At 46.7% G+C, this 288,358-nt stretch overlaps 1 protein-coding gene across 5 annotated transcripts; it reads right to left on the minus strand.

Annotated features, from left to right (window-relative positions):
• Nucleotides 1-287: 287 nt before the first annotated feature.
• SPATS2L (spermatogenesis associated serine rich 2 like) lies at nucleotides 288-226,089 on the minus strand. Of its 5 annotated transcripts, none has more exons than XM_069615793.1 (13): nucleotides 130,206-130,422; nucleotides 120,161-120,272; nucleotides 74,264-74,333; nucleotides 69,083-69,191; nucleotides 49,670-49,719; nucleotides 48,529-48,781; nucleotides 46,045-46,248; nucleotides 29,000-29,135; nucleotides 20,682-20,740; nucleotides 17,150-17,259; nucleotides 16,489-16,591; nucleotides 10,645-10,865; nucleotides 288-6,673 (listed from the first exon to the last, which is right to left on the minus strand). In XM_069615793.1, the coding sequence occupies exons 3-13, from the start codon at nucleotides 74,300-74,302 to the stop codon at nucleotides 6,293-6,295; spliced, it is 1,665 nt and encodes a 554-aa protein (XP_069471894.1). In that variant the 5' UTR covers nucleotides 74,303-74,333; nucleotides 120,161-120,272; nucleotides 130,206-130,422; the 3' UTR covers nucleotides 288-6,292. The 5 variants fall into 5 exon arrangements, with proteins under 5 accessions (XP_069471894.1, XP_069471896.1, XP_069471895.1 ...); XM_069615795.1 differs by lacking the exon at nucleotides 120,161-120,272 and adding an exon at nucleotides 126,351-126,417; XM_069615794.1 differs by lacking the exon at nucleotides 130,206-130,422 and adding an exon at nucleotides 120,397-120,474.
• Nucleotides 226,090-288,358: the final 62,269 nt, after the last annotated feature.

A 288,358-nucleotide genomic window follows, 5' to 3' on the forward strand; every position in this document is an offset into this window, starting at 1 on the left:
GGTGAACATGTCTCTGTGTCTCTGTGCATGGGAAGGTGGACGTTGCTGGCACCCACCAGAGTAGAGTTTGCCTGCTTCCTCCGCACTGTGGTGCAGTATGTTGCTGGTGCACTTCATAGAATGTGGACTGTGGTGTTTCTTTCTGAATGAATGCACCAAGGAGAAAATGATAGCAACATAGTGAATGTTTGTCAACCTCTGTAAGTCATTCTTGGTGTCCCGTTAAGGAAGCTCCGGTCCAGAGGGGATCAAACAATACCATACAAAAAGCATTATACCAAATCAACAAGATTTAAAAATGGGGATTTATTGGACACTTGCAGCCAGCCACTGCACAAGATCTATACAAGATAGTGGCAAATCTAAACAATTCAAATTGTAAAAGCGTACATTATAAAATGCGTTTATGGATAGACCAGAAGCCCGAGTAACAGCTAGAAAGAGAACATAAAGACTTGCATGTTCATTCACAATGTCCTCCCCATCATAGCGCCGTATAAGGGATATAAATCGAAGAAGCAGGTGTGTGTTCGTGGTGCCTCAACTCTAGGGATGTGATCTTAGATAATGATGCAAGAGACACTCTATAGCTGGCTGCACTCTATGGCTGCCTGCTCTCTACAGCGCCCTGCACTCTATGGTTGCCCGTTTCAGAGATTCATCATAGAGCCTTCACAAGTTGAGTGTAATGTTTCCTTTGTTTGCATTCATGTGGTTCTTGGTGACTTTGAAGAAGAAAGAGATTTGAGTGCAGTTTCAAAGGCCCATCTCTGTCGATTGCAGGCACTTAGCTTTCCGAAGCAAGCAATTCGTTCAGTTGCCTCTCACACGCACACTTCAAACCTGTAAGTGTCCCCTCGTTCGAATGTCCGCAAATACATTCTCCTAAACCACTTTCGGATTTGTGACCTCAGAGGTTGTGTGTTGAGAGTGGTGCTTGCCACACCTACCATAATTGTATTGCTGATTGTTCGGTGTGTACTACAATAAAGAGAACAGAGTGGCCCATTTAGTTTTCCTTATCAATTTTCTGGTATGTATCTCTTCCGCGTGACTTATTGTTCAGTTGAAAGGCATTGTGCTTAAATACAATGGGGTGTTGAAAAAATATGCAGACGCCAAGTATGCACTATGCATTGGCAGCACAGCAAACAGGTGGCACAACTTCAACCAAAGGTCAAGTATTCCGTTTCTTACTATTAAGGATGCATTAAACGGTTATGTGTGTGATGGTGACCAGGGATCTAGTGCCTGACTCACAAATATTGTCTCTGGAACGAATTAGGAGACGGGGGAGGAGTTCAGATCTGCTCCAGTCGTCTTATATTGTAACCAGGTAGCCAGGCAACTTCAAGATCCACTGGAAGCAAATTCATGTGAATCTTTGTGAGCACGAGTGTCTGTGAGTTGCTACGGGCATCTCCAAAGTTTTCCAAAGCAAACGTTTGTGAATGGGGTATAGAGTGGCAGATGCAAACCGCATCATCAGGCATCTCCTGATTTGCTAAAGAGCATATCACTATGAATCAAGCCAACGTGATCCATTGCCACCCGGTGAATGCCAAGCTCATCCAGTATGCTTATTTGCGGCTGGCAGGCGGTTCCATACGATTACTACCTTTTACATAAAAAAAGCAATATTCCCTATTGCTGCTCCATGTTTACCAGTCTCTGGAGCCCACTTCCTGTCTCAATCCGCACTTGCTAGTACAAAGGACGTCCTTCTGAAAAGTCTTTTTTGTATTGTATGTACTTTATATGTACCCATCATGTTGGTGTTTCTATAGCGTGTGCAATTTTGATTCTTCAGCTTTAGCTCACAGGCAGACCTGTTTCCTGGGGCGGGCGAAGCTGTCGACTACCCGGGGAGCACATGCCTGGGATGTTTAATGGCCACTTTCTTGCTTAAGTATTCTAGTGGCTGCTTTGGGACATGGACTAAATGCATATGCTCAGCATCAAAGCACTTTTCATTTTCTTAACAAAGCAACCTCTGCCTAGCGCACACCAGATGGCTCCTCAGTGTGACTTGGCGCCTTGATTAGGAAAGCAGGGTTCATTGTGTGTCACCATGCAGACAGTAATCCATAGCAAATCAATGCAGTGATGTGTGCAGTAATGGTTTGTGCGCTGCACACGTCACCACCATGTTGGCTAATGGTGTCTATGTGGTGCTTTTCTATGCATAAGCACATAGGCCTGTTTTTGTCTGATGTGTCCCATGGCGATACAATAGCACACTGGAAAGATTTGTGTATGTGACTCTGAAGAGTATGCCAAACTTTGCCGAAACTTAAACACATAAAGCAATCAAAAAAGTTGCCTCAAATTCTACATCCACTAGGCCGAACGCCCTTTCTACAATGTCCCACCATGATTTTCACTAGCAGCAGGCCAGCACTAATTAGAGATTCTAATGTCCGCTCTGTTAAAGTATGGGCCTGCTTTTTTTGCAGATATAACCCATGAGGCCTGCGTAATGGTGTGGAGGTAGTGACTGAGGAACTGTGTACTCTTTACGATATATTAGAAGCCGGTTTTGTTTGAAACGCTTCATCAGCTTATTTCTGGTCATGCTAATGTTTGTTTGAGGTACAATCCTTTCTGTTCATTGTTTATTGGGTGTCTCTTGTAAGTTGTCCTTTCCTGTCTATAGCTATAATTCCCTAAAGAAGTTTCTGTATTGTGGGCTGGGCATGCTCACACTGAGACCCAGCCCCTCCTCATCTAACATTCTCCAGAAACAAGAAGCAAAAGAGCCCTTGTACCCCATATGTGTGGCGGTCGTTGAACTCATTTTATGCTTTCATCCAAAAACCTAAGCTGACTGAATGAGTATGTATGGTTCATGGTTACATTCTAATGTCAGAGTGTGTGTTGTGAACAGTGATGTGAGCATCAAGACATGTGTCTGTTATGCATTTAGAGATTCGATTCACACATACAAGCCTTTTATCACAAACTTGTTCATGAAATATAGAAATCTCTGATCACTAATATATTCCTGAAATACTCAGTGATTTAATGCAAAGCAGACAGGAACCCTCATTGGTGCTATGTGTCCTCTTTCCCACTTTCATAGAGGTATTTTGAAAGAGCACAATAGGAGTGTACCAGACTGTCCATCTTGTAATGATAACCTTCTATCAGAAAATAATTCATATGGTTAGTCTAGTATTGCTCCTTGCGAAATGCAAGTGAGGTGGTACGGACAGAATGCCTGCAACACAGGGCCAGTGGGCCCTCCCTCAGACCCCTGCAGGCTGGTTACTCCGCAGTGTGCCAGTATGGACAGTTTGAAACTGGAGTTCAGCAAGGCCTTCCACAAGAGCAGGTGGCAAAAGAATAATTTACTTGGGCAGGTAACAGCTATGTTTTCACATTATATTTCTTCTGTAAAGTACTTGAATTACAATCTAATGAAAGCAGCTTAATTTGTAAAGCAATGATTTATTGATATTGGGGAGGGGTTTTGTCGCGCAACGCACAAGTGTAGTTTGGTAGTGACGTGTGCCAGTCGGGAGGGGGGTGGGATCGCAATCTAGTGTTTCGCCCTGGGCACCAAGTTGGCCAGAAACTGTCCTGTTATTTAGGCAATGTAGCATTTTGGTAGTTCATTCTCCTATCTGGACAGTCTCGCACCTGGCTGTATCACTCCAGAGATGTGGCCTATATAACTGGGCACAGTCCTCTACATTATGGCGACTACTGACATTTTCTGAACTCTAGTTATTTGTAAAGCTGTAACTGTACTTTTCCTTTGTTTCCTTTGGGCCTGTATTTGCCAAAACAGTGTCAATCTTTCCGCTTTTTTGCATTCAATGCATTTCCGCGTAGCCCAACATTCTACAGTTTTTACAAAAGTAAAATAGGTTGTTCCTAACTGTTAATGTTTTTTTTTTTATCCATTTAACACCAACAACTAAAGTTCCCACCTACCTTATTTTCTACATTTTCTAAGCATTTCTTTTGCAACCGTTGTCCTCCATTTTGTGAGCTGCTTTCAAGCTCTCGAGGAGGATGTGACAAATCGGAGGAGGACAGGAAGTGCAGTCTGTAGACCCATTGCAGCAGCAACGTTATTTATTTTATCTGTATTTTTGTCACTACTTTACATCAACAATTTTACTTCCCCACTAATCCTAACCTAACCCACCAATACCAGTAGTACCAGAGGTAGTAATAGTGCTACTACTGTAGTAGTAAAATGAGTACAAGAAACTGTAGTACCTTTACTACCAAGATAGGTGCACTTCTACCAATAGCAGTAATTAATAAATCCTACTACCAGTGGTAGAAGTAAAATTACTACTATTACTATTGTACTACTAAAAGTAGTACTGGTGGTATTATTATTAGTTAGTTGTATTGATAGTACTACCAATGGTGCAGCTGCTATTACTGGTGGTAGTAGAGCTACATCTGGTGCTGTTACTAGCACAAATAGTGACGCGGCTACTGCTGATGGTTGAAGTGGCAGTACTACTGTCAATAACGCTGATGCTAGTAGTACTAATAACAATAAAACTATGAGTGCTACTATATTTACTGGTGGTAGCAGCAGTGCTACCTCTACTAGTGATAACAGTACTGCTATTGCTGATAGGAGTAAGACTAATACTACCATTACTACAACTTATAGTGACTATAGTAGTAGTACCACTACTACACCTCCTCCTGCTGGTAGTAATACTAATGTGCCTAAAAGTAATACTACTGGTAATACAGGAGCACCATTACTGCTACTATCAGCAGTGCTACCACTGCTGGTAGCAGTGATATTTACAGTCTACTGTTGCCACTACTAATAATAGCAGTACTCTAAAGGTGCTAGTACGATTGGTTGGGCAGAATTAGTAGGTAAGCACAATTGTCGGTGTAAAGTAAAACAAATGCAGCCTTTAACTTTGTCCCTTTGCCATCGTAATGGATCTGCAGACATACACTTCCTCTTTAAGGGGGCGTGAAAGGAGCTCAACAAATGTAGGAAACCAGTAGCGTGAAAAAATGCTTGCAAACATGTTGAAAGTAAGATAGCTGTAAGCCTTTTTTTCCTTGGAAAATTGCCAGAGGGTAAATGATTCTAAGTTAGGATCAACGTCACTTATTTTGATAAAAACTGTATGTGCCTTTTAATGTTCATTTTAGTTCCACAACTAGCTGATTTGTACTTCTAAAGAATTACTGTACTGAGAAAAATGTATTCCTAAAACACCATTTAAAGTGTAACAAAAATGTCCCTAACATTTGGTGTTTGAAATGCATGTCTGTTCAAATCACACATGTGAGCAGTTTATTTAAAACATTGAATCTGTGCGTAGAACAGGGACTTTAATAGAGAGGTTCTCATTACTCAATGAATCCTAAGAAATGGTTTGAGTGAAACATGCTTCTTAATGTTAGTTACAATTTAAACTTGCAGCTAGCAATATCCTGTTGCTTCATTTAAGTTTGTGTAGTTTCCAGTCCTGCAAAGATCCGTAAAATCATATCACTACCAAAAATGTACAAAAACAATGCAGATACAGCAATGGTGTGTAACCAAGCCAAGTCTATCTTGACTCGGGCCTATGAAATGAACAGTTTGAAAATCCCATTGACTCCCGCTGTCGATAAGATCACTTCTGCTACTCATAAGTGGCTGACGCCATAGAGAATTGAAGAATATGGAACAGGAGAATGTTTAGTTTTGTTTTGGAAGCCGAGTAATCAACACATAGTGCAGGTATGTGGCATGGAGAGTTCTCTGGACCTTTCAATCCGTGGAGCCTGGCTGATATGTTTGGTTTTCTAGAGAGGTCTCAAAGATGTAATCATGCTTAAGGCACATCAATTCTATTTTATGTCTTGAAGGCATTTCGGAGGGGTCCTTCATTCATGGATGAGGCAGAAAGTCTTGAATCTACTGTAAACGGCGCGGTCGGGGCACTAATGGACCAAGACGTCGGACTCCCAGGCTTCATTTATTCATGATGAGGTGCAGAGCGGAATTCTACTCCCACTGGAGATGAGCAGCACCAGAATCCACTGAATCGCAGAAGAGATTTGGCAAATCGCAGTTTTCACCACGATGGCAGACAACACAAGATCAAGAGAGGAAACTTAAATTGCGATTTTGTCAACTTGAAAAATGTTACAGATGGAAATAAAAATAGAAGATTATTTTTTTATATATAAAAACCAATAACCACTTTTCATAAACGGTTTATCCTCTTCATCGTGGAAACCGCAAATCAAGAAAGAGGGGCTAATTGAGAGCAATAAAACTGCTCAAGGTGGCCTTTGGCTGTCATTATGCCACTAATGTAACGGTTCTTACCGAACGCCCAGTGGCGTCCGCCAAGATCTCCATGTTGCCAGGGTTCAAGTGACAGTGGGAAACACTGTTGATGTTCCCATGAATAAACCTCGGGTCCAATTCTGGATGCTTTCCTCGGGATGGCATAGGAGGTGGCTGGCTCTTGCCAGTTCCTTGCGCCGGGTGTGGATCCTCGGTTCTCGTGGTGCCTTTGCTTTTGTTCCGGACACCGTTGTATGGGGGCATCTGATCTTCTGGTCCGGAGCTGCTCTTTGCATTTACATTCATCTCGTAGTGTGGATGAGCTGCTGGGCCGTTGTTCCTTATACCTTGGGATCGTGGGTTATATCGTCGTTTCTGATTCGAAGGACCATTCTGGAAGACAGAAAAATCAAGTTGGAAGCATCAAGCATATTGAACATTCACAGTGTCCGCATTTTCCACATTACTGCTTTTTTGGCTAAATTCCTTCTGCATTTGGTCTGATTGTGACCCTACTTTTCTAATTTCGAATTCATATTTTATGCGCTTCACATTTGTTTGTGTATTCGGCTTGCTCTATGATATGATAGGTTATTTATAACGCTCTTAATACCCAGAGGTTTCTAAGCGCGGACCCGGGGATCATTTTGCCCGGTGTCGTTTTGCTTTCAAGGCAAGCAAGTTGCTGCTGAGCTATCCTCCCGAGTCTATAACGGTACGCGTTTGCAATGTTTATATTTTGGAATTGGCAATCAAACAAGAGAGTATGTCCCAACAGGAAGAGATGTGTGCTTTAACAGTGGAAACAGTCCCTTGGCAAAGGTGCATGTGGTTAACACTTAGTATGGTGATGGTGTCCTTGTGGTGGCTCTCTGCAAGACGGAGAGCCAGCACCCTGTGTTAATTAATAACACGGAACGGTATGTCCTCATATAAGCTCTTAGGCATAATGGAGCTAGAACACACTGTGCTGGATACTTAGCGTATGTATACATTTCACATATTTTATTCCCCGCGTTAATTAATAACACGGAACGGTATGTCCTCATATAAGCTCTCAGGCATAATGGAGCTAGAACACACTGTGCTGGACACTTAGCGTATGTATACATTTCACATATTTTATTTTTAATAACCAAATCAAAAAAGGTTTTTTTGGATAGCAATTTCTAAATACATACAATATATACAGGCAATAATGAATCAAGACCCCGAGTAGATCCAACAGACAATGAGTGCTACTTAACAGCAGCATTATAGAGAAAAAAATGTTCTCATTATAATTGTTCCCCTATTGGGGTTCACTTAGTTTAAACCAACAGGACCATTTCTCAACGTCATATGAATGATTGATACTGACGCAATGAGAGATTGACTGCCTGTAGATCAGATCCTGGTCGTATCGTACTGTATGATTAATGCAGTTTTTTTCGTAATTTGATTGTTGATTTTCCTAAAATAAGGTTTTGTTTTAAATATTAGCCGAATTTGCTTTGCCCTTTCTAATTTCCTTTTCGTCTGTCCTTTCCATTCTTGAATTTAGGCTTCTTTATTCATTATAGCCTATATATATTGTATGTATTTAGAAATTGCTATCCCAAAAAGCTTTTTTGATTTGTTTATTAAAAATAAAATATTTGAAATGTATACATAAGCTAAGTGTCCAGCACAGTGTGTTCTAGCTCCATTATGCCTGAGAGCTTATATGAGGACATACCGTTCCGTGTTATTAATTAACACAGGGTGCTGGGTCTCCGTCTTGCAGAGCGCCACCACAAGGACACCATGCTAGGTGTTAACTACATGCACCTTGCCAAGGGTGATCCTCTGTCAGCAGTCATGTAATGAGACAGTTTACAGTGACTGTTTCCACTGTTGAAGCACACAGCTCTTCCTGTTGGGACATACACTCTATTGTTTGATCGCCTGTCCTACATCCTAGTCCCAGACAGAGTAGGGAGTTACCCTCCAGTCTATAAATATATTTTGGAATTGCCATACAGGCTGAGTTCTTTATGTTTGCATCATGCGTTCCTAATTTTCTTATATTTGTCGCCTTTTTGTCCAAGTTGTTTCTCATGCACCTCTTTTTTTATTAACGTTTCTCCCTTCTGAAATGTTAGCGCGTGAGATCAGAGAGGAGGGAGATGGAAAATGAGCTGGGGTAAACAACCTTTAGATATTGTTTGCTTACCTACACACCCACGGCCATGCTAATTCCTATATCCATTCCCACCCCCTACCTGCCCCTCCATGCCCAAGAAACCCCCTCTGGGATCTTGTTGGGTTTGCTATATGCTGTGCAGGACCTGCTTAGCATTCTTATGAGGCGTAAGGACTTAAAGGCTCAATTGCTCCTGTAAAGGATCTCCAGGCGTAATTAAAATGACTTAACCACCTGCGTCTTCAGATTTATAAGCAATACATGTGTCCTTGTATCTGACGTCCAGTTAAAAACAGGCATTGGCAAAATCAACAGTTCTGGCTTTTGTACAGGTATTTGAAAGGCATTGATTGGGCACTGACATATTCACAGGTACTCACCCACCATTTTAAAGCTGCTGCCCTCTTATAGCCAGGTAGTACGATTACAGCAGTGCCTGGCAAAGGCCTATTCTAGGCCCACACAAAACCCAACACTTCTGCCTTTGCTAATGCTCATTTTGTGTTATATAGGCTTGCACTAGCAAACCAAAATTTTTTAGGGCGGGAAGCATTCAAAGCTGCAGTGCTTCGTGGACTGGCACTTCCCAACATTCCCCAGCACTCTAGGAGTGATCCGCAGTCTATCATGAAACCATTGAGTGCGTCTACGCCCAGATACCCAGACAGACGTTTCTCCCAAGTAAGTCCAAAAGATCACTAGGAAAGCGTCCATGTTCGTCCTGAATTCCCATACGGAATCATTGCAGGCTCTGCCCACTGCCACAGTTAACACGCAAGAATTTGAGTGACCCAAACTCCCAAGCGTTACCGAGAGGGAGCCCGGATTGAAAGACACTCTGGAAGAGAGGTGAGGCAGAAGGGGCAGAGAGAGGGTTTTAGGATTAAGAAATTATAGGTTATCTATAACCATGCGGGGGTGGGGGGGAAACATGCAGGGGGAAAACCCCCACCCATAAATATTCCAAGCATTGTCAGTGTGCATTCATCCCGCTTGGCTTAGTGGGCGTATATTTAGACCTCAATGCAACTATTTATGTTCAGGTATGTACCTATTCACCCATGCTGGTCTATGCAAGCTACTCGTTTGTCTTTGATGACTGAGAAAAACACTATGGATCCAACACAGGACTGCGTCCAGGGGAGTTGCTAGGTCTGGAAAACACCCGGGGCTACGCTGATGTCGAAACTGTTGGGACTGGGGGCTAGCTAGTCTTTTGGCTGTAGCTCCTGAGATTCTATCAGGGGCTACAACCAAAAGATCAGGGGCTTTAGCCCCCTTAGCCCCTCCCTAGCAACGCCCCTGACTGCGTCTCTGCTAGATTGGGAAACTCAAAGTCCACTGAAGTCGTGTATTCGGTGAGTTTCATGTGCTGCTATTGAATGCGTGCTGCGTATACTACTGCTGCGTATACTACTCAGATACTTCAGACGCGCCCAGAAGAATGTTAGCAGGTTCACCATGCGCTAAGTATGGGGCAGAGCATAAGCCTGCCTGTGTACCATCAAGCAGCACTAAATCCTAATTCATCATTTTTCATTGTAGACCATCATGTCTAGTACAGGCTTGTAATAGACCTAGTGGCATACCACTGCTCTGATGCAAGACATGTGCACTACTGTCGGTTCTGGACCATGCTTAGTGTGGGGCCCAGACAGACACACAATATCTGCAAGCTGTGCAGTCTCTACCACCAAGAGAAACAAAATGCAGACTGCCGCATTTAGATGCAGGCGCTGGGTGCTACGCATAGAAACCAACCCAAAGCCATGGGCTGTGCAGCCCACTCTCATTCGCCAAACATGTGTGAGTCTGGACCACAAAGGGCACAAGCGCAGGCTGTGCACTGTATGTCCATTGAGATGTACCAAGCATGGCCCCAGACTTTGGCTCTTGTGAAGTGAATCTGTACACCACTCGGATATCCACAACATTTGAATGCATATACACACAAAGCATCCCACCAGGCCAATGTATGCCTGTGATGTACATGTTAGTTTATATGGAATATATGTTAAGGCTTCCCATTGCTTGAAAATAAGTCCATACCCAGGAAAGCTGATCATAATACACGCATATGATGTGAATTCTGTGGATTTGGGTTTTTGAACCCACTTCTATTGGGGCACTAACATATAATACACATAGTTTGCAGACCCTTAGCACAGAATCCTGTACTTGCATGGTGGGCTTTCTTCACCTGCTTCATTGAGGACGAAGAAAAGGTGGAGTTTTCTGCAGGATCGCCCGGGGAAACCTTTGTGTAATTCATATTTATTTTCCTTTCTGGGACTCTGAGTGTGGCGGGGCCATTTTGTCTGCTCAGGATTCGATTCCCCACAAGTGCAGTGAGATCTTCCGGAGACGGCGGCGCTGAGCTGCCCACTTCCCTCAAAGAGTAGCTGTTCTTTGGGTGGGAAACTGAAAAAAAATCATTAATTGGATGCAATCATTTTAGTTTCATTAAAAAAACATTTGTTGAAATTCAGAAGTGTCAAACTCATGAAATTAGCGTATACTCAATGATAAACGATTCGTCAATGTACACCAGAGCTGTATTCTTTTTTAAACAACTGCATTTATAAGGTATCTTTTGTGAATGACCCCCACAGCAAATAGCACAACCCTCTGCACCTGAGACCCCATCTCTTCTAGTTCAGCAGTAGAAGCCAGTTTAGGAATTGCCCTTGCAACCTGATTGGCAAGTAGGATCACGTGTCCTGTTTGCACGAGTGACCACATTCTGCATCCCCTCTTCATCACGCTGTGGTCCTATGGACATCTTTACCCAAAGTAAAAGGGGGAAGAAGTCAAGGGACTCGACTGTGGTTACCCCTGACTGGACCTGGAAAGCCCAAAGGCCATGCACCCCATTCACCCAGAACATAGGCAAGTTAAGAAAATGTCACACCACAGAAACCGTATCCACACTCACTCATGCATGCAAACAACACATGTACCCAAGATACCCTTTCCTCGTGTCCAGCCACCCAATTACAACCTCACAGATCACCCCCTTCCATACATCTAGCTATTACAGCGTATGCTCATCACCTCTCACTTGGCTGTATGACACTGTCGCCGAAAGGGCCACCTCATCCTAAGTCTTCGACACTCTTACACTGCTGCTATAGTATACATTAATCACACTCCCAAAGCTGGCAGAAGTCTTGAAGTAATGTATACGTCTTCAATCACCTGCACAATACAGAAACCAAAATCACTTCAAGGAACGTCCACCTCACAGTCTGCCACGTCCACCTTACAGACTGCCACCTCCACCTCACAGTCTGCCACGTCCACCTCAGTCTGCCACGTCCAACCCACAGTCTGCCACGTCCAACCCACAGTCTGCCACTTCCACCTCACAGTCTGCCACGTCCACCTTACAGACTGCCACGTCCACCTCACAGACTGCCACGTCCACCTCACAGTCTGCCACATCCACCTCACAGTCTGCCACGTCCAACTCACAGACTGCCACGTCCACCTCACAGTCTGCCACGTCCACCTCACAGTCTGCCACTTCCACCTCACAGTCTGCCACGTCCAACCCACAGTCTGCCACTTCCACCTCACAGTCTGCCACGTCCACCTTACAGACTGCCACGTCCACCTCACAGACTGCCACGTCCACCTCACAGTCTGCCACGTCCACCTCACAGTCTGCCACGTCCACCTCACAGTCTGCCACGTCCACCCCACAGTCTGGCACTTCCACCACACAATCTCTGGGTCCGGGACACTCGCTTTCAGCTTGATCCAAGAATCTCCAGGAGCCAGTAAAGCATGTCCCATGATGTCAGCCACGATCACCCCTTCCAAAATCTCCTTCAGAGACCTAAACCTCTCTGGGGAACACGCCACCAAGAGGGTCAAAGACGGCCTATCGAGACAAGTTCTTTCTTCCCTGTGTTTGGGGGGGGCGGGCGGCTAACTCACAGCTAGGCAACAAGGTTTCCTGCAAGCTTTCCCTGTCTCGAAGAGGTAGACATGGATCAGCCGTCAAGGGAACTCTTTGGATGGGAATTCTGGGAAAGATAAGTGGTGGCTCTGCAGGTAGAAGCAATTCATTTTTAATGAGGAAAAATCCATGAGTATTCCAAGTTTATGACCCTGTCAGCCTCACCATGAATGAACAAAGTCCACTGAATATGGGAGGTTCCAAATGCAGTATCACAGAAATGAAGGGGAGAGACACAGCGATCCTCTGGGTGACTGAATGGATATGGATCTGATGCTGCAGCCCCAGTGTTAAACATAAGGTCAATGTTAGAAATGGGGCTCAATCCGGGACTCGCAACAGGCAAAAGTTGGTTCTAGCAATGGTTACCAGTGCTTTAGCAACGGCTACAGTGGAAACATTGAAGTGCTATAGGCAGGCAGGGTGACAGCAGGCCTACTGGGGAGGCGCTCAACCTGGTCATAGATGAACTGTTATAGATAGAGCACGGTGTGCTGATTGCAGGTGCAGTTATGTTCCCGGGGGTCAAAGTTCAGGTCAGAAATGGACCCCTCAGAGTCCCAGCATATAACTTGTAGTCCTCTTGGGGCACAGAGCCTTTCAGCCCAGCAGTGCTGTTCACTAGGCTTACGAAGGGGGTGCAGTTAGCAAAGACTTCCGCCTTGCAGCTTTCCCGTGAACTTCAACGGGACCCCAGCATATCTGATGACTTTTTTGAGACCCTTATCTGATTTATTTTGAGTGAAGTCCTTCTAAACCCCACTCCCTGGCTGCACTCACTTTGTTTTGGAGACACCTGTCGGCCTTTAAGGCTTCTAGCACAGGTGGACCCTGCCCCTAATTACGCCAATTGCAATACTACTATCTCCCTTGAAGAGAGGAGTGCAGGAAACCTTGTTTTTCCATTCTTTCTGGTTTATGGGTGTTTTGCCTAGTAAGTGAAGCCCAGACAAGGTGGTATTTTTGATTTGATTTTTTGAGGGCCCTTCTGTGCATCTTTTATTTTTTAACCACATGGTAGCCATGTATGCACTACAGTGATGAAAATGGCTGGCCACATTGTTTGCGTCCTGCCTTTGTGTGTCAGCGACTGTCCTTTTGGTCGACTTCCTCCCAGGCTGGGGTATGATGCGGCTATATATGGGCACCCTCTTTGCCGGCTCTAGTCAGGGCCAGGGAAGTATCGTTGTGTGTGAATGGAACGGGTTCACGCTAGGTATGTGGCTGCAGATCTAGTGTGAGGTCATAGCTGTCCCTGAGTTGGTTGCCCGTGCTAGGGTTTGAATGTTGCAGGTCTCCCGATATGATGGCACGGTACCCCGAGGCCAGGAATGTGTATTTTTGGAGAGAATCTGGAGCTGTTCTGCAGTCGACCACTGGAGCCACATAGCCAAAGCATGAGATGCTGGATGACGGGTGCTGGCACATCCATTGCATAAGTCATCTATTGCAAGACAAAGCTCTGCTCGTCTATCGATACGGGAGATCTTCCACTGTATCACCTTTCTTTGAACTTGTAGGTTTAACCAGTTCTGACTTCTCCATCTCTGAGGTCAACCATGGGATGTTGGTTCTGAGTTGCGAATGAGTTTTGAAGTCTTCCTAGACCCCTTTAATAAAAGTGGGTGTTTTGGCGGTCTTAGCAGCTACTCTTATCTTGCCTTTGGTAGTGAAAGCTAGCCATAGCAATACTGCTGTTATTGTAACTTCAAGTGTCATCAGAAGGTGATATTATTAGATTTCACCAATGTTTGCTTGACGTTGAAGCCTGGATGAAATTGGTAGCCTTGCGATTGAATCATTCTCAAACCAAATGCATATTGTTCGGCACAAAGACATTTGTGTTGGTTGCTTCTTCTTTTCAGCGCCTATTTCCAGGAAACTGTCAATTGGACTCAAGGTCAGCTGTGAAGTTTTTAGGTTTCCTTCTGGATCCTGAGCCTGCCTTAAAAACACATATAAACAAGAAAGCGAAAATAGCGAATTAACAATTATCTGTAATTTATAAAATCAGCCCTATTTACCATCGAGATGCTTCTGCCTTCTTGCTCAATCCCTAGTTCTTTCGCATGAGGATGGAGGAAATGAGCTACCCATGAGAGTCCTTGCAAGTACTCATGTTTCTGATTTAAAAGCCCTGAAAATAGTTCTCCGCAGCACAGCCATATTGATTTCGAGGAACCGGAATGTTTGATTCGGTCACACCAATTTTAGGGTCCACACATTGGCTTCCTTTATACGCTTGGATACTTTTTAAATGACGTTGCCTGACTTTTAAAGCTCTTCGGTGGGTTCACCCAACTTATCTTTCCAGAAAACTGTTTATTTCTGGCAAAAATGAGAACTTCCGAAACTAAGATAAGCTGATATTTTTTATTCCAAAGGCAAAAAAAGCTCAAGCAAAAAAATAGGCATTATTGATAGCCGCCCCAACATTTTGCAATTCTCTTCCAATACATTTCTGCAAAGCTGACTCTTTACTGCATTTTAGAGCATAATTGTTGAAACACTACCTCTTTTCTAGAAATTGAATTTATTTTTATGATCCGGTTTTATCTTTGTGTATTTGAATTCTTCTGGTATTTAATGTTTTTATTGGAATTGTTCTTATTTTTCCTATTTGAAATTAATTTTTTCATGCTTTTATTGGAACTGTACTCTCACTTTGAATCGTACATTGCTGTGTATACTATCTGTTGATACTTTCCTATTTCTTTTACTTGGATATTGTCACCGTCATTTCATAAATTGTATTTCTTTTAACTTTGTACTCAGTATATCGCTTATTGACAAGGTTTGTACTATATAAATGAAATCAATAAATGAAATACTGTTTGGGTTTCCACTGGGTTACTGGGATTGGTAGCAGCCCCCTTCCTTTGCAGGAAACCTACTTTTAAAATCGTATGATATGGGTCACTGATTTAAAAAAGTTATTCACAATTCTCCCAGGAATTAAATAGACTCTGTACCTTGTGGTAGTTGTTCCCCATAAAAGCCTATCTGGGCTACTTACCTTGAACATTGTGGAAAACCTGTCCTTAGCGTAGGGATTGGACTCATATTTAGCTATTGGGGCTTGTACTGGCGTATAAATGATAAGGCCGGTGATAATTTGTGTGACATTCTCCAGATCAGATGTGAAACTCCTACGGGATTCCTAACATTGGAGCACTACCCCCAGAGCCTCTGCAAGGGGATATCATCCACAAACATAAGTACACGCTAACTGTACAGGGGTACTTCTGCAGGTGCTGGGGCCTTGTGACACCCTAACTCTGAGAGACCAAGGATCCCTCTGGAGCACATCACAGGGTTTCAATCTGATGAGCACACAGATTCAGACTCATCTGGGGGGGTGGGGAAGGGTTAGTAAATCAGTAAGGAAACAGCAAGGGTAGGGCATCTTGTTAGAGGTACCACCTTGGACGTTCACCCTCATATAGTGTCCTAAATCTTCTACACACCCTCAACATCAAAGAACACATCTCATTTTCCACCTATCAGAAAGGGGACGCCTTGGATGTGATCTCTGAGACGCCCTCCCTAGAGTGCCTAGATCCAATCCCACTGGGCTGGACATACAATGTGGCCACTGCAATATGCATTCGTTATACACCACATAGCAGCCAGGCCTAGCCACCATGCAGAATCAGCCACCACGCAGAATCAGCCACCACGCAGAATCAGCCACCTTGATTCCTGAAATAGGCCTCCCTCTGACTACTTGCCATCACCCAGGAAGCGGATTACTACATGGCCTGGGATCAAGCCTCTGGAATGTATCTCCCCCTAAGACTCAAAAACAACTCCCAGAAATATCACGGTTGTCTGAGAGCACAGTTCTTTGGCACTGAATACAATGGGGATAAGCCTTAAAACTGAGGCTGCCTTGTTTCTTGCACACATCCTGCCTTTCATTCCACAACTCTGAATCATCCAATGAGAGGCATGAGCCAGGCATCAACAACACCCCTGGGGGCGAACTGACCTACTCTCCCTGAGACTGGCGCAGTGCCCATGCATGTTGCCCTTGTAAATACAATTTGGTGTGTGCTTGGAAAGAATAGCACTGCTCACTTTCGCCACAGTGTAGAATCTGAGACTTCAGATGGTCTATGTCGCAGGAGAAGCGTGCGGACCTTCCCAGCTCCTCGTCGTACTTGCGCTCACTGACAAAATGCTAGAAAAGGGGGTTGGATGGAGAAGAAAAACAATTAGAGTTTAGTCTCTACCATATCTGGAAAGAAGTAATACATTGCGCCTCATTACAAACGTGGCGGGTATGGGATGAACGGTGAACGTTCTTACCGGGCCGCCACAGTACGAGTCTGCCCGCGGGTGCCGCTCTAGACGCTTGGTCAGACCAATAGTTATTCCATGGAAGATTTCTAGATGGAGACTAAGGCCCGGCAATTGCTATAAAAGCCACCGGCACCCTTTGGACCACAGAGAGAACCTTGTTTTCAGAATGACAAAGGCATCGCCACTATAGTGCTATACCTGAAAAGTCCATGAAGCAGAGGCTGTGGTGTCCCTTTGCTCTTGAAATGCATTTCATTTAATTTAAACCAGAAATCAAAAATCCAGCCCCTACAACATTCCATGGTTTTAACTGTGTCTTAGAATATCATGTCAGTATGTTTCAAGTTATGATCAGACGAAAGCCCCTGCACAGAAACAAACATAAAGCAATGCAGATTAGCAAGTGACTGATTGGATAGCAGTCCCTCCAGCTGACCTTAATGTCTGCCCTCAGTTCTGATAGCTGGGCGTCGCTCATCTGACTTGCTAGGTCAGTCATTCGCTTCAGGCCTTCCGCTTTTTTCTGGCGAGCAGTCAGGATGTCCACTGGCAGGAACAGGAGGATAAACCATTAGCTAAACTATCTTGTCATTGTAATAAAATCTGTAATTATCAATAGCAAGTTGCGAATGCCTATGGTTTTTTGGCAGCCCTTTGAGATGCTTATATAGATTGCCGGCCCCTCACCCCCGAAGCGCTACCCCCTATTTACGCATGCTGTAAATTCCGCACTTTGAAATGCGCAGTACGCCGAAAAGCCTCACACCCAATGCCCCAAGGACTTGCCATTTGCTCCTTCAGCCCGAATCCTCCATTACAATGCAGTAGCTTGAAGGTATATTTCGGAGGGTCACACATGAAACATGGACAATGCAGAGGTCTGCAGTAGAGGAAGATTGCCTGGAAATGTTCACCGCGCTCATGTTCTGCGCATTGTGGCATTTGGAACCACTGAATGCATGTGCATGACCCACACGCCTTTGGCGATGCCGCGTGCAAGCGTGCACGTTGATTCGAATGCCTTCGGAATTGGTGGAGTTGAGCGGATCATACCAGGACTAGCGCCACCACCTCATACCAGGCACCATGCCACCATTAGCAAGAAGGGTTGAAAAGGTGCATGCTTTGTAAACTCACTGCCATGCTGATGCCAAGGGAATTGTTCAAACAGGAGATATTATGAGAAGTTACTCGGGAAGACAGGCTCAGGGGAGGATAGCTCAGGGGCAACGCGCTCGCCTTGGAAGTAAGATGACATGGAACAACACTGGTTTGATCCCCTGGTTCGCACTTAGAAACCTCTGGGTATTAAGCGTGTTATAAATAACCAATCATACCAGATGTGTATATGTGGTTACTACCATTCAGACAATGGAGAGTGTGTGGCATAACCCAGGTGTACTCCATCCACTAGACTATTTTTGAGGCCTGCGACTGGACATCAGTGTTTGTAATATTCAAATGTAGGAGGCTTAAATCGTTTACTTCTAAGGACCCGTTCCTGGATTCAGAAGGGACCATAGAGGTTGATGCGACAAACATCGCTTCAGGGCTAGTGCCCACTGACTAGAAAAAATCTGTCAACTTTTGTGCAGGGGTAGTCGCAAAAGAAGCTTTAACTGATTTTTTCCTTTTTATTTGTAAAACTCTTTTTATAGAGGGGCAAAGGCGGGGCGAGGAGGGGCAACGTATTCATTTTTCGAGGGATGCTATGGAGAGAGAGATGGGTAACGGCGGGCAATTGCCTTGTTTTAGTCCCCCAGCTAATCATACGCTCTAAATGTGCAATGTGGATTTTTAAATCTAATTATCAATTTGCTTGTGTGAAATAGTTTTTTAAAAGCCCAGCCAGGGTCTGCTTCATGAATGATTGACTTTTACATTGAAATATTTGTTGCTGAATTTTCTGACAGATTTGATCCAAGACATTTCTAAATCCGATTACTATAAATCAATCAAAACAATTATGTGTGCACATACATCGCTTGACAGTACAAAGGCTCTAAAGAAATAGGTTGCAGGGTTGGATTCTGACATAAATAGCATAGGGCCCAAACAAATTTGCCCACATTCACAATGTGCAATTAGTGACTTCTCCTGACGAATTGTGTGCGCAGTCGCTGGTGGAGCATTCTTTGGGAACATTAGTGGAAAATGGTGTCTTTTAAAGCACATAAGGCCAGTAACATTAGGTAAAACTACCATCAGCAATTTACTTTGATTTTTTTATAGAGCGCTTGATTACCGAGTGGTCTTTTCACACTGCAATCATCTAAGTGACCCATATTGGTCCAGCAGACTGGCCTCTACTGGTCTGCCAGACAGCCAGACTAGCCCTTCAGGCACTGCGCTTTTGGGCCAGTCCTAGCCTGTTTGCCATGCTCTACTCTTTGTCTCCATGAAACGAGAACATCGAAACGAGAACATCTTAGCTGAAAACAAAGACTGTTTTTTTTATAAAACATTTTATTGGTTTTAGGCATAGGTAAGGTGGTTACATATGAAACATTACACAGTAACCTAATAATTAAACCTAACAAATCCGATCTATCCGTTAATACAGTACAGTTGGACCACAGTTTATTCCGAATCATTGTCCCCCATGCTGCAACAAACGAATTCAGTGTGCATTTTCCCACTTTTGCCGTACCTTTTTTGCATCCTCTAAGCTGTATATATGCGTTGTTCCATCAACATGCAGACATTCACATCCGCTATCCATTGCGCAACCAGCTGGACAGTGTTAGAACCCCATAGTTTTGCTATATTGTGCTTAATCAGTCCCGTGGTCATGGAGAGAAATAGTTTTTCAAAGCGTGTTACTTCTCCCTCCTCCTCAATGCCCAGCAGCATCATTTCTGGATCTCTAAGGATGGTACGGGCCAAGACCACAGTTAGCTTATTACAGCATTGTTGCCAGGTAATCTCTGATCCGGGGGCAATCCCACAAGATATGGAGAAGGTGCCCTCTTCCTGCCGGCAACGCACGCAATTGGCGTCTATGGTGCGATTCAATCGATATAGTGCAACTCGTGGGTAATATACCCTATGTAAGATTTTTAGCTGTATTAGACGGAGTCTGGCAGTGATCTCGGTTTCTCGTGGGTACATTAAAGCTATCAACGATTCTTTGGGTTGTATAGCAAAGGAGGATATGACATTATACATGACAGAGGTGATTTTATTAGAAATGCGTTCTATTAATATGTTCCTTTCTATTCTATATTCCAGGTCTGGTATGCAGAGTGGAGCATTCTGCAGGATATATAGAAAGCGTGGTACGGCCAACATTTTGAAGAGTGCTGCCCTTCCCAGTAATGTCAACGGGAGCAGTGTCCGGTGTCGGACATCCACAATGAGTCTCTCTGTGATCGGGTGTAGGATGCTGGTATACATATTCCGAGAGGTCTGTTGTGACCTGAATACCCAGATATCGGAAGTGTGCTAATTCAGTTCGGTATGGGCAGTGTGGAGGGATTTCTTGCATTGCCCCGTTGACCGGGAAAAGAATAGATTTGTTACAGTTTGCTTTTAGTTCGCTAAAGGACCCGTATAGTTTTAGTATTTTCGCGACTTCCAGGCAAGACCAAACTGGGTCTCACAAGCAAATCAAAAGGTCATCTACATACAGGGAGACTTTATCTCCCACACCTCCAAGCCAGCAAAAGTCCTTCCACGTGGTGGTATGGCGTAACAGTATGGCTAGGGGTTCAATGATCAGTGCAAAGAGTAATGGGGACAGGGGACACCCCTGCCACGTCCCCTTTCCTAGTTGAAAGACTTGTGAACGCCACCCATTTTCTCTAACCTCTGCCATTGGAAATTCGTACAGGAGTCGGGCCCATCCCATAAAGAATCCCCAAATCCCATTTGCGACATGATTTCCCAAAGATACTCCCAGAAGACAGAGTCAAAACAAAGAATATTTATCATCCCACATTGGTTCAATCAGAGGCTACCGTACTTACTGGCTTCTTGTTTGACTTTGTCCACTTCTGTCATCAGAGCTACTTCTCGGTCTATGATGCTGAAAAGCAATAAACACAATCATGCGCAGTGGTGATATGCTGTATTACCAGGCCCCACGTGCATCAGACGCTTGCAAGGGGACCTTGCAATGCCATTGCAACGGAACCTCCACGCATTAAACATATATTTAAGGGCTGCAGACACACGTCTGTGCATCAAATACATACTTTGGAACTCCATCCTGACCTCCTTTCAGGAACTGTAGGCATAACTCCCTGCATAAAGTGCATATTTAGGAACTGCAGCCAGATCACCACACAAACATTGTATACATACAGAAAATGCGATTTGACCTCTGCTAACTCGATGTTTATGTTGCGAACTGCAGCTGGACATCCACCTTGGATGCAATGTGTGGGTTGCCATTGCCAAGGATAGCCGCTTCTACGTACTTCCCGGGAAATGTTACTCCCAGTTACAGAGGCAGCATTAGTGGGAGTGCTTCATTTGAGCTGATGAGTGACTTTGCCAAGGCTAGGCCTCTGGGACATATTTGTGGACTCTGATATGCAGTTCATTGGTTTGAGCTGTAGGCTTGTGGTGGACTGGCAGTAGGAGTGGAAATGCAGATTGTGCCTGCTTTGCAAGTGCCACCAAAGTGCCTACTCCCAGAACAAAGACGCAGCTGCACATGATTTTAGGGAACTGGTCAGGGTTTTGTGGTGGGGCTATCCTGATTAGGAGGTGCGTATGCTCAGCCTGCCTATATTTGTACCGCCACACGGGCAAGTAGAAATAGCGCCTTGATCAAGAATGAGCTCCAACAACAAGAGGACTGTGGTTAGTCCACCATCAACATTTTCAGCTCTAGCCAAGAAAAAGGTCCTCATTTGACTCCTCCCCCACCTGGCTGCTGTTTATCCTGACCCCGTAGCGGGCTGTAGGTGGCCTGCCACATCACCCATATGATCTCTGCTGTTCCTGTGTCTGTCCTTCATATCCCTCTCTGGTGCACACCTCGGTTCTCTGCTAACTGTGAGTGTACTCCAATTCCACCAATCCGCTGGCTGCAGTGTCTCCTTTGCTGATTGGTCTCCTGGCACAGAGTTAAGCGTGGTAAGTTCCACTATTTGCAGGAACCAGCAGGAGAAACATCAAAAAATTATAAATCGTACAAAACAATGCTATCAGAGCAGCCCTGAATATCCCCTTCAAAGATCACATCTCGAATACTAGGAGGAACATCCATTGGCTCCCTGTCGCACATATAATTAAATTTAAAATTCTCACGCTCACCCACAAATATATCGCCAGCAATGCACCTGCTTACCTTAATAACCTGATCTGCAAAAATCAATCTAACAGACCCACCCAGTCCTACACCAACCTGCTTGCTATGCCCAGATGCAGAAGGCAGAAAGCTGGAGGTCTAAGCTTTCCAGTGATTGCACCCAAAATGTGGAATGCACTTCCACGTAGCTTCGAAATGACACATCCTATTGGTCTTTCAGGAAAAACTTTACAACTTCACTATTTGGTCCAACCTCTTCGAGCACTCACCATGTCACACAGTTCTAGTGCCAAGACTGACGATTCCACTATGACTATGACAAACCCATAACGAACTGAACCAATGCAACTATAGCCACCTCCCGAATGTATGTGTTAATGCGCAACTGACCATATCACTACCATGCAATACATGATGCTATTATGTAACTGTTTGATCTCATGACTATGTAAATGCAACCTTCAAACTATTTTAACCAACTTCTTAAGTCACAGTGCCTAACTGCCTACTGGCTGTGTGAGCTCTACTAATGTACAAATAAATAAATAAGTAAATAAATAATAAGTGATTTTTTTGGTGTGCAGAATTACAACATTTCTCCCCGTGTGCTTCCATCATGTTTTGAAAAATCTGCAAGAGTTTGAGTTTAGCATCTCCTTGTTCCCTTCTCACTTCTACATCGGCCTGAATTGAAAACATCTTTTTTGTTCGGGACTGAAGATAACACATCGTGTTTGCGGGGCAATTGGCCACAAACCCTGGGGCCCTGGGCTACACTCCCCCGCCTCCCACACTACAAGTAATGCTAGGAAGAAGAGAGTGCAATTGTGCGCCAGAGAACAGATTTGGTTTAAACATCCAATGAGTACCATTTAACTCAGTATTTCCCCCCACCCGCAACAACCCAGTGTTTTTTTGGCACAAGCGTCGCCCGTCTTCCTAGTTTTAATGTTTGAAATGTTAGCACTGCCTGGTCCAGGGTAGCCAGGTTTGTGCTAGGCAGTCTATATGCCAGCGGATGCACCCGCCACTCACATAGACTGGAAAGTTCTCGCAAGCCTTGAGACAAAATGGCCCCATCTGAGGAGACTCTATCAAAGGTATCCAGAGAATTGTTCAGGTTACCCTGTTATGCCCCTGTTCGTCACGTGTGAGCATTATACTACACGTATGCTTCTCTGTATGCATTAGCCTAGCCACAGCTGCCGCCGGCCTTTCATCTCCTCTATACTTTCTAACCGTTACCGGTTTGGCAAAATATCGAATTTCCTGATCGGCTAACTCTCTGAATTGATATAAAGCACATTTAATTGGTCATGTGGTATTGGTCACCTGCTGTAGCGTAATCATTCGCAAGACTCTGAAGTGCGGCCTCGCAGCTGCATTCTAATTATTTTTAATAGACTATTTTCAGTGCTAAAACCTGTTCCCCTAAATAGGTTTTGAATGCACCCCACAATACCGAATGTAGACCACTGATCCTGATCAAATATAACCCTGTGCACGCTCCAATTTCACTTATAAACACACATCAAGCAGTGCATCAGGCTTAAACTTCCAGGGAGAGTAAATACTGCCGAAATATTCACATTCAAGGACTAATATAATGGCTCAATGACCTGAGAGGGTACGAGGGAGTATTCAGGAGTATTCAGGAGCTCTTCACTGCATGCATTAGAAACATGTCTATTCTTGAGTGCATGTCGTATGCAGAGGAATAGTAGGACAACTTCAGAGTATCGGGTTATAACCGACACCCTACATCAACAATTTCCACGTCACATAAAATGGAGTATTCGCAATACTGGTACAAGTGTTAAACTAGCGCCCACAGTAACTGTTAACTCTCAAGTATTTTGCTCCTGATGCACACAGCTCATATTTCAGACGCAATAAACCATCCAGAAAAAACAGAGCCTCTTCCAGAGTTTTGGAAAAAAAATTAGTTTTGTTGTTCTGAATGATTCCAGGTTTGCCAGGAAAAAGTCTAGCATATCGCAAATTGAGATCACACAGACGCTTCTTAACCACAGTGAAATCTAATGTATTGTTATTATTCTTAGGGTATTTATCGAGTGCGGACTTAGCCCCGGGATACAACTGAGTGCTTTACAATCATACGGGGAGGAACACAGCGAGGGAAGCAGAGAAAAAAGGAGCAGGGAGCTTACAGAGCCAGGGTGGGCAATTGGCAGCAAGGGATCTGAAAGCAACCAGGGGTACGGAGGGAGGCACTGGGGAGCACATCACCGAGTCTCAGGTAAGGTGCAGAGGGCAGGGTGCATGGACCCTGGTGTGAAGGAGCAGCCATTCCTTGAAGAGGAAGGTCTTCAGCACTTTCCTGAACTGTAGAAGTGATGCAGCAAGTTTGATGTTGATGGGGAGGAAGTACCAGAGTCTTGGAGCATAGACAGAGAAGGCCTGTCTTCTGGTTCTTTCCTTCCTGCACTGTCGTAATTCAAGTCTGCCAATTTTCTTACATCTGGTGGATCACAGACCTCCGGAGATGCTGAGTTTCTCAGTGAGTTAGCTTGGGGACTTCAGGGTGACAGACTTCTAGATGACGCAACAGGATTTAAAGATGACATGGGCTCGCATGTGGGAGCCAGTGCAGTTTGATGAGGGTCGGGGTGATGTGGTCGAATTTGCAGAGTCCTTTAATGAGTCTTGCTGCAGCATTCAGGACACATTTCAGGGGTGCCAGGGTAGTCGCTATAAGGTCTTCTAACAGGGCATTGTCACCATGCAGGTGGGAGAGGACCAAGGCTTGGACAGCGAATCTGAACTTGTTTTCTGAGATAAAAGGCTTCATTTGCAGCAGGAGAGAAAGTTGGCATCAGGATGTTTGTGTCTTCCTTGCTGTGTGCTGTTTGAAGGTGAGGTGTCTGTCGATGTTGAACCCAAGGAACTTGGCACAGGTGGCCAGCTGGTGTGTGAATCCCTCGAGGTTCAGAGCAGAGAGCCAGCTCTGGATGTCAGGGTGAATGGTGTTGTTGATCAGCAGTAGGAATTCCTTCTTGGAGAAGTTGAGCACTGGACACCCTGGACTAGATCAATGTGAGGCAGGCTGTGAGCATGTAGAGGTCTTTCATGGAGAGAATCTTGAGGAAGATTTGTGTGTCATCCGCATATTGGTGAATGTGGATGTTGTGTGGAGCGAGGAGGGTTCAGAGCGGTTCAATGTGAACATTGAAGATCACGGGGACAGAATGGATCCTTGTGGTACTCCACAGTTGATGGGTAGAATTGGTGATCTGGAAGAATCTATTTGTACGAACTGTCGGTGATTCGCAAGGAAGGATTTGAACCAGCTGAGGACAATCTCACTGATACCGATGCGGTGATGCAGATTGTAAGGGAGTGTCTGGTGGTCTACTGTGCCAAATGCTGCTGAGAGGTGAAGGAGAACTATGCGGCAAGGATGGGCATCATCAAGGATTTTAATGACATTGTCAATCACCTTGAGCCGTTTCTGTGCTGCATCTGGGTTTGAAGCCAGATTGGTAGGAATGAAGGAGGTTATTGGATTTAATGTGTTGGTACTGTTGCTTGGCTACTGCTTTCTCAAGGATCCTACCTAGGAAGGGAAGATGGGTGATCGGGGTGTAGTTGCTGAGATCGTCAGGGTCCAGTGTTGGTTTCTTAAGAAGCAGGAGGATTTGTCCAGTCTTGAGGGTTGAGTGGAAGGTGCCTTGAGTTAGGGAGCTCTTGATTGTCAGGTAAGGGAGGAGTGCTTCAATCGGAAGGGTCTTGAGTAAAGAGGCAGGGAGGATGTCATCCCATACGATGTGGCCTTGAGGGATGCCAATGCGGCAGTGAGGTCTTACATAGGGAGTGTCTTGAACGTTGTCCAGCTGGTTGTGGTTTTGCAAGATGGGATGTGTAGTTTGCTGTCAATTGTGGCGTTGGTGTCTATTCGTTGGCGGATCATGTTGATCTTGTTGATGAAGAAAGAGTTGATGGTAGTGGATTTTTTGATGGTGTGTACTGCGGGTTGGTCAGGCAAAGGCTTGATGCAGTACTGGATGCCTTTGAAGAGGGCTCTGCTTTCATTGTTGACCTTTGCTATGGTATCTTGGTAGTAGTTGGCCTTGGCAGTGTTGATCAATCACCTGCATGTAGCATGGAGCATGGAGTTCCTTGAGCAGGGTGAGGTCGGATGTGCTGCAGGATTTTCAACAATTCTTATCTTGTTTTAGGATGGTTTGTTTGTTGTGGTTGCGTTCTTGAGTGTACTAGGGTGCAGAAGGTTTAGGATTGAGGGTATGTGCTGTTTCACTGGGCATGGTGATTGATGTAGGTTTGTGAGGGTGGTGTTGAGTTATTGGAGAAGTGAGTTGCAGTCCTGGTTCGTCAGAGGTACATCAGCCCATGTGAGGTGGACTTTGGTGAGGTCTTCTACGAGAATGTCCAGCAGGAAGTTCTTGAAGGATCGGAAAGGTATGATTTTCAATGGGTTTTCTTGAGAGGTGATGTGTGGTGCGACTCATTTCAAAGGGGATTGCCAGATGGTCTGACGAGTCGAGCAGAGTACGAGAGCTGTGATGGAGGATGGACAGTGCAGTGATGAATAGGACAAGGATATTACTTTTCCTGGGAGTGAGTTATTTTGTGCGCAGTATGAGGTTCAGTGTGTTGAGTCGTCAGTAGAGAACTTCCTTCATTGACTTGGTTGCTGGGTTGCCAGGAATGTTGGAGTCGCAGAGGATGATGTTGACATGCATAAGAGACATGGTGGTGACCAAGTCTGTGAAGTCTTCGTTGAAGGAGGTTTTGGGCTTGGTTGGTCTGTAGATGAGATACAAGTGACTGTGTCCGATGGGGAGAGCGGGAAGTGGCAGGGCATGTTTTCAAAAGAGCCAATAGTGACAACTTCCAGTTGGGTGCATGGCCATGATACCTTGTGCATGATGGCCAGGCCTATGCCGATCATGTTTGGACTGTCTCAGTGTAGAATTCTGTAGCCGTTGGGGATGAGAACATTTAGGATGTGGGTGGAGGTGGATGTCATCCAGGTCCCAGTAATGAAGATGGCATCCAAGTCATGTGTGGTGATGAGGTCAACGATGTCAGATGCACCCTTAAAATCAGACTGAAAATACCAATTCGAAATTCCCAGGGTAAGAGGAAATTAGCAGCACCCTTCAAAGTTCCACAGGTTTATAAAATGTCACCTGCAGAAAATACAGCAAACCTGAGGGAGGTGGAGACATCTCTCTCATCAAACACACTTCCAGACTGCATGGCATGGATTCAAAATGTCCACCAGCCTTTTTAAAGCCCTCCCTCCTGAACTACAAAGTCTCACTCTTAATCAAATCACAGCAGGGAAACACCTACAGGCCCAAGCCATTCAGGGAGCAGGCAACTGGTCTCAACCGTATATAAGATTCTCTCTGGACTGGGTGAGGGGGAAGGTACAATGTTGCCTTACAGAGCTGTGCCAGAGTAAGATCAAGGACGAGGAGGAGGAAGGAAAGATTTCAAAGGAAGAGGATTGTGCTGAAGGAGGGAGAAAGGAATTCATTGGAGAGCACGACATTGGTGGAGTGTGAAAGAAGAGAGAAACAGGGGAAGGAGGAAAAGAGAAGCAGACTTTTGACAGGGACGTGAGCATTGGAGGAGAGACACAGGAGAAGAAAGGAGGTGAGTTGAGACGAGATGAGGGTGGATGATTCAAGTGGAGAGAGGAAGGTTAAGGACATTGGAGGTAGGCAGATGCTGGAGATGGAGGAAGGGCAGTGAGCAGTAAGATAAAGTGTACAGAATGGTCCAAATGCTGAAAAGAAATTCCAAGCCAAGAGGGCCAAAGGCTAAAGGAGGTGGTAAGAGGAAGTTACTCACACAAGTAGGGCCTGCGCTTGGGGGCAGTCAAGGTAAAACCGCCTGAGAAGTGGAGAACCTTATTGACCCTGGCCCATTGATTGGTAGTGACAAATCCTAACAACCCCAAGCGGAGTAAGTGAGGGAGGAAAAGATGGAGAGAGGGAGACAGGGAGACACAGAGAGTGGGAGAGGAGAGAAAGAGAGAGAAAAACAGAGAGAGAGTGAGAGAGAGAGAGAGAAAGAGAGAGACAGAGAGAGACAGAGACAGAAAGAGAGAGAGAGCGAGAGAGAGAGACCGACTGACCGACCGACCGACTCTGGTTGGTATAGGACGGTACAGCCAGTGCAGATTATTCTTGGGTTGAAAGGTGGAGGAGGTTATTTTGTGAGTTGGGGGGGGGGGGGTTTGGGGCGTGTGTTTCTGGGTGGTGTGTTTCTGTGTGTGTATGTATGCATTTGTTCATGTGAGGAAGGTATGCATTGTGCATATACACTTCCTGACTATATTGTTTGTGCTAACTGACATTTGAGAATATATTGTGTGCAAGTATTACGCTTATTCTGAACAAATTCTATGTGTGAACTGCAACCAGACCTTCACTAAACAAGACTGCAACCAGACCTTCACTAAACAGGGCTGCAACCAGACCTTCACTAAACAAGACTGCAACCAGACCTTCACTAAGCAAGTATATATTTAGACACTGCAATCTGTCCTTCACTTACCAAACACTTATTGGGGAATACAACTGGGCCCAACACACACCAAATATATTATTTGGAATGATTTATTTTGTACATGGAGATAGAGCAAAATACATTTAAAAACAACAACGGGTCCAGTACACACTAACTATCCAGTTCCGTATCTAATGCTTTGCGCTTTGTGCTTTGAACGCAGGTTCCCATTTTGCTGAGGATTCCCAATTTTGACATTGATGAGAATTGGGACAGTGGGAAATGTAGTGATCAGCATGCAATGAGACCGTTCAGACAAAAGGGAAATCTGGGCTCAGTGGTCCACAGCCAATGACTTAAAGAGTAAACAACATCTGTCTGGGATGGACATCTTGATGCAACGTGGTCATCTAACAAGGACTAGTCAAGGGGTTCCTCATGATGTCAACTTCAATTTATATAATTACCACTGTCTTACTGGTCTGTATGTTAGTTAAAAATCTTCATTGAAAAGGGACCTACCTGTTGAGCAATTCGGCAAAAGTAGCTTTGATCTTCTTCACAGAACCGTCCATTTCCTCTTTGATCATCAGGCGGTAACGGGCCAAGGAAACAGTGCAGCGCTGTAAGTCCTTCACTGACTTCTCCACGTTGGTGCCTAATTGGAAATAAAGTTATAGAAAATTACCTTTTCTTCACAGCTTGGGACAAGAAGCTTCTCTACAAAATATTAAATAGGGCAACTTACTCCCGGCCATGCATACCATCGCCATGCATATAGCACTAAGGGATTGCTTAATCTTAGAAAACTCCATGGAGCGTTATCCCTCTATGATATATTTACAACCTACGTGTGTGGGATGATATATTTTGTTGTACAAACTGAAACTCAATACATTTTTATTGAGGGATTTGTAAGGGAAATGACAACCCACACAATAGAAGAGCAATACAACATGACAAGAAAGTCAACTACACAAGGTTTGATAAATTCACAGGATTGAAACTTTGGTGGGTGGACTCAGGAACTCTACAAGTAAGAACTTTATGGAATAAACAAACCATTCTTGATACATGAAATGACTTGAATCTTTGGAGTGGTGCCCTGTGAAGATATTTTGAGCCAATAAACGGCTCACAGTTAAGCCAACTGAGTGGGCCTGTATTAATTGACTGATGATTATTGAGTAGCACAGACTGAAAAGTGCTGAGCGAGAGGATCTGGAGCCAGGAAACAGGCTAACTGTGAGGAACTGATTTTTTAGACTGATGATTAGGGAAGCAGCCCTGGGTTCATGAAGATCCCTTGGTGAGAGACGCTGGAGCAACACAGAGGGGCCCAAATGAAAGACCTTTAGCCGACGAAACAGTGATTTCAAGAAAAGCACCGGATGGATAGGTGTTAACCTTGAGTTGGCATTGGATGACAGCTCTGAAATCCTAGTGTAGTGCTAAGTGAAGTAACACCTGGAACCCTGCACCAGCAATGAAAACTGTAGGAAATGCTGTAGAACACCTGAGAGGCACTTAATTAAGTGGCCCGTTAGTGTGAGAGGAGAGTTGTGAAATCACGCAGTAATGCTAATCCTCGGACAACAGGTGTTGAGACCCATTAGCACTTCATGCTGAAAATAACACTGTTCCCCAGCCTCACCCCTTCACTCCAGAAAATGTCCTTAATGGAATCTGCGCCGGAGAGGTGAGGAAAGACACTGGTCTTGCAAAGAGCGCTGGATGAGGAGGCGGCAGCCTTGACTCAGCGTTGCAGGACAGTTGCTGAACCCTGAACTTGTTCTTGGTGAAGCACTAAGAGCCGTGCATTAACACTGGAACATGGAGCAAATGCTGTGAATACCAGTTTAATGACGATTCACAGAGGTGAAAAATGAAAGTTGGGAAGCCCTGCTCTAAGTAACCATGACAGAACCGGCACAGAGAACCCTGCATTAGCACTGGACTCTGAAGAATACTGGATTGCTTTGTTCCACTTTTCCCTTTTGTAAGAGTACTTATGGAAGAGTCACATGGGCCTCATCACGAGTTGGGCGGTATCCCAGCGGCAATTGCACTGGGATACCGCTCAACGCTATTAGCGTTACTGCAAATCAGTCTGGCGCAATCTGCGCCAGATCCCGAGTCGCGGTGGTGCTGTTAGTCCCCATTTATTATGAGTCCATACCATCTTTCCACCGAAACTCGGGAATGAGCATGAGCAGCAATGCAGTAGTAATAGCGTTACCACCACATTTTAACCACTCTCCCCAACCCGTGATGAGGCCTCCAGTCCCTTGAGTGATAACTAAACCCAACAAGAGTGCTTGAATCTAGTGTTATTAGACCCTGAGAAAGGATCCTATCACAAAGTAGAAAAGTATGGACGAATGACAAGGAAAACTGTTCTATTGGGAATTGTGAGATCCAGACACTGTAAGAGTGTAAGGCAACAAATTAACAAATTGGAGGTGAAGGGAGACTGGATCTCACTCACTGGCCTTGTGCCCAAAAGTCAGAGGATGCAGCACACGGTTTCTTCAGGGAAGGTTTCTCTACAGGGATGCAATGGACTTGTGGTGGTGGTTTACAACAGTTCAAAACTATTTCAAAGTTCAATAACAATTTGCCAGAAGACTAGAAAGTGCTTCTCTCTCTTCCAGACCCAAGGCTCACCAAGAGGCAGAATATTTGATCCAGGTTCGACAACCAAAAGGTAAGTAAGAGGGTGCTAGAAGACAAAGGGCTTTGCACTCAGTGTTATACTATGGAGGATGGGCTGGGTAGGCACAGGTATGCTTACTTACCTCCCCGGCTCTGATTGTCCCAAGGGGTCATGATGGATCGTCTGGGGGTAGCTGGGAGCGCGGCCTTCCATCTTTTGATAAGGTGAGAGGTGTGCAGGGGTTGGAGGTTTGAGGGATCTTTGGGTCAAGTGCAACTGCAAGATACAAGCCCAGTTGATGAAGAAATGCATACTTTAGTGATGCTGCCCTCTTCAGGACACTTCATGGGATGGAGGAGGGCAAGTTCCAGTGGCGATCACTGTTTGCAGGCAAGAACAGGCATCTTTCCAGTCGTTGTCAAAGAAAGAACTCCAGGCCAGGTTTCCTAAATGCTAGGAAGCTGACATTTTGGGGTAATGCTGCTTATGACACATGCTGGTGACTTCTGGTGGTTCTTGGGTCCTGGGGAATGCATCCTCGTGAAGGCATCAAGACTAGTTGGTCCCACTAGCCCAAGGGTCGATTCACTGAGGGGGTCCTGAGATCAGGCAGAGAAGCAGGGCTTCAATGGGCCAATCAATGGAAAGGATGCTGGTCCACTGTAGAAGCCCTCAGGTCGTCAACGGGCTGCTCTTCTTCAAAGGATTCTTGGCTCCAATGTAGATCTGAAGAATGGCAGCAGAGGTCCCCTTCTTATCCAAAGCTGAAGCTGCAAGCAAGTCCAAACCCATCAATGGAAAGAATCTGCACCATTCAAACTGCCAGTAGTTGTCCAATCCGGGACAACTATTGGTTTTACATCTCCCAAGCAGCAGACGTGCTGGCACCAAGGATGTGTTCTGGGACTAGACCGTCCCAGCCCCCTGCCTGTGTCACAAGCACAAAGACTCACTAGCGCACAAAAGCAGAAGCTTTCCTGAGCAAATGCATGACCTTATATGAGATTTCCTGACCTGAGAAGGCAGGAAGAAGGCCAAACTACAAAATGGCCAAAGAACAAGTGAAAATCTCATGGCCCGGCCATTTTAGGGCACTAGACACATTTATAAGTCATACACGGTAAACACGAATTTGCACATAAAACATAAAGCAAAAATTGTAAAAATGAAACTGCTGCCACCAACTTGTCTTTAGTCACCTATTTCTTAGGCAAGATTGTATGCTGTAACCCTGTGGGAGACTACACCAGCTGTGTCCTCTTGCCAATAGGTAACCCACCTATTGGTATGGGTCTGTACTACACAAGTTGGTAGAGTGACTGAGCAGCCAGGCTCATCTCAAGAGGGGTAAATGTGAGCTGTAGAGCTGTAGCATCGAAATCCACACATACAAGTATCCAATAACACTTAAACTCAAGGTTTTCTAGTACAATAATTATTTATTTATTTAACGGTCAGTTTTAAATAAGCATTCTTTAAAAAGGGCAATGAGCAACAATAAAAATACACTTTATACACGTTCTCAGAATCAAGATTGCAAGTAGATAGTGTTTAGAGATGCTTCATACACACGTCCTACATCCTGGGGTCACTTCAATCACTATGACAGTATAGGCATTTATATATCACGTTTTCCACTTGGTAAAATTCTGAGGTTGTGGAAAAGGAATTGGTTAGGGAAGGAAAAATGTTAACAGGTTCTCGGAGCATGTGAGCACTTTTCAATCTCCCAATAAAGTCTAGATAGAGTCTTTCCTGGCAATATTAGTTAAACCAATGCATCACCTATGAGGGACAGTTAGAATGAAAGTCAATGGCCTCATTACGAGTCCGACCGTAGCCGTGCCGGAAAAACTGGCAGGCTGCCGTCAGACCCAAAATACCATTCCGCCTCTGTGATTGCTGGAATCACTCAGGCATTACAACCCCGGTGACCCGGTAATCATGGAGGCGGAATTTCGTAAATCCCCATACCATTGGAGTCCAATAAGACTCCATGGGGATGGAGACAAGGGAAACACTGGTTCCGTCTATGACGGAGTCGGTGTTTCCATTTCCGCCTGCAGGCGGGTGGCTTTGACAACTCCCGCCTGCAGAACTTGGAATCAACCGGTACCAGAAACAACAGTGGCGGCAGATTTACTGCCACTGTTGTTTCCGGACTGGCAGGGTCATAATGAGGCCCAATGGGTCAGATGAGTCTGCAGGGAGCCAGGACAGCCAAAGTCAATTTGAACAGTGTCTATGGAGCGGAGGCACTTCTTAGATAGCACAAAAGTCTTGCACAAAGTTAGAGAGTTTGTAGAAAATCACTGTTGGGCCACAAGTTGTTAGGCTTGTGAAAGGTAGAACTGAGATCAACTCTGCATAAAGCAGCTACCGCAAGTCTCAAGAGAGATAATGCAAGCTACAGACAAATGAGGTAAGTACCCCTTAGCACAGTACCTTAGGTTAAAAAAAGAGGATCCAGCTGGCTTCTGTTCTGGTTGATGTGTTGCAGATCCTGGGTTCCTGGGCCTCAGTCGTGGGAACAAGAGGGAGGACGTCGGGAGGACTCCTGCACTGCAGTTCGAAGGTCGCCGGCGGCTACGGACTTTTTTCAGTTCAGCTGCACTTCGCAGTTTCAGCTACCGGCAAATAGCACCACAGCGGATATTGGACACATGATGGGCTTCCTTCACTCCTTGAGTCCAACACTCTGGTGAGGTGACTCGAGCTTCAGTCGCCCTGCTTCGGGAGGGTCTTCAGGATCTTCCTGGAGCTTTGGTCCAGCTTAAAGATGTTGTACTCGACTATGGATTTCTCAAACCCTGGCACTCGGTTCCAGTAGCAGAAAAGAAGTACAGCCAGTTGGGGAAGGTCTTCCAGCAAAGTTTGTCCTGGGGTGAGTTGGTCCCACCAACCCAAGGGAAGAAGCCGTCCTCTCTGGAGCTTCTCTAGTCGATTCAGAAAAGCAGTTTCAGCACATCAGCAGGGCTTCACCGGTCCAGGAGGACGCAGTAAGCTTCTCTTCATGATTCCTTCGTCGGATGTTTCGTCCAGTTTTTGACTCTGTCTTCAGTAAAAGAAGCCTCACCTTTTATGCAGGTTTCTCCCATCCATGTACAGCCTAGCTGTCACTCACACAGCAGGCTGGCTGTCCTTCAAGGACAGCCAGCCAGCCAGGCAATCAGCACTGGGTGCATTCAGGTAACCAAGGAGACTAAGGATAGGGAGTTTCGGGCACCTCTCTCGCTTCCTGCCCTGCCAGACACACTGGAGCCAGAGGCAGGTTTCAGTACGGAAGCCCGCCAAAGGCAAAATGAACAAAAGGGGTAAACCCTGGTTTGGCAGGTAGAGTAAAACCCAAGTAAGACCTCACAACCAAGAAATGGGGAAAAAAGAAGACCGGGGCCATTTTGACACAATGGTCACCCATAGGTGCTACACTGCAGCTGAGGATTCAGCCTGCGGTAGAAAAGCACAATGGTAGGAAAATTAAACCACTGCCACCAGCCATATAAAGTTATGAGAGTAACATAAACAATGTTACATGAGTAAGTAAGAAAATGGGTTACTATGTAACCCCCGAGCATTCCATCTAAAATGGGGTGTGCTGGGCCTACATAGGAAAAAGGTGAGTAAAGTCAATTTCACTTTATTACTCTTAGGAACAGTCGTTCACCCAAGAGAAGGTATTTAAACCTGAAGAGTAATCTAAAGGATTTCTCGGTGACACTGCACTGAAGGTGCTGTGTGTCACCATACAAAAAGTAGATGCCTATGGAGTTTGTCTGACTCCAAAAACAAAGGAAATACAGAATCCAAATCAGATCAAAGTACATGAGGGAGTGAGAAAAAGGTCTTACTCACTCCAGGATAGAAATGAAAAAGTCCTTAACTCCAGCAAAAGAGCTGGGGGTCTTCTTTAAGGTTGAAGGGAATTAGCACCAAAATGCGAATTCTCCCTAACACCTATACAAGCAACCACACATCTCAAATGTAAAATGTTAGGGGGTGCAAATGTATCCCCATTGCATTGCACTGTAAGCTACTGTGTGCAATATAAAAAATGAAAGAATTCAAAAGCGAAACATAGTCTCTCATTACTGACAGTCTGAAGGACTAGTCAGTTTCCCCATAACATGTGAGAAAAATGCAATAGATGTGAACCTAAAGGTTTTATTTGCTTTCAAAAAGTCAGAACAAGATCAAAAACTATGGAGGGAAAGTTGCAAAAAGAAAATCTTTCCTAATAGTTATAATGATAACATGCAACAACTGAAGTTGAAATTCACCTTGATTAGTGTGGGTACAATAGTAGTTAGAAGACAGGAGGGATTCAACGAAATGTCAAGCATATTTTAGGTCTGCTTATTTGCCCCAAATGTATGCATTTTCTAGAATTTCAATTGTTCTCCATAACAATCTGCCAGCCTGATAAGCAATGGATCTAAGCAGGTAACCTTAACACCCTATTGCTTTTATTGGATGCGTTTCATTCTTTCAAATACTGTAGTAAAACCCAGAATAAATGTTTAGGCTCCCAGCAATTAGGATTGCCATACTTGTAGACTTCTGTTTATAATGGAGAAAATAAAGTCACAATCATGCTCCTTTTCTATAATATATTTCTATAAACATTTCATTTTTTAAAAATATTGTCATATTGGCTTATCACATGATTTATTTATTTTGTATTTAAAACATTTATATAGTGTTCCCTTGCTCTAAGGTAGCAGGGCCCTGTACAGATAGCTAACAAAATAATGCTACACAAATAAAAAAATAAAATCAGATCGAAAGCTAGTCTTAGAACTAACAGAAAAAAAAGCAAGTGAAGAGGAAAAGAACGCAAGCTGAAATAAATGAGTTTTAAGTGCCTTTCTAAATTCCAAAAGAGATGCTAAAAGACGAATTGCAGAAGGGAGAGCATTCCAAATTTGAGGGGCAGCAGCCGAAAATGCTTGATTATGGAAGTAACAAATGTCTAAATAGCGGAATGTCAAGATGAAAAAGATTAGCGCTTCATGTTTATCTCCAGAACATCCAGAAAAGAACATGTATCTACTAAGGACCACTGCATTCTAGGTCATGTAGCAGATTTTAAATAAGGTACGAAAGTGAATGAGGAATTAATGAAGGGAAAGGAGTAATATATTCAAAACTTCCAACCAACAGAAATTCAAGTGAGCCGCCTTTGGAGGAGCCAAACAAAAGGTAAGAAACCATTTCGAATAGCCCAGGTGAGATCAAACCAGTCGCTTGGTGGCACTTTGGATGTGTGAGGTAGGAATAAATGGTTTGATCTTCAAAAGAAGAGATAGATGAGATTAACAATTCGATTTAAATTAAGTAGAAAACCAAGGACTTTAATGCAGGACATCAAAGAAGGAGTAAAACCATACGAGCACAATTGAGTGAACCACTCCTGAGGAAGTGCTGATGATTAGAAAGAGGGGATACCAAAGGAATCTCAGTTTTTATAGGTTTTAATTTGAGATACGGTCAAGGCGTCCAGTCCTCAATAGTACCAAGACACTCCCCCAGATGCAGAATGTCAGTTGGAGAAGACAATTTAAGAAAGAGTTGTCTGTCATCTGCGTAGTGATGGACTCCCAGACCCATCTCAGATACCAGCTCTCCCACAGGTTTCATGCAGATGTTGAAAAATATAGGTGAGTGTATCGAGCTCTGGGGAACAGCACAGCAGACAATTACAGGGTCTAACCCGCTGAGCTCACCGGAACATACTGTGTTTGATTGCAAAGATAAGAGGAGAACCAGGCCAGGATGGATTCATCCAAATCTATGCCCAGGGTTCAGGAGTTAATTTGTACCTCGTGGCTGACGTTGGCAAATGCTGACGAGAAATCAAGAAGAAACTAAGAGACAGAACCCTTAAGTACATCCATGATATCATCCAAACCCCAGAGAGTAGCTGACTTGGTGCTGTAACCAGGAGGAAAACTGATTGATAGTCATGAAAAAGATGGTGTTTAGATAAATACTGAGAAAGTTGAAACGCTGCACGTTTTTGAAGGAATGTAACCAAAAAAGGAAACAAGGTGATCAGACCATAGCGTGTTCAGAGGGGTCTTAATTGGGCCTTTTGGAAAGTGGGGGCATCTGTCCACTTTTGAGAGAAGAGGGAACATTCCTTTAGAAAAGGAAGCTTTCACAAGGGGGAGCCAAAAGGAATACATTGTCAAAGCAATAGATGTAACAAGATAAGCAGGCAAAAGATCATCAGAGTAAGGAGGAGCCTGCATTGAAGCAAAATGCTAAGGAAATCTGTTTTTAGAAGGTTGTAAAAATGCAAGGGAGAAAAGGAAGATAAGCAGATTTTGTAAGATTATAAGAAATGATTTTGGATGTAAACAATGTTTCCAACAAAATATGTATTGAAAGTATTGACTTGAAACAGAGAAAAGGAACAAGACTTATCAGGGAGGGGTCAACACAATGTTCAATTACTCTAAATAGTTCTAGTGGCTTACTTCCAGCTGTAGATATTTGGAGATGAGGCTACTTAGATTTGGCATCATGCAGCTGCAAGGGAGTAAGAGAAATGCAAGATGAAAGTCAGGAGATACAAGTTTATGCCATAGTTTTTCAGTACATCATTTGCATTTTTTTTTCAGATTTAAGGGAAGAGGTATACAATGGAGCAGAAGGGCGAGATTGAGTTTTCACAAACTGTAAAGGAGCAAGGGGAGTCAGCAGCTTCTGAAGACGCTGTATATTTAGGGCAGGGTGCAAACATTCAGGTTGCAAGCTATTAGCCAGCCATAAAAAGCGACTCGCCACCTCAGTTATACGCATGCAAACAGCACACCATTTCATACTCGCCAATAGTTAAATATCACTAGCCAATAGCTCCCTGAATTAGGGAATCAACATCATTAAAGGCAAATGAAGAAAACATACAAAAAGAGACTAAAGAATTAAAAACAGATTCAGAAGAAGCTTTCTTAAAAGAATGAACAAACAGATCAAAAGGCTGAAGTTTATATCTCCGGAGGGCTCCACTGATTATACTGACACTTACAGATATTTAGGTGTAGATATAGATCCTAAGCATACTTATTCTGACTGTTTGAGTACGAAGAAAAGAAATGCAACCCTAATTAATTCGTCTACATAATTTTGAAGAACACAACCTGGCTAGACATTTTAGAAGGTAAATTATGGAAAAATATTTTGGGTCTGCCAATATGTGTTCCTATGGTCATTCTTAGACTAGCGTTGGGACTTATATCACTGAAAAGCAATGTGTTGATAAAATAGGATAGCCTGTACATGAAATCCAGGATGAATACTAGCTGCAGTTTGTTGGCATTGTTAGGTAACATTTTAAGTTTAGGGCTAAATCTCCCTCACTTGTGAAACCCCAGAACATTTTGCTGGACTGGTGGATTATTTTTCCTATACCACAGTGAGTGGGAACCTTTTTCCACACTTAGATATAATTTTACTCTTTTTGTGGGTGTCATTTTTAAAACTCACCGTAGTGTCTTTTTGATTTTATCCTCTTTGACAAATGTTGGAATATATATATATATAGCCTATTGTTGCTGGGTTGCCCTTTGTAGCTCCCCTTTTACATTTTATCTGGCTAAACTTGTGAGAACTGCAGCTCCCAAGTAGTAAAGAGGGATTTTCATCCCCCTTTACATTTTATATTGTGAGCCAGCACACCCTGCTTTATCTGAAGTGCTGGGGGGATATAATGTATTCCCTTTCTTACTTACCTGTATCATTTTTGCTACAATTACAAGTTTGCTTGAATGGCTGGTGGCAGTGGTTTTACCTTTATGACATTTAGTAATTTCTATTTGCAGGCGGTTAATTCAGCCTTGGAAATGCACAGAAGGACTAACATTTTCCTAAAATGGCAGACTCCTTTTTTGTCATTTCCTGCTTGCTTGTAGTTTGTGAGGTCTTCCCCTGCAGCAGTAAAGTCAAAATGGTGCAGAATCCTTGAGAGGTTTGAATGTGGTGACAGCACTGATTGCAAGTGGAAATCTAGAATGGACTACCACCAGCTCAAAATGAGCCTTAGAAATTAGGAGCTTATGTTGAAATAAAAAATGTAGTGTTTAGCTACTGTTAAGATGGATTTCTAGAATCTGACCTGATGGAAAGATTTTAGGAGGCCGTCCCCTGAGAGGGTAGCTGAAACCCAAACAAGTTAACTGTGGAGAGTAGTCAAGGCTATTCTCAGGAGAGTGTGAGTTGGTTCAGGGGTCCACAACGAATCCAAACAGTGAAGCACACAATATTTCAATTTAGACAGGTGAGTACTATAATACTATATTTATTCTAGGCCCAAAACACACACACTAGGAAATGAAACAAGCAGGTGACAATATTACACAACACTCAATTATAAAACATACATACAGTCACCTTTAGTTTCTTAGGAATTAATTCAATAACCTATTCAACAAAATGAATGTAAGTATTGATGCAGTAGAATGGAACCAAATAACAAGACATATACCCTAACTTTAGAAATCCAATCCCTATGATGAGTGGGACCTTGTGCCTAAAAGTCGCAAAGTGTCTTCTTAGGATAAGGGACTGATGTAGGAAGAGTTCTTGTGTTGGTGAAATGTTCCAGAGAGATATTCAACAAAGTTATTGGTAAGTAAAATTATGTTCCCATCTTTCAGGTACAGCAGCTTTTAGACGCGACGATCAAAAAGCGATGGAAGGGAATAATCAAAGTTTATTATAAGGTTTATTCTATGGAGAAGAGGGGGAGACAAATGCATTGCAATTATTTATCCCCCTGACTCTGATTTTTCAGATGACTAGATGGGTCGACTGGGGGTCGTGGAGGTAGTTTTTCCCGCCATTGGGTCCAGCAAGAGGTGCCAGGAGCTGCGGGTGCAAGGATTCTCCCAGTCGGTTTCAGGAGCAGAGTGCAACCCTTTGCAAAGAAGAAATGCAGAAGGTACTGCAGCAGACCTCTTCAGGACACTTCACTAGATATGGGAAGGTGAGTTCCAGTGATAGCAGGTGTCCTTCCAGTTGCAGTTGAACAAGACCTTCCAGAGCAGGATCCCTTAAAGCTGGGAGGCTGAAATTTGGCAGGGAGGCGACTCGTACCACAAGCTAGCAGAAAACGTGGAACAGTGACAGTTCTAGCAAGCTAGCTAGATCTGAAGAGATCTGAAGAGAGTTTATCCGTCCACCTAGTGGTCCAGGGACACTTCTGAAGACTCAGGATGGCTGGATCCTCGAGAACGCTTCGAGACTGGTTGGCCCCACCACACCAGTCCAAGGGTTGAAGCACCGCTCATGGCCTTCGCAGATCAGGTAGTCCAGCAGGGCTTCACTGGGCCACAGACAAGAAGGGGATTGCTGGGCTTCTTCAGGAGTCGCCCATGGATCTTCAGTCAGCATCTATACAAAATAGTTGGCTAGACCGCTGATCTGAAGAAGTGGCTGCAGGAGTCCTCTTCTTATCCTCGTCTTATCCGAAATCCTGGCTGGAAGCAAGTTCAAGCCAACCAATGGTGAGGCTCAGCACCATTCAAACAGCCAGCAGTGGGCCAATCAGGGGCCAGTATGGGTTTCCCTCAAACCCCACCCACAGACTTTCAGGCACCACAGATGTGGAGCGAGACAAGACAGTCCCACCCCTTCCTGGGCCAAGCACACACAAAGGTATCACTAGCCTGCGAAAGCTCCTGGGAAACTGCATAACCTTATATGGGATTTCCTGACCCGAGAAAGCAGGAAGAAGGCCAAACAACAATATGGCCAAAGAACAAGAGAAAATCTTGTAGCCTAGCCATTTTAGGGCACAAGCCACGATTAGTAGCCATATGCGGTAAACACGAATGTCCACACTACAAATAACACAAACATGGTATAAATATGCCCGCTGACACCAGCTTGTCTTAAGGCACATATAAACTTAATCAAAAATCCCAAATGTAAAAGACTAGGGTGATACAGAAGTATCCCCTAGTGCACTGCATTGTAAAATGCCGTGGGCACTGTTAAAAATGTATCAAAAAGGTAAAAGGCAAAAAGACAAAAGGGAAACAGTTTCCCAGAACTGACAGTCTGAAGGACTGATCAGTTTCCCCATAACAAAATGAGCAAAAAGGCCAGGGGCGTGAAGGTGGAGGCTTAACTCCCTGTAAAACGTCAGGCAGGTTCAAAAGCAAAATCAAAAAGGTTGGGGGTCTATAAAACTATGGAGGGAACGTTGCTGAAAGAGACATCTTTCCTAACAGCTACCTGTAATCAGACGCTCACAGAGCTGTTCTTGCACATCAAGCCACAATACATTTTCTACTTACAAACAACTACTTTCAACTTGAGCAACATCTTTGTGGCCATTTAAACAGCTTAACATGTAAATACATTCATTTTGAAGCCTCACAGTTGTGCTTCTTTGCACAAGCAGTGGCATTCAAGGCATGATCGACAACCTGCAGAACAAGGCAAGAGGCCTGCGTTTCAATTTTTTCCGTTGTTTACAAATAGATAGTGAAAGGAAAAGGAGGGATTTCAGACTGTATTTAGGTGTCAAAATCGGAACACGGGGGTCTTCCCTATGAGCCATGGCACACGTGCCTTTAAAGCCCAGCACCTTTTAGCCTCTGCTTTCTAAACATGTTTGTGAGCCTCGAACCAGCACACAATGGGCCTGCGAAAGGTTATCTTACCTGTTGCTGTTTATTGTCAGAACATGTTTAGTTATATCTTTAATCAGTGGTGGAAATGGAAAAAAGTTGGTGGGGGAGCCCACAACGGCCGGGGTGGGGGTGGAGTTTGGGGTGGTGGGGGCGGTGTGCGAGGAGGCGGGGCTTTAAAGGAGGCAGTTGACCTCTGATCAAAGGAAATGTCTAAAATAATTGTTTAAAACAGCAATATCAAACATTCTGGCACAACAGGAATGAATGGCCTTGTGCACATGTGGGCCACTTTTGCATTGGAGCTGACAATTTTATGCACAGTCCAACCCTGGCAGCCAGTATGCAGACGCATAACATTTGCCCACAGCATCACTCACAAACACACTTTTACTCCGTGCACGAACCTAAACAAGACAAATTACACAGGGTCACCAGAGTCAGCACACATTAAAATCTGGCCTCTAATAAATGCAGCACATCACATAATATATAACGTATCTGATGCGCTACATTTTATAGAGGTCAGATTTAAATGTGTGCTGGCTCCGTATGTCTCTCTGGTGTTTGTTCTTAGTTGGCTATACAAATAAGTATAACCAACTAAGAATAAACACCAGAGAGACAAAGGAAATGAGTGCACAATGAAAATTAAAGTACCTGAGGGGAGAGTACAAAATAACAAAAATGCTCCGTGCAGTGCGCACGGTCTGCTTGCACCGTGGGGCAGATTAGACTCCGCGCCCACCAAGGTGTAGGCTCAGAGATCTAATCTGCCCTGTGCAAGCAGAGCACTGTGCACAAAGAGTACATGGCACATTAGATCGCGGGATCGGCAAGGAGCTGCTCCGCCCCCCTCTCCGTCGCGGGCGCTCTCTCTTTTTTTAAAGTTTTTTTTGTTTAAGTAACCCAGCCCAGAGCATGGGCTTGGGGGCTGACTCTGGCCGGATCCCAAAATCCGGCTACTCATATGGGGCCGGATCTCGGATCCGGCGAGAGCCGGCCCAATGACCGGCACTGTCTTTAATATGAACACAACTAAAACTTTCGACACTTAGGTACCAAGGATTTGCAAAAGGTTTAGTTCCCTCTACCTAGTCTCTCCTTCTGCTTTGCTCTGCATTTTCAGGTACCCATGGGCCTGTAACACAGCCCATGCCTGCCTTTTGACTTAATGCATGTCTATTCCCTGTCTTGTATTCTCTGTACTGTTTAACCAGGGGTCAAGTCCTAAAAATAAAAGTGGGGGGACTCAAACAAACACAATGGGATGTGACGTTGCCAGAAATTAGCGTATCAAGGTGAAATATGCACATTTCATTGAATTGGCTTTGCATAACCACCCAAATTGCACAGGATGAATGTCATTTGCCTTTCATAAAATCAACACACACACAAAAAACAAAGAGAGGATATTTTCTTCAAATAGTGTTTTTGAAAATTGTGAAAGATGTGCATGTTTTAAATTTCAAGAACCAATAGAAATGCTTTCTGTGGAAAATGCAGCCCCGAAATGGTACATTTCCCCTTTAGTCGTTTGTCTTTTTCCATCAGGTAATATAGTGCAGTGGTGAAGTGTCCAGCTGGCAAACCTGACGACTGCAGTTCGATCCCTGAGGTCGGCTTTAATTCTTAAATTCCAGGGGGAGTTCAATGTTTCCCATTTTAAGGGGGGGGGCTGAGTCCACGCTTTGAAAAAAAGTGGGGGAACTCCGTCCACCTGCTTGTACCCTCGACTTTAGCCCTGTGTTTAACATTCTAAGTACACTGCGCTTCAAAGCAGTACTGCTGTGAGTTTGTACATGGATAAAAGATGAAACCTGCCCACTTCACAGGAAGCTGTATTTCAATATTCTTAATGCTGCCCTCTCTTGCTGCTCAGTTGCCTCCCTACTGCACCGGGCTAATGAATCTGCCCTTGGGACTGCCCAGCCAGGCTTGGTAATGTACAGAACCTCACGCAAAGCTCTCCTTGCCATCCAAATAATAAATATGAAATACAAAGGTTCAGTACTGACGCTTACATGCATTACCATTGTACATTAGAGGCACAATCCTGTAAAATACCTACTCCATTCCCATCCTCTAAACAGGGATGGAAAGCGTTGTTTAAATAAATTACAAAAAGTCCACATTTTCCGAAATACCAAAGGGAGGGAGCATGTACAAATTCTGCATGTTTCCCCTGTGTTTACTGCCGTAGTGGCCTTTACCTCATAATTAGACGGGGGGGAGGGGTCCCTCAGGGTTCCGCATGCAGCATCAGCAGTTACCGCGCATACACATCTGGACAAGTTATAATGTGAGTCCATGTCTGGAATCGCATGAAAGATGGCCAAGCGGGTCCATCTGCTGAAGCCATAACTGGATGTCTATCTTGGCATCTAGGTGCAGGCTGACCATAGCATTGTAGAATAGACCCCGTATTCATGCCATTGCCAGGACATTGCTAAGAACCCTGAGTTGTGAAGGGGCTGGGAAAAGTGCCTGAATGGAATATGAGGTCAGTCTCATCGTCCTGGCCAACATTTAACAGGAAGGTTTAGCCAGGAGCCAACTCCCATTGCCTCTTGCTACGTCTCCCTTTTTCCAGGCATATCTCTGAACTACTTCCTGGGAAAAACTCAGATTCCAGAAACATCAAGGACGGAGTGGGATTCAGCAGGGTCTTTGCTTTAATCAATACACAACCTGAGCATTCTTGTATCACCATGGATCCAGCTTGGTTCGGCTTGTGACATGAACAGGGCGCTGTCCCTGCACACTCACACTGCACTTAGCAATCGCTAAGCCATTTCTATTTCTATAAGGATTGCTTGATATATCATGTGGCTCTGTCAAATGAATGATTTTGCACATGGCCAAATAATGTGTATGAAGGAGTGTGGCAACAGTGGTGCATCCGTGTACTGCACATGCATACACTATGGTTGCCCTGTTAGTTGCTTCAAATGTAGGTTTCATGTCAATCAACATGGTAATTCCCATGCTGATAGGTTTTGCAGCTGTGCGAATGTGTGCATGCGTGCGTGCATTTCTGTGTGTAATTTCACGAGGAATGGTCAAAGGGACCCAAGTCACAGGGAGGCTATCAACAATGCTGTTTTCAAATTAACTTGGAAGGGTGCATTTTGCATATAAAATAACTGAAAATGAATGCACCAATCAGTAGAAACATCCCGGGCACGTGTACACACTGTTAAAGTCATGTGCCTTTTGTTGGTCTGGTGTTCATTGGTTGCCTTCCTCAGAAATGCTGTTTTTACAAGTTTTCACAAATGCACAACAGATTATTCTAATACATGTAGTATGCTTGCTTCCTTTGGACATTAGAATACATTTGAAAATTACTTGTTGTAAAGATATCTTTGAAAATATAGCTATTTAACTAATGTAAGCACTTATTTAAAAAGAATATGGCCATTTTTAAAAATAAAGGGTGATTTTATTTCGCTGGGCCACTTGCAAAACCTGACTGCTTCCCTTTTTGCTCTTTAGGAATTGTATGTAAATATAATAATGAACAAGTAAGGGAAATATGAAATGCCTCTTTTAGGATCTTTGATATTTTTAGGAATAAAAAGTCTAAAATGATGGAGGCAAGGAAATGAAAGCATTGCGTAGAGCAAACAGAGTCTATACACTATCACTTTTGTTTGAGGGGCCTCACCTGTTTTTATCATCTGGTATAATGTTATGCTATGCTTTCCCATTCTAGCTAAGTCTATAATACCCTGTAGAACTTTGCGGAGGATAAGTTACTATGCCAGGCCTACACAGGCTATCAACATGCCAGGCACCCAGAGGCGTTGCTAGGGGTGGGGGTTAGGGGGCTATAGCCCCTGGTCTTTTGGTTGTAGCCCCGGATAGAATCTCAGGGGCTACAACCAAAAGGCTAGCTAGCCCAGAGTCTCGACACTCCCAACATTAGCATAGCCCTGGATCTTTTCCAGACCTAGCAACACCCCTACAGGCACCTCATCCAACTCTTTATTTTATAGGATGACATTTTAAGCTTGGACGTATTTAGACGTCAACGTAAATGCAAGAACATTCCCATGTTAGGAATTGAACTTTATAGCTTTCTCGCCCAAAAGGCAGATTGCCTGCCCCGCATTTTGACCGGGGTACAAATCTAGATACCGAAATGTTTTTTAGGGCTGATATTCCCCATTCGGGGCAGGAAATCACGCTTCTTGAGTGCCTACTGAAACTTTCACCCTACAGATTGTGGCGCCTGCTGCCCGTGTGCCGTATGCGGTAACTTGGCTTACCTCTTTTCTTGTTGGCTTCATCCATCACCAATTCTGGATCTTCTGGGCTCGGGTGCAACTTCATGACCGCCGCTGTTTTCTTGGTTCGGTTCCTGTTGCCCTTTTGTTGTGCAGAAGATGTGGGTTGTTCGGTTCTCTGTACTCCGTTTGTGGGGTGAGGGTATGAACCTTTTGGTAGCCCGTTGCATTCTGGGAGTGCCTCCTCTGGAACAAACATGGTCAAGCGTGAACACAGATAAGCAGTCACCCCTTTGTGTGTTGCAAGAGTAGCTCAGGTAATCGCGAGCCCTTTCCACCTTCTGTTTACATTCCTAGACTGTTGCAAAATATTAGGACATTATTATGCCCCTGCCTGTAAATAAGGCTATGCGCACATTATCACAGAGAGATGCAGAGACCCCGGCTCGAGGAGCGCTTTGCGATACAAAAGAAATCCCTGGATGTTTTTTAAAATCATATTGGAGATAATGGTCTCTGTCTGACACATGGAAAATAACTCTTACCATCACTTCTGTCTCACCGTACAACCGGCTGAATGTTTTAAACCCTCCCCTGCTTCTATCACTTTACTGCTCCTCCCCCACAGCGTAATGCATCTTACTATGGATTCGTGCTCAATTGGAAACCTTATTTTCGAAACAAAGCAAGCACATGGAACTCTTTAGAGGTGGACTTTAAACCATGCAATAATGCAATTATTGTCCATTTTCTTTAAATGTCTACTTCAAGTGGAGTATTTCAAGACAATCATAGCCACACAGTGTTTACTCCCATATTTGAGTAGCATTTTGAATCAACTTGAGTGTTCAGCCGAGGAATCTGAGCAGTTCTGTTGATTGAAAGATGCAGGACCCAGCGAAGCCAAAACAAAGTTGCCAATTTCCGGTCTAAAATGGTTTTCTTAAAAAGTAAAAGGAGCACCTAGATAGCCCGTCCCACCGTGGCGTGCTACTTCCTGCGAGTAACGGCTCAGGTGATGGGGAACATTTGCAGATCACACTTACTCCAATTTTTTTAATAGGAGCTCCAAGCTATTTGGTTTTACAAAGCGGGAAGCAAGAATCCCCCATAACAAGGAATGTGTGTCTGTGAAACCGAGAGAGGTGTTTCCTCAAATAGAAGGGGACATGCACCGTGGAAACGAGGGAACGTCAATTTCCTGACAGATGTTCCCATTATGCAATATGCACTGGGGCCAACGAAGATGCAAGTGGGGCACAGAATGTCTGCTACCCAGAACGGCTTAGTAAGTGGGCTAGAACGGTGGATGAGGTACTGAGGGAATCACACATGGGCAGTGTCTGGAGGGGGGTAGCAGGGTGCATTTTCAGCACCCAGCCCTCGAGGGGCACTGACCTGGCCCCTACAAAATTCAGTCAAAGGGAAAGGACTTACCTATGCTAAGACCCTTGGCCTGTAGGCAGATCTATGTACCCAGTATTGCACAGGGACAGACCGTCATTTAAGGGGTGCCTGACGGTCGCCATGGTGGGGCTAGTACGGCTCAACCTAACACAAACCCTCTGGCCCTTTCCAAAGACTGAAGTGTGCCCATGGGCAGATCCTTTGCGCCTGGTGACTTTTCCGCTCTGAGATATGTGCGCTTATGCCTGTGTGCTCAGGATGGCAATGATGCAGTGTGTGCCTGTGCACTTGATTGGATCACATTGTGTGTGCTTGCCCCCGCCATGCACACAAGTCTGCTGCTTAAACTCACCAACCCACTGCTTTGTGATTCAAAGGTTCTATTTGGCTTTTCTGGTGGGCCTGCCAGGTTACTGACTCCCCTAGTTGCGTGGACCTTTGAGCCTGTAAGGAAATGTTTCAATTTCCTGCAGATCAGCCTACCTCTATGGCTAGCAGCACAAGGAAGGAGCACAGACGTGAATTAAAGGCACGCTGTTGTCCCAGTACTTCACAGAAGTGAGATCTAATACTGAATTTCCACCCTGAACAAATGTTGCAATCCTGAGAAATGACAAGTTGGCTGGTGCAGTAACAGTGTGCAGTATTAACGTATAACGGCACATCACCGCACCGGCCAACTACGAGTTTGGAGGTCATTCCACCACCTTACCGGCAATAAATCACAATATTACAGGCGCCGGTAATACTGGCAAAATCCCCAATGGGACTCCATTAAATGGGGAGTTACACCGACTTCCGCCACTCTTAATCCGATGGCCATTCCACCAGACTGAGTGGCGGTATCAGTAAATCCGTTTGACGGTATTCTGGCAGATGTACCGCCAGAATACTGGCAACCTTTTAATGAGCCCCTTTACCTCCTTGTGTCTGCATTCCCTATGTGCAAAATATGGGTTGCCAAATCCAGTACTAAACTCTAAATAATGACAGAAATATAACATGTAACAACACATGGTTCTTCTTGTGCCTGAGGCCATTTTACGTTTGCATGCGCAGCTGAGTGGTAACTAACTTGCTTGCCATGCCAGCGCTGTTTTATAGAAAGCACAGACAGACCTGTGATTCCTGGATGTATTTGTAAAGACTCGTCCGCAGGTGCTTTCGAAGGATCGCTGTCTGGGGCTATGACATTGTCCTTCGGGAGCTTTGGGTCTGTTGACTCAGTGGCAGAGTCGCTGGACAAGTTGCCCTTATCCAAGCCGTTTAGGTGATTTCCACACACCCCCTGAGGTCCTTCTGTTGGCTCATTGTTGCCCTCTGCCTTGTCGCCGGCTTGTGCTTTACACTTGGTTCTTTTTCTTTTGTTGACCTGAAAAATATGGCCGCCAGCGCTGTAAAGTCACAAAATTCAGGAGGCAAATAATGGGCACTGTATATTAGGACCAAGCCCACACCAAAGCGCCGGATGCACTCAGAGCACTCAGTCAACCCCCCCTGCCAGATCACAAAACATCAAACCCATTAAAGATCCCCGATAAGAAATCACATGCCATAATTCACACTGCCGCCCTTGCCACTTCCAGAGGATGGAATAGACCCACCGCCTCTCTAGTGATAAGGCCAGCTGCCAAAGATTCTGAAAAGGCCTCCATTTTAGGGTCTCCCTGCGGCCACTTCTCGTGGTATGTCCATACATAAATTGTATTTTATATTTCTTTGGATCATCGGACTGAAGCATATTGCTATACACTAAAAAACGGCATCAATATTTAGCAGGAAAGAAGCATACAGGATGAAAAATGTAGTCATGCGTTTCTTTAAATCTGTCATAAAAAGACTAACTTTTATTCAATATCACCACATCAGTGTAGAGCAGTGCTTACATCCTGTCTCCCTGAAGATCCGAGTTAGAACTACTGAAATTAAAATAGTGCTGATCCAATGAATGTTATCTAGCAACTTGCTTTATAGAACTTGTGTTGTTCTTACAGCGTAAAACAATGTCAGAAATCATGCAAAAACAGTTATTTCAGCTTTGACCTTTAGGTACAATGTGATGAGAAAATGATAAATCCCTGACATACAGATAGGCCACGAAATGGCTGCCAGCCTGACATGAGATGACTCTGCTCTGTGGCTCTCAACCTTTAATAAATAGAGCAACATGACTCTGCACATCTCCTGCACGTATGGAACGGCATTCATTCATGAGATGATTCATTTGTAAAAAAAAAAGAAAATACTGCCCCTTCCTTACCTTCTTCTTTCCCGGCATATTCCATTCTCTGAGGACTTCAGCCGCACTCCCTAAGAAACAAGCGCAGGTGTGTGTGTATGACATTAAGAACGTCAGATATGAAACCATTTAAAATCACATGTCGTTGACCTTCTAGGCACCTAAGTAAATTGCTCTAGGATATAATTTCTCCCACTTAGTATCAGAATGAGCAAACCAAGGATATGATAGGTTATATATAACGCGCTTGATACCCAGAGGTTTCTAAGGCGAGCACGTTGCCCCTGAGCTATCCTCCCGAGACTACGTGTTGGTAGATTCAGCTAGTAAACAAGCAGCACTTTAAATGCAGAATACACTCAGATAGGGCGATGTAATTAACAAGTCTGCACTGTAATCAAATCCGCATACCAGCAACTCGTTTACTCTTAAACTTATCTATTGAAAGTTCCCTTAGCAAGAAATAAGGCCAGTTTGCAGGACTACAGGTTGAGTGGCTTGGGCATGGATGAAATATATCAGTGAAACCAGTCAACCATTATCATCAAGGCTCCAATACTTTTCATCACACACACAAATAATAAAGGGTTCCACAAATATACAGTTCTTAAAGGATTGGGGGGCGTAATGTGCAAATCACAAAAAGTATTAGGACTGCCTAAGTTATGTTTTGTGCCTAAAATCGAGGAAGAGTTGGTAATAAAAACGCAATTTTTCGTGATGTTATATGGCCCTCTTTCTACATGGAAAAAAACAACCACTTTATTCGACTTTAGACACACATGTACACAGGTTAACATACATCAAGAAATGTACATGACTTGACACATGGAGCACACACAACATTGAAGCACTATGGGGGTCATTACGACCTTGGAGGTAAACATGCCGCAATTTGCAGCATGGTTACCCACTTACCGGGTACCGGGTCCGGGTTCCCTGAATGGGGAAATACCGGGCCATTCCAACTTTGGAGGACCCGGTAATTCTCATTCAAGGAACCCAGACCAAGTACATCCCCATTCCCATTTGAGACCCCATAGGGCTCAATGGGAATGGGGAGGGAGCTAACAACGGGCCCGTTAATAACAGGCCCGTTGTTAGCACCTTGGTCTGCTAGCGGGACCCGCTAAGGGCACCTGGTTGTACCAGGTGCCCTTTGCGGGTCCCGCGAGCAGACTCGTAATGGGGCGGTAAGGGGTTGACGGCTCCGGCACCATTACGTGCGCCGTTAACCCCTTACCGCCAAGGTCGTAATGACCCCCTATGATATGATATGACATTTATAACGTGCCTATACACAAGTGTTTCAAGGCGCGACGAGGCAAGGGAGGGGGAACAGAGGGAAGACAGACAACGATCTTACTAGGCCAGGTGTCATTCAGATCGCGCAAGTGCAAGGGAAGGGGGAAAAGAAAAGTGCGGGGGCGGGGGGAGTGCAGTACATGGGATAATAAAATAATAATATAAAATAAATAAATAACGGCCAACTGGTGGCAAGTGCAGGGTGAGTGCAGACATAAGTGCTGGTTTGTGGACTGTAGGGATACAGAAAACAGTCCCCAGGTGCAAGAGTTGCCAGGAAGGCAGCACAAGTGTGCAACTGGCAGGGCTTGAGCCCAAGATCAGATGGGTGGCCAGGTAACCTGTGCAGTATCAGGGGAGAGGGGGCGAGAAAGCAGAAGCAAAGAGGAAGGTTTTTAGGTGCTTCCGGAACCGAAGATGGTTCTCAAGTTTCAGGGAGGCTGGGAGGCTGTTCCAGAGGGAGGCCCCAGCCGAAGAGAGAAATCTACAGTCAATTTGTTGCTTGGAGAAGCGACTGACCCTGAGGGAGTTGGAGGCGGATGAGCAAAGAGCTCGAGAGGGAAGATATTTAGGAAGATATAGTTGAAGGTATTGAGGACCCAGGCCCCAGAAGGCCTTGTGGATGATGTAGAGGGTTTTGAACGTAATCCTCACAGCCACTTGGAGCCAGTGCAGAGATTTCAGTCCTGGAGGGATACGATCCCTGGGCTTGAGGTCAAGGACAAGTCTCACAGTCCTGTTCTGGATGAGTTGCAGAGGGCGTAGAGTAGAAGCAGGCAGATTTAGAAAGAGGCTGTTGCAATAGTCCAGCCTGGAGAGAACCAGAGCTCTGGAGACAGTGAGCTTCTGGGGGAAGTAGAGGAAAGGAAGAATACCTCTGAGGAGGTGCAGGTGGAAGTGTGACTTCTTAGAGACGTTAGAGATGTGAGAAAGAGAGTGTGGAGTCGAAGATGAAACCCAGGTTCTTTGAGGTGGGAGCAGCCCTCTTCCTGCTCCCGCCTTGCAGGTGGGAGCAGGAGGAGGGCCAAGAGAGGCCAGCCAGAGAGCTAAAGGAAAGGAGGGAGTGGGTGTGCCGATGAGGAGAATCTCAGTCTTACTGGCATTAAGGCAGAGGTCATTGGCAGCACACCACTCCTGGATAGCAGATAGACAGTCAGAGATGAGGGACGGGAAAGAGGTGGCCGAAGGTAGCCTGAAAATGAGCTGAGTGTCTGCATAGCACTGAAAGTTGGGGCCGAGAGCAGCAATACGGTGGGCAAGGAGTGCCAGGTATTGGTTGAGCAGCCAGGGAGAGAGGTTAGACCCCTGGGGGACACCACAGGTAGAGAAAAAGATAGCAGATAGGAAGGACCCAAGTTGGACCTGGGAGGGTCGGTCCGAGAGGAAGGAAGTCAGCCACACCAGGGCCTGACCAGTGATACCTAGGTTATCACGGAGACACTTTAGCAGGATGGCATAGTTGACAGTGCCAAAGGCAGAAGATAGATCAAGCAAAATGAGGACACAGGGGGTGTTAGAATCAAGGTTTGAGAGCAGGTCTTCACGGATGTTCAGGAGAGCAGTTTCCGTGCTTCTGGCAGCTCTGAAGCCAGACTGATGGTCATGAAGACAACCAACAGATTCAGTGTGGAGATTAAGCTGGGAGATGGGCAGTTTCTCCAGGAGTTTGCCCAGGAAGGGAGTGATGGAGATTGGGCGATATTTGGCTGGGCAGGAGGGATTGGCAGACGGTTTCTTAAGAAGAGGGTTCACAAGAAGTGCTTCAGGGGGGATGGGAAGACTCAAGTGACAATGGGGTGGTTGCAGAAGTCAGCCAGGGCAGGAGCAAGAGTGTCAATGTGGTCTGTAATGGTTTTGGAGGAGCAGGGGTGAACCTGCTTTGACAAGACTTTCATAGATCGGATTTGTCTAGAAACCTCATCTATGGAGAACAGAGGAAAGGCAGAGAAGGCGGGAGGATGGGTGGCTGCAGAAGGACTAGAGGAAGAGCCGGGACTACAGGGATGGAGGGGAGAGGAGGAGAGTGAGAACAGGATGTCGTGCGTTCCAGAGATGAAGTGAGAAGCCAGTGCCGTGCAGAGGGCCTGGGAAGGGACAGGAGAGTTAGAGACTGTTGCAGGATTGGCCAGTTTCTTGCAGATTTTAAAGAGTTCAGCCGAGTTATTAGATACCGCCGAGACGCAGGCTTGGATATGAGCTCTCTTCTTGGTGAGGATGGAGAGCCAGTATTGCCTTTGGAGCAGGTGGCAGGCCAGTTTGTCAGAGGATGTACAAGAAGCACGCCATTTCCTCTCAGCCACCCTGCACTTGCATTTAAGGGTGACGAGGTCTGAGTCGTACCAGGAGTTGCACTTGGCTTTGGGCTTCCGGCGGATTCTCATGACAGGGGCCAGGATATCAAGAGTATCAAATATAGCAGAGTGGAGCATGGAGAGGGCAGTGTCAGGGTGCGAATCAGCCAAAGTGGGCGGGGGGTGAGAAAGTGGTGGCAAAAGCCTCAACTGATACACGCATCGTGGGTCGGATGACCGAGAAGGTGGGTGGCAGTGATGGAAGTGGCTTGGCCTGTGGGGTAGAGAGGGTGAGATGGGAGGAAAGGAGAAAGTGAATACTCCAGGAGAGAGGAGTGGTGAGAGGGACAGAAAGGGGAAGGTCTCAGGAGATCAGAACATACATAGTGCGCCCTTCAAAGTGAGTCGGGCCAGAGGGGAGAATAGTGAGTGAGAGAGAGTCGCAGAGCTTGCCAAAGAGTCCAGAGGGAGGACAGGAGGCATCCAGGTGGATGTTGAAGTATCCAAGAAGGAGGAGTTGAGTGGTTGAGGCCAGGAGTGAGGAAGAGAGGTCCGCCCACTCAGAGAGGAAGGAGGAAATCTGACCAGGTGGCTGATAGATAGTAGCCACAGTAAGGGAATGGCTAAGGGAGAGAGAGAGCCTGCAGACGAGGCATTCAAAAGAGGAGTAGGCATTCATAGGGATGACAGAGGTAGGAATCCACTCAGGGAAGATCAGGGCTACAACCCCTCTGGAGTGGTTGGACCTGGGCGCAGAGAGGATCTTGTAGCCGTCAGGGTGGAGCGCTTCAAAGCTTGTGACAGAGCTGGCCGTGAACCATGTCTCGATGAGACCGAGAACATAGAGGTCAAGTTCTTGCAGAAGGCGGCAGATGTCGGAGGAGTGTTTGACACTTTTTGTTTGAGCGAGAGTTAAGAGTGGCTATGTTGAGAAGGTTGCCATTCTTGAAGGACTTCCAGGGAGGGGTACAGATCAGAGGTACGCCCTGCGGAGGTGTGGAAGGAGCCCGAAGTGGGGCAGAGAGGGAATGAGAGGGCAAGGTAGCCGAGGAGGAGGCAGCGGGGGGAGGCGAGGAGACAGCGGGGGGAGGCGAGGAGGCTGTGGAGGGGGGAGAGGGGACAGCAGGAGAACAAAGGAAATTGATGAGGCGCGGGAAGCGTCTCTCAAAGAGGTGAAGCTTGGCCTGAGGGCCTTGGACCAGTACGGTCCCATTAGAATAAACATTAATGATGAGTTTAGAGCAATAGAAGGAGGCCAGGAGGGCATCCCACCGGGTGCCGCCATTAATGGGAGAAGAAGAGAAAAGAGAGTGCACAGAGACCATATGTTGGGTCCATTGGTCTGGCGAGGGAACGACAAAGAGGATGTCAGTGAGAGTTTCCTTGGAGGAGGCACTGGTATAGGTGTCAGCCATAGGGAGGCCTGGGATGGAGACTAGGATATCCTTTTTAAACTTCTTCCTACCAGATTTCGTGAGGACGGCCAGATAGTCAATAGAGAAGCAGTTAGAAAAGATAGGAGAGACAGAGAGGGTAGAAGGGAGATGGGAACACTAGGGAAGGACACCGGGCAGTTTGCAGGCAGACGAGACAGCGAGAGCCAAGAGGGTTGAGCAGTAGGACAAGACGACAACACTCAGGATTAAGGAACTATCCAAATGCATGTTTAAGACAGGGGGAAAAACAACCTAAGTTTGAGAATCCTGAATAGAGGGAGAAAGGCCTAGGTTTCACACGGCAAAGTTAAGTACTGATACAGTGCAAATTAAACAACAGGGGGAAATAAATCCCCTAAGTTTGAGAATCCTGAAGAGAAGGAGAAAGGCCTAGGTTTTACAATCCAATTTTAAGTACTGATACAGTGCAATTTAAACAACAGGGGAGGAAAACACCTGTAGGCAGAAGGAGGTAAAGCAGGGAAGTCTGAGGGATGGTGACTAGCAACTGGCATCCCCTGCTGACACCTGTAGACGAAGCCAGGAGCCGCCTCGATGGGAGCCGCCCTTACCCTAGGGGACCTTTCCCCGAGAGGCCTGCCAGGCAGGCGGCTGCCAGGGATGGTCAGTTAAGACTAGATGGGCAGCCAATCAGGGGGTAGGGGGTGGGCGTGCTGGGAGGCGGGAGAGAGTGGGACCAGGAAGTGGCTGCAGGGGGAGGGGGATGGAGAACAACACGCAGGATGCGCACAAGTATTAAGTGTACAGAGATTGGAAAACCCTGAAAATGCATACTCTTATACATGGTTGTAAATCTCATCCCTGTTGGGGAACATACTATGCCCCTCCTCCTGATGTGTACCAGTTGTTAAAATCCAACATAAAATACAGTAAGAGCATGTCAACACTGTGTTTCGCCCCCTTATACAGTACAGATATCGCTTTATTTTCATTGCCCATTACATACAGGGCCTTCATCAGGACACGAGAATAGATTTTTCAAGACCAATGCATAAAGGTTATTAATCTTGACTGTTTCTCTACTATGTCCCTGTCCTGGCAAGAATGACACAGTTATATATTCTATTGCCTTACATTTTCTGAATCACTAAAGACTCAAAAACTGTGAAGGAATACCTCACATTTGGAAATTCCCATGAATGCCATCTTTATTGAAGTCATTGCCTGTTATCATTCATTTCTCAGAATATTATATGGATGAAATACGTTCCTACACATTTCCAAAGGTTTCACGTGTACTTCGTCAAAAGTCACGCTTGAGCTCCAGATTTGCACTGAGTTATTTAATTCACTTAACATGGTGAAGGCACGCCAACTGATGGGTGATCACCACTGAACACTCCCCTTGGTTTCCAGGTATTAACCAATATTAGGGAATTTTGCAAAAGTCCACTGTAACCCCTAGAGCCCCCTGCCTCCTTGTACTTACCCAGAGGTTTGCTGCCCTGGCTGCACTTACTCAGAACTATGCTGCCCTGAACGCACTTCCCCTTACCTTTCCCCTGCACTTCCCTCTTTCCCTTCCCCCTGCACTTCTCGTTGTCGCACTTGCACGATCCCAATGTCACAAGGTCCAGTAGGATTGTTTATCTTGTCTGCCCCCTGTCTCCCCTGCCTTGTCTTGTGGCACCTAGAAACACTTGTGTAAAGGCACGTAAAGGACTGGGGGCAAAAAAAGGCCCTGGAAACAATTACTGGGGACCAAAAGAGGCCCTGGAAATAAACTTCAAAGTGGCCCCATATGACTCATTTTCAGCAAGCCCAATGCTTTTCCTATGAGAAAATTTGGAAGTACCACAGAAAAGAGGCCCAGAGTGCAGAGGCCCACCGGGAAATCTCCAGAGTTCCCTATAGGCCAGTCCACCCTTGGTAAAAAATACCATATCATATCATATAACCTTTTGTAGGACTTTAGACGACTCACACTTGGGACACATGGCTTCAACTCTTAGTATAGGCCTGAACCACACAAGTATGTTGGTAGCAAAAGGCTGAGCAGCCAGGCTTGTCTTAGGAGGGAGAAAGGGCTGTGGGTGGTACAAAGAACTTACAGTATACACATAGGTCCAAAGAAACACTGTCAATAACGTCTATGGTGCACTTTATATTATCTTGCGCCAGCCTCTCAAGAATGAACCCAGACTGGTCCCCATGAATTATCATCAACAAGATCTTTGCCAATCGTCTAGCCAACACCATAGCGTATAATTTGGCGTGATATAGGTCTATAGCTTGTGCAATCCGTCGGGTCTTTCCCTGGCTTTAGGATCAATGACGTAATGGATAAACCCATGTCTACAGTAATCACCCCAGTTTTTTTTATTCTGTTGAAAAGCCACGTTAACATTTGTATTAGCTGGGCGCTGAACATTTTATAATATCCGTTTCTGAAACCATCAGCACCTGGTGTTTTGTTGGTTGACAGCAAGCTTATTGCCTCACCAACCTCCTCCTCCGTAATGGGCCCCTCCAGTCTTGCGCTATCTTCATTAGAGATCTGTGGTAAATCTAGCCCCTCTATATATGCCCTTTGGAGGGCTGGATCTATGTCTTCCCCTTCCAACAATCCCTTAGGAAATATTTCCATTACTGCCAGTTTTTCTTCTTCAGCTCGGTACATCCCTCCAGCATCGTCCCTTAGCTGTGAAATATAATTACGAGTTCTCTGTTGCCGTAGTTTAGCCACTAGGAAGCGGTTGGCTTTGCCACCTTTAACATAATATTACTTTTTCATACGTAACAAGGTCTGGGCGGAACAATCTGCCACATGTGCCTCCAGCTGCGCTCTTATTTTTTGCAGGGCTTGCAATGTCTTGACTGATTGCCTAATCTTGTGTTGTGTTTTAGATTCCCTCACCTAATTTTCTAACTTTGCCCCGGCGAAGCTCCCTTTACCTATAATGGGCCGATATCTGGGATATAAATTCTCCCCATATACCGCCTTCCCTGAGTCTCATATTATTCGCCTGTCCACCTCTCCTGTATCATTTTCTTTAAATTAATCCATGATTACTTTCTCCATGTGACATCTTAAAGCCCCATCTCTAAGGACCAGCTTGTTCAGCCTCCCATTGCTACCATTGCTGCCTTGAGGTTTAGGGGGCAATATGAAGAAGCACAGGGGCATGATCCGAGAGATACTGTGTTCCAATCTCTATAGCCATAATCAGGGGAATTAGTGTGGCTGAAACCAAGAACTTATCAATTCTCGAGTAGCCCCTGTGCGCCACTGAATAATTTGTGTAGTCCCTTTCTGATTCATGAAAAAAACAACAGGCTTCTATTAAGTTTAGGTCCCTGAAGAATTTCCCCAAAGCCTGCCGGAACCTATTATCGTTATATGTGGGGGATAATGTTTTATCCAGTTTGGAGTCCATAACACAGTTGAAATCCTCACCCACCACCACTTGCCCTTCGTAAGAGCAACCTATTTTTTGGAGTAGCGTGGCTAAAAAATCGTCTTGTCTTTCGTTTGGGGCATAAAAGGATACCAATGTGAATACTTGATCCCCCCCAAGGTTCCCTTCAATACCAAAAATCTCCCATCTGGATTTTTGTACAGGAATTGTTTTCTGAACCCCACCAAACCACTCAGGAGTATCCCCACACCTTTCCTCTTCGATCCGCTAGATGCAAAATACTGCTTAGGAAAAGCCCTATGTCACATACGTTTTTCATCCCGAGGGAATAAGTGCATTTCTTGGAGGAAAACCACTGTGGCCTGAAGCTTCAACAAGCGACGTAATATTCAGCACTGTTTTACTGGCAAGTTCAAATCCTGAACAGGGGTCACCATATTCATGTCAGCCATTTCTAAAGGGCATCCACCCCATTCTTTGGTCCCTCTTCCCTCCAAATCTCCCAACTTGAAAAAGGATATGATATCATATGGCATTTATAACGTGCCTATGCACATCTGTGCCATACTCGTAGTCAAACCTAAACCTACCTTCAACCATCCCATCATGAACCACCCCCAACCCCCAACCCCCAACCCCATCCCTCAACCAAGAACAAAATGATAGAAACTGCGGACTGTATATTACCCTCATATACGTTACTACCGGGGCCAATTTTCCATTCCAAGTCACCCCCGTGCCCCAAACCCCTCAAGGTACATCATTACCCTACATTGGAAATCCCCCATAGCTAGCCCCAACCCATCTCCCATTACAACATAGTTCTAAATCAGGACCTTTCTGATTCCCCTGTTTATCACCTTCTTCAGGTGACCTCTGGTTCATGTGAGCCTTTACCTCTCCCTTTAGGATATGGCCGGACCTGCCTACAGCCATCTTTTCTGGCAGTGTGCTGCTGGCGTGTCCCTTCTTCCTTTTGGACCTCAGTCTGGTGCCGTTCCATAGAGCTGGGATCCCCCGGTTCCATCAAGTCTGACATCTCCTCCTCTTTAGTTACATGATGAGTCATGCCTTGATATTCAAATCTGAGACCACACGGAAAGGTCCACCTGTAGCGGATCTCCTTCTGTTGTAACCAGGTCATCACAATCTGCAGCCTCTTGTGTCGCAGCAATGTCACCGGGGCCACATCCTGGAATATTAGTATGTGGAGTCACGGAATTTGAGGGGTTCCTGCTTCCAAGCCTCCTTCATTATCTACTCTTTTAGTTTGAAAAATGTCACCCTCATGAGAATGTCAAGTAGCAATTTCTTCTTCAGTTGCTATGGCGTGTAGACCCTATGGGTCCTATCGAGAATGATATCCACTTCCTTCGGGTCATTCAGCAGATGACGGAATAGACCTTGAACATATCTCTTCAGTTCGCTATCCGGGACCGACCCCGGAATCCCCTGCAGCCTGATGTTGTTCCTTCTAGATCTATTTTCAGTTTCTTCTTTCATATGGACTACCCACTCCAGTTGCTGCTCCAAAGAGTCTATTGATTTTGCCAATTCCCCCTGCTCGTAGCTTTGTTCACAGAACATCATCTCGGCCTCTTCCACCCTTTTCTCCACAGCCAGTACCTGCTTATTCAAGTCCGTAATTGACTTGGTCAGGTTGAGGACAGTCTTTGAGCTCCTTCTTAATGTCTGCCAACATCTCCTGGAGGTCAGAGCGTCTTGTGGGAGGATCCTCCATGTCTAATTATACCGTGGTGATGTCCGTGGAATGGACTTGCGCCAAAGCTTGTTGTTGGCGCTTCGAGGATTCTTGCCCCTGCAGCAATGTTTTAATGTCCCGACAGTGTAAGCCTTCCTGCTTGCTTTGTTGCTTGGACATATTCCAACTCCCAACCCTTCTCAGGGTGGTCAGGGCCACAGTTGCAAACTCTAGTACCACTCGCTGTCTTCAAGTGGTTGGGTGTGAGGGGCAAACTACCCCTCCAAGGCACTGCTGCACCAAATCTATATAATGGGCCACCAATGGTAGGACAGGGTTCCAGAGTTCCAAAAAAGAACCTCTTCGGGGAACAGTACCCGTCCAAAGCTACTCCCTCGCCGCCTGGTACTTTAATTTGCCATGCAGTCCCTATCGAAGATCTTCAGCCTGCCGGTTTGGTCTGGGACTCCACATTCCGCTTCATGTGCCGGTGCTGCACCCCCCATGGGGATCCAAAGAGCGCCTCGGGTCGCCTCTCCCGGGGCTGTGTTGGCTGCCATGTTGGTTGCCATGTGCTGTCCCAATCCCAGCACTCGTAGCCAGGGCCCTTCTGGGGTTTCACAAAAAAGCAAGCAACCCCCCCTTTGCTCTCCCTTGCCGCCTTATCCCACCTCATAGACTGCAGCTGAGGGGGGGTCATCCAAGCCACAGGGTACCCCTCTCACACAGTCCCAGTTTAGCTGCGCACCTGACACCTCAAGGGCGGATTTGCAGCGGATTACGTATCCCGTTCCTTGAGACGCTACTTCTTCAGGAGCGGGGCACCTCTGTCGGCCGCCGCCAGAGCATTCCTGATAGTGCGGGCTCCCGCCAAGCTCCGCACCGCCTGGGCAGCAGCACTCGGTACTCACCTCTCAGTAGTTTGGGGGTTGGGTGCAGTCAGTCCCCGCCAAACTTCTGCTTCCTCCTCAGGGATCAGTAACCATCTTTGTGCCAAATCCCAACCTCCTTCGGGCTGCTGTTGCAATGGTTCTTCGGCGAGCCCTGGGTTTAGGCCCACACCAGGGGGTCCTAATGCCTTCTGCCAGGCATCACGCTGACATTCGGCATGATTATACAAAGCCTTGGGGGTAATTAGGACATTAAGGGCAGCCATGGGCACGGAGCTGACCGAGGCAACATGCGTCTCCATTCTCGGCTGGACACATCCCCCAAGTAGAAACAGTTTTAAGAAGAGTTCTCTAGTCAATAGAGATTCCTTCTTCGAAAAGAAAATACAGTATCAGGTATGTAAACACTTTTCTGTCTAGGCTGGCAAGTTCAAGCAGAGCCCAAGAAGGAGCAGTAGTGTGAATAGGAGCAGTCATTGGCAGGAAAGAGTTATCTTTGTGTGAAAGTGACCCAAGGAAGAGTTCCTGTAGGACTGAAAAAAGCAGAACGTTGGCAACCACCTTGGTTCCAGCGACAAGACTCTGGCACAGAGAGGACCCCAAGACTCTTGGAAAGGATGATTATTGAAGAGGTGGAGATTCTGTGAGAAACCTGAGGGTATCCTCACAGCTACTCCCCTTGGATCCTCTCCTCAGGTGGCCACAGAAAGGCCATTGCTCTTGGATCCTGACCCTGGGGGTGGAGATGTGATGGAGGATCACCTGGGTGGAGGGCCCTTGGGGATTGGGGAGAGGATATCATCAGGCAAGACATGGTATGCCACCCTTATCCTCCCCCTGCCTTTGTAGGCTGTTTAAACCATCTCCCCTAATTTTTCCTCATTTAAACCATTATAGTACTAGGACGAGGAAGAAGCGTCTAAGAGTAGTGAACACTAACGTGTCATTTGACCACTCTGACACTGAGACGAGGAAGAGGCCTGTGGAGTGTTGAAAGGGTCAGGCATGTCAAAGTAACTATGGTCAGGCAAGGGAAACTAAGTGTTCACACCTGCAACCTGTTAAAAGGTTGCAGATTTATAAAAAGAGTCAAAAGCAGCAGAGAACTGAACCAGTTGGGCCAGAGAGGGCAGCTATCTGAGGTCGAGCGAGCAGAGTACGGGCCGGTGAAAAGGACACTGACAGCAAAGGAGCCAGGAAGACACCAATGCCATTGCAGGCCAAGAGAAAGTCTGGAGCTGCGCAGAGTCTGTTGACTCGTGTTCCTCCTTGGGAGTGGGAAAAACCAAGACGCTGCTGACAGCTGCAGGAAGAACTGGAAAGAGCAAGCGCTGCTCGCCGAAGCTCCTTGGGAGTGAGAGAGGAGCGGGCAAGAACCCAGAAGGAAGACCAGAGCACCTGGAGGAGCGGCCGCGCACCAGTGAGTGACAGGGAAGGTTTACTCAGGTCGTGGTGCTCCAGGGGCGTGGTATGGGTTGCAGTGATAAATGGGTCTGGAGATGAAAAAGTGGACTATTGAAAACTGAACTAATTGCTAAGCAAGTAATGAGTTGTGAATGCTGATGAATGGGTCGGATGACCAAATACGAACTATTGAATACCGAACAAGTTGACAAGCACTGAATACATTTTGAATTTTGAGTTAAAGAAAAGGATATGAGAATATCACACAAATGAAATTGAAAGCAAGGTGCATTTTTGAAAGAGATGAATTTAAAGAAACAGCATTTGCAAACAAAGTGAAAAGAGAAGAAAGTAAAACACGATTGGATAGTGTGAAAGCAAATGGGTAACCAGTAGAAATACCATGAAGAAAGTGTATGAAAGTCACATGTTGATGAAGACAGGAAGCCAGTAAAGTGAACCAGAAGTATAAGTGGACTTATAACACAGAGGCAGAAAGGAAATGTGTGCTGTTGAGGAAGTCCTAAGAGAAGGAATTAACTGTTGTAAAGTGCCAAGGTTTATCGGTTGCATGACCTGTGATGGGTGGACCATGTGGTCTGACAACTGCGCCTAGACCGAGAAACCCTTCCTTGGAATAAATCAAGAAAAGTCTAGAGGCTGAGACTGATTGGCCTAACATTGTTCAAGGGCTGGAAAGAAAAGGCAAACTGAACAAGTTGATGAGACTGTGAATTTGAAGCCTAAGACCCTTTTGTTTGAACCCTGTTGAACTTGAGGAAGGGAACCCTGAGACCCTTTTGTTGGAATTGTCTTGAACTTGAAGGGAGGCAAGAGAAAACCTGGAGCCGGAAGAAGCTCAGACCTTTAGTTTGAACCAGTTATTTTGGTTGCTGACATCCCTAAACAATGTTTAGCTTTAGTTGTGAGGGCAAGTGTAGGTTTTGGACAAAGACAGACTTTTAAGTTGAATTTACTGACTCAGTGACTCAGACTATCCTTAGTTTATTTAGGTAGGGCAATCCCACCTTAGAATAGGGCAAGTTAAACCATCCTGACATTTAAGTTAATAAAGACCTTTTATTTGAACTTTGAATCTGTTCACTGTGTCTTGCTTCATGATGCCTTTACAATTCCCAGATTGAGGGTCAGAGCTACAGGAATGCAGAGGGCGTGTGACCGAGGTCGGTGGTAGTCATTCATGTAGGGTTCCCAGGCATAGGATTCAGCGTCTGAGGATAGGATCGGCTTGTAGAGATCCCAAAGAAGAATGAACATTGAAGAAAGGTTGAAATCGCAACAGAGAGTAGCCAGCCATGGAAGGGGGACAGGGATGCAAGTTTGGCAGTGTGGCTGCAGGAACAAAGGCATTCCAGGCCCCTTTCGTTTCCCATTCAGAGAGATGAAACAAGGGTGCTTGCCTGATGTCCAGGGATGAAGATTCTCTAGACGATTTGGCATGGAGAGTCTTCAGAGTCCTAGCAGTGAAGGGGCACCCGGTTCTGCATACAGCAATACAGGCATAGTCAGGAGATTCAGAGAGATGAGGCCTTTGAGCAGTAGCTGTGATCTAGTTGTCCCACCGGATCTCTGAAAAGCAGTGCTGCACTGGGCTCCTGTCGCCGTTTGTAGAGGTAAGGTTTTGCCATCTGATTCTTCTGCATCTCAAAAGATGCTGCTGTAGAGCTTTGTTTCTTCCTCGAGCAGCAGGCCTTTGTGGAATGCAAGTACACCGAGGGGATCTGCTTTTATCCCCTCGGGATGCAGGGAGTGAACACAGCACCACATCACAGACCAAGAATCATTCAAACGGTTGGGGGGGGAGGGTGTTGACCAATGGCAGACCATGCCTCCAAACCACCAATGCATTCTGAAAGGGGTTTTCACACAAAGGAATGCATTCATACTATTCCAGACAGGCATTTACATATGCCCGTTAGAACTGTTTTCAAGCTGATTACAGCTCCTTGTCCTGGGATACAAGCATCCAGTGGCCCAAGATGACCACTTTCTCTTACAAACACAAAGAGGGACAAGAGATTTTCATGTGACCCCTCAGGTCTTTGAGGCTAACAAAGACAACTTCCATTTTGGTGAATGGAGGAGGGGGTAAAAAAGGACCCAGCCTGTTAATATGATACCAACCAATGGAACCATATTATATGGGCAGAAATGTCACCACCGGCATGACACATAGAGAGAAGGTTCTCTCTTTGGAACACAGTGGGGTACCTTTGGTATAGAAACAGCACTACAATCTCAGACTATGTTTGGATTAAAGTCCGCTGAGAGATAAACAAAAGTCTTAAACCCAGAAACCCAGCACACGGTACAGGGGGCTACCACAAGTGGTAGAAAGTGGGCTGTCTGCTTACAAAGGGTTAAGCTCTCAAGTAAACATTCTGTTCTTGGGGTAAGAGGGGAAAATTGGCAATATGCCCCTCCATGTGGATGTGCTGTTCAGAAAGGATTGGGCAGAAATGGTAAAGAAACAATTTTATAACTAACGAGCACATGCAAAAAACAAAACAGGTGCATACACTCGATTATGCAGAGATGTGTCTCCTGAGGGGTACGAGTCATAGGCCAAGTGGGAAATATCGGACAACACTGGCAGGGTCTGGCATGGGGCAAGAACCCTACAACATGCTCTACATATAATGGCATGATACCAAGTGGTACAGAATACACTCAGGCCACTCTCCCAATTCCCTAACGACACGAGCACACTAGACAACACAAAGCACTAGAACTAGAGGCTACTGGGGAGCCTGCTATTGAAAAAGAGTTGGAGAAGCTTGGATTGAATTGACCCAATGTGCTTACATTAGTGTGCTGCGTCTTTAAAGTGACATGGACAATGCATTGGCAATGCATAGAGTGCGGAAGCTGCTTCTGTGCAAATAAATCAAATATTTGAACTTTACGCACCAGATCTCAAACATGGGGGATCAGGGTCAGCATGCAGTGTTTGCCCTATGCATCACTATGTCACCAAAACAAAATTCCCAGAACAAACTGAGACAAGAGGCTACATGTGGCCATCGAGAGACAATGAGAGAGTTTTTCGAAGATGGAGCGTGATCAGATAGGCCTACTCTATCCACAGACTTAAATGGAGGGTCATGTGACCTATTACCATGAGGGAAAGTTGTGTTCAAGGTCCCAGAGAAACTGACAACTGATTGTTACCAATTGCCTTAACTGAGGAGGAGATAGCCTTGGAAAGACTGTTAAAGACTACAAGAGCATAAAAATAAACCTGACATCATTTGAAAGTCGAGGTCGGGTTGAGACTTCGTAAAGCCCTGGGGAAAAGGGTATGCCCGGGAGGAAACTAGTTTCAAGGGCTCATTCATTTACTAGGTGATTTCACCCCTGGTAGGGGGACCATTTTAGTTATGCTGCCTCAATCCCAGATACTATCCTTAATATGCACTTGTTTTGGACTATGCTAGATCGTTGGGTGTCTTCTCAGTGTCTTTGTGACATATGGTTTCAGAAGTTGGATGAGAGACCCAGACCTAGACCTGGGGGTTGCCCTACATTGCCTCCACGATGGTCTACCCAGAACCAACAGACCATTCTATAGCCACTGCCACCGCCCTCCATAGCCATACTGACTTCTCTGCTTGCCCGGATGCAACACCAGTTTGTAGCCAGTCCAGGGAGACCACTGTTGATGAAGACATCTACGAAACAGACAAATCCCTTTTTGTAATAAACAACTAACAACATCAAAATCCCATATTATCCACCATTTCTAACCTGGCCCTGTTTACTGAGAGCTGAATCTTGCGGAGAGCAACCTTTGCATGGATCAAGTGGAGCCGACAGAACATTTTGATAAGTTACCTTAAGAAAAGAAAATGGAGCAGATGAGCCCCAGTGCTTTCAGTCACTCCAGTGGGACCGAGGAGCCGACAAACTTAGACATATCCTTAGTAAGCTGGTTACAGGATAGTCAGCTGTTTTGGAACAAATACAACACTCTCAACTTGTTTCCATGATGTCGCTGCCCCAGTGATTAGTCAGATGTAACAACCTAGCTGAGGCAACGCATTGGGAGTCCTGTTGACTTCAATGCACTGATTTCAACTTTGTATGTTAATAGGTTCCATCTATGCACAAATGATGTGATTTAATCATGATTTGGATGTAAATGCCTTGAGCCTATAGATCTCTTAAAATTAGTTATCTCCTTACGGAGACACCTTGTTATTATTGACTTCAATACACTGACCTTTTATTAACCGGGGAGCTGCAGACTTCATATCTGGTGTGAATGCGGAAGGACAAACAGATTATAACACATTAAGTGCTGCCAGTGTTACCTACGCAATCCATGCATCAGATGATGTACAGAATTAGAGACAACTTGGAGGGATGTTTGGGGAAGAAAACATGTGTGGAGGTAAAAGGACAATTGGTACTCGAGAAACTTCATAGCTCCATTTCTCCATATTTGCAGTTGTCCGTTTTGCGATTACATCAACTGAATGTGGAACAGGCAATCCAGATAGCCACCTTTTACCAGAGGGCACACCATTGAGACCCAAAACCCAAGTGGCTTCCCATTGGAAGCCATTTGTCAGGACTGCTCAATGAGAAAACAAACTGGTAGAAGAAGCTTTTAAAGTTATAGGAAGACATTGGTTGTTGCATGGCCACCCTTATTAGGGGTAATGCTAATGTTAAAGGATATTTGTACCGCACACTATCACCAGTGGAGTGCTCCCCTGGCGCTCTGGCGCCTCTGAAAAAAGGAGAATGTGGGGGGTTAGTAAATTGGAATAAGCTGGAAAAGTGCATGAGAGCATTGATGTGCTGTTGACAGCCCATACCCGGTGGGTCCGTCGGCTGAGCTTGGGGTGTTCTACGGTCGGTAGTCGTTGTGTGCTGTTGTGCAAGTCTATGTGTGGTTTGTTTTGTTGTTGCAATGTAGTGAAGTTTGTGCGGATTGCTGTATTTAGGCTTGTGGTTGTGTTTGTTAGAGTTTGAGAGGTGTATGCGGAGGACTGAAGTTGTTAGAGCATTATTTAGTTGGCATTGCTGTCCTTGTAATTGTGTCAAGGTATGGCAACAATGGAAACCAAGACGACCCCACCAGTCCCTGCAGTGTTGGTCCGAACACACTGTTTTTCTTGTGCAAACCTAGACATTTGGTCAGAAATGTAACTTCTGCTCGAGGTCCTCAGCCGGCTTGCACTAGTTATTGTGCCTCAGCTCAGGAAGAATAGGAATGGGACCAGAGCCAGGTCGAAGAAGAAAAGTAAACCCCAAGCTCTGGAAAATTCATGTTAGCTTACATCGAAGATTTTGAAAAGTAGAACCTTCTTGTAGATATCTATAGACAAGCTATTTGAGCCTTACTAGACTCGGGCAGGGAATAGACAACCAACAGTCTGAGCTGACCTATTTTATCCGGTTTTGTACGATCGCACCGAAAATAAATGTCCGACCGTACAAAACGACCGCAAAATGCTACCACCAAAGGTTCAAACACCAAAAGTTCGAACCTTTGGTGGTAGCATTGCAGGTAAGCAAAAAAAAAAAAAAAAAAGACTGCGGGGGTGTCCCCCGCAACACCCCGCTCACTATACTGTGTGTACTGTGTGGCATAGTGAGTAGGGTGTTGCGGAGGACACCCCCGCAGCACACCCGCAAAAAAATAAATAAATAAATCGGGGGCTACAGGGGTGTCCCCCACAACACTCCGCTCACTATACTTTACAGTCTCCCCTGTAGCCCCTGTAGTATGTAAGTGTGTTCGCATGAGAAAGGCACGAACTTTTGGTAGTTCGCACCTTTCTCATGCGAACATTCAGGCCACGGCAAAATCAGCCTCGGCCGGGTCACTTAGAATCTTTTATCCCGAACACATACTCCCCCAATAAACGAGTCCCAATCAACTGTGTCCATGGGTATAGGGAAGTATATCCCAAAGCTAGGATACAACTCCAGGTCTATTGACAAAACCATGCAAGCAGAAATGGCTGGCATGAAAGGCCTCCCATAACCTGTGCGCTCTGAGCAGATCTGATGGAATTTAAATGCTTGTTGTCTGAGAGAAGCAGCAGGAGGTACAAGCAAGTGGCAAAATGTTGAGCATGCTTGACAACAGCCAGAATGAGTGTGATACACTAAGAGTAGTGAGAGGCCGAAAGGTATGAGTGAGCGGCAAGTCGGTGAGCAGGGTAATAAAACGGGGTTGGCTGGTAGGTTCATTACTCCAAAGTAGGGATGTGAACCAATAGGCCACCAATTTCTTAGAAACCCGTCTGTCCTGCCACACATCTGGAAGACGCTGTGGAGTCTTCTCAGCCAAAATCGGATTCTTCAACAAGAGTATGTGGAAACACCTTGATGATGCTATCGAAAAAGTGGTCGTCTGTCAGAGCCATGCACTCACCAAAACATCATTCCCCAATCAAGCTGAGACAAGAGACCACGAGTGACGTCAAGAAGAGACCTGGAGAGACTTTTTGGGAGATACTTCTTGAATTAAAATGTCTTTCTTTTGCCATAGCCTTAAAAGCTGAGCCCTGGGACATTTTGCTACAAGGGAACTTTTTATTCAGGCCCCTGATAAACTTCCAAAAACGGATTGTGACCAATTGCCTTAACCAAAGAGAAGATAACCTGGGAAAGTCTGTTGAAGACTCCAATAGCCTAACAAGAAATCTGAGACTTTTTGAAATTTGAGCTTGGGAAGGGGCTTAGTAAAGCCTTCGGGGAAAAGGGTACCCACGAGAGAAACTACTTGCTAGATGTCTTTCCTTTGTCAGCAGAATTACCCCTTAATTGGAACCTCGTTAGTTATTCCGATCCCATCCCTTACAATCCTTAAGAAACCCGCGCTTTAAACTGTACTGTGGTGTCTTCATGAAAGGTGAATATTCTTTTTATTTCAATGATGTGACACTTCTTTCTCAATTGCCTTGCGTTAAAAAGATTTCTTTTGAACAGTATTTTATCAAACATTAGCTGGCACAACTTAGAACACAGGAATGCAAGAGGGCCTACCATCGACAAACGCTTGGATGGCCTTTTCCACATTGTTATCAAACTGCTGCAGCACCAGGACTATTTCGTTGTTGCTTTTGTTGTGGGCAATAGATCGAACAGCAGAGATCTAAGGAAAATAAGAGAAAAAAAAGAAACACAATGATACATCTCCTGCAACCCATCTTATGAAGGCCAGTTAAACGTGGGGGACTGGGGTGAACTAGCATCTTAGATGGTACATAGTACACTGGTACATAATATGCAGTAATAACAAAGGTGAGGCATAGGCGTCATCATCTTTCATCATCCAAACGCTTGGTTGCATAATCAACCACCATCTGACACTGCTAATGCAGCCAGACAGACATCATAGGCAAGTATTCCAAAGCTAGCATGAAGGATGGGTAATGGGATATATTAATCCTGTATCAAGTGCAGAGGTGTATCTAACATCTACAATGTGCCATCTCTTTGGATCTGAGTGAAGAACTCTGTCATAGGAGTTGTTTATTGAAGAAGGTATACCAAAAGAGAACAGTCTTAAAATATAAGTTGGACGTTTGGTTTGACCCAGTGGATATGTGTTATAGAGGAGTCCAGTGCAGGTAACACTGATACAATTTGAGAGGTTATAAATTGTGTTTATTGGGTACCTGGAGTTTCATATTGAAATTGTGTCATTATTTGTTGTGGGCTTTAATAGGGTTGCTATTGAATCCCCTGGCTCAGGAGTGCAACTACTCTGCAGGAAAGGTTTTAACATTGACACCTTGATGGCAATTCATAGATCCTGTATAACGGACATCGTGGGTGGTTTGGTATAACAAAGGCCTGCAGCCGAAGGCCTTCGTTTCAGGAACCAGGGCAGCTTGATAGAGGAGATACTGGCAAAAGAGCATATTTTGAGCATGTGCCTATGGCAGCTTGGTCCAGGGGATCCTTGCAGCAGCTATGCTTTGCAGCATGTGCCTTGGGACACTTGCTAGAAGACATGCCAGCAGCAATGCCTTATGGCAGACATTTTGGGCAGCTTGTTGGAGGCGAGGCCTGGAGCAGAGAAACTTTATCGCTAGAGTCTTAGGCTGCTTGTTTGAGGCGAGGCCTGAAGCAGAGACACTTTATCGCTAGAGTCTTAGGCTGCTTGTTGGAGGTGAGGCCTGGAGCAGAGAAACTTTATCGTTATAGTCTTAGACTACTTGTTGGAGGCAAGGCCTGGGGCAGAAACACTTTATCGCTAGAGTCTCAGGCAGGTTGTTGGAGTGAGGCCTGCAGCAGGGACACTTTACCGCTAGAGTCTTAGGCTGCTTGTTGGAGGCGAGCCCTGGAGCAGAAAAACTTTATCGCTAGAGTCTTAGGCAGTTTGTTGGAGGCGAGGCCTGGAGCAGAGAAACTTTATTGCTATAGTCTTAGGCTACTTGTTGGAGGCGAGGCCTGGAGCAGAGAAACTTTATCGCTAGAGTCTTAGGCAGCTTGTTGGAGGCGAGGCCTGGAGCAGAGAAACTTTATTGCTATAGTCTTAGGCTACTTGTTGGAGGCGAGGCCTGGGGCAGAGACACTTTATCGCTAGAGTCTTAGGCAGGTTGTTTTTGGAGTGAGGCCTGGAGCAGGGACACTTTATCGCTAGAGTCTTAGGCTGCTTGTTGGAGGCGAGGCCTGGAGCAGAGAGACTTTATCGCTAGAGTTTTACGCAGCTTTTTGGAGGCGAGGCCTGAAGCAGAGAAACTTTATCGCTAGAGTCTTAGGCTGCTTGTTGGCGGAGAGGCCCATGTGTGAGATCTTTATCAGGAAGCTTATGCAGCTCTGAGTGGGAATAGATGCATTAGAAACCTTGGGCATTTTCTCGGGGGAAAGCTTGGAATAAGGGGGGTAGGTAGCTTTACCACAGTCAACACTTTGTGGTATCAAGTGAGCCATGCTCCGGTGTCGCTGAAAAAAAAGAAAAATAACTGGGTGTTAGGGGGTGTTCCCAATGCTGTGGGGAGCCTGATTGGGATGTTCCCCATGTCCCCAAACATCCAAATGCAGGAGGGCCACTGCTGCTGATCTGAGGCAAGAGGAGGGTGATGGTGAACAGGTGGAGGCGGGGGTGGGGGCCAGGAGCGGTGGAGGAGCAGCCATGTTTGGTGATTGAGGGGCGCTGCTGTGCATCACTTTTTCAAGGTCAGTGTGACAAATAGAGGTTCTCTTTTGAATCTCTGCTGCCACCCCCCCCGCACTCCCTCACAAGGATCTGGCAGCAGCTGACCCAGGCTAGGGATGTCCTCTAGTGTTGATTGATGTCCCCACAGCCTGTAAAGCTGTAAACCACAGGACCTTGCTTCACTGCCTCTTTGAAGCTGCAGTTGTCACATATTCCAGAATTCACCTTCACATCCAACCATTCTAAGCCACAAAAGCCAGGAGACAGACACCTCATAATCTAGCATCAACTGGCACCCTTAGCTTTGCATTACCAATGCCAAAACAATGCTGGCAACATCAATCTATCTGTGAATAATCAGAAAGGAACATTATTGAAGACCTCGGAGTCGAGATCACTGATGAGCGCTGGGCCCGGATGTGTTCCCGTACCCAGGAGGTGTCTTACAACTCCAGGTTTAAATTAGTGCAGTTCAAGATACTGCACAGGTATCATCACACACCAGCTAGATTACACCGCATGTTCCAAGAATTTTCACCCCACTGCCCCAGATGTGGAAGCGACCAAGCTACTTATCTTCATATGATCTGGCACTGCTCACATCTTACACAATACTGGCAGGACATATGCTCTTCTATGTCAGACATATTAGACTGTACCATAGATCCCTCTCCTATGAGCTGCCTCTTTCATGAGCTACCCACTCTGAAGCGTGACGCCAGGAAATTGTCTGGACTCTGTATGTTGTTGGCAGTGCGCTGTATTCTGTTGTGCTGGCTTTGCCCCAACGCAGCCACGCACGCCCAGTGGCTCCGGGCAGTCACCTGGGCGCACGATGTGGAGGAGTCCTGGGGGGCTATGCAACACCCTCACTCCAGACCTAGAGATATCTGGCGACGATTTCGCGAATACATGTCCACCCTGTCCTCCAGCTCGGGCTCAGGAACCCCCTCCCCATCTCACTCTCCTCAGTAGCTTGCTGTGGAATTTTCCCCCCTCTCAAATCCTGGGCGTAACCCTCCCTTTAGTGCCTGCTCTGAAGGTTTCATGTAAAGATGTTGCTTTATATTATGGAATCTGCTTTGTATGATTTGCAGGCTGATGCTGTGATGTACCTTTTCTGACCAGTTCTGTGTCTTACCTTTGTTTTTTTCCTCAATGAGGTTGTCAAGTTGATTAAATAAAGTTTAAACAAAAAAAAAAGAAAGGAACATTATTGCTAGGGGTTAAAAACCCACCTGCCTGGCATAGATTTATGGTTCAACACAAGCTTCCTGAAACACTACCCTCCCGCAACAAAAGCACATCGTCAACTTGCACATCAGCCCTAGCTTAGTGAAGCTAAGTATTTTGTTCAAGGTCTACTGTCTGGTCCATAAGTGCCTTGCTTGTACTGCACCTTTGTACCTACAAGATCACATTAAAAGAATGACCCTTAGAAGAACCTTTCAGTCTAATGAAAAGGACCACTTGCAACAACCACGCACCAGACTAAAAACGTACGGGATCCTCAGCTTTAATGCGTGGGGTCCAAAGTATTGGAATGACCTTTTAGGCAGTTGCCGTCTTACGCCCAATTCAGAAAGTCCATTAAAACCAGCCTGTTTCACGAAAGAGGTGTTTAGTTCACCCGCCATTACCCGTCTGCCAGAACCAGGGATCTAACAGCATCTTGGTCCATCCTATTATTATATGCTTACTGTTTTATCTGTTCTGTACTGTCTGTTAGTGCTCTGAGGCTTGCGGGCGAGCCAGCACTCTATGAAAACTAAATAGAATAGAGTAGAAGCACCTCAGTACTGAGTCCACATGCCTAAATCCCACACTCTATCAGAAGGTATTACCCAAATTGACCAAGAAGTACAATTGACCGAATGACCTAATTGGTCGAATTGTAATGGTCCTAATTGACCTTTTGCACAATTGACCTTTTTATTATATATATATATATATATATATATATATATATATATATATATATATATATATATATATATATAAATATATATATATATTGGGTTGGTTTTGAATTATAAATAATATAGGGGGTTTAGGTGCAGGATTGCGGGGGGTTTTGGATTGCGTGGAGGGTTGCAGGGGTTTTCCCCCCGCATATATGTACTAATTGACCTTTAAAATTCCGTCAGTTGTGAAGGTCAATTGTCATTCGGTCAATTCGTATACAACCTATCAGAAATGTGTGCTTAATGCCTAATTGCACAACTTGTGTACCTTTATCCAAGTGGTCCCGATTACAGCACCAAGGGGGTCATTACGAGTTAGGGGATAACCATGTTGCTATTAGCGCATGGCTACCCCCTTACCAGGTACCAGGTCCGGGTTCCTTAAATGAGGAATTAACGGGCCATTCCACTTTGGAGGACCCAGTAATTCCTCATTTAAGGAACCCGGACCCAGTACCTCCCCATTCCCATTCGAGCCCCCACAGGGCACAATGGGAATGGGGAGGGTGCTAACAACGGGCCTGTTAATAACGGGCCCGTTGTTAGCACCCTGGTCTGCTCGCAGGACCCGCTAAGGGTGCCTGGTAAAACTAGTAAAACCCTTAGCGGGTTCCTGCGAGCAGATTCGTAATGAGGCGTTAAGGCGTTGACGGTGCCGCCACCTTTACCGGTGTCGTTAACCCCTTAACGCCTAACTCGTAATGACCCCCCAAGACTCTGAACCGGAAACAAGCCATACACCATGCCTCCCTGAAGATACTACACTGCTCCCCAGCAAGCCTTCTAGCCTTCAAAAAGATACACCTGAGCCACTAATGCACCCACAGCAAAGACTCCAAACATATTAAAACAGTCAGCCCATGAGTAATCCCTGAGCTCGGCAACCAGCGCCTAACCCAAGGCACCGGGACGGAAACACTGCCCAAGAAAGTGCAGTCCACGCAGTTTGGCTGCGGAAACACCACATTCAAGGCTAGCCACCAAATACCCCATGTCCGACCTCCCTGGGCTCGCTCTTTTTCAGCTAACAAATTCATTAAGGAGTTTTAGCACAGATCCCTGCATGCAATCATTCATTCGCCCACTTGCAATTACCTTTTCCTTCATATTGCCTTGATAATTGGTCTCAGCCATCTTTGTCTTTTGCCCGGGTGGAAACAGGAAGCTTCCAGGAATTAAAAAAAGAGAGGAAAAGAAATTAACATTCTCATGCAGCATTCCACTGACTGATATCTTTGGCGACTACTGCAAATGTCCTATGGCGTTCCCTAGATATGTACAGTTGCTCCTGCAATGTAACCGAAAGAGCACCCATGTTGCATCATAACTTTATGCATCGCTGAGTGGCCCTGGTGGGGCACACACTCTTGAAATTATGGACAGCATCAGCGCCATAGAATTAACATATGAAAAAGCATTGCTTTAACCGGGGTAGGTACTAAATTGGGAGATTAAGGCAATCCTGACATTTTGTGTGCTGAAGTTGTGAAACCGTGCAGCTCCCGTGCTTCATCCAGGAGCATTAGCAACTCACCAGTTCAACAAACCCAAAACTAGCTTTTCACTTGCTGCCAGACAAGTTTAATGCCCTGCGCCAAATAACACTAGCTGTCAGTGCGAGCCAGCGATGCAACACTATGGCCTAAGATCAGAGATGGGAAGGCCACTTCTTTTTCCTCGCCTACCTATATGCTTAACAGAGGGGATCTTGCCTACAGGTAAACCAAGAGATTTACTGACATGTATGGAGCGCCTGATAGGCTGGTTGGCCATAGAACCTAGCCTTGCTGGCATTTCACCAAACAGAACTATTTCCCTGTAGGCCAGTCAGACTCTACAAATGATGTTTTAAAAGGGGGCACCCTTGCTGATGGTTACATAGGGTGAGGAATTATACTGTGACAAGGTTGCCCTTGCCCCACAAAAGCAACAAATATCTGCCCTGCATTCTGCAGGCCAAACCTCCCTCATCGTATGTCCTTCTCTTCTATGTGTGAGGGAGGCATGGTATCGCAAGTAGACACTGACACAAGAGCTGCAAGTTTCAAAACCTTTGTTGATGGTTTAAAAGTGGTTGGAAAACTTACATCATGCCCTATAACTAAGATGGGAGCATTCTTGACAATCAGACCAAATAAAAATACAGTCCTAGTCAGTCCTTAGTCAAACTAAATGGCCTAATCTAATAAACCTAATGCCTGCCCACTTTCTAATACAATAAATGTGTAAAGTGAATGTGTAACGCAAAAGGGAAAATCAATGTTAAAAAAAATGTAAGTATGGCTGAGTAAACTCCCTTCCCCATGTTTTGTAGAACAGGGTAAGGTGGCACTCTTGGACCTTGCAACACACTCTGGCTTCGGACACACGGATGCACTTTGTTTCGTGGACTAGGCCAATTGGCCTTCCTCGAAAAAGTCACTAGTTTATCCGCTGGATCTCTCGGCTTTCTCTCACTCCAGCCCAGGTTACCTTTTAGCTTGTAATACAGTTCAACAAATGTTTTTTTCCTTCTGGTTACCAACTTCAGTACAGGCTTCCCTCCGTCGGGCTCAAACCTTTCTATCACAATTTGTGGGGGTTCCCTTCCCCAAGCTTCAATCACACCGTCATAGGATTTCCTTTCGCTGTCGAAGACTTTCGAAACTGCAAGGCTCTCGCTCTTGCCTCGGCATGATCACTTTGACCTTCTTTCTTCAAACATCACTTTTCCTCTCCTACACCAAGGCCTCTTGGTAAATGTAGTTTCGAGCACAGTACTTAGTTCAAATATATCTTTCACATCCAGGTTTCCCTCTGCTGGGATCAAACCTAACAGTTCAAAGACATCTCTCACAACATGGTTTCCCTCTGCTGGGATCAAACCTAACAACTGTTCAAATCTTGCATCTCCGTTTCTATCACTCCCCCCTGCATCTACGGCATCAGACATTTCACAGAGACTTTCGATTGGGCAATCTTCTTTCGCTGGACCACTCTGTTACTTTGTATCTTTAATTTACAGTTCTTTAAATGCTTTGCTTTCTCTTGCATCTTATCGGCAGAAGTACAACTTTAATTCGTTGATTACTGTTGCAGTCAAGTTTAATTTAACACAGACAGACTTTCATTGCTTTCATCAATTCACCGGCTGTGTTAATTCATTTTTCGTCTTTCGCGGCTTTGATCCTGAAGTCAAGGCTGATATCAAAACTGCTGCTGCACCTCCTCAACTCTGCCATTCACCTGGGAGGGTGGCTGGTATCCTTGAAACACAAAAGAGGTTTGTCTCTTCTCTATAGCTGGGCTTCCTTGCCCAACCTTCAAGGCCCTTCCGAGGTCATGATCTCTCGCCAGGCTGTCCAAGGTTTCTCCGGACCTCAGTTCCGTCCCTCGGCCTGTCGCTCTGCTCCGCCTGGTTCACCCTCACCCTGGAAGAACTGATCCTTCTCGTGCACCGCCTTGCTCAGAGTGTGTCTCAGCATTCCACCTTTTACCCATGTGGGGAGAGCTAATAGGTACCAGGTGTTTGCAATTAAGATCAATTGCCTGACCCTGCCTGATCTTATTAGTGGGACATGTCCAATGCATTGCATGGGTGGTACTCCTGTCAGCCTCAGACATCCTCTTACTCGGCTCATTGTTTGTGTAGGAAAGTGGGGGGGTGGGGGGTCTTGGAAGTTGTAACTTCCTATAAAATAGGATGGGACAGGGGTATTTTGTAAGGGGGGATACCATGTCTCGGCATCAGGCATTTGTCCCCCACTCCCCGAGGACCCCTCACTCATGTGATCCGCCCGCATTTGTCCACCCCCAGGTTCTGGATCCAAAGACGATGGCCATGCCCTGGCCATCTGAGTAAGGGATTCCCGGGGTCTAGGCAGTGAAACACCCTCAGGTTTTTCGCATATGGTATGTAAAGTAGGCATTGAACATCACGCTCAGTTCCATGACTGGCATTCTCTTATTTTTCGCAATGAAGGTTAATGACCCTATTTAAAACTGCAGATCTACTTTTAAATACATTTTACACCCACTTTCTATAGGAAAATACAACCGACTAACTTTGACAGTTCATTCCCACACTCAGGGATAGCAGATGGCTTCATGTCACAGGGGCAGCACTTTTTCAGTGCAGGTCTTCTCTTTTACAAATCCTTCTCATCAGGTGTGTCAGTCCAGATGTTTAAATTGCAGCAAACTGTCACCACATCCCCCCATTCTGCACTGGTTTGTTAAATGAAAGCCTGGGACTGTAGACATTGTGCCCTGGCGTCACATCCTCTGTACACAAATAGTAAGTAGACCTGGATAATGCAGACAGCTGATGCTTCTTAGCAAATTCAACTTTCAGAAGGTCGTGATTGCACAGATCTGTTGACATGACGGATGGTAGGATAGTGCAAAGTGGCAAATACCACAGCAGAAAAGAAAATGTGAAATATATAAGCCTCACTGTGATCTTATTTTATAGTATTTGAATTGATTTTATGGTGCTTCTTTCGCGATTTTCATCAAAGCGCTTTACAAAATTTAGCAAACTGTTACGAAGTAATGATATGATAACAGAGAATATACAAACAGAGCAGAACAGAAGAAAACAGTGAGAGAACATCATAACAGCAAGAAATGTATGTGATGGACAATAGCACAGTTCACAATGAAGATCAAACTATATTACGGACGTTTCAGGACAAAATCAAACCACCCCACCAGATAACATTTGATGACAAACACGTAGGAAGGAGGCAGAGCCTAAAACAAGTAAAATGCAAGTGCAGAAGTCAGTGCCTGATGCTGCAAAAAGTGATGATACCCAAATGAGTCTAAGATGAAGCAAGCTTTGGGAGTCCAAGATGGGTGCTCCCTGACCAGGCCTTCTGGTTCCCTCCTCCTCACAATCGATTCCAGCACAGTGGCATCCCCGACCTAGCAGCCAATCACAAGACAAAATCCCCAAAGCTACAGTCCCATCCAGCCCGGTCGGGTTACAGGCATCCCAAGAGTAGGAGGATAGGGAGAATACACCATGACGCCGGGTTACAGGCAGACACTCCCAAAAGCAGGAGGCTAGGGGGAATACACCATAACGCTGGGTTACAGGCAGACACTCCCAAGAGTAGGAGGCTAGGGGGAATACACCATAACGCCGGGTTACAGGGAGAGACTCCCAAGAGTAGGAGGATAGGGGGAATACACCATGACACCGGGTTACAGGCAGATGCTCCCAAGAGTAGGAGGATATGGTGAATACACCATGACGCCGGGTTACAGGCAGACACTCCCAAGAGTAGGAGGATAGGGTGAATACACCATGACGTGGGCCCCTCCTTTTGAACATCAAAGGCTCAACCTCACACAATCCTGTGGGCTGGGGTGGACCGCTAGGTAGGCCTCTGCACCCTGTGCCTCTTTTGTGTGGTATATCCAAATTGTGCCATAAGAAAAGGGTTGTACTTGCTGAAAATGTGTAATATGGGGCAACTTAGAACATTATTTCCAGGGCCTCTTTTGGCTTCCAGTCCACCCCTGCCTGAGGTTTTCGCCTTTGGCATACACCACCCACAACACCACTACCAGAAGGACACAACAGGGCTGGGCTCGAGCTCCACCAGGCTTCAGCTCTGCCATGCACGCCTGCATCCCTCTCCCTGGAGGAGCAGCTTACTCTGTGCCATAACAGCACCATGCGGAAATACATCGGGCCTCATTACGAAGTTGCCGGTCTGGTAACAACGGTACTGGTATGCTTGTCGGTACTGTTGTTACTGGACTGGCAAACTCCGAGTTGTGACGTGGGTGCCTTTCATTCTGCCAGGTCTGCCCTGGTGGAATGAAAGCCACCCGCGAGCACAGCATGCCTGTAGCACCGGCACTGTTATGAACGGTGCCAGTGCCACAGGCCTCCCCATTCCCATTGAGCCCTAAGGGCAATTACCGGGTCCGGCAGGGTCGGAATATCCCGGTTATTGCCCAGTCCCGGGTGTCGGACTTTCATGCCGCTGTGGAGGTAGCCTTGCCGCTCTTACCGGCAATGCTACCTCCAACCGTGTAATGAGGCCTCTCCTCCCGACGACCCGATACTACCGATAAAGGCTCGTCGGACAGCCACTGTTCTCCCTGCCAACTTCACCCCGTCCCTTCATCTTCTTAAGATGTAGAATCCTGTGGTAATGATGAGATGCGATCACCAGATACCATCACCAGCAATCCTTTGGCATCATCCCTTTTCTTAGCCAAATCTGTGGCACTGATGGTTTCACATTCTGAATCTATTTTCCGACAAACTAATACACTGTCCGAAAGTGGTTTGCAGTATTAGCAACTGATACAAGTTTCATGTATAAATGGAAAGCCACAGTGGAAGAGGAACTAATGAGGAGAGCCCGCTATTGGCAGTTTGGGATGGGGAGGAGAAAGTACATCCCAAAACCAACGTCTGGGACTTCTGTGACTTTCGCAAGTTTCGAAAGCATCACAAGTGAGACGCCCAGCAGCGCCGCACATATGTACTTAGACACAGCAGCTTCCAGAAGCTATAAGTTGAACTAGCGGGTACCTGCCACCTATCCATTTTTTAAACTGGCAAAAGAAGATGTTCAACCTACATGTAGCTCCTTGTCAGCCTTACGTTTGGACCTTGCTCGGAAGACATGTACCTTCAGATCTAATGTATATTGCAGGGATCTCCAACCTTTGGCTCTCCAGATGTTTTGGACTACAACTCCCAGTAGATCTACCACAATGGCCAATGGTGAGGGATCATGGGACTGGTAGTCCAAAACATCTGGAGATGCAAAGGTTGCAGACCCCTGGTCTATTGTGTAGTGCTGAGATACAATGTGGCCCTGTGTTTACATTCAGAAACAAAGTAGCCTTGGCTGAACAATGCCCGTTTTCCAGTCATCGATCTGCTTGTGTTACTTTGCACAGGTTGCTGCAGAGTGGTGAATGTTCATTCTAAAATGGCTTCCCACAGAATCAACTTTGAATGCTACGTTTGTGGTTAATTTACACATTTACATGTAGTCTAATAGGCTGACAAATCCTTCTCAATGAAGTGTTTCTAATGTATTAGAACAATACTCTAGTCCATCCTTATTTTTGCAAACCATTGTCACCTCTTCAATTTGTCAGCTGGGGGTAAAATATTGGAGAGGGTGGCTCACTCCCAGCTGTTTCGAAATGGCTACATTTTACGTCACACAATCTAGCTTTAGAGCTTGTGATGTGCAAAGCCTACTCTGGCCTCTGTCATGGATGATTTGCAGTTCAGAGTTGGAAGGGGCTTTATTTACACTCAGGTGATATCAGACATGTCACAATAATTGTAGTCTATATAATTGACACAGGGTACATACGTGGGCCGTTTAGTGCCTGAAATGTATTGGGGGAACACCTTTAAAAACCATTAACTTTATTATATTTGTATCGCACACCAGTATCCGGAGGCTTAAGGGCACCAAACATAACAAAACAGACAGAAAAAGAATGGACACAACTCCAAGTCCGGAGGTGATACAGATACTCTTGCAGTGGACTGGTTGGTCATGGGACAGTACAGTTGTCTTTAAATATCTAAACAGAAAAGTCTTTAGCCTTTTCCTAAACAGGGCAGTTGATCTTTCTTCCCTGATGTCTGGTGGAATAGCATTCCAAGCGATGAGGCCTGCTGCAAAGAACGCTCCTTTTTTTTTACCTGGGTCATCCTATGGGCTGGCACTCTGAGTTGATTGGTGTTATTGGATCTAAGATTATGCTTCCAGCACTTCATTCAAATATACTGGTGACAATCCTGTCAGGCACTTATGTGTTATTAGGAGAAGGCGAAAGTTAATTCTGGCTTCTATAGGGAGCCAGTGCAGGCTCCTTCTTGCCTCTGATACATGATCCCTTCTTTTGAGATCCATTAGATCTGACTGCATTATTCTGTATAACATGAAGCTCACCTATATCAGACTTTGATAGACCCGCAGGCAGACTGCGACAGTAATGAAGCCTGGCACCAATTATGGTCCTACCTAATATCTTGTGGTTTGCTCTTGAAATAAAAGGCGTAATTGTGTCAGCAGTTTGATATAATATGAAGCTGAGGACACCAAACTGCCGACCTGGGCCTTCAAGTTGAGATTACAATCAAAAAGGACCCCCCCAGAGTTTTCAGTTTATTTTTGATTTTTATGTCACATCCATCAATTTGAAACTGGGAGTACTCCGTTCCCATCTTTCGGATTTTTGCCTCCGTGCCCGCAACCATCAGTTCCGTTTTTCCAGTGTTCAGGGCTAGCCCATTGTTACTCATCCACCGTTGGAACAGTCCGTAGATTCGATTGATGATTTTCTTGTCCTCTACATAATTACCAGAAAGAGGAATAACACATTGTGTATCGTCGGGGAAATTATTCAAATCAATCTTATTTTCTTCTAGAAGGTTGGGGAATGGAACAATAAAGATGTTATAAAATGAAGGAGACAGACATGCCCCCTGGCGTACCCCATGTGTAAGCAGATGCACTGCTGAATCTGCACCATCAGTTACTGAGGAATGATTCAACCCTAACGGGCAGCTGATCCCGAAAACCCTGCCACTGTCATGACCCTTGCCCCTGGCCCTCACTGGCAAGTCAGTCTTCCAGTTAGGGCCAGGTCAAAGGCCTTAAAACCTCACCCAAGACTCTCTTGGAATCAGTCCTGGTGCCTTTGGCGCCAGGCTCATAACCATCATGAAGACCAACATTAGAATGGGACCATTTACTTGGGATTATTTAACTTGGGGGGGGGGGGGGTTCAGCCAACATGGAGGCACACACATAGCTCAGTTACAAGGAACTGACCTATGCGGTCTAGTCTTTTGGGTGTGGCAGGCCTGGGACTATTTTACCTGGACTACTTTACCTGAGACTATTTAAACCGCACCCAAACAGCAGAACATGCTTTGCGTTATTCTGCTGTGGGCAGCGTAATGCTCACCGTGTCCAGTTCTTTGATGCCAGCTTTTCTGAAACCAAGGATCTGCAGAGAGAGAAAGAACAATACACAACTTACCTGGAACAGTATCCTGTCTTCAATCCATCGCCGACTTCAGTTCCACTCACCTGAAGGTATGACCTCCATCATCTGGCACCGCATGCATCCTGGAATACCATAACCTGGAAAGAGGAGAAAGAAAGACAGCATTAGTAAGCGTTTACTCACGTTTCCTCCCGAAGGAAGAAAGCCACACAATTCTTACCTGGGTAGTCATTTCCTGGTCAGTATCATTGCTGGAACATTACGGCGCTCGGCGAGGAAAATCGCAACTTGCAAGGAGAGAAAAGACACAGGTTAGCAATATAAAAGGCGAAACAGCGCTGTGCATCGCGTATTACTCACCTGACAGTATCGTGCACACCACGCTTTCGCCTACCGGCCCATGCTCATCTTCAAACTGCATGACAACACCAAAATTCCTTTCCATACCTAAAAGGAAAGAAGCAAGACATTATTATTCGAACTAAGAGGAACATAAGAACTGCATATAAAGACTGTAAAGCAGCAAACCTACGGAGTCGCAGCAGGCCTGGATTCCCACAGGGGGGCTTGCACCAGTGAACTAACTTGGTCGCTGCTCGCCCCCCACATCTACGCACCCCTGCCATGAAGAGCAGGACGGAGAATCCACCTTTTACAATATTAAGGTGAGGAGATGGCCCAGGGGGGAGGAAGGAGTTGAGGCCAAGGGAGGTGGTAAAACATAAAGACAATCTGGTATTGAATCCAGCTCTCATATATTGCAGACCCATCTTTAACCAGAGGCCTTACCAAGGGACCGGGAGAGGGTTCGAGAGTGCAAATCATCCAATCAGGGCTGGGTGGCGTCCCCGTGGATACCAGGTAAGCATAACAGCCACCTCCCTCAATCTTGAGATCAACAATACGTGCTCTACCAGGTCGAAGGCGGTGGAGATGTCCAGCAACATCAGCAGGGCTGTCTGCCCATTGTCCATAATACGGAGAAGTCCGGACTTCATATCCAGAAGAGCAGTCTCCGTGCCATGGTTTTCCCTTAATCCTGATTGCCATTTGTTCAGAATTTTGTTGTTCTTGAGGTGCATCATAACTTGTGTACATGCTACATGATCAAGAATCTTCAGCAAGAAAGATGATTTAGAGATTGGCCTATAGTTCAGACGATTTAGAGGACATAATCCTGGCTTCGTGAGCAGGGGCGTAATCCATGTATTCTTAATGCCCACATGAACATGGCTTTCACTGAATGAAGCATTGACAAACTTACACAAGGTACTGATCAACATGGGGGGGCATGTTTTATAACCATAGCAGAGCACACATCCCCCCTTACAGGAAGTCGGCTTCACACACATTTTCTATTAATAATGCAAGTTCTAACTCTGACACTGGTTTAAAGTAAAACTGCTCATCTTGCCCCCACGCCTTTTGGGTGGTAGTGTCAGTTATCACAGCACTAGGCGCCATGGATTTTTTGGCAGATTTAATATTAAGTTTGATAGTATTCAGTTTGCCAAACACGGCTTCCTGGATGGAAGTGCACCATTCAGCATCCCTAGTAATAATCTCTGTTTTGCCGTCAACAGGGTGTTCTAATTCCTTAAGGATTTGAAACAGCTCCCTTGACTGTGATTGCGCTTTGTCAATTCTGTCGTCAAGAGAGGACTTTTTTGCTAGTATAACAGCGTCCTTAAATTGCTTGGCCGCACAACTATAACCCTCTTTGTCAGACTCATTCAAAGAGGCTTTCCATGTATAAAGACTTTTAATCTTGGCTTTTTTAAGGATTTGTATATCCGGAGAGAACCAGGTGTTAGCCTGCCTCTGGATGACCTTTTTTATTTGTAAAGGTGCTATGGTATTAGTTGCCTCTTGAAGGGTACTCTGATACTTATGAACAATGCCATCCACTGAGAATCCATCATTCACTTCATGGGCTAAAGGTAAAAGCCAAGGACGTAAGGCATTTGGTGTGAGATTCTTTAAGTTACTAGATGCCACAGTGGCTTTATGTACTTCCCCATGTGTGACCACCTTTTCACATGCAACTGTAAAATGTATAATAGAATGTTCTGACCCTGGGCAAGGGGAAATCTCTTGACTAGAACGGGTCATGAACCAGTAGGATGGCCATAGGATGCCATGTATCTGTCACCTGTGGGCTCAGGTGAGAAGCATTAGCCAGTGGCGGTCCATGTGTTACCTGTGCAATCATCCCTTTCATATGCATAGGTCAGACGATCAGAAGACTATCTGGGGATACACACTTACAATGCAGGTGGATTGGTTACAAGTGGAAATGAGGTACATATTCTAACACTGGCATATCCTTCACCCAGATAATAAAGAACTCATGACTTTGGGCCTCATTACACGGAATGCGGTAAGGGTTTACCGGTACCGGTAAGGGCACCGGTACCAGTAAACCCTTACCGCCTTACTACGAGGTCCCTTTGCCGGACCCAACCTCAATGGCTGGTTTTAGCAGCCGTTAAGGAACGGGCCCGCAAAGGGACCTTGGTGCTAATTACAGCACCGCAATTTGCGGTACCGTAATTAGCTCCTTCCCCATTCCCATTGAGCCCTATGGGGCAAAAATGGGAATGGGGAAGTGCCTTGGTGAAAGGGGAATTACCGCCCCCGCTCACCTTGGAGTAAGGCGGTAATTCCGCCATTCACCAAGGCGGACATGGTAAAATACCGGCGGCAACCATGGCGCTAATAGCATACCGTATAATGAGGCCCTTTGTGTCACAAGAGAGGATTGAGATTAGACCCTAGGTCCTAGCTAGTGAGAGCTGCTGCTTTTTAATGGTAGCCTTCCAGTGAGCCAGTCACGTAACCTTTGTGCCATTGTTTGCTGTAGCACGACTATGAATTTGCTGCTGGCCGCTACTTTATGGGCAATGTGTTTCAGGCTCAGGGAAATAAGGGGATTGCGCTCTCTCCTAAGCAGAAATATTACATAGAACCCAAACAATGTGGAGTGCATAAAATCCATTGCGTTAATGGAAATAAAAGAAAGACTGCTTGGAGACCGCTGCGAGCTGTCTTTTTAAATCGAACGATCACGCTCCTGCCACAAACAAGTGCGTGTAGGAGCTGACAGAGTGGCGGGTCCGGAAGACAAGTCGCAGGAGTCCCATTTGAGTCTTTTTTGTGTGTGTGTGTCAGTATGTCTGTGTGGGGGAAACGGGGAATGTTTGTGACAGAGGGAGAGGGCGAGGGAGCAGGTAACTGTAACTGCATGTGTATGTGTCTATGTGTATGTGGTGCAGGATTTAGAGGGAATGCTCAGGGGGAAGACGGTTGAGGAGGAAAGGGGGTTCAGTGGGTGAAACCCCTCAACTTCTAAGAAATCCTGCCAGCGCGGGTCGGGGTGGGGGCGAGCAGCGGAACGGCTTATCTGGGAGGTTGGGGGTTTAATCCCCCCAAGGAATGTGATTTTTCCACTTTTTGAAGGCTGCACCAAATTGACTGAAATAAATCCGTCTTTTTTGTGTCTGGCTGTCAAAAAGCAGAAATATCACACAGAACCCTCCTAACAGCTCCACATCTATAATCGTTAATCAATGTCTGTGTGCTTGCATTGCCAGAGTAAGGCAGTGCCTTGTATGTACATTTCCTTTGTGCAGGACCCGGTATCTGGTAAGGGGGTAGCCATGCCGCTAATAGCGGCATGGTTGCCTCCTAACTTGTATAAAAATGTGGTTACCATTATACAATGGCCCCAACATTGACTTTAAAAAGGCATAGGGAGAAGGGAAATGGCTATGGATATGAGTTTCAAATGAAAGAGGAAAGGAGGATGGTGGCACGTTTCGCTTGCAGACTTTACTGCAAGGTTGGTTTGAGATCCTAACAGTTGCTCTGCTCCATTTTTTCTCTGCTTTCTTTCTTCCTCTCCCCTGCTGATGCACCTGACTGCTCTGGGCACTGGTCACCTGGTCACCCTCTGGACCTGGGCTCAGGCTCCTGCATGTCCTGTTGCCCTCACACTGCCTCCAGGCTCCCCAGCGCTTAAAGGTCTTTATCTGCAACCCTACAGTCCCTTCTCTCTGTACTTATGAGCCACCCGCTGGCTGCACTTGTGAATTAACTGCACTTTCCCCTGCCCCCGGCACTTCTCCGCTTCCCTCTTCCCCGCACTTACTTGATCTGAATGACACAAGGCCTAGTAAAATCGTTATTTTGTCCTCCCTTGTTTCACCCGCCTTGTCTTTTCACGCCTACAAACACTTGTGTACAGGCGCGTTATAAAAGCCACATCATATCAATGCGCATGTTGGCAGCGGCCACCACCTCACACATCTTGGTCGTCTCCCATGTGCAGCAATGGCACGCTGTGTGGGGCAAGGGCTATTGATGGCACTTTCTGCAGCAGGAGACAAGTGCCACAGAGATGAAAGGTGCCTACCAAAGTAGCTCAGTAAGTAAACAGAAGAGATGACAGACCCTCTTAGTTAGGCTGCCACCTTTCGAGATCAACCTGAGCCATTTTGAAGTTGGTACTAGGCTTCCCTCCTTTGCGCTTGCCTTCTAACTGCCTACTATAGACAACTGGAAACAGCAGTTATTGCTGGTCCATCCAGCTTGAATTCACAATAGTGAGAAAACAATAGGGCAAGGGGACATATGTTTACACAAATCCGAAACCCAGCATTATTTGACCAAACCTCAGCCAAAACGAATAAATGGTGGTAGCACATAGTCAATGCCAAAGCTGAAATCTAAGATGACTGGCTAGGGCGGTTTTGAAGCACGTTCCTCAGATGTAGGGGAGATGAAACCCATCTACCAATTTTGGTAGGCATGACCAAAGAGGTGCAGGCATCCTCACAAGTCCTTCACAAAACGACACATAAGGTAGAGGCAGCAATTGCTCAGTTGGAGGGAGGGATGGATGGATGAGGTTACAACCAAAATGGTGTTGGCAGCAAGAACTCCAACTCTTTCCGGGGAACAAGACAAGCCAAGTGGAAATGATTCGATGCATTTCCTGCATTCGAACAGTGTTGCACTGTCGCCTGCCTGCAAATACGGTGTGGTCTAACGGTGTGCCTGAACTGTGCCTATTAGTGTGCGCTGATTTGCCAATAGTCTCTCCCCTTCTGTAAAGGCTTGGCGTGATGGAAAACAATGTGGAGGGTATGCCAATGTCTATGATTTATTGACATATTTCCACCCATCACCCTTTGGTTTTGCTAATGTCCTTTGACACTGCCTTGATCATTCTCATGCCAATGCCATACACAAAATCTACTTCTGTCAAATTACGTCACTCTCCCCATTTATCAACATGTCCTCTTAGATTACGATGCATTCCATACATCATGGGGCATATGGGTCTTCATCCTCTGGAACACAGACACAAGCAAGGACAGACCAAAAGACATTTTTGGGTAACTGTACACCCCAAATGGCAGAGCGAAAGCTGTGAAGGATGTCAAGCTTTCCTGCAGCTCTGTTGATGACAGGCATTACTCATGTCCGGCTTTATAAATGCACACGTATTGCCAGCATTGCCACAGATTATCGATTCCTTGGAATGGGCTAACTGTTGGTGATGCTCTCCAAGCTCCCGAGTTCTACACAGAACCACAGTTTCGTGAAGTCTGGCGTCTTGACTAGTTCCACCGGGAGCAACCATTTTGTGGTCTCCACTGGCTCAATCGCCCGTTCCTTTTTCAGTACACGCAGCAAGTCCTTAAGGCTTTGTCTGGCCTTGGCTGGAACTAGCCTCTCTTGCTGTTTCACCGATGCAGACCTTGGATGCAGATATATCTTGCAGGTGTGACACACCATGCACTCTTTCCTGGGATTGAACACTCAAATGTATTTATTAATAATTTCTTGCCAGGTGTCCGTTTCAGATCTCAATACTTATTTTAAGTTTTCTCTGTTCATGACAAACTACCATGTATGGGTCAGGTTCTGAAAAATGTACTTTGCCTAATGCACCAAGTCCTTTAAAATCAATGGTTTAAATTGCATACCCTAGTAAGTCTGCTTATGTACTTCCAAATACACCCTAGGTTGAAAACTCACTTTGTTTATGTATCATTTTTCTGACCTTTACAGTCAGGAATGGAAAATTCAAAGGGTGCATCGGGACACTGAGACATGGGAAGGGAGGGCCATTGTGGCTATTTGTGACCGGAGTCTGGGCTTTCTGGTTGAATGCTACATGAGTGTCAGCAAGCTGGGACATCTGGGCAGATGGTCCACCTGGCCGTCTGAGCGGCTGAACCAGATGTCCTGAGTCTCACCAGTACAGCTATCACCAGCATTTGTTTCTGACCAGGTTCCATAGCTGATGAAAAAAATAACGGAAGTGTAGAGAGTAAGTGTGGTTTGCTGAAGGACTGCTTTTCCTGTAAAACCTTCTGCTGGAAGCTGTTAGAATTTTAAAACAGGATCGCTGTGTGGAGTGTGGCACGGACGTGTAACCCTGCTGGAAGATGTTCACTGTGACAAATCCCAGGCTATCATTACTGCTTCCGTAGGGAGACCCCCTTCCAATGAGGCCAGGGAGGTGAGGCAGCTACCCAATAGTCCCTCGGTGGTACTCAGTGAGTGGATCTCATGGGAGGGGAAACCCCCTATAGGACCAGTGACAACCATATTGTAAGATTGGAGGAGTCAATAAATTTCACTTATATACTCATTTATGGACTGTTTGAGGATTTGATGGAAATTGCTTATCATGATTTAGTTTTGGGAGACAGCGCGACTTGCTAGTCAACATCTCTTCCAATGCATATTGGAAGAATGTGGTATCCCACTAACACCCCCACCTCTCCTTCAGCCCGTCCCTCTTTACCCCTATTCTCCTATCCCATATGTTTCTGTAGTAAGCCAGAAGTAGAATGTACTGAGACGAGAGAGAGCTTTAGTGAGTCGCAACATCATAACCCAATCAGTATTGTGACAAGGAGGAGGTGCAGAGCAGTACAGAGTACCTCCCAGAACCACTTTGCTCATTCTAGTGGTTCTCGACAACTGATTGGAAAGAACCAAGTTAAAAGCAAAGAAGGACTTGACAAAGTGTCAAGCCTGCCCTGGAGGAAGCATGAGAAGGAGTACATTCAGGGAAGGAGAGAGGCAGACTGTGGTGCCGAGAAAGAAAATAGTCACTGTCAAGCTGGTCCAATGTGCATAGACAGCACGGCGAGCAGCAAGGAAGACATTCGTGGCATTCCCAAAGGTTAGCAACGTGGAGGAACAATCCCACGCCGACAAGGAAGAAGCAGGCACGGTGGAGCTGCCGGTGCCCAGAAACGAAGGAAGAAAGCAGGGGAAGCCCCACCGCAGACATCAGGTGCACAGGACAACCCAAAACCATCATGGACCATGAAATAAGGGACACTGATGGACGGGGAGGTGCTAGGGCACCTGTAGAGTGGCAGAGACAACTTGAGGGGGCAAGTAAGCAAAAGAACCTACGTGATTGGGTCTAAAAGACATTTAGAAAACTAAAACGAGATAATAACACTTGGCAGTACAGTGAAACAAGTTTAGCAGGGTACTGGCAGAAAACTGTAGTGTGATTCTGGGCCCCCGCACCCAAATAAAACCAAGCCTATGTGTGAATTCAGGCAGAACAGTGAAACACATTTAGTGGGCTACTGGCAAAAATCCACAGTGCGAGTCTGGGATCTGAACTCATGTAAAATCAATCCTGTGTGTGAAATCAAGAAATCACAAAGAGAACTCTGAGAGTGATATACGTACAGCCAGTACTTGGCAGGGGAGTCAACCAAGTCTGCATGTGACTCCACAGCTTGGAAGTGCATCCAAGCTACTCTTTTTCTTCGCAGTACCTGGTAGGAGGAAACCAGGTCTGCCATCAAAGGTCAGAGACCCGCCACAGCTTGCAAGTAAATCCAGGCTACTCTTTTTCATCGCAGTACCTGGTAGGAGGAAACCAGGTCTGCCATCCAAGGTTATGGACCCACCACGGCTTGGAAGTGCATCCAGACTGCTCTTATTCATTGTAGTATCTCTAGGAGGAAACCAAATCTGCCAACCAGGGTCAGGGACCAACCACAGCTTGGAAATGCATCCAAGCTACTTTTCTTTGTTGCAGTGTCTGGTGCGAAGAAACCAGCTCTGCCAGCCAGGGTCAGGGACCCACCACAGTTTGGAGATGTATCCAAACTCCTCTTCTTTGAACCTGTGCCTGGTGAAAAGGAACCAGGTCTGCCAATCAGGGGTGGGGACCCAGCGACACAGAAGAAGTCTGAGAAGGGCCAACTAGGGAACAGAGATTTCGCCTGAGGAAGGCTGGGGTAGGGAGACATTCCCCCAACACTTGCGGAACTGTAGACTCCAGAACTGTCTTCTTGTGCAGAGGCAGGGAGTCACTCCCTTTGGACTAGAAATATCTTATTTTCATTTATTTTAAACTTAGAGTGTGAAGGAAAGAGTTAAGATTCTGACATTGGACTTTGGGACTTGTTGCTTTTGGACTTTCTGACAGTGACACTAGTTATTTTGGTTTGAGGCATGGAAACCCCTTTTACAGTTATGGCAAGATAGGGTTTTCTTTTCATTTTCTCACTTGAATGAAAGTTTTTGCTAATCACTATGACCCCTCTGTTTCAGAGTCTTACTTCTACACCCATACATCAGATTTTTAAACAGAATCGCTGCATGGAGTGCTGCACAGAAGCGTGGAGAGCAAGTGTGGTTTGCCGGAGGACTGCTTTTCCTGTAACCCTGCTGGGAGCTGTTTGCATTTTTAAACAGGATCTCCACGCAGAAGTGTGGAGAGCAAGTATGGTTTGCCATGGAAAACGGCGTGTCCAGCAACACAGCTGAGATTCTAATCCGCTACTGAGGTTTACGGCCAGCAGGGATTCAACACGGTAAGCCTACACTTCACACTTTTTATGCCTCACCACCACACTCTCCATTGCCCTCGGGTGAACAGTCGATTATGGCTTCGCCCTCTGCTTGAGGATCAACCCGAATAGCATTATAGATTCTCACTGTCAGTATTCTGCTACTTTGGGGGTGGACTCGTCTCTGACAAACCAGAAGAATAATGAGAATATCATTCAAGTTCCCGTTCCTCAGTCAGGTATGAAGTTGTGGATCACAGTATTTGCTACAAACTCGCCACTCTTGCTCATCCATGGGAACAAGCCTGTTGAACTCTTAAACCAATCCAGTCAGGTATATACTTCGAATACGAAGTATCCGCGCCTTGAAACACTTGTGTATAGCCACGTTACAAATGCCATATCATATCATATCATACAATTGACTCTTCTTCATGGAGCAGACATGCCTCAGTTGCTAATTCTGTTGAGCAAGCGTCACACTCTATTCGGTTGGATGAATCTTTTGTCAGGATATGTCAGGACCTAAGTAATGATGCTAACTTGACGAGTAAATTGGTTTCCTCTGTGCTGGTGGATACTTTACCTCAACTGCATGTGGCGTTCAAAACCGTTTAGGTCGGTTCGAACATGGGCAAGCCATTTACAACAGTGTATGAGGGAAATTAGGGTATGAACAACACAACTAATTCCCCCTGGACACATTGGCCCTTCATCCATTTATTTCTGCTTTGCACTTGGTTTTACAGTCAATTCTTAGGCTGTATGATAACATCATGAAATCTGTTAGCACAACTCCAAAATTGTAAATAAAGTGCTAATCATTATTCTTCATTGAACGCAAACCCCCAGGGGTCTTACCAATAAAAGATCTTGGCCCAATTAGCCACGTGGATAGTGGGGACTTTGGTCAGCTCCCTAGTTCTGCTAATGAACTTCAATCACCCCAGAGACCACAGGAGAGGAGGAAGACTTGAATGAATCAGTGCAGGATATACGTAGCACCTCTCTTTCCAGGCAAAATCACCCCCAAGGAAACATAAGTCGAAACAACAAGCAATTTAAAAAAAACAAAGGATTTATCTAAATCTAACATGAACAAAAACCGTTCCTCCAGGAAGTTTCTATGTGCTTTATTGATTACAGAGGATGTTATTGATTTAAACACTCAATTTCAATTGATACTCGTAACTTCACTTCCAGACCAAAATATGAAATCACTTAAAGTTACTGGCTTGATTGTCCTGTGTATTTTGAAGGATATCATCTGATCATCTGTATCACCTGTTGGCTAAGAAGGGTAAAAGAGGGAAACCTGCATGAGGATTGATTATAGGTGTCAGCCAGAGGCTGAGTTCACGTGAAGTATGGAGTACCAACAAGGTGGGGTCCGCCCTTGGGGTGGAAATAAGTGGTATTAATGGACATTTTAAAACAGTATTGTTGGCTATCAACGTGTACTTACCCATGAGTCTAAAGACCCTTACTGTTTTTGTGTGTAAACTAGAAGATTGTCTGGCTGAAAATCTTAAAGTTAATGGGGTAAATGGCTTAGTACTGCTGGGGGTGGGGGGGTCTTAATGCTTGCTGTATTGATACTTCTTTGGGCCTGCTATATACAAACATAGGGCCCAGAAGCAACATGCTTCAAGAAATAGATAATTGCAGAGGGAAGCATTTGGTCAGATTTCTCAAACAGTGGGACATTATTATGATGAATGGGCGTACTAAGGGTGATCTCCCTGGACAGTACACCTGGAGGGGAGGTACTACTTCTGGTACATTAGACTATTTATTTGGTAATAATGCATGTTGTATGGTAACCAAAAAAATGGAAGTGTATGACCCTGGCTTTAGTGATCACTATATACTTGAACTGTCTCTGGATATGATACGAGAAAAGATAGAATGATGGGATGGTTTGTGTGCTCTGGGGTACGGTCCAACCACTCAGATAACCTCATAAAATGGAATGAAAGAAATCTGGATAGGATTGGTAGGGAGGTGGATAGCCTCGATCCTAATTAGGTACAGGTTTTGGGATGTATGGGTGGAAACCTAATTGAAGATTGGATTAGGAGAATGACTATGCTAACTGGGAAGTGCCAATCAGGGCATTTTTTTCAGCATACTAAGCACAAGCATATTTTTTATCCTGTGGTGCGAGATGCTAAGCGCCATCTTCGTAAGGAAATAAAAAAATATTAGAGGTACTATCTTAACCCACAAAGAAAAAGATTTTGAAATATGTAGGGTTAAGAATGCCTATAGGGGATGGAGTAAAAGCTGGAAGCGCTCCCTCAGAACCAAGTGTTGGCAAGAAATGGTGGAGGTTCTTGGTAAGAGAAATGATAAGGATATTTGGCGGCAATCGAATACAGCTAAAATTGCTAATGAAACCAGGACCCTCAATCCAATACAGGAAACAGTGTGGGTTGATTACCTTAAGCAGGTTAATGGTAACGGGAATGCTATGTGCCATCCACATTTTTCTCTGCATGGGTGGCACCTGAATATAAATGAGAGGGCATTAGAAGACAAGATTTTGAGCCTAACTAATTCTAAGGCACCTGGGCCCAATGGGTGGCTAACATTGTGCTTCAGCTTAATCCGGGTTGTGGGAAAAAATTGTATACATACTTTATAATAGAGTATGTATTACACAATGCATCCCACAATCATGGAAGGAATCCATTTTAGTGCCTGTTTATAAGAAGGGTGAGCGAACAGCTCCCGAGAATTACAGGCTCTTATCCTTATTAGACTCTACAGGGAAATATTTGGGTCATTTGTATTAGCAGCCCTGCAAAAATGGGTGGATAACACTGGTATTTTAAATTTTACCCAAACGGGTTCCGACCTGGATGTAGTACATCCCATAATATTTTGGTAATGGATACTCTTTATAGAGATGCCACGAGTAAGGGTGGAAAGACCATATATTCCATATTTGTGGATTTCCGGGCTGCCTTTGATAGGGTAAATAGGCAAAACCTCTGGACAAAGATGGAAAGATTGGGCTGCCCTGGGTGGTTGTTAAATGTACCCAAGGGTCTGCACTATGATACAACGGTAAGGGTTCGTTTGGACGATAAGGTTGGTCTCTGAGCCCATCAATACTAGCGTGGAGGTTAAGCAAGGATGCACGTTGGCACCCCTGCTTTATTGTACATATACGGCTGACTTCCCTTTTATTTTCTCTCAAACTATGGGCTGTTGCCCTAAAGTTGGGGGACGATCCTTGCCATGTATGTTATATGCAGAGGACCTTGTTTTGTTTAATTTTACCTTTAGTGGGGTTAAGAGTATGTTTTAGAAATTAGTAGAATATACAATTAACAATGATTTACTTTTTAACCTAGATAAAACAAAGTTGATGGTAGTAGGAATTAAATCTACTAAATACCCCATCCTATCCACTAGCATAGGAATAATAGCGAAGGTTGATAAATACCCCTACTTGGGTCTTGATATGAGCTCGTCTAGAGCTCATAGCTATATTATAGAGGCCAAAAGACCCAAGGCGGTACAGTTGGCTAATCTAATTCGTAATTTGCAAATCAGACTGCAGGGTATTGACAGGAGGGGATTTTGATACTTTACAAGCAATGTTATGCTCCCCTGATACTTTACGGATCGGATGCATTGGCAATGCATAACATGCAGTGACTAGACAGAGTAGAGAGCTATTTCTGGAAAATTGTCCTTGGCCTTCCCCGATCGATGCCTATTGAATACATAAGACTGGAATGAATCTTGACATCGCTAAGGGGACAGGCAATAGCAAGGCAAGGGTCACTATATCTGAAAAAAAGTACTGTACCACATTGTAAACTGCTTTCTCTTTTGGGAAATTCCCAGGGTACTTTTTCTAAAGGTGTCTAGTAAGGATTTCGATAGCTGGGTTGGAAAATGTTTGGAAAGGATTGCCTGGACCCCAGACTTCTGCCGTGGAACTAGCTATGAAGTCCTAAAGTGGATATTTAAAAAGAAGTTGTTTCTTTGGGATTGGACTAATAATAGTGAACATTTATATAGTCTAATTTTTACCATCTTAAAAATGTCCATCTAATGCATGTTTTTGGGGGGTAAAGGGTTAATTTCTGTTCAGTTGCATTTTAAAGGGTAAAATACAATGGTTTGCCCCTTCCCCAAAAAATAAAATGCATTAGATGGACATTTTTTTGATGGAAATATTTCGATGGAATGGCATTAGATGCAATGGTTTTAGATGAAATGGCCATAAACCGCTGAAGTGGTGATAGTTACCCATACATATGTTAGGGCACACAAATACATTAACAGGGTAATTCATAGAATTTCGCAGAAAAGTGTCGCAAGCGGCTGGCGCAGAGTGTCCGCGTGCGATTGACTGCGCCAGGCACGTGCGCTAAAACCGATTTCCGCGCACAGCGTATTCATGGATTTCAGGCTCCCAAACCAGCCGTGGCGCAGAGTATCGCAGCGACCCAGCAGCAGCGCCAGTAACGCCCCCAAGAACGCCCTCGCGCAAGGAAAAGCCATCAAAATCGCAAAATCATCGCAAAGGGCTGCGCTAACCCTGGACCAGTTTACAGGGCTGCCAAACAAGGAACGCAAAGCGGGTAACGTGCATATCAGGGGTACGCGTGAAGTTATACACGCGATTAGCCAGGGTACGTGTATTACAGGGGTACGCGGGAAGTGTAACACGCGATTGGCCAGGGTACGTGTATTACAGGGTTAGGCGGGAAGTTATACACGCGATTAGCCAGGGTACGTGTATTACAGGGGTACGCGGGAAGTTTAACACGTGATTGGCCAGGGTACGTGTATTACAGGGGTATGCGGGAAGTTTTACATGCGATTAGCCAGGGTACGTGTATTACAGGGGTACGCGGGAAGTTTAACACGCGATTGGCCAGGGTATGTGTATTACAGGGGTAGGCGGGAAGTTTTACACGCGATTAGCCAGGGCACGTGTATCACAGGGGTACGCGGGAATTATCACATGCGATTTGGCTGTGTACGTGTATTACAGGGGTACACGGGAAGTTTTACACGCGATTCGGCTGGGTACGTGTATTACAGGGATGCGATTTGGCCAGGTACGTGTATTACAGGGGTGCACAGGAATTATCACACGCGATTTGGCTGGGTACGTGTATTACAGGGGTGCGTGGGAATCATCACACGCGATTTGGCTGGGTAAGTGTATTACAGGGGTGCGTGGGAAGTCACACGCGATTAGGCTGGGTAGGTCCTCACAGGTGTTCCCTGTACACCCTCCACGGCCCCTGCAGGCAGCCTACAAAACAGGGGACTACCCTGCACACCTGCTCATGTCCCCCTGCACCCCCACCCCCCAGCAGTGCAGGGGCAGCCTCCACCAGGCCCCCACCCATGTCTCCCACCACCCCCACCCCCCCGCCACCAGGGGCAGCCTCCACCAGGCCCCCACCCATGCCTCCCACCACCCCCAACCCCCAGCAGTGCAGGGGCAGCCTCCACCAGGCCCCCACCCATGCCTCCCACCACCCCCAACCCCCAGCAGTGCAGGGGCAGCCTCCACCAGGCCCCCACCCATGTCTCCCACCACCCCCACCCTCCCGCCACCAGGGGCAGCCTCCACCAGGCCCCCACCCATGTCTCCCACCACCCCCACCCCCCCGCCACCAGGGGCAGCCTCCACCAGGCCCCCACCCATGCCTCCCACCACCCCCAACCCCCAGCAGTGCAGGGGCAGCCTCCACCAGGCCCCCACCCATGCCTCCCACCACCCCCAACCCCCAGCAGTGCAGGGGCAGCCTCCACCAGGCCCCCACCCATGCCTCCCACCACCCCCAACCCCCAGCAGTGCAGGGGCAGCCTCCACCAGGCCCCCACCCATGTCTCCCACCACCCCCACCCTCCCGCCACCAGGGGCAGCCTCCACCAGGCCCCCACCCATGTCTCCCACCACCCCCACCCCCCCGCCACCAGGGGCAGCCTCCACCAGGCCCCCACCCATGCCTCCCACCACCCCCAACCCCCAGCAGTGCAGGGGCAGCCTCCACCAGGCCCCCACCCATGCCTCCCACCACCCCCAACCCCCAGCAGTGCAGGGGCAGCCTCCACCAGGCCCCCACCCATGCCTCCCACCACCCCCAACCCCCAGCAGTGCAGGGGCAGCCTCCACCAGGCCCCCACCCATGTCTCCCACCACCCCCACCCCCCCGCCACCAGGGGCAGCCTCCACCAGGCCCCCACCCATGCCTCCCACCACCCCCAACCCCCAGCAGTGCAGGGGCAGCCTCCACCAGGCCCCCACCCATGTCTCCCACCACCCCCACCCCCCCGCCACCAGGGGCACCCTCCACCAGGCCCCCACCCATGTCTCCCACCACCCCCACCCCCCCGCCACCAGGGGCAGCCTCCACCAGGCCCCCACCCATGCCCCCCACCACCCCCACCCCCCCGCCACCAGGGGCAGCCTCCACCAGGCCCCCACTCATGTCTCCCACCACCCCCACCCTCCCGCCACCAGGGGCAGCCTCCACCAGGCCCCCACCCATGCCTCCCACCACCCCCAACCCCCAGCAGTGCAGGGTCATCCTCCACCAGGCCCCCACCCATGCCCCCCACCACCCCCACCCCCCCGCCACCAGGGGCAGCCTCCACCAGGCCCCCACTCATGTCTCCCACCACCCCCACCCTCCCGCCATCAGGGGCAGCCTCCACCAGGCCCCCACCCATGCCTCCCACCACCCCCAACCCCCAGCAGTGCAGGGGCAGCCTCCACCAGGCCCCCACCCATGCCTCCCACCACCCCCAACCCCCAGCAGTGCAGGGGCAGCCTCCACCAGGCCCCCACCCATGCCTCCCACCACCCCCAACCCCCAGCACTGCAGGGGCAGCCTCCACCAGGCCCCCACCCATGTCTCCCACCACCCCCACCCCCCCGCCACCAGGGGCAGCCTCCACCAGGCCCCCACCCATGCCTCCCACCACCCCCAACCCCCAGCAGTGCAGGGGCAGCCTCCACCAGGCCCCCACCCATGTCTCCCACCACCCCCACCCCCCCGCCACCAGGGGCACCCTCCACCAGGCCCCCACCCATGTCTCCCACCACCCCCACCCCCCCCCCCCGCCACCAGGGGCAGCCTCCACCAGGCCCCCACCCATGCCCCCCACCACCCCCACCCCCCGCCACCAGGGGCAGCCTCCACCAGGCCCCCACTCATGTCTCCCACCACCCCCACCCTCCCGCCACCAGGGGCAGCCTCCACCAGGCCCCCACCCATGCCTCCCACCACCCCCACCCCCCCGCCACCAGGGGCAGCCTCCACCAGGCCCCCACCCATGCCTCCCACGACCCCCGCCCGCCCCGCCACCAGGGGCAGCCTCCACCAGGCCCCCACCCATGCCTCCAACCACCCCCACCCCCCCCGCCACCAGGGGCAGCCTCCACCAGGCCCCCACCCATGCCTCCCACCACCCCCACCCCCCCGCCACCAGGGGCACCCTCCACCAGGCCCCCACCCATGTCTCCCACCACCCCCACCCCCCCCGCCACCAGGGGCAGCCTCCACCAGGCCCCCACCCATGCCTCCCACCACCCCCACCCCCCCGCCACCAGGGGCACCCTCCACCAGGCCCCCACCCATGTCTCCCACCACCCCCACCCCCCCGCCACCAGGGGCAGCCTCCACCAGGCCCCCACCCATGCCTCCCACCACCCCCACCCCCCGCCACCAGGGGCACCCTCCACCAGGCCCCCACCCATGTCTCCCACCACCCCCACCCCCCCCGCCACCAGGGGCAGCCTCCACCAGGCCCCCACCCATGCCCCCCACCACCCCCACCCCCCCGCCACCAGGGGCAGCCTCCACCAGGCCCCCACCCATGTCTCCCAACACCCCCACCCACCAGCACTGTGGGGCACGTGGCCAGCAGGCAGTCAGGCAGCAGCAGATGGCAGGTGGGAGCGTGCTCAGGGCTCTGGGGGGCAGTAATTTGGCCTCCTGGCCAGGAGCGTGGTCTCTCGTGTTTGAACGCGTGGACAGCCTGATAGGGAGTGAAATCCCACACGTCAGCGTGTGAATCGAGGAAAGGCCCTTAGCGCGTAAACCCGTCAACAGCATATGCGCGCCTATAGTCACCTGCACGTGCAGGAAATTGTTGCGTGACACGTCCCAGTGTCAAAGCGTGTGATTGGTGAAAATGGATCTACACGCAGAAGTGACAAAGCGTGTGATTGGTGAAAATGGATCTACACGCAGGAGTGACAAAGCGTGTGATTGGTGAAAGTACACGCCGCGTAAGTGACGCTGTACGTGTGGGCCTGTATATAAGGTACATGTAGAACACCATTTCCTTGTACGTGCTTTTCGTGGAGAGCGAGATGGTGAATTCTGTACTTCTTGTCGTTTCATACGCGATTTACTTCACGGCGTTTCCAGTTCGTACTCCCTGTTACCTCTGACAGCTTTTTCTCTATTTTTCCTCTTGTACTGGTTTACCTGGGCCTGTTCCCTCAAATAGTGTCCCCTTCTACTGTTGTCCTGTCTTCTCAGACAGCGTACACATCTTCTTTTGGCGGGGGTTTAGCCAGCCAAACGCGCTCATTTTTCACGCTCTTTTACCTGGCAGACGGTGAGTCACGCACGTATCCAACTTCTGTGCTTGCCCTGTGTGTAGCCTACCCCTTCAGAGGTCATTCTAGGCTGCGTGTGACACGCATACGTTCATTCTTGTGTTACTGGGTGCCACAGCGTAGTGCAGGTTTTTCTTTCTGCACACGTGGTCTAGGAGGGGTTGCGTGCACGTCATCTCCCTTTTTTGGGCCTCCTGTGCGTTGCGTGACCCGTCATCTTTCCCCAGGGGTTACAATCAGCCGTGCTAGAGCACTAGGGTACAATTACCATCTGGTACCCAACCCCTTTGACCCCCAATTGCCCAGGACAATTTTCTACAGCCACTCCCATACGCACATTAATATCAGTGCCATGGCTGGGAGGCGAGGATTCCGTAAGGGTGGCAAAGGTGGAAGAGCCACAAGTGGTGGCCGTGGTGGATCCGGTAGGGGACGTGGTCGTAACTTGCAGGGTGAGCCTGTCCCCCCATGTGTGGAGGACCAGTCAAGGGCACCCATCACCCCCCCCCTCTCCCCCTCCCCCCCTCCCGTTGAGGCTGAAGTGGCTGACACCATCCATGCTCAGCCCTTGTTGGACCAGCCCATTGTGGCACCAGACCTGGCTGACTCCATGGCTGACTTCCAGGTCAGCAGGGCTACGACACGTGCGCTGGTGCACGTTGATGCTATCATGCCACGTGGATCTGGGGCAGCAAGGTCATCTGCTGCCCCAAGTAAGCAGGGCGGAGAGGCTGCAGGGGCAGCTGCAGCTCCATCCACCCCAGCTCTCACACACCCAGCCAGGACAGTGTCCGTCCTAGTCCATTCTGCTGACATTCCCCATGACACCATTACACTTGAGCCAATGCCTGCACCAACTCCCATGCTGAGTGTGCAATCCCACACACCTGATACAGAGCCCACCAGGGCTCCTGCCCCTAGTGTCCAGAGCGGCGCAGGACACTCAGGATCACCACCACCTTCCAAGCGGAAGAGGAAGAGTGCTCGTCCGGCACAGGCTGATGCCCCCGACACGGCTACACAGTCCGGTCCGTCGAGGAAGCCCAGCTTCACGGATGTGGAACTGAATGCACTTGTCGAGTATGTGTCCGGACATGATAACGAGATGGTCATTGTTGCAGGATCCAAGACCACACCTGCACAACGCCAGGCACACTGGCAGACCATTGCGGACATCGTAAGTGCCCTTGGAATCGTGAGGCGCACAGCCAATGATTGCTACAAGCGCTGGAATGACCTAAAGCACAGGGCAAAGAAGAAGCTGGCCTCAAGTCATGCCGCAACTCTAGTGACTGGAGGTGGGTCTCCAGTAGAAGACATGGAACTCACTCTACATGAGTCAGTCGCTGGGACCTACGTCACGGAGGAACAGATCCAAGGCGTGGGAGATCTGCCTGATTACGAGGCATTGTCCGGTGAGTGCACATGCATGTGTGTGTCATCCATGTGCATGGTGTGTGTGTGAGGGCATCTGTTTGTGTGCCAGGTGAGAGTGTGTGCGCCTGAGTCGAATGGGTCAGCCATGTGCTTCATGCAAGACATCCTGGGCAGCTGCATTTCGCCATTGCAGTATCCCTTCTGCCAACAGTAGACATCTAGCCCAACAGCACCCAAGTTGGCCTTGAAGTGTCACCTTGCCACTACATTGTTGATTATTTTCCTATGTTCAATCAGACAGATTGTATGCATTCCACCACTTATACTAGGCATTCCTCAGTCCTCTAGTCACATGTATGGCATGGCCATGGTAAAGTGGAGTTACTTTGTTACCTGGATATCATATGTTCACACATGTCCCTGTGCAATTGGACCATATTGGACTGGCAGCTCCAGGTGATAAAGCAGACCTGTCAGAATTAGAAAAGCTATTGCATGTGGGAACTGGACAGAATGAATAAGTGCTGCCCTCCTCTCCATCTACACTCAATAGCAATGGCACATGCCATCTGTGTGATGGCATGTGTGTGTCACCTGGCAATCACAGGGCAATGTGTGATGCCACTGCCAGGCAGCATGCATGAAATGTGTTCATCTTCCATCTTTGTGTAATGAGTGTGTGCCATTTGCCTGCCCTTCATACGCAGTGAGGGTGCATGCATGGGAGGGTCTTAGTCATGTGGGACATGTGTCAATCAAGTACTGGTTCTCTTGTTTCACAGCCCTCATTGTGTGCCATGGTGCTAATGCGGGTTTCCATTTCTTTGTCATTATGTCATTGCAGGGGAAGACGCACCTGATACTGCTGGGGTTGTGGAGATGGTGCAGAGCCAGGAGGGGTCCGAGGGCCGACCAACCACCAGTGAGGGACGTGGTGTGCTGGTGGGTGAAAACCCACAAGTGCTGCAGGTCGTGCTCTCAAGGGGTGTCTCTGGCTGCACCTCCCCCGAGCTGTACTCAGCTGTTGACTCGGATGATGAGACCTACGTGCCGTCGCAGGTGAGTGTTCCAGGGAGGGAATCTGTTCTGTCCCACCCACCTGCACCAGGGTCAGAACCCTCAATGGGGATGTCAGTGTTGGCAGCTAGGCCTTTGGTGGTTACGGATGCAGGGTCACACTCCGCGACATCTGATCCTGTTCCTGGGCCAGCAGATCAGAGGGGGAATGCAGTCCTGCAGCCTCAGGCAGTGCCGGCACAGCAAGGCGCAGTCCGCCTTGCCCCAGACAGGTGTGGTGCCCGCCGACGTGGTGGCCGTACGCCACCTGGCAATACCGTATGGGAGCAATCCATTTACGGTATGGCTACCCAACAGGCAGCATCATCCGAGATGATGGCTCAGGCCATGGATAGGGTGGCCACTTCCATTGTCCCCCCTGAAAGGCTGATGGAGCGACTAGAGCAGGCAACCGACTCCATCTGCCAGTCACACAGGGAGGACATGTTGGCGTCCAACAGGGACAGGCGGGCGGCACTGGCGACTCTGCAGGAGGCCATCTCCATAGAGTCCCAGGGCCACAGGGAAGCCCTGAGGCAGGAGCTACATCAACTCAGGACGACTCTTGTTGAGCTAGAGGCTTCAACACACCAAAGGACAGAACAGCAGCTGGAGCGTCTCACCCGTACGCTCTCAGCTGAGATGCAAGCAACGAGGGCGGAGGTCCGGGCATCCCGTGAGTTGTTGCATGGGGACCTCCGCACCCTCATCCTCCAGAACGAGACCTACCACACCCGCATGCCTGCAGCCATGGAGGAACAGAGTAGGGCCTTGCGTGGGCTGCCTCCCATAGTGCAACCACCTCCGGATGCAGCTGCACAGGGTGATAATAGCGACAGCAGTGATACTCCCACAATAGGGTAGCCGTGTGGGCCATGAGCCCATGGAGGTGTTTTTTTTTCCCAGGATCCACACAGGTGGTTTCTGGTGTGCACCCTGACCTCGGACCTCCTGGGTGGCCTCGCCAACCCCCCCGGGCCCTTTAATGGCCATTTTTGATTTTCTTTTTATTTTTATATTTTTTAAATTTTTATTTTTAATTTTATATTTTACCCAATTTTTTGGGGACACATTGTTGGCTTCCGTGGTTCCTGTGGGCATACGCTGCATTGTGGCTGGGCACATGCAGGCTTGTCATGTATTAGGTTCAGATGCCTGGGTTTGAGTCACACACACCCCTCCAGCTTCCCGTTTCCATGGGCTTGCAAAGGGTGTGCCCAAGTGACATTGAAGTACATGGTGACATTGGACTCCCACTACATGTGTGGGTAGTCTAGTCAATACTGTGTATACATTCCTAGTGCATATTGCTGTTGTGTTGTACACTGCATGTTGCATTGATGTGTAACTCATCATCTGTGTCTGCCTCCCAATTTGCAGGTCCCTTCCTCATGTCTACACAAGGCCCTCTAGTCTGGAGATGGGGTCCTTGTTGGCAGCAGTGCACCTACAACTCTACATGGCACCAACACTGTTCAGTTGGAAGTGGTGGGAGTGCAGGCATATCCAGGTGGTGAGACAACTGATTTATTACATTACTGAAGTCATGTTTATGGTAGTACGTGCTCAAGTATGTTGTTTGTCCTGCATTACAGTGAGCATTTCAGGTGTAGGAAGTTTCAATTGGGGACACTGTACATCGCAACACTTGTCACGTTGTGGGGATTACTTTGTTTACCTGCACATAGCATGACATGGCACGGTGTGTTGTGTGGCGGTGCTGGGGATGGGTTGGGTGACATGGCACTGTCCTCTTGTTGCATTTAGCAAGTGGGTATTAATTTTGGCTGCTTGAATGTGTTCCTTCACAAAACTGCATTGGTGTTGTGTGTGGGTAGGGATGCACACATTGTAACACTTCCAGGTGAACAATCTCAGGCTGATATGCTTTTCACGGTTGAATCTCCAGACATTCAGGATCAGTGTCAGGTTGAGTCATCATTGATTGTCAGATGGAATGTGCCAGGCCAGTGTGCACTCCACAGGGGAGTGAATACTATGTGAAGTAATTAGCCACTAGCTGTGTACGGGCTGCCTCCCCTCGTGCCCTTTCCCCTCCCATGCGCAGCGGCTGTGCATGTGGTTGGGGATGTGGGGCCACCACCATGTCCACGGGCAGGCCCCGGCGTGTTGCAACGTTGTGCAGGACACATGCTGCCACTATGATCCTGCACACTACTGGGGGAGCGTATAACAGCTGCCCGCCAGAACGGTCAAGGGAGCGAAAGCGTGACTTTAGCACTCCGAATGTGCGCTCCACTATGCCCCGGGTTGTAATGTGGGCTGTGTTATATCTTACCTCGGGTGGCGTGGTGGGGTTCCGAATTGGCGTCATCATGTGGGGGCTGAGAGGGTAGGCACTGTCCCCTGTGGAGGTGGTGATTGGTATCATTGGTGGGGTTGTGACCTTGCTCAGTATCCAACATGCATGCATGTGCAGTGGCATACATACTCACCGAGAAGCCATGTATCGCCATGCCGCCCAGCATCTATGTCCCGGCATAGGGTGGACATTCGGTAAATGAAGCTGTCGTGGGTGGACCCGGGATAGTTGGCATATACTGAGGTGATGATTCCCTTGGCATTACATACTACCTGCACGTTGATGGAATGCCAGTGCTTGCGGTTCCTATAGATGTGCTCTGATGCCCTGGGGGGACGTAGAGCCACATGGGTGCAGTCGATGGCACCTAGCACTTTGGGGAATCGTGCCACTCCGTAAAAATCCAGGGCGGCAGCATGCCTTTCAGCAGGTGTTCTGGGCAGGTATATGTGCCTGCGGACTGATGGGCGTGCAGTGATGATGTCCAAGACCTGGTGTAGGCAGCGTGACTGGGTGGCCTGTGACACCCCACCCACTATGGCACTTGTCCGCTGAAATGATCCAGTGGCTAAGAAGTGCAGTGCATTGAGGACCTTCTCCAGGGGGTGAGTGCTTGAGAGCACAGGGTGGGTGATGTGAGGTCATCCTCCCACTCACTCACCAGGTCCAGTATTATGTGTGGTGGAAACCTGTACCTTCCATACACCTGGTCATCAGGCATCCCGAAAAGGCTGGTTCTGGGTGTGAATATTCTGGCCCTGACTCTCCTCCCCCTCCTCCTTTGGTAGCCCACTGCCACTGCTGCTAGGAACGGTATGTTCATCCTGGCATCTGGCTTGTTATTTGAAAAGTGCGCAAATTAATGCTTTGCGCGTGTTCTAGGCGAGCGTGTGACCCGCGCACCCCTGGAATCTAGTTCCCACTCCAATAGCGTGTGGAAATTCCCACGCAGCAGCCATACAGGTGCGCTGACGTACTTGCGTGTGTAAGTGCCCGCGCACCCCTGAAATACACGTACATAGGCCAATCGCGTGTACGCGCACTTTTGTCCAATTACACGCAATGAAATACACGTACATAGGCCAATCACGCGATGACACTCTGACGTGCAGTATTTCCACGTGTGTTCCGTCATCACGTGCTGAGTGGGGAACGCCCGTGCGGGTCACGTCAGACGCGCTTACGCGCTGAGGGACTCTGGTCCAATAGAATCGCGTATGCGTGCTGACGCGCTTACGCGCTAAGGGCCTTTCCTCGGATTTCACGCTGACGTGCAGGATTTTCACGTGCCAAATCACTCCGTATCAAGCTGGCCACCCGAAAACACACGGAACACCACGCTCCTGCCCAGAAGGCCGAGTTACTGCCCCCCAGTGCCCCGAGCAGCCTCCCACGTGCTATCTGCTGCTGCCTGCCTGCCTGCCTGCCTGCTGCCACCGTGCCCTGCCATTTGGTGCCTGCACATCAGCCATCTGCAGGGGTCCAGTTGCTGTGTCCACCCCTGCTGGAACTGAAGACTCCCAACTGGGATTACATCGCTCCACAGCCCAGCCCCAGGACCCAGTTGCCCACCCACACCTGCCTCTGGGGTTGCCATGTCGGGCACTTCCACATCTGGCACCAGTGGCAACCCCAGGCCAGAGGGGCAGAGGGGCAGCAGCTTCACTGCCACCGAAGTTGGTGTCCTGGTGGAGCATGTCCTGGGGCAGTATGATGCCCTCTTTGGATCGTCCCGTGCCAGCAAGGAAGGACGGGAGAGGATCTGGGCCGACTGTGTGGTTGCCATCAACGCGGAGGGGGTGGCAACCCGCAACGTCCAGAAGATCAAGAAGCGCTGGGAGGACTTGAGGTCCAGGACCCTTGTGAAGGCCCGGCGCCTCGTGGAGGGGGGCCGGGGCCGCATGAGTTCCATCCAGAAGAGGGTCCTGGAACGCGTACGCCCAGCGCTCCACGCCCAGGTCCTTGAGAGGGAGGCCCGTCTGGAGTTGAGCGGTATGTGTCCAAGCATTACTGTGTGAGACAGGGCATGTTGCAGTGTGCTGGTTCTATGATACTTGCCTGTATGTGTGCCATGGGCCATGTATGCATGTATGTGTGCAGGGACATCATGGTAATGCATGTGCGACCAGTGATGTGTGACCCGCATGGTTGTTGCATGTGTTGAAATGCGGCATGGGGAGCCCTATGCAGATTTTGGACATGAGAGCATGCCAGTCTCTGTACCTGGACATGGATGGGGGTGAAGGATGGGTGCTGATGCCAGGTACATATATGGTAGCCATGTCTGTGTGCCTGACCTGCGTGTCTGTGACTTGTGCATGCTATGGATGCATGACACATGTGTGTGACAATGCACAGATTCAGTGACACACCCAATTTACCCTTGTTTCGCCTGTGTTCGGTGTGTTTGGGGCCAGATGGATGTGACTGAGGTGAAGTGTGTGCATGTGATATGCATGAGCCATGATGCATGTGAGTTACATATCATTGAATGTTTCTAGAGTCCATTGGACATGCATGGAAATGTCCATGGCATGCACCATGCCTGTTACTGTGTGTGTTTTGCCTGGACTGACCCATGTGTTGTGGAGGGACATGATGGAAGTGTACTTTGACAGTGGTGCTCATCTGCTATTGCTTCCTGTCTAGGGGACCATTGTACAGTAGCCTGATGCTTGTGTCCTTTGTCTCCCTCTACGCAGCGGCTAGTGAAGAAGAGGGCGGAGACGGCGCTGTGGAGCAAGGCGGCGGGGATGCCCCCACGGCTGCAGCGGAAGGGGTGGGTGAGCCCCCACAGGGGCCTGCTACGGCGGGAGACGGTGAGGAGCCATCCAGGTTGGTGGTTTGCACAGAGGAGGAGGAGGCCGACACTGGTGCACACATGGGGCCTGGTGGGAGCATCCCTGCTGGTGCAAGTGGTGCAGTCCAGGGCCAGGGGCAGGAGGCAGCACAGGTCACCGTGGAGGGGCCTGTGCATGTCACTGTCCCTGACCCTGTGAGTGCACCACCATGCACCAGCAGGGATGCCCCGTCCCAGGCCCGTCCGCAGGTAGAGGGGATGTCCATGTCACCTGACTCCCCTCCACCTGCGGACGTGGTAACCCCTGGCCGCGTGGAGAAGGTCCTGATTGGGGTCGCGATGCGCACGGCTGTGATTCGTGATGACGTGCGTGCTTCCCGGGAGGAGCACGCACGTCATCACGAAGTGCACCGTGCCGACGTGGCCCAATTGGGATCGGCCATGTTCGGGGGTTTCCTGCATGTGTTGGCCAATCTGACGGCCCTCTCCTCCTCTGTGCAGGCTATCCACCGGTCGTTCTCCTTGCCGTCTTCCGGCCCAGATGCCACCAGGGCCCCCTGTGGACCTGCCCCGACCAATGCAGCCAGCTCGGTGGGGATCCCATCCCTGCCACAGTTGGGAGTCGGAGGTCCAGCAGGGGTGGACAACACAGCAAGTGGACCCCAGCAGATGGAAGATGTGACGGCATCATCGGGCAGGGCACGTGCACGACGGCGTCGGTGGTTTCCATCAGCCTGGATGCCGTCGTGCTGGCAGAGGCAGTGGCGTCGGAGGCAGCAGCGGGCTCGACGTGGGAGGCATCATGGCTCGGGGCCATCAAGATCAGAGGGGCAGGCATCGGCCGGAGGGCAGGGCAACCCTGGGATGGTGGTGTGTTCCGTGTGGGAGGAGTTTGGCCAGCGGATAGGTGCGGAGCGGCAGCGGGCGGAAGAGGAGCGGCTCGCCATGGTCAGGGCGGAGTTCTCCATGCGTCGGGCATTGAGGCGGGCTGAGTGCCTCGAGGAAGCTCGCAGGGAGTTTGAGGTGGACATGGGGTTGTCCCTGCGAGACCTCGGGGCCAGGACAGAGTCCCGCCTCCAGGACATCGACATGGAGTTCGATGATGCCCTGGCCAGCAACATCACCAAGTGAGCCGCAGGACTTGCCCGCTGCCTTTGTATATAGTTATTTAGTTAGTTAGTGCTAGGTTTCCTTTATTTATTTTTATTATTTTGGACCGCTCGGACAATGGCCACTTTTTTGTACATATATTTTACATTAGTTAGTGGTAGGTTTCATTTTTGGTGTTGGGCTCATGGACCCTGGAACATTCCTGTATATAGTTTGTTTTTTTGGGAGATACATTTTTTTAATTTCTTATTGTTTTCACCATGACGTAATGGTTTTTCATTAATTTCCTATGACATGATATTGCTTTGGACAAATTCATTTTAATTTTTTATTCCTTTGTTTTTTTGTTTATCACTTTTGTTCTCGGACATGGACCATTTATTTACTTAGCCACATCGTTGTATGTTTGAAAAGTTCACTTATTTTTGGTATTTAATACATTTTTTATATTTTCTTACACTTGTGTTATTTTCTCATTGGTTTGTTACATGTCATGATATGGGTTTTGACATTCACTTGCACCCATTGTGTATGTGTGTGTGACAGACATGTGTTCTTTTGCATACTTGGCATTGGGGTTGTGTCATGTGATTGCATTCACTATGTGGGTGGATGCAATCCTTGCCTGGGTGTTTGTGCTGGGTATGCTGGCCATTACTGCCATGATTGTGTATCGTCAGGACCTGGGGCCAGGGGGACATGTGTGGGGGCCTGCTGGCAGGTTCCCCACAGTGCTGGAGGGTGGGGGTGGTGGGAGACATGAGTGGGGGCCTGGTGGAGGGTGCCCCTGGTGGCGGGGGGGTGGGGGTGGTGGGAGACATGAGTGGGGGCCTGGTGGAGGGTGCCCCTGGTGGCGGGGGGGTGGGGGTGGTGGGAGACATGAGTGGGGGCCTGGTGGAGGCTGCCCCTGCACTGCTGGGGGGTGGGGGTGGTGGGAGACATGGGTGGGGGCCTGGTGGAGGCTGCCCCTGCACTGCTGGGGGGTGGGGGTGGTGGGAGACATGAGTGGGGGCCTGGTGGAGGCTGCCCCTGGATGGTGGGGGCTGGGGGTGGTGGGAGACATGAGTGGGGGCCTGGTGGAGGCTGCCCCTGCACTGCTGGGGGGTGGGGGTGGTGGGAGACATGAGTGGGGGCCTGGTGGAGGCTGCCCCTGGATGGTGGGGGGTGGGGGTGGTGGGAGACATGAGTGGGGGCCTGGTGGAGGCTGCCCCTGCACTGCTGGGGGGTGGGGGTGGTGGGAGACATGAGTGGGGGCCTGGTGGAGGGTGCCCCTGGTGACTGGGGGGGTGGGGGTGGTGGGTGACATGAGTGGGGGCCTGGTGGAGGGTGCCCCTGGTGGCGGGGGTGTGGGGGTGATAGGGGACATGAGTGGGGGCCTGGTGGAGGCTGCCCCTGCACTGCTGGGGGGTGGGGTGGTGGGAGACATGGGTGGGGGCCTGGTGGAGGCTGCCCCTGGATGGTGGGGGGTGGGGGTGGTGGGAGACATGAGTGGGGGCCTGGTGGAGGGTGCCCCTGGATGGTGGGGGGTGGGGGTGGTGGGAGACATGGTTGGGGGCCTGGTGGAGGGTGCCCCTGGATGGTGGGGGGTGGGGGTGGTGGGAGACATGGTTGGGGGCCTGGTGGAGGGTGCCCCTGGTGACTGGGGGGGTGGGGGTGGTGGGAGACATGAGTGGGGGCCTGGTGGAGGGTACCCCTGGTGACTGGGGGGGTGGGGGTGGTGGGAGACATGAGCAGGTGTGCAGGGTAGTCCCCTGTTTTGTGGGCTGCCTGCAGGGGCCGTCCAGGGTGACAGGACCCACCCAGCCTAATCGCGTGTGTAACTTCGCACGCACCCCTGTAATACACGTACCAAGCCAAATCGCGTGTGGAAATTCCCGCGCACCCCTGAAATACACGTACCCTGCTGTAATCGCGTGTGGGACTTCCCGCGCACCCCTGTAATACACGCGCCCAGCCTATTCGCGTGTGGAAATTCCCGCGCACCCCTGAAATACACGCGCCCAGGCTATTCGCGTGTGGAACTTCCCGCGCACCCCTGAAATACACGCGGCCAGGCTATTCGCGTGTGGAACTTCCCGCGCACCCCTGAAATACACGTACCCTGCTGTAATCGCGTGTGGGACTTCCCGCGCACCCCTGAAATACACACGGCCAGGCTATTCGCGTGTGGAACTTCCCGCGCACCCCTGAAATACACGTACCCTGCTGTAATCGCGTGTGGGACTTCCCGCGCACCCCTGAAATACACGCGGCCAGGCTATTCGCGTGTGGAAATTCCCGCGCACCCCTGAAATACACGTACCCTGCTGTAATCGCGTGTGGAACTTCCCGCGCACCCCTGAAATACACGAGGCCAGGCTATTCGCGTGTGGAAATTCCCGCGCACCCCTGAAATGCACGTACCCTGCTGTAATCGCGTGTGGACCTTCCCGCGCACCCCTGAAATCCACGTACCCGGCCAAATCGCGTGTGAGACTTCCCGCGCACACGTATTTTTTGTCAGCGTGTCCGTGTTTGTGGGTACCCCTTTGCACCTCATTTGTCCTGGAGGGCCACAGTATAGGACATTCATCATGGCAGTATATGGGTGTTATTTGTTGGCGCACCTTTTGGCGCACATTTCTTACAGCCGCTGAGACGCTACCGCCTGCTTTCTTGTGGCGGTCGTGTTTGTGCCTGTGCGCTGGTTTGAGCGTGCGCTTTTTTGACCTATTCTATTCCATGAATACGTGTTGTAGGCGAGCGTGTGGGCGTTCTGCGCACTTTTACCCTGTGCTTCCCCCGTGACGCCCACATTTTGGCAAGTTGTTCCCCATTCCGAGTGTTACGCCCCGTGTTCCGCCTACTTTTGTTGCGTGCGCCGCGCTATGTGCGATTTTCGCTGTGGACTGTGCGATTTTCGCTGTGACCTGGCGCATGCCGTTAGATGGCCTGTGCGCCAACGTGCGCCGCGCACTTTTTTATCGCACGTCCGATGGTTTTCTCGCGCACGGCCTTCCATGAATCGATGTGCGCTGCTTTTCGTGCGATTTTCGCTATTCCACTGCGATTTTCGCTATTCCACTGCGAATCGCACGTTTTTGGCCACTTGCGCCGCGCTAATTATTCCATGAATCGGCCTGTAAGTGTTGCCCGAGTCTGGCCTTGAGGATGTTTCTGTTATGCTTATGAAGAACGTACATGCCGTATATGTAATAACAAAAATGTACTTGAATCAGTGAGCCATCTGTTTTTGGAGTGTCCTGGACTAGCATCGGCTATTATTGAGATCCTTGGAGCTTTTGTTGACAATCTTGAGTATATACAAACTGATCATTTTTGGTCATATTGTTTGAACTCGGAAAGTCAAAAGTTACATTTTGCGTTATACCGACTATGGAAACTAATAACGAGAAAATGGTTGAATGTATTGCCTTTGTGTAATTCAGAGAATATAGTACGTTGATGTATTTGTTTTAGTTTAATAGTTTTAGCTTTATGGTCCTATTTTTACTATTTATTATATTCATATTAGTTGAATTGCACAACTAAATTAACATATGAATTTTTGATGTGATGTCTATGATTTAATTTTAACAATGAAGTATTAATTTATCGGTTCGGGATAAATTAGGATAGTAATTGGTTATACTAAATGTATGATGTTATTAGATAATGTGATTTTAGTTGATCTTAGTAGATGTGTTATTTTTAATCTCTTGAAATTTAAAATATTTGTAAAAGTTTTAATACTGAATACAAATAAATAAATGAATTAAAGTTACATAGAAAGCCAAAAAAGGCAAAAAAGTCATTTTCAAAAGAAGACAACATTTCTTCTTCCGAATAATTCTATCAAAATCCTTGAAGATCTAACATCTGAAGTGCTGCTTCAATTCCTCTACATAATGAAATCGACCTTGTCCCCCTGCGTCCTGCTCTCTTTCAGACATTCTTTGAAAGCTGAGGTTGTTTCTCACTCTAAGCACACTTACAAGGATGATTCCCAGCCAACTTCACTAGGCAATCTAGAGAAATCATCAGGGAAGAATGATTCAATTATTCCAAAGATCTCCACTTGTTTGGGGATCGGTTTTGATAGTATAAAACAGGGTAACGACTGGATGTTTCTCAACAGGTCTAGAACTCGCCAAATGTTCTCTTTAATACCATCTGTGCGTCTGGTTCATACAGGAGACATTAACTGGGTAGATATACATGACGAGAGTTGTGAAAGACGAGTCATTCATTCCCTTTCCCCAATTGTGGTTGTGCTTGTTTGGATAATTTTAGATTGATGGGCTTAGATTTGCACAACCTCACTATTCTGCAGCATCTCCCAAATTCAATGCTCTTACTGCCAACAGCGAAAAGGACTTCAAAATATACTTTCTGTTCCTAACCATCAAACGGGACTTTAACGCCAACGGTTCAAGATTAGTTTTGTGTGCCCAGAAAGAGAATAAACAACAGGTAGGTAATGATGAAGATTGTACTTAGCCATCGTCAGCGCTATTCAGAGACAGTAGGAAATCTATAGCCACGCTTCATCTTTAGATGGGACCAATTAAAAGTGTTCTCTTGCAACAGTTGTGGTTTCAATAATATCGTTAACTTTGGGAACTCTTCCTCCTTTTCCGCTCTGGGGGACTTTGATTTGATTTTACTACAAGAAGTAGTGCTTTTAAATTCCTTGTTTATTGAAGGTTATAAAGGTTTCTAAACAAAAGACAGGAAAGGTCCTAGAGGGCGTCCTACCGGTGGCCTTCTAATTCCAATGAACCCTAAATTACTAACTCAATCATTGACACCCCCAATGACGACCTGCTTGTCATAAAAATGCAGACAGGCAATGCTGGAAGTATGAAGGAACTGCTAATTATCAATATTTATTGGAACCCAGCATGATCAGCCTTGAATTTATGATGAATGACTTATGTGTGATTTTAGAAGAAAGGTAAAGTAACGGCCATCAAGATAATATTGTTATAGCAGGGGATTTCAATTTGTCATGTGCTTTTGAGTATGCTTTGGATTAAGAGGCCACTGGTGTTCCCAAGGATAAATTCAGGGATTCCAACATAAGATGAGGGGAACAATGGGTTGACTTCATGGGGTTTGGAGCTCTGTAAAGGGCAAAATTATAAATTGGCAAAGAGGTAAACCCAGCTCTTGGATTGACCATGTATTTCTTTCTACAGCACTTTATAACATGTGCTCTCCAGCATGTATAAATTGTAATGAATTTAATGACCCCGCTGTTATCACTTTTTTAGTGGAATATAAACATCTGGGGCTCGCGAGGGAAACTTTTTTAGCAGCTATAGTTCCCTGTAGAGAGGGTTTTAGCGTACAATAGATTTTCTTTTGTTTTTAAAACAATCCACATCTTTGCTTGGGGATTTTATTGCATCATTCACTTTAGTTCCTAGCGCGACTATGTTTAATGTTGTAAATTTTAATATGTGTGTGTACTCTTGTCTTTTGTAATTTAGTGGTAAAGCAGCCTGCTCTGTTTCAAAACCAAGGATCCATGCTTATAATGCCGCGGTAGTTGAGGCTAAAAGGGAAAAAAGGGCGAAGATCAGAAGCCTCAAAAGGGAACCTATCATTGACAGAGAAGCATATAATATTGCTAAGAAAATAACATTTCAGTCCTTTAGAAACTGCTGAAAAGGGCTGATGTATTCACTCAACACCAAACCCAGCCAAAAGATCCTCTATTATATGCCATATAAATGCCATATCATATCATATCATTGTCTAAATGGGAAAAGAATCTCTTCATTTTGGGAGATTACGAATGGCATCCTAAACGTAAATGAAATGGTACAACACAATTCCATTGAGGAAACTGTGGTTCTATGTCATTTCATCGACACCCATTTTTACAACGGGTGTTTTTCTGCGAACATTTTGCTGAAAACACTTTTCGAAAAAACATTGACATTATTTTTTGGGGGGTTCCCCCTAAAATTCCCCGTCATTTACTGATTTTTTTAAAAATCCTGAATCCCGCCCCAAACCTTAATATGCCCTTTCCCACCCCCCAAAAAAAGTCAAAAAGTTTTTTTCAGCAAACATTTTGCGGAAAAGCACCAGTGATAAAAACGGGTGCCGATGAAAGGACGATGTAACGGAAATCTTATGGGTTGCCCACTCCAAGGGAAATTATGGCCCTTTCGTTAGTCAAAAGTCATTTGATTCTATCTCTAGACAAAAACTTAGAAAAGGTAAGGTGTCTGTGCTAAATAAGACATCATAACTGTAATCGCAAGAATGAAGGCTCCAAAAGCTCCAAGTCCTGATCACCTTGCAGTGATTACTATAAACTATATACCTGATTCTGGTCTAATCTGAATCTGGTCTACTATTCTGGGCAATTTATTTGAGGATGTCATTGGGAGAGACGTCACCCCTCGCATTTGGAATCTTTTGTCCATAATGCCCTTATACAAAGAAGGGGACAGGAGTAATCCGGCCAATTATCAGCCTATAACAATATTACACGCTTCAAGCTAGGTTTTTCCCACCCTTTTATTAAAAGCGCTTGACTTTTGGGCAAACGAATTGAGTCTCATCCCTCAGTTCCAAATAGGGATTCGTCTGAGACACAGTACCTCACTAAACAGATGTTTACTTATGCATTTACATGCATCGACTCAAGCTAAGGAAGCAAAATGTGTATGTATATAGCTAGCATGTCTATGTCGAATATATTTGGCAGAGTAAACAGGGAGATTCTTTGGCGGAAATTGAAAAATGGGGGGGATTCCAGAAGACCTTTTAAGGCTAGTTATGCTTCTATATGATAATACTTTGATACAGGTTAGATTACATAAAGAAGGGCCTCTGTAATAGCAACATATACTAGCCTATGGCAAGGTTGCATCCTTGCTCCTAAGCTTTTTAATTTATACAATTTAGACATAGACAAATGGTGGAGTGAGGTTAATTGTCTTCCAGCAAAACTAGAGTTGATAACCCTTTCACTGGCTAGCATTTGCCGACGAATTTTGTAAAATCTCCAATTGGATTATAAAGAATATGTAATGCATTTGCACTTTATGCAGAACACAACAATTTGCGGGTGAATGGAAATAAATCAAAGATTGTAATCTTCTATAAGAAGAAGGCTCCAAAAACTGTTTATTGGTCAGTTGGGACAACTAAATTGGACAGAGTTCATATACTGATATATTTAGGATTAAAGATTTCTAATAGCCAATCCTGCAAATTGATGATAGAAATTCTGCGATCCAAGATTAAACCTTTGCTGGTGCAATTTAAACACATTTTTGTGAGACTGTAACTATTCTTTACTTCCAACATTTTATTCCACAACATTTTTCCCAGTTTTAACCTATGGTCTCGATATTATTCTCTTTTCTCAAGAGCACAATTTAGAAGTATGTCTTGAGCCTTGCATCATCTATGCCGAACTGTGTCCTTAGACACGAATTAGGCCTGATTTCCTTACAAAAGTTGGTACAATGGAAAAGGTTGATGTTTTACTCAAAAATTCTCAGTCCCCCAGCAAATTCTCTATTTTGTGACCTCATCCAAGTACTTAATGATAAAATCGTCTGTCATTTCGAGTTACGCAATTGGGTCTGATGCCTGTGAACTAACCCAGCACAGACTAGCGAAAGCTGTATCAATTATACCAGAGGCTTTCTACAGAGCAATGACAATTGTACTCATTATATACAGAGTATGCTCTTTTTGTTAGAAATTGATTCCGAGATGCATAAAACGTTTTCTTTGTAAGCTAGCAGGAAGGTCTTATATGAGGTTTAAGTCAAATCAAGCCATAACCTTAGAATGTCTGGGCCCCAGAAAGGGAATAATAAAGGAAGATAGAATTTGCAGACTTTGTCAATAACTTTAGAAGCTGTAAACCTTGAAAGACCTTGTTATTTATTGTCGAAGCACTCTTAATCTTAGATTAATTTGTTTTAAATGGTTTTTAGATTCCACTTCTGTGCATGCTGGGGAACGTTTATGGTCAAGATTCATGGTGGATGAACATTTTTCATTGTTACTCGCATTAACTAGATTTTTAAAATTTGTATATGAAACACTTAAGTCCGGAAAGTATTAATAGAACTCAAGGTGATAATTGGTATTAATATTAATGGCCTTATGTTACTGATGAAATGTGCTTTAAGTCATTCGCTTTAATGCATATGTTCCAAACTATGCAATAAAGGATTTAATGAGACTAGGGTAATGTATTTTTAGGAATTCTAAAGGTGTATAATATACATCTCATATTGAGTTGGTTCTTGAATGTTTTTCGAATTAAATGTACTGTTGTATTATTTACATGTTTTGTGTAAGGTTTTAATGTAAAACCATATCACAATAAAAATAAAATAAAAAAAGAGCTTTCAGCGCTAGGGCTGGTTTGGGAAGGGGGATTAAGCATCTGCTGTGCTCCAGGAGTGTGCTCCAGGAGTGTGGCATGCACATTCTGAGGTTGCTGGGGGTACTGTGGTGAGTTTCAGGCTGAAACAGGTTTACACAATGTAGGCAGGGATCTCGGGCTTCGAACCCTCAGAGCAGGTGGCCATCGCTGGCCAGCCCAAATTGCCTACATATTGGGAAAGGCTCATCAAGTCCAGCAGCAGACCCAAGCATGCTTGGGGCAGGAGGGAAAGTCACAAGCAAAGCAGGACTCCATGGGGTAGGCAGAGCCACCAGACCAAGCTACCATGGAATGAATAGTATGGCCAGATGGCCACTTCAGCCAAGGCTCATTTAGAAATGTCTCCAGCAAGGTCAATATGGAAGTCATAAAAGATGTGTGAAATGCAAGCCAACAGCTGGCCCGGTGACTGCCACGGTCCGAGTTTGACTTCCAGGATGCCCACAAGCCACTTTCAGGTGAGGTTCTGGATTGGGGTGTTTTAATTAAGGCCTATCCTATCTGTTCGGAGGTTAAAGATCCAGTTCTGTTCTCTGCACAACAGCAAGGTATTGATATTCCCGCCCCTCCATGGTAGCTTTATCTGTTCTAAAATGGTCCTCTTGAAATCCTTTTCAGAGTGTTGTTGTTGTACAAAGTGTTCCACCTTGAGTGAGCACTTTGTACAACATAAGAAAAGATGAGTGCACACTCATCTTTTTTGGGAGGGTGCATGACCTGTGCTCAATATTCCTTTTGTATAGGTCTCTAAGTCATGCCCACATAATGCAATCAACATGTACACGTTATGAGGTATAACACATTTTGTGAATTGCTATAAGTGACATTTTTCTGGATCCACTGGCTGTTCCATCTTATGTCAATCGATTGACTCTGGGCAGTCTGGTCACACACAGGAGTCACAAGGGGCATGACCTATTGTGTGTGCTAGCAACCACAATGTAGGTTGATCGTAGTTTCCAACAGATTTCCCTTTGTAGAGGTGGACTAATAAGTCTCTAAGGTTGCGCCTCTTTTTGATTGCAAATCTTGGTGGATTAATGTTACTAGATACCACATTTAAAATCGGCCACAGCTTTTTCACTTCTTTCTTAATTTGATAGCATACAGATGAGTAACTCAAAACCATTGTGATTTGATAGTTTGCTTTTATTGGCCTGGGATGTTTTTGTAACCTGATGTCTCACAGAATATTCCTTGCTCTTTTGTATGCATTTTCAAAAATATTTTGGGGATATCCACGTGAGTGAAGCTTAGCTGTCAAAAAGTCAGCCTGCTTGTCATACTCTTCACAGGTCGAGCAGTTTCCGTGAAAGCGAAGCTATTGCCCAAACAGGGATTGTCCTGCAAATGTCTAGGATGGTAACTTCAGTATAGGTGCAATGAATTGCGATCCGTGCCTTTGTGATAGACTGAGTTGTGTAACACACCCTTTTCCCATTTAATCAGTAGATCCAAAAATTGGATAGCTTATTTGCTTACTTTTTTAGTGAATCTAAGATGCTGATTCAATGGTTCCATGTGTTAATATCCCCGCAAAAATATCGGCATACAAAAATATTGCCATATTTCTGCGCTGATATTAAGGCATGGAACTTGCAGGGGACAGCCCTGCAACCCCCGCATTATTTTTGAAGGCGTGGGGGGACACGCCCTCAACCTCCGTTCCCAAAAAGCCCAAAAATGATCCCCCACCAAAAATATCTCCTATGGCCGTTCCAGACAACCATATATACGGCAATATTTTTGGTGGGGATAATATGTAGTGATACCGAATCATATGGGCCTCATTACAAGTGTGGCGGTCTGGAAATAAGGGTGCCGGTAGCACCGTAGCGGCCCACGTTCCAGATCGCCACACTACAACTCTGCCTTCCTGGGCTGTTGCGCCCGGCCGGTCGGCGCAACTGCCCCAGTAGGCAGAGTTGTTACAGATGCACCGGCAGCAACTGTGCCTGTGCTTCCATGTCCCCATTCCCATCATGGGAATGGAGACTTACACTTTCTGCCGCCTGATATCCTGGGCCACTGGGACTTGTAATGTCCCTGTTGTGCCGGGATCTCCGGCGGTGGAAACGGTGTTGCGAGTCCGGTGGCAACCCGCCGGCATCGGCCTCATAATAAATGTATTTACCACGAGTGGAAATCGTTTACTGATGCTTCGCTCTCTTGGAAGATGACAAACATGTCATCAATGCATCTTGCCCACAACAAATCTGGTCTTTAAAAGGATTATTGGCATCTATTTGAATTTTCTCAAATTCGGCTACATACAAGTTAGCCAGGCTCAGGGCAAAGTAGCGCCCATCTCAGTGTCCAAGGTCTGTTTCTAGAACTTGTCCTCAAATATAAAATATTTTTTTGTTAGGGCTAATTCAGCTAGTTGGAGAATGAACTGATTCGGAATGACGAGGATAATAGGTCGCTCCTCCAGAATTTTCTGAATCACGTGTAGTGATTTCATCTGTGGCATTTTTCTGTAGAAGGACTCTATTATGAGTTACCCTGGGGCCGGAAACAATGGAAGAATAAATGCTGCTAATTCCGGCACTGGCATTTTTTCCATACCAGGGAAATACATGTTTGCCGGAAGAGGCAGTGATCTACCGGCAGGCCTGACCTGCCAGTATTTCAGGCCCCTACCGGCAAATAAATGCCAGAATAACTGACACTGGTACTACCAGTACAAAGAATGGAAGCACAGTATGCACACCAAGTTATAGCAAAGGTTTCTACAGTGTTAATAGATATTTAGTGAGGTGCAGAGGAGAAAAACACTGCCTTGACACTAGGCAATGGTACAAAAGAAAAAGAAAGTGTCCACGGGCTGTGGATCACTCGCGTCCCCTGCACATTCAAGTTATTGCCAGTGGCAATCAATTGTTCAAAATGTTTCTCTAATACTCTTGAAGATCTGTTTCAGTACTCCATTTCTAGTCTGAACTGCTTACAAAGCAAAGAGGAATAACTTAAAGTTGACTTAGAGTAACTGGCTAATTAGCCACCAACTGGGGTTATCTTAATCTGTACTTTGATAATAGTCATTTACACGCTTTCTTAATCTGTAGAGGTAATAATCATGCAGTCACTTGGTTATTGATTTCAGTAGAAAAATACAATTTATTAATGCATGCCAGTCTATATTCAGCAATATCACCAATTGTTGATCATCATATAGTGCCATGTCTTCAGTCACAAGATATATACATTTTAGGTACAGTAGAGGCCTAACTACTGTTCGAAATAGCTCAGCGCGTTTTGAGAAGTCATTTTCCCTTCTTCAGGAGCAAAATATTCTATGTTAATAACTTTCAAACTTCATGTTTTCATAATCTGGGTTCTTCCGGACAATCTGTTTCCCTCTAGTGAGAAAATCACACAGAATACTTTTAGTCTCCTGTACTCCAATTGCAATGTGCGTGAATATTTTGTCATTTTTACATTTTAACAACTCAAATGTGTCTCTACCTCTCATTGGTGCCCCTTCGGTGTGTCTCCGGCTGGAGTAGTCAGTAATCAGGGTGGGTGTCCCCTCTAGTATAGTGATTTGGTCCCAGGTAGAGGCTGGAGCTGAAGAGTTCTACAGGAAAGAATATGGGTCCATAATTCTGCTTGTTAAAGTTTTACAAAATGTCTTCAAGGCTAAGTAATTCTCAGTTATTACTATCAGAGTCTTGTATTGTAAAAAAAAGTGAGTCACTCACCCCTTCATGCGAGTGAGGTCAGGGTATGCAGTGGTCAGACCAGTACCCAAATAGTGGGGGGAGGTGAGCTTGTCAGAGCAGTCCTTACCTGTAGGTAAAAAGCGAAGTTGGGTCAACCCCAGTGGCAGTAATTCCAACAATCTCATCCATGGAGTCCTGCGGGACTTCATGGAATGGGACCTTACCGGCGTCTCTACTGCCCATAATATCCCAGTAATACTGGGATACTGGGCAGCAGAAATGGCAAGGCAGCTATGCCGGTATCCCGCCAGAATTACCGGCGGGATACCGGCAAAACTGTAATGAAGGTGTATGTCCAACATAAGCAGTAGTTATGTTGTGTTGTCAAATGGTCTATCTTTCAACAGATTAAGCCTCGATGTAGAATCTTTGACATGTGATTTTATTTTAGGCATCTCTTCAAAAAAAAGTCAACAAATTACGATAAAATGGAACCTATGCCTGACACAATAGGGTGACCTGATGGTGGATTGGTGTATTTTTGGGAGTACATAGAATGCCGGAATCCTGGGAAATTTTGGTAATAGGAATTCAGCTTCTTTGTTATTGATGTATCCTTCGGCTAGAGTTTCTTCAATTAGGGGACCACGCAGTGCTTGTGTGGGATCACGTGGCAAAGGATTGCACCTGGATCTGTCACTGAGTAGTTTTTTCCCCATCTCTTGATAATCACAGGTGTCCATTATCACAATTGGTATTGTAATTTACAGCGGTCCTGGTGTCCCGTATTGGCGGTTTCAAGAGAAAACAATAAAGCCCAGGATAAGAACCCAGATGAAATTCTATACCGGCATCAAGACAAGATGGCACACCAGGTCCCATAGTCACAGAAAGAAACTGCTACGAAGTGAATCCTTTCAGAAATTGACACAAGAAAATAACCGTCTGCAGAAGTTAGAAAATAGGCTGAAATGAGTCCCTGAAGATGGTGATTAGGACCGAAATGCGCTGGACACTCTAGGAAAAGCCTGTGTCTCTGGGAAATAAATACTTCTGTTTTTTATATGCATCCTTGCCTTTTGTAAAGGATTTATTATTGCAAACGAAAAGAAATGGAATGAATGAAATGCATATATGTAACCTTTAAGTGATACATTCACACAGGTTCTTCCAGACGTTTGGGTAACTCAACCCAGACACCATTTCTGGATATACATTACCACAATTGCCCACCTTTGTCTGCTGGTTTTATTGTAATGGCTGCATGAAATGACAAGCTGTTTATAGCATCTCAATGTTTATTCATGCAGTTATTGTAGGGAGCACATATGGTGGATTCTAACTTCTCTGGGCTTTTCATTGGTGCTTCCTCAAACGTGATTGATTCAGAAGAGATGCCAGTTGGAGGAGGATAAAAGATTGCAGTATTTCACAACTCTGTAGTGTCTGCAGCATAGTCATCATCGGCAGTGCTAAAGTATTGCTTTAGTCTGATTTTCCTAACCAACTGAGAAAGCCCAATTCTTGTTTGGAAAGGGTCGTGCATTGCATTTGGAACAAAGGATAATCCTTTTTGTAGGACTCTTAATTCTGTCATGCTAGTGAAGGCCTCCTAGAAGATGTCCATACTAGTCCATCCCAAGCGTGAAAAAGGTTCCAATCTAAAGAAGGGAACCGCAAGAAGTGCAAGCTGAGGTGCAGACTGAGTTGCTATTGGAATGATTGAACAGATGGCTGCACCATTCTTAAAGTTCAGATGAATTCCAATTTCAAATGTTTCTCCATGCAGGCTACAGAAAAGCCATGTCATCTTTCTCCAAATGAATTAGGAAGGAGTGAAATGCAACTCAACGACTGACCAGAACACTTCCAAGAGACCTTAGCTGTACCACACCGATGATGCCCAATGAGGCTTAAACATGGCTGGGGTTGCCTGTGTGAAGAGATGTGACCAAGCAATTAGGGCTAGTCTACCCCTTTTGTGGTGGGACTGAGCCAGATTTCATAATGTTCTTTTGCCTTCTGTAATGGGACAGCCGCCTGAAAAACAATGGTCTGGTGGGTTGCTCAGAGCAATGCAAAAGGTTATGATTAATTTGAAACCTTCCCGCTCCCATCCTTCAGTTTTGAAGCTGTCATCCATAGACGTGGACCCTAAGAAACATCTCTTTGACTTGACACCCTGGCAGGAATCCGAGCCTCCTCGGGGGCTGGGCTCCGACTTGCACAAGTTAGAGCCTAAGGAGGAGCGCAGGCCGCTGACCCACATCTGGGGGGCCCCAGCTACTGACCTAAAGTGGTTGTACCCAGGGAAGAGCTTTGCAAGCCCTGGGAGGATTCCCAGCCTCCACCAGGGTGCAAAGCTCTGACTTGTCCAAGTGAGAGCCCCATGGGGCAGGGTCGGACTGGGGCATAAGAGTAGCTCAGGCATCAATGAAAAAGTAGCCCATACTCACAAACGACAATGTGTTACTTTTGTGACAAAATGCTTGAGTAGTACCAAAGGGGGAGTTTTTTGGAAAATTTTTCGCAAATTGGGTTTTTGAAAAATATATATGCTCAGTAATACTGGTCCGAACTACTAGCTGCACAGTGAAGAAACTCATCAAACTGTCCCACTTGTGCCGAAAAACTGACCCAGCCTAGCATGTTGAGCCTGCACTTTGGGCCTTGCCCTATTGCCTTGCAGGCAAGTCCGAGCCTGCCAGGAGGAGCTGCAGGAATGCATGGGTCCCTGCCCCTGGTCTGGGGTGCCAGCCACCCACACCAAGTGGCTTCCCTGATCCGAACCAAACCTTGGCAGGAGTCCCAGCCTTCTCTAGCATTGGGTTAGAGGTCCAGAAGGCCCTACAGGCCCACATGGATCACCACCCTCTCTCCGGTCCTCCAGCCACTGATTGAAGATGGCTGTACCTACCCTGGGCAGTTCTGCAAACACCATTCAGGGGAGCCAATCCCTGACTCATCTTATCCAAGGCTCCTACGAAGACTCCATGTGCGTACACCATGGTGGCATCAAGCACAGGCCGACCCAAAGAGCCTATCACGAGATGGGGCATGCAAAGCTAAGACTCCAAAGGTATGCCCACATGCATCTCAAGGAAAGAGGGGCCTCCATTCTAAGGAAGGAAACAGCAAGAAGCAAGCGCATGCTGGGTCTATGGCTTGGAATGAGCGGTATAGCCATATTGCCACGACAATGAGGATCTTGTTGGCAACAGGCAGTAGTAGAATCCACCATGTCTTGAGCATCAGTACAACTTACTATGAAACATGATTAGGGGTTAGCCTTAGATCAAAACCATTGTGATATGAAAACTCGAACATGCATACATTTTGGTAGCCCTCCGTTATTGTTATTTATTTATTTTATTTGTAATGCGCTGGAACTACGCCCTTAGGCATGGAAGCGCAGGACTAGGCAGACACACAGTAAACAAAAAGTGTCCTAGCTGTCAAGGGAGAATAAACTGGGAAAGATTATCATTCAAACAAGAAGGTCTTGAGTCTACGTTTGAATGATACCAAGGAGGAGCAGGATCTCAGATCCGGCGGCAGTGCATTCCAAAGGCGAGAAGCTGTCATTGGGAAGCATCCATCTAATACCATAGTCAATTTACCCTTTGGGGTCAGAAGGAGGACCTTGAGGTGCATCTAGATAGGAGCCATCCAAGCAGAGATGAAAGGTAGATTGGACTCTTTCCAAAGAGGCAAGAGTGTGCAATACACAGAGTGCGAAACACAATGCGTTTCCTAGTGGGAAACCAATGCAAGGATTTTCTTGCCACAGATACATGGGGCCTCATTACGAGGAAGGAGGTAACCATGCCGTTTTTGCGGCATGGCTACCTCCATTCCGGGTACTGGATCCGGGCTCCCTGAATGGGGAAGTACCGGGCCATTCCAACCTTGGAGGGCCTGATATTTCCCCATTCAGGGAACCTGGACCCGGTACATTCCCATTCCCATTTAAGCCCCCATAGGGCTCAATGGGAATGGGGAGCATGCTAACAACGGGCCCTTTAATGACGGGCCCGTTGTTAGCATGCTGGGCTGCTCGCGGGACCCGCTAAGGACGCCTGGTAAAACCATTGCGGGTCCCGTGAGCAGACCTCGTAATAGGGCGGTAAGGGGTTAACGGCATCCGGCACCGTTACCGGCGCCGTTAACCCCTTACCGCCCTCCTCATAATGAGGCCCATGGTCTGATTTATGCAGACCGCAGACCACTCTTACCGCATTGTTTTGAACCACCTGGAGGTGATTAAGTTCCCCCTTTCCCATGCCCTATAATAGGCTTGAGAAATAATCTAAACGGGACCCAATAATGGCCCAAGCCAGGGTGGCAAAACAGCTTGGGTCAAGAAAGGGGCGAATTTGCGCCAGGAGCTTGAGATAGTAAGAGGAGCGAGGAGCAAGAAACAAGATGGCTAACATGAGCTTTCATGCTCAACTCTTGATCCAAAATAACTCCTAGAGTCTTGACAATTGGAAGTGTTTTAAGAGAGCATTCAATCACTTTGAATGTGTGAAATGCAGGGTACGTGTTACAGAGATTGTAAGAGGTGCCGACAATCATAATTTCAGTTTTTGAGTTGTTGAGTGTTAAGCCATTAAATAGCATTCACCTATGTATGACATTATAGGTGGTGTTGATTGTCAGGGAGTCATCTGCATAATTAGTTGTGAGGGGAATGAGACGCTGGGAGTCATCTGCATAGTTTGCATTAATTACACCCTTGGATTCCAACAATTTGAAGAGAGGCAAGGTGAAAATATTGAGGAGCGTAGGTGACATACATGAACCCTGTGGGACACCACAGGGAAGTGCAAAGCCCTCTGTAAAGGCATCCTCACAGTAGATTATTGCCGTTCGATCAGCCAAAGAACCCAACTAGATGCTTCAAAAGAAAAGGCGGAAGATTCCTGAAGCCTGGTAACTAGTGTGGCATGGTCCACAAGATCGAATGCCACAGTCAGGTCCAGAAGCATCAAAAGAGTTGTTTGTCCTTTATCAAGATGTTGCAAGATCCAACAAGGTGGATTCTGTACTATGATGACATATGAAACATGGCTGTTTTGGGCTTAGAATATTATGATGGCTAAGAAAATCTTGTTTGTTGGTGGGCGATCTTATCCAAATATTTTCAGGAGAAAATGTGTGTTGGTTATGGGGCGATAGTTGACTGCCAAAGATGGATCCAATAAAGGTTTTTATAGCAGGGGGTGTGATCCATGCTTATTTGATAGAAGTGGGAACAAAGTTTTCAGAGAAGGATAGATTAACAAATGTACTAATCAAAGGGATAAGAAAGTGGGCACAAGATTTTACAATAGCCACAGGGCAAATGTCACCCTTACAATTGGCCGGCTTCAATTTTTCCAGAATATCCAAGATATCCACATCAGGCACTTTAGTGAAGACAAAAAGGGGTATATTATCATCCGGTCTTTCTGTGCTTAATATAGGATTGCTGTTTGATAAAGCATTCATGCCGACCAGGATGTCACTTCTGATGGTCCCAGTTTTAAGTCACATGGAATTCTGGATGTCCAAACACCATTTTGCATCCTTTGTGACTGAAGAAGGAGGTGGGCGTGGGTCTTGTAGTTCTTTCAAGATATTATACAGTTCTCTTGAGTTTGAAGATGCCCCCTTAATTCTCGTCTCATAAAACAATTTCTTGGACTCACAGATGGCCTGTTTATGAGTTTTGGCTGCCGTGGTGTAACAGTCCTTCTTCTCAAGAGAGAGGGATTGCTGCCATCTTTCGAAAGCCTTGTCTTTCAAAGATTTGAATTTCTGGATGTCTGACGAATACCACCGTTTTGATGGTTGCATCTTTACCAATCTTTGTTTTAATGGTGCAAGATTGTTCACAGCCACGGGCATCATATCATGGGCTGAAGCAATTTTTGAAGCGTAGTCCAAACAAGCGAGATTCTCTATCACAGGGGCAAAGAATGGGTGCATGGGAGTGGGAGTCAATTTACCTTTATTACGACACTTAACCTTCACTGGAGAGTTCCTCTTTTTTTCAGGTGGCAGGCTCTTAGGCAGCTGGAAGGAGATAAAAAAGTGGTCAGAAGAACTGCAGGGATTTGCTTTAAAGTTATCTAACACTAACCCATGGGAGGTCCCCCAATCCAGAATCCTATTGTCACTATGGGATGGTTGTTTCATATGTTGAAAGAAGGTTAAGCTCTCTAACGTAGCCTCAGTACATTTCGCCATGGTGTCATCAGGGTCATTATAGCCCAGGTTCAGATCCCCAAGTACAAGCACCTTAGAATGAGGTTTCAGTGAAGATGAAATCCAATCACTGAATTGGATAAGAAAATCCAGCATACTATGGGGAGGGCGACATATATGGGTTTCAGCCACCTAGTTTTGCTTGAGGCCAGGCCCATTTGTTATCGTAGAAAGAGATAATGACCCCCTCAACTATGTGATCGGGAAACCTGCTTTGCTGTGGGACCCGGCTAAAAGTGCCTCCACAGGTATGCAGGGGAACTTTGCACCTCAGTGCGATGATTCTTTGAAACTCCCATTCATCCTCGAATCAGAAATTACAGCTGTAAAGTCTTGGTTGCCTTTACAAAGAAAACTCTCTATTACTTTTTTGCTAGAATGTGACTGTTCATTGAGATTCAAAGTGTCAGCCGGCAGCACCATTAAAGGTCCCTGATGTACATCCTGCAGTAAACGATGGATGAACACACAGGTTAGGGGCACTCACTGTTAGCCATTAAACCCTGCTTCAAGCTATGCCAATCACACAAATGAATTATCCTATGTTATGCCAAGGGGTGTTCCATCACTTTGAAAAACCTCTAAAGAACTCCCTTTCAAGACATCTTTGAGGCACCCTGCTTACTGCCAAGGTGAAGAATGTTGTATGTCCTTTCTGAAAAAGTCATCTTCCCGATAGTCCCCAAGATTAGTGGGACCTTCTGTCTTGCAGGAGGACATTCTGAGTATGCTTCTATGTTGTAAGCTCAAGTGACTAGGAAACTCTATGTGGCTCATGTTGGTTAAGTTTGTAATTTGACGGCGGGGAGCCGTTACTTTTGCACTACAACGTAAACCTCTCCCCACCACCACATTTCCGTCATTTGCACCACTCAAAAGTGCAGGGCAGATGACATGTAGGCCACCTTTTGAGCTGCATTTTTGCACTACAGCCATGCAAAGTGGATAAAGACTGCCTGGCATGCTCGAATGGTTAGCGGTGTTCACAATGAAAAATAAACGCTCTCCAACAGACAGCATTTACAATGGATTCCTATGGGATCCACCTGTTCTATGCTGCTGTATAAAGCTGGCAGGACCCCCATACGAATCTCCAGCATTTGCGCTGGCATGAAAATCCATGCCTGCGAAAATGCTGGAGCATTTGGATGGCAGAAAGGAAGGGACACGGCGGAATCACATGTTGAGTTCCGACCCTCCTCTGTGCCACACAAATGAATGAAAAATAGCTGTGCCATTAATGCAAGGCGTAAAAGTCTTACACCCCAAGGACTGCATCTCTCCTGTGCTAAAAACTCTCCACTGGCCCCCGGTTGCTGCACGGATTACATTCAAATCCCTCTGCATCATCCATGAGGCTGTCTGGGGCATGAGGCCATGCTATCTGCAACGTTCTCTTACTAAATACTCTCCTTCCAGACCTCTAAGGTGCTCTGGCACCAACTCTCTGTTTGTAAAGCGTTTGTTTTGTTAAACAGAGTGCCAGAGACCAATCACTTTCTTCAGCTGGCTCTCTCTTATGGAATAGCCTCCCCCTTCCTCTTCATCTTGAGCAGGACTTCCTCAAATTCTGGAAGCTCCTCAAGACTTTCCTTTTCACCTCCTCCTTCCCTTCTTCCCTCCTCTGCTAATCTCACAGTCACTGTGATTGGTGGCCAGAGCCTTTATATATCCTTCGGGGACCAGGTCTTCCATATCCAATTGCACCATCCTCTGCCTATCTCGCAGCACTTGCCTCGGCAACCACCGTCCTCAATCCCGGGAGGATAGCTCAGCAGCAACGTGCTCGCTTTGGAAACAAGACGATACGAAGCAACACAGGTTCGATTCCCCAGGTCCGCGCTTAGAAACCTCCAGGTATTAAGCGTGTTATAAATACACAACTAAGATATATTCCTGTAACAGTGCCTCAATGCCCCCGGGCTGTGTGAGTGCTTTAAAAATGCAAATAAATAAAATAAAAAAAATTTAAAAAATCAATCCTATACGCTTGCACTTTCTACCCAATGTGGCTTCAGGCCGCACAGCACTTACCATTCTATGCAATTCTCTGTTGCTCACCCATGAGCACGGACATTCCAAAACGTACCCCCACTTCCCCTCTTCTCGCTGCACTTGCACGTTCTGAACCCTCACAAGACATAGTAGGTTTGTCTTCATCTTTCATTGTATTCATTGTTTTCAATCCCACGTTCCCTCCCTGTTGCCTTGTGGTCGCTTTGAAACAGAATTGACCTACTGTATAAAACGAAGGCACAATAAATAAATAAATAAACATGCGGTACACATGGACACGTTTCAGTGTTGTCTTTTGGTGATCATACGGCCCCTCCCGCCTCCGAAATCCTCTTGACTCGGTTTAAATTAATATACAAAGCAAGTCCTATAAACTATAAATACGTATAGAGGACAGGAAAGCCCTCACAGATTCGTGCGGTCTCTGATGCTGTGGAGAGATGAGCTCTGGGAATCCTGCAGCCCCCGCGGGTCACCGACTTGAGGAATTCAAAGCATTCCTGAAAAGCGAGCACTGCTGCCCCAGAGCAGGCTGCGCAGCTGCACACTGTGCCTCAGCCCCCCACTGGTCCCCCCTCCCCCCCACACGTCTGCCAAAACTGGTAGCCCTTAGAAACCGGAGAAATACCAAAAACACACAGCCCTGGACACTGACATAATATGCCTGGGAGCCTTGCTCCTGGCAGCTGCTCGCTGCAGCGTGACGGAACGGCCCGGAAACCGGGGCCCTGGGATTTCCACCGCACGGGCTGATTGCAGCCAGATGTGCGAGCTCTGGCGAATCGGGAATCCCTGCCACTCGCCAGACGCGACCGCTCCGCGCCGCCGCAGAATACATGATGCACATATAAAAGGCTGCACCTAAACACAAAGTTCCGCCGTGTGAATGTTCTGGGGGGTTGTGGAGCGCTCGGTCGCCGTTCGCACACACTCTTGGCGCAGGAATGATCTATGTGACAAAGGGCGGGTACCACCAACCGGCTGCCAGAAATGGTTCGTGTGACGAGAAATGGCAACTTTTGGATTGTTTCGTGAATTCGACGGGACACCTGATGACGGGATTGTTGGGCGTTGTGTTTTTATACAAGATGTGGGGTATAAAGGGCAGCGTCTGTGGGACAGGGGAGCAGTGCCAGGTTCCCCCGCTGATCGCGCAGTGTGATCGTGAGCGAATCACTGTAGCTCGTTGCGAGTACAGGTCTGGGCGCAAGAAATAAAACGCAGTAGGTGTGAACATTTGTTAAAGCAGCAGCCGTGCCAATTACGATTGGAACTAAATAGTGAAAAAATACAGAGGATGGGCTAATTATTACTTGGCTAATAGTGATGGAATTATTTCCCAGAGAAAGGTAATTACGTTCCTTTTTTCATACTGCTACCTTAGGGCCACTGTGCACTCCTTTTTTTCCCAAACCACTTCAGTACCTCTTTCCTCCAGTCAATCATTCGCCGACCGGCCCTCGAGCTGGAGCATTTCGGAAATAAGCTCAATGCCCGACGCTGAAACGGATGAACTGCGCTGTCTGGTGACAGGCAGCGTCGCTCAGCTAGGCTTGACCCGAGACGCGCCGCGCACTCACCTTCTCCCGCACTGGCGACGCCGGCTCTGGGGTCTGGGCCTCGAGGAGTGCCCTGCTGCTCCGAGGGGTTCCAGGTGTGCCACGCTGGCCCCACGTCTCGAAGGGAGCCCGGCGCTGACTCAGCGTTCCCGCAGCTGGAGCCCGGCGCTTCTAGTCCAGCCCAAGTGGCAGCGGAGCAGCAGAGCTGACTGACGCGGCAGCCAGGGAAGAGCGGGCTCGCAATTAACCCCTTTGTCGCTGCGCATCTTCTCCCAGAGCACACGGAGCCCACCATCCCCCAGCCCCACCAACAGCCCCCACCGAAATTGGGTGAGGGGGGGGGGGGGGAAGAAATGGGAAGCAGTCGCCGTGGCGGTATACAATCTTATTACTGAGCCGTGCCACAAAATGTGCTATTAGTTGTATGAGAACACCGATAAATACGTCTATAAAAGTTCTGGTGTTGCGAGAACTGCAGATTTAATTGTCGATAATAAAAGTTTTGGTGTCCACGGAATTTGAAAATGTAGCAGAGCCACACTGAGAGCTGTTAATGGGCTCTTAGTAATGGCGTTACTCCCGAAGTGAGATTTATCTTAGCCTTTTTCAAAATAGTATACTTATTTGGGAGATGATTGAACTGCGGTCCTCGGAAAAAAAGAGATTTTGGACGAGGTAACAAGATTTGTTCAAGCGGGGATCCCGAAATATAATCCGACCTCGCTTGTATGAGGTGGGTCCCGAGTTCAATTCCCGGCCTCTCGATCAAAACATAAAAAAAAAAAAACAAACAAACAATAGAAATCCGACCCCAAATTTCTCACATAAGATCCATGACATTGGTGTGCGACCCACAAATGACCTCACGCCCAATGGAGTTGCCTAATCCGAGTAAAGAAATTAGCTAGCCCATAAGCAATAATAATATTTAGGTATGGGACATGACATTACTTGGGAGCCATGACATATCTGCACATGGAATTACACTATGAGTTACAGGTGTGCAACTAGGCAAACATTTCTGAGGAGGGAGGCTAATCATTTCAAATGTGAGAGGGACTAACTTTAGAGATTACGGGGAGGGGCAAACTTGTGTGGGTGCATCTAACTTCTTTACATATTCTAATGAGACTATTCCAGTGCAGCTTAAATGTTACAAGCTGTTAACTCGCTCTGTGACTGAAGATGAAGGCTGAAGATCGTCAGAGCTGGCAGCAACTCCATTTTATCAACATCCACCTGGATGCTTCCTGTCCGTCCGCCGGACTCTTTCGTGACCTTTGCGACTCTCTCGCACTCTCTATTCTCCCCTCTGGCCCGACTCACTCTGCAGGGCACACTCTGGATGTTCTGATCTCTTCAGACCTTCCCCTTTCATCCCCTCTGACCACTCCTCTCTCCTGGAGTGACCACCTTGTCCTTTCCTCCCAGCTCACCCTCTCTACCCCTCAGGCCAAGCCAACCTCAGCACTGGCACCTACCTTCTCGGTTATCCGACCCATGAAGTGCGTGTCAGTTGAGGCTTTCACCGCCCCTTTCTCCCCCTCCCTCCCCCTTTGGCTGACTCACACCCTGACGCAGCCCTTTCCATGCTCCACTCTGCTATCTCTGATACTCTTGATGTTCTTCTCCCTGTCATGAGGATCCGCTTGAAGCCAAAAGCCAAGTGCAACTCTTGGTACGATTCAGACCTTGTCACCCTTAAACACAAGTGTAGGGCGGCTGAGAGGAAATGGCGTGCCTCTGGTACATCCTCAGACAAACTGGCGTGCCGCCTGCTCCAAAGGCAATACCGGCTCTCTGTCCACACCAAGAAGAGAGCCCTCATCCAAGCCTGTGTCTCTGCGGCATCTAACAATTCGGCCAAACTCTTTAAAATCTGCAAGGAGCTGGTCAATCCTGCTGCAGTCTCTACCTCTCCTGTCCCCTCCCAGGCCCTTTGCATGGTTCTGGCTTCTCATTTCATCTCGAAAACTCAGGACATCCTGTCCTCTCTCTCTTCTTCTCCTCCTCCTCCTCCTCCTTCTACTGCCTGCTCCTCCTCTGGTCCTTCTTCAGCCACCTCTCCTCCCTGTTTCTCTGCCTTTCCCCTGTTCTCCTCAGACAAGGTTTCTAGACACGTCTGATCTATGAAAGTCTCGCCGAAATAGGTTCACCCCGTTCCTCCAAAACCATCAAGGACAACATTGACACCCTGGCTCCTGCTCTAGCTTATTTCTGCAACCACTCCCTCGCCACTGGAGTCTTCCCTTACCCCCTGAAGCACTCCCTTGTGCACCCACTTCTTAAGAAACCCTCTGCCGACCCTTCCTGCCCGGCAAACTATCGTCCTATCTCCATCACTCTTTTCCTGGGCAAACTCCTGGAAAAGCTGGCCATCTCTCAGGTTAATCTTCACTCTGAATCTGTTGGCTATCAAGTGGCACAGCTTTGACATCCTTGCAGATCTTGCTAACGCACAGATCTTGCTAACGCAGGTTCGAATCCCGGCAGGGCCAAACTCAGCCTTTCATCCTTCCGAGGTCGATAAATGTGCGCCTGAACATCTGTGAAGACCTGCTCTCCAACCTCGATTCCAGCACCCCCTGTATCCTCATCTTACTTGATCTCTCTTCTGCCTTTGACACAGTCAACCATGCCACCCAGCTCAACCGTCTCTGTGATAACCTAGGTATCATCGATTAGGCCCTGTCTTGGCTTATCTTCCTCTCCGATTGACCCTCCCAGGTCCAACTTGGGTCCTTCCTCTATCTCTATCGCTACCTGACCTGTGATGTTCCCAGGGGTCTAATCTCTGTCCCTGGCTGTTCAACCAATACCTGGCACTTCTTGCCCACCGCATTGCTGCTCTCTGCCCCAACTTTCAGTGCTTGAGACTCAGCTCATTTTCAGGCTCCCTTCAGCCACCTCTTCTCCTTCTCTCATCTTTGACTGTCTGTCCGCCAGTGCCGCCAATGATCTCTGTCTTAATGCCAATAAGACAGAGATTCTCCATATCGGCACACCTGCTCCCTCCTTTCCTGTCACTCTCTGGCCGGCCTCTCTTGGCCCTCTTCCTGCTCCCACCTGTGAGGCTAAAAACCTCAGGGTCATCTTTGACTCCACACTTTCCTTCTCTCCTCACATCTCTGACGTCTCTAAGAAGTCACACTACCAGCTGCACCTCCTCAGAAGTATTCCTCCTTTCCTCTCCTTCCCCCAGAAGCTCACTGTCACCAGAGATCTGGTTCTCTCTAGGCTGCACTACTGCAACAGCCTCTTTCTAAATCTGCCTGCCTTTACTCTCCGCCCTCTGCAACTCATCCAAAACAGGACTGCGAGACAATCGTATCTCTCCAGGACTGAAATATCTGCACTGGCTCCCAGTGGCGGCGAGGTTTAAGTTCAAACCCCTCTGCATTGTTCACAAGGCCTTCTGGTGCCTGGGACCTCAATATCTTCAACTCTCTCTTCCTAAATATCTTCCTTCTCGAGCTCTTCGTTCTTCGCTCATCCGCCTCCAACACCCTCAGGGTTAGTCGCTTCTCCAAGCAGCGAGTTGGTGGTAGATCTCTTTCTTCTGCTGGGTCCTCCCTCTGGAACAGCCTCCCTGCCTCTCTGAAACATTAGGAGAACCATCTGTGGTTCCGGAAGCACTCCAATACCTTCCTCTTTGCTTCTGCTTTCTCTCCTCCTCTCCCCTGCTGATATCCTGGCTGAATCTGATACTGCACTGGCTACCCTCTGATCTCGGGCCCAGGTCCCCCCGCCAGTTGCACACCTGCACTGCCCCCTGGCAATCCTTGCACTCAGGGACTGTTTCTGTATCCCTACAGCCCCTACTAGCACTTGACATCTGATGTCCGCACTTTTATTTATTGTCTTTATTTATTTTATTGTTATCCTATGCACTGCACTGCCCCCTCCCCTTTCCCCCTGCACTTTTCCCCTACCCCTCCCTTGCACTTGCGCGATCTCAATGTCACCTGGCCTATTATGATCGTTGTCTCTCTCTTCCCTCCTGTTAAATGCTGTTTTTTTACATGCGCTGGTCTTAATGTCCCTTGAACCTGCACTGTATTTGCTTGTACTACATTTTCGGGCTCTGCATTGAACCTCAAATCTAGGTGTGCCTTGGAACCTGCACTATATTTGCTTGTACTGCATTTTAGGGTTCTCCATTGAATCTCAAATCTCGGTGTGCCTTGGATCTTTCACTGTATTTGTTTGTACTGCATTTTAGGGCTCTGCATTGAATCTCAAATGTATGTGTGCGTGGGAACCTACACTGTATTTGCTTGTACTGTATTTTAGGGCTCTGCTTTACAAGTTGTTTAATAACCTCTACAACCTGAAATAGATGCCCTCTCTTGACTCTTGCTGGTTTACATTGCTGCTCTTCTCTGCTGCTGTTGGCTGCCAGGCCGGCTGGTTAGTTATGTCATGCACTGAAAAACTCTTCCCCTCTCCCTCGACTGTGGACCTCCGAGATCCCACCCAACCCCAACCCCCCATACTCCTCCTCGCCCCTATGGCACTCTCCATTTCTCCGATCTATTCTTAACTTCTTCGCCATCACCTATCCTCTCTCTATCATGAAGTCTAGCAGGAAGAAACTTAAGAAGGCTCTCCTGGTCTCCAACCTTGGCCTGCCCATTGCCGATACCTATGTCAATGCTTCCTCCAGACTCACTGTCACTGACATTCTCTTTGCCGTTCCTTCTCATAACCTATGGACTCCCCTTATCGTCTCCATCCTCTCTCCTTTCTCCAACTCACCCATTAATGGTGGGACCAGATGGGAAGTGCTCTTGGCACACTTCTCATCACCAGGTGCATCATCAATGTCTATCAAAATGTCACTATCATGGCACAGGGTTCTCGGCCCTACCTCCTCCTTCTTGACAGGTGGCTACCGTCTCTTATCAATGTCTCACTACCTCCTTACTGTCTTTCATTCCTCCTTCTCCCACCCCTTGTTGGTGGTACCCTGCCCCTGTACCCCCTTCAAAACACCTTTTAAAGGGGGCAAAAAGCTGCACTTAGCTACCCCCAATTCTCACTTCGCTTTCAAACACTCCTCTGAAATCTGTTTCCTCCTTGAAAACCTTGACCTCGACGTCCTGGTTCTCACTGAGCCGTGGTTCAAGGCCATCTCCGTCACTGCTTTCGACACTCTTCTCCCTGAAGGCTACAATATCCTATCCAATCCCAGAGCCACCCAGTCTGGGGGCGGAGTGGCCCTAATTTACCCTGAGTGGGTTCTGGCCACCATCATCCATCATTCCCACTGAATCCTACTCCTCTTTTGAATGCCTCATCTGTAGGCTATCATTTTCTCCTTCCCTCTCCCTCACTCTCGCCACTGTGTTTTCTGCCCTGGCTTATTCCTGTCTATCCTACCTTCCCATTCCCCTTGCCCTCTCCCTCTACCCCCCACATCAATCCACTGCAGGATTTGTCTTGATACACTATTGCTCTACCATCACCTGTTGTTGCAAATGCTTGATTTGGATTTATGGACTCATTTGACTCATGGTGCCTCTCCTGTCTCTAGCCTCATGCCGGACTCATGGTGATCCTGTATCATGATGTGCCCATCTTCCTCCTGAATCCTGTCTTGCATTTGCTGTTCCCTACCACACTTTGTGTTATTACCCACTTCTGCAACTGTATTGTCTCTCCTTTCTTGCTTCACCACTCCTTTTCATTGCTTACTCTTGTTCTCTCCTTTTCTCCCTTTCTTCCTTCTCCCTCTCTTTCTTCTCCCCCGTCCCTCTCTTACTCTATGCACTTGCTGTATCAGAACTGTCCTCGGCCATAGTATGATAGATACATTGTTTGTCTCCACCCCCCTACGTCTCATTTCTGTTCCTCCCCCTTCCTCTCAAGCACTATCTGAAATGTTGTCAGGCCTAGTACGTTAGTCGCCTGTCTGTTCCCATTCTCTTCCCGCTCACCTCCTCCCTTCCTTTCTGTGTCTTAGCTCTTGCACTATCTGACTTGTTGCCTGGCTGAGTACGATAGTTAATTTCACATTTTTATTGTTCAAGGCCTTGTCACAATGTTCACTGTTTGTATTTTTCCCTTTTTCCCTCCCTTGCCTTGAAGCGCTTTGAAACACATTGTGTATAGGCGCTAGTCATATAAACGATCATATCATATCACTATCTACAGGCCCCATGGACCTACCCCCCTCTTCCTCACAGAATGAGTGGACCTCTCTTCCTCTCTTCTGGCCTCCTCCCCCAAACTTCTCTTCCTTGGGGACTTCAACATCCACCTGGACTTCCCCTGAATTGGCCACTGTACTCTTTCGTGAATCTCTTTCCCTCAAAAATCTGCCCTGTGGCCCAAACGACTCTGCCGGCCACACCTTGGATGCCCTCCTCTCATCAGACACCCCTCTCTCCAACCCTCTAACTACTACTCTCTCCTAGTCTGCCCACTCTCTCCTCCCTGCCCACCTTGGTCTCCCTGGACCCCTGACAACGCCTTTGCCCGCACTGCCAGTCTCCTTCTCCGTCATTCGACCGATGAAGCATGTGTCAGTCGCCTCATTTGCCAGCACCTTCATCCCTCCACCTTCCGCTACGTCTGACTCTCCATCCGACTCTGCATTGGGTTTCCTCCATCTCTCCATCTCCAACACTCTGGACATCCTTGCCCCTGTCATGAGGATCCGCATGAAGCTGGGCTCCAAATGCAAGTCTTGGTATGACTTCGACTTGGCAGCTTTGAAATGCAAGTGCAAAGCTGCTGAGTGGAAGTGGCAGACATCAAGTTCATCCTCTGACAAACTGGCCTGCCTCCTGCTCTAAAGGTAATATCGTCTCGCCATCCTCTCCAAGAAGAGGGATCATGTCCAAGCCTGAATCACCGGGGCCACCAACAACACGACTGAACTTTTCAAAATCTGCAAAAAACTGGCCAATCCTACAGCAGTATCCTCCTCTTCTCTTCCCTCCCAGGCCCTCTGCACTGGCCACCCACTTTTCCACCAAAACTCAGGACATCTTGTCCTCACTGTCATTGTCTCCCCTCCCCCTCTTTCCTCCCTTGGCCTCCCCCTCTCCCCTCTTACTGTCCTCCTTCTCTCCCATTGCACCAAATGAAGTCTCTAGAGTAGATATTAAATACATCACAAACAGCAGATAAAATCAAAAATAAAATTGGGATAAAAAGAAACAGAATAATAACAAAACAAACATAAAATCTTTGGAAAGAACCAAATCCTTCTACAAAACTTGGCTAAATATAAAAGAAAAATTGTGACAATTTATGTGCCACATATTGAAGTAATTAATCATGGTCATGACTCATTATTTCCACTAAAAGTATAGTATCATAAAGTAAGTCTCTTCTTGATTGCTCAGTCAAAACAATATATCACACATTAATTCTGCACAACCTAAGCAAATTTTTAAAACACAAGACCCATCCCAAGTGAGGCGTTTCCTATGCATTCAGGTAAGACCACCGAACTTGAAAGCCCTTACAATTCTGGTCCAAGTGGAGACACAAAATTCGATTTCAATTTTATAGCCGCTAGAACATTATGGGTGGCAATACGGATACTTATTGAGTTAGTGGATAATATTACCGCCCACCGGGTGTCAGGAGGTATCGCACTAAAATAAGATATGTGTGATTCAAAATGTTTTCTTCGTAAATCATTTACAGCCGGGAATTCGGTTATAATATGTTTAAGGGTTTCTTTGACCGCCATATCCTGACAGAAGGCACAGTAGTTCTCCTTCCACAGCAACAACCTCCTTCTAACCAAAATGTCAGGAGTGGGGAAATAGGTTGAACCGCAGACGTAAGATAGTTGCTCTTACTTGTGGAGACAGAGATTGGTTTAGGTATGGAGCCAAAACTTTGAGTCTTTTATGTTCAAAGGCCAGTACTTGAAAATCTTTATACGATAGGCACTCTGTTCTCGTGTTAATCCAATCCGATCAGAAACATTTTTCTTTTGCTCGAGTTGGATTTACAATGAGGGCTTCCAAAGACAGATCGGCTCTAGCCAGGATATTATAAATATACGAGACCCAAGTTTTAACAAATGAATGTTCAGAGGTCAACATATAGATGGATAATGTGGCAAGTATGTTATCAGGTCTTACAAAAGTCAAACACTTGCGAAACAAGGCACAAAGCCTCCAATGATATTCCGCACTGAAGGATGTCAGACCCAGTTCATGTTTTAGCCAGGGACCAGGTACGCATTGAGGGAGTTGTAAAACACCTCTCCAATATTTCGCCTCTAACTTGTGCAGAATAATAGGAGATACAATGTTTTTGGTCTCAAGGCCATTAAATATAGTTGGCAGTACATTTTGTCTCCAGTAGGTAATTGCGGGCCTGATGGTAAATTTACCAAATTTGTACAGAATGATCTTTGTCTGGGAGATAGCGGACATGATCTTATGGTCTAAGGTCCTGGAGTGCGAGTCAATGGAGGTTGAACCATCAAATAGAATTCCTAGGTAAAGGTACGTTGGGACCACATTCCCTATCCTGTTGTTAATTTTCCACTCAAATTGTGTTCGTCTAGATGGCCTCGGAGCGTAAATGACAACTTGTGTTTTGTTTAAATTAATTATTAGCTCATGTGCGTCCAAATATGCATTTAGAGCAGATAGTCATTTCTGCAGGCCTATCAGCATTTTGGAGACCAACAGCAGGTCATCTGCGTACCAAAGGGCTTTAATGCTTATACCATTCATTTTTGGCGAGTCCGAAGCTACCTGAAGAAAGGTCTGACTCACATCATGGATGAAAAAATAAAAAATGGCTGAGGCCAGGACACAGCCCTGTTTCAAGCCCCTAAAAGTTGGTATCGCCGCTGATAGTAAGCCAAGTATAGATAACCGCACCATTATGGTTGTTGACGAATGTAGGGCATAAATAATATCGCACACTGTAGCTTTTCCATTAATTTAATTCTAGAGACTGAGTCAAAGGCTGTATGTAGATCAACATAAGCAAAGTATAACAGTTGTTTTGTTGATTGGGCCTGAGCTTTTAAGGCATTAAGAGTCAGCAGATTAATAGTCGTTCTTAAACCTGCCATGAACCCAGTCTGACAGGGATCCCGTCGCTTGCAGCTCTCAGTCCAAAGGGAGAAATTTCTCAATACTAGTCGAGCAAAGATCTTCCCTGGAGCGTCGAGCAATGCAATGGGGCGATAACTTGCAGGTGATTCCCTATCACCCTTCTTAAAAATTGGTACAAGTAGGGAGGACTGCCATGAAGTTGGAATTTTTTTGGAGAGAATAATTTGATGGAATATGTTGTTCAGTATCGCGGGAATTATTCTGCAGGGGAAACCCCACACTTTGGTGATATTCCCTCCTACTACATGAGGATATGAGATATATATTTCTACAAAAGGAAGGAACAGTCAACACATTCCCCTCCGATAGCAATTTCAAGACACAGCCCTTGAACAAATATAGGCTGCATTCTGTGTTTCAAATCATCATCAGAAAACATTTTCTTCACAAAATATCATTTTTAATATATTAATCTTTTGTTAAGCACAGGTAATACAAACATTATTAAAACACATATACACAACACATAGTCATATACAAAGTAAAAACACTACCACCTCACAGTATCGCAACTAGTATGCTGAAATATTCAACCAGCATACCACACTATTGGCAACTCAATAAATCTCATTTTCCATTGTGTGACAAAGCCCAACTTATATAAGTTTCAGTCCTCTGTGTTCGATGTAACCGGACATTCATCAGGGGCAGAAGTAGTCCTGTGCTTTAGGTAGAATCTTCCTATTCATACACCAATTGCTATCTCTCCCTCGGGCTATTCCAAGAGTCCTCCAATCTGCAGTCAATGTAGCGTCCTGAAGAAACTGGCCTCTTTCCTCTATCTGGCAGGGATCCCACTGGTTCTCCCTCGGGCTATTCCAAGAGTCCTCAACTCCGTTTTTGTCCGCTGGTTGCCGTATTTGGATTCTAGGTTTCTACATTTATTGCATGATGGGACAGGAAACTTTCCCGTAATAGAACTAGTGGGATCCCTGCCAGATAGAGGAAAGAGGCTGGTTTCTTCGGGACGCTACATTGACTGCAGTTGAGGACTCTTGGAATGCGATGTTCAGACAAGGAGGCTGAAATGAGTGTAGCAGAAGCTGTAAATGCTCGTGTTGGCATAGACTAACAAATTATGCCAAATGCATCGAAGTGGCCCATACTATCCTGCTGATAGAGAATAGCCTTTCTTGCTCTTCTCCAATTTCGGAACTGCCATTTAATTTTCCGACGACTACATTCTTGTACACTTGATGGAAGTATGAATGTAGCTCTTAATTCTTTCCCATAGGTGCATCTTACCTGTTGAAGAGTTTGATCGTTTTGGTGTTTATGTTTCAACACATGGGGGGATCTTCCACTGTATAAAGACCCAAAAGACCGAAGAATATCTGCATAGAAGTCAAGCTTCGAGAGATATAGTCCTTGAGTAGCAGAGTTGAGAGCATTTAACGAGGCATCTGACCACTTAAAGCGCGTTTTAGCAGTGTTCACGTTTAGGACCTGCTTCGAACAACGTTGTTTTAGCAAGGTATGATCACGTGTTCCCTGCCACACAAAGTTCAGCATATGATGATCACTGATCGATTGGAACAGGATTTCAAATTTGATGGCTCTGTGGAAGAGGCTATCCGAGACAAAGACATAGTCAATGATTGAGTTGGAAGAGCCTCTCTCCCACGTCGTTTTTGGGGGAATATCACCCACAATTGCACCATTGGCCATATGCAGGTTATGATCTCTAACAAAGTTAATCCATCTCATGCTCTCAAGCTTTTGACAATTTGTTTTTGGTCGTATGCAGTTAAGGTTTAAGTCCCCTACCATCATTGTGGCATCAATAGACTGGTCACAGGATATCAATTCCAATATCATAGATAGATCTTTGTAAAAAATGTCATCGGTCAGACCGAGAGGGTTCCGATACAAGTTAATTAGAGCTATTGCTTGAGTAGCACAAGTGGTTTTCACTAATTGTATGAAATTATAAGGCGATGCCCACTTAGTCATTTTCAGTCCTGGGTCTCCCTCTGGCCGCTGTTAAAACCGGTAGGAGAATGATATCATGGTCGTCCCATACAGGTGTCATGACAAGCCAAGTTTCCTGCAAGGCCACTATATCATAATTGTTGATATTAAGAGGCGAAGACCATTGGAGATGAGAGTGACTTCTAGTGTTCCAAGAAACTAGTGAGTAATTATCTTGAGGACACTCTTTTAAGAGTCTCCTCCAAACAGGTGCCCCCTGCTCTTCCAGAAATATTAACGACAACATCTCCAATATTGCCCCTGCCCTGGCAGATCTCTGTAACCACCCCTTCACCACTGGCTCTTTCCCTCAACCACTCAAGCATTCTCTTGTGCACCCTCTCCTTAAAAAGCCGTCTGCAGACCCTTCATTACCGGCCAACTATTGCCCTATCGCTATCAACTCTTTCATGGGCAAACTCACGGAGAAGCTGGTCATCCTCCAACTGACCCACCATACTGAATTGGCTGGCTGCCTGCCCGACCACCAGTCCGGCTTCAGAGCCTCTAGAGGCACGTAAAAACTGCTCTCCTGGACACCTGTGAAGACCTGCTCTCTAACCTGCACTCCAACTACCCCTCTGTTCTGATCCTCCTTGATCTTTCTTATGCCTTTGACACGGTCAACCACTACATCCTCATAAATCATCTCCATGATACACTAGGCATCATGGATCAGGCACTGGTGTGGCTGACCTCTTTCCTTTCAGACGTCCCTCCCAAGTGCAATTGGGCCCTTGCCTCTCATCCACCTCACTCTCTACCTGTGGCTTCCCCCAGAGCTCTATACTATCGCCGTGGCTCTTCACCATAAACCTAGCCCCTCTGGCCCACTTGATCTCCGCCTTCTCTCCTCACTTCCTGTGTTATGCTGCTGAAACACAACGTTCCTTTAAGCTTCCATCTGCTACCTCCTCTCTTTCATCTCTCATTCCTGAATGCCTGACTACTATCCAGGTGTGGTGCTTTGCCAATGATCTCTGCCTTAATGCCAGCAAGACAGAGATCCTTCTTATTGGGACGCCTGCTCCCTGTTCCCCACCCCCACACTCTGGCCACCCGCCTTGAGCCCCCTCCCGTCACCCTCCAGTGAGGCAAAAAACCTTGGGCTAATCTTTGATTCCTCTCTCTCTTTCTCTCCACACACCATGGACCTTGCCAAGAAGTCCAACTTTCAGCTTCACCTACTCAGAGGTAATCTCCCTTTCCTCATCTTCCCCCTCAAGCTCAACGTCTCCAGAGCTCTGGTTCTCTCTAGGCTGGACTACTGGAACAGCCTCTTCCTCAATCTGCCTCTTTCCTCCCTTCGCCCCTTCAACTAATCCAGAATAGGGCCGTAAGACTTATCCTTGGCCTCAAGCCCAGGGATTGCATCTCTCCAGCTCTAAAATCTCCCCACTGGCTCCCGGTGACTGCAAAGATCAAATTGAAGACCATTTGCATCATCCACAAGGCAGTCTGGGGCCTGGGGCCTCTCTACAACCAGCTTTCTCTCCCCAAATACCTCCCTGCTAGAGCTATTCGATTCACTAGCTCCAACTCTCTGCAGGTCAGATGTTTCTCCAAGCAGAGAGTGGGAGGTAGATCCCTTTCCTCTGCAGGCTACTCCCTCTGGAATGGCCTCACTGCCCTCCACAGACTTGAGCCAGATCTTCTTAAGTTCTGGAAACTGCTCAAGACCTTGTTTTTCTCCTCCTCCTTCCCCCTACCTTGCTAATTATCTATCTGCCACTGTGACTGGTGTTTGGTCCCTTCTGAGTCATACAGGGGCCAGACTTTCAGTGACCAGTCTCTCCCCAGCATCCCTTACCAGCACTTGCCCTCTGGCACCCTTCCCCGGACTAGCCTGAATCGGGTCCACCTTGTCCATTGCACTTGTTTTCCCTTCCTATACCCTTTCCCCCCTGGCACTTGCCCTCTTGGCCCCCTTAGCTCTTGCCCCTCCCCTTTGGGCTGCTGAATCTTGCACTTCTCCTCCTACTCCACCCCCCTGCACTTTTATCATCTTTGTTCTTTGCACTTGCACGGTAACCGTCATTGTTGTTATTGTTGTACTTTGTTACTATTGTTTCTTTTTCCTATTCCCCCCTCCCTCATTTTTGTCTTGTGGCACCTGGAAACACTTGTGTATAGGCGCCATACCCATGTCCAATAAATAAATAAAATAAGCTTAAGAACTGCTGTCAGAATGAGTAGTGGTGGGTGCTTATTTAGGGCGCTGGTGCACCGCACCTCCTCGGCCCCCAGGGAGTGCAGAGAAATAAGTGTTCACTTCTGTCTGTGTGCATCAATTCTGTTAAGCACAGCGAGTCAGCAAACGTTTGCTAATTAAATAATTTGCTCTCGTCGCATCATGGCTGGGCCTGATCACACAAAGAGGCGCGTCCCATTTCACTCAGTTTTCCTTGAGTATATACTGGATGGAGATCGTAGTCTGTTATGTAGGAGGCTGGCGGGATGCTACAGCTTTGGCCGGCCAGTCTTGATTTATGGACAAACAGTGCAGTGTCTGTAGGTTCTTCTGCATACAGCATAGTAACAGAATTTTCAATTTTTCATTGGCTGTTTGTCAGCTAATGAAAATTTGGGATTTGAGGGAACAAAGGTGATATGGCTGGGTATCCCAGTTATGAGGGGGCACTCCTTCTTACCCGCAATACATTGGCAGCTGCAGTGGAGGCCCGCACCTAGAATGATGGTGATCCACCTGGGCGGTAATGAGTCAGGGTTGCTTGCTGGCCAAGGTACAGGTGGCCCTGCACATAGCGGCTCAGCGCTACCTGGCACAGACATATGTTGGTCAGACATTGCCCCGAGGCAGCTCTGGTATGGCACCCTTTCCCAGGACGGGATGAAGAAATCTAGGAGGCGCCTGAATAGGAGTGTGAAAAAATGTGTGAAATATGAAGGTCTGGGCTTCATTGGACATCGCTGTTTGAATTCTCTCCCATCGCATTTTGTTGCAGACGGTGCACACCTGTCTGATAAGGGAACGGATGTCTTCCTCACAGCAATACAAGTGGCATTGAGAATGGCTGGCTGCAGATACAAGGTGTTGGTGAGTATGGCCTAGCTGTGTGCGGGCATAGGGGGTAGAGGGGAAGCCACCCCCAAAGTGTGGCAGAGTTTGGGGCGGTACTAGCCAGAGATGAGTTTTGATGCTGCAGCTTTGGCTTTGAGCTGTTCAGGAACGGCCGGGCTCGAGCCAAATCCAAGTGACGGCACTGACTCCCCTCCAGGGCAGTTTAGGCTACAGCATATGATGTCAGTGGTCCCGAGAAGTTTTACTGACTGGCAATCAGAACCAGAAGTGTATGTAAATGTATATTACTTTAGTATGTGGCTGGGACCATCCCATTTTATGTTGCTCCAATTAAAACTGTGACCTAGTGTTTCAAAATACTTTACAAAGGTGTCTGTGGTCATTATGTAAGGTAATTTATGACATGCTGTGTCCACAAGAGGAGGGGGCGTTCAATGGGGTATTGCCCCGCTATGTAGTACTAGGTGTGTGTAGAGAAGAGAACTATGTGTCCCCAGCCAAGCTTGTACTGCAGCTGGACTACTGGTCCACTCATGGACCACAGGACCAGCAGTAATCCCCAGCTGTACGGCTTCACTGCCTGGATGGTCCATGCCGTGGACCCAGTTTTAGACGCTCTCCGTCTTCCTCCTGTGACAACATGGTCATGGTTGGAGGGAGATGGAGAGCAGCGAACTGAAGTCTCTTGTGGCCTGGCTCGGCTGTGTGAGCATCGGAAGGGGTGCAGGCAGCTGAGCTTATACACTTACAAAATCCATATAGCTTCATTTTGTAAAGTGAGGGTTTGTAGGTGTATAGGGGAGATACCATCTGATAGGATGAGCTATTGGGTTCCGTGGTTATAAAGTTTGACTAGTTAAAAGAAGGTGCTTTGTTAACCAAGACGAACTTAAAATGGTTTATGTGCCAGAATGTATTTCCTCTTTTGTTGGTGCATGCAAGGAAGGCTTTTGAAATCTTTGTGGCAATTCACAGAGGACTGCATTTGTCTGAGGTCACCACTGGCAAACTGTGCGCGCATGGCGACCTATGAAGATGTGATGCCATTTCCGCCTAGCATACTTTTAAACCCAGATATGTAGTTGATTCTCACAAAGAAAGGGAATCGGGTGTGAGTCTGTGAAGTTGAACACTACATTAAAATAAATACTGTGACAATGGTATCAAACTGTGGGCACAGTGAACAACTTTCAGGGAAAATTTGACAAAAGTGAATTTTCTTATATGCTTGCTTCTGTAACAAATGTGGCTTAAACGAGGCTAGTGCATTATAGCCCAAGGGAGCCAGTTATGCCAGCCATTTAATAGCATGGAGACCATGTTAAAGGCTTGAGCAAAGTCATGTACATAGAGGTTTCAAGGCACATTGTTTACTTCAAAGGAAGTGTGCCTTTTGACTCCGCCCCCAGGTGACATCACAGAAGTGATGGTACACCACCTTTCACCCCTTGACAAAACAGGCCGTGGCATCACATAGCATTGTTCTTCAATACACTAAGAAAGATATGGTTACGATATCACTGTAATATGATATGCATTTCATACCAGAATGGATCACCATATGTAGCATTAATATTAGTGTTTATAGGGCCCACATTACCAAATTACTGTGAATTTAAGCAGACGTCCAATACAACAACCTGGACTATTCTACATCACTCGGGCTAAACTGTAAACAGACAGAGCATCCCAAAGAGGCCTAAACCCTAAAGTGCAGACATCCAGTGACTGCCAAGTGTCTGGCCATAGACTGGAAACAGCAACTAACCAACACAAGTCCAACCACAAAAACAATGGCCTGGAGGGTTGCCCAGAGCTGTGCCAGTGGTTATGAATGGTTTAAACCCTTCCAGCCATCACCTTTCTGTTTTGCTTATTTTGTTAAGTAACCCACAGTTATTTTTATTAGATGGGAGATAGAAGGAAAGGATGTGTTGCAGGTCACAGTAATTGCAGGTTTATTTATTTTAAAATGCAAGCAGCAGCAGCTCCACGACATCACCCCTGTAAAAGCCTGCCTGGCCTAAAGACCTAGGCTATTTCTCACTGATGACTCCCAATGAGGCTGAAACATGTCTGGGGATGCTCGTGGTCTCGTGCAGAAGGGATGTGGCCTAGCAGTTCAGGCTGGACTGCCAATTTTGAGGTGGCATCAAGCCTTATCTGCATATGGTCTATCCCCTCCTGTAGTGACTTGGCAGACTGAAAAACGATGGTCTGGAGGGTTGTCCAGAGTTGTGCCAGGGGTTATGAATGAGTCGAAACCAACCACCTCTTTCAGGTGCAACACAGATATCTGCTCTTGGCACTGTCTCTTTGTCCAGTGGCCCGGGGGTCGCAAGGACCGGTCTAGGGGTAGCAGAGGCAGAGCCAGGGGTAGCAGCTGCTATGCCTGGCAACCCCTAAATAACGTTCCTGAATGGACAAGATGGATGTAAAAAAAAAAAGAACAATTGTAATTATTATTTAAATTCCTTCCTGGAGTTCAGGAGTGATAGGTCAAATAAGGTGTGCGTTTGGATACTGTTACAGAGCCATGATCTTAGTAAATGTAGACTTTGGTTGTTTTCCATTTCTTGATTTTAAATCTGGCGATGAGCTTGAGGATTTGCTCCCAGTACTCGTCTCCACTCATGAAGTAAAAGCAATGCGCATATCCCGAGCCTGGCAGCGAAGTCTGGACGGGTTCTTCAGCTGCCAGAAAAGCAGTAGCTGCGTCAGAAAGACAGTCTTTAAAAAAAAAAACACATTTCATTATTTTGTAGTTGAAACAGAATACGAAACAAAGCAAGAAGGAACTTAACATGATTGGGTAAGGTTGCAGGGTGCAGAAAAAGACCAGGAGAATTCCAACCACCAAGGAAAAGGAAAAAAGTAAATAAAATCCAATCGGAAAAAGATCAGGCCCTTACCCCCCAGCCCACCTTCTCCCACTTCCTCAATATTGTCACCGATTTCTCCGGGCAGCCCTGTGCATCTGTGCATTGTACACTTTTTTCCAGGGCCATGCACCTCTCCATTTCAGCAATCCACCTAGTCAATCGAGGCCGCCCCCCACATTGATGCAATAGTTTGCTTCATCAGTTGGACAGCAGGGTTAGGACGAAATGTCAGAATTAAAATTACCGACCCCACCAAAAGACCTAAAACACACACCACGAAAAGTTCTAACTACCAAAAGTTGAAACTTTTCGTGGTATGTGTTTAGGTGTTCTGGTGGGGTTAGTATGAAAAGAAAATGAAAAAAAAGGCTGCAGGGGGTTTGGGGTTTGCCCCTGCAACACCCTGCTCACTACAGTGAGCGGAGGTTGTGGGGGATATCCTGCCATCCCCCCGCCAGAACAAAAAAAAACAAAATAAACGGGGGCTGCGGGGGTGTCCCCCTCAACATTCCGCTCACTATACTACACAGTATGTACGAGCATTTTGTATTTGTGCATTTCCCATGTAAACATTTCGGTGGCGGGAAAATCAGCCGCAGTAATTTCACGCAGATCCAGACAGCATTGCATGTGAACAGTTTCTCATATCTATTAAAAGCAGTTTCACCCCACACCCGATAAAGCAACAGCTGTGGTTCTTCCAGTATCACCAGTCCCAAAATAGTGGGTACCTTTTCAAGACATTTCTGCCAGAAGCAGCGAACTTGAAAGCACTCCCAAACAGAAAGGCAGTCTTGCCTTGTGCCTTGACTTGAGCCCTCCAGTTTGCCCCAGGCCCCGTGCCATACAAAGTATGACATGATGGAGGGCCTGGGGGGTTAGGCGCGGGGTGGGGGAGATGAACGGCGGGAAACAAAGTGGGAGGGGCAGCCAAAGCGGCGCCCCCACCCTCGGCGTTGCCAAGGGAACGCGTCAAACAGGTGCGAAAGAAAACAGCAGGGGGACAGGAGGAAGCCCGGCCCCCAGCAACACAACAAAGAGGGTAGGGTGTATAAGTACCTCAGAAAAATCCAAGTGAGGCAGGAAAAGGGGGATAAGGAAACGTTTGCCTCTGCGGGCTTACCGTTTCTTTTTTGTTCCCCTCCTGCAGGTGCGGTCGACCTCGTCGGGTTGCGCAGGGAGAAGAGTTGCCGAGGACACGCCCGGGAGTGCTGGTGAGGACGGTCAGGATCAGAGCGCTGCTGCGTGCGGACCGAGAGGAGTTGGCACGTCTGAGGCGTCAGTGGAGGCAGCCCGGCATCAAGGAGAAGGACGCCGTTACAGAAGGGGCGTGGCTATGGCTGCAGGGACATTTTAAAGCGGCAGCGAGGGATCAAAGACCGGCATCCGGAAACACGAGCCGGCAAGGGGCACAGAAAGAAGAGAGCGCACACTGACGCCACTGCAGAGGGGCGTGGCTACAGTTAAAGCTGTAGCTCGAGAGGCAAGAAAGGCACCCGGCAAACACAAACCGGCAAGTGGATGGAGAGCGAACGCTGAATCAGTGCGGAGCCTGCCGGGGCAGATTTAAACACAGCCACCAATGGCTCAACTGATAAGTGCTTGATCTTGGAATGCTAGGGGACCTGAGTTCTAATCCAATGTGCTGAAACTCCTGGGCATATTTTCACAATCAACAAATTTTTGCTCAGGGGCACCGCACAGCGCTCAGTTACCGGAGCGGGTAGCTCTTTTAAATTATTATCTTTCTGCTCGAGAGGATCTGGAGCTCTACTTACGAAAGTTGGAAGGTTAGAGCCTAAACGCCAACTGCACTGAAAAGAAAGCGCGGCTCAGTGGAGCAACAATTAGAGCTTAAGGCGGTGAAACGAAGGCAAAGGTCCTGGGTTCAATCCCACCAGAGACAACAGGTTGGAAGGAAAGGCAAAAAAGAGGCGAAAGGACGAAATGGCAGAGGAAAGAGCAAGAAGAGCACAGGAATTCAGCGCATGGGCCAAAAAGGCAGAGAAAGAATATGGGGCACAATGGGTGCTGGATGTGGTGCAGACGGAAGAAAGGGCTAGGGCAATGTCGCCTTTGCTGCAGGAGGATTCTGCGGGCAGCGACGAGGAAGCTGCAGTACCACAAGGTCAGAAGAGGTTAAGAGAGGTGGCAAGGGAGTCACAGGAGCCAGAGATGCCTAAGAAAAAACAGAGGAAAGGAACCAAGAAAGGTATCGTAAAATTGAATAACAATATTGACAAAATGGTAAAAGTGTTAAATGCATGCATCACGGCTCAGGGTAAGTCGCCCAGAGCCGGTAAAGGGAAGATGAGAGAGCGCAAAAGGGTAACATTTGATACAGAAACTAGTGAAGATGAAGAGAGGGACCACCTTCGGGCCTGGGTGAAAACGAAGGGGGTAATATGTAAGGAGAAACAGACAAAGGATAAGGCAGGCGAAGATCAGGGAGCAGGAGGGCAAGGACCAACAGACAGCGGGGTTCCCATCTCACAAACAGTGACACAGGGGCTTCCCCAAAATCCTGGACCCCAGGGGACGGCTACCAGCACACCGGTAGCTACGGCAGGGCCCGCCATGGTGAAAACGACAGAGCCAGCCACAGTTATGACAAAATATGGCAGGCCCAAAATAGGCAAGGATGCGCAAGGTCGTTCTTTGAAGGCACAAGCTTGGTACATTAGTGACAAGGTAAAGGAGAAGATATGGAGAAAAGAGTTAATAGATATCTTCTCTTTGCTAGATGTACAGAAAAGGGGCCATGATGTATCAAGGGAAGATATAAAAGAGGATGAGAAGGGCTTATTAAAAAGAACAGCAGTGTCAAGGAATTTTGACAATTGGACAGCAGCGTTCCAGATAATGTCCTCCATCATTTTGCAGAAATTTCCCGAGGACGGTCCATCACTAGTGACATACCAACAGAGAGTCTTGAAGGTGTACAAAGCATTTAGGGGTGATGCATGGAAAGAATACGACCATGAATTCAGGAAAGAGATGGATTGCTTTCCGGATATAGGGTGGGATGAAGAAAATTACAATCTATACATATTTAATGTATTGAAAGAGAAATAGGATACCAAAGAGCAGTATAATGCGGGTAGCTATTATAGGAAACAGTATGGCCAAAACGATTATAGAAGCGATTACAGATACAGCAACAGGAGATACGATAACAATTATGACAGAACAAGGGAGCAGAATTTTCGGAGCAGACAGTACGAGGCACAGAGAAGTTGGCAGAGCAACATACCACCGACAGCACAAGGGGGTGGTAAGGGGAGTAACGGGGCAGCAAGGTCAGAGCCAGCCCAATGCCGAAATTTCGAGAAGGGGATACCATGTAGCTGGGGGAAGAAATGCAAATTCAATCACAGATGCGAGAATTGTGGAGGAGAGCATATTACTGCCAAATGCACCAGAGCAGCATCCAGTAAGTACAGGGTACCAGAGAAGCGGAACTAGGAACAAAGGAGAGAGACGGGCCACACCGGTAAAAATCGAGAATATGGAAAAGTGGCTACGGGTGTTTCCAGACCCGGAAGGAGCGGAAACAATCAGGCGAGGTTTCTGAGAAGGTTTCAAGATACCCTTTAATGGACACGGTTCCCAGAACACCCCCAAAAACCTGAAATCCGCATTAGAAAATAAGGAGTTGGTGGGCAAGAAAATCAGAAAGGAAATGGAACTGGGGAGGATCGGAGGCCCTTATAGTTCCCCCCCATTTAGGGAATACATATGCTCACCATTGGGCTTAGTCCCAAAAAAGGAGGCAGGCGAAATTAGGCTGATTCACCACCTTTCATATCCACCAGGGGCCTCGGTAAACGACGGCATCGCACAAGAGGCAGTGTCGGTAAATTACTCGGATTTCCTGGAAGCAGTGCAGTTAGTAAGGAAGGCGGGGCAGGGAGCTTGGATGGCAAAAGCCGATATAAAGTCAGCTTTTCGCTTATTGCCAGTGAGGAGCGAATCACAGAGGTGGTTATGTATGCACTGGGAGGGCAAATATTTTGTAGACAAATGTCTCCCTATGGGCTGCGCCATCTCTTGTGCATATTTTGAGAAATTGAGCTCATTCTTACAATGGGCTCTTACAAAGGAAATGAAGGGGGCACAGGTAGTCCATTACCTGGACGATTTTCTATTTGTAGGACCACAGGGTTCCGAGCTGTGTAAAAATACTTTGAAGAAATTCCCGACATTAACAGAAGAGTGGGGTTTTCCGCTTGCAGAAGAAAAAACAATGGGGTCAACTCAAGTAATACAATTCTTAGGCATTGAAATTGTCTCACAGGTAGGGGTGTGCAGGATCCCGGAAGAGAAGGTGGCGGACCTGCTAGGTACAATCATGGACCTGAAAGGAAGAAACAAGGCCACAGTAAAAGAGTTGCAATCGCTAGCAGGAAAATTGAACTTTGCGGGGAGGGTCATACCGCAAGGCAGGATATTCCAGAGGTGGGTCGAACAAAGAACAAAGGGTGCTAAAGTGGGGCACCACAGGGTGCGAATCGGTGGAGCAATAAAGAAAGATTTGGAGGTATGGGCAGAATTTTTAAAGTCATTCAATGGTTCAGTGATCTGGCGCACACCGATAAACGAAGAAAATGAAAGGGTGTTGTTCACGAATGCAGCTGGGGGTTTTGGCTTTGGTGCAATATTGGGTACAGAATGGTGCGCAGAAAGATGGCCAGAGGCATGGCAAGAGGCAGCATGGACAAGTAATATTACACTATTATAGCTATTTCCGATCTGGGTAGCACTGTGCGCATGGGAAGCAGAGCTGAACAGCAAAGAGTTAAATGTGTGGTCAGATAACATGGCAGTAGTACATGTAATAAATAACTGAAGCGCATCATGCCCGCTGGTCTTGGAGTTAATGAGGGCAATAACACTGGCTTGTCTGAATAAAAATGTGAGCATAAAGGCGAGACATATCGCCGGAGAAGCAAAAGTGGTCGCTGACGCCTTGTCTCGTTTTCAGTGGAGCAGGTTCAGAGAACTGCGGCCGGATGCAAGAAGGATGAAAACGCCCACGCCAAAAAAGGCATGGGTACCGCTAGAAGCATCGGAGAAAGGTTGGTTAACCACAAGGTTGACTCAGAAGAGGAGGAAGACCCACGGGAACAAGTAATAGAAAGATTGGCCAGAAACGCCATAACATACAAGACTGGTGAGCAGTACAAAAAACATGTGAATAATGTGTTGAGAGAAACAGGAGTGAAAGATGAGGGGGATATTACAGTTTCCAAAATGTGTGACTTTTTGGGGAGTGCATTTACACAAGGAAAGAGGAAAAGCTGGGCGGCAGCACATTTGGCCGCAGTAGCATATACGGCTAAGGTGGCCGGGTTGGCAGACCCGACAACGAGCCCGCGGATAAAATACGAAATGAAGGGGTGGGCGAGGTTAGAAGATAGGAAACCAGACAGCAGTAGACCCTTGAATTTTTCGAAAGTAGTGAAATTGTTACAATTATTGCATAGCACATGTAGCGACAGTTATGAGAGTATGCTGTTCAGGACAGCATTTGCATTGGCATACTATGGGGCATCCAGGATCGGAGAGCTAGTAGCGCATAACACAATGGCAGGGGACGGGCTAGCAAAAAGCGACATCAGCATAGGGTCTAAGGGTATGTCCCTACTACTAAGGAGATCAAAAACGGACCAAAGAGGGAAGGGGCGAACAATTGAGCTAAATTGTATTAAGGAAAGAGAGCACTGCCCTAGGTGCATTACCAAACAATTTCTCAAGGTACGACCTGAAGTTGGGGGGCAGCTATTGATACATAGGGACGGCAGAGCCCTCAGCAGATACCAATTCCAAGCAGTGCGGAAGAAAACCATAGCGAAAGCGGGGTGGGATGCAGCTGAGTTTGGGACCCACTCTTTCAGGATAGGGGCAGCCACCTCTGCATGGGCAGGGGGTTTAGGAGCAAAAGGAGTAAAGAAAATTGGGGGGTGGAAATCACAATGTTTCAAAAGATATGTGCGAGAGTATTTGATATGATTCATCTCCCATCCACCCATGCAGATGAGACCCCCTACAAATCGGCATGGATAGTCGGCCATTCGTTTGTGACACGAGCAGGCAGGTGGATCGAGGAATTCAGAGAAGGATTGCATTTTAAACGGACAATAACATCCTGGTGGGGCCTCCCAGGAATGCATTGGGAGGACATCCACGATCGGCTATCGGATCTGATCGGGTTCAGGGATCCTCCTGAATATCTGGTCATCCACCTCGGGGGCAATGACTTGGTTAAAACAAATAGGGGCGAGCTGATGCGCAACATGTGCAAGTCCTTAAGGGCAATAGCACACTGCTGGTGGAAAACCGAAATTTTCATGTCTGAGATAATTACCCGCAGAATTTGGTACGGGGCACACAGGAGGCATGCTATTGAGACGGCACGGAAAAAACTAAACAAAGCTGTAGAAAAGTACTGTAGGAGCGCGGGTCTCCATTTTATAAGGCATGGGCTATCACAGAATGACCCAGATTGGTTTCACCAGGACGGGGTACACCTATCCAACAAAGGGATGGGCAGATTTACGGATAACATTTTTCAAGCATTAGCAGCACAGGGATGCAAATAGGGTCGCTGTTTGGGGGGACCTGAGCGGGTTAGGCAACACCCACTCAGGCGTGGCGGCATGTGTCCAGGAAGGGATGCCACTGGGTAACGAAAACTAGCCTAAGGGAAGGCTGGGCATACATAACCCCTGGACACGAGGTGCCCAAAAGCGATTGTTATTTTTTGGCTGTCATGATTATTGTGTGGCATTATTTTCTGTAGAAAATAAACAGGCCTACGGCCACAATTTTTTCCACGAAACAAAAATATGGTCTGTACTATCATTTCTTTATCCCAGGTAATAGGTTATCAGGTACAAGAGCAGGGGGGAGCCCACACTACTCAGCCTATGCCCCAGGCCCCGTGCCATACAAAGTATGACACGATGGAGGGCCTGGGGGGTTAGGCGCGGGGTGGGGGAGACGAACGGCGGGAAACAAAGAGGGAGGGGCAGCCAAAGCGGCGCCCCCACCCTCGGCGTTGCCAAGGGAACCCGCCAAACAGGTGCGAAAGAAAACAGCAGGGGGACAGGAGGAAGCCCGGCCCCCAGCAACACAACAAAGGGGGTAGGGTGTATAAGTACCCCAGAAAAATCCAAGTGAGGCACAAACAGGTCCGGAGCTCACCTCACTCGGGTAAGCTCCCTGGGCCTGGAAAAGGGGGATAAGGAAACGTTTTACCACCCAACCCACCCAGCAACAAGAAAAAGAAAGAACCAGGAACAGGAACGCCAAGTACTCTTCTTCGGTACATGGTAGAAGAAAAGTCGTAGGCAGTGGCACGTGTCCAGGAAGGGATGCCACAAGGTAACGAAAACTAGCCTAAGGGAAGGCTGGGTATCCATAACCCCTGGACATGAGGTGCCCAAAAGCGATTGTTATTTTTTGGCTGTCATGATTATTGTGTGGCATTATTTTCTGTAGAAAATAAACAGGCCTACGGCCACAATTTTTTCCACGAAACAAAAATATGGTCTGTACTATCATTTCTTTATCCCAGGTAATAGGTTATCAGGTACAAGAGCAGGGGGGAGCCCACACTACTCAGCTTATGGCGTCCGCCTACCCCACCCTGGCAGGGGTTGCTTTCTGCTGTTTCTTTGCCACTCTGAGAAACAGCTGAGCTCTCCTCTCCTCTCCCTGCCGCCCCAGACTTCCTGCAGGCGCTGGCAGACACACTCCTGTCCAGTCCTTGCTTCACACCATGGTAAGGGCTCTTCCTGCCTGATGGCACCAACCCTGTTACACCTCCTGCAGGGTTCCAAGATGCACTCCTGCCCTATACATCCGCCTCTGAAGGACTCACCTTTGCCCCCATATCACCCCTCAAAACTCAACACTTGTGCTGCCACATTCCCATACTGTAGATATAGAAAGCAAACACTTTTCTGCCGCCTTTGCGGAGGTCCTTGCTGACGCTTGGCCTGCCCCGTGAGTATCTGCACAGCACACGGGCCGTCTCTGCCTGGTTTCATTTCAAGCTTTTCATGATTTTTGGAAAAATGAGAGTGGCACCTTAAATCTTATATTTATTTATTTAGCATTTTTAAATACTCAAACAGCCCTCGGGCATCGAGGCACTGTTACAGGAATGTTTTTTCATTTTTTTTTTTTTTAGTTGCGCAATTGTTTATTTTTTTGTCTTAGTTTCGTATTTATAACGCGCTTAAACACCCAGAGGTTTCTAAGTGCAAACCTGTGTTGCTTCGTGTCGTCTTGCTTTCAAGGCGCGCACGTTGCCACTGAGCTATCCTCCCCGGCAATCACCCATTCAGCTAGCCTATGTAGCAGTGTGAAGTTGGGCAATGCTTTCACTGTGACTGTCCGTCAGCCGATTTGCTGTGCAGCTGAGGAAGGCTCATCTTAGACAAGCTTACAAAAATTATGCTGGGACAACTATTGCGATGTAGTTGAGCTTGCCACCTAAAATGTCACTTGGGCGGATGTCGCACCATTATGTCCAGTCTCAGTTTCCTCCTTGACTGTAAGTACCATCATTAGTACCCAAAACCTAATGCTTTAGCAGGGGTGTTGATAGGTCTGGCAAAGTTCTGGGGCTACACTAATGTCGGGATCGTTGGGACTCGGGGCTAGCTAGCCTTTTGGTTGTAGCCCCTGAGATTCTATCTGTGGCTACAGCCAAAAGACCAGGGGCTATAGCCCCCTGAGCGCACCCCACCCCACCTCCAGCAACACCTCTGCCTTTTAGATCATGTTTGTGTGGGTTTGGACAGTACATTGCACATTTTGGAAGCCATTTTCCCAAATGTTTGTGGGGAAATACCCCCCTGCACACTCTTTGAAGTGGGTTGGGCTTGCACGCTTCCATATTGGCCCTGCTAAATTTGCGCCCACCACTGTCACCAGCAGCCACTGAGAATGAGCTGTCTCCTGCCCCCCATGCCCTGCTTATCACTCCCCTGACATGAAAATATTAACACCCCATCACGATTTCAATTGCCTAAAAATGCATGCATATGAATGCAGGTGCTAACACTGAAACGCTTTACATTAGTAACTGCCGGGCCTTTATTAACAGTGCAGCCCCAGGCACTATTTATTGCCTGTGTCAGGTCCTGTCCTGCCACGACTCTGTAGTTCAGCCAGGTCAAGGTAACATAACCCAAAATGTCGGGGCTGGAGGGTGCGTGGGCTAAAGCACGGTCAGCTCAATGGCCGTTGTGCCACTGATGAGTTACGGCGCTGACCCATATGAGCCATACACTTGCTGTGCAGGGACCAAACAATTACCACACACTTGCTGTGAAGTTGCCCCATATAAGTAAATAGTCATGGCCTGTTTCTCCAAGAAGCCACCAGTATTCCCTCATGAGCCATAGTATTGGACATGACGATGAATGCACCTCTGCATGAGCTGTCACAATGTTCGGTGGTAAAAGCATGGATCGTAACACAGAGCTCAGAATATTTTGGTCCCCCAAATCTACTTTGGTCTAGAAGGGACACTGCAGTTTCAGGCTTAGGGCCTCATTAGGAGGCAGGCGGCCGGGACCGGCACCGTTCATTATGGGTGCCCTATTACGAGGACTGCTGCGGTCGGACCAGGTGTCCTTAGCGGATCCCGCTAGCAGTCCAGGATGCTAACAACGGGCCCGTCGTTAATGGGCCCGTTGTTAGCATCCTCCCCCCTGTGGGGGCTCAAATGGGAATGGGGATGTACCGGGTCTGGGTCCCTCCAAGGTCGGAATGGCCCGGTAAGTCCCCTTTTGCGGGACCTGGATCTGGGACCCGGTATGGAGGTAGTTACCTCCATACTTGTAATGAGGCCCTTAGTCTCCTTTGTAGGGCAACACACGATGTGTTAGACAGTGTCACCGGCAAAGTGATATGCATGGGCACTTGTGGTGTAGTCTGACCATCCATACCTGTGGGCTTTTGGGCATCATAGGATTAGCCACAGAGTATTTATTTATTTATTTTTTTTATTTTTATTGGGTTATGTTGCAACCCTTTAAAAAAGAACAATCACAATCCAAGCCTTAACATTCATCTCGGATCAGTTCCAACCCTCATCTCACCATCTATTTCCCATAACATGGGCTCGGGTATGGATCTCAGAGCGACCCAACGATCGAGTCCACCGAGACATCGTGTAGATGATCTTTTATAATACGAAGGAAAGAAACCAGTGCATATAGCATCGCTCTGTTTGATCCATCAAACAGGGCTCTCCACCAATCATCTCGGGTGAGGAACTGAAAGTTCATTGTTATTGGGCTAAACATGTTAACTCTTTTAGACTCAAACTCGGGGCACATTAGGATTAGATGTTTCAGAGTTTCTTTGGAGGTGGCGCAGAAACGACAAGTAAGGTCCAAGTCCGGGGATTGTGACCAGTAGCAGAGGCGTTCTTTAGTTGTCATAGCATTCAGTCTAAAGTGGAGATAAAAGGCCCGAGCCCACTGGTCCGGAAAATAAGCCAAATACAGAGGTACACATCCATATGCCCTTGCCTCGACCGGCGCTTCGAGCATGGACCTCGATTTGGCTCGTTTATCACAGGTCTGAATCCAGTCGTTTCTCCAGATCATTAGTTTTGCAGCATCTGGATTTTCGAGCAGCAGTTGCATCGTAGTATCGTACGTGTTAAGCACATCATGGCATAGCTTGTTCCATTGGAATGCAATTGTAGGGGCCTTGGCAGACTGTAAGTTGTGTAAAATATCCATCTGGGGCAATGTGCTCTTCATGTTTAATTTCCTGAAAACGCTTAGAAGGTTCCAAGCAACTTTCGCTTGCATAGATATGTATCCAAGTTCATATCTAATGCACACTGTGGCGGTGCCTTTGGGAAAATGGAGAACCCTAGACCAAAAGATGTTTTCTAAGGAATTCCACACTTCAGACCCACACCCAAAGGCGTTTTCGCCAGCGTATATCAGAGACGGTACCACCTTCTGCTGGAAGAAAGTTAGCGTTGGTTTTAAACTAAATTTTCCAAACTTTTTGTTGATTAAGACTGCTTGGCATGCCAATTGACGGCATTTTTTCTTGGCTGAATCAACCCAGGGTGCGTCATTTATGCTAGCACTTAGCTGCATGCCTAGGTATCTGGTGTTAAGCACACGCCCAATGGGTTCTTTGTTCACATACCATTTGAATTTCTGCCGAATCATATTAGATCCTTGGAGTCTTTCAAGGACCATAGCTTTGCATTTCCCTCTGTTGATAACCAGCCCGTTCTCTGTTAGATATTTTTCCACAGCATTCAGTTTCCGCTGTAGACCTATAGGAGTTGAGTCTATCAGAATGATGTCGTCTGCATAGACTAAATAATCCACATGGGAGCCATGGAGTTTTGGCGGGAAAGTGCGGAGACCACAGAATGTATTCTTGATATCGGATATGAATAAGTTAAATAGGATTGCCGCAAGCGGGCATCCTTGCTTGACACCTCGAAAGGTGTCAATTGGTGAAGAAAGGTTGCCTTTTTGATCTAGTCGAACTCTGATGGTCGTGTCCGTGTGGAGTTCATAAATGGCGGCTAACAGACTTGCAGGGCAGTTCCATTTGGTCAGTTTGGACCAGAGCAGTTCTCTATTAATGGTGTCGAATGCCTGGGACAAGTCCACGAAGGCGAGATAAATCTTGGAATTAGATCGTAAGGCTTCCATTTTCAATAGGTTTAGTATTAAGAGGTTAATACCGCAGCCCAAACCTTTGACGAAACCAGTTTGTCTAGGGTCCATCTGGTTGCAATTTGTTAACCATTCCGTCAGTTTTTGTTGAAGGAGAGTAGCATAGACCTTGCCCAATACGTCAAGTAGAGCAATTGGTCTATAATTCTTTGGATTGTGGCGGTCGCCTTTTTTGAAAATCGGTATAATCACTGCCGATTTCCAGGGCATGGGAGTCTTGCAGTTATTGACAATCCTTTTGAACAATAGCTCGCAGAAGGTGGTCCATATTTCAGGTTGGAGCTTGAGCGTAAAGTTCGTTAGGCCATCAGGACCAGGGGCTCTTGAGTTGTACAAGTTCTTAATGACTCTCAATATATCCTCATGGTCGAAGACCAAGTCCCAATGTGACAGTGCAGGAGGCCTCCAAGCAGCAACCTCATTGTTATTGCAGTAGAGGTTTGCATAGAAGGATACCCACTCGGCCTCAGAGACCAAGTTAGCCTGGAGAGCGTGTTGAGGAGCAAGATTGTCATTTATCAGTCTCCAGTATTCAGCGGCATTTGAGCTCTTCATTTTTGATAACATTAGCTCTGCATCATTCTGCAACATGATACCTTTGTGGGACTTAAGCCAGTTCTTATAGCGTTGTTTACATTTTTTGACAATTCCTTTGGCGACACTGGGTGTTTGTTTGCGGGCCAATCTTATCTGCCAGCGTAAGAGGCGTTTCCGTTTTTGCACCTCAAGATCAAATTTGTGCTTCGATGAGAACAGACTGTTACCCATGTGTGTCCTGTTTTCACGGTATTGGGCCTCATTACACGGAAGGCGGTAATCCAGGGTGCTATTAGCACCCTGGACCATGCCGGTAAATTACCGGCACCGCCTTGGCGGAAAGGGGATTTACCGCCCCATTCCAAGGTTGGAGTGGCGGTAAATCCCCTTTCCGCCATTGCCCTTCCCCATTCCCATTTCTGCCCCATAGGGCTCTATGGGAATGGGGAAGGCGCTAATTACGGCACCGCAATTTTGCGGTGCCGTAATTAGCTCCGAGGTCCCTTAGCGGGTTGGTACTTAACGCCTGCAAGAAGCAGGCGTTAATTCCTCCAACCCGCAAAGGGACCTCGTAGTACGGCGGTAAGGGTTAACGGTCACCGTTGCCATTAACGGTGACCGTTAACCCTTACCGCCGTCCGTGTAATGAGGCCCATTGAGTTAAAAGATAGTCATATTCCGTGAATTCAGAAGTCTGGAAACCCCTCAGGATGTTGCTTGTCTCAGTACAATCTAGATTTAAACGAATCCTACTAGTTCCTGTTCTGATAGGAAAGGCCCAAAGATCTCGAGGGTTTTCAACCGTTTCCATGAATGTCAAGACCACCATGTCATGGTCGCTGTGCTGCATTGTTTGGACAGACAGACTAGTCGTTCTCATATGGATCCTACTGGATACAAAAATGTAGTCCAAGGTTGAATTGAGATCGCCTCAACGCCAAGTAGGAGCAGCAGGAATATCGCCCAACGTTTGACCATTCAGCATCATCAGGTCACGTGTCTTCATTTCCAGACACCATTGGGTTACCGGAAGAAATTCTAGGTTATTTGCAGTCTTCTTGTAACCTGATTCATTCGAATGATCAAAGCAGTCAATATTAAGGTCTCCACAGACTATCAACTCATATGGGGGGCCAGCTTCCATATACTCGTCCAAGGACTTCGTGACTTCATCTATGAAGTTTATGGTTCCACTAACTGCATGGTTCCAATAAAGATTAAAAATACAGATGTTGTTTGTAGCTCCAGCGGGTGTACTTCCCACCCCGACCATAGTCACCTGTATATATGGAGAGATGTTAATTGAATTCAGAATCAGAAGACCTGATTTGATCCTGGCAGCTACAAGGAGACCTGCCATCGGTCTCCCCCTAGTCTGTTTGAGCGCCGGTGTATGGGCAATTTCAAATCCTTCCAAAATGGGTTTTTCACAGAGCCATGTCTCCTGTAGGCAGATAATATCCAAGTCATCTGCCCAGATGGTGTTGAACAGGTGACTGAAGCCTCTTGTGTTCCAGGAGCCCAAGGTGAGGGTTTTTTTGTTGTTATGGTGCTTGGGGGCCTGGCGTTAACAAGACATGGTATTGTTTAGGGTTTCAGCAACCCAAGCCCAGTCATTCCCTTGCGTCATAGATGATATGTCAGACGCTGGCCGGTCTTCAGTTCGGTGTGTTCGGCTGACTCCTTGGATTGTAATCTTGATGTTGTTTTGGCTAGGTAACTCATTCATAGGCTTCCAAGTCTTCTGTACCGGGGAGACGGGTCTTGAATGAAAAGCCGCAGTAACCGGCTCACTTGAGCACCTTGGAGGAATTTTGTCATCTCTACCGGCTTCCATCTGGTTCGCGGCTTCATTCAAGGACTCTGTTGAGGCCCTTGTTGAAACTAGTGAGATATCAAACCCTAGCGACATTAACACTGGTCCGGCTTGGAGCAAAGTGTCAGCTATGATTTTTGACTGAACATGTAAAATGACTGCATCATTTTTGGTTTCCTCGAGGAATTCTACAATTTTCAAGTCACCTGATTCAATTGCCCGAAGGCTTGGGACCAGGTGACATAGCCACAAAACATTGTGGCGATTCAGTATCAAATCATCATCCGAATCAATCCGTTCTAAGAGTACCTGATGGTAAGAAGACTCACTCTTCCAATGTTTGCTCTTAGGATGTTCATTTGTTATTTACTTTTTCAGTGTGGGATTTCCTTGCGGCACTCCCAAGGCCTTAGAATGCAATGGTTTAGTCTGGGTCAGGTCCTGTAATTTAGAACCTGAAGGATCTGTCTTAAAGGCTTTGGGTAGTTGCCGGTTAGTGCAGGGGGTTAAAGAAGCTTGAGTTCCTGGATCTTTCGTTTTAGAAAGGCCCTTATTAAACTGGCTGCAGACCTTACGGCGTTTCACCTCGAGCGTCATGAAGGATTTAGAGCAAATGTTCATATCATCTATGGAAGTGATGATTGGCCCAGTTACTTCACATATAGATATGATTCTAGATGTTTTCCGGGCCGGCACTTTTGACGGAGAAGAATTACTGTCAGAAAAATTCAATCCAGTGTCGGGCCGGTTAATTATTGGGGGACAGACTGCATTCGAGAGCACAGCGGTGTTATCACTCTGCCTGTATACATCAAGGGGGGTAACTGACAACAAATTGTGCTCCGCAGTCCCATCCACTATGTCGGCTACTTCGTCGTCATGTACCGACATGTTTAACAGCCCCTCCGGTATGCTACATAAATCAATTATAGGCTCAGTGGCCGGGTCTAGCTCACTGGCAATAGCATTTAGCTGAGGTGCACACACATCTTTTTTCTCTTTTGGAGTTGCTTTGTTGACAATTACATTCAGAGTTTTTAAATTACGCAAGAATTTCCTGGGATCATTACCTCGGTTCTTTTTTTTCATTGGCATGTTTTTTGATTTTTTGTATTCGTTGCCTCTGTGATTTCCGGTTTTCAGACCATTGATGGGCCCTCTTGTAGGGTGTTTAAATATGTCGAAGACTGGATCAGCAGCGTCATTTCCAGATTTTAGTGTATCGACCGGCACCTCTTTAGCAGGGACAGGACCAAGATTTAGGTTTGAAGAGGCAGCTACTTGAGTATCATGAAGAGCCAAACTCTCTGCAGCTTGAGTTTCCAGGCAGATAGCCTGAAAATTGGTCAACACAAGTGTAGTCAGATCAGTGGCGGCGGAGGCAAGCTCGACCGTTTGCGGGCCTGTAGCACATGGATCGAGTATCAACAAGGATTGTTCTTGACCATCTTCGGGTGTCGCCTTTTCAGTACAAGCTGCCTTGTCTGCACTTCTCTCGCACTCAAGAACAGTGGCTTCTGCAATCTGGGCGCACGTGGCTATTGGTATCCGAGGAGGTGAACATGCTACATGATTATTTGGAGTTCGAGAGGTCTGTGCATCTCTGTCTTCAGGAACCTCAATATAGCCCGGATTATCGGCTTTTTGTTGAAAGAGGTGTAAAGCCTGTTTAGCCACTTCAGCCAGTAATTTTCTGTCTAAGAGTGCATTTTTGTTGCTATCTATTCGAGCAACTAGTGCCAATTCCACCTGTTTGTTGGTATGTAAGGATGTATTCATTAGAGTCGTTTGAGAGTTCTCCAGTGTAGCAATCTTCGCATTTAAACCACTAATTGAAGCTGTTAGGTCTTTCATGGTGTCATTTATATGTTCATACATTTTTAAAAAAGGAGCCAAAGCAATTGTGGTTGATGACATAATGAGAGTTTGAAGCTCTTGCATACTTGATGTATGGCATGCATTGCCAATGCTGTCCATTGTATGGCCTTTAGATCGCCTTTTGCCCACTGGAAGGCGTCTAATTTTGGGAAAGGGGCGCTCCATTAGAGATGAGTCCGATGAAGATGAATCTGACTTGTCGTCAGATTGGGAACTCACGCTTGAGGGTCCATGCATACGTTGATGAAAGTTATACGATGCACCATTTTGCGATATAGTAGGGTCAGCCCTTTTTGCAAAAGCAGATTTCTTCTGTGAGCATAAAATGCTCAGTGAGAGACTCGAGCGTCCACTTCTACTTTCGTTCAGATTGGCTGTAGCAGATTTCTTCTGTGAGCATGAAATGCTAGGTGAAAGACTCGAGCGTCCGCTTCTACTTTCGATCAGGTTGGTCATAGGAAGGCTGAGCGGGGGGGCTTTTAGCCAGCGACGCCGATAGGGGCACACCAGCCACAGAGTTAGTGGGCGCTATCGTTGGGGCTGTATCTCCCGGCGTGAAGTTTTTTATGGCCGAGATATTTGATCTACTTTTATTCAAATGCTTAAGGTCCATCAAGAGCTTGTTAACAACTTCTAAGGAATTTCTGCGGTTAGTTGGATCTTTTTCTTGCAGAGTCGGCATCATCTCTCCCTCAGCATTTACAAGGGAATCACGGGGAAAGGATTGTAAAACCGGGTTTTGAACTGGTTTAATCACTTCATTAAATGTGAACGCTGTGTCAGGAGAACTACCTTCGTGCAGCGTATTTAGTGGCGACGCCGGCGAAGGTAGCAACTTCTCATGTGCACTGTAGAATCGTATGCGTGGAGAACCATTAGTTGATTCTTTTTGTGTTAAGACACCTACTGCATCACAATCGCCAGGGCTCATTTGGAGCACCTGGACACCGGACGTCACACTATTGAGTTGACAAAGAGGCGTTTGCATGACAGCGAGATCATTTCGCATTGGGTTACTGTCATATGATGAAGTACTAGCTGGGGATTCAGAAGGGCCATATGTTAGGGCCGAATTAGGCATGTCCATCGGAATAGTTTGTGTTTCATGAGAACTAGCACACTTATCAGGTGGCCCGTCACGTTTACTTGGACACGGGGAGCGGGATGAAAAAGAATGGGCGGGGACCATTTTAGATGGACTGGGCTGGGCAATAACGATGTCAATAGTAGACTGTAAAGCAGTTGCCTCAGCCACTCTCTCAGCCACCAGCCCCTCTGCCGCTCCTCCCATTAGCCGGAAATGAGAAGAAGAGTCTGGGTCCGCACGTGAAGTGGCAGCCACACAAACACTTACTGTTTCTCCATCGTTGTCGTTGTGTGTATGTGTCGATGTTAGCTGCATCAGACGCTCACCTTTGTTCTTAAATTGCACACCGTCGGGGTCAGCAGCGACAGCAAGGGTAGGTGTATGAAGTGCCACCGGAGACTCCGCCGAAATCCATGAGTGTTCGGAGTCAAGGCACGCTGGCTCACGCACACGCTTCCTTTGGGCTCGAGTCTTTATAGCATCACTCGCAGTCTTCCCTTTCACCAGAGCCATGTAAGCGTTGGTTCGCATTATAGCTGCGACTGAAGCGGAAGTGAATACAGTGTGCTGGGAGCCAGGGGAGTCCAGAGGAAAGTCCCGGTTTCCACGGACTTCCTCGGACTCCTCAGACTCTGCCAGACTCCGCGCCCGCTCCGCGGGGAGAGGCAGATTTTAAGCAAAAGTCACTCCCACAGCAATAGAAAGCAAAGAGTTACTGGTCACTCCTCAGACTCTGCCAGACTCGGTGCCCGCTCCGCGGGGAGAGGCAGATTTTAAGCAAAAGTCACTCCCACAGCAATAGAAAGCAAAGAGTTACTGGTCACTCCTCGGACTCTGCCAGACTCCGCGCCCGCTCCGCGGGGAGAGGCAGATTTTAAGCAAAAGTCACTCCCACAGCAATAGAAAGCAAAGAGTTACTGGTCAGTATTTATTCTGGCCCATTAAAAAGAAATATTGAACAAAGTCAACGGTTTTGGCTTCCGTGTAGGCATGGGATTGGCATTTGTCAGGCACTGCCACAACGGTACTACCTGGCCATAAGATGGGAATAGCTGGAAAATGTTGCGCGTACCTGGGAATATGATGTCAGTGCCTGACAAATAGCTATCTAATAACCATACACAAGCCAAAGGTGCATGTTTTGCTTATGCTAGTTGTTATCAGGTCTCTGTGCAAAGAACATATGCAAGGACACACATATTTCTTATAAATCAAGTGGCTGAAGACACACTTGGTTACAACATTTTTATTACTCGAGGAGCTCATTTACAGTGGCAATTGGGTCATTAACTCTCACAAGACTTCTTAGAAATATCATTGACAGGCCCTTTACAGTACAAGGTTTGATGTTACTATAGTATAGGGCTCGCTCAAAGAGATCCCAGGAGGGGGTCATTTGTGTGGGAAGGGGTCGATAGTGCATGTGAATGGCCATGGGCAGTCAATGGGTGGGTAAATACCAAACAACAGCCACAGGTTATGGTCTCTCCTTACGTGCTATCTCACTTCCGACTGTAAGTACAGGCAATAGTTTTATCTTATAGGTGGTGCTAAAATGCCACATAATAGCAAAAACAAAAAATTAGAAATTAGAACTTGCGCTTGATATGATATGATAGTTTATTTATATTGCGTACATACACAAGTGTTTCAGGGCGTGATGGGGCAAGGGAGAGGTACAAGGGAGGGTAAAAAACAATAAAAACAAAAACGATCTTACTAGGCCCAGTGACATTGAGAACGCGCAAGTGCAGGGGAGCGGGAGGGGGGAAGTGCAAGGGGAGTGGAGGAATGAAAAGTGCAGAATAAATAACAATAAAAAGTGCATTCGGCAAGTGCCAATATAAGCGCAGACATGAGTGTCAGATAAGTGCCAGTACAGGGACTGTAGGGTTGCAGATACAGACCCAGTGCAAAGGTTGCCAAGAAGCAGTGCAGGTAAGTAGATGGGTGGGCAGGGATCTGGGCATGGATACCGAGAGTAAACCAGGAGCCCAAGGGCAGAGAAGGAAAGATCAGCAGGGGTGGGGAAGAGAGAAGGCAGAAGCAAAGAGGAAGGTCTTGAGGTGCTTCTGGAATCGAAGGTGGTTCTCCTCGACTTTCAGAGAGGCAGGGAGGCTATTGCAGAGCGAGGCCCCAGCCAAAGAAAGAGACCTACCACCAACTTGTTTGGAGAAGCCACTGACACTGAGAGAGTTGGAGGTAGAGGAGCGATGGGCTCGAGTAGGAAGGTATTTCCGGAGGGACAGCTGAAGGTATTGCGAACCAAGGCCCCAGAAGTCTTTGTGGACAATGCAGAGGGTCATGGATGTAATCCTTGCAGCCACTGGGAGCCAATGGAGAGATTTCAGGGCAGGAGAGATACGATCCCTGGGCTTAAGGCCAAGGGCAAGTCTCACAGTCCTGTTTTGGATGAGTTGCAGAGGGCGGAGAGTGCAGGCAGCCATATTTAGAAACGGGCTGTTGCAATAGTCCAGTCTGGAGAGAACCAGTGCTCTAGAGACAGTGAGCTTCTGAGGGAAGGAGAGGAAAGGAAGAGTACCACTGAGGAGGTTCAGTTGGTAGTTTGATTTCTTAGAGATGTCAAAGATGTGTGGAGAGAAGGAGAGTGGAATCGAAGATGACCCCAAGGTTCTTAGCCTCACAAGTGGGAGCAGGAAGGGGGCCAAGGGAGGCCGGCCAGAGAGTGGTAGGAAAGGAAGGTGCAGGAGTGCCAATAAGAAGCATCTCTGTCTTACTGGCATTAAGGCAGAGGCCATTGGCGGCACACCACTCCTGGATTGCAGGCAGACAGTCTTAAGCAATAATCACTTGTTCTGTGGGCTGTACTGTGGGGAGGGGGTGCAACAGCCCACAGCTCAGGTTCAAAGGTCTATGCTTGGGCTTTATAGAGGGTCTGAGGTCAATACCATCCAGTATCTTGGGGCAAGATGTCAAAGGAAACCCTGGGCGAGGGATCGGCCAGCAGCTTCAAACAGATGGTTACATCTGTAAATAAAGCCTGCGTTCTTGAGAAGCTGATTTGCAAGGGTGTGCTCTTCCGGAGCTAATACAGAATTCACAACATATTGTATTGCAAGGGTACATTCAAAGATGTACGTATCATTAACCTTTCATCTCCTTCACAAAGGTCTTTACGGCGGAAGAGGCTGTTGCCTCCTGTGGCAGTGTTGCTTGATGTTCTTTCCTGCTCTCCCCACAGACCTTTGGGTCCCTTACTCTATCCTGGATGTGAGAGTGCGAGCTGAGGGTGAGCTTGCACCCTGCGGCTGGGCTACCCGCGTCATGCCTGCTGTGGCAGCGGAGCTGTTTTTTGGAACTTATCCCTTTATCAGGCACGTCCTGGGATAGTGATTCGATTTGAATGCCGGGGCGGTCCGATGTGGAGGGCTTGTCGTCTCAGAAAGTGGCTGGAAAGCAGCTGCCTGAAAATGGAAATGACTGCTCCCTGTGGACCCTGTAAGTACAAACACTGTAGGCTCCTGGCGAGTTTTTTTTAAAACAACATTATTGTGGAGTGGGTGTCCTTCTTCCCTTAAAATATCATGCCTGGGGGAAGAAAAAATGGAAAAAATGCAAAAATGTGTACACTGAAAAGCTTGCGGGTTGTCTGTAAAAAAAATAACGACATACTTCTGCCAGTTTTACCAATACAAGGCCGGGAAGCTATACCCCTAGCTAGCATTGTTACGGCCAGTTCCCATGTCCCTGAAGGGGCTCCATTTCGGGAATCTACACCTATCACTTCCATGATTATTCCTCTGACTCCCAAGGGGGACCGCCTATCTGACATGTTAGCGTTAAGTATTCACAGGAGGCAGAGGTTGAGCATGGTGAGGACTGACTTGTTCCCAGAAAATGATGAGAATATTGATCTGTATGGTGGAAGTGACACACAGCCCGAGAGCCTGATGGAGAATAACTGTGGCTGTTGCTAATTTTGATAACATCCAAACTCCTAAAAAGGATGGAATGGGGCTCTCCCCTGCTGCAACATCGGTTCTGGTTGCAAAGGAGAGTAAGACCAGTATGGCGATATAGCCTCCCCCTTTAGCTCGGTCTTCGTCTGATCCTGATGCCAGCCCACAGGCGCATATCACTCCTGACCAATGGTGGTTAATAAAGGCTAATATAAAGGCTAATAAAGGCTAATATAACTAAGGAATTGAACTTGTGCAATAGTTTTCCAGAATGTTGATAACTGTGTGGGGAATTATCACTTGATTAAGATGGAAAACTCCTTCCAAACGGATCCTTTGCTCCCCCATTGACACAACAGCGCCCAGTTTCAACAGATAGCTGTTGTCAAACTGATCATCAACCTGAGATTTTAGTGCAGCCCTTACAATGTGCATGGATACCGGGGGCCAGTCTGAGCTTTGATACCAGTCTTCAAACTAAGGTAATGCTTTCTGGTCCCTCGTCCATTGTAGTTGATCACATATCAGGACTTAATATTCTACTACTGAAGAAAATTAGGGAATTCTAAACAGAGGCAGGCGGGATTCTATAAATCTGTGAATGTTCGAATGTCTTTATCTATCTCTAGTAGTCTAAGGCTAAGGAAGTCATCCATGCCGGTGATTAGAGATGAGACCATAGGAGACTTTGCTGTGGACCACAGGAACTTTAGAAGCCATGTGGTAAAGAACCGAGAGCGGCTTTAAGGAATAAAGTTCTGGCCTGGCTCTGTCAAAGAAATGGCCCAGGCGTGGTTAGAACTTCAGATTTGAAGATCCTACGAAGGATTGAGATTGTCGATTGGTGTTCATCGTGAAGTCCGGACTGTGTTCTGGTGGTATGTGGTATGTGGGGACATTAACTTGCCCCTCTTTCTTAGTCGCTGCAATTACTTGCCCAAGGGCTCTTCGACTTAAACCGTATTGTGGACTATGTCCTTGATTTTAAACTTTTGCCTTGGGTTTTGACCATTATTAACTGCAACTGAACCATATTGCCCATTTGTTTTATGTTGGTTTCTGTTTCATGTTTTTTGATGTTTCAATGTATCATATATTGTTTTTTCTTTTTAGTCTTTTTGTCTTGTACGGCGCTCTGATGCCTGTGGGCTTTTATTGCTATTTTATTTTCAAATGTTATTATTGGCATTTAATAAAAGACAGTTGTGCATTGCAGTGTATCACATTCCATTTAGATTGTGTGTCTGTGCCAAGTTTTAACAATAACCTTCCAATAAACAGAAACAAACAAACGGTTTCCTACAAAAAGTCTTAGTGTGTTGCATTGTGAGCCTGGGTGAACATCCCGTCAGCCGGGGTACAGTTCTTGCCCCCTTTCACCTGGTGGCACCATCAGCTATTGTTCACTAGGCACAAGCAGATAGCCGCACAGGCATGTGAAGGTTTGTTTCGCGATATGTGGTTCATTCAGGGGCGTCTGTCATCGGACGGGTGAAACATGTCGCACACCATTGCTTTCCATGCAACCCATTTGTCGTTGCCATCCAGTTCTGATCTGCTGACCGCTTCCATCCACACCTTAGTTTCAGCCTCTGCCCACCTCTCAAATTCCCTGTACCAGGTTCGGTATTGTGGCCCCCCAACCCTCTTCCATGACATGGCGATGGTTCTTTTGGCCAAAATGCATGCAAGGTCCATAAATCGGAGCACATGCTTATATTTGCTGACCCTGGGGTAGGCTCCAAGCAGGCACTCCTTCGTTGACCATTCATACCTGATTACGCCTGCCGCTCTGCACGCTTGTTCTATCTGTGTCCAAAAACCCCTAACACGCCCACAGCCCCAGAACATGTGTATCATGTCAGCTCCCTCGTTCTCACACCATGGGCATCACGAGCTGGCACTCTTGTTGAAGGTGGCTATCCTGTGTGGTGTCATGTAGGTGCAGTACAACACATTCAGTTGTATCAGTTTGAAGCAGTGGTTCCGTGACACTGCTTTGGGGTAACACAATACCCTCTCCCATTCCTGTTCCGTTAATGTTGTGCCGAAGTCTTCCTCCCACTGTTCTTTTAGCACTCTGCTCTTGGGGTTGGGTGTGTCTATGAGCATGCTGTACAGTCTTGAGACTGGACGCCAGCCGTTGCTGAGGTTGTAAATCAGTGTGAGAATTGGTTCTGCCTGTGGTTCCTCCGGCCAGCCCACCCAGCTATGCTTGGCCACCTTTCAAACCCGTTGGCACCAGAGGAATTGTCCGCCCGGGACCCCTTCCCGTTCCTGTATGAGGCTGAACTCCCTGAATGCCCCCTCATTATACATGTCCCAATACATGTATATCCCGTTCCCCTCCCATCTTCTCAACACCGCCATGTCTGTGCTGTCTTGGCATGTGCCTGCCGCTATTTGTACTTCTGGGGAGTATGGGGAGTGCAAGTTTTAATAAAGCACATGTCCTCCTCCATATTTTCCTTCCTAGTGTTACCACCATTGAAGCGCAATCCACCGCCCCTATCGTTACCCAGAGTATTTCTTTCAGCGTGGTGGGTGCCACCAGTTGTTGTAGCAGGCCAGTTTCTGAGGTGGACTTGTCCACCAGCCACTTAACCACGTGACTGAGTTGGGCTGCTAGACAGTACTTTTCCAGATTTGGTAGTGTCTCACCCCCCCCCCCGGTCGTACGGTAAGTGTAATATTGTTAGTGAGAGTCTGTGGCGAGCAGTACCCCACAGAAACTCCCGAAAATGAAAAAAGGAGGCTTTAATGTAGTAGTGCACATTGCTAAAGAAATATAGAAATCTCGGCAGGATGATCATCTTGGTGATGGCCACCCTGCCCAGTAGAGAAAGCGGTAGCTTGGACCAAAACTTCATGGAATTCTTCATACCATGCAGCACTTTAGCCGTGTTATGTTCATGTATTTGTTCAGGCGTATGTTTGATGTTCACCCCCAGGTATTTAAACGGGTCCGTCTCCCATCTAAGTCCAACCACTGGTAATGTGCTCGGGTCCCTCCCTTTTAGTCCGGCTATAGGAAATATGCAGGATTTAGATCTGCTGAAGCTGATTCCGGATATCTTGGCATAGATGTCCAGTATGTCTAGGATAACTGGGACATTTAGATGTGGCTCCCTCACGTACAATAGCACATTGTCCACGTAGAGTGACAGTAGGTGCCCTGCTCCCGCGACCCAGATACCAGCGTCTAGGTACTGTTTCCTGAGGTATATCGCTATTGGCTCAAGGCTCAGGACGTACAGTATTGGGGATAGCGGGCAGCCCTGTCTGGTCCCCCTCTTTATATCCCAAATTGCAGACACCAACCTCCCGGTTTTTACCCTGGCCTTGGGATTAGTGTATAGGATCCGGACCCAGTGGATAAAGACCTCCCCGAATCCGAACTCCCTCAGCGCCGCTAGCAGCCACTCCCAGTAGATTGAGTCAAACGCTTTAATAGCGTCTAGGGAGAGTATAGCGTATTCCTTTTGGGATCCCTCAGTCTGTGCCAGAATATGTTGCAGTCTGCACAGATTTAATGTGGTACTACGCCCAGGTATGAAACCTGTCTTGCCGCTGTGTATTTGGCCCCCTATTATTCTATTTAGGCATTTAGCGATTATCGTGGCGAGGATTTTAACATCGTAGTTTAACATCGTCAGTGGGCGGTAGGAGTCGCAATTTTTGGTTGGTTTTCCAGGCTTCGGTATCGGGACGATTAATGTTTCCCTCATGGACCCCGGTAGCTCCCCATAGGTGAATGCTTCTCGGTAGACCTCAAGTAATACCGGTGTGATGACAGTCTCATACGTTTTATAGAACTCCGGGGGGAGTCCGTCATTACCAGGTGTTTTGCTAGAGGCGAGGGACCTTATTGCCTCGGCAATGTCTTCGCCCGTTATTTCAGCGTCTAGGGCCTTTCGGTGTGTCACCTCGATTTTGGGGAGGCCTATTTTTTCTAGTGTGTCCAAAATGTCTGATTGTGCCACTTGGTGGTTGTGGCTATATAGGCGGGAGTAGAAGTCCCGGAATGGGTTGTTTATTTCTTGTTGTGTTTTGTGTAGTGTGCCTGTTTCGTCTTTAATTTCCGTGACCTGATGTCGTGGGTGTTCCCTTCTGCATAACCATGATAGCAGTCTGCTTGGTCTATCTCCCTCAGCATGTGCTTTCGCAGTCTTTACTGTGTAATCAAATTTGGAGAGCCTGCCCCATGCCTCCTGGCAATTTCCTCGCATCAATGTCAGTTCTCCCTCCTCCTCCCGTGTCCCCTGTGGATTAGCTTCCTTATGCTTTATTTCTTCCTCCAGTTTTTCCAGCTCCACCCTTAATGTTTTCCTTATACCTCCCACTCCCGTGATGTGCTGCCCCCTCACCACTACCTTCATTGCTTCCCATACTGTGCCCCATCATTCAACGCTGCCCACATTCACCTCTATGTACTCCTCCAGTTTGTCCCGTAGCCCTTCTGCGAAGGCCTGGTCTGTCAGGGCGTCTGATGACATGCGCCATAGTGGTATGGGTGGCCTAGGGCCCCTTACTTTCCATGTTGCCAACAGCGGGGAGTGGTCCGAGATTGACCTGCCCAGATATTGTGCTGAGTCTATTTGTGGCTGTCAGTGTTTGGGTACAAATAGGTAGTCAATTCCGGTGTGCAGGGCGTGCCGCGCGGAGAAGTACGAATAGCCTCTGTCTGCTGGGTGGAGTTCCCGCCACACGTCGGTCAGGTCTGGGGCTTCTATCAGCGCGTTTAACACACCTGTCGCTGCATCGTTTCTGGTTGCTGACAATTTAGATCTGTCCAGCTCCCAGTCCCTGACACAGTTAAGGTCGCCCCCCCCAGATACAGACACTGTCTTGGTGGCGAGCTAGTCTGGCCCCCAGTGTGTCCAGGTGCTTCGGGATCCCGTAATTAGGGAAATACGAATTTATTATGCAAACTTCTACCTGCTCGATCCAACCCCTCACCACCAGATATCGGCCCTCTGGGTCTGCCTCCCAGCTCAGTACTTTGAATGGGACCGTTGGGCTGATCCAAATGAGTACATCCCGGGCATACTTGGAATAGGGAGCCCCGTAACACTGTCCGTCCCAGTGGTCTCTCACTACCCCCAGGGTTTGCTGCGTCAGGTGGGTCTCCTGGAGCAGTGCGATGGACACCCTTTTTCTGTTGAGGAAGGATTTAACTTTATTCCTGCGCCTTTAACTGCCTAGGCCCCGAACGTTCCATGTTAGGAATTTAAGGTCATTGGCCATTCCAGTGTGTGTGTCCCCACCCTCGGACTTCAGGGTCCTCTAAACACTGACCCTGACCCAACAGTCATACTAGTCCCCTGTTCCAGATAGCCCTCCCCTTCCAGTAGCATTCTTCAACACACCCGCACTTCACATTGCATGCCTTATGTTGTGTAGGAATCAGACCGTTTATGAATCCAAGACAAACCAGAACCAAACAAACTTTTAACCAAACCAGAATTAGCTAACCGCGCTCAGCAGCCACCTTTCGTCCATGGCGCTTGTGTGCCCTCGCAACTGCCAAGCCCTCCAGGGTCAAGGCGTGTGGGCTGTACTGTGTCAGCAACCTGCCGACACCGAACGGTTCGTAGGGTGTGTTCTTTCGCCCCGTCGGAGGCCCTCGCCTCGTTCCTGCCTTTTAACAAACTGAAGCGCTCTTCTTAGTTCCTTACTTGCCCACTTGGGGACTTTCGTAGCTGCATTCTGCCCCACCCTTCCCCCCACACCAGCCAGGACCGCCGCTCTTCATGTGACAGCCTCCTTACCATCGTCCAAGTTGTTGTGCTCCAGCCACATGTTGGCCGCAGCTGGCGTTTCTAGGAAAACAGCACTCCCTTTGTAGAGGACCTTGAGCTGGGACGGGGATATCAACATGTACTTGAGATTCAGTTTCCTGAGTTTCAGCTTAACCGGTACGAAAGAGTCCCGGGACCTCTACACTGCTGGGGTGTAGTCTAGGTATATGGCTATGTTGGAATTATCCCGGCGGATCACGCCTCCTTCTCTGGAGAATTCCACGATCGTTTCTCTGTCGAAAAAGTTCAATATTTTTGCTGTCATGGGGCGGGGATGTGAGCCCGGAGGCAGTCTTTTTTGCAAGGACCTATGGGCCCTTTCCACTGTGAACCCCTGTGTCAGAGCTCCAGCTCCGATCTCCTGCAGTATCATGTTCTCGACAAAGTCTGTTGGGTTGGACCCTTCCATCCCCTCTGGGACTCCTAGGAAGCATCTGTTGTTGCGCCGGGCGTGCCCTTCCGCATCCTCTGCCTGAGCTTGCAGCATCGCATTCTTCCTTTCTAGCTCCGTTAGCCGCCTCCCCAGATCACCAGTGGTTCCTACTGTTTCCTTTAGGGCTATTTCGGCCGTTGTGACACTCTACGTGAGGTTTCTCATGTCTTGTCTCATTAGTTGTACATCCAATTTGACCTCCTCGATCTTTGTGTCTATAAAAGTTTGTAGGGCTGCGATTGCTTCGAGCACTTGGTTTTCCTTGGTGGCAGTGTCCTCTGCAGGCTGCGCGGCCTGTGTGTCTGGGGCGGTTTGTGGTTGCCCCTTCTGTCTGGCGACGTTGAAGTAGTCCATGATTATTGGGTCCTTCTTGTGTTTTGTGGAGGGCATGTCCTCGGTGGTGGTTGGTTGTACGAGGAGTACCAGCTTTTCCTTCCAGGCACGCCTTGTTGCTTGTGTGCCATCGTATTACCCGTGAGGAGGACCTCGGATTAGTTCCATCAGGTAACTCTCCTTGTCCCAGTTTGTGTATTGAGTGTTACATTTCTTCAGGTCGCACACGGCCGGCGAGCGTGTGGCAATATCGTTTGGTGCCCCGGTGTTGTATTAGCGGCCCCCGGCCCCGGGTTCAAGCACTGCTGCGTTCTCCGCTGCACCGCAGGCCGCGGGTCCCTCAGTTTGACCAGTGCAACCTTTTGAGTCGGCCCAGCATGGTTTGTATAATGTTGTCACCCCCACGTGGGGCTCTGCAGATCGGCCCCAACGTGTGCCTCTCAGGGTCACAGTTCTAGCGCCTGGCTGATGTTTCCTTGTGCCAGGCGCAGCCTCGGGGGGTTTCGGGGCTGTCGTGTGGTGGCCCAGCACCCCGTTAGTGGTGTCTGGGTTGTGGTGTGCGCCCCAGAGCACGGCAGTTCATGTGCCTATTTCCGGGTGGTGATACAGGTTCGGAATGCTCCGCGCTGTTCGTGTGTCGTCGCCCCTCACGTGTGGGGGTCCCTCAGATTGACCTAGCTGAACACCACTCCTTGTTGTGATGTGCACGTCTACTGTTTGTGGCTCCCTCAGCCCCCCACGGCCTGTGGGAGACTGCCTTGTGGCTTATTGCCCCAGAGTCTTAGCATTGGTGCCCCTGGCCAGGCTTGAGGTGCGTAGCTCCTTGCGGAATGTGGTGGGCAGTGTTCTCTGCCACCTCAGCCCACGCCTTGCTCCCAGTCCGCTCAGCTCTTCCCCAACACGTGCAGGGACCGGGGGTGGTGACCCAGTCCTGGGTTGTTTACTCTTATGCGTTACTGCACGCGCTGTGGCTTAGTCCTGGGCCTCCTTCTGTGATCTGTGAGGGGCCCTGGGGGGGTGATTATGTCCGGGTTTTTCACGGTTCAGGTTCCTGCACTCAAGCTAGCCCGCTATGGGTTCATTAGGGTGGTCCCCCTGCAACCAGCGTATCCCAACGTACCTTCTCGCCACCCACGTGGTCTTCGCGGTGCTTCTCCTTCTCGCTTTCCAGGTGCAGGGGGTGCTCATGTTCTCTCAGTCTACGCCGGCCAGTCCTCCGCCAGGGCGAGGCACTTCCTGTTTGCCCGCTGCCGGTGGGGTCACGTTGTTGTGCCCTCTGGATGGTGGCCGTGTCCTGTCGACGGTCCAGGCCATCTGGGGCTGCTGGCAATCCGCCTCTTCTTGCGGGCCGTAGGCAGCCCGGTGCGTGTTTCTCAGGCAGTTACAGTGCTGCCTCTGCTACGTCACCCGGTGTTTTTCTAGGCTCCCTCCACCGGTTCTGCCCGCGATCCCACACCAGTGCGTGGGGGACTTCGGGGAGCCACAGCAGCAGGTCCCCGTGTCCCCTCGCGTTCTACCCAGTCACCGTCTTGGTGTGCCGGGGCATGCGGCGCAAGCCTGTGGTGCCTGTCTTCACATGTCTCGGCTGCTCCTCCTCCTCACCGCCGGGCCGGAGTTGCACCCGCCATCTTGGTTCCCGGAAGGACCCAGCTATACATACTGCTGTTTTCCTCCCCGTCCGCTCTCTGTTTTCTATCCGTGTGGTCCGGGGGTTGGGGAATCGCTTGTTGTGTCCACCGGTATGGGCAAAGTCATGCAGATTAGTCTTTTTTGTGGATCAGCACAGGATCTTTTCAGGATCTAGGCAGGAGCCGCGGGAAGATGCGACTTCACGCCATGAGTTTAGGCCACGCCCCCCTGGGCTTTCATTGCTATATAAGCAAATTTAAAAAATGTAAACATTTAAAAACATTTTTTTTTTTAAAAAAGAGAAGCATTGGCGAACCTGGCCGCGGTGAGGGAGCCTAGCAAGTAAGAGGTCAACTGTGGGAACAAGAGCCCTAAGTTTAATTCCGGTTTCTCCATTTGACCAAATGCTGTTATTCTGGCCAAATTTATAAATGCCACAGTGCCTCTGTTCCTTTGTCTGGAAAAAGTGGGAGCTCTTAGAAATGCATTAAGAACCAGTCTTAGGTGTAAGCCACAGTTCCAAAACACTAACAGAGCCAACTCAGCCAAGGTCAATAACATGAATACTATTGTACGCGGTAATAATAACACCAAACATTTTTAGTACTGAGAAATAATTCAATTTGTGGCATGGCTTTCTATATTACATAGCAGTTATTATTTGTGCAAGCCTACTATAACCTAAGACAATAATATTCGGATGGATTCAAGTCAACTCAAGTCAATTGACCCGGAACTAAATACCTTCTAGTTTCCCAGGCATCGTGAATGCTTTGGAGTGGCTATGGGTGCACAATGGAGTCGACCTAGCTTGAACTGAAGGGGCTGACTGCACACACAAGAAGGAGAGTGGGGGGAGGGGACCGCAGTATATCACCAGACAAAGTGCGCCTGAGGCAGCAGGTGAGCAAGTCTTTCCCACTTCACTGCCCAGCAAATAAAAAAAAAACAGACTGAAGGAACTGAAACCCACAAACACATCTCTGACATGTTCAGGCAATAGCCCAAAATGAGACATAGCCACACTGCCTTATCACATTCAGGAGTTATGGAAACAGTGGCGGTTGGTGACATTATCCAGTGGAGAGGCGTAAATATGTTCCCTGGATTTCCCAAAGCAAGGGGCCGGAATTACTTAGGGGGACTGGGGAGGATTCTGCCTTGGAGTATATGGATTGAAATGGGGCACTTACAGCACATGCTTCAGACACTTTGGCAAACAAGTTATACCATTTACAATTGGCTGGAGGAGAACACATCAAGAATTCCCATTGATGCCAGGTCACCAGCAGCACATAGGACAATTTTCCAGAACATGTTCATGCTGGCTTCGTCCAATTAAAAAAATTAGACCTGTCTCAACAATATATGCCAGCATTGCGCTGTAAAACACATGTCCCTGCTTCCAGTGCAGAACGTAAATTATGGTGTGTTCAGACTTTTTTTTTAATACTGCACCAGTCACCATATGTCTAGCAGAACCAATACTTGTACAAAGAGTGGTGCAGTGTGACCCCGCCAGGGGAAGGCAGACATTGTTCTGCAAGGGAATAGAAAAAGGCAGCAGAACAGGGGAAGCGTGAAGGGGGAGAAAGGTTAAACCCACAGGTAAGATTTGTACAGGTAAGAAAGGCAATACAATGGCACGGATGGAGTTTCGGAGAGTTTTCATGCCTACAGAGTCAGTGTAGAATTATCAAAGCATAATGCTTCTCTGAAAAGGGAAAATGCTTAATGCTTGTAGACAGTTTCCAGTACTTACAGGGAGTACTGATATTAGTCAGTGAGTTGTTCTGGGATAGGCTCAAGAATACCCTTGAAGAAGGCAAATCTGGGATTGGCCAGCCGACCGTCAGAAAAGGGACAACGCCCAGAGAACTCTTCATGTAAAGCAAATGAGGTGATACACAAGGGGAGGAAAGATGTGCAGGCTGTGCCTCATAGCACGATACCTGCTTGGCCACAGCATCTCGGACAGGTGCAGTGGGAGGGAATAGTGTAACATTCTGTGAAAATAACCTAGGCTGTAAACTATGTGGCACTATCCCTTAGTGTACCCCAAACCCCGGTAGAGTCTGCCAGAAGAGAGTCATAGAATGTCCTGTTTATTGAAGGATGGTTTCTATCAGAGATTGTTTACAGAGAAAGTTAAGTCTAAACACGAAGATAAAATGAAAAGTATAGGATTGGAAGTTATTACTGAGTTGACTAAGCTAACAATAAATACAATTCAGTCAAGGAGTTACACCCAAGCACCATATGCCAGTATTTCCACTCTAAAACATTAACATGCTGCATGTTATGTAACGGCAATAGATTGTTATACTACACCAGTCACGACTGTAGTGGCTACCAAGGCAGAGGCTTGTCTGGAAAGCAACACATTGTGCCTTTTCTGTGGTATCCAGACCATAGCCCTTGGGGTAATGGAAAAGGGCATCAAAGTAGAGGAAGCAAAAGGGGAGCAGAGGTACACAAACATGAAAGATTTCTACAGGGAAGAGGGGAGCTGGAGGGTAGGGATGGAGCCTCTGATAGTTTGCATGCCTGAATTGTCAGTGATGAACAATCAAAGTGTACCACTGCTCTTACGATACGTGTATCACCTACGAGGGCAATTGAGGGCAGTTTGTACTATACTAAACGAGTCATATCATTTATCATTGAGTGGAGAATGATGGGCTTGGGTTGTGCTTCAGCATACTCTTGGTGTGTGTAGTCTTATTTGTGTGTTAGTTGTTAGTGAAACCTGTCATATCCCCAGACAGAACATTCTGGGATTGTACAGCGGGGTGCCAGAATCGAAAGAGGCCAAAGTGGACTGTGCAGAAGGTTAATGCAGTGTTCACAAAGGGGGAAGAGTGTGGACAGTTCCTTAGAGGCCCACACCTGCAGTCCCATACCTACAGACTCATACCTGCATGGGCATGTGATATGGGGTCTGGGTGTGAATTGGATCAAATGATATTTACTGTGAGATAATGTTAGATCAAAGGGATAAAAAACACAAACATTGTGTTTTCACAGGTTTGAAGCTAGTTGCAAAAGCAATGAAATCACATATGTTTTGGCCATGTGGGCTCCCTTTGATTGGCCGGTCAGTTCCAAATAATGCAACAATAGCTGAAAATTGTGAATATTTCTAGGCAGATCTTATAACCTTGACACCAGTGCTTAATTTGTGGCGGTGTTGCCATGGCTGAGCTCCAAGACTTATTTCTGAGCACCAACACTGGTTGTCTCAGACTGACTCAGTCATTGTGATGTGGTGTTTTGGCAACTTTATTTGTTTAAATATCCTTCTGTCTGATGCCCACACCAAGCACACGCAGTGCGAGCCACGCCAGTGCTGCTGGGCTAGTTATCTGGTTGAATGAATGACAATGAGCCAAGAGATGACCACGAAAGTGGTGCAGCTCTGCTACTGTAATAACTGGCAGCCCTGCCGCGGCAGGGTCGGTGGCCCAGGTGTGTACTGGAAGGCGCCTGGGTCCCACGTGATGCCTATTCCGCAGGCAGGCAGTCAAATGCATGTACATGTGCCAGTGTCAGTGTGACGCTGGCTTTGCTATGGCTCTGCAAGCGAAGCCACTCAGCGGGCACTTTCCAGTTTTCTTCTTGTATGCACCAATACACAGGGGCCTGCCAGATCGCTAACTCACTGAATCTTAAACGCAGACTGGACCATGACTGCTATTGGTGCTGCACAGTCACCTGTGTCACTGTTGGTTCACTGAGACACCTGCCTCGCAGAGGACAAACGCAAGACAGCCACAAGCCAGCACCATCACCCGAAGAGTAAGGCTTGGAAAAAGGCCACTGTGAAAGTGGAGTGCCTCTGCTGAGTGCTGAACCACAGATCTTTCTGAGGCATTTGACAGGCAAGTTCATTAGTTTAGAAATGCCTTTGTCTGAATTTCTCTACCCCTTAAACGACAGGAAAGGGCAGAGATGGTACAATTATTCCACTTGCCACCTACATCATTAGAGGACATTATTAACGAGGATGATGTGTGAAATATTTAGGGTCTCATTTCAAGACACAACTACTATGTTATGATATTCTGATTGGTATTTGTAAATCACACATCTGCCATGGGGAGTGCACACATCACACCCAATGAGCCGATGAGACTTGCTGCAACCCCAGATATGTTGATGCTGTGGAGCAGCAGTGGCTGAGCAGTGGGCGAGGGCAACTGTGGCCCTTAGGCGAGCAGTGGGCGAGGGCAGCACTGGCAGCACTGGCAGCACTGGTAGCACTGGTACTTATTATTTTTTTTACAAATCAAGGAATCCTTGAAGCATGTCTCTTTGTGCTTGGCTTGATTTGGTCCATGTTAAAATGTGCCTCATACTGCAGTTTGGCCCTTCTGTTGGGATTTCAAACCATCACCCCACATGTCAGATGCACCTCAGTCAAATTTCCTATAAAAATATAGTATGACCTGTTTGGAGGAAGTACATTTTTTTTGTACAACTGCACTTCCTCATTAATGATGAGAATGCCTAGCTTCCACAAATCACACTTTAAAGGTATAATTCCTCATCAGGATACTTCTCTGATAGCGAGGGACTGCACTTGGACCCCTGCAATGTTCCACAAGGAGTTGTTCACTATTTATGTTAGGTTAGGTTATATTATGTGTATTACAGAAGTCCAAGGTGTCATTCCACATCATACTGCATGTGTCCAATGTATGCCAGCATGCCACTAAAAGAACCCATTTTCATGCTGACTGCCAAATATATGGCAGTGTTGCAACTGTAAACATTTTAATGTTGCCCGTGCCCAAGATATACAAGCATACTACTGTAGAAACACATTTTGTGTGGCATGTTCTCAACATATGGCAGTATTGCCACTGAAAAAAACATTTTCATGCTGCCTATGCCTAATATATGCCAGCGTGCCACTGTAAAATACAGTTCAATGTTGGCTGTGCCCAATATATTCTAGCATGCTACTGTAAGAAAACATTTTCATGCTGGCTGTGCACAACATAGGACAGTACTGCCACTGTAAGAATTGAAGTATGCAAAACGCAGCCTAACTAGGGGATTGTCTCATGACAACAAAGCACTCCCAAAAGTCATGCAATGTTGAAACACGTGATCGTATTAAGAGCGCAGGTCCAAATACAGAAGCTCAATCAATTCAATGACCTGAAAGACTACAAACACAAGTGTATGTATGTTGATATCCTCTGCAAACATTGATAGGGTTCTCTTCTAAAACACATAGACATTGTTACATTTGTCTTTATTACAAAAATAATTCGATTTCCAATGTTCGAATTTGTTGGGGACGGACCCCCAGGTATGCCAGAGGTACACTGGAAGTCTGCGGACTTGGAGGGCCCAACACCCTCCCCCAGGATACACGGAGGACTCAGTCAACGGCAAGTGCAAACTGCTGTTTATTACAGACAAACCAACAAGGATCAGCACAGGAACAGAAAATATTCATGCAACGCTCGCCCTTTCTCGGCTCGCAGGCTGGTTTTACTCCCAAATGACATCAGCACTTCGTCACAACCTGGGCCCCTCTCCAGAAAACCTATGTGGCCAAGTGATTGGGTATTGAGTATGTTATAACCTATACAGGACATTATAGATGTTATTCTACTGGCCCTTGCATGTCAGGTGACTGCCCTGTCCCACCCCCATGACGTTTTGCTTTTACATGGTTGCAGAGTAATGGTCTCATCATTGGCTCGTGTCCCCCTTGCATCCACTCCTGGATACTAAACTGTGGTTTGTCAGTGCTGTCACCCCCAGGTCTGGGACCTGAACTAGCTCACAGCACCCTGTGCGCCTCTTCAAGGTGATGGGAATGGCTATGTGTCTGCATTCTAACTTGTGCGTACCACCTTTCGCTCATGAGAATGTGCCTCAGACGTTGCGACAAATGTCACTGTGTGTGCTTGTTTTCAACTGGGAGCGGCTCTCTTTCCCAACGTCGATCGCTGTCCATTGTCTGCTTCGGCTGTGTCACATGTTCAGAGACCACAAATTTGAGCCTCGCAGCGCTGAATTGTAAGGATTATTTCATACATTCTGCAGCTGGTCCCTTTGTCGTCTGGGGATTGGAATGTCATCCGTATCTCTTGACCTTGGCTGCGGGTCCTCTCTCACACCTCTTGCTCTCTGTCCAGACTGAATCGGCAAAGCTCGTCTCTTGCTCAGAGACCTAAGGCCGGCTGTAATTTTCCTAAACCTTATAATGCGGTTTCTACAGTGTCCATGCTGTACTACATTTCCATAGTTTAGTCACACTTGCAGTTCCATAGTATTATTCGCATGTAAGCATCTGCAAACTCTGCTCAGGATCTCTTGCGCCTTGCAGTTTCTGCTTTGCCTCATTTAGCTAATGGCAAAATAATCAAAGCAATGACCGTATGTATCAGTCCTCTAACTATAGAACTGTACGCTCGTGTTATTCATGTATTCAAGTGCGTGTTTGTGTCCCGGAGTGCGAATGCACGTGTGCTTCATGTCTAATGCTGCTATGTCATGGTGTCTCTAACTACGTCAGCAACATGGCTTCTTGGTGTTGTAGTCCAAGCTGTCCATACAGGTGTCTTTAACCATGGCCGGCGGCTCTTCATTCACACATGGATAGATCAGTATGTCTCTGGGAAGGTATGGCTGGCTGAGGGGATACCTCTCAACGTAATTGTCAATCATGGGTCCATTAGGAATTCGTCCAAAAGAGAATGGGTGGATGCCGGCTTTTCTGCCCTTCTTCCTTGTCATGAATTTAGTGGTGGGGTGGGGGAGATTGGCAGGTTTCACCATCTCTCTTCAAATGTATTTCCAGATCGAAAATACAGTGTTGATAGGTGTGTGCAGCCTATATGATGTGACAAAATCACCATCATTTAAACATTATCTGCTTGATTCATGGAATTATTTGCATAAAAAACGCAGATTTGCACGCCTTTCTGCCCGAAAATCCCTGTTTGAAGTATGGGGATTTTTGGGCAGAAAGTCGCGCAAAATCTGCGTTTTTCACGCAAATAATTCCATGAATCAGGCAGTTTGTGTTTATGTATATATACATATTAAAACATTGGCATTAGTGAAAGCATTTAGAAAGCAATTCATGGGGATACTATTTTGATTGACTCCATGCTGCTGTTAAGTCGATGATATAATAGGAATTCCACATCATAAGTAATGCACCATTTGCCCTACGGTAACGCGTTTCTTAACACACTCTCAGTAGATGAAAAGCATCTCTGCATATGCTCTCTTACTCTGGAGCATTAAATCATTGTGCAAGTTACATTTCTTTCAAAGAACTATGTATGTCATGGTTATAAATATTTTCAAATATAAAATCACAGACCTGCTTCTAGATTAGTTAGTAGATAGATATGCCTCATCTTCTTGGGCTGCTTTTATGAAAAGACTTGAGTCCATCTGCCTTCAGTCCCAGGCTCTCAATCTACAGTAACAGATTGTAACTTCAAAACGGGTTAAAGTAATTTTAGTTTACTTAGGTTTTCGCTCATAGCTGTCAATCATTCTCTGAAAAGTTTGACGGTCCCTGGACTTTTGTATTATTTAAGCAATAGCACTTAGTTTGTCTCTACTGCCCTTCAAGAAACCGGTAGCTGTATGTAAACAAAAAGGATACAATATGATATGATCATTTATAATGCACCTCTACGCAAGTGTTTCTAGGCACGACAAGGCAAGGGAGGGAAGACAGAGCGAGGACAAGACAAACGATCTTACTAGGCCTTGTGTCATTCAGATCGTGCAAGTGTGACAACGCGGAAGAGAGTGAGAGAAGTGCAGAGAGAAGGGAAAGTGCAATCAGGGAAGTAGTGCTCTAAGTAAGTGCAGCCAGGGCAGGCGGCTGCACTTACTTAGAGCACTACTGCCCTGATTACAATGCGGATGAGCATGCTATTGTTATGTTACAATATTACAATGTTTTTTATAAACAAACCCTATGGTACAAGAGTGCCAGTGGATCAGAGCGAGACTTGTACAATTAACCATAATAAGAAAAATAGGATTGGACCCACAGGACAGGGAATAGCCTCTTAGTACATTTATTTTTTCATAAATAACAATAAATGTTCAATTGTCAATTTCTAAAAACTTTTATTTGCATAATCAATTCATATACAGTACTAAAACATTTAATTAAACAGTTGGTTGCAAATTTCACTCATACCGATTCACTCCTACCATTCATACCACTTTTTACTTTTTGTAACAAACTAGTAACATGTGTATATTTTTGGCCTCATATATAGACGGCCTCTAGCTCTATTTAGACAATTCCACAAAAATCCTCCATCTACTGTTCTGATGGTTCCGTCTGTGTGTGTACATCACACCGACATTAGTCTACACGTGTTTCAGTTGTCTATTTTCGGGACGTCAATATTCATCGACCCTTCGTTCATGCAACCTTCTTCAGGACAAGACATAGTGGGAATATCTTTATTCCCCAAGCATTGAGTAGGGTGAGTATTACCACCTAAAATACAATGTAAAATATCAGAACACACTAAAAACTTTTTTATAAAAAACACAAACAAATATCATACAAATTCATTTCCTATTGGATATTCCCTCTTGTTTTTAACACGATTAATGTGAGGACATGATTCTGAAAAGTAATCATTGATACAATATAACTGGGTGTTGAGTTTATACACCCACCTATATTGCAACCTGGATAAATCCTGTTTACATTTCAAATTAGTGGCCACCTTCATCTACCCACCAACCTTGATGCAAACAAACCTGTTCCATTATATTTTTAGAACATGGTACTTACTTCAAATAGAATCCAATTGATTCTCTCAAAATGTACGATTATTTAGCCCTTTCTCTTCAAGAGGGGTTCTTTGCACCTCAAACCATTCATTAAATCCTAGAAATGGGACAGTATTGTAAAAGAAGTAAAAGCTAAAAAAAATCTCTTTGTGGACTAATTGTTTTAGACTTACAAATAGCTACAGTCCAATGCTGAGTCCGAGAGTTTCCTTATTCACACAAATGCCGCGATCGATAGCGACCCAGATGTAACTACTCCGGAGTGTTCTGTAAGTCAACAAAGATGCAGAACAGAAATGATCCTCTCGGTTCACATCATTGGGCATCACACTCAAAAAATATAAATTTAATCACTGTGACACTCATAAGGCCACCAGTACATATTACTAGTATAATCCCAGCCCTTAGACCTGTGAGAATTGTGCTCCATGAGCCCCATTTCTAGTCTGCGCCCTTTCAAATGTCCGTATTGTCTACATAACACACTATGTAGAAGTAACATCTGGGCCGCTATCGATCGCGGCATTTGTGTGAATAAGGAAACTCTCGGACTCAGCATTGGACTGTAGCTATTTGTAAGTCTAAAACAATTAGGCCACAAAGAGATTTTTTGTAGCTTTTACTTCTTTTACAATACTGTCCCATTTCCATCTAGGATTTAATGAATGGTTTGAGGTGCGAAGAACCCCTCTTGAAGAGAAAGGGCTAAATAATCGTACATATTGAGAGAATCAATTGGATTCTATTTGAAGTAAGTACCATGTTCTAAAATTATAATGGAGCAGGTTTGTTTGCATCGAGGTTGGTGGGTAGATGATGGTGGCCACTAATTTGAAATGTAAACAGGATTTATCCAGGTTGCAATATAGGTGGGTGTATAAACTCATCACCCAGTGATATTGTATCAATGATTACTTTTCAGAATAATGTCCTCACATTAATCGTGTTAAAAACAAGAGGGAATAGCCAATAGGAAATGAAATTGTATGATATTTATTTGTGTTTTTTATAAAAAAGATTTTAGTGTGTTCTGATATTTTACATTGTATTTTAGGTGGTAATACTCACCCTACTCAATGCTTGGGGAATAAAGATATTCACACTATATCTTGTCCTGAAGAAGGTTGTATGAACGAAGGATCAATGAATATTGACATCCCGAAAATAGACAACTGAAACACGTGTAGACTAATGTCGGTGTGATGTGCACACACAGACGGAACCATCAGAACAGTAGATGGAGGATTTTTGTGGAATTGTCTAAATAGAGCTAGAGGCCGTCTATATATGAGGCCAAAAATATACACATGTTACTAGTTTGTTACAAAAAGTAAAAAGTGGTATGAATGGTAGGAGTGAATCGGTATGTGTGAAATTTACAACTAACTGTTTAATGAAATGTTTTACTACTGTATATGAATTGATTATGCAAATAAAAGTTTTTAGAAATTGACAATTGAACATGTATTGTTATTTATGAAAAAATAAATGTACTAAGAGGCTATTCCCTGTCCTGTGGGTCCAATCCTATTTTTCTTAGTATATGACGCCTGAAGGACATGGGACTATAATCAGGCACCCCTTTGTTGTATAATAAAACAGTTAACCATAATGACAGTTCCCAAATAGCAGGGTCTCTCACTTTGTAGTAAAAGCTGGCATGTGCATAATTGTTTCCAAAGCCGGGCATCCTACTCTGCCAGGGTCTTGACACCAACACATCGTAGTGGGATTTGTTTTTTTAATCTTACATTTCTGATTGTGACATGATGAGTAAGTCTGATGAGGCGCAGCTGTTTTATAGGGGCATTAACGCATTAGGATAGTAACTCTGAAGTTAGGTCTGGGAGATACAGGCAGCCAGTGCAATTGCTTGAGAACAGGAGTCAGGTGATCAGAGAAGGAGGTTTTGGCGACAATGCGTGCAACAATGTTCCATCAGGTCTGAAATCTAGATTCCGGCTTCCTATTCATACCTAAGTAGATGGCTTTGCAGTAATCCAGGTTGGCCAAATAAGAGCTTAATCAATATTTCTTTAAAGAAACCCTTGGAGATCCGTTTAGATATGTTGAAACAGTCGCAAGAAGAAACTAGTTTTTACTAACTATTGAATTGAAAGGTGGTTTAAGAGAAAGTTGGGGATTAAAGATTATGCCCAGAGTTGTAACTTTCGGAAGCACTGGAAAAGCGATAGAATTGATCACCAAGAAGGATGGCTTAGTCAGAGGATGAGTTCTGTTTTTATTAAAATTCAGGCTAATCCAGTTTCAGTACATCCAAGATTTGATCAAAGAAAAGATAGTTTGCAGGGTAATGTAACATACACAAACAGAACAGATGGCAGCATGTACGCAAACACATAGAACAACAGCAACAATGATGGCAGTGCCCACAACATTGGATGACAGTAAACACACACACACACACACAAACACACACCAACAATGGATGGTGGCAGCACACACACACACAAACACACACACACACATGCCAACAATGTACAGATGGCAGCACACACAGTGAGGGATGACAGCACGCACACTCAACAGCAATGGATGATAGCGGCAACACACATGCCAACAGCAGCTTTCAGCATGCACACAACAATACATGTACACACACAAACACCCTAATGACATCAACAGATGACAGCACACATGCACACCACCAACACCAGATGGCAGTACACACACACACAGCCCAATGTATGATGGTACACACACACAACTGCATATGGCATAGAAACACAGCAGATAGCAGTACATATACATAAAACAGCAAGTGGCAGCACACAAAATAACAATGGATGACAACACACAATAACAAAAACTGATGGAAACACACACACACACACAAAGCATCATGCACACAAACACACACAACAAGAGCAACAATGTGCTGCAATGGACACAATAAAGGATGGCAGCACACAAACGCGCATGCGCACACACTCACGCACATACACACACATCAACACTAACGGATGGTAGTACACACATTCAACAGCAATGGATGACAGCATGAACACACGTGCCAACAGCAGCTGTCAGCACACATACAGCAACAGATGACAGGACACATGCACATAACGGATCACAGCACACTGACCTCATGTGTAAGGTCCTAAGGTGCCACGAGACCATTAAAATGACAGCAGTGATATATACAAATGCAAAACCTAATATAACATGTTGAGTTCTCACCGTATTACAAAACCTGTCTTCACGAACCGGTGGCTATGTTATCATATGTTACCCGATGGCCTAATTTAGCCCAACAATATGAGACTGTGTTCTGAATGTATGTTGTTCAGTATGGTCCAGTATTTGATCCATTATATGTTCTTTCCAGTATACCTTGCTTTTTGATAATGATTAGCCATAGGGGCTGTAGTAATGTTACTTCTTATGAAGCTACTATTTCTTATGATACATGTTCTTACCCTTCGCTAACCTTTAACTTTCAGGGAAACCTACTGCATAAATATCTTTTTCTGTATTGCACTTGATTCATGTGTGGCTTTGCCATTTGTTGGGCAATCCGATATCCAGGCCTGTTGTTTTACGGGTGAAGGGACACGCCACACAGTCCCCTGGTGCATTGTATCAAATGAAGTCCCCAAGACCCCACATCCTAGAAGATGATCTTTGCTACATGTCATTTATTAGCTTATTCCAGACAAATCCCATTCGAGTTTCCCATAGAGTTGTCGTATCTGCCCACTCTAAAGGAATTGACCCACAATAAAAAAACACCCTCAGGTGTTGTGCCAGGTTGCAAAACAGAACCAATCTGTAGGAACAAGCTGAATTGGCAGAAGGGCACTTAGTTGATGGGAAATGTGAAGGGATGCCATCTGTCAGGGCAGGGTAGCCTGAGATGTTTTGATTTTTAATATAAAGGATGCGGGTAGATTTAGCAGTGCCCCCAGCCCCCGTCCCTTTCATAATGCTCCATTCCGAAACGCACAGTGCAGACATGTAACTCTGCTGAGCATGTCTATTGACACCTCTAAGTAGCGTCATTGTAGCTTGACAACATGGCAGTCACAAAGTGACTTGTGCATTCCTGCCAGCAGCTGATGGAACCAAAAGTCCAGCAGTCAGGATCTGCCTTTAACTGTGGGCAACCTGATCCTAAATTAAATTATATAGCTGGTTGCTTTCATAACCTGGTGCAGATGGCACTCTGAACAAAATCCATGTCTGTTTTTGACATGGTGATCTCTGGGAATCACATCTGGCTGAAACGTATTTGGGCCATATACTGTCACTTTGGTTGTTAGTGACTCATTGCCAGGGCCATATGTGTAACAGTATCTGGGGACTGACTTTCACCTAAAACAGCCTTTTTGGCTGCCCAGCCATAAGACATAACGTATCCCTGGGGGACGGGGGAGGGGCTAGCGGGGAATCACTAATTTAAAAACAAGCCGTGTCGATGGGGGCGCTGTTGCGCACGGACGGAAATGGCAGCCTCCTTGTGAACTCCGGCAGTGTCCGGGGCCGAAAAGCCTAAAAAAGCTGTTTATTCGCCTCAGTTTGGTGCGATTTTTACACAGAACGTGTAACTATACCTCTGGACAGCCCACGTTAAACCCAGACCCGAACGGTGAAGAGAGAGCCGAGTTGTGGACCCAGGAATAGCCCGAGGCAGCGAGGGACGCGCCTGCCGCGGATGGGGAGGAGGAGCCCGACGCCGGAACAACTCGAGCGGCGGCAGTAACGGTCGGGGCTGCCCGCCCAGGAAAGGGAGATTTGCGGGAGCCCCGATCCTCGCTGAGCGCCTGCGGACCCCATTCACCAACACCACAGCAGCGACACATGTGAAGAGAGGAATCACCCTCCCCCCCTGGCCCATCAGCCCACGGCACAAGGGTAAGCCGGGCCCGGGCCTAGGCCGGAACCTGTGGTGGGACGTTGCACCCTCCGCTTGGCTTTCGAGCGGCTCTGCAGCTGCAGGGGACAGCGAGGTGGGCGGGCGACCACCCCCCCCAACGAACATTTTCCGCTCCACCATATACAACAGAAAGTTGGAACACGCAAAAGGGGGCTGACAAGAGCCGAGCGGACCCCCCCTGCCCCGCTTAATCCACCATTGATTGGAGGGAATACTGGAAGACCGGGTCCTGGCCTCAGAAATATAGTGCAAATAACGATGCCCAAAAACTTTGGCCATAAAAGGAGCAGAGGAACTATCGATAAGTTTACGACCACAATGCAGAAAGATACCGAGCCTGAAAGGGAGGGAGAAACGCCAGCACAGGCGGAAAAGTTTCCCTCTGCCCCCATGATGGATCCTCAGGCTGTTTTCCAAGCTATGCAGCAAGGTTTCGCAACGTTGACAGACAAGCTGGATGGTATCACGGCTAGTGTTGCGAGTATAAAACCGCAACTCGACAAAATAACAGCTTGCATGACAGAGGCCGAAACAAGAATATCAGACACAGAGGACGCTTTGGAGACCTTGAAGACAACAGTGTCAACGATGGCCATCGAGCTAGGGACAGTGAAATCCAAGTGTGATCCCGAAGAAATAATGTCTGTATTACTGGTGTTCCGCAGGGGGCTATTAAAGGATCAATGGAAAAAGCGGTGGAAGACCTGCTGCGCACACTAATGGGGGAGCTGGGATGGTCGCCTGTGTTTATGGTGGAAAGAGCACACAGGTCCCTGGCTCCGAAGCCGAAACCCGGGGCATACCCCAGACCCATTATAGCGTGCATACTAAACTACAGAGACAGAGACCTGATCCTAAAAACAGCTAGGGAGAAACAAGGACTGAAATGGGAAGCCAACACTATACGCATCTTTCCGGACTTCACCTTGGCGGTTCAACAGGAAAGGAAACTATTCTCAGGAATCAAGAAAATGCTATGCGAGCGACAAGTACAATATGCAATGCTCTACCCCGCAAGGCTCAAAATTCAACATCAAAATAAATCATACATCTTCACATTCCCTGAAGAGGCCGCAAGCTTCATAGAGACACATATCCCCCCAAATAACGGACAAACCCGAAAGAAGAGCTATCAAAACGTCCATATGGCAAGACAGCCACCGCGGCATACAAGAAGTCGGAAGGAAAGGCAAAGACATAGGCTTCCTAGGGAGCCCCACATTGCAGAGGATGTAACCCAGGGCTCAAAACACATGGAAAACGTTCATCCAAAGACATTAGAATAAATGAGAGTAACAAGCCTGAACTGGAGGTAACGCCCGTACACGATAATGGCTTGGGCACTGGAGACGCCGCAGCCCCCCCCTGTAGCAGGTGCTCATGCTGTTGTTGGGAGGGGAAGGGGGGAAACTCAAAGGCACAGTTGAAGTTTGGGGGACTGTGAGGGTGGAGGGTGGGACCGATACAGGGAAGTTGGGTTTTTGTTATGGGAAGAAGGTTGGTAACACAAAAAGCACACAGGTTCTAGGCACAGAAAAACTTAAGCATAATGCAGAGCTACATTGGTGTAAAGACACATACAAACTCCCCATAGATAATGGCTAAACCGGACAAAGATGGTATTAATGTGCTGAGCTGGAATGTGAGGGGGCTAGACTCCAAGATCCAGAAAAGGAAGATCATGGCCTACCTTAATAGACAGGCCGCTAAGATAATCTTCCTCCAGGAGACTCACACAGGACCCAGACAGGGCTAACAGCTGATACCAAATTGGGGGACTCATCAATATTTCACAACTTACTCTAGCAGAGCGAGAGGGGCTGCAATATTAATACATAAAGCGCTGCCATTCTGCATCAAAGCTGAATGTGACCCAGATGGGAGGTTCGTTTTGCTGCCTGGTAAGCTCTATGAGAGGGAAATAGTGTTCCTCGATATCTATGGGCGAGATACCCTACGGCACGAGTGCTTTGCGGGGGAGACATCAATACAATTCTGGATGTTCAATTAGATCGCTCATCAACACAAAATAGAACACTAACCAAGGCAGCACAGACAATACTTACACAAATGGCAGATCTACAGTTAAAGGACGTCTGGAGAACACTAAACCCCGGCAGGAAAGAGTACACGTACTACTCCACCGTCCACGACACACACTCCAGAATTGACCTATGGCTGATGGACACAGACAGCATGGCATGGGTTACAGATACACACATTCATCCTAGGACCTACTGAGATCATTCTCCGATACAATTGACATTGCACATCCTGGACAAGATCAGGGAGCGACCACCTTGGAGATTCAAACCGGCGGCCTTAAGGGATGTAGTATATAAAGACTCTATGGTGCAATACATACAGGAATATTTCGAGATCAATGAACACTCGGTATCAAGTCAGGCTACACTATGGCAGGCATTTAAAGTATGCTTAAGAGGTCAGTCGATATCTATAGAGGGGGAATTCTCAAAGACATTCGGGCTAGACTGGCTACGTTGGAAGCACAACTAACATCACTGCAGACCCACCATGCTGTGTCCTCCTCCACTCATCTAGGTACAGAAATAAAGACTAAGCTAGATGAGTTTTGGGAAGCAGCAGACCAAGAGATCAGATACTTTGACAGACCCACGGCGGCGCGTAGATATGGAGAAGGGGAACGCCCAGGGAAACTATTAGCCAGAATGGTGCGCGGAGAGAGAGGCCCCACAAACATACCTTGAATTCAATTAACAGATGGCACGATGTCCACAGATCAGGAGAAACTGAAAGAAACATTCTACACGTTCTATAAAGAATTATATTCCCACCAGTGCTCTGTCACAGAGGCTGAGATAGAACAATACCTCTCTCAGAAACCGACAAAGCTTATAGCAGATGCGACTAGGGAAGCGCTAGAGGAACCCATAACAGTGGCAGAAATAGGTGCAGCAATAAAAGATCTCCCCAGCGGGAAAGCCCCGGGCTCCGATGGGCTGGGAGCTGAGTACTACAAAGAATTCAGTCAGCTTATAGCTCCCAGGCTGCATGCTGTATGGACGGAAGCACTAGATAAAGGTGAACTCCCAGAATCTACTAGAGAAGCAATAATCACACTTTTACTTAAACCGGGGAAACCTCTTGGAGAATGTGGATCATACTGCCCACTGTCCTTAATAAACACTGACGCCAAAATCCTAGCAAAAATACCAGCAACCAGACTCACACCATTGATGCCAAACATGGTTCATGAGGACCAGGACGGTTTTATACTGGGTAGATCCACAGCAACAAATATAAGAAGATGTCACCAAATAATAGCCACAATACCCCCTACCACTCAGGGAATAGCCGTCTCACTTGACATGAGGAAGGCCTTTGACACAGTCTCCTGGCCCTTTCTCTTTGGAGTGCTACGGAACTATGGGTTCGGTCCAAAATTCATAAAATGGATCCGGATACTATACACAAGACCCTACGCTAGGATTAGAATCAATGGATCCCTCACAGACATACTGGAACTGTTGGGTGGCACCAGACAGGGTTGCCCACTCTCCCCATTACTCTTCGCACTGTGATAGAACCTCTAGCGGACATACTTAGGTCACGTTACAGTACGTTTGGGCTAATGCTGGAGGGCAAGCTCCATATTATAATGCTATATGCAGACGACATTTTACTATATCTCAAGAACCCGGATCGCACACTTGGCAGGGTGCTGGCAGAGGGGGGAAGGTTCGGTGAATACTCAGGGCTGCGCCTGAACCCCAATAAATCAGAGATATTCCCGCTCACAGACAACACCACACAACCCCAAAACCTATATGGGCTTTTATAGAACCTGGTACATATTGTTTATTTAGGAGCTCATATAGCCAGAACTCCCCAACTGTCTCGTGCTCTGAACTACACGACACTCGCTGATGCACTGTGTGCCAAGATGAACAATACCTCTCTCAGATACCAAGATGCACTGTGTGCCAAGATGAAATGTTGGAGCGTGTTACCCATATCACTGGCCGGGAGGATAGCCTTGATAAAAATGGTAATATTGCCGAGGCTCTTCTACCTTTTTAGCATAGTGCTGGTGTGGCCAGGCCGCGCCCTGTTCTCTAGAATTAATAGCGCCTGCACAACATTTGTATGGGGAGGGCATCCCAGACTGAGTTGGAGGGTACTAACAGACACACACTCCAGAGGCGGGCTGATGGCACCAGATATGGAACTATACTACCTAGCAGCGCAGGGGCACCATGCAGCTGGGTGGGCCACACCCTTTCTCAACCCTGCCCCCCGATACCCCACACTGAGGGAGCGCAAGGCGATACTGGCTCTGCATGGGATAACAAAGCCCACCCCTAAACAGTACAACATGACAAACCCATCCAGGGTCACTATCACGGCATGGTCCACGATTGTTGACATATACGGAGCCAATAAGCTATACCACCCATGTATGCCTATATGGGGGGGACCCACACACACCCTTCGCTATCGAGAGTGAAATGGTAATGGACTGGAGTGCTAGAGGTGTCACCCAGTGGGGACGGTTGTTCCCAGATCATAGCTTTCTCCAATGGGAGGACATAAAAGATGTAGTAGGAAACACAAATACACGTAAGCAACAATATCAAAGGGTGGCAGCCTTCGCACAACATATGTACCCAACATTCCCGCAGGAACCTGAGATAAATATCGCACTAGGTTATATATTCACGGGAGGGACCCAGAAAATAACTGCATCCACTCTATATAAAACCATACTGCAAACATGCCCAGCGGCGAATCACACAGCTAAGGGCAAGTGGGAACAAGACCTGGGGCAGTCGATAGAAGACCAGGAATGGTCCCGGATCTGCACGATGACCAAATGGATATCTTGTAATTCACGATTCAAACTGATTCATTATAAAATAGTCCACAGGACACATTACACACCGTCCAAACTTAAGCAAATATACCCCACCTCGGCTGGTACCTGTCCGAGATGTAACTCTGAGAATGCGAACATATGTCATATGCTATGGGACTGTGCTAAGTTGAGACAATACTGGGCAGAGGTTTGTGGAGCACTGGATAAGATGGCAGACCAACCGGTGAAATGGACACCACGGGGGCAGAAGTGAAAATGAACCTGACGTGGCGGAAACTATTGAATCTAAGCCTTCTAATAGCGAAAAGGGTCATTTTAATGAGATGGAAGAATGCGCAATCACCCACACTAGAAGACTGGAATAGAGATATGGTGTGGGTCAACGATACTGAAGAACTTTACATAGACTCAGTTATGGCCCCCTGTAGACCCAGAAACATATGGTCCCGATATAAACAATATCTGGCGGAACTGGCATGACACTCGCTACAGCACAGCGGACGTGCGCTCCTCGAACACACTCATCCGCTCTGGCAGCACCACGCAGACAGTGCCTCTCTAAATAGATCCCAGGATGAACGGGATTCGTTCGCACAGCTGCTAGAGCCATGCTCCGGCCATCCTCACTGCTAGGCTCCAGTCCGGCGCACCCCACGACCGGCATCCGTTACCCAGGAGCCATCCACCTTTTAGCCCAGAGCAAGCCGCCCATCTGGTTACTCAAGTTCAGAGACTGGCTCCAGCCCTTTCACATTTAGTGACACAGCAGTGCTGATTAACCGGTTCGACCTGTCCTGGGAGCCTGCCCCACAAGCAAGATTCATGACAAGGCTCCAGGGGGGCCTCCTATTTGCCCTGATGAAGGCGGTTCATATAGAGTAATACTGATCCGGCTGATGTAGTTGGAGTTGGATACTTCCTCCGCCGAAACGTGCACCATACGCAAGGGGGTCATTTGCATCAATAAGGATGTTTTGGGGCCTATGGACTACTTATTGCCAGGCCTACATTCAATACCAAGAAATTTGACTACGGTCCCCCTGTCACGTTGGCACCTGTAATATCATCTGAAAGATGAGATGCTTTATTGAATACGGTGCACGGGTAGTACCCTACACCCACCCTTGCACTGAAGCATAGCCTTTATGATTTCACCAGTGATTTATGCCATGTTACATGATCAAGGACTTTGAACAGATTCATGTACTGAAGCAAAACTGTGATTTTTTTTATTCCTTTATGTTCAGATTATTTGAGTTTTTCACACACAAATTATTTTTAAATGTCTCCATGTTCATGTTTGAATGTTTCTTATTCTAATACAAACCACGTTTATTCACCATCATGGTTGTATGTGATTTTCCTTGTTTAACACTTATCTTCTTTCTGGACATTTTCATGGAGTAGAAACTTAGAGGTTTTTTTCCATTAGTAGCACAAATACCAGGATTCCCATCACTAGGATATAATTGTTTCATTTATTGATAACATATGGGGACACACCTGGTCAGTAGCAGTACTAACTCTTCTTGGTTCCCAGACCTCGATACCCTGAACACTGAAGATAATTGATCTGTATATGTATTTATGCTTGATTAATCGAATGGTATAATTGTAAGTGTATAACCTGCGTGCAAATGTAAAGTTGTTAAAAACAAGCTGTGTCAGGAACATAGAGAGCTCACACCAGTGTAGCAATTAAGACACTCTTTGATGTAGGCAGGCAGGAGACGGGCAGAGTAGAGTAGCCTGGGAGAGGATTTTCCAGCAAGAGAGTGGTTCCACCATCTTGGGATTTTCTATGTCTCCCAATCATCCTGTCCCCAATCTCCATGTCCTGCAGACAAAGCACTGTGGGTATGACATCACCAGACAGAAGACTTTGAAACAGCAGCCAGGATCGGACACCTTAGCAAAGGCTAGAAGGGAGCCAATCCACTGTAGAAGACTGCCGATTTAGGGTGGTGAGAATACCCCACCTGTTGAATCGCCTTTGGTCTGCTAAAGAAGAAGGATTACACGTGGACATCTGTTGGGGGTACAGTCTAATCCAAAGTCCACTTCTATAGAGATGAAGACAAAGGGGAAGATTCTTTAAAACGTAGAACAAAAGAAAAGAGTGCAGCAAATCCACTCGTTTCATTTGCACTACTTTTAGAAATGAGCAGGACACCTTATTCTCAGAGGTGACCAGCGCATGTCGGGGGGGGGGCTTGACAGCGGATATTTGCCCTACTGTCCAGCCCCTCCTGACATGCGCTGGTCACCCAGGAATACATTCCCGACACTAACTTTGACTGCTTCCCAGCAAGCAGATTTCACAGGCAGAATTTATCATGATTTGCGCCTCCCCCTGCGCCTGATCCCAACAGGCACAGGGGAATGACCCTCACTTCTGCGCATTTAAAATCGCATCCCATTTGTGAATTCAGCATGTGCTTCTAAATGTACAGAAATGCTCCCTGATTTGTGCAAATGCACAAAGGGGTGAAAAGGGGCATCCGAATGAGCGCAACAATTAATGATCCAAGGCCACAAGATGTGTTCACTCAGCTCTCCTTTGGGAATTGGGCTGGTAATGCATCTCATCACTTGCACAAAAAATGTTGTGAGAAAAATGTCCCCAAATACTTTCAAGGATTTTTCCCTCAACCATTTTAGAGGAACATTTGGGGTGGTCTCCTGACTGGACAAGGTCTACTGCAAGCCGAGACCACCCCATTGCTGGACCGTCTCAAGCCGGCTCAACTGTCTTGACAACCGTGCTACATTTGAAACAAATTACTTGAAATGTATCAACGCCGACTTGACCCATTTAAATTGCCTAGAGGCTGCTATATTGCTATCAAGCCCCGAGAGCTAGCACTAAAGGTATTAGAAGGGGTTCTTTATTTATTTGCATTTTTAAAGTGCTCACACAGCCCGCAGGCATCGTTCCGTTCCCCCGGCCAGCCTTAAAGGGACCTAGTGACTAGTAATACTCCACTCTCTACTTTTTAAAAGACATTTTCAGTAAACTTGAAAATGCTGTTGAAATGATTGCCTGTGAGCCACTGTCTTCAGACCCAGAGTGCAGTGGTGTAGCACAAAATTTGGGGGCTCCCCTGCGAGCCCTGCTGAGAGCCTCCCCCCCAGCTTTGCAACCAATGGCGGGTTGCGCCACACTCTGGGCCGGCCTAGATTACCACACTTGCGCAATACGCACAAACATGCTGCTGAAAGGGTACGCCACAAACTTCACTAGGAGAAAGATATAAATATGTTTTTTAATGCATTATACAGCACACTTTCTGAGATAAATTGGCTAAAAAGCCAGAGCGTTTGCAATTGTTTTGTAGGGTAACGGCAATCCAATAATCCAATACATGCATTCACCAACTGTGCAAAGGAAAATTAATGCGTTAATAATTTGTATGCATTGCCATTAAAAATGCCATGCCACAATGAAAACATGTCCAACTGGCTGCACAATGTAGACCAGTCAAGACACATATTACAGTAAAACATGCCAGGCCACATTTAAACATGCCTCAACTGGTTGCACCAAAATGCCAGTCACAGCCAGTCACAGCAATAATATTTATCATGGTTATGCCAGAAAAATATACAATGGCACATTAAGAAATTGCTGGACTGGCAGCACCCAAATGCCAGTCTAGCCAGGTAATAACACTTAGCAGGACTGCTTAGCCTCGACATGGAAGACCATTATGATTTATTGCACAATCCCCCGCCCCACCTTACCCCATACATCCCCTCTCCTTCCCATCCACTGCTTAACCCCCAAATTCAGCTCTGTGGCCCAGAATTACCCCTGTGTCCCTCTTCCTTGTCCCAGTGCTTACGTATGCTGCACCTTGCCGCATATGTAAGTACTGGGACGAGGAAGAGCGTGGCTATGAGTAATGAAGATACAGGCCGCTTGGGCTGGGAAAGAGCCAGTCACGGGCCAGGTCCATAACCTACTCTGTGTGTGTCTGCGTTAGCCCCACACGAACTTCCGCGTTCCTCACCTGCCACACAATGTCCCGATTACCCTGTATGTAGGGCTGCACGCCTCTCCTGGGACACCCAGACAATGCTTCAAGTACACAATATCACAGAAGCACCAGGCATATATACTGAATTCAGAGAGGAATTCCTTGAAGCGTCGGCAGTGAAAGGCGCACCCCGGCCAAAGCAACAACAACAGGACTGTCCCAATAACACTTATCTACAAGATCTACCGGAGAGGAACATTTGGTGAAAAAGGCCCTAGGCAGCAGAATTCTACATCAATGAACAGGTCAGGCCGCCCTGCCATTGGAACTCTGAGTGTGTTACTCCAGTGAGCGATCGCTCAAAAGACCAAGGTGACCTTTGGCAGAAAAAAGCCACAGCACCCGAACAAGAGTACAGAGAAAAGGCTAAAAACTCGTGTCCTTCAACTGTACTTGCACCGCCCTGTACAGTCTGTCATCACGGTGTACACATTTCGTGCACTATGAGCTGGATCGACTCTAGGAGCTTGGGCGTTAGAGTTTGTGAATAGGTGACTAATTGGCTATGCTAGAAGCTGAAGTCCTCCCTGGCAATGCAGCTCCACGCACTGTCCATTTTTTGTATTAATGCTTTTATTGATCTACATTAACCAATATAAAGCTGCAGAAGCGATTTAATACTCGAAATGTCAAAGTTGTCAGCGAGTGGCATACACCTAATTTGAACAAATCAAAACGTGGCCAATAAAATAAGCAAAAATCAAAAAATGTCAATGCGCGTTTTCCAAAGGCTCATGGAGGGTGGGGGGGGGGGTCCAGGGATGGGGTGTATTGAGAGCGGGTGGGGGAGAGCCAGGGGGGACGAGTCAGAGGAGTGGATGGGGTGTATTGGAAGGGGGTGGGGGAGAACCAGGGGGAGACGAGTCAGAGGAGGGGATGGGGGTAGTGTGAGGGGGTGGGGGAGAGCCAGGGGGGACGAGTCAGAGGTGGGGATGGGGGTATTGTGAGGGGGTGGGGGAGAGCCAGGGGGGACGAGTCAGAGGATGGGGATGGGGGTAGTGTGAGGGGGTGGGGGAGAGCCAGGGGGGACGAGTCAGAGGAGGGGATGGGGGGTATTGTGAGGGGTGGGGGAGAGCCAGGGGGGACGAGTCAGAGGATGGGATGGGGTGTACTGGGAGGGGGCCGTGGTGAGCCAGGGGGGACGTGTAAGAGGAGGGGATGGGTGTATTGGGAGGGGGTGGGAAGAGCCAGGGGGGGACGAGTCAGAGGAGGGGATGGGGTGTATTGGGAGGGGGTGGGAGGAGAGCCAGGGGGGGACGAGTAAGAGGAGGGGATGAGGTGTATTGGGAGGGGGTCGGGGGAGAGCCGGGGGGGACGAGTCAGAGGAGGAGATGTGGTGTATTGCGAGGGGTGAGGGGAGGGTGAGGGGAGAGCCAGGGGGGACGAGTCAGAGGAGTGGATGGGGTGTATTGGGAGGGGGTGGGGGAAAGCCAGGGGGGGACGAGTCAGAGGAGGGGATGGGGGTAGTGTGAGGGGGTGGGGGAGAGCCAGGGGGGACGAGTCAGAGGAGGGGATGGGGGTATTGTGAGGGGTGGGGGAGAGCCAGGGGGGACGAGTCAGAGGATGGGATGGGGTGTACTGGGAGGGGGCCGGGGGTGAGCCAGGGGGGACGTGTAAGAGGAGGGGATGGGTGTATTGGGAGGGGGTGGGAAGAGCCAGGGGGGACGAGTCAGAGGAGGGGATGGGGTGTATTGGGAGGGGGTGGGACGAGTCAGAGGAAGTGATGGGGTGTATTGGGAGGGGTGAGGGGAGAGCCAGGGGGGACGAGTCAGAGGAAGTGATGGGGTGTATTGGGAGGGGGTGGGGGAGAGCAAGTGTGTGTACCCAGGAAGACTTGTAGTACTTTGGTGACTGTTGAGCTATAGCCCCAGGTTGTCCAGTTTATTGGCTAGTTCAGAAATGAAGGCTGCACGCTTTCAAAGGCCCCACGCCATCCTTCGGCTTGCATATTGCTTTCCTTCTCAATGCTAGATAGGCCTGGAGGGTAACTCACCCAACCTTCCCCACTAAGGGGAGTGCGGCTACTCCCAAACTCTTGGCGCACTCTTTTTGACTTTGACACCGTTCTTCCCAAAAAGCGGACCTTTTGTTGTTCAGACGGGGATTCGTGGTTTTGGTTATTGCAAACGTTGAATATGCAACTCTTTCAAGGCTTGCCTGTCCACGTGACTTGGGCTTCAATCTATGCCTGTTCCAGTATGCCAAGCTCCAAAAACTGTCAGTTTATGTGCCCCAAACTCTGGTGCAAACTATGCCTGCACAAGTACCCCACGCCCCTCACTGGCTACCCATGTCCCCCAAACTCCAGACAAAACAATGCCTACTCCAGTACCCATACGCCCCTCACTGGCTGCCCATGTGCCCCAAACTCTGGTGCAAACTATGCCTGCTCCAATACCCATATGCCCCTCACTGGCTGCCCATGTGCCGCAAGCTCTGTCCAAACGATGCCTGCTCCATGTTAGGGAAGATTGTATGCAGTACCCTTAGGGTACACTACAACAACCCTGACCTCCTGGCAATAGGAACCCAACCTTTGGTATAAGCGTGTACTACACAGGTTGGTAAAGTGTTGAGCAGCCAGGCTTATCTCAAGAGAGGTCAGTGTAAGCTGTAGGGGAGTTACACAGAGATTCACAGTGACAAGTATTCAAATAAACACTTACACAAAAGGTTCCTTGAATAAACAATTATGAATGTATTTATCAGTTAGAGTAAGCCTTCTTCAGAAGGGAGCAATATAACAGTAACACTCAAATATACATCACAAAATACACACTCTTAATATCTCTAAAGCAGTGAGTACCCTTTTGGGATGGCTCACAGACACAACCTACACCTTCAGGTGACTTCAGTAGCTAGGGTGCTGGGACATTAATATATCACTGTTGCATTTAGAATCATTTAGGAGTAAGTCAAAGGAAAAGGTTATTCGAACATACAAGAGACCACAAATATTCTTAAGCAGGCAAATACTTTCAGATCCCCCATTAAGAGTCATTCAATAGAACAGGCTAAGCCAAAGTCAATGGGCAAAATTCTATCAGATCTGAAGTACTTCTTTGTAGGTAAGAAAAGTCTTTGCACAATGTTTTAGAAGTCTTTAAAGAAAAAGAAGAATCAATGTAGGGCCACAAGCCGTTAGACTTGTGAGTAGTAGAAGATGCAAGAAACTCTACAGCAAGAGGTAAGTTCTCTCAGACTTTTAAAGTACCTTTGTATTGAAGAAAAAGTGCAGCAGATGACTTCTGTTCCTGTGCAGCTCTGCAGGTCTCACTGTTGCTGGGCCTCAGTCATGGGCACCAGAGAGAGGACTTCTGGGGACTCCTGCACTGCAATGGGACGGTCACCGCTCGCAACCATCAATCTTCAAACAAGTGGCTGTTCGGTGTTTCTGCTCCTCGCGTCTACCACAAATAGCAACACCACGGTTCCTGGCTGTCGAGATGGGCTTTCCTTGCTTCTGGGGTCCCGCACTCTGTTGAGGAGGCTCAGGCTCGGTCAGTCGTGCTTCCTGGGAGTCCACAGGATCTTCCTGGAGCTCTTGGCCAGCTTAAAAGCAACGCACACAATCTTGTCTTCCTCTCCCTAGTATTTCGGTTTCCAGCAGCAACTCTGTGGAAAGTCAACCAGCTCAGAGAGAATGTCCAGGTGGCTTACTTTGGAGTTGATTGGTCCCACCAACTCAAGGGGAGAAGTCGTCCATAGAGGGGCTTCTTTGTCGATACAAATTTGGAGTTTCAGCACAGCAGCAGGGCTTCACCTGGCAAACCAACAGCCCAGGAGTTGCAGCAGGCATCCTCTTCAAGTTCTTCTTCGGTTCCTTCGTCCAGTGGTCGACTCTGCCTTCCAATCCAAAAGCCTTACCTTTTATTCAGTTCTCTCCCATTCATTCCAGCCTAGCTGTCAGTCACCCAGCAGGGCGGCTCTCCTTGCCGGACAGTCAGCCGGCCAATCACTACAGAGTGTATTTGGGTCTTCTAGTAGACTAAGCACGGGGAGTTTCGGGTACCTCTCTCACTTCCTGCCCACCCCAGACACCCTGGAGCCTGAGGCAAAGCGAACAAAGGGACCAAACCGGGTTTGGCGCGCAAAGTAAATCTCAAGAAGGACCTTTCCACAAAGAAATGGCGAAAAAAGAAGACTGGGCCATTTTGACAAAAATGGCACCCTTGGGTGCTTTACTGCAGCTGCGAACGCAGCCCGCGGTAAATGCACACGATGGTAGTTAAAAGTAAACCCTGCCACCAGCCATTCAGCGAGGAAAGGGTAACATTTAAAATGCTACATGAGTATCTAGACAAAGGGGATACTAGGTAACCCCTCCAGCACCCTATTGTAATATAGTGTGTGCTGGGTCTAGAAAGTTAAAAATATAAGTAACGTCAATTTCACTTTACTGCTCTAGGAAACAGTACTTTATCCCGGAGAAGGTATTTAAACCTTTGGGAAATCTGAAAGACTTCCCTGTGCCACTGCACTGAAGGTGCTGTGTGACACAATGTAAAAGATGATGTCTATGGAGTTTGTCAGGCTCCACAACCAAAAGAAAAACAAAGTTCGGAAATGACATTAAAATACATGAGAGAGTGGGAAAAAAGGGTCTCACTGTCTCCAGGTAAAAATAAAATCAAGTCCTCGAAATCCAGCAAAATTGCAGGGGGTCTCTAAAGTGGAGGGAATTATCACATTTCTGAGAATTCTCCCTAACACTCCAGTACCCAAGTGCCCCTCACTGGCTGCCCATGTGCCCCAAACTCCAGTCCAAACTATGCCAAGCTCCAAAAACTGTCCGTTTATGTGTCCCATGATCCACTCTCTGGCTATGGATGTGCCCTATGCTCATATATGCCAAGCTCCAAAAACGGTCCATTTATGTGCCAGACTCTTGTCCATGTGCCCTAAATTCCAAACTATGTTTACTCATATATGTCAAGCTCCCAACAACTGTCAGTGCATGTGCTGTACCCTCTGCTCATTGGCTGTACGTGTGCTGTAAGCTGCATCTATTCGCAAGTGCCAAGCACCAGAAACTGGCAATTATTGTGGCACAGACGTTTCTCTCTTGCCGCCCCTACACCCTTAGCTTCAAACTATGTCTGCTCAGGTATGTCACATTCCCAAAAAAGGTCATGTATGTGGCCCATCCTTCAGGTCTGTTCACCTGCCCCAGTGACCCAAACTCCCATCATTGTTTGTTTGTGTGCCCCAGCCTCCCAGCACCATCGGTTCATGTACACCGATCCCTCCACTCCACCTGTCTACACGTCTCAAGTGCCTCATTGTTTGTGTTCCTCAGTGCCCCCCTACTGCCTTTCAGTATCCTCAGTGCCTTCCACCTGCACGCACTCTCTCCGTGCCCCAAGCTCATTGCACGCTCTCTCCAGGCTCTTCATGCTGTCTCTCCATGTGCCCCAAACCCTGAAAGTAGAATAATCTTCCCCAATCTAATTATAATGGCTGCGTTCCCCGAGCTCCAAGCGCATCGCGTCTCGGCCCATGTGCCCTGAGATTCCATTGGTTTCTTTCATGTGCCTGAGTCACCAACACTGTGTCCACGTGACCCAAGCCCTGAACGACACCAGTCCACGTGTGCCAAATTCCTCGTCATTTAATTTACTCCAATCTCATTATAGTCTCTGTGTTCTCCGATTGGTCAAGCGACCTTTGCTCACGCGCCCCGAGATCCGATCATTGCTTCTCTATGTGCCCCGATGTTCCAAACACCGTCTGTCCACATGTCCTGTACTCCGCATGGCCATAACCACTAAGTCCTGTACACTATCTGGCCACATGCTCCAAGATCCTCACTATCTGTCCACGTTCTCCAATCTTCTCATGCAAGCTTTCAATGTGCCCCGAGATCCCAACACACCCACTCCGAGGGTGCCCCTACTTGCTCACGCTGTCTGTCCTTGTGCATAAATCGAAACCTAGCCTGGCCAGTGGAAATGAGGCTATGGGACCATGAGGAATCGTGTCACCATGGTGGGGAAAGCCAGATCTTAAGGGTCCAGGGAAAGGCTGGATCTTTTTCGTTGCCAAGAGAATGAGGGGGGTTGCCATGTAAAGGCTTTTTGCAGCCACACAGACAGCCTTTACATATGTGGGACACTTTTTCAGAACGAGGGACAAACAAGAGTTTCTCTGTGGGCCATAGGGCAGTGGCTATTTTTGTCATTAAGAACCACTCTTGTCTGCTGGCTGTTTTGTTGATTGGAAGGTAGGCATATTACAGACGCCATTTTCCTCACTGTTGATGTGCCAGCATCCCACCAATATACATAAAGAAATAACCATCCGTGGTCCTTCAAGTGCAGCACCAGACTAAAATCACACATAAAATCTCAATGCTTATGACAAGTCTCAAGAGGGGCCTCCCTTCCCATTGAAGCCAACTCCAAGATGCTGCATGGCCAACACACCTGCCACGTGACCACAACACGTGTGCAAAAAGGTAGAGTGGGTTAATATTCAGACATATTCATGTTTGTAGCTACCTTGAAACACTACCTTGAAGGTTTTTCATGGATAAACATAGGCTACCTTACCTCAGCCCTACTCCTTGCATGGGCCTGTCTGGACAATGTTGTGTCCTTGTATTTGGGGAGGAAATATCCACAGATTAGCCTTGATAAAGACCTTGAGAGGCCGAAACACTTGTCTGCAGACCACCAAAACCACGCACATAAAATGCATGCAGACCACTGCAAACAAGGAGGTAAAGTAATGTTTTCAAGCGCAAGGTATTCTGGGACAAACACGTTCAAGTCCTAACATGAGGTGTGGGCAACACCTCCCCTACCCGTGACCTGTCCCTGCAGCCAACTAGCCCAATCACACCAGAAACCCTCAAGTGCCCAAACGTCTCTAATAGGTTAGTATTCACACATATTCATGTTTGTGGCTACCTTGAAACACTCCCTTGAAGGTTTTTCATGGATAACATAGGCTACCTTACCTCAGCCCTGCTCCTTGCATGGGCCTTTCTGGACAATGTTGTGTCCTTGTACTTGGGGAGGGCATGCATGCGCTGCAGCCACGTTGTTCTTTGTTAAGATGCAGCACGCACATGTAGCTGTTCCTACATTGGGCACTGCACCGCCTCCCTTCAATAACTCCATAGCGAGTCTCATTTTAAGGATTCCACCAGCATTTCAGTTGTCATCCTGGACACCGAGAGGAGCAGACCGGGCCAACTGGCCAGACAATTGCCCAGCTGGGTGATACCTACGGGAACAAACAGTGAAAACTGATGTCCAACACAGAACCGCCAGCTGGCAGCAAATATCCACAGCTTAGCCTTGATAAAGACCCTGAGAGGTCGAAACACATGTCTGCAGACCACCAAAATCACTCACATAAAATCACGTAGAACATTGCAAACAAGGATGTGAAGAGTAATTTTTTCAAGCGCAAGGTATTCGGGGACATACATGTTCAAGTCCTAACACGAGGTGTGCGCAACGCCTCCCCTACCCGTGACCCTGCAGCCAACTAGCCCAATCTTGCTGCACCCCTGCTCCTTGCATGAGCCTGTCTGGACAATGTTGAGTCCTTGTATTTGGGGAGGGCATGCATGCACTGCTGCCACATTGTTCTTTGTTTAGATGCAGCACGCACACGTGGCTGTTCATACATTGGACACTGCACCACTTCCCTTCAATAGCGAGTCTCATTTTATGGCTTCCACCAGCATTTCAGTTGGCGCTGCAGCACACTTCCAAATGTACCTTTTCTGTTGTGTCAACTTTAGATCTGTTTGATTTTGATTTTTTGCATTTATAGCGTGCACCAAACGAAATGAACCGTATATTGGCGCAGATGACACAACTGAAGGTAGACGAGAGAAATCGAGAAGGATCCCAGATAACATGGGTCCATCTACCTAAAAAGGAAGGTCTTCAGGGCCTGGCGAAATTGAAGAAGTGAGCTCTTAGTTCTTAAAGGTAGCGGCAAAGAATTCCACAACCTGGGACCAAAAACTGAGAATCTTCTGTCACCTCTAGTTATAAAAACCGAGTGAGGGATAGTCAGGAGATGTCTGTCGCATGATTGCAGTTGTCTCATGGGATGATATGGCTGTATTAGCTCTTGTAGATATAGGGGTGCAATGCTGTTGATGCATTTATAGACAATACAAGCTGTCTTAAATTTGATGCGATCATCGACTGATAGCCAGTGCAACTTCTGGCGGAAAGGCGATACATGGTCAGTTTTCCTCAGCCTAAATATTAGTCTGACAGCTGCATTTTGTGCCGTCTGAAGCCGCTGAAGCTGTTTGGCAGGAATACCCAGCAGTTGACTATTGCAATAGTCTAAGTGGGCACTGGTTAGTGCTCCATCCACAGATGCATGATCTTTGGTTGTTATATAGGGGAGTGCTTGACGTAGCATTTGGAGGACAACATGTACTGCTTTAGTCTTGGCTCCCACCTGGGCTTCACAGCCCAGGTCTTCTTGCCATATACAACCCAGATTTCTAACTTTGGAAACAAATGTGAGACTCTTGCCCAAAAGTGATGGAATAGGCAGCTTCTTGGCTGCTAACAGCAGATTTTTAGGTCTGAATAGAATTAATTCAGTTTTAGCAGCGTTGAGTTTCAAATAATTCTTAGACATCCAGTTGCCTATTTCTTCCAGGCAAAGCCCCAATTTGCTAAAAGCTTCCTGGAAATTGACAATTCGTATGAAAATCTGGGTGTCATCAGCATATGAGTGGAAATTCAACCCATAGCGTCTCAGGATTTCAAGTAGTGGGCGAATATACAAATTGAACAGCAGTGGGTACAGGGAGGATCCCTGCAGACCCCCACAGTTCAAGCAAATGAGGTCCGACAGGAACTCCCCCATGCTCACCCCCTGTTGACGGTTGGTCAAAAAAGACATAAAGCAATTCAATGCTCAGTCAGATACTCTTACAACCTCCTGTAGTCTTTCCAAGAGAATTTGATGATTTACTGTGTCAAAGGCTGCGGACAAGTCTAACATGACCAGGAGGGTAAGCTTACCTTGGTCCGCAGCCTTTAACTATTCATCTTGTACTACTAGCAGGGCAGTCTCAGTTCCATATTTTGGACGGAAACCAGACTAAAATTTATCCAACAATAGTTCATGTTCGACAAAGTCCTGGAGCTGGTTGGTTACAACCTTTTTGAGGACCTTCGCTGGCCATGGCAATCCTGCAATAGGATGGTAGTTTTGTAATACCTCAACATCGAATGAAGGCTTTTTCAGTAAAGGTGAGACAATTGAAAGTTTCAAACTCTCTGGAACAATCCCTTCCCGTAGTGACTTATTAACAAAGGTGGTAATAAATGGGGTTGAGATCATGTGACAGTTTATTTGCTGCATAAGATGGCAAGGGAGAGAGAGAATCAAGTGTGGGTTTAAGGGCACTGATAAGTGTGAAAATGTATTCTTCAGTGACTGGGTGAAAATGAAAAACATATGGTAAGATCTAATTTGACGAGATGTTTACTTCAGTCACTTGTGGTCTGACATGTGTCGATGGATTTGCAGAGGCTCTTTGTTCAATTTCTACCCTTATTCGTTCAATCTTATCTATGAAGAAAGATCTGTTGCATTCTAATGCAAAGGCCAAGCTCCCCAATCGTTTTTGTGTCAGAGCGCCCCCTGTCTGCTTCGTCTATGAGATTTGTATGCAGGTTCACATTCTTCCTCCCCAACCTGCAACAAAATGTCCAAGTGGATTCGCCCTGATTCCCACCTCAGCAGAGGAAGGGCTGCATTCCTGAAGGCTTGACTACAGGACGGTAGATAAGTGCCAATGGTGGCTCCTCCTTCTGCCCCTTCTAAGGGACTGAGTGATTTTCATGAGTCAGTGGCAGGGGGCTATGCGCTGGTGAGCTGCAAGTCCTGGCTGGCAACAGAGAAGCACCATCCTTGGAGAGGGAGTAGCCAAGGGTAAGGGGTATGGCCAGTTATACTGTATGTTTAGTGAGTGTCCGGAAGAAAGTGAATTGATTCCGAAAGAAGAGCAGTGCTTTAAGAGTATGTGCTGGAGCTCTGCTCATGATCCCTCAGTTTCACTGAGGCCTGGTCTTTTACAAATAAAGGTATGGGGACCCCTCTACCGAGAATGAACATGGCGGCCAAATTACCTGTCCTCTGGCAAGGTGCCCACTCGGGAAGGTCTACACCAAGGTTGTCCAACATACGGCCCGCGGGCCACAATGCGGCCCTCCAAGCCATTTCATGTGGCCCGCAAGGCTGTACAGACAACATTGAACAAATAAAGAAATACACCGGGCGTGGTGGAGGACTGTTACTGCCTCTGGTGCCCCCTAAAAGGGGGGGGGGCACCAAAGGCAGTAACAGGCCACGGCCCGGTTTATTTATTTATTTGTTCAATGTTTGTCGGGTCCGTGGACCCGATTAATTTATTTATTTCTGCAATGTACATTGCAGAAATAAATAAATTAATCGGGTCCACGGACCCGGCAAACATTGAACAAATAAATAAATAAACCAGGCCGTGGCGGAGGACTGTTACTGCCTCTGCCACGGCCCGGTTTATTTATTTATTTGTTTGTTCAATGTTTGTCGGGTCCGCCGTGGCGGAGGACTGTTACTGCCTCTGCCACGGCCCGGTTTATTTATTTATTTGTTCAATGTTTGTCGGGTCCGTGGACCCGATTAATTTATTTATTTCTGCAATGCAGAAATAAATTAATTAATCGGGGCCACGGACTCGGCAAACATTGAACAAATATATAAATAAACCCGGCCGTGGAGGAGGACTGTTACTGCCTCTGCCACGGCCCGGTTTATTTATTTATTTGTTCAATGTTTGTCGGGTCCGTGGATCCGATTAATTTATTTATTTCTGCATAAATAAATTAATCGGGTCCACGGACCCGACAAACATTGAACAAATAAATAAATAAACCGGGCCGTGGTCTGTAACTGCCTCTGGTGCCCCCAGCACCAGAGGCAGTTACAGGCCACGGCCCAGTTTCAGGGGCGCAGAGTATGCGGGTGCTCCGGCCCCCCAGGCCAGAGAGAAGAGACGCAGTATGGATGGTCCTTTGTTCCATCCATACTGTGTCTCTCTCTGGCGGCCCGGGTAAAAGCCGGGTAAAAAACAATGTTTAAAATTTTTGGGACGGATGCAAAGCAAGATGCTCTTGTTTTGCATCTGTCCCTCAATTTCTAAAAATCGTTTTGATTCGGGTATACTTCTACATCTGTGTGCACGGATGTAGAGGTACACCCAACCCAAAACGATTTTTAGAAATGGAGTCACAGATGCAAAGCAAGTCTGTCCCTCAATTTCTAAAAATCGTTTTGGGTTGGATGTATTTGTACATCTGTGCACCCCGCATTGCAAGAGGGGTGCACAGATGTACAAGTACACTCAACCCAAAACGATTTTTAGAAATGGAGGCACAGAAGCAAAGCAAGTCTGTCCCCCAATTTCTAAAAAATTGTTTTGGGTTGGGTGTATTTGTACATCTGTGCACCCCTCTTGGCAAGAGGGGTGCACGGAAGTAGAGGTACACCCAACCCAAAACGATTTTTAGAAATGGAGTCACAGATGCAAAGCAAGTCTGTCCCCCAATTTCTAAAAATTTGTTTTGGGTTGGGTGTATTTGTACATCTGTGCAACCCGCTTGGCAAGAGGGGTGCACAGATGTAGAGGTACACCCAACCCAAAACGATTTTTAGAAATGGAGTCACAGATGCAAAGCAAGTCTGTCCCCCAATTTCTAAAAATTTGTTTTGGGTTGGGTGTATTTGTACATCTGTGCACCGGGTTGGATGTATTTGTACATCTGTGCAACCCGCTTGGCAAGAGGGGTGCACAGATGTAGAGGTACACCCAACCCAAAACTATTTTTAGAAATGGAGGCACAGATGCAAAGCAAGTCTGTCCCTCAATTTCTAAAAATCGTTTTGGGTTGGGTGTATTTGTACATCTGTGCACCCCTCTGTGCACCCCTCTTGGTAAGAGGGGTGCACAGATGTAGAGGTATAATGTACCCAGCGGGATCGAACCTGTGTTGCTCCTGAGCTATCCTTGCGAGACTCCGAAGATCTGAAGTACATTTAATGATACAGAACCAGAACTATTGAGCAAGTCTAACATCATCTTCATCATCATCAGAATAAATCAACACTGTTGTGGTTATACAAGAGCTAATATATTTAAAGGGATGGAATTACTCAGAATGTAGCAGCACTATTCAATAACCCAAAGTGCTTAAGCATAGTTAATGTGAAAATACGACACTTCTCACCATTGGGACAGTACTGCCTTGGCCAGAGTTTCACACTGAAGAAGTGAGCAAGTGATCCGGGATATGCAGTCCACACACATGCATGGGATTCCCATGCACCCACTTGCGAGATTTACACCAAATTAGTGAGATTGTGCTCCAAGGTAGGAGACACATGCACAGTCTTTGCTCTGAGGTTTGACACACTCACAGGATGGGCTGGCATTTCGTTCTCCCATCCTAGTTGTGTTGCTCTGCCTTTTGAGGGCTACTACAACCTGGATGATTATAGAGGGGTGGAGTAGGGGCAGTATTGGCCTACTGGGATGCAACTGGAAGGCTTAAACCTCCTTCTTACTTGCCTTTAGTACATGCAATACATGCTAGCCAATGTTTCCACTGTTCTGCACCCCCCCGGCCCTCTCGCACCAAGTTGCCGACTACGTGAAAATGCGGTCATATAAGTGCTGGTTATGTCACTTCCTATATTTGGGCACCCCCTGGGAAATTCATAAGTCAACTCCCCTGCCCGATTTATTTATTTGTTCAATGTTTGTCGGGTCCGTGGACAGGATTAATTAATATATTTCTGCAATGTTGGGTCTGACCAATAAACCGGGCCGTGGCGGAGGACTTTTACTGCCTCAGGTGCCCCTGGAATGGGATTATGCTTCTTTCATTAACACAGAAGTAATGAATGTGTATTACAGAGATACATAGGCATATGTACTAGGCACACTGCACATGCTCAGGCAGCATCAATCATGATTTGTAGAGGACAATGTTGGCCTAAATTGGTAACAGCCAGCATAGACATGTTGCTACAGAGGCATATTTTGGGCACAACCAGCATGTCAATGTGTTACATCAGTGACAGTGCTGTCTTACACTGTGGACACATTGATCATTAAAATGTGTTGTGTTCTACAATGTTCTTGTCTGCTCTTAGTGACATGGAATGTACATGTTCCCCTTTAGAACTGATTGTAAACGTATGGCTTTTTGTTCACTTTTCCTGCTGTAAAATGCACAATTTCAGCCCCATATTTGGAAAAAAATCTTGGAGGGGAGACCCCCCCAAACCCTCCCTATATTGTTATAGCTCCCTAATTACGCGCGGTCGCCCCCACTATTTCCGCGAAATATCAACACATACACACTGGAAGAAATCACAAGAAACTAACCTTTCATCACTGCCCCCGACACCAAAAGCTATCTTTGGGACTGCATGGCTATGCCTTTGATGCTATTGTGTGAAAGGTCACACACCATCGCTTTTGAATATACTGCTTTGGGTCAGGATGTTCACTTTTGGCTCGCCGGCCCTCCGGGTGACAAAAAGTGAATGCTTCGGCCCCACATTCAAAAAGGTTGGACAAGCCTGGTCTACACGTTTTAGCTCACTGTACCTTTCACATAGGAGAAATATCTATTTCCATATCAGTCTGGTCCACTCACTTGGCCAGCCCAGCCCTGAAATACCAGGCAATTCTCTTCTGAACAAGAGTAGCAACAGCAACCCCAGACACATGTGTCAGCCTAGCCAGGCCTCACCAGTGAGGAGAAGCTGTGCCTCGCAAAGCACAGTGAGCAGGGGTCCAGATCTGGATTTCCCTGGGTAACTTAGGGTGAAACGTCAAGTTCCTGAAAATTAAAAAAAAAGGTCTGGGAGCCCCTCTACCAAGAACGTGCACAGCCAAATAACATGTTCTCTGGAAAGGTGCCCACTCGGAAGGGTCTTTCACAAACCCGGTGTGGGTGCCTCTAGGCAGGCCTGGTGGAGCGGTCGGGGGCCCATTGCAGAGGGGCTAGGCTTCCGGAAAGTTTGGCTCGCTCAGGTAGGTCTACTGGAAGAGCAGGGTTTTCAAATATTTTCAGAAACGTAGAGTGTGAGGTTCAGAAGAAGTTTATTCATGAATTTTGATGGGCCACACCAAACCTGATGCCTTCTCTGTGTTTCCGCTTGTAGCCGGGAATGCAGAGGAGACCAGCATTACCTGACCTCAGGTTTCTTAATGATGAGCATCACCTTCATTCTTCTGTTGGGTGGTGGAGCCCAATGCACTGGACCACTCAGTGGACTGTACCCAGGATTGCAAACTAGGCAAAGGCTCCTGTCATTAGAATAATGAGGGATGTTTTGCTTGCACTGTCAAACTGACAGGTGAACGGTGTAAAGGTTGATTGTTATTGGGGACAGGGTGGAATATCGGGGTATTCCACAATGTGCCCACCAATATAAGGAAGAGCCCATTTGGACTGCACCAACTCTGTTGCAGGAGCTTAGCTAAATTTTCTAAGCATGGTAAATCTTGCATTTCTGTTGTTGCTCGGTTTGGATTGTCTACATTTGTGATTTAAGTGCCATCATATAACTAATCCTGCAGTATGGACCTAAATCTATTGCCATTGTCTGTGCAGAACAAACGAGATTGCAGGTGCAGGTACCTGAATTTGCAAGCAACCTTTGCAGCGTCTCTGTTTCAGATGCACGTAACTCTTCCTTCTGGCCCGCAACCTCTAAGATCTCAGCTGGTCCGTGTTCTTCCTCCTCCCCATCTCTCTTCTGTTCTCAGTATTCTGCTGTCCAGCTCTTCTCTGTACTTCTCCATGCATCTTGCTGGGTGAGGCATCTGTCTCTTGAGAGCTTTCCCTTGCTTTCTTCTTATAATTCCTGCATGTCTCCCTCTTTATGAATGTCTATAACTCCCTTGAGACTTCTGCTCTGTGTTTCCTCTTCTACCATTGTCATACCTGCACTGGTTTGAATAAGCATGCGTATGTTCATTAGGAGCTCTGCTTCTACGAGTTCTTTTTTTCTGACCTTGTCAAGAGGGGACGGGAACGCCACTCAGCCGGTGGTAGGAGGCATAGCAGGGAGAAATCTAGAGCCAGTCCTACCTCTGTGGTTGACGGTGGCAGCAGACAGGGACCTCATTTCTGCCCACCCTTGTGCCAGCATATATATCTTTTCAGACCATTATTATTTCCAGCCTTACCTCTGTTATAAGATACTTGCTAGTATCTTTCTATTTTCAGAGCTCACCCGGCAACCCAGACGAATATTGCGTGACTGCTGCAGAGAGGCCGGCATCGAGAACCAAAGAGAGAGAGAGAGAGAGGCCGCTACAGTACGTGGCCTCAGCGCAGACCCCACAGAGCTGCCAGAACAGGCAGGTAGGATCATGCCAGGAACCCGTAGGCCACCAGGGTCCAAACAGAGGAACAAACTCACCCTCCCCTGAATTATTTCCAGGGAGACCCTGAGGAAGTGGGTGACGAAACATAGATATGAGCGTTGGCCTTCTCTGGCCAGCAGCTTCAGTATGCAGCAATGCCACAGATCTGCCGAGCAGGGGAAAGGAGCTTGCGCAACCTGCTGCAGGATGCCTAGACAAAGGGGGACGAAACAGGGAGAATCATCCTACCCAACAGACTTAGCGGGAGGCCCAACAGGAACAGGTCCTGGAACACCAACTCGAACATTGAACTCTTTAGGCCACCATCTTTGGTACGCTGCAAGCCGGTGCAGAGAAGTTAGATAGCACTAACTGGGGGTTATGGATGCCTGGGTTAGGGAGGAGGGTCATAACAAGATGAAGGGGAGAGGAACAGCACTAGGGCCCACAAGTGTGTCAATTAAAACCACTGAACTGTGTAACAAAGGCATGGTATCAAACAGTGAAGACAGACACAAGTGATCACAGTTCAAGGGTGCTTATTGAACTTCAATGGATTGATTAAACCTAAATCTAAGGATGGGAGCAAGCTACGGCCATCAAATAATAATAACACAGTTCTAGTGGAGTCTTTGTCAAAATAAAAGGGCCTATACTAATAAACCTACTGTCAATCCTTAATTCTAAATACAAATGATGTGGAACAACAATGCATGCAAAAAGAAAAGTGTTCAAGAAACAATATGTCAGCATAGTTGAGCAGTTGGCTTCCCTTCCCCACGTTTTCAGCACGGGACAAAGGCGACACGCTCGAGCTTCGCACACACTCTGGCTTCTCTGACACAATGATATAGTGCAAAGCATAGGTATCAGGGCCTTCTTTGCCAAAGTCTCTTTCCAAATGAAAGGTCTCTCAGTGTAGGGGCCTGATGTAACAAAAGAATCACCAAAGTTCCTTTCTTGTCAGGATTTTCACATTCCCAATTGGTCTGCCTCGTCTCGGACCCCTTAAACACAATGTTCCCAATTGATCTCCCTCGTTTGGGCTCGGTCCTCTTATTTCAAGAATCAAAGACTTTCGATTGTGCTGCAAAGGGTCTTGCTTAAACCGTTGCAGGACCACTTCGATTCACTTCATTCCTCATTCTCATTCTTTTACTTTCTTTTTTGCCACTTCTTGGCTGGATACCTCACAGAGAGCTTTGATTGAGCACACTCGCAGTGCCAGACCACTCTGTTACTGCTATTGTATCTTTCTTCCTCCATGTTCAAACATCCATCAACAATTAAGCTTTCCTTGCGTCTTTCATCACACGCATTACCAATCTTCGTACTTACGCTCTTTATACAATGTTTCCGCTTGCAACCTTGACTTCAACACAAACAGGTCTTGCATTGGTCTCTCCAACTCACCGGCTGTGTTGGTCTCTTTGGCGCTAATTTGGACTTGAAGCCAAGGACGGTACCACAGTGGCTGCTGCTCCTCCCGGACTCGATCAGCTTTGTAGGAGAGCCCCGCGTATCTCTGATACACAATGCAGGATTCTTCAGTCTGGTTTCCTGGCCTTACGCTCTTTAATCTGAAGGGCTTAGAAAAATAATGGTTTCTTGTCAGAAAGGTCAAGGGTATCTCCCTCCTTGTGCACCCTTCTAAGTTTGCCGTATTTCTCCCCTTGCTCAGCTTCCATCCGGAAAAAACGCTATTCCTTTGTGTGCTTTGCCTCGCTCAGCCTGTGCATTACCTTTTATCCATGTGGGGAAGTTTAATGGAAATCAGGTGTGAGTGATTACCAGTAACTGCCTGGCCTTTCCTGACCATAGTAGTGAGACATGTCAGGTACAATGCTCAGGTGTGAATCAGTTTTCTCCCAGAGTGGGCTGTCTGTGTGAAAGTGTCCTGTGAAGGGAAAGGGGTTGGGTAAAGATCCCACGTGCCCTCCTGGGTAGGATGGGGTAAAGGTGTTACAGGGAAGGGGATACGGCATCTCACCATCAGGTGTCCCACTCCCCGAACACCCCTCAACTAGGTGATCCTCCCATACTGGTCCACTCCCAGGGTCTGGATCCAAAGGTGATGGCCATGTCCTGGCCACCTGAGAGAGAGACCCCCAGGGACTAGCGGGTGAGACACCTTCTGGTTTCTCACAACTGTCTCTGCGACTCAGAATGATTCTTGCTCCATCTGTGACAACGCCTAATGTGAGTGACACTCCCCAAGCCATAATAGGCTTTCAGGAAATAAATTGCCTGTTTGGAGGAAGCATGGGCAACCTTGGTGCAAGTAGCTGTACATCCTCATAGCTCTCACATGCAGCCAAAATAACCAATGTCTTTACGAGAGCAACGTATCATCAAATGTGAAACATAACATTCAACTGAGCTATATGTTGTGCATAAGGGACCAACCCTTTAAATCTCATACACTCTTGTGATAAATCTACATATGCCTAACAGAAAGAGAAAGGGTGGGGGGACACTTCTAATGAGCTCTTTGTTTAGGAAAGTACTATTACCATTAAGATCTGTTACCTTGCATTACCAATACGGTAAAGGGACCTGCAGACAAAGTCCTAAATGTCATATGTGCTTGACACTCACAGTGGAACTCAAAGGAATTGTAACTTTAACCATATGTTCTGACATCCATAGGAAATAGGGTTGTGACAAAAGAGGTTTACTGAGCGAGACATTGCTTTTCCACCATGAGAGACATTTGTCATTAGCCCAACATTGAGCCATGTTAAAAATGGCAAAGCACTCCAGAGTATTTACAAGGGATACAATAAGCAGTGTCATGTAGCAATTTGCTATGCATTTTTGTAGGTTTGCTAATTAGATTGGCACTTGTCTAGCAAAGCTGGCTATTTAGGTCACTCTGTTAAATGAAAGCACATCTCTCCCTGCATTCCCCTCTTGCATTCAGGACTCTCTTCACCATCTTTTCTCTTTTCACTGGAAAGTTCAAAGGGGGCAATGGAGAGAGAGTGCAGAAGTAATCCTCTTTTCCGCTGTTAAGTGCCAAAGGCCTGTTTTGGAGTGTTAGGCAAAACTTTATTTTTTCTTTTTCAAATAATTGCAAACCAGAAGTAATTGAGAATTATATTATATTAAGCTTACTATATCCTGACTGGCAAAGACCAGTATGTGTTACCTTTTTTTTTATTTATAAGACATTCATGCAATTCCATTCCTAAAAATATAACCTGTTAATTAATGCATAATTACAGTATTGCTACTGTAAAACTCTGCATTATCTCATTTGTTTTCAGTCAAGTTTAGGTCATTGTATCTAAATCTCATAGTGTCAACTATATTTCATTTTGTTGGGGAAGACGCATCATATTGACCAGTGAACACTTTTGAAAATGTGCATGATTCCACTGCCAAACGCATTTGATGGCAATCCTAGTTCTGTAACGTGCTGTTTGCATGCATCCGTGCAACTGGTGTTCTACCTGATCTCATTCTCCTTGACATTCTATCTTATCACCTTGCTGCTTCATACCAGCTACACCGAAAGTGAGATGGCTGCAAACTACAATATGCCACCTAGTTTGCCCAATTTTCTGCCTGATACGCCATCTACTTTGCTTAGTCTCGTACTTTCTTTAGTCTTACATAATGAATACACAATGCTTCTGGTGATGGTAAAAATATTAGTATAACATTGCTAATCAAATGGGATTGTTTACTAATAAAAAATGTTATTTGCAAACTCTGCTAACCATTTTTGAAAACTAATTTATCCCTTTATTTATTTATTTATTTATTTATACAGGGGGGAGCAATGCTCTTTTGATCACAAAAAAACATAAAATAGCTAATAAATTAGATTTAACGGGAAACAGTGAGCTTCTTACAATGCAGTGAGTTCGAGTGACATTCTGACCAGGTTGTGGGGACCGGGACAATAGATGGGGGGACATACACAGATTAAGGACAACCAACATTAGACATTTTTAAGTGCAAGTAGGCGGTACAAAAAGCTGTGTTAGGGATGTGACCATGATGGATGAAGTGCTAGAGGGAAGGCAGCAGAAAGTGAGAGACAGAGGCAGAATAGAGGCGAGGGAATTTTTTTAGCTAGAAGGGAGATGAGAGTTATGTTAAGAGGGTAACTCGGAGAAGAGGTAAGCACTTAATTTGATTTTGAACACATCGGTGTGGACTGTTTCTTGGATGTCCGGGGGAAGAGAATTCCATGCAAGTTATGGATTTATAGGTGAGAAGTAGTTGACGGTCGTGCGGCTGGCACACATATAGCTAGCCGGCATGAAGGTGGTGGAAGAGGTGCAGGAAGAGCAAGGGAGTTTGTACAAGGTGGGCGTGGCAAAGTTGAGACTTTGTCAAGGGGAACAAAAGGGTAGCATGGGGGTTCTAGGTGTGGGGTGTTATCTAATTTTCTTGAGCAATTAGCAATTTCATGCCACAGACCCTCAAGAGTATTCAACTGTGATCACGGTACTTATGGTGCAAACAGTGCTTAATAATGAGTGAGAGGCCTGTCAGGTGCTCAGCCCTGGAACTTATTTTCAATGCAGGGGCTGAACACTGGCCCTTCCGTCAGTGTTCGTCGCCGTGCTTCTCCGCTGCTCACAGCTATGGCCCTGTCTCCCTGCTCACCACATCCACGCAAAGCAGCTTCTTCCAATGCATCGCGGAATGCTTTTGAGGTGCATATCAATAACACGTTTCTCGCACTGGAATAATACGTTGTGTGGTTACTGTGACGCATTTTAGAGTATTGGATTGTAGCATGAGCTTTCTTTCATGAGTATCTCAATTCTATTACTGCTTATCTAATATGGTTGGAAATAATTATTTTCAAATGCAGCATTGGGGCTTGTGATCAGTTACCATTCGAAAGGATGCCCAAACATGTAGAGGTAAAAATGGCATATGCCACACAGCACTGCAATTGCTTCTTGTTACATTTGCCGCTGCCTTCGATCTGTTGGAGTCAGGGATTTTCATTGCATTAGCAATGGTCCACGGTTTCTCTTGATTTCCAAGCATTGCTCATATTCTGTTGGACCTGCATCTGCCACACTCTGTGTCCCTTTTGGTGTGGAAATATGACACAGTGGCTTCCACAGGTAAACTTTTGCTAATGGATAGACTTGCTCGTTGATGCCTCACATTCCCGCCTCAGGATGTCCAGCTCTTTGTGAGTTCATTAAGTGATTCTGTGGGAGTCGCCACTTGGGGGAATGACTCTCCACAGTAAACTGCCATCCCCATAAAATGTTGCACTTCTGAGACCGTTTGCAGGGCGGTTCAGGATCAGCCATGTTGATTGCTGGGTTGAACACATAGCCAAAGAATTCTAGCTTTTCCTTCAGAAATGTGTACCGATCTCTGTGTAGGGTATGCTGCCAGTCCTCAAATCTAGGAGAAGAGCACAATGACTACCTCTTTGAAAGAATTCATCTGTTTTGCATTGCTCTTGTGCCCAGCTTGCAATCCAAGCAGGATACTCCACATTGTGTCCTGGAACACTTCCGCAGTGGGGAAGACACTGAAACTCAACCTCTTGTACCTTCTACGGTCAACACGCATGGAGAAGGTCATAATAGCTTGGGATTCGTTGCTGAATTTCAGCTGGTGACATTCAGCATATAGATTGATCTTTCAGAAAAATATGGCTCGATAAGATGATTGTCGACTGTTGGCTGGCCTTGTTTGTGAGGCATGCGTCCGAAGGCGTAGCCAGGATTGTCTAACAAGTGAGGCCTGAAGCTAATGTACATGGGCCCACCGCAGTGACATTGATATGATATGATATTTTATTTGTATCGCGCTCGTACACAAGTGTTTCAGAGCGCGACAAGGCAAGGGAGGGGAACATGGGGGAACAAAACAATGATCTTACTAGGCCCAGTGACATTGAGACATTAACATATTTAAATGCCCTCACAGAGCTGCCGAGTGTGCATTTACAGATTTTGGGTGGGCCTTGCCCACTCAGGCCCTACCCTGTCTACGCCTCTGCAGGTGTCCACGCATATGCTGACTTTGACAAGTTGACTGGCCTTCTTTGCGGTAGCTAGCAGGAAACCCCAATGACCTTTTCTTGCCTTCTCAGGGTCAGCCAGTTCTTTTCTCACATTCTTGTGCATTTGGAATGGCAGTCACCTGTGTCAGATTGGCCACTGGTTTCATAGTTTTGTCTAACATGAAGTCAGATGGTTTATCCTTTTATACAGCCTATTCCTTGGAAACTTCAGTAAGGCCATAGAGTAGACATAGACATTGGGCCTCATTACGATTGTGGCGGTAAGGCAACAATGGCGCTGGTAGGGCTATCTGCGCCGTTGTTACCATGCCGCCACATTATGAGTTCTGCTTGCGGGTGCCGCTCTGCACTCCTGGCCAGACCAGGAGTGCAGAGCGGCATCCACAAACAGAACTGGATGGTAGCAACGGTACCGTTATGAATAGTACCACTGCTACCATCCTCCCCATTCCCATTGAGCTCTATGGGGGCTCAAATAGGAATGGGGAACGTACCAGCTCTGGGTCCTGCACAAGGGGAATTACTGGGCCCGCCGAGGTCAGAATGGCCCGGTAATTCCCCTTTCGCAGGACCCGGAGCCGGACCCGAGTTTGGGGGTAGCCATGCGGGTTTAAACGGCATGGCTACCTCCAACCTTGTAATGAGGCCCATTGACTGGAAATCAGATCATGTCCACACTTTCAGTCATTTGGCAGCATTTAATTTCCAGACAGCGCTACACACAGTCAGGTACAATCTGGCAAACCCTGAAGCACATGGATTGGCTTTCAGGTTGCAGGATCAGCATGACAATGCCTATAATATAAAAGGGATAGGCATGCAACTGCCAAAAGCAACCATTTTGTCTTTGGTGGTTGACAGGTTAATTGGTGATCTGGTGTCAATGACTGCTGATACCCTCACATGATGTGACACATGGGAGCGGTGCACCTGCCTTTGGGCGATGGATCTTCAAGGGCATGGACGTGAAAGATGGACCTTGTAACCGATGAGTCGATTGACCCAAGGGAGCAGTGCAAGGTTGTTTTGCTGTTGTGTTCATCATGAAGATGTGTGCTCAGGATTCTTGGTGTTTTGAGTATACTGTCTCTTTAGACATAGGCTTGTGTGTCTCCTGAGTTAGATACATATGTTATGTCTGATTGAAGTGTTCTGTAGTCTTTTGTATTTTGTGGTTGTGTTACCAGTTTAAAGGCTAGTGTCTTTGCTCCAAGCTCTTTAAGGTGTAATGATCTATATCAGTGCAGTTATGCTCGGTGTGAGCTTTGTGGTGGTTCTGGTCCTTGTATTTATTGTGGGGTGTTAATTGGTGTGAAATGTGACATAAGAGACACGAGAGAGAGAGCAAGGATATTAGGGAGTATACTTTCAAACAAATAACATTAGCTTAATAGCATCAGGTATAGCGAAAGCAGGTATTCACGAGTAGTGCAGTGATCCAGGCTGCAGAAATGGAGCAGTATCTCAATCAGGGGTCAAATATCGGACAGAAAACACAAACACAATGGGCACTGGTGTCTGCAGAGACAAGAATGGATTTGCCCACTTTCTGCAAGCTATATTTCCCATCAGGCTCCCTTTCCCAAAGTCAGCGGCAATACGTGACAGTGGCTGGAGATAAGAGGTAAGGAGAGGTATGGGCAGTGCTTCATTTGTGGGGGTGTTTGCCAGGGCTCAGCCCTGGCACTTATTTCTGAGCCCAGGCACTTATTGGCTCAGACTCAGTTTGATTATGATGTGGTGTTTAGACAATTGTATTATTGTAACTGCCAGTTACATTATAAACACCTATAGAATCAGAGCAAAATGTAAATGATGATTGTGTTTAAAGACAAACTTAAACATTTGTCTCATGTCAAGAGACGACAAGTATGTTATTTTATGTGTATGTTGATTGGTATTTGTAAATCACACATCTGCATTAGAGACTAAGTACATCCGTAACCACAGTAAGCCAGTGGGAGTTTCAGCTACAACCCCATATAACCCCATTATTTATTTATTTGTTTATTCATTTGTAAAGCGTGCAAAGCCCAGGGGCAGCTAGGCGCTGTGAAATACTTAAGGATATGGTTACAGTTTTACAGAACTTAGAAGACGGTCATTTCGTTGCATATTACACCTTAACAATATATTTACATCAGTTTCAATATAAGATTCACACAGTTTTACAGATTATTTACATGTTGTTGCAAATCCTCAATCTGTCGTACACTAGACTAGGGGCTAGGTGGCTATTGCAGGAGGTCGCATCTGAAGAGTAGAGTTTTTAGATTTTTTCTGAATGCCCTGAAGGAGGTGTCATTTCTCAGTTGATGAGGGAGGGCATTCCACAATTTAGGGGATAATGCTGGGAAGCTAGCGCCTCCGGCTTTTTGCCTTCTAAACCTAGGGGTGAGGAGCAGGTTAGTGTAGGCTGAATGGGTTGGTCTATTGGACTTGACTTTGAAGATGAGGTCACTAAGGTATTTAGGTGCCTTGTTCGCAATGCATTTGTGCGTGATCGTCAGGATTTTGAATTTGATCCTGTCATGGACAGGGAGCCAGTGGATGTTTCTTCTGAAGGTAGAAATATGGTTGTGTCTTGGGATGTTTAGTGCCGCTCTTATAGCATTGTTTTGTACTGTTAACAATTTTTGGATGTTTCTAGTACTGGTTCCGGCGTAGAGAGAATTACAGTAGTCAATCCTAGACAGTATCAATGCCCTGGTCAGGGTTTTTATTTTGTTGGCCACCGGTATGGCATTGCCATCGATGATGAAAGATTTGTAAAGCTGGGGGAGATTGCTAAATTTCTTTTTGTTTCCAATGATGATAAGCTTGGTTTTATCATCATTGAGGCACAATTCGTTGATGGCCATCCAGGCTTGGATTGCAAGGTATATTTTGTTTAGATTATTGGAGTCTGTAACATAACAAACAATGATAGGTATAAATATTTGAGTATCATCCGCATAATTTGTATACAGTAATTAATGAGGACTGCTTTATTCACGGGGCATTATCTCAGTTGTGGCAAACGTCACTGGCAGCCACCTATCGAGTCAGGCACCAGTGTTTTTGAAAGTCCGAATGGCACGGCCCAGTTGCAGTTCAACTTTGCCTGGCCTACGCTGACAAAATGACACAGCTTGCCATAGCCCTTGCACGTTTAGCCTCTTGCTGAGCACTCATTGCCCAGCTCCGGGCTGTTCCCACAATAGCCACAGGGTTGCAAGTTGTGTGCAGATGACAGTGTTAGGGCCTAACATAAGGCAGACACTGTAAATCTCAAGATCTTCTTTTCGGTATGTCATGGGCTTTCTTTCTGGGTTTCGATCATGTTGCATGGCAAACCACTACAGCAATTGATCCCGTGAGTTCTTGATTCATGGCCAGTTCTAGAATGTTCTTCTAATTCTACATTTCGTTATCGTTGTAAGTGTCTGTGTAGGCTGATGGAATTCCAGCCACGTAGGATCTGGGCGCTTCGCTCATCTTCCGCAATTGGCATTTCACATGACCTCACCATGTGCCACACACGTGCATGAACATGGACTATGGGCTCACCAGTCTCTTGAGTAGAGTCATTCATGGTATAGGTTGACCTCTAGGTACTATCAGCGCATTGGTACCAGTACCAGTTCAATTCAGTTTATTGTATATCACATATAGCTGTCACAATATACACAAACTACACATAATATCTCACACAAGTACATAGCCATCAAAATATACAGGTGTACAACAACTAAAATGTAGATGATATCATGGTTAATATTAATTCCAGATGCCCAGAATTTCTGGATTACATCTTGAGTTTCTCTCTAATCCGCCATACTTTCCAGGTGATACAATGAATGACAATGGAAGTTATGGTCAGTGTGGTGACGTGACCGTTCAACACGAGGGGAGCGGGCAACGTCACCATCTTGATAAATAAAGAACGGCAATGCGTGGCCCTGGTACCAGACTAGACTACAACACGAGGGTTGTGTAGTCATTTGCACATCACTGCGACCTACAGGGCCTCGGGTGCTACGCAATGATTAGCGATGAGGGGGAGGAGGATGCGCCCACGAGCTTCGACTGCCTTCCCGTCGTGCCAACGCACGCCAAGTCCCCAAACCTGTTTTCTTGATGGAAACTATTGCAGAGACATCATTTAGGGGTTGCCAGGGGTCGCAACTGTGACCCCTGGGGTCTCCCTTGCTACCCCTAGAAAAAGAAAAAAGAAGAATATAATGTTTTATTTTTTATATTTTTTAAATGGAAGCTCCTGGGCTGGAGCCAGAACCATGTGGCTCTTTGTTTCTGGAGTGGCAGGCTTTCTTGTTCAGGCCTCTTAAAAAAAACAAGAGGTTCCACAAGTGTACCACTTTCAGCCGTGACCCTAAATAAGAAAGAATAGGAATAACAAATCATTTATTTCTAGAATTCTGGGCAATAATTGCTAGACTCATTAAAGGTTTATTTCAGGCACACTTCAGGGGGTGAGTCACTGATTTAGTCTGTTCTTAAACACCTCAAATTTACAATTGTAGTCAAAAACGTCCAAAAAGCATTTAGAGTAGAATAAGCATCCATTTCGGACTATGGGCCTCATTACAACCATTTTTCCGGCGCCCGCGAATGGGCAATTACCGGGACATGCCGACCTTGGCGGAACCGGTAATTGCCCGTTTGCGGGCTCCGGTGCCTGTCAGTCCCCATTCCCATTTGTGCCCCTTAGGGCTCTATGGGAATGGGGACGTCGGATGCACCAGCACCATTTATAACGGTGCATCTGACGAGTTATGCTCCCGGGTGCGGCACAGCCCGCCAGGTCAGACCTGGCGGGCTGTCAGGCACCCGCGAGCATAACTCGTACTATGGCGGTACGGTAGCAACAGTGCCGGTAGCTTACCGGCACCATTGTTACCGTACCGCCATAGTTATAATGAGGCCCTATGTATTTTGCTTTTTGCAAGTTGCAGTTATAGCATGTTTTTTCTGCCGTTGTCTCTGTTATGATCATACTCTTTAGGGTGTTACATTGGCTTATTCTCAAGCGCCCACAAATAACTGAAAAGGATGACAAATGACTCCCTTTACAGTGTTCAGAAACTCCACATCTTGTGGTTTATTATAAGATATTCTGGTGCCCTTTGTGATTACATGTATGTCAATGACTAAATCATCTTTTTCAAATCAGGGCTATTAGTATTACATAAAAATGTATAATTTGATAATTTACACATGTTAAGCACATACCATGAAATTCCCATATTAACAACAAATGAGAGTCATTGATTTATCAAGTTAGAACATTCAAGTCAACGAATTTTTGAAATCAAAAATACACAAATTAAGTAAGATAAAATAAAATTAAAGAATGGGCATTTTAGGGAGGGGTGAAGGGTAGGAGTGTTAAGGATTGAAAAAAACTATTAGATGAGAAAAAAGAGAAAATAGTAAGTTAAACCACAAAATAACATAAGGTTAAATTTCACTAATACTTTTCAATGGTGAATGAACAGGTATTCATGTAATGGTCCATGCATCTTGGTTTATATATATTTTATTTTTTATTATTTATTTTTTCGTTATTATTCTTGATTTACTTTTAATTATTATGGTATCAGGTACTACGCACACAGCCTTACCTAGTTGCACTGTTTCCCACTAGTATTCTTAATGTCTTGTGAATAATTTCATGGGTTGAATCCCAGATCCATCTACAAAAAACAAAAGGAATTTTTGTTGGGAAGAATGTTCGTCCTGTTAACTGCCTCCTTTTTATGAATAATGTGTGTGTTTACGCACTGAGAAGAGCATTCACTCAAAATGTATTTGTTGAACTTGCGGATTGAGAACAAGCATGTTTTAATAATTAGAAAATGTGCAAATGTACAAATTGCTTTGTGTTAAGCATGAATACAGACTTGGAGAATATATCAATCCATTTGTATTAAATAATAAAGAACTACCTTCAACTGGAACTGATAAAGTAAGGGATATATGATATCAGGGAAGCCATACGTGCTATCAGACAGGTTTTCACACATTGACAAAAAAGCGTTGACATAAAATCCATTCATAACATATCGCAGGGACTAGAACTGAAATACTGTATTAAACAAGACCGTAATTTTGAGCAGCCCAGGAACATGGCCGCGGTACCAGTAATTGAGAAGGGACAATAGATCATGCCGTATTAACTAGCATTAGTAACCTATTAAAATAAAAAAGAAAAGTAACAGGCAACTATTGGCTAATATGTTCAACAAATGCCAAATTAGTAACTGTACATTGTACATCGGATCACTCTTTGCGTGTAAGCGCCATATAATAATATATATAATAACGTATCTTTATCATTTGGCTTTGGGCGTCTGCTTGCATTCACAGTAATTTGGTAATATTGGCCTATACACATTGATATTAATGATACATATGATGATCAATTCTTGTATGAAATGTATATCTCATTACAGTGATATCGTAACCATATTTTTCATAGTGTACTTAGGAACAATGCTATGTGATGCCACTTCCTTTTTTGTCAAGGGGTGAAGGGTTGTGTTCCATCGCTTCCTGTGATGTCACTTGGTGTGGGGTCAAATGACATCACTTCCTGTGATGCCATCAGAGGTCAAGGGTCCTGTGGTGTCACTTCCGCTACCCCTGGCAGCTCAGTGCAATGACGGCCCTGAACTATAGTCGGGTTGCGGCAGACTACTGTGAAACGCCCACTGAGGCACCACAGCATGCTGGGACACAGAGAACACGTCCCGCACAGCGATTCACTCCTCATCCTGCCACTGCTGACTTCAGGTGAGGCTCCCGGCTACAGTTCCCCATCAGGAGAGTGTTTTTGTGACCGGACCATAGATAATCAAACAGGCAAGAAATTCCTGCTCCCAGAGGTGTTGAGGAGTGCAACACCACCATTGCTCCCTGCCACGCTACAGGCCCACAAGGACACACAGCCTTTTCACTTATCGTGGCCATTTCCTGGGTCGACCAGAAAGGTACTGAAAGGATATTTTGTGCACTACAAGGGACACCAGAGCATATCCTTCACCCCACGCCAGCACACCCAAGAGGCTTGCAGTCATGTACAGGGACAGGAGATTTGACGTTAAAGGGATGGTCTAGTAAAAATTTGTATTTAAAAAATAAATAGGAAACATAAAAAAAATTACTAGCATTCTCTGTTTTAAAACTTCCTATGTAAAATTTTGAGCTTTTCAAGCTCAAAATTCGCAAAAGCAAGCACATGGGCACATCCATTTTGTGAAGCGACCGCAAACATAAATACAACGTTATTGTGTTGGAAAACGCTGCGGTTTTTCTTTCCAAGTTTCTCAGGCTCCTCCGGCCCAGGGGAGCACCGGAGACCCAAAGTGAAAGCCACAGCAGGCAGAAACACAACGCGGTTATGTTTACATGCCGCGTAGTGTTTCTACCTACAGCTGATTTCCCCGTGGGGAGCCCGAGAGACCCAAATGGGAAATGCTAAATGCTGCGTTGTGTCTGCCTAAATCTGCTTTCCCATTTGGGGCTCTCAGGCTCCCCGTGGGGAGCCCGAGAGCCCCAAATGGGAAAGCAGATTCAGGCAGAAACAACGCGGTTGTTTTCCGCAATGCCGCGTTGTTTCTGCCTGAATCTGCTTTCCCATTTGGGGCTCTCGGGCTCCCCGTGATAATCAAACAGGCAAGAAATTCCTGCTCCCAGAGGTGTTGAGGAGTGCAACACCACCATTGCTCCCTGCCACGCTACAGGCCCACAAGGACACACAGCCTTTTCACTTATCGTGGCCATTTCCTGGGTCGACCAGAAAGGTACTGAAAGGATATTTTGTGCACTACAAGGGACACCAGAGCATATCCTTCACCCCACGCCAGCACACCCAAGAGGCTTGCAGTCATGTACAGGGACAGGAGATTTGACGTTAAAGGGATGGTCTAGTAAAAATTTGTATTTAAAAAATAAATAGCCCGAGAACCCCAAATGGGAAAGCAGATTCAGGCAGAAACAACGCGGTTGTGTTGAAAAACGCTGCGGTTTTTCTTTCCGAGTTTCTCAGGCTCCTCCGAGCCGGAGGAGCCTGAGAAACTTGGAAAGAAAAACCACAGCGTTTTCCAACACAATAACGTTGTATTTATGTTAGCTGTCGCTTCAAAAGCGACCGCAAACATAAATACAACGTTTTTAAAGCTGCAGTTTTATTTCTAAGTTTTCCAGGCCCTGCCAGCCCGGAAAACTTAGAAAAAAAAACGCAGCTAGTGCTTATTTAAAAAATTCAGATGCAGCTTTCCTGCTCTGGTCTCCGGTCCCCGTCCTCCGCCTACAGCACTAATGAAGGGAAAGCCACCCAGCGGCAGCTTTTGTTTACTACAGCTGGCTGGCTTTTCCTTCATTAGTGCCGCAAAAGCAAAAGCCAGCACAGGAGGGCCTCCATTTCACAAAATGGATGCGCCCATGTGCTTGCTTTTGCGAATTTTACATAGGAAGTTTTAAAACAGAGAATGCTAGTATTTTTTTTTTAGGTTGCCTATCTATTTTTTAAATAAAACATTTTACTAGACCATCCCTTTAATGACGGGGGTGAAGAAGACATCATGTCCTCATCCACCACTCCTGAGAAAAGTGCCATGCAACCAAGAGCTGGCCCACAAGTTCAGAAGTACCGCACAGTGGCCCACAGTTCCATAGCAGCACAGTGCCTGAGTTCAACATGCATGGACCCCCGGCCACACTGGGACACAAATGGACACGGGTAGGTTGTCTTGAGATGTACTTTGTCACACAGACATGAAAGTGGACGCACGGAAGACGTTGATGGTCCTAGTCAATGCGGTAGTGAGGTGCACAAGCTTTCCAAAACACTTCCATGAGGGGATGGTTCGTATCAACAGAATTGACGGTACAGACTTTGCATGTGGTGGCACATCATTTGTTCCACTCTGGAGACCGCCAATGGATTTCCCAATAGGATGGTGACAAAGTCAGACACATATCAAGCTTCTGAAGAGATGTTCGGCCTGGGGCCTGGCACGGACTGACCAGTCGGCAATAGAGCAACGGCTGAACCAACATGCCAGTTTTGGCCATTTTTTTGTGAGTCAATGTTGCCCAGATTGATGACGTTTTGTACTATGAAGTTAGTAGTTGTGTCTAATGTGCTTTAAAATTCACAATTGCCCTTGAAACAGACAGTGGCCCAGTCACCATCTTATGTGTCTGCAATTAAAATGTGTTCTTTTGAACAAATCAATACTTAACGTAATGATGTATATTTATAATATTGATTTATTGAAGATGTTCTACAAGGATTCAAACCAGTTTCCTCACAAGGGACTTGCCTGTGTACTTTTCGGTCGCAATGGGGGCAATTAAGGGGCCAGAAGACAATGTGGCAGAGGAGTAGGTGACCGAGAGTACAAAGGCAAGACTGACTGTCAACTGTGTCAACAGAGCATTATAATGGCAGCCATTACGCCAGAGGTCTTCAAACTGTGAGGCACGCTCACCATTGGGGTGCGGCCGCATTCCAGAGGGTGATTGGAGGTAATGGGCAGGGGCGGCTCACATGATCGGACTGGACCATAAAACTGTCTCAGACACCAATGAAAAAGTGGCCTGCAGTTGCAAATGGATATTCATTACTTTAGACACAGACTGTTTGAATAGTACCCCAAGGGGGTGTTTTTTGTTAAAGTGTAAGCAAATGGTGATATTTAAAGAATATTTATTCAGCAACAATGGTCAAAACTACTAGCTGCATAGTGAAGTACCTCCTCAAACTGGCCCACATTGGCCAAAAAAGTGGCCCGTTTTGACTGGCCTACACTAGCATTTTGCATTTTTGGTATGGGCATTGCCCTATTGCCCCATAGGCCAGTCCGAGCTTGGCGGCTCATTCATAATGGGCGAGGGGGCATCCACCCATTGGCCCCCTCACACATTATGGAGGAACCGAGGAGCCAGCCCAGTGAAACACTGAGCACTCCCTCAGCTGCTTTTTCCAGCTGAGGGAGTGCTGATGGGCTGGCTGAACTGTCAAAGGAAAACACTGTTTGCCTTTGACAGTTTTGATCCCCAGCCCCACATGCTCACTGAGCCATGCAAGGCTGGGGACATTTTGCTTCGCAAGCCTTGCATAGCTTATTGGAAATGCTGGCTGGAGCACTGCATGTCGGTATGTCTGGGGGGGAGCTCCTGCGCCTCCTCGCACATACAGACAGAGCATCCTGGAGCGGGGCATTTCAGCACCCACGCACAGAACCCTGCAGAAGGTACATTTATGTTCATTTATTTTTTGTTTAAATCTGTGTATGGATGTGTGTATGTTTGTGTTATGAGTGAGTGTATGGTGATGGGCGCTTGAATGAATGATAGAGTGATTAGTGTATGTGTGTGTGTGTGTGTGTGTGTGTGTGTGTGTTTGTTTTGGTCATTGAGCTGATTTTGGCGAGTGGGGGGTAGGGTGGAAGGAGGGTTGTACAACAAATACATTTTAAAAATGCCTTTGTTGCACAATCCCCCTACCCACCTGCCAAAATCAGCTCTCCTTCTGAGGTGCTGTGGAGCCCAGGGGACAGGGATGGTATTATTTACTGGATATCTATCATAGATGCCCAGTCAAAAATACCATGCTTTCCCCCTTGCCCCCCCCCCCCGACCCTCAGTGCCAATTGCAAACTGTTTGGCTTTTTACCAATTTTTTTTAAAGTATGCTCTAAAATGCAACATTTTAACCCATTATTTAAAAAAATGAATGGGGAACTCCCCCCCCCTTGATTAGTTCGGGCTCCCTCACTGCGCTCGGTCGCTATGGCATTTTTGGGGGAAATATTGATGCCCGTCCACTTAAAAAATTCACCAGCTCCCACTGGCCCTCGGACTGTGTTGGGAATGGGATGGGCGGAGCCCAGGGAATGTGGTGGGAGCATGATGGGCGGGAGCACTGTGATAGTGGTGGCAGCAGGGTGGGATGAGCCCAGGGTCTGTGATAGGGTGGGATGAGCCCAGGGTCTGTGATAGGGTGGGGAGAGCCCGGCGACTGGGTGGGAGTGGGATGAGGGAGCCCAGTGACCATGATGGGAGCAGGTGGGGGAGCCCAGGGACTCTACTGGTAGTAGGGTGCGGTGACGGCACGCAATCGATCATAGCCATTTGTACATACTGGCCATTTGGCATTTTTGGGGTGGCACAGCCTGCCCAAATTTTGCTCAAGGGGGGGGGGCAGGCCAAAAAAGTTTGAAGACCGCTGTATTAGGCACTGATGAGAGTGAGGGGGCGCTATGAGCAGGGACTTTTGTCCCTCAAGAAAAGTGAGTGGGGGTGATCAAATGTGAGAAGGGTGCATAATGCTGTGTGCTTTAGGAAATAATGGCTATGGCTTAACAACCCAAGGGGGATTTGTTAGGCTCACAATAATCCGCATGATGCTATTGTGACTTTACATGCAGGATGGGCAGAACACAACTAAAGCCATACTCTGACTGCTCAACATATTTCTATGGCGATGCATGCAGTGTAAAGCATATGCAAATGAGGAGGTTCACATGTATTTTGCCCCACAGACCCTGGATGGAGCTGTAATAGATGGTTTGTCTGCATTTGTAATGGTGCTTTTTTCTGGTGTGCTATATGTATGTGTTGAAATGCCATGTGCCAATCATGTTACAAAAAAGGTTCATTGGAGTGGAGGAGGAGGTGCGGCGGGGGTGGGGTGGTGGGGGTGGAGAGCGGATTGGGGCGTGATCCCCCCCCCCCTCTTGCAATGCATGATACTCCACTGCCAAGGTCGTAGCCCCACAGCTAGCAATCATTATAATATATAAGTATGCAACACGCCTTACAGCGGGCACCTGGGCAACTCCTTGGGATCACAGAGCCTGCCAGGTGAGGTTGGGGAGTGGTCCCATGTTATGACCGCCAAGTGCCACTCAGTCACGAATCGCGGCTGTGTGGGGTGCGATCAGCCAGGCACCACGCGTCATGCTACACTGTGGGTTCTGGCCCAGCCCTACCCACCTTTCAGAGGCCCCCTCCTGCACGGAAATCTCGCCTTCTGCTTCTGCACCGCCACCAGCTAGGACGAGTGCCAGGCAGGACCCCTTCATTTGACATTCAGATGTCTCTAGAAAATATGTGTTATTAGCTAACGTGAGCTGGCATCAGGAGTGTAGACTTCTCTCAGCCCCCCTGCAATCTGCATAACTGACGTGGGGATCGAATGTGTGGAGTGGCTCACACCTACGTGCAATCCGGTGTGCTCTGGTGTACACGTGTCAGCTCGGTGCAAAACGCTTCACACAGATCCTTTTCAGATCCCATGTACAGGAAACAGACCCTCCTTTGATAGTCCTCCCGGAGCGAGTTAGTTTCTCCCAGCAGCCCCCGCGGCAGCAGTGCACACACTGCAAGCGAATATGCTGCAGGAAACGTGCGCAGGGCCTCGATACAAGAAACAGCCACTCTCCAAAACGCCGGGCAAATACATGAGGGGGCTAGGAGGGGACATAGGTGTCAAGTGGCATCATCACCATGAATGATTCCCATCTTCCCAGACCCAGAAAGAAAACCGGATATGATAAACATCCTATTTGCAGTGTAAAGACAGATCTCAGCAGCAAGTACCTAACATAGTGAGCTATCTGTCCGCCAAGTGAAATGAGCTGTGTAGATGCAGATGACTAGTGTTTACGCTTATGCCAATGCCTGACCTGTTTAATGGCCAGCTCTAGTTAAAGCCAATAGCGGCTTGCATTCTGGGACTGTCATTTCTTCATCCCCTATATGATTTATGTAGGGGCCTGTGAGCTCCAGCATGCAAATCGCTCTGGTATATAAAGCTAGGACTATGTGAAGGTGCCCCCTATGACGTAATAAAGCTTGGCAGCCACGAGGCTGGGCAATAGAGAGGGTGTGAAAGGAACACTTTTCTTAGGAGTGGGAGGAGGATATTTCTGGCACATCTGCAAAATTATGTGTTTATGCGCAAAATGATTTTAAAAAAATACGTGTATATCAATATATATGATGTGTCGGAGGATATGTGGGTACGCTATTATTCTGACTTATTCGCTATCCCTCGAGCACATCCTGCTGCTCCTGTTTCGAAATCTGAGCTACCGTTCCATCTATGCTTTGAGAAAGAAGACATTTTATATTTCATCAATCAAGCTAGCAACTCTACGGCACCTGGCCCTGATGGCCTCTCGAATGTGCATTTGAAGCAATTCCCGGATATCTGGGCTGACATTTTACATCTTATGTTTGAATCGATTAATACCTCGCAAAAAATCCCGATATCATGGAAGCAGTCAATTGTCATTCCGATTTATAAGAAGGGTGACCGTGCCGACCCGGCCAGCTATAGACCCATTTCATTACTGGATGTCTCGGGAAAGATTTTTTGTCGTCTCATCTTAAGATCACTGAACAATTGGACAAAGAATCATTTCAAACGAGACCCTCTTCAATCTGGGTTTGTTAGTGGTCTGGGCACGATCCCCAACATAATTACCATCAACATGCTCACGTCTCAATATGCCTCAAGGAAGCAAACTCTATACTTTGCGTTAATTGATTTCCGGTCAGCTTTCGACTCCATAAATCGCGATCTTCTTTTCTCTAAGTTAAAAACACTTGGTTGTCCATCCTCACTCTTGGCCTTAATCATTCAGTTACACACGGACACCACAATGAGAGTCAGGCTTACATTCGAAGGCCTTTTGTCTGCCTCTTTTCCGACATTTGTGGGACTTAAGCAGGGTTGTATACTGGCTTCCTGTCATGATCTCTGCTTCCAAAAGATCAGGACTTGCCCGACTCCCGTGGAAGCAGACCCGTAACCCCGGTTCCGAGTGCCAGCCAGTCCCAATTGGGACCTTTTGGACCCTGTCCTGGCGCCAGTGGCACCAGGCTCATAAAGATGCCCAGTCCCAGCGCTGGAAGCGCCGGGCTCATAATGCTTGGGTGGACTTACCTGTAGCAGACCATGCTGCTTACTTACCTGCCAGTTGAACCCCTGATCCTCTTCTGTTTGGGACTACTATTCCTGTTGGGTGGGGCAGGAGCCACTCCCTAGGTTCAGAACACTGGAACTCTTCTGGAAAGCAGGAACTCTTTTCTTACCTAGGCGTGGCTGTGGAAGGAGACACCTAAGCACTACAGGAGGCTATTTAAACCACACCCGATGGATGAATCTTGCTTTGCGTTATTCTGCATTCTCTGCAGCAGAACGCTCATCGTGTCTTCTGCTTCTGATCCTGGGCCTAAGGGAACAAAGGCTTACCATCCTGGAATCCAGTCTTCAGCAGCACCTGTAAAGACAGTCTTCAGCAGCACCTGTAAAGAGAAAGAAAGAACAGGTTAGCACTACGGTCTTCAGTGGCAGCGCATCTCTTACCTGGTCCATCGGCTGTCACCAACGCCTCGCGCTGCATTCCGGCATCTGAAAGACAAAGGCTTACCTACTCTTCGCATGCTCCGGAGGTCTTCGCACTGCATTCCGGCATCTGAAAGACAAAAGCTTACCAGCTCTTCGCATGCTCCGGAGGCCTTCGGCGCTGCATCCCGCATCTGAAAGACAAAAGAAGGTGCGTTTAAAGACATTGGGCAAATTTATTACTCACGTGCCATTACTCCTTCCCACGCCGAATCCAGTGGGTATTCCAGCACCCTTCAGCTTCTCTAAAGCTCCGAACTTGTACCTGCAAGATAAAAGGGACAGTTAGTGTGCATCGTGAAGCAGGCTACAAGCGCTTACTTACGTGCTTCCAGGCGCTTCTATTCCTCACGCGGGTTCGATCCTCAACTCTCATCAGCCCGCCATCCGCCATCGCCGGAACCCTGCAAAACAAGAGATATCATTACAAAAGACTTTTAAGACATTTGAAGTGCCCAGAACTTACCGTTCGTGCAGTTAACGACGGACAGCAGTCCTCTGAGGTCAAGAGGCCTGCACCCTTATCCAGTGAAGAAACTGGTTACGGCACCCTGCCCCGAGGCAGATGGAGAGCTCGGCGTTCACTTACCTAAGGTGAGGGTGTTAACCTTTGGGGTTCTACAGGAGAAGAGAAAGGGAAGAGGAGAGAGGCACCCAATAACCCCAGTTCATTAATCCCATATTTTCTATCTGCAGACATCTTACTCTTCGAGTCAGACATACAGTGCACAGAGGTCCAGCCCAAAGAGCCAACCGTGTGTTACACATCACCTTTGAAGATACGGCATTCACCCAGTCAAGACCGGCGCCTCTGCGGGAATCAGGTGAGCGTTACACTTCCATACTGTTCAACCTGTTCATTCTTGATATGGGTCTATCATTCTTGGGAATCACAGCTGACGCTCCAGAGCTGGGTGGCCAGCGCATCCCGTGGATGCTTTATGCCGATGACCTGGTTTTGGCTTCTCAGACTCCTAGAGGCTTACAGAATTTGTTAATTGCCTTATCAGATTATGCTGAGACAAATCATCTAACAGTAAATTTGTCCAAATCCCAGATCCTGGTCTGCAGGCTACTTGGTACTTGCAAAACTTACAAAGGGTTATGGTCTCTGCACAAGAAACTATGGAAATTGTCTCGGAATATAAATACTTGGGCATTTTTATTCAGAACACAGTTTGTGATGGCAAGTCTCTGCAGATGTTATATTCAAAATTACTGAGTCTGATATCCCAAGCCAAAATTCTTATGCATAAGTATGGGAAATTCATGCTAAAACATATTCTGATGTTTTATGAGCAGAAGGTTGTTCCCATTCTACTCTATGGTGCTGAAGCCAAGTAATACTCGAATGACAGCACATGGAATAGATTGGCGGCTACTTTTTGGAAAAGGGTTCTGCGTCTTCCGAATTTTTCGCCCCTGCCCATATTACGGTTCGAGCTGGGTTTGAACTCTCTGCATAGCAGACTCAAATGGAGAATGTGCTCCTTTTTTCGTAAAAGCCTCCTTGGACTGGCCAACAATAACATTCTGAGCAGGGTAGCTCGCCATCTGTCTGCTTCCCCTGCTGCGTTTCCTTCAAAATGGCGAAATTTTGTTTTGAACACCCTAGTTGAAGCCAACATCTCTTTCCAGTTCCTCATTGAAAATCCGGTTCGTGCAAAAAAAAAGTTTTATTACTGGGATTGGATCACAAACTATGATCGGTGTATGACATACAGAGATTTTGATGCCAACCTTTTTGGCTGACTATCTCTTGCAATGTCCATCTGCAAACATTCGTAACAAACTGTTGCGGATGAGGCTAAGCTTATGGTTGACGAGAGAAGTGCTGGTCAGGCGTAAAATTATTGGTGCTGACTTTAACTTCTGTCGCTTCTGTGAGAATCAAACTGTAAAGGAAACTTTGCAACACATAATTGTGTCATGCCCCAATCTAAAGGCTATTCGAGAGAAATTTTGTAACAATTTGTTGAGTTTGTATATGGAAAAGGATGACAATGAAATATGGAGCATTTTATTCAAGAGTGTCAGATTCTCAGTTATAAAGGCCTTGGTACATTTTCTAGAAGCTGTTTTGCCTGAAGGGATACATACCAAATTCTGCCATATTGCTAGTATAGCATAGAGTGGTTGTTAAATCCAGAACTAATTATCAATACCTTGGCCTTGTTTTGTTTTGTTTTGTTTTGTTTCGTTTCTGTTAGCCATGTTAGCTATAAATTAATTGCTCCTTTTTATCTTTTTTATCTCATTTTATGTGTCCTATTTTTGTAAACTTTCTCCTTGTGTACCATGGTTGATTTTATTGTGTTAAATGAAATTGTTATATTATTTTGTCAGTGATTTTGAAAAGTTGAATTTTTCAGCTATATCAAAATAAAAAATAAATAAAAAAAATACTCAACCATGCGTGATGCACAAAGCTTCTGAAGCAAAATGCTTGGTTGCTTAATGAAATGATCCTTCCTGCTTGATCGATTTAAAGAAAAAAAAAACAACGTGCGAATGTATTATAGTCCAGTGGTCGTTGCACTATAGTTAAGTTGAGTATCAAGTTCCATAGGAAACCTGAAAATTGATTTGCTAATACCTTTTGACTTGGTGTGGGGCACAAAATAGCCAATTATGGAACCATGCGTTTGCTGAGAAATAATTGTAGGGAGGCAGCAGGCAACCGGAGGATGTGAGTGCCTTGCCGAGGCACTACACAGTGAAACACAACTATAGTGGGTTTTCCAGTCTCACTGCGCCAACACAATAATCAATCCAATACTGCTTAAGTTGCAGATTTATTGCAAAGTATAATGGAACAGCCTGACACCTGTTTTGAGCAGTCCTTGCTCTTCCTCTGAGGCTGATACAAAACATTTAAATTAAATTCAAAGTAATATTTAGTTGCAATCCATAAATAAGCACAAAAGTAAACACACACAAAGAAATAAAGATATAAAAAATAAAAAGAAGGAAGTGATATGGTGTAACACACGCATTCCATGTTTACAGTATCACATTAAACGTAATTATAGAATTATCCAAGTATAAGGGGCAATCAGCGCGGTATTGCAACCCGAAGTTAGAAGGAATGATTTCCAGTATAAATTGAACCAAAACAATTATAAGTTATCAAATGTCCATTTAGCAGTTAAGCAGACATCAAAACAGAAACATTGTTCATAAGGGTACAATTAGGCATGAATAAACAGTAGGTCGTTCATTGTGTGAAAAAAAGGATTTTGATACAAGTACTGTGATTTAGATGTATTGACGGATGCGAAGCAATCGGAGCAGAGTTTGTGTTGTCCCAATTTGGTGAGACGAAAGAGAGAAAAACACATAGCAGAGAGAGGGAGGGAAGAAACAAAACAGAGATGCTATGATTAGTCCTCTATTACAAGTTTGTTTAGAGGCAAAGATGAGGTGCATACATTAAGAGCTTTATAAAGAGCGATGAGGTACCTTATAATTGGTAGCTTGTTGCCGTGTTCATATCGGATAAGCATGGGATTTACTAGAAGAGAACATGAAGAAATTGATGTGTTACCATGTACGGTACATCATTAAAATGACTTGTGTCCATAATGCATGTCGTGTCTTCACTATTGGTGGTTTGATAAGGAATGAAATAATTAATAACCTGAATTCTATTTCATCGCAGATGTGGCAGTTGCTAATAAGACTCTCCGTGCTGCGCTTGTCAATATTGATGCTGCATGATTACAACCAGATGGTTTCAAAAGTAACTGGGACCAGGTGTAGCGCAGAGATAAGAAAAAAGAAAATCAAAATCACAAACTTTGAGTGCGTCTAAACATTTAACGTGACTGTTGTCACTGAGAATACTTAGAGAGCGTTCCCCTGTCCGAGTGCGGTGGTCTGAGGGACTAGGTTAAAAGTCCTAACCTCAGGGGTCTTTCGAATGGCGTAGTTTGGCTGCTTCCTACGCGACCAGCACTTTCACTATAGTTAAATACAGTCACGTGTGCTCGGATTCGAAGCGGCAGTCTGCAAAGTTAAGTTTGCACGGCGGCCATCTTAAAAAGGGTTCCGGACCATGTATTGGCATTTAGCTTTGAATAAACCTGCATGTGAACCTAGGGTGTACATGTTATGATGATTTGGGTCAACTATTTCTAATTAAACGAATATATCAAGGGATATTAATCCTGTATTTGGATATTATAAATGAATAATAAATTAGTTGGTGGGTCTAATGAGCGCGTCTGATTATGTCACGCATTATTAATGGAGGAATACAGTGGGTTAGAGAAGGTTGCGGTTTAGTATATAATTGTAGCAGAATAATGCACATAAAGAAGGCAGGGGGTTATCCTGCTGCCCGTGTGATTTCTAAAAACTTCCCTCTCACTGTGTACCCAATTGTAACTAAATATGGCGATTACAGGGGGAAAATCCCTATATGAAAAAATAAATATATTGTGGGGCACACATTGTCACAGTGGTGTGGACAAAAACATATATTTGTGAAGACCTAAATTAATGAAAAAAGGAAGTGTGTTACACTATTGTGATTCATGACTTTAAAGGAAAACTCCAAGTTCATGGTCTGTGTTGAGGCCACAGTACACAGTCCTGTATTGACAGATGAGTCTTGCTTCAAGTCTCTGTAACATTAATGTACGGTTACCCCCCCTTACAACGGGAAACAAGTTGGAGATACCATCACACAGGTCAGCGATACAAGAGAGATGTATTACTTCAACCCAGAACTGGCATGAGCAAAGAAGGACCCAACAAGATTCGACCAATCACCATATGTTTTTGTCCACACCACTGTGACAATGTGTGACAATAACAGCAGGAATGCGCGACTACGGTCTCGCACCCAGCCCACCAACCCCTTCAGCCTCACCCCCACCTTGGAGTACCGAAATGCTAGGCTGGGCACAAGAAGACAGCCGCCAGCACATATGTACGCTGCCAGCAGATGCGCCTTGAGTCCAATGGCTGCCTCGCACTCCCATGCCACGACACGACAGGCCCTCAATAGTCATACCAACAAATACTACCTCATGATCGATCAACAACCCCACCAATAACATTAACTCTGCTCCTCAATTCTCGCTCCCACTGTCCCACTGCACCCATACACGGAGCGCACACCTCTGGCGCCCCCTCTGCCACACCTGGTATTGTACAGATCACTAATGGTTCTATGCCTATTGACTGCATTGACTCTATTGCTGGTGCCCCCATTGATTGTGTGCAGCCCACTGATGTTTCTATACCTATTGATTCTACTGCTGGTGCCCCCATTGATTGTGTGCAGCCCACCGATGTTTCTATACCTATTGATTCTACTGCTGGTGCCCCCATTGATTGTGTGCAGCCCGCCGATGTTTCTATACCTATTGATTCTACTGCTGGTGCCCCCATTGATTGTGTGCAGCCCACCGATGTTTCTATACCTATTGATTCTACTGCTGGTGCCCCCATTGATTGGGTGCAGCCCACCAATGTTTCTATGCCTTTTTATCCTATTGTTGCCGCACCTTTGAACACACCACCCAGTACTTCTGACCCTCCATCACCCACTAGCCCCCCGATGCCTCTTTCCACCTACACGCTTAGCTGCGCCCTGCTCAATGCCCACTCTGTACCAGCTCACGCCTTCGACATCAACGACTTGCTCATCAACGACAAACTCGACCTCCTCATCCTCACTGAAACCTGGCTTAATGAAAGCTCAGGCCCAGCCATATCTCTGGCCATCCCACCTGGATATTCCATCTTTAGGAAAGACCGCACCTCTCAGAGAGGTGAAGGCGTTGCTCTCATCGCCAGAGACACCGTTAACATCAGAGAAGTTGAAGGTATCCTTGACAGCAACAGCGACTACCTCCCTCTAAAAATCACAGTCTCACCCAACTGCACCATATCCATGCACATTGTCTACAGACCACCAGGCCTGTGCACTGACTTCCATGACACCCTTATCCCAGCACTGTCTTACAACATCAAAAAGACTTCACAGGTCTTACTCCTCGGTGACCTCAACCTAGGGCTTAACGACCCCAAAGACTCCCACGCAAAACACCTCAAGTAGGCACTCTCCAACCTCGGCTTTGCGCACTCCATCTCCCACCCCACCCACATCAAAGGACGCACCCTTGACTGGATCAGCCATCAAAACTGCTCCCTTTTCTTCACGGCCAACACCCCTATCCCCTGGTCCAACCATCCCTACATCCAATTCAACCTCGGAACCAAAAACGTTGCTCTCTCTCCGCCATCACCGTGCCTCTCTACCTACGCCAGAAGCTCACGCCTTCTCACAGTCGAGAACCTAGCACCTTACCTCCTTAACCCAGCCATTCAGGCCCCCTCATCGAATAACCCTGACACCTTAGCTGACACCTTCAAGGATGTCATCACGTCAGCCGTGGATGCCATTGCTCCCCTGACTCTCAAAAAAGCTAAGAAAGCCAAACATGCCAATTCATGGTTCTCCAAAGAACTCCCTGAACAACGTGCGCAAAAGAGGACTGCACTATCCACCTCGCAAGCAAACCCCTCCGAAGCCACTAAACAGAAGTTCAAAGCCATCTCCAAATCATACAAGACCAACATCACCCTGGCAAAGGCTGCTTCCTTTAACGCCAGGATCGCTGACGCCAAGTCAGGATCTAAGGAACTATTCACGATCTTTAGGGAACTCGAAAAACCTTCTGCCCCCCTCTCCTCAGTCATCAAACATGACAAGTGGTGTAACAGAATTCAATCTGCCATGCTAGAGAAGCTCAACACCCTCCAAACAAAAATTCATGGCCACCAAATAGCCCTCTCCCACATTATAGCTAACATGCACGTTAAGCCACCCACCAAGACCACGCCATCCCCGCAGTTCGAATTCAAAGTCATCACTGAACTAGAGGTCATCACCCTGCTCAACTCTATTAAACCTTCCAACTGCAAAGGGGATGCCTGCTCAGCCAGCCTCATCAAAGACTCCGTACCTACCCTAGCCCCCTTCCTCACAGCCTTTATCAACACCTCCTTCCAATCAGGCCATCTGCCTTCAGGAATTAAGGAAGCATGGGTACGCCCACTCCTCAAGAAACCTTCACTTGACCCAACTGTTCCGGGAAATTACAGGCCCATCACGACTGTATCATTCCTGCTCAAAATTCCGCCCCCGACATGGCACTGAAACGGCCCTCCTAGACCTGAAGAACTAAATGGACGATCTCAGAGATGCAGGCAAACCGTCCCTCCTACTACTCCTTGGCCTCTCTGCAGCGTTCAACTTGGTTGACCACAAGACCCTGTGCCACCACTTAGCCACCCAAGCCAACTTCTCCCTTAAAGCCTGCCAGTGGATCACCTGCTTTCTCCAAGAAAGGGCCATGAAAGTCTTTTCTGAAGTTGCCGCTGCCACCCCTAGCCTCCTCACCTGCGGTGTCCCTCAGGGATCCTGCATCGCACCCACACTCTACAACCTCTTTAATAGGCCCCTGTTTAGCATCCTGGACTCCCTTGGTATCTCATATACCAACTATGCGGATGATACGCAGGTACTCCCACTCACGGGCGACTACCTAGCAGACACCAACACCCTCACCTCTATCTACTCTACCATCCAATCCTGGATGGCAGAGAATTGGCTTTGCCTCAATAGCGAAAAGACCAAACTCCTCCTCTTTGGGTCACCCTCCACTCTCAGTAACCTCAGGGAGCAGTACGCCTCCTTCACTATTGATAACATTCCAATCAAGGTCTCGAACCATGTTAAGACACTCGGAGTCTACCTTGACTCCGACCTGATGGATAGACAGGTCAATGCTATTGCTGCATCCTCAGCCTACTATTCCAAAGTCATCAAGGCAGCCAGGCCCTTCTTGGACCCCCAAAGCTGCCCCATGATTGCCAGGGTAATCATCGGGTCAAGACTAGACTATTGTAATGCCCTTCTTGTGGGGACATCTAACAAAAACCTGGCCAAACTCCAGCTAGCCCAAAACAATGCACTTAGGGCAGCCACCGGCACCGCAAGAAGAAACCACATCACTGAAATCAGAAGGCAAGCACACTGGCTCCCTGTCAAAGAGAGAATTGTCTTTAAAACTCTGGCTCTCACCCACAAATGCCTTCACAAACTTGCCCCCTCCTACCTGACTAACAGAATCACCAGGCACACCGCCACAAGACCTCTCAGATCCCTCTACGTCAACTTAATTGTTACGCCTACCACACGCAAAGTGCGCGCTGTGGGCTCCAGCTTCCCCACCCAAGCAGCCACGCATTGGAATGCCCTGCCACCTAACATAAGACTCATTGAGACCCACTTAGCCTTTCGTAAAGCTATAAAAACCAGACTCTTTGTCTAAACCTGATTCTGCATCATCCATCGTATATATGCCTGACAATCTGTAACTAAGAGCCCTCCTGGCACATGTCTGTAATCTTAAGCCTACGTATTCTCTGTAACAGCGCCTCAATGCCTTATGGGCTGCAAGTGCGCTTAACAAATGCAAATAAATAAATAAATAAATAAATTCTGCTACAATTATGTACTAAACCGCAACCTTCTCTAACCCACAGTATTCCCCCATTAATAATGCGTGACCTAACCAGACACGCTCATTAGACCCACCAACTAATTTATTATTCATTTATAATATCCAAATACAGGATGAATATCCCTTGATATATTCATTTAATTAGAAATAGTTCACCCAAATCATAATAACATGTACACCCTAGGTTCACATGCAGGTTTATTCGAAGCTAAATGCCAATACATGGTCCGGAACCCTTTTTAAGATGGCCGCCGTGCAAACTTAACTTTGCAGACTGCCGCTTCGAATCCAAGCACACGTGACTGTATTTAACTATAGTGAAAGTGCTGGTCACGTAGGAACCAGCCAAGCTACGCCGTTCGAAAGACCACAGAGGTTAGGACTTTTAACCTAGTCCCTCAGACCACCGCGCTCGGACAGGGGAGCGCTCTCTAAGTATTCTCAGTGACAACAGTCACGTTAAATGTTTAGATGCGCTCACAGTTAGTGATTTTGATTTTCTTTTTTCTTTTCTCAGTACTACACCTGGTCCCAGTTACTTTTGAAACCATCTGGTTGTAATCATGCAACATCAATATTGACACACGCAGCACGGAGAGTCTTATTAGCAACTGCCACATCTGCGATGAAATAGAATTCAGGTCATTAATTATTTCATTCCTTATCAAACCACCAATCGTGAAGACACGACATGTATTATGGACACAAGTAATTTTAATGACATACCGTACATGGTAACACATCAATTTCATCATGTTCTCTTCTAGTAAATCCCATACTTATCCGATATGAACACGGCAACAAGCTCCCAATTATAAGGTACCTCATCACTCTTTATAAACCTCTTAATGTATGCACCTCATCTTTGCCTCTAAACAAACTTCTAATAGAGGACTAATCATAGGGTCTCCATTTTCTTTCTTCCCTCCCTCTCTCTGCTATGTGTTTTTCTCTCTTTCGTCTCACCAAATTGGGACAACACAAACTCTGCTCCGATTGCTTCGCATCCGTCAATACATCTAAATCACAGTACTTGTATCAAAATCCTTTTTTTCACACAATGAACGACCTACTGTTTATTCATGCCTAATTGTACCCTTATGAACAATGTTTCTGTTTTGATGTCTGCTTAACTGCTAAATGGACATTTGATAACTTATAATTGTTTTGGTTCAATTTATACTGGAAATCATTCCTTCTAACTTCGGGTTGCAATACCGCGCCCCTTATACTTGGATAATTCTGTAATTACGTTTAATGTGATACTGTACACATGGAATGCGTGTGTTACACCATATCACTTCCTTCTTTTTATATCTTTATTTCTTTGTGTGTGTTTACTTTTGTGCTTATTTATGGATTGCAACTAAATATTACTTTGAATTTAATTTAAATGTTTTGTATCAGCCTCAGAGGAAGAGCAAGGACTGCTCGAAACACGTGTCAGGCTGTTCCATTATACTTTGCAATACATCTACAATTTAAGCAGCATTGGATTGATTATTGTGTTGGCGCAGTGAGACTGGAAAACCCACTAATCTTTTGACTTGCACAACGGATTTGGCTGATATCCCTGAGACTGGATATTTTGGGAAAGATTCGTGAAAAAATGAAAAAGCTATTAAGGAAGCACAAAAACGCTATGTTCGGCCTACTCCCATTAATTTCCCCATAGAGAAAAAGTCCACATTTCTGTGCAGCGCACAGTAAAAACTGCTGGACGGTTTTGGTCCAGGTATGAAACAACTTGGGCACAAAGCGTTAACTCGATTTCAAAGAGGGGTCTGGGGTTATTCCATCCAGTAGTTGTTCAAATATTTGACGGAGAAGGGGATGCCCCCTTCTCTCAAAATTATAGCTATTCGTGTGTCCCACAATGCATTAGCAAGGATTTTCAGAAAGGAAAAAAACACCAGTTTTGTTTTGTTCTATGCAAGGGATAACCAGAGTTATCACGGGTATAACTGGCGATAGCCCAAAATGAAAGAAAGTGGAAAAAATTCCATTTTGAGGAGGAAAAGGGATGACATGGCACCAGGCTAGAGGTGGGGAGGGGGAAGAGGACACCATGAGAAATTGGGGAGTTGGGGGTGGCCTGGGACCAAGTTCAGAGCTCGAACCTTTTCGCATAAACAGGGTTATAATGGAGTCATCCAGGGCTATTGTAGAAAATGGAGTCGCAAATTAAAGTGTGTCACATGAAAATAACCAGGGTTATTTGAGGGCATTTACAGATAACCAGGTTTTTTTGTAGTACATTGCAAATATAACCACGGCTATGGGAAAACATTTTCTTTTTTTAAAAGAGAGTCCAGCTACCATGAAGTGGTGGTAATGGCTGTGGCCGAAAGATAGGGGTACTGGGTTTATTTAAGGAACTCAATGGTGCAATATAGAAAGTGGACACGGCCGAAGTGGCCAGGGCCAAAGGTCATGGCTAGTGTGCCCAAACAAAACCTATTGGGGAAACATGTTGAGGGGTGCAATATGGAAAGTGGACACTGAAGACCGTGGCACGGGCCATGGCCAGAGACCATGGCCAGTGGGACCAGCAGAAAGCTATTGGGGTAACATGTAACATGCAAAGGGGTCACAGCTGAAGCCTGAGGCCAATGGTCACAGGTGAAGGCCATGGCTAGTGAGTAAGAAAGAAAGGTAGTGTTTTTCGGCCGTGACCACTGGCCAGGGTCAAAGACACTGTCTAGTGTGCCTGAAAGACATGTATAATGGCCACGGTCAAAGGCCAAAGGCTGTGGCCAACTAGCAGGTCCAAAAGAAACATATTGGGGGAACGTGTACAGTGGACATGGCCGTGGCCCAGAAGTGTTTTAAAATAAACAGTGGGCGTGGCTGAAGGGCATGCTCACTGACCAAGACTGCAGGCCCTGCCGTGGCCACCTGGTGGGTCCAAAAGAAACATATTGGGGGAACATGTACAGTGGACATGGCCGAAAAGTCATGGCTAGTGACTTGATGGTGTTTAAAAATAAACAGTGGGCACTGCCAAAGGCCATGCTCACTGGCCAGGAATGAAGGCCCTGCTCAGTGGGCCCGAAAGACATGCATCAGCCGTGGCCACCTAGGGGATCCAAAATAAACCTATCGGGGGAACAACGGTCATGATGCCTACTCCCGGGCATCCGGATCAAGCCCATCAGCCCCGGGAGCAGGCATCCAGATATTTAATAAAACCCCAGCAGCCCCAGCTGGGGGCTGTCTGGGTTCAGTCCTGGCGCCTTAAGTGCCAGGCTCATAATAGAAATCCGTCCTGGCGCCAGGATCATAGACTTTACTTACCTCATGCAGACCATGCTGCAAATGAATCCAAGCCAACGTGAGGCCTGGATGGAACTATTTTACTACAGGGACTATTTTTTACTCGGGTGTGGTTCTAGGGACTTCTTACCTGGAACTATTTTGGAGGCTATTTAAACCACGCCCGAACAGCAGAACATGCTTCGCATTATTCTGCATCCAGCAGCGTAACACTCACCGTGCCTGCAGTCATCATCCAGTCTTCAGCCACGCCCGTCTCGAATCCAGAGCTCCTAGCAATAGAGGAAAGAAGAAGGAAAGGTTAGAAAACAGATATTATTTCAATCCTTACCTGAATTCCGGATCCAGCACGTCTTCGAACTTGAAAAGGACATTATTCTACACGCGCTGCATTGCCAGCTGCAGCGCCGCGCCATACTCACCAGTCCTCACAGCATTTTTCGATCTGGCGCAGCCTCCATCATTTCTCCGCCGAATTCCACCATCTAGGGGACAATAGAAACATAAGGTGAGCCGAGAGAGCCAACAAATACAACCTCTCCACCATAGACTTACCTGATTAACAACTGGAGGCATTATTCTGTAACAAACCGCAACTTCTTACGCCGCACCTGTAAGGAGAGATAAACCAGAAATTTAAACACATGCATCTTTTGCCGGACAGTGTTGGGTAAATTAGACTCTTACCTGAACACCATCAGTTGCCACAAGACAATCTTCCCTTGCACCCAGCCGCAACACAAGAAAGGAATGTACAAGAGTGAACATTGGACATATTGAACTCTTTTGAACTTTATACTCCCGCCTGGAACCTCGGAGTCAATATTCATCCGGAACTCTTCCAACGCCTTCAAACGAGTGAAGTAACTGGTATCTACGCGCCCCTGCATTTCACGCAGGATGGAGAGCTCATCATTTACAAACATAAGGTGAGCTTACTGAAAGTGAATATCCGTGGTGATTAGTGGGGAGAACAGTGGGGTGCCATTAATAAAATCCACAGGTGACTAAATCCCTTTCTCCACTTGCAGGAGAATACTTCTACGGGTCAAGCAGACGAGATTAGGCGGTCCAGTCCAGTCTGTCATCTCTGCACTACGCTTCACGTTGGAGGAGGTCGCAGCTGTCCGGGTCAGATTGATGCCCCTGTGGGAGCCAGGTGAGTTAACAACAATACAGTGGACATGGCCACAGGCCATGGTCACTGGCGTGGCCTGGTAGTGTTTCAAAATATGCAGTGGGCATGGCATGGCTAGTGGGCCGTAAAAAAATGATATTATGACAAAACTCTTGAAATTCACTAAATAAACCTAAGTTAAGATGCAGTTAAGTTGCACAGATTTAACGCAACAAAACCCTTGAGATTCAGAGGATGTGGGAAGTCATGACCAGCTTAACTCGGCGCATTCCCATTGCAAAGCACATGAGCAAATACATATTATAAGAGAACTGATTCACAATGACATACAAAATGGCAAATATGGGGATATCAACAGGAGCGTGCAGCGTTAACCTGGTCATGACATCCCACATCTGCTGAATTTCAATGGTTTTGTTGTGTTAAATCTGTGCAATTTAACTGCGTTGGGGAAGACGCCTCCCTCTTGGGTACTCAGCGGACAGGCAGGCAGCGTCCCATGCCAAAAAGCAGAAGAGTCCAATAATGTGGCAAAGATACTGTTTTATTAATAATACCCAAATAAAACAGGGATGGTCATTGACATTGGGTAATCTCCAGTTCCTTCTCGTCCAGACACAGGCTTGCCACAGAGTTTTACCTGTATATGACATCACCAACAAATGATACATTGATCAAACCTAGCGGGGATATGATTGGGTGAGTAGTATGGTAGCATATTTTTGCTATGTGCGATTAGTCTTCTAATTGATCCGGCGATACTGAGTGACTCTACCCAGGACCACTTACAAAAAGGATACATGGGGAACACATGTCATCAGGGCAAATTTTGAGTGGCTGCTGAAACACTGTTAAGGTGAATGTGAAAGGTGGACAGGGATTGGTCAGGGGGTGGCTTCTCAGCCATGGCAGGATGGACGGTTACCAGCTCATCAGCAACAATTGAAGGTGATGAGAATGGTCCCAAGGTGCTGCGTTTCCCACCAAAGTTACTGTTCCCTGATTCACTAGGCCTCGAGCCAGGACATTTTTCTTTCAACTCAGTACTATATTGTATCTTTCATCCAAAGAAATGGATGGCAACGAAGGTCTCTGTCTGCTCCTGTCTGGCTCTAATGAAGAAGTCTTCTCTGCCAGCTCCAAGTCATGTGTGTGGAGACCGTATTTCTAATGATCCTGTTCAGTAATTTATACACATTTTTGCTGGTTCGACTATGGGTGTTATTACTTTCCTGCTTCAGGAGACTTGTTCGAGCTACCGTCTCCTCAGTGTCAGGTGTGGGCTGATGTAAACCTGACCTTCGTACACCATTTGTTTCCTTCTTGATCTAGATAAAGTTATGTCTGCCGTCTGGGATCTGTCTTGTGTCTGTATTTTTCCAACGCTGGCTCGAACCTGTCCTTCTCCACTAACCTTGGCAATCTTATGCTCTTGCTAGCTGCGCTGTTCAGGCTTGGTCCTTCTGCCGACTCACCAAACAAAATCTCTGCTTGGCTATGTTGTCACAATAGTTCTCATTCATCTAACGTGACTGCGTTCTCCATCTTGGTTTACATGACCACCCATTTCAGTTGCGTTCAGTGCTAAGCAAGCATTTATATCTATTTGTGTGTGACTTGCGTTTCAGGATAGGAGGAAGAGTATATGTTTTCTACCCTAGTGATTGTAAGCATGTTCTTCATTTCTAAGTGCAGTTTGACCTAGTGTTTGTGTATCTTCATGCTTGGATGCATGTGTTTCATGTCTAATGCACCTACGTGTGTTGGCATTCGCTGTGACGTAATTTGTCTCTTTCATAATTACTGCTCACCCAGGGGTTCCATCTCCTGCAAGGCTATTGCTTCGGTGACGTCATCTTGGTGGGGTCTGTATGGTTGTCTCAACGAATAGTGCCTCTCGCATCAGTGGTATAATGGTGATGAGGGGGCAGATGTTATGAGAGATGTGCACCATTCTTGTCTATACCGTCGAGACAGGGGAGGGCCCAAGTGATGATGGACACGTTCATTTGCCGCTCTTTATGCGCCTTAACTAAGGTTTTTTTCAGTGAATATATATATATATATATATATATATATATATATATATATATATATATATATATATATATATATATATATAGGAAAGTCCATTTGAGCTAAGTTACACATTCGACAACGCCACCTAGTAGCCATCGGTGGAAGTTCACCTCCAGTTCTGAGTCACAACAGCAAGGCATTGTGGGTATGCAAATTAGCTCAAATACAAACCTTTTTCTCCAGGAAATTGTCTTTGTCTAAGAGGGCAGTGCTACGTTATGCCTAGCTTAATAATATAATATACGAAGGACACAAATGTGCTTGTATGGGGGACCTTATGGTAATACAAAGAAAATGTTATAAGGAGAGCATATGGCCTATTAAAAATAAACATATTGGGGCAGAGTCTCAAAAACTAACACACATGAGAAAAGCAGCAAGGATGCAGTATTTTCATTTCAGAAATGCGCAGCCCGCCCTATTCTCAAGGGTGACCTGGACATTTGTTGGGGGCTGTGCGACAGCGGAAAAGATGGACTAGCCAGCCCCACTGCATACATTCTGACACTATGTATGGCACAGCTCCACCTCACTGATGAGGCCCAACAAGACTGAAACACGTGTCTGGGGTTGATGTTGGTACTCTTGTTCAAGGGAGGTTTGCCTTGCATTTCGGTGCTGGACTGCCCTTGTGGGCGGGACAAAAACTGCAATGCAAATGGGTATTCCTCCTTTGTGAAAAGTACAGTGAGCTAAAAGCGATGGCTGCGGACTCTCACAGTGGGTAAAAACCACAGAACAGGTTATCATGCCATGTTCTTTCGAGAGAGGGGCACCTGCTACCTTTTTTGTTTATTTAAGGGGCCAGCGCTGCAGAGCTGAAGTGCTAAAAGTCTAAATTATTACCAGAGCACTGCTTTCCGGTCTTGGTTTTCATTTGACAAATGACACCATTTTAAATGATGTAGTCTTGGTTTCCTTCATCTGCGCGGGATGTTAGCCCTCAAGCTGTAAGTGCTTTTCTATATTAATGGTAGTATGTGAGACCACTGCAACACTCTAAATCAGTCATAGTTTTCATTGCACACGCCTTGGAGATGTAGTTTTGGTTTGCTTCAGTTGATGATACAATTTGAGGACATGGAGTCTATAGTTGCACAATCAGGGTGGGATTATGCCATCCTAACTCCCTTGCAGGGCACGGAACCGTACACACAGGCTGCAGGGATGTGCATGCTGATCAACAGCTTTCTGTAAGGAGTGCACATGGGCTCACAGACCAGAGGAACGGTAAGTGTGAACTCTCCTTTTTCGGGTCTCCTGGTTGATGTGATGTTAGGAAGACTCCCCATGTAAACTCATTTGCCATCTTCACTCTTCTTTGCCTTTCTTAAAAGATTACTGGAAATAATGTATGCAGATATTGTTCTGGGGTGTGACACCAAATTGTAAGTCTTTGGGCTTCATTCCAACCCTGGCGGTACGGGTTTAACGGCGCCGTAAAAGGTGTCGGTGCTGTTAAACCCTTAACGCCTGATTACGAGGTCCCTTTGCGGGACCCGACCTTAACGGCTGGTTTTTCCAGCCGTTAAAGTAGGGACCCGCAAAGGGACTTTGGTGCTAATAACGGTACCGCAATTTGCGGTACCGTTATTAGCGCCTTCCCCATTCCCATTGAGCCCTATGGGGCAAAAATGGGAATGGGGAAGGGCCATGGGGAATTACCGCTCCACCAACCTCGGAGTGGGGTGGTAATTCCCCATTCCGCCATGGCAGACACCGGCATGGACCATGGTGCTAACAGCACCATGGTCCTCCGCCTGGGTCGTAATGAGGCCCTTTGTCTTTGAGCTACTTCAAGTCCAATAATTTTGCTGAGGGATCTGTGCTGCAGGTTGTGGTTGTGATGGATATCCCTGATGTAGAGAGATAAGGCATTATCTAACTACTAGCAGTTTGGGCTGGTCTGCCCCTTTTGGGGTGAGACCAAGCCTGATTTGCATATGATCTTTCCCCTTCTGTAATGGCTTGGCAGGCTGAAAAGCGATGGTCTGGAGGGTTGCCCATAGCTGCGCCAGTGATTATGATAGATTCAAAAGCTTCCAGCCATCACCTTTTGCTTTTGCTAAAGTCACCCTGAGTGGGACGGGTATGCCCAGACGTGGGTCCCGAGCATACTGGGCCTAGAGACCCAAGTTACTCCTGACTGATGATGCCCAATGAGGCCGAAGTATGTCTGGGGTTGCTTGTGGTCTCGTGAAGAAGGGATGTGACCTAGCAGTGTGGGCTGGACTGCCCCTTTTGAGGTAGGACCAAGCCTGATTTGCATATGGTCTTTCCCCTTCTCTAATGGCTTGGCAGGGTGAAAAACAATGGTCTGGAGGGTTTCCCAGAGGTTATGATTGACTCAAATCCTTCCCACCATTGCCTTTTGATTTTGGATTATCCAACTACAGAGCCAACATTTATATGAAGACAGCCCAGGCACAAGCATATGGGCCAACTGAAGGAGGTTCTTCTGAATTAATGAATGAAGATGTTTGCAAAGCTCACTATACTCCTGGAGTCTCTAGGCAGAGACTATCCTCCAGTTCTCTTGCCTGAAAGATAAGGGGAAGCATGGGAGAGGCTTTAGCCAAAATTACCAAATATAAAATACTGAATACGTGTTTTGCCCGAATTCCAGCCGTTTGAAAAATCTGACGGCCGAAAAGTTTGACCAAATCACGCATTTGGTGCTGGGGGCTGCGGGGGTGTCCCCCGTGACCCTTGCTCACTATACTGTGAGCTGGGGGTGCAGGGGAGTCCCCCGCAGCTGTCCCACAGTCCCCCAAAATAAAAGAGGCTGCACAGGTTCCAGGGGACACCTCTGCAGCTGACCCAAAAAATAAATAAAAGGAAAGGACCCGGTGGCGCTGGTTCCTGATCACAGAAGTGAAAGGGAACAGGCGTTGCAGGTACACAGCGAGACGGAATGCAAGGTAAGTTGGGGTCGGGGGGTGGCAGGGTGGCAGGGGTGTATTAGGGATGTAGGTAGGGGTGTGGGTAGGGGTTTGGGTAACTCAGTAATGTTCAGGGGAGAAAAGACCGAAGATTATTTTGAAAAAATGATCTTAGATCTTTTCTCCCTCGAACATTTACACGTCGGCAAATCAACCCCAAATCATGTGAGAGAGTACAGCAAGCATGATGAGAATGCTCCCCTGTCGGCACATGGTGTCCGTAAAAAACTTTCAACGAACAAACAAACAACTTGCTTTATTAGGTTTCATGTGAAAAGCTCACTGCCAAAAAGGCTGTTTTCACAAAGAATCGTGGCAAAAGGGCTGTGGTGTGGCCTCCGCAATCCATGTAATCCATGCGGGGGACACCCCTGGATCATCCCGCACTGATTATACCATTCAAGGTAAGCAGGGGACACCCCTGCAACCGCTGCTCCCCTTATCCAGTATAATGGAGACACTTTTACCGGGTCACACCACAGCCTTTCAGCTGCAATCTTTTCTGAATACGACCTTTTCGGCGGCAACCTTTTCACCGGACACCTTTTATTCAGAAGCCATACATGGAGATTAGACAAGGGGGGAAATGCAGATAAGAAGTGAACAGTGCTGGCAGTCCCATCTTCTTTTCTCAAATGTTTCCTCAGACTGGTGCTTTTTCAGGAGATGGTGACCCCCAAATAAATAATTTATTGGGGAGTTTGGGTTGAGTGACAGGCCTCACATGAGAAGTTCTCTCGATTTCCACTGCCTCACATGGTCCAGGCACATCAAAACATCAGAGAATCAAATACGAGCATAAGGCAGTCAAGACCGGCTGGCCATTGTCCAAGACATTATACATTTATTTTTCTCAATATTTGCATCATGACATGTTTTATCATTCCTGTTTGTATTGACACCCTGATCAATTCCACAGACATTGATGCTTCATTTTCTGGAAAAAGAGAGACTACCATTTTCCTGACAGGTCTGCTGGAGCTCTCCTCCCTTTAGGTTTCCACCGCTTCAACGTTCACGTCATCAGCATTTATTGCCATCACTGGGGCAAATCAGGTCTAGATTTAGATTGGCTTATGCTCTTAATTATCGTCAAGTGTGTGGCCATCATTGTGGTCCTAATGAGACTCCTGGGTATGCCATGAGTGCCCCAATGTGTCATGCCTGAGGTCAGCTCTAGTTGTATCCATATGGATTGACTTACACTTTATTTCAGTTCTCGGGTGAATGATTGCCTTCCTACAACGTCATTCAGTTGAGTTTTTTTGGTCCTTCGTTTGACTCTGGCACTCCGTTTGCTCCTTGGCCCCAGTCCCAGTGGGTGGGAAGTTGTCTGTCGGATACATTATTTGTAATTGGGGTTTTATAAAGCATGAACCCAGCAGAGAAACACCAGAATGATGTACCTGTCGTTAAGGATAACATATGAGGTAAGGAGTGCTAGTTACAATATGTGGCAAAGGATGTTCCAGCCATGGGAGTTTCATGTGATGTGGGAATACATGGAACCTAGGCGGCACCTTGATTTATTGACTGAAGAATAAGGTCTTGAGTTCCTGCCTTAATTGCCAGAGCATTGGCACAGTCAGGATTGCCAACGGAACGGATACACACCTCTTGGTGACCATTGGATTGAGCCCTAAGAGGATATCTCAGAGCCACTTTGCAAGGCCAGCCTCCATTCTCTGGGCTCCCATTTCTATACATTGTCCAGCTCACATGCTTGGAGTAATGTTATGGCCCTGTAAGGGGTCTGGTGTACTTCTGACTAGGGATTTGCTGTGTACCACTACCTGGACAGCTGGCTGCTTAATGCATTATTTCAAGTGACGAGTACAGCATGATATGGTCACTGACTACAGGCTTATCAAGAGATGCTGCTTCCTTGAGAAGTCTCACTAGTCGCTGTGGCTCCTTCCCAGACCTGGGTGCCCACTCAGACCCAGCTGTGTTGGCCAAACGCTTTGCTTTCTGTAGTAAGCATTCAGGCTAAAGGCTCTGCTGGAATCTCTACCTCAGGATTGGGTGTCTCCAGCTTGACAATGGCTGCATGCTTATGATGACTGGGTCTTCTTGGCCAGGTTACACCGTTTCTTTCATTTGAAGTCCTTGGACCTGAATGGTATGTGCAAGAGTTTGTTGGCATGCACCAATTGTACAGTTGTTTTTATTCATAGTAGATGTTTTGCCTTTTTTGGAGATGTTCAACGTTTGCTGTCAGGGGTCTAGTCGACACTGGTTAGAGATGATTGTCTTCGTAGCAAGTGCTTTCTCTTCATAAATGTTGACCATGACCACATTACACCCCTTCGCAACAGATGACAGTAGTTCTGAAGTGAGTTCTGCCATTGCATCTTCCCTTATCCTTCTATCCTCTTTTGGCATCCATGCTCCATTAAGATAGGTGTAGCAGTTCTGCAATCTGCTCCTTATCCCTGTGCGAACATTGGGATGCGTCTTACTCTTGGTGTATATTCTGAGGGATGCCTTGTTGTTCGATTTTAGACCTGCAGTCTCCATCCCCCATCTACAAAGGTCTTCAAGTGAGTCAATGAAAAGCCCCAGGGTTGGTTTGGCAGCTGAGGAGTCTTAAGCATCAAGGTGCCCTTTGTGTTTTCTATGTACCATTTTTCTTCTTGTGTCTTATTCATCTAAGACTTGTCTTTAACATTCTGTTCCTCACAGTAACCTCCTCTGACGTTTTGGAAGTACTCTGTTTTAAAATGGCATTGTAACAGACACCTTCTATGCAGGCTTCAGAAGAAAAGAAATAGAGTCAAAGGCTACCTCTCCCTAATAGCGCATAGAGCGGTTGAAGACAAGAAACCTAAGCCTAGTGTAACATAATTAGATTACACCAGTAGTGCACACATGAAGAAAGTAAAGTACTTTTATTCATAAAAATATACATAGACGGGCTTGGCGGCCATGCAGTAGGAGGCACGAATGAGAAGCTCCTTCGAGATCCTGAAGAAGATCCGATCAAACTGGTACCAAAACGTTGGTGATTTATCTGAAAGTGAGAGAATAGACATCGGAATATCTGCAGAACATTCGCTGAGTCTCCCGAAGGAAATCGGAGGTCGGATCGCAGAGAAAAGGCAAAAGAAGAAGCTGCCCACGTGAAACAAAATGGCGGGCGCGAGTAGCTGAACAGCCGGGGAGAACGCCAGAGCCTTGTGAGCGAGGAAACCACAGGCACGAAGCTGCGGACCTAAGATAAACAACATCCAGCTTGATCAGGGGTCTGCCAGAGTGGGGATCGACGATCGGCACAGGTGACCTAGCAACGAGCCTGGCCGCTCATAAAGACACTGCAGCGGTGAGAGCGGAGAGAGCACGCCGGGGGCCCCAACCCTAACACAGCGTGGCGGCGCACGGACCGTATCGCACTCCCGCAAGCATCACAGCCGCAAGGCAGGAAGAGGCTGCAGTAGGAAGGGGACCCGCATAGACCAGTAATCTGCGGCAGACAGCAGGCGCACACATGGCCGGGAGAGTGGACCCTAACTCGGCAGACAAGACGCCGGAACATCCGCCCAACAAGTGAGGAGTTCCCCGGAACAAATCGGCGCTCGGAGCCCGGGAAGGAGGGGGAGCGGCCGGCCCGAAAACAGGCAACACCCGGAGGAGCGGAGGACCAGCCGGAGAAGCTGCTGGAGACCCAGGAAGGGAAACCGTGCGCACAGATAGGGACACTCACCGATAGTGGGGGCACACGACTACCCACAGCCTGGGGACTAGACCCGGGGCATCCAGGAATCAACGGCCCGGGCACTGTCGGATCCGGACCAACTGAAGGCCGGAATGCACCAAAGTGAGCCCCGACGATATAATGCCAAGTCGAAAGACGGAGGGGAAGGCAAAGCAAACCAGCATAGAAACGTTCACAACACCACCAAATAAACAACCTGCCCAGCCTACTACGGCAATGGCCTCCTCAGCTACTGGACAACAAGCAGGAAACACTACGGAAGGACCGATCCTGGAAGCTATAGCAGCTCTGCAAACATCCCTTGAAGCCAAAATGGACGCGGCAATAGGGGCCCTCAAGGCATCCTTAGAGAACAAACTGGACACTGTCATGGTAGACGTGGGCCTTCTTCGGCAGGACGCCAGAAACTTGACAGAAAGAGTGACAATAACAGAACAGCAAGTGCAGCAAAACACCACGGATGTTGCAGCCACACAAACACAAATGTTGGAGGCAGTACGGAAGATCAAGATCCTGGAACAGAGGGCCGAGGACGTGAAAGGAAGGGCACGAAGGAATAATATTCGCATAATCGGGTTTACGGAGGGCGAAGAAGGCAGATATCCCACAGAATATGTTGAAACTATGCTGCTCCAAGAGATCGGTGCCGGATCATTGTCCCAGGGCTTTGTGGTTGAGAGGGCACACAGGGCATTGACCAAAAGACCATGGCCAGGTGCCCCCCCTAAGAGCGATGATCGCCAACATCATGAACTTTAGGGATAGGGAGAAGATACTAACATTCTCAAGAGAAGGGGGAGAGATTATAAGGAACTCTTCGAAGATCACTATCTACCCTGACTATACGGTCATGGTCCAGAAACAAAGAGCGAGATTTGGTCCAACCGAAGAACGTCTCAGGACGGCAGGAGTACGATACATGCTCTTATATCCTGCCAAACTTAAGGTACTACACCAAGGGAAATCATGGTTCCTCGACTCAACGGAAGAAGCCCACATATGGATGGGCCAGCAGGGCCTCCCCCAGCAGGGACGGAGAAACTTGAACAATAATGAGAATCAGCCCCGGTGAAAAGGAGTACCGACCCCCAGGAATAAGACGTCAAGGTGATTTGACCAGGCCAGATGTATAGCATGAAGGATCGACTTGCTCTAACCCAGCTGGGATGGCACAGGAAAACCACCCCACAATAAAGAAAGTTCTACAAGTTTGGATGCCAGTTTGGAGGCATCACGCTGCAGCGAGTCAGTTCCTCTTCCGGGACAGAGCAAGAGAAGCGGCGAGGCCCGAGCAGGGGGAGGGTGGCTGGGCGTTAGTTTGAAAGTTATGGTTTATGTGTTGGTTGGCTGTAGGCAGGGCCAGCTGACCCATGGCATCAAAGGCGGAAGGAACAATGTATATATACATGGAACAGCTCGAGTGAGTGGGTATCGGGTCAACAGGCCACAACGTAACAAAGGAAATCACCACAAGCGCAGAGGCAAAAAGGATACGGGGGACAGAGGCACGCCCCGAGGACCGGACGGAAAGAGAAGAAACAGGGAAAGACACGAATGGAAGGCTATGGGACAACGGAGCCAGAGCAAACAATACAAATATGGGCCCTGACGAGATAACTATAGCAACCTGGAATGTGCAAAGCCTCAATGCTTATGTCAAAAGACTCAGGGTGTACGCCTGGCTGAAAAGAATGAAAGTCAAGATAGCAATGCTACAAGAGACCCATCTGACAGCAGATAAACAGGCCAGGGTGAACAAGAAATGGCGAGGACAAGAATACAGCACAACATACTCGAACTATGCAAGGGGAGCATTAATATGGATTGCACCGGGAATACCGTTCCAGTTAATAAAGCAGGAAAGTGACCAGGAGGGGAGAATGGTGCTGTGCACGTGATGCTTAAAAGCAGGGAAATATGTTTAATCAACACCTATGCCCCAAACCACAACGCCACTGTTTTCTTCAGGAATCTAGCGCCCAAACTGGCTCAGTACAGGGGAGCCACGTTCATCTGGGCCAGAGAGTTTAACTGCACCTTGAACCCACTTCTCGACAGGTCGGATGACAAGCACAGGAAGCAAGTACCACTGCCAGGGAGCTCCAGAAGACCCTCACACGACTGCAGTTGGTGGACATCTGGAGGCAAGTACATGGAGACGGGAGAGGGTACACACATTATAGCGCACCCCACGGGGTATTTACACAAATAGATTACCTATTCACGGGCACTGACTCTCTGATAGAATTCACGGGAATCGACATTAAAGCACGTACACTTTCAGATCACGCCCCGATACTAGCAACATGGGCACACACCTACACGAAAACCCCAATACCAACATGGCGCCTCCGAGCAGAAGCACTAGGGGAGGGCGAATATGAGGCATATCTGCAGGAGGTGATAGAAGACTATTTTGAACAAAATGAGGGGAGTGGAGAGTAATGCCACGCTCTGGGACGCTATCAAACTAGTGATAAGAGGGGCGGCAATTGGGAAAACAGCAGGGTTGAAGGGTGCAATCATGGCTGAACTGGACGAAATAGAAAGGGAGGTTAAAACAGAGGAACGAAGGGCGGAAAGGGCAGGCCGGGTGTTGTGTTGCGGGCCGGCGCATGCGCGCTAGTTAATAAAGGCGGTGCCCGGGCAGTTCGCGCCGGAGCACCGGAACGAGCAGACGTCTCTGGTGTGTGTTCTTGCGCGCCGCCTACGCGCGCTGGTGTCCCGACCCTGGGAGGCCCGCGCACCACCACAGGGCTTCCCCAGGGCACAACACTGGCAACACTGGCGACGAGGAGGTACGGACTGCTTCCGTGCTCCGACAGCCTCAGAGAGACGGAAAGTCTTCCGTATTACGGACCCGCGGAGCGCCGGTGGCCATTTTGATTTCCCTCGCTCCCCTCTTCACACGTGGCGGCAGTGGTTGCGGCCCGAAAGGGTGCTCGTGCGCCACCCACCACCTGTGTTTGAAGGATACAGATAATGTTTGGAAAGCCCACAGTCCTGCAGGCGCAGGGCTGTGGCATTTAAGAAGAAAGAAGTGGGTTTCTACACCCCAATACTACCACGAGACCAGGACAGGCCGCCCTTCTCTCAAGAAAGACAACTGTGAGTACGTGACGCAGAAATGGGTGAAGAGACTGACGATGAGGGTGCCGCTGCCCCAATCCCCCGCAGATCTCGCAGCTCCCTAGCCCCCATGCCTGAATTCGATACTACTGGCCCCCCTTCCAAGCTGGGCCCAAAGTGGCTATTGTGGGTCAAGAGGCTAGATATGTTCTTCAGGGCATCTGGGGTGAACGATGATGACACCAAAATTGCGACTATGATCTACTCGGCAGGCGCAGAAGTCCACAAGATCTACGACTCCCTCGTCATCCCCGTGGTCACATATGACACAGTCAAGCAGGCACTCAAAGACCATTTTCTCCCCATGGCTAACGTGGATTTTGATAGATTTGTCATGGGTGCTGAAAGACAACTGGACGACGAGCCCCTAGACAAATTTTGTGCCCGTCTGAGATACCTGGCGACCTCCTGCAGATGGGTCGATGAGGAAGAAATGGTCCGCAACCAACTACTGCAGGGGTGCAGCTCCGGCAAACTTCGAAGGCAGGTACTGAGAGAACCTGGCCTGACCCTCCAGCAAATTTTGGACCTGGGAAGAGCACATGAGCTGGCGGAAGCCAGGGGTGCGAAAATGGACGCTGCCACACGACCGAAGATTGACGAGGAGGCATTTGCTGTGGGACGGTCAGCAGCGGGTAGGTCAAGGTGGGCGTCGAGAAGGCCTGATACCCCGCCCACACCAGGCAACGCCTCATCGTGCTCCTACTGTGGGTATGACATCCCCCACAGCGGTGATTGCCCGGCAAAGTCGAGAACATGCGGCCGGTGTGGCTCACCGGGGCACTATGCCAGGATGTGCCGGGCTGCCTCCCCTGTTGCGGCAGGAAGAGGACCGGAGAGAGTTGGACGAGGAGGCGCTCGCAGAGTGAGAGGCATCTCTTCGATCGATCAGGGCCTGCAGGTCCTGGACATCGCGGAAGAAGAAGAGGAGGAGGAAGAGGTTTTCTTCATCTCCAGCATCGTAAAAGGTCCTGGCACGAGGCGCCAACCCACATGCACTGTCAACATCGATGACGTCCCCACCCCCATTCTCATTGACACTGGGGCTTCGGTCTGCGTGCTAGCCACCAAACATTATGAGGCCCTGCCAGGCCCACCAGAGCTGTCAGCGTCCATGGCGAGAATATATGCATTCGGTGGGGAAACACCCCTACCCATCCAAGGTGTGTTTGTTGCCCCGGTTTCTCATGGACAAAACACTGTCAAAGCAAGGTTCTTCGTCACCAGCGTCAGCCCACATTCCCTGCTGAGCTGTACGGCGTCAGAAGCACTCGACATTGTCCACTTCACGTTTGGGGTATACCACGCCGATCTGAAAAGCATGCTACACAGGTTTGAAACTCTCTTCAAGGGCATTGGTAAATTGAACGCAGAGCCCATTCGCCTACACATCGACAAGTCCATTAGGCCGACAGCCCTCAAACATCGCCGGATTCCTTTTCACTTAAGAGCCCAAGTGGAGGAGGAGTTGCAACAGCTGGTCGACCGGGACATCATTGAAAGAGTGGAAGGCCCCACCCCTTGGGTTTCGCCCATCGTAGTAGCCCCAAAGCCGAAACAGCCGGGGGCAGTACGCATCTGTGTGGACATGAGGCTCCCAAACGCCGCCATCAAAAGGGAGCGTCACCTCACACCCACTCTAGACGACATCGTCGGAGAACTCCAAGGTGCCAAAGTCTTCTCCAAACTGGACCTCAGGTCTGGGTACCACCAGTTAGAGCTACACCCCGAGTCGAGGTACATTACGACATTCACTACTCACGAGGGGTTGTACCAGTACAAGAGACTAAACTTTGGAATCTCGTCCGCGGCAGAGGTCTTCCAGAATGCCATCAGAGGAGCCCTGTCCGGACTGAAAGGTGTCATTAACATGTCCGACGACATCTTAGTCTTCGCCAGGTCGGAAATTGAACACCTTAAACGGCTAGAGAACACTTTTGAGAGACTACAGGCGGTGGGCCTGACCCTGCACCAAGAAAAGTGCGAATTCCTCAAAGACCGACTGGAATTCTTTGGGTTCACCTTCCATGGGGGGGGCATATCCCCGGACCCTGGAAAAGTGAAAGACATAAGGGATGCGCCTCCACCCACATCACCGGCGGAGGTTCGGAGCTTCTTGGGGATGGTCAACTACTGCGGCCGTTTCATCAAAGACCTAGCCTCTCTGTCGGAACCACTGAGGGCACTTACGAGGAATGACGTGGCTTGGCAGTGGACTGAGATTGAACAACGATCCTTCAAAGCCATCAAAGAAGCCCTGTAAGAGCAGGAGACAATGGCCTATTTCAACCCCAGCCGGGAATCGGAGATTGTGGTTGATGCCAGCCCGGTGGGACTGGGGGCAGTCCTCATGCAGGCAGACAAACTAGGGGTCATGAGGCCCATAGCATATGCCAGCAAAGCCCTCACCGACACGGAAAGGCGGTACTCCCAGATAGAAAGGGAAGCCCTCGCCATCCTGTGGGGGTGCAAACACTTTAGAATTTACATCCTCGGCAAACCCGTCGTCGTGATCACGGACCATAAACCCCTGATTCCTATCCTGTCAGGAACGTCATCCAAGCCACCTCCCCGCATCGAAAGATGGATGCTATCCCTCATTGAATACGGCGTCAAGCTAGTATACCGCCCAGGAACCCATAACCCAGCCGACTACCTTTCTCGTCACCCAGGCACGAGGGACACCCAGAGTCCCGTGGAGATAACAGACGCTGGGGACGCCGTGCATCTCGTCATTGAATTAGCCCTGCCAGTAGCCTTGTCGAGAGAGGACATTGCGGACGACTCGAACTCCGACGAGGCGTTCCTAAGAGTGAAAAGGGCGGTGGCCACAGGAGAGTGGCGGGACATCCTTCTAAACAATGCCAGGAGGAACCCAGAGGTACAAAGGGACCTACAACTGCTGTGGAAAGTTCGACACAAGCTCTCGGTGTCCACGGACGGCCTGTTGCTGCGAGGGAACCAGATTGTGATCCCCAGGTCGTTGGTCATGAGAGTCCTCCAGTTGGCCCACACAGGGCACGAAGGCATGGCCAAGATGAAGGCACGCCTCAGGCTGAAGGTCTGGTTCCCCGATCTGGAGCACAGAGTAGCCGAGTTTGTGAGGACCTGCATTCCCTGCCAGGCCACGAGTCCTGTGGACAGGGGCCCACCCATTCAGGCCATGGAACGGAGCGACTTGCCATGGGGAACGGTGCACGCAGATTTCGGCTCGACCAGAAGAGGCCTACATTTCCTGGTGGTCACAGACCAGTGGTCGAGGTATCCGGAAGTGGAACTCGTGGAATCCACCGCCAGCGATCACACCATCCTGGCGATGGACAAAATCTTCGCCACCCATGGGTTCCCATTTGAGATCTGCTCAGATAATGGAGCGCCGTTCCAAGGACAGCGGTTTGCCAGATACTGCGCGGAACGAGGCATCAAGCACCGGAAGGTGACCCCGCTATGGCCAAGGGCCAATGGAGAGGTTGAGCGCTTCATGCGGACACTAAACAAAATTTTTCATATTTCTGTCAATGGAGGGGAGGACCTGCGACACAACCTAATCGACTTTCTCCGTGAGTACCGGTCCACCCCACATCGATCCACCGGAATCGCACCCGCCGAGGGGCTGTTCAGGCGAATACCCAGAGGGCTGATACCCGAAGCGGGAGACCGACGCCCAGGAGTGATCGATAGCGCACAGGTGACAGCAGACAGAGCAGCGAGAAACGAGAGCGAAACAACAAGGCGGAGGCTGCCGGGAAAAGAGATAGCAGTCGGAGACACCGTCCTAGTCCGGAACAGGAAACCGGAAGGAAAACTGTCGATGACTTACGAAACCCAAGCAATGGGAGTAACTCATGTCAAAGGTTCAATGTTCACAGCTGCGAATGCGCGAGGAACGGTAACCAGAAACGTGTCCTTCTTCAAGTGCATAGGACCCGTGGCAGCGGAGGACGAAACCAATCCTGCCCAAGGACAAGCAGCAGAGGCGCCGCAGGGAGGCGGTGAACCGCCCGAGGACCCTGGGGGACCAGAGAACCTCGAGAGAGGCTCGCCCAAGTATCCGCGCAGGGAAGGACGCCGTCCGCCGCAAAGGTTCCAAGATTTCATCATGGACTCGGCAGCCTGAGTAACGAAGTCTGTTAAGTACAGTTTGATTTGAGCCACGTTGGCTCCCCTGTTTAATGTGTTTGTTGTTTGGGGGGAAAAGGAGGGATGTTGTGTATGTGGTACACGAAGCGCGCATGCGCGGCCCAGCGGGCCGGCGCATGCGCGCTAGTTAATAAAGGCGGTGCCCGGGCAGTTTGCGCCGGAGCACCGGAACGAGCAGACGTCTCCGGCGTGTGTTCTTGCGCGCCGCCTACGCGCGCTGGTGTCCCGACCCTCGGAGGCCCGCGCACCACCACAGGGCTTCCCCAGGGCACAACACCGGGAACCCAGGGAACTACTGGAGCTAAGAACGAGATGCATAGTACTCTGGGAGAAACTGGGAAAGCTGAATTATGGGAAATACTTACAGAGATTGCACGCAGAAGGGGATAAACCCAGTAGACAACTAGCGTGGCTTACTAAACAGGAAAACAAGAGGGACCCCATAGCAGTATTAAATGATGATACAGGAACAGAGGTTAGGAATCAGGAAGATATAAATAACCTATTTGCCGGCTTCTATGAGCGGCTTTATGCCCCTAACCCAGAAGTGGAGCCCGAAGACATCCCAGACGCCCTAGCAGAGATAAGGTTACCGAAGCTAACAGCAGACCAGGCCCAACAAATGGACGCCCCAATTACCGTAGAGGAAATTGAAATGGTGATCTCTGAGCTCCCCTCAGGTAAAACCCCGGGCCTGGAGGGGGTCCCAGGGGAGTTCTATAAGACATATAAAAGTACCATTGCCCCAAAACTGCTAGAAACATATCAGGAGGCATACGAGGAAGCACAATTGCCAAATAGCATGTCGGAAACGATAATAGTCCCCATCCTTAAGCCAGGGAAATCCCCAGTAGAATGCACATCATATAGGCCGATCTCCCTCATCAATCAGGACACCAAAATACTTACACGGTTCTAGCGAACCGCCTGAAATCGGTTATATCCACGTTGATCCACTCAAACCAAACGGGCTACGTCCCAGGGCGAAACACGTCATTGAACTTCCGCAGATTACACTGCATTATAGAGCAGACGAATCAGAGACAAGGGGAATGCACAGTAGTGTCATTAGATGCCATTAAGGCCTTTGATTCTGTGAGCTGGAAGTGGTTGCTGAGCGTCCTCGTCCACTTTGGTTTGGGGAAGGTTTTTCCAAGATGGATTAGACTGCTGTACAGGGACCCTAGAGCGAGAGTAAAAATGGGAAGGCATATTTCAAAAGCTTGGAGGATATACAGAGGAACCAAACAAGGCTGCCCACTGTCACCGATGTTGTATATACTGGCTTTGGAGCCGTGGGCGGTCTTCCTCCAGGCAGAGTATGGGGACACAGGGATAGACATAGACGGGGTAGTCCATCAGATCTCGCTGTACGCGGATGACATCCTTCTTTTTGTCGAAAATCCGCGCGCCAACCTAGCCTGCCTTCTTGAGGCAGCAGACGCATACGCCAGACTCTCAGGGATAGCCATCAATAGAGAGAAATCGGTCTTATTCCCCTTGGCTGACTTAAAACAGGTCCCCTGAGACAGACTCCCATTTATGGGGCTAGCATGGGCTCAGGGCTCCTTCCGATATCTGGGAATAGAGATACACCACAACAGAGTCACACGTATATAACACACAGGCAGCCCTATATAGAATACAAAAGGCCGTGGGTTTCTGGGAGACACTCCCATTGGGGTTGATAGGGAGAGCCACCATATCTCTTACAGCTCATCACTTAATACTATAACAGCTTGATGTTTTTAGCATTGTAAAATATATGATAACATTCAATCTCATGTTATGCTTTCAACTCAGTGTTCTCAGATCTTTGTTAATCTGTCAGTGTGGTCGAACAAAACATTTTTTTTAAGACAATTATAATTGTTTCTAATGTCCTTTAATTCGTCTTTGTATATTTTTATGAATAAAAGTACTTTACCTTCTTCATGTGTGCACTACTAGTGTAATCTAATTATGTTACACTAGGCTTAAGTTTCTTGTCTTCAACCGCTCTATGCGCTATTAGGGAGAGGTAGCCTTTGACTCTAATTCTGTTCTTCTGATATTGTTTCAGGCCCCCCGTTACCAAAAAAGAGAGTATCATAGCCTGTTTTTTTGTCTTCTCAAGAATGGCTTGCCAGCCTTTAGGTTCTCTCCATCTTCTGGTAGGGAGAGCTGCTATGTGCTGGAGGCCCGGAGATCTGCTTGGGTGTAGCTGAAATGATTTCCTAGGGATTCAGAACGTTGTTGGTTACATTTGGTTGATCAAAGTCATTGACCTTTGGCTGCTGATTGTTAAGAGAGAATCAGTTGTCACCTCATGCATTTTCTTGAGCACAGATCTTCTTTCTCGTGGATGATCTAGAGCACAGGATCTTCTTTCTCATGCATGATCTAGAGCACAGGATTTTCTTTCACGTGCATGATATTGAGCACAGGCTTTTCTTTCTCATGCATGTCCTTGAGCATGGGATCTTCTTTCTCATGCATGCTCTTGAGCACCGGATCTTCTTTCTCACGCATGTTCTTGAGCATGGGCTTTTCTTTCTCACGCATGTTCTTGAGCACAGTTCTTCTTTCTCATGCATGATCTAGAGCACAGGATTTTCTTTCTCATGCATGATCTTGAGCACAGGATCTTCTTTCTCACGCATGCTCTTGAGCACCGGATCTTCTTTCTCACGCATGTTCTTGAGCACAGGATCTTCTTTCTCATGCATGCTCTTGAGCATGGGATCTTCTTTCTCATGCATGTTCTTGAGCACAGATCTTCTTTCACGTGCATGATCTTGAGCACAGGCTTTTCTTTCTCATGCATGTCCTTGAGCATGGGATCTTCTTTCTCATGCATGCTCTTGAGCACCGGATCTTCTTTCTCACGCATGTTCTTGAGCACAGGATCTTCTTTCTCATGCATGCTCTTGAGCATGGGATCTTCTTTCTCATTCATGTTCTTGAGCACAGGATCTTCTTTTTCTGCAGCGGGCAGATCAGTTTGAGGAAGGTCAGCCGTTTGGGCTGCAGCTCTATTTGTTCCACTTGTTAACACTTGCTGAGCAGAAGATACCTGTACTCTCTGTGTTATTTCATATTCTATGGGCACCCGCAGATTGGGGTTTCTGGGACTGCAGTGTTTGAGACAAAGGGTGTCCGGCTGCACTCAGGGTTCAATCCTCCCAGCCTAGTGAAAGATGAGTAACAATGATGGCATCACGTTTACACATAGTTACACATAGTTACGCATAGCCATGCTCATCTTTCACTGGTCCAGAGCACAGTTTAAGTTTCTGATAGGCAGATCAGGGGGAGCAAACAAAATTCATCTGTCCACCAATCCATCCGCTCTGCCTGCCAGTAACAAATGCTTTTCCAACAGCACCTGCTTTTGATGCTTGCAGAAAAGATGTGTGTTCCGTTGCCATCAGCCAGTTTTTAGCCCGTGCTAAAAACTCTGTGATCCAATTGGAATCCATTGTGTCAGCCGCCTGCTATTCGTATGTGATGGGAGGCGTTTATACTTGTTTGCGCAGATCAGCAACAGAATCCCGTGCCTGCTGGAGTTCATTTATTGTGCTTCATATAGCAAACACACATTGCACGAATGGAACTGCAGTGCAGGTAAGTGGACATGTTGGTGGTCCCACCCATGCAATGTGCACAAAATAGAACATGCCTTTCCGGTGCCAGCTGTCCTAGATCCGGGGGGCATGTAAATCATGAAATGCAGGGAGCTCCAGGTTTGGAGGCCATGTTTCACAAAAATGAAAAAGAGATCCCTCGCACATTGTCATGAAATATTATTATAATATTCATTCATTCTCGATGATCGTATCAATTTCCAGCTCATAGCACGCCGCATGTTCCTGTGTGCATGTTTTAGCACATGGCAGTAGATTCCTTTTTTTCAACCTATTTAAATACTCGAAGAAGGAAAACAGTGTTTCGTTGTGTAGCGCAGAATGGCTGTGGAGTGTCAAACCAAAAACAGGCCAGATCATTATTAAGTACAGGTGGGTTCATGGCGTAGCCAACTGAACATAGCAGACGGCCCATGCAGTCCTGGGCATGCTAGCACTTTTCTTTTATCTAATGGAATCAAAACACTATATGCATGAAATCAACACAATTATAAGCAGATGGCCCAATCAATGGGCTCCTTGATGCTTTGGGGAATTTGTAACTGTAGAAACCAAATGAACAAGGTTTCTCTTTGTTTCAGCCGGCATTCTCAATTACCATCTTGTGCCGCGTGACGTACTAATACTGAGACACGGCATCCCAGCTGGGAAATTTTAAGTGCAATAGCTTTACGTGTCTTATCACTGGTGATTCTTAGCATTTACTCTAATGCCTAACTTATGTTCAGTTAGCACCCTAGTTAGTGGCATACTCAATCCTGATTGGTCAATCTCAGAGCTTTACCTCTAGTACAGCTTGGAGTTTTACCTATGTCACTAGCCTCCCTGCAGCCCCCATTCACCATACTCTCCTTAATTCGCTTCCAAATATGCCGGTGTCTCCGATCCATGGCGACACCTGTCTCTCAGGTCCGGGTTCTCTGCACATCTCCTGGCTCCCTCAAAAGACTGCCTCTTCACTGGCACGTATCACCAGATCCTGCGAATGATACGTGTGCCATCCACAACAGCCCCGCCTCTCTGCTCCTCACCTGTCTGCCACCAGCCATCTACCCGAAGTAGTACCCCGGGACCACAGCACCACAATGCAGCCTGTCCCAGGGTACTAATTGCATTAATTCCCTCTGCATGGGTCTTTGATGATTGGTCACAGTGCTGGGGACTGGGCTATGCGCGTCATCCTGCCAGTCCTCTAACTTGGCCCCGTTATGTCACCAAATGATCAAATCCTCCACAGAGAGGTGTATTACCCAATTAGATGTTCGCGTACTGTGCGGGTGGTTACCACCACGTAACTGAAGCCATATGACCAACGTAGCATATAGTTGGCAAATTTGCTTAAACAGGAGGCATAGCTTTTAACTTGAAGAATGTACCAATGATCAATTTGCTTTGGATTGCTGTTTTTTTTTTTCAAAGGCTCTTTCTGTAAGTGTTTTTTTAATGTGGTGGTGGTTTCTTTGATTCTTCACACATTGGTGTTATGAATTATATGAGATGATAATTTTTTATGTATGTGTTGTATTAAAATTTGATAGCTTCTCTTACTTATTTTGAGTGTCCTACAGTCTGTGTCCCACAGTGGTATTACACAGCCACTCTAGTGGCTGTGTAGTTATGGTTAAGTTGCTGTTTCCATTGGAAGAGCACTTTTTGGGCGGCTTATAACTTCGCTCCCCCTGGACGAATCCTCACCAAACTTTGCAAAAAAAAAGTATATGGGCCACTCTGATTTATTTTGCAAAGTTTGGTGATGTTTGGTCCAAGGGGGGAAAAGTTATAGGGGGGGTCCCAAAACATCTTTTTTTCCCATAGACTGAATGGGGGAAAAACTTTGTGCACGCCTACAGGCCAAACCGCTGGACGAATTTTCACCAACTTTGTGGCAGGGCAGGGTCTTGGTCCCGAAAGCGTGTTTATGTAAATTTGGTGACACTCCGTCCAGTAGTTTTCTTTAAAACAACCAAAGAGTAGGTATCAAAAAATTAGTGATATCAATGTCCGCTCCGCGGTCACACTTTCCTGTTCGCTCCGCAGACAAGGTACCGATTGGCTAAGGGGCTGGCGTCATGACCGTGGACACGCGACATCTCCGCCGATTGGCTGCAGTGAGCTGTGTTCTGCATCAGATTGTTTGGATGCGCCCGACATTTTGGATCCGCCGACAGCGTGGCGGCGATCAGCAGCGAAATGCTATTTCGGAAACTGTTTTGGTGTGTCAGAGTGCTTGGGGAGGTTCAGAGAGTAAGAGATGGCTGAAATCTATATTTGTTTAGGTGGTAGGTGGTAATGATGTATTCCCTATGGCCACCTTGTTCGGGATGTTTGTAAGTACAGAAAATGAGGGGTCTCATAAGGATAGTACTTCAGTCTGTGCTGTGCGCAGGCAACTTGAAACTGTTCTAAGGACACGCGTGGTGTTAGCGAACATTGAAATTGAGCACATGCTGTAGTTACATTTTTTGTTTCTATGGGTGTGCTATTGATTTATACACCGCCATGGGTGTGACATGCTGCGATGGTTGTGGCCAGGACCTAGAGTCTTGGGTGCATGGCCGTAGGCCATACTCCCAAGACGCTAGGCCCTGGCGACAACCACTGCAGCATATGACAGGTATAGATACACCCGTAGAGTTGCATATCGATCAGGTGGTTGTGGGGAGGGTCTAGAGTCTTGGTTGCATGGCCAAAGGTCATGTACCCAAGAACAAAGTTATAAACACTGGAGTTATAAGCCACTGAACACCCATACATTCAAATATCTATGGCCTTACACCCAAGACTCTAACCTCTGGCCACAACCACTGGAGCATATCACAACTATAGGTATACCCGTAGTATCAAACATCAATTAGGTGGTTGTGGGGAGGGCCTAGAGTCTTGGGTGCATGGCTATAGGCCGTAGGCCATACTTCCAAGACTCTAGGCCTTTGACCACAACCACCACAGCATATCACAGCAATGGATATACCTATAGTATTGCTTATCGATCAGATGGTTGTGGGGAGTGTGTAGAGTCTTGAGTGCATGGCCAATGGCCAAAGGCCATGCACCCAAGAACAAAGTTATAAGCACTGGAGCTATAAGCCACTGCACACCCATACATTGAAAGATCTATGGACATACACCTAAGACTCTAGGCCTTGGCCACAACCACTGCAGAATATCGCAGCTATAGATACACCCGTAGTATCGAACATCACTCAGGTGGTTGTGGGGAAGGCCTGTAGTCTTGGGTGCATGGCCAAAGGCCATGCACCCAAGACCACATTTATAAGTAGTGTAGTTACAAGCCACAATAGGTGTGATATGCTGTGGTCGTTGTGGCCAGGACCTAGAGTCTTGGGTGCATGGCCAAAGGCCATGCACCCAAGAACAAAGTTATAAGCACTGGAGTTATAAGCCACTATGGGTGTTATATGCTGTGGTGGTTCTGGCCAGGACCGAGAGTCTTGGGTGCATGGCCGTAGGACATGCACCCAACACCAAACTTATAAGCACTGGAGTTATAAGCCAACATGGGTTTTATAGAGTGAGGTTATAAGTCAGCATGGGTGTGCTCTGGTGTGGTCTTTGTGTGCACGACCTACAGTCTTAGGTGCATGGCTGCAGACCATGCACTCAAGAGTAAACTTATAAGTAGTGAAATTATAAGCACCATGGTTTTGATATGCTGCGATGGTTGTGGGTAGGACCTATAGTCTTGGTTGCTTGGCCGCAGGTTGTAGGTGGTAGGTTGTACATCCAAAACGCTAGGCCCTCCCTACAGCCACTGCACCATATTACTGCCATAGATTAAGTTACAAGCCACAATCAGTGCGATACGGTGTGGTGGTTCTGGGCCGGAGCCAGAGTCTTGGGTGCATGGCCGAAGGCCATGCACCCAACTCCAAACTTATAAGCACTGAAGTTATAAGCCAACATGGGTTTTATATAGTGCAATGGTTGTGGGCAGGACGTAGGCTTTTGGGTGCATGACTGCAGGTCGTAGGCCATACACCCAAGAGTGTAGACCCTGCCCACAACCACTGCAGCATATGACATTCATACAGCGCACCCATACAATCAATTATGCATCTGGTAGGTGCGGGCAGGGCCTAGAGTCCTGGGTACAAATTGAGTACATGCTACAGTTATACTGTTTCATTCTATGGGTGTACTAATGATTTATAAGCGACCATGGGTGTAATATGCTGCGGTGGTTGTGGCCAGGGCCTAGAGTTTGGCTGCATGGCCATAGGCCGTAGGCCATACTTTCAAAACTCTAGGCCCTGGCCACAACCACCGCAGCATATCACAGCAATGGATACACCTGTAGTATTGCTTATCGATCAGATGGTTGCGGGGAGTGTGTAGAGTCTTGGGTGCATGGCCAAAGGCCATGCACCCAAGACCACAATTATAAATAGTGTAGTTACAAGCCACAATGGGTGTGATATGCTGTGGTCATTGTGGCCAGGACCTAGAGTCTTTGGTGCATGGCCAAAGGCCATGCACCCAAGAACAAAGTTATAAGCACTGGAGTTATAAGCCACTATGGGTGTTATATGCTGTGGTGGTTCTGGCCAGGACCGAGAGTCTTGGGTGCATGGCCGTAGGACATGCACCCAACACCAAACTTATAAGCACTGGAGTTATAAGCCAACATGGGTTTTATAGAGTGAGGTTATAAGTCAGCATGGGTGTGCTCTGGTGTGGTCTTTGTGTGCACGACCTACAGTCTTAGGTGCATGGCTGCAGACCATGCACTCAAGAGTAAACTTATAAGTAGTGAAATTATAAGCACCATGGTTTTGATATGCTGCAATGGTTGTGGGTAGGACCTATAGTCTTGGTTGCTTGGCCGCATGTTGTAGGTGGTAGGTTGTACATCCAAAACGCTAGGCCCTCCCTACAGCCACTGCACCATATTACTGCCATAGATTAAGTTACAAGCCACAATCGTTGCGATACGGTGTGGTGGTTCTGGGCCGGAGCCAGAGTCTTGGGTGCATGGCCGAAGGCCATGCACCCAACTCCAAACTTATAAGCACTGAAGTTATAAGCCAACATGGGTTTTATATAGTGCAATGGTTGTGGGCAGGACGTAGGCTTTTGGGTGCATGACTGCAGGTCGTAGGCCATACACCCAAGAGTGTAGACCCTGCCCACAACCACTGCAGCATATGACATTCATACAGCGCACCCATACAATCAATTATGCATCTGGTAGGTGCGGGCAGGGCCTAGAGTCCTGGGTACAAATTGAGTACATGCTACAGTTATACTGTTTCATTCTATGGGTGTGCTAATGATTTATAAGCGACCATGGGTGTAATATGCTGCGGTGGTTGTGGCCAGGGCCTAGAGTTTGGCTGCATGGCCATAGGCCGTAGGCCATACTTTCAAAACTCTAGGCCCTGGCCACAACCACCGCAGCATATCACAGCAATGGATACACCTGTAGTATTGCTTATCGATCAGATGGTTGCGGGGAGTGTGTAGAGTCTTGGGTGCATGGCCAAAGGCCATGCACCCAAGACCACAATTATAAATAGTGTAGTTACAAGCCACAATGGGTGTGATATGCTGTGGTCATTGTGGCCAGGACCTAGAGTCTTTGGTGCATGGCCAAAGGCCATGCACCCAAGAACAAAGTTATAAGCACTGGAGTTATAAGCCACTATGGGTGTTATATGCTGTGGTGGTTCTGGCCAGGACCGAGAGTCTTGGGTGCATGGCCGTAGGACATGCACCCAACACCAAACTTATAAGCACTGGAGTTATAAGCCAACATGGGTTTTATAGAGTGAGGTTATAAGTCAGCATGGGTGTGCTCTGGTGTGGTCTTTGTGTGCACGACCTACAGTCTTAGGTGCATGGCTGCAGACCATGCACTCAAGAGTAAACTTATAAGTAGTGAAATTATAAGCACCATGGTTTTGATATGCTGCGATGGTTGTGGGTAGGACCTATAGTCTTGGTTGCTTGGCCGCAGGTTGTAGGTGGTAGGTTGTACATCCAAAACGCTAGGCCCTCCCTACAGCCACTGCACCATATTCCTGCCATAGATTAAGTTACAAGCCACAATCGTTGCGATACGGTGTGGTGGTTCTGGGCCGGAGCCAGAGTCTTGGGTGCATGGCCGAAGGCCATGCACCCAACTCCAAACTTATAAGCACTGGAGTTATGAGACACTATGGGTGTTATATACTGCACACCCATACATTCAAATATCTGTGGCCTTACACCCAAGACTCTAGCCTCTGGCCACAACTACTGCAGCATATTACAGCTATAGGTACACCTGTAGTATGAAACATCATTCAGGTAGTTGTGGGGAGGGCCTAGCGTCTTGGGTGCATGGCCGAAGGCCATGCACTCGAAACCAAATTTATACATAGTGAAGTTAGAAGCCACAATGGGTGCAATGTGCTGTGGTGGTTCTGGCCAGGACCGAGAGTCTTGGGTGCATGGCAGAAGGCCATGCACCCAAGACTGAAATCATAAGGAGTGAGGTTATAAGTCAGCATGGGTGTGCTGTGGTGCGGTGGTTGTGTGCACGACCTACAGTCTTAGGTGCATGGCTGCAGACCATGCACCCAAGATTAAACTTATGCTGCGATGGTTGTGGGTAGGACCTATAGTCTTGGTTTCTTGGCCGCAGGCTGTAGGTGGTAGGTTGTACATCCAAGACGCTAGGCCCTGCCTACAGCCACTGCACCATATTACTGCCAAGTTTTAGCTTCTTTTGTTTTCTTTGAAGGATTTACCGTCAGATTCTGTTGCATTTCTGTTTGAATTAGTTTTCTTTTACCACGTTTTACTTTTTCTGGAACAGGATATGATTTCAGATGGGGGGTCTACAGTGAACGCAGTCTATTGTATTCTAAAATGCAAGGAATATCAGCGTTCAGTTTACTTGCATCAAAGTTGATTAGCAATAGACCGTCAAGTGTACGTAAGCGTGATAGTGCTACGTAGCTCAGGCCTTCTTTAAAGACTGGGTTTCCTATATATATCAATGCTTTGTCTAGGGTAAGACCTGGGGATTTATGAATGGTGACTGCAAATGCAAGAGTTAGAGAAAATTGTTCTCTACGTACATGTATGTCTTTGAAGAGAAGGAATCGAGCAGTTGAGCGCCCTATCCTTCTCACTTCTGAAAGGTTGTCAGAGCGAATATTGACAAACTGAATGTTGTCATGTGGTTATGTTTGAAAGCTCAAAACTGTACCCAGTGCCCCATTAACTAGCCCTTGCTCCACGTCAAGGTTACGTTTAAGCATTACTCTACAATTTAAGGATAATTTTAATATTTGTTCCAACCTAGCTGTGTTAGAGATTGAATTTTCTAAGGTATTTAGTCTTGTTGTGGCTTGCTCATACATGGGTAGTGTCATACCATGTACGTCTAGTTTGTCTGTGGCTCAAATTTCCATTATTGGTTGGATTTCTTTTTTTAACATTGTTTCATTGAATTTGAAACAGCTTGCAAGAGTTGGCATTAAGGCCATACAATTGACATTTTTGTGCGCTAATAGTTCCATAACATCAGTAGTACATGCATTATCGCCATAAAGTGCATGAATGTGCCGGTTTTTCAATATTGCTTGTGATTCTTGAGATAGTACACCAACTCTAATACTTTTTAAAATATTGGCGTAAGTGAGATCTGCAGATTGCCGCATGTTTCGTAGTTTGTTTTAAGTACTTCTTGCAATCTGAGATGAATCAAAGCCAACATTAGGTTGGAGACCATGCTCACTTCATCTATTAGTAGCAGTTTCATTTGTTTTAATACTCTGCGTAGTTCCGTTGCAGCTTCTGCAGAAAGTTTGTAATAGTCTAATTTGTTTTGGTGTTATACTGGAAGGAGTAGTAATCGGTGTAAAGTGACATCGCCTATGTTGTAGGCAGCTAAACCTGTGGGGGCAGTTACAACAGCTGACAGTTTGTTCTTTGTCAATTGTTGAAGGAACTTGCTGATAATTTTGATTAAGAATGTTTTTCCTGACCCAGCTTCACCACTGACGTACAACAGTATAGGTTTGTAATTTTGGCAAGTACATTGTTTAGTTTCGTGTTGTACACCATGTGCAATTTGTTTTGTTACTTCTTCAAAAATGGTGCGCTGATCTTTGTTAAGTTTTGCTTGTAGTACAATTAAGTCTTCTATATCTTCTTCATAGTGACACATGGTGTTTTCCACTTCTGTCATAGCTAATTCTGCCTCATTTACTATTATTGGCTATCCTAGTGGTTCTTGGCTTCCTGTTACAGAAAGTTGACTACTGTCGGAAGTGGCCTTATCTAGTTGGGCCTGAAGTTCTTTTTCATGTTGCTGTTCATTGTGCAACATTGTTTTGTACTGCGTAAAGTTCACATTTGCTTTGAAAGCATCTTCATAGCAGTCATAGTTATCTAGTATCTCTTCCTCTTTTCTCCATGGTTTAAAAAGTTGTAGCAGAGACATGTAATATAGTTCTTTTTGTTGAGGAGTTTTTAATGACAATTTGACATGATTAATTAAGCTCCGTTGGTAAGTTTCACTAAGCTGCCTTCACAACGTGTCACTCTATATCTACCTTTGGTTTCCTTGGGTTTTATATTATTTTTGTATGCAAAGTTTTGAGCTATGTGGTATAGACACATGCTTTCCAAAGTGCTACTCCTGTTTGGATAGTATGTGTCTAGTAAATTGTTTTTTAAAATGTCTTGGCTGTTGGGATCATTTCTGGCAATTGTTTCTATGTCCTCATATGATTTTAGAACTCTTTTTCTAGATTTAGCAGGACCAAGACTTAGCCATACTATGTTGTCTGATTTTCCATACAAAGCAGTACCGGTTAAACAATCTGCCGCTTCATAGGCGCCACATTCTCTATGAGAGAGCATTTTTATGCCTAGCCTATACAATTTCAGAGATAGTGTTTTGTCTGATGATAGGTCATTCCAGAGGTCTTGAAGCTCTGTTTTTTCTGCTTTCGTTAAGTAGACTGTAACATTGTCTGCAATGTACTGTACACCTATGTTTGCATTCCATAAGAGGGCAATGATTGCATTGTAATATTTTGATTATTCTGTTCTTTTTATGTAATGCGTGTTCTTAGGTGATTTAACTTTAACACTATGTCGAACTGAAGACATGAAGTTGTTCACTTCACCTGCTTCTGTAACTGGTCTAGGGAAACCAAAGCAGCATTTGGTGTAGTATTTCCCTTTGCTTTTGTATTTGTGACGACAATATTTGCCACATTTGTGTCTTTGAAATTGTAAAATCTGTCCACGCAGGTCACTATGTGTCCGTTGTGAAGGGATTTCACAAGTGGCATATTTTTGGATGAACTGCAAAACAGTGGCATCACTGTTGTGACCAAATATAGGTGCACCTTTGATCCATAAAAGCATGTGAATATGTGGTGCTCCTCTCGCTTGGTATTCTTTTCTCCAAAAGAAGTGTTGCACTTCTCTGAGGGGAGGAACAGTTTTATTACAAATAAAGTGTAGCACAGCAATGAAGCGATGATGGAAATATCTTGACACATTAACTGGATCTAGAGAGCAAAGTTCTCCAGGTGTTAATATATCTATGTTGGTTTTGTTGTTGTTTGATATGTGTAGGAACTCATGTAAATCTTCCCATGCATACTCTGCACAACTTAGTGTAACAAACCACGTCGGTGGTTGAAGTTTTCTGATCATACAACGTACATCTCTATGCTGTCGGACCCAGTATTCTTTTGTACCACGCATGTTTGCAAACAGATTTGTTATACTTGATTGTAAAACCTCATCTTTTTCTTGTACTTTTTGTATTAATTGCACAGCTGAGATATTTTGAAAGTGGGTTCCAGATTTCAAAATGTGTGCAACTCCGTAACATAGGGTTGCTAGTTCACTTTCAAAGAGTAGGTGGAATATGTATTCCACATTTTGTCTAAATCTGGGATCTTGAGAATACATTCGTAATGAGCTGTATTCTGATGCCGTAATCTGACTGGGTCTATCATCGTATCTTCCGCCTTTGCCAGTAGGAAATAGCAGTGGAAAAGCATGTGCTTCTATAATATTTTTCCCATATGCTCATTGGTGCCCCTTTGGTTTGCCGCATTTGGTAAGTTTCTAGTGCATCATCTATGCTTTCATTGGAATGCAATGGATGAATTGTACAATGGTATAAAAGAGTGGATACTGCAGCAGGATCCCGAAGTTCAGATTGATCAGTTTCTGATGACTCTTGAATTATTTCAGTTGTTTCCCTTAAGCTTTTTTCAATATTTATTTCTTTGTAGTATTCCTTATTGTCTTTCAGATATTGCAAGGCTTGTCTAACTTTATGTAAGTCCACTAGTTGTTGCCAAATTTGTTTGTCTTTTGTTGGTAAACCATTTACCAAGACAATTAAAGAATGCTCTATTGGACGTTGCACTCCTAGAGTGTGTACATTTTCTTTTAGAGCTAATGGCAAATAAACTACTTTGCCACGAATGGCTTTCACCAATTCAGAGGGAGGTAGTTTTGCTAGTGGAAACAATTCCAAATTATTTGTGATAGCACGTGTAGGAGTTTGGTTGTTGTCCAGTTTTGTAATGCAGTAACTGCAACATATGAGGGTTTCACTTATTTGGTATTTGTTTTCTGCTAAAAGGTAGAGAGCTAATTCAAACCATTTGGAATCTTCATTGTCTTCTTTTTTGTATGTTACATCTATGGTTTTTGCGTTCCTTTTGTAAAACGTTCTGCGGCAACACACACAAACATGGTTTGGTACTTCAGCTGATGCAATTTTAAATTTTAGTATTTCTTTTTTGTATGTGTGTAATAGAAGGTTGCTATGTGCAGAATTGTTACTTGTCTGTTCTAAAACTATTGCATTTTGGAAGTGGCTTTCACTTCCAAAATATTTTCTCTGGATACGGTCGGTTTCTTCTTGTAGGTATTTGGGTGTACCATGTAGAAGAGTGTTATTTAAATTGGCTAATTCTAAAACTGGACATTTAGCATAGTATGGTTTATAAACTTGATTTCTTACATTTGAATGATGTATTGATATCCTTTTGATATCATGGAAGGTGCTTTTGCAAATAGGTCCTGAAATGCAGGCTAATGAATGCCCTTGTAGTCCTGGTATTTGAGCACTGGACAGATATCCATATTTTGCAGCACTTTCATTTTACTTTTGTCTTTACCTTCCACATACTGATTGAGGAACTGATGTAAAGATTTGAAAGATTTGTTAGGAATGTCACACATTGACGTGCATGGCCATTTGTATACTGGACGGTCTGGTTCAGTCGAATTGAGAGGTAATTATGAGTTTTCAGGGGATACTTTTGTAAGCAGTGTTTCTTTTTCCATGATGGTATTATTGATTTTTTCATACCCTCGACCACTGCTATGGATGGCAATTGTGTTTCTTTGATTTTGTTTGTATGCTTTTTCATTAAAATATGGTTCTGTGGTTGTTGTGTGACTCCATTCACCTCCACAAATATTTAAGAAGTTATTTTTGTTGAGATTCCGTTTATTGATAAGTTTCTTTTGTAGTTTAGTACTTAGTTTTGTTAGTGGTTTCATCCTATTTAAAACTAACATAAATAATTTCCTTTTGAGAAGGATTGCACTGTCTACGAGAGCTTGTAGGATTAATCTTCTACGGTAGGTTTTAAGGGTTGAGGATGATTTCCGTCCTCTTCTTATTAGATTCTGAAAGACTCTGTGGCGAAACATTTTTGTTAAAATACTTTTTTTCCTATGGGTTCTTGTTACTATGGCCCTCATTACGACCCTGGCGGAGGTCCATGGTGCAATTTGCACCATGGACCATGGCGCAGAGCTGCCAACTCCGCCATGGGGGTTGGCGGACTTACCACCCCATTCCGACCTTGGCGGGGCGGTAAGTCCCCAATCCCCATTTACCCTTCCCCATTCCCATTTTTGTCCCATAGGGTATAATGGGAGTGGGGAAGGCGTTAATTACGCCACTGTGAATTACGATGGCGTAATTAACAACAGGTCCCGTAGCGCCATGGATTTTTCCGCCCGGAAAAACCAGGCGTGAAAACCGCCATGGCGCTACGGGAACTCGTAGTAAGGCGGAAGGGTACGCCATGCATTACGCTGGCGTAATACCCCTTCCGCCAGGGTCGTAATGAGGGCCTATATCAGGATTAATAGGAGCATTGTTAGCAGTACTGGTAGCTGATTTTTTATAAAGCGTTTTCTGTTTCGTGACACATTTTGATAGAGGAGCCACAGTTTCAGTAGTTGAAGCTTCCTTTGTTTCGCTAAACGACTGTATTAGCTGTTTTGTTCCAACATTCTCTACAAACTCTGCTACAGATGGATGCTTACTTTGGTCAGTTTTATTTTCATTTGCTCTATTTCCGCGCTCCTTTCTACAGACTTGCTTTTTGGTAGGCATTCTTTGGGGTCTGTTGAAAAAAAGAAGGCATGGTTCGGTCTGTTGTACAATGTATGTGTGATGTGTGCATGAGTTTGATGGACAAGCTCTTTGTGGTGGTGTGTGAATGTGCATTGGGCAGTTACAATGAGTTGGGAAGATTATTTTTCTGTTTGTATAGTACTACACTGTGCTTCAGATGAGAGTACAAAGTGAGCTAGTGGTGAGGAGAAGCATTATTAGTAAATGTAATGTTATAAAATTGAAACAGCTATTTCTTTACTAGTACTAACATTCTAAGGCTTCTGTATGTTATTTGAATTACAAAAACAGAGGTTTCTTCGGATATGTTTGCAGTGTAGATGCTGTTGAATTTCAGGAGAGTAGTCTTCACTGCAATTGTAAAAAGAAGAAGTTAGTAACTTTGTGTGTATAAAGCAGTGATGTTACTGTACACGTTCATTTAGCATCTTTCGTCTGAGTATTCTCCTTTGATATCTCAACACAGTGCATGTGTGCATTTCACTTCACTATGTGCTGCCTTTGTATGTTATTTGCAGTATGTTAGTTGAACCTGATTCGCAAATGAGTAAAATCTTTAGTTTATGAAAATGCCTTGTTTTTTTTAAGGTGTGGTGTCCATAGCAGAGAGTTTTGTAAGTGATAGGTCATTATAGTAGATGGGAAAAATGTCACTACTTTCATATTATAAGTACGAATCCGAAAAATCAGGAGACTCTCAGAGGGAGATGTCACCACAGCAATCCGGAGCGTTTATTTTTCTCATACGATCGCATTGGAAGTAGCAGTAATGTAGGCGGTACACAGTAAAAAAGTGTGACATTTTCTAATGGAAAATCGAGTTTTGAGCTAAATAGGGAGGGTTGTTACGTATGTATAGGTTATGCAGCAGACAGTAAGAAGTAGTGTGGTTTGTCAATGAAAAATCGGAAGTCTTGCACTTAAAGGGGGAGCGTTGGTATGTATTGGCTATGCAGATTTAGTAGCATTAATTTGTTTAAATGAAATCATAAGGGTTGCACATGTTCTCTGATTACAATATACAGACCTGTACTTTATTCTCATGCATGTGCGCATGCATGGAGCTGTACGTAGAAATCCGTGACAGTTGCACAGTAGTTTTTGAAGTAGGTGCTTTGCAATGATAGTGATCAATAGTACATTTGAAGTGCGAAATTTTGATGAAGGAGTTAGATGTAGAGATGTTGAATGTGATTGGTGGATGGTTGTGTGACTGCTTAGCTGTGTCCAATGAGGGAATGGATTCGCGAGTGATGTGGAAAGGGTAGAAGGACTGGCTAAGAGTTACATGCTGCACGTAGACATCGCTTGTCCGCGGGTAGGGCGTGCCACATACGGGGTTCTACAGCAAATCCAGCATGGGAAGGGGACTGTAGGCATCAGCCAATCAGATGTTCACATTGTTCTTTTGTGTCGAAAGATGGTGCGTGTACTGAAGATGGCAGAGGTGGAGACAGTCAGGGTTTTGGTGCTTGGAGATATTTTTGTCCATGGTTTACAGCACTATTGTGAAAGTAGGCATGTGGCACACAATTTCGATGTGAGGGGAGTGGAGGTGGTGTGGAGTGCTGGGACTGATCGCAATGTTGCGGCAATTCTCCAACTTTGCAGAGACATGCGTAGGATGAGTAGTCCCCATGTGGTACTTTTGCACCACGGTGCTTGCCATTTGGGCTACGTGAGTTCATGTACTTTGTTGGAAGATTTGGAACAGTTGGTGAAAGCAGTCATTAACATCTTTACAACTGCAAAAGTATTTTTTTCTGGTTTACTCCCTAGAGGAAAATGGGACAACAGTTCTGTTTTGTGTCCTGATCAAAGTATTGGGAGATGTAACATCAATCGCGGCATGCGTGCTTTCATGTTATGAGCTGGTATGTTTTTCTGCAGCCACGAGAACATTGTTCCCAGTAATGTGGCTTATTTTGAAGCAGATGGTGTTGCGTTATCTTCTTTGGGAAATGCCATGTTCTTTTGGAATGTAAGGCTTGCTTTGGAGAAGGTTCTGTAATGATTGTAGGAGTAAAGTTAGAAGAAAAAATATTTTAAAAAACAAAATAACATGTGTCTGTAAGGCATCTGCTGAAAAGAAAATACGCTCTTTTCAGAGCCTACCTTGAAGGGGAAATGGGGAATAATATTTAAATGTACATTCGTCACGCTCTGATCCTCTACGTGTCCATGGACATGGCGGTAGTCTGCAGGCAGCGCGTATTACCAACGGGGATTCTGGAGTGGAGACGCATGCAAATGAGAATGTGCGAAGGTAGGGATTGGTCAGTAAAGTTCAGTGGGTGTGTTCTGAACGAAGAAATTTAGTGAGAACGTCTTTTCCCTGATAGGAGACCAGACAGCCATGGCTCTGTATGCTCGAAAACAGATTATCTGGATTTTGGGAGACTCATGGATACATTGGTTGAAGGTGCATGCAGAAAGTTGCGGTCTATCTGCAGATCTTGGATTTCCTCATGTAGAAGTGCACTGGCATGGCGTGCGTGGAATGAGGTGGCTGGACTTGGTACCGCTCTGTGCTGCTTTACAGACAGAGCTTCATCCTGATATAATTATCATTCATTGCGGAGGAAACAGTTTAGGCCATGTCTCTGGAATTTCTTAGCAATTTGCAATGAAGGAAGGACTTGCGAAAGCCATAGACATGTTTCCAAATTGCCAAATAGTTTTTTCCCGTATTGCACAAAGACAAGTATGGCTGCGTTCTTCTCCATTTGGTCCACAAATGGAGAAAGCGAGGCACAATGTCAATAAGGCTGTTTGTGCCTTTCTAAGAGATGTTGGCATGTCCTCATTCCACAATGAAAACATTTTGTTTCGCAGCACTTTCATTTTTTGCAGAGATGGAGTCCATCTCACATATGCTGGCAATCAGATTTTTCTTCACAATGCACAAAATGCATTGCGACCTTTTTTGGATTCATAGTCACCTATTTGGCAATCCGTTTTTTCGAATCCCCAATTTTTGAAACACACAAAACACCACCGAAAGGCTCTTTTCAGAGCCACCACTTACTCCCAGCGATAATTGTATTGGTTTTGCTCCGCTTGCACCCTTCATTTTTGTGCGTCCTACGCCTGTCTAGAGACTTTTTGAAAAATGCGCGGGGGCCTACACCGTTCACTTGATAGTTCAATTGTTAAACTGAGAAAAGCGGCTCTGAAAAGAGCCTTTTTTGTAATTTTTGTTGTTTTCCAGTTTATTGCTTTTCAGCACACGACACACTAGGAGAGGAGGGCAAAGGAGGGTAAGGAAGTGACACCAACCACGGGGATAAGAAAGGGCAGGTGGAGAGAGAAAGATGTAGGGTGGCATTTACTTAGGTAGGGGGCAGTTCTTCTGGTGCTCCGTGACCGTAGTCTCAAAAGCACTTCGAAGTCTCTCCACCCTGCAAAGTACTGCGTCGCAGTACATACACAATATTGTGACCCTCGAAAGGTAAGGGTCAACAGCATTGCGAATGGCCTATGAGGCAGCTGGAGGGATGTGCTCCCCCACAGGAGTGTCTCTTGTGGTGAGAGAATCGGACACGGAGGATGCTGTGGAGGAACTCAATCTACTATGTTCTTCACATGGCACCACCTTGAGAATGTCCGCACTGTGGAACGAAGTTAGGTGTCGCTTCATGGTTGTCGTACCAAAGCTGTACGCACCAGGTCTCCCGTGACTCAGCACCAATTTGCACTGCTTACACATGACCTGGTTTGCACGTGCTTTTGGTACGTTCCCAAAAACGGTAAAAGACCGCCACACCCACGACTCCCGGTCAGTGCTTGTAGTGCGGAGTTCCTCCACCTCATTCTCTTCTGCCTTTTCTTCCTCGTTCTCTACATCCTCACCCGTATTTCCCTCTGCAGGCCCTTGGGGAGGTGGTGGCTGAGGCTAATGAAGCAACAGCAGCCATGGATGACATAAGGATTAGTCGTCTAATGTTCGCTATAGCAGTAAAGGCAGCACAACTCAATCTGCTATAGCCAGAAGCACAATGAAGATGAGCTCGGGGGTGTGGCCATGTATAGGGGTGGAGGGGTGCGGCTCGTGACCATATCGATCACTCAAAAACGTTGCAAAAATTCTAAACAATACTTTGAAAGGTTGGCCCATTGTATGGGACATGTGAAATGGTGATTTTATACTGAAAAATAATTTCCCATGTTTCTATAAGTTCTTTTGAAATGTTGCGGAAGCAGACAAACTGCGCAAATTAGTCCACGCGGTCAGCGTGGGTGCGGTCACATGATGACGTTGTGAAAACATCCGTTGAGAAAGTGGCTGCCCGCTGGACACCAAATGCAGAGTAATGGACGTGAGCATGCGCGCTGGAGTTCTACGGACAGTGTTCGGGTCCTGAAACTAATTAAAAGTGCGACACAAGTGAGACGGACATTTAGGGACAGGTGCGATGTTCTGTTCGCAGTACATATGGGTGTGCTGGGCATGTGCGTAGATGTTCTGCTGACTGCACGGCCAGGTGCAGTGTCCTTAGGACACCTCCATTTTGTTTGACTACGGACATGCCGGACACCACGCCTGTTATACGGACCGTTCCATCTTGGCTGCAGACGGTATGGATAGGTATACTGTCCTTAGGACACTCCCATTTTGTTCATTTACAGACATCCTGGACACCTGGTGTGTTCTAAGAACATGTTTTATGTTGGTTGTGACCAGTACGGAGAGGTCTAATGTCCTTAGGACGCCCCCATTATGTCCAATTACGGACAACATCGACACCTGGTGCGTTATAACATTAGTTCCAAATTGGTTGCAATTGGTACGGGTAGGTGAATTGTCACTAGAACATCCATACTATATTGATTAGGGCCAGCCTGAACAGGCGCGCTGTCTGCGGACATTTTAACTCTTTAAGAAAACATTTTTGGCCTCAAACCATTCCACTATAACTTCACTGATGATATCACATGTGTAGGCCTTTTGTTTTTGTTCACTGCCATATATATAACAAAAACAAAGGGCCTACACATGTGATGTCATCAGTGATGTCATCAATGACATTTGTGATGCCATCTTTCATGTCCTGGGTGTTAGTGCTAGCAGTGCACAGTGGTGCAGGCAGTTATGGTTGCTTAGCCTACCATAACTGGTGAATTTCAGGGGTTTTTCTGTTTTACTTTGAACCATAATGTCACGTTTGTAAAGTTTTTTTTTGTGAATTTCCCAGGTTTTTAGTAGCGCAACCTAACCATAACGTCCCTTTAACAAAGTTTTTTTTTTTTTACAGAATTGTTTAATATATATACATGCTGATTTATTCAGTCCAGTCCGAGATATAGTGATACTCGTGACCGTGATATTGTTTATTTATCTATATGGTTGTGGGTCATTAGCTGCTGTGCTGAAGTCTTATAAGTCAGAGGAGATTCCACAGACATAAGAACTGAGAATACTTATTTGTTGTATAAAGGAAACCATAGCTGCTGTTGGTCTTTATATACAAATGTGTCCAGAAAACGGATAATTGTTGTCTATGTCTGTGCTGTAAATGTTAATGGCACCTCCCCTCCCACCCCCCACCTCCCACACTCGATTTACTAGTACCTTTAATAGTAAAGTGTGGTTATATGACAAAGGAAAGTTCACTTTATACACATCACTGTGTAACCAAAGGGAGCACCGAATGGATATAACTAACATCTATTTCCGTTTAAGTATCTAAGATACATGACAAATGAAAACCACTAACATGTAGCCTCATTCTCGCTGCAGAGTGTGTGACCCTTCAACAGGGCAAATGGTTTGGGGCAGGGAGCAGGATGGAAAAACTCTACAACAGGGTTCAAAGTGAGAGGTGCCTCAAAATACACCCACCCCACAGAGGTATGGTCACACACAGGTGGTGTGAGAGAGAACACCCCTAAGGCCCCCCATTCCTATAACGAGAACAATAATGACATGCTTGCAGGACTCAGATCAGCCATCCCCTTTCCCCTGTATCTCCTCCAAAAAGGAACAAGCAGCCTTTGTTTGCATGAACATGTGGGTCTTTCGCGTGTAAATTTCCCTCAACGATGCCGGGTGCAGTATGGCGGCATCTACACCAAGCCTGGCTCATTTTTACTGCTCGAAATCCTTCACTTCTGAGCTGGATATCCCTGGGCAGATGGGAGATACATGAACTTTGCAACCCCTAAAAAGGGTCTCCCCTGTCATAGTGAGAGTTCAAAGAAGCAAACCTATCCCTCTCTCTCGGGTGATCAAGTTCAGCTAACCCCCTTGTAAGTGTCTGATGGCTCTCCGGACCGTCACCAAGGGAGACACAGCCAAAGATTAAAGTTCAGTCTCAAGGAGAACGTGTATTATGTCTAAATGATTCTTCTGCAGAAGCTACAAGCAGGCCCAGTATGTGCAGATGGCTGCCCTGAACATATTTGCACACTTTACAGATTGCATTCCAAGGTGCATAATGGACATGACAGCACATTTCCGAAATTGCTGGTAGTATACGTCTCTTCTGCCAGCCTAACGCTAGCATTGGGTCTCCACTTCCCTGGGCATTCCTTGCAGCTCTTGAATCGATGCATGCGCTCATGCCACAAATGTGGTTTCCAAGCTGTCACCTATGCCTCAAGGATCCTGAAGTAGGATGTAGTTAATCATGAAGTGCCTGCATGTGTAGTGTCTCCCCCTGATTAAATACAGGCGCCTGGTCATCACTCATGTCAGATATTCCTTTTGAAGACTCACGCACTGCAGATGGGGCCCTCAGGGCAATACAGGTTTCCCTTTACTGTTTACTCTTGTTGTCCTTGGGTGACATAGTCTTTACTGGCCAGGGCTACAGCATAGGATGATACACATCCCTGGAGGGCCGCTATGGATACCTTCAAAATGCACCAAGTTCCTTTGGGTACAGGATGATTTGCATTCCCAACTAAAACTGGAGGGGGTGAGGTGAGGGCACTGCACTTCACATCTGTCAGGTGGGCAGGTCTAGTCTATCCTGTTTCTGCCCAAGCGCTGACTATGATAGTCTTCCCCCTGAACTTCCCTATGCCACAGTGAGTTCACCTTTGCAGGATCTCATTAGTGGTGCCATTACACCTCCAGATGCCGGATCAGCCACAGACTGCTACCACAATGTTTCTGGTGAGCCAAGCATTCTTCTGGCCCTCATCTTATCCATAGTGATGTGAGCCGCAATCTTGGGCTGCAAGTCAGAGGCTCCAGGCAACCAGCATAAAATCACAAGAGATAGCAGGCTAAGATGTTGACTGAGATGGTGCTGGAAGGAGCATTGCTTGTCCCAAACTACTTCATACACCCTACCAATAAGCCATTAAACCTCTCGGGCTGAAGAATCTATCCTGGAAATGGGGCATGTGCTGAAAACCCGGGCAGTCACAGCTATGCTGGAGCTTGGGAAGCTCTGTCCCCTGGTGAGGAGCTTTGAGTTAAAATAAACTACCCTTTCAAGTTGAGTGCAGAATCTTGCCAGATCAAAAATAAATCCTTTCTGTCTCTAGCATAAAATGCAATATGATATCAAATTTAGGGATCATTGAAGATTCGAGGTTGCCAAAGTTCTGCAGGAAGGCATTGGCTAGATTTGGAGCAAAATTGGCATCTATGGAATTTCCTTTTATTTGTAGATTGAATCGTTTGTCCTGTCGGAAAAACCTCTTTTGTATTATTACAATATTTTTATCTTCAAGAATAGTTGTGTACAATGAAGTAACATCAAGTGTTACTAAAATTAGACCCTTGTGAGGTACAGCGTTTTGCTTAGCATTTCTCTTTGGTATCTTCAGAGAAAGTGCCATCACGGCTAATCAATTGCTGTAAAATGAAATCAAAGATGGTAGATAATGGTTCCAAAATACTTTGGCCCTCATTACGACCCTGGCGGAGATCGCGGTGCAATATGCACCATGGAGCACGGCGGAAAGCTGCCAATACCACCATGGGGGTTGGCGGATTTACCGCCCCATTCCGACCTTGGCGGGGCGGTAAATCCCCAATCCCCATTTTACCCTTCCCCATTCCCATTTTTGCCCCATAGGGTATAATGGGAGTGGGGAAGGCGTTAATTACGCCACCGTAAAATACGGTGGCGTAATTAACAACAAGGTCCCGTAGCGCCATGGATTTCTCTGCCCGGAAAAACCAGGCGGAAAACGGCTCCATGGCGCTACGGGAACTCGTAGTAGGGCGGAAGGGTCCGCCGCGAATACCGCTGGCGTAAACCCACTCCGCCAGGGTCGTAATGAGGCCCTTTGTCTTTGTGAGACTATTGGGCTGTTAGGGGATTTAGCTACTTTTCAACAACACATTCCAATTATATTTGTTATTTGCATTTGTATATCGATGACACACAGGGATCGCTAAACCTTGACCCAAACAAAAATAAGTACCAACAAATCACTGACCTCTTCTAGAAAGTCATGCCTGGACCATCGACAAACACCTGTGCGTGAAATAAACACAGACAAAAATATCATATTTTGTGTGCTTGCTACGGCTAATACATTCCCTTCAAATGCTCCCCTTTGAT

Source organism: Ambystoma mexicanum, chromosome 9 (genome assembly GCF_040938575.1).
Source record: "Ambystoma mexicanum isolate Mex_15411 chromosome 9, UKY_AmexF1_1, whole genome shotgun sequence".
In the NCBI taxonomy this organism is placed as follows: domain Eukaryota; kingdom Metazoa; phylum Chordata; class Amphibia; order Caudata; family Ambystomatidae; genus Ambystoma; species Ambystoma mexicanum.

Bases quoted from the DNA above. Each gene is read 5' to 3' on its own strand.
- SPATS2L (XM_069615791.1), bottom strand. From the start codon at position 74,302: ATGGCTGAGACCAATTATCAAGGCAATATGAAGGAAAAG. The intron at 49,720-69,082 runs GTAGGCCCTCTT...CTTGTTTCTTAG, and splicing joins CATCCAAGCGTTTGTCGATG to GGAGTGCGGCTGAAGTCCTC. The intron at 46,249-48,528 runs GTCTGTCTGTGC...TGTTTGTTCCAG, and splicing joins AATACATCCAGGAATCACAG to AGGAGGCACTCCCAGAATGC.